At 52.3% G+C, this 228,089-nt stretch overlaps 14 protein-coding genes, 1 long non-coding RNA gene and 1 pseudogene across 25 annotated transcripts; 4 read left to right on the top strand and 12 right to left on the bottom strand.

Moving 5' to 3' along the window:
• The first annotated feature begins 3,132 nt into the window (after positions 1 to 3,132).
• Positions 3,133 to 11,834, top strand: APEH (acylaminoacyl-peptide hydrolase). The gene is made up of 22 exons (XM_044253561.1): positions 3,133 to 3,176; positions 3,252 to 3,384; positions 3,924 to 4,050; positions 4,448 to 4,541; positions 4,641 to 4,716; positions 4,805 to 4,968; positions 5,101 to 5,238; positions 5,335 to 5,426; positions 5,509 to 5,549; positions 5,634 to 5,755; positions 6,096 to 6,156; positions 7,353 to 7,450; positions 8,100 to 8,151; positions 8,989 to 9,077; positions 9,534 to 9,672; positions 10,132 to 10,215; positions 10,294 to 10,374; positions 10,673 to 10,761; positions 10,871 to 11,061; positions 11,174 to 11,276; positions 11,370 to 11,476; positions 11,568 to 11,834. Exons 1-22 carry the CDS (start codon positions 3,165 to 3,167, stop codon positions 11,671 to 11,673), a joined length of 2,199 nt encoding a protein of 732 aa, XP_044109496.1. The 5' UTR covers positions 3,133 to 3,164; the 3' UTR covers positions 11,674 to 11,834.
• A 410-nt stretch (positions 11,835 to 12,244) lies between these two features.
• Positions 12,245 to 16,918, bottom strand: MST1 (macrophage stimulating 1). Of its 2 annotated transcripts, XM_044253555.1 has the most exons (18): positions 16,831 to 16,918; positions 16,028 to 16,175; positions 15,842 to 15,954; positions 15,650 to 15,764; positions 15,426 to 15,562; positions 15,231 to 15,351; positions 14,975 to 15,093; positions 14,631 to 14,799; positions 14,316 to 14,446; positions 14,131 to 14,233; positions 13,840 to 13,976; positions 13,719 to 13,754; positions 13,516 to 13,636; positions 13,296 to 13,373; positions 13,017 to 13,163; positions 12,828 to 12,934; positions 12,608 to 12,747; positions 12,245 to 12,479 (listed from the first exon to the last, which is right to left on the bottom strand). In XM_044253555.1, exons 1-18 carry the CDS (start codon positions 16,880 to 16,882, stop codon positions 12,318 to 12,320), a joined length of 2,136 nt encoding a protein of 711 aa, XP_044109490.1. In that variant the 5' UTR covers positions 16,883 to 16,918; the 3' UTR covers positions 12,245 to 12,317. The 2 variants fall into 2 exon arrangements, with proteins under 2 accessions (XP_044109490.1, XP_044109491.1); XM_044253556.1 differs by lacking the exon at positions 14,316 to 14,446 and having other exon boundaries at positions 15,235 to 15,351.
• Positions 16,919 to 17,763: 845 nt separating this feature from the next.
• On the top strand, positions 17,764 to 45,918 carry RNF123 (ring finger protein 123). Of its 5 annotated transcripts, none has more exons than XM_044253550.1 (38): positions 17,764 to 17,848; positions 19,356 to 19,474; positions 19,724 to 19,808; positions 22,848 to 22,927; positions 23,055 to 23,149; positions 23,501 to 23,555; positions 23,668 to 23,753; positions 24,005 to 24,091; positions 24,317 to 24,384; positions 24,580 to 24,705; positions 25,070 to 25,184; positions 25,263 to 25,367; positions 25,753 to 25,878; positions 26,030 to 26,122; positions 26,195 to 26,268; positions 27,001 to 27,118; positions 27,312 to 27,411; positions 27,605 to 27,666; positions 27,863 to 27,934; positions 28,148 to 28,268; positions 28,865 to 28,966; positions 30,151 to 30,257; positions 30,504 to 30,702; positions 31,027 to 31,172; positions 31,658 to 31,741; positions 32,523 to 32,630; positions 37,503 to 37,680; positions 38,512 to 38,586; positions 38,736 to 38,823; positions 38,917 to 39,004; positions 39,095 to 39,179; positions 40,502 to 40,641; positions 40,746 to 40,934; positions 41,030 to 41,105; positions 41,336 to 41,420; positions 44,899 to 45,041; positions 45,180 to 45,497; positions 45,584 to 45,706. In XM_044253550.1, exons 2-38 carry the CDS (start codon positions 19,393 to 19,395, stop codon positions 45,604 to 45,606), a joined length of 3,984 nt encoding a protein of 1,327 aa, XP_044109485.1. In that variant the 5' UTR covers positions 17,764 to 17,848; positions 19,356 to 19,392; the 3' UTR covers positions 45,607 to 45,706. The 5 variants fall into 5 exon arrangements, with proteins under 5 accessions (XP_044109485.1, XP_044109486.1, XP_044109488.1 ...); XM_044253551.1 differs by lacking the exon at positions 17,764 to 17,848 and adding an exon at positions 18,065 to 18,355; XM_044253553.1 differs by lacking the exon at positions 17,764 to 17,848 and having other exon boundaries at positions 18,071 to 19,474; positions 45,180 to 45,274; positions 45,412 to 45,497; positions 45,584 to 45,918.
• AMIGO3 (adhesion molecule with Ig like domain 3) lies at positions 41,743 to 44,905 on the bottom strand. Its single transcript, XM_044253558.1, has one exon. The coding sequence runs from the start codon at positions 44,218 to 44,220 to the stop codon at positions 42,685 to 42,687; it is 1,536 nt and encodes a 511-aa protein (XP_044109493.1). The 5' UTR covers positions 44,221 to 44,905; the 3' UTR covers positions 41,743 to 42,684.
• GMPPB (GDP-mannose pyrophosphorylase B) lies at positions 45,888 to 48,292 on the bottom strand. Of its 2 annotated transcripts, XM_044253560.1 has the most exons (10): positions 48,181 to 48,292; positions 47,932 to 48,065; positions 47,722 to 47,802; positions 47,582 to 47,630; positions 47,304 to 47,446; positions 46,979 to 47,137; positions 46,820 to 46,898; positions 46,618 to 46,745; positions 46,348 to 46,530; positions 45,888 to 46,266 (listed from the first exon to the last, which is right to left on the bottom strand). In XM_044253560.1, exons 2-10 carry the CDS (start codon positions 48,058 to 48,060, stop codon positions 46,135 to 46,137), a joined length of 1,083 nt encoding a protein of 360 aa, XP_044109495.1. In that variant the 5' UTR covers positions 48,061 to 48,065; positions 48,181 to 48,292; the 3' UTR covers positions 45,888 to 46,134. The 2 variants fall into 2 exon arrangements, with proteins under 2 accessions (XP_044109495.1, XP_044109494.1); XM_044253559.1 differs by having other exon boundaries at positions 45,888 to 46,530.
• Positions 48,293 to 48,633: 341 nt separating this feature from the next.
• IP6K1 (inositol hexakisphosphate kinase 1) lies at positions 48,634 to 114,951 on the bottom strand. 2 transcript variants are annotated; one of them, XM_044253547.1, is made up of 7 exons: positions 114,801 to 114,951; positions 75,591 to 75,683; positions 70,915 to 71,264; positions 59,181 to 59,391; positions 54,698 to 54,879; positions 52,420 to 52,595; positions 48,634 to 52,071 (listed from the first exon to the last, which is right to left on the bottom strand). In XM_044253547.1, the coding sequence occupies exons 3-7, from the start codon at positions 71,135 to 71,137 to the stop codon at positions 51,538 to 51,540; spliced, it is 1,326 nt and encodes a 441-aa protein (XP_044109482.1). In that variant the 5' UTR covers positions 71,138 to 71,264; positions 75,591 to 75,683; positions 114,801 to 114,951; the 3' UTR covers positions 48,634 to 51,537. The 2 variants fall into 2 exon arrangements, with proteins under 2 accessions (XP_044109482.1, XP_044109484.1); XM_044253549.1 differs by lacking the exon at positions 75,591 to 75,683.
• Positions 66,565 to 67,973, bottom strand: LOC122908476 (annotated as a pseudogene).
• Positions 114,952 to 117,016: 2,065 nt separating the features above from the next.
• Positions 117,017 to 124,665, bottom strand: CDHR4 (cadherin related family member 4). The gene is made up of 19 exons (XM_044255273.1): positions 124,548 to 124,665; positions 124,034 to 124,218; positions 123,746 to 123,908; positions 123,580 to 123,671; positions 122,940 to 123,050; positions 122,205 to 122,308; positions 121,867 to 122,003; positions 121,405 to 121,588; positions 121,155 to 121,308; positions 120,804 to 120,897; positions 120,284 to 120,487; positions 120,064 to 120,203; positions 119,700 to 119,850; positions 119,392 to 119,612; positions 119,016 to 119,158; positions 118,006 to 118,062; positions 117,818 to 117,905; positions 117,566 to 117,593; positions 117,017 to 117,072 (listed from the first exon to the last, which is right to left on the bottom strand). The coding sequence occupies exons 1-19, from the start codon at positions 124,594 to 124,596 to the stop codon at positions 117,017 to 117,019; spliced, it is 2,361 nt and encodes a 786-aa protein (XP_044111208.1). The 5' UTR covers positions 124,597 to 124,665.
• A 3,603-nt stretch (positions 124,666 to 128,268) lies between these two features.
• Positions 128,269 to 130,015, top strand: INKA1 (inka box actin regulator 1). The gene is made up of 2 exons (XM_044253545.1): positions 128,269 to 128,428; positions 129,179 to 130,015. Exons 1-2 carry the CDS (start codon positions 128,378 to 128,380, stop codon positions 129,971 to 129,973), a joined length of 846 nt encoding a protein of 281 aa, XP_044109480.1. The 5' UTR covers positions 128,269 to 128,377; the 3' UTR covers positions 129,974 to 130,015.
• A 175-nt stretch (positions 130,016 to 130,190) lies between these two features.
• On the bottom strand, positions 130,191 to 138,957 carry UBA7 (ubiquitin like modifier activating enzyme 7). The gene is made up of 24 exons (XM_044253546.1): positions 138,745 to 138,957; positions 138,493 to 138,661; positions 138,259 to 138,393; positions 138,054 to 138,160; positions 137,614 to 137,704; positions 137,404 to 137,539; positions 137,118 to 137,215; positions 136,878 to 137,024; positions 136,265 to 136,447; positions 135,980 to 136,087; positions 135,750 to 135,830; positions 135,514 to 135,669; positions 135,244 to 135,409; positions 134,961 to 135,166; positions 134,803 to 134,867; positions 134,530 to 134,713; positions 134,382 to 134,456; positions 133,947 to 134,130; positions 133,385 to 133,467; positions 132,999 to 133,091; positions 132,715 to 132,906; positions 131,046 to 131,144; positions 130,871 to 130,971; positions 130,191 to 130,410 (listed from the first exon to the last, which is right to left on the bottom strand). The coding sequence occupies exons 1-24, from the start codon at positions 138,798 to 138,800 to the stop codon at positions 130,275 to 130,277; spliced, it is 3,051 nt and encodes a 1,016-aa protein (XP_044109481.1). The 5' UTR covers positions 138,801 to 138,957; the 3' UTR covers positions 130,191 to 130,274.
• A 6,641-nt stretch (positions 138,958 to 145,598) lies between these two features.
• LOC122909415 (TRAF interacting protein) lies at positions 145,599 to 167,175 on the bottom strand. Its single transcript, XM_044253544.1, has 15 exons — positions 166,904 to 167,175; positions 161,191 to 161,248; positions 160,602 to 160,685; positions 158,311 to 158,350; positions 157,572 to 157,699; positions 156,275 to 156,369; positions 155,665 to 155,778; positions 154,621 to 154,708; positions 153,926 to 154,015; positions 153,402 to 153,490; positions 148,650 to 148,805; positions 146,934 to 146,982; positions 146,511 to 146,660; positions 146,361 to 146,411; positions 145,599 to 146,159 (listed from the first exon to the last, which is right to left on the bottom strand). Exons 1-15 carry the CDS (start codon positions 166,999 to 167,001, stop codon positions 146,040 to 146,042), a joined length of 1,410 nt encoding a protein of 469 aa, XP_044109479.1. The 5' UTR covers positions 167,002 to 167,175; the 3' UTR covers positions 145,599 to 146,039.
• A 1,334-nt stretch (positions 167,176 to 168,509) lies between these two features.
• Positions 168,510 to 181,174, bottom strand: CAMKV (CaM kinase like vesicle associated). The gene is made up of 11 exons (XM_044255272.1): positions 181,086 to 181,174; positions 172,894 to 173,002; positions 172,652 to 172,783; positions 172,397 to 172,471; positions 172,044 to 172,182; positions 171,795 to 171,915; positions 171,551 to 171,626; positions 171,317 to 171,453; positions 171,077 to 171,155; positions 170,754 to 170,841; positions 168,510 to 170,456 (listed from the first exon to the last, which is right to left on the bottom strand). The coding sequence occupies exons 2-11, from the start codon at positions 172,986 to 172,988 to the stop codon at positions 169,875 to 169,877; spliced, it is 1,524 nt and encodes a 507-aa protein (XP_044111207.1). The 5' UTR covers positions 172,989 to 173,002; positions 181,086 to 181,174; the 3' UTR covers positions 168,510 to 169,874.
• Positions 181,175 to 184,635: 3,461 nt separating this feature from the next.
• On the bottom strand, positions 184,636 to 188,382 carry LOC122910200. Its single transcript, XM_044254862.1, has 2 exons — positions 186,439 to 188,382; positions 184,636 to 186,348 (listed from the first exon to the last, which is right to left on the bottom strand). The coding sequence occupies exons 1-2, from the start codon at positions 188,380 to 188,382 to the stop codon at positions 184,636 to 184,638; spliced, it is 3,657 nt and encodes a 1,218-aa protein (XP_044110797.1).
• An 8,489-nt stretch (positions 188,383 to 196,871) lies between these two features.
• Positions 196,872 to 209,754, bottom strand: MST1R (macrophage stimulating 1 receptor). 4 transcript variants are annotated; one of them, XM_044253539.1, is made up of 20 exons: positions 208,436 to 209,754; positions 205,380 to 205,568; positions 205,170 to 205,298; positions 204,827 to 204,997; positions 203,889 to 204,049; positions 203,361 to 203,526; positions 203,111 to 203,247; positions 202,528 to 202,689; positions 202,339 to 202,432; positions 201,973 to 202,185; positions 201,724 to 201,870; positions 201,478 to 201,640; positions 201,218 to 201,301; positions 200,926 to 201,141; positions 200,508 to 200,588; positions 200,205 to 200,386; positions 199,985 to 200,094; positions 199,572 to 199,737; positions 199,023 to 199,159; positions 196,872 to 197,454 (listed from the first exon to the last, which is right to left on the bottom strand). In XM_044253539.1, exons 1-20 carry the CDS (start codon positions 209,672 to 209,674, stop codon positions 197,199 to 197,201), a joined length of 4,203 nt encoding a protein of 1,400 aa, XP_044109474.1. In that variant the 5' UTR covers positions 209,675 to 209,754; the 3' UTR covers positions 196,872 to 197,198. The 4 variants fall into 4 exon arrangements, with proteins under 4 accessions (XP_044109474.1, XP_044109477.1, XP_044109476.1 ...); XM_044253542.1 differs by having other exon boundaries at positions 200,926 to 201,138; XM_044253541.1 differs by having other exon boundaries at positions 201,973 to 202,182.
• A 270-nt stretch (positions 209,755 to 210,024) lies between these two features.
• Positions 210,025 to 211,252, top strand: LOC122909414. Its single transcript, XR_006385134.1, has 3 exons — positions 210,025 to 210,154; positions 210,282 to 210,379; positions 211,066 to 211,252. It is a non-coding gene; the product is annotated as an uncharacterized LOC122909414 (long non-coding RNA).
• A 2,314-nt stretch (positions 211,253 to 213,566) lies between these two features.
• MON1A (MON1 homolog A, secretory trafficking associated) lies at positions 213,567 to 226,446 on the bottom strand. Its single transcript, XM_044253538.1, has 6 exons — positions 226,228 to 226,446; positions 217,963 to 218,102; positions 216,182 to 216,667; positions 214,817 to 215,582; positions 213,956 to 214,103; positions 213,567 to 213,855 (listed from the first exon to the last, which is right to left on the bottom strand). Exons 2-6 carry the CDS (start codon positions 218,087 to 218,089, stop codon positions 213,715 to 213,717), a joined length of 1,668 nt encoding a protein of 555 aa, XP_044109473.1. The 5' UTR covers positions 218,090 to 218,102; positions 226,228 to 226,446; the 3' UTR covers positions 213,567 to 213,714.
• Between the last annotated feature and the right edge of the window lie 1,643 nt (positions 226,447 to 228,089).

Raw genomic sequence — 228,089 nt, 5'->3', positions numbered from 1 at the left:
CTCGAATTTCCTTTCTGACCAAGCCCTCTGATTTTGAACTTTCTGACATCTGCCACTCCCTACTCCCCAAGCTACCCACAGGACACATCTGTAGCCATCACCTCATGTGAAGGTGGCTGGAGTAGGCCTCTCTGTGTCACAGGTGTCCTGACCTTTGTGCAGCTGCTGCCTCTGTGTCACAGGTGTCCTGACCTTTGTGCACGGCAGCCAGAGCCTGAGGGACCAGCACTGGGTGTCTTGGGTGGTGGAGAGCATCAGGCACATCTCCAAGTGGGCAAAGAGCATCTGGGATGCAGTCTAGGCCTTCTCCACACCTGCCTACCCAGCGTCATGAGCAAGGGTTTCTGCTCACTCTAGGGCCCAATACACTCACTTCACAGCGACACCCCCCCCCCACACCCACTCACTAAGTCCTTGGGAAGAATGCAGTCTCAGGGCCCATGATGAGAGGGCAGTGGTGGCAGTAACTGCAGCCTGTCTTCTGGAGCCTTTGGGGCGTTTTCCAGGCAGTTACTTTGCCATGGGAGCATGGCCCTGGCCTCTTGGCCCTTCCCCCACCCTCCTGCCACCCTCCCCCATTCTGTAAATACTTGTCATCGTGGACTCCGACAGGGTCAGAGGGATAGGCCTGACCAACTGAAACTCCTCAGAGACATCATCTCTGTCTCCCTGGGTACCCACGTGCACTGGGGTGGCGATGGAGAGCCATGGAAATCGTGAGATACTGTGTGTGTATGCATGTGAACAAGCGTGTGAATGTGTATGTGTGTGCGTGTCTGCCTCATTCAGCCTCTGGGATCAAACTGGCTCCCGCTCTCCAAGCCCAGTGCCCTGGAGAGTGGCGGCTGCCCAACGCCTTTCCTCTGCTAGCTTCCATGTCTTGTTTTGCTTTCTCCTCCCTTCCTCCCTCCCTTTCTTTCCTTCTCTCCTTTATCTGAGGGGGGAAGAGTGCTGTACAAAGTCAAACAAACAAGTTTACAGTTGTAAGTGCAATGACCCGAGTCCTCCACATGACCTTGTGAATTGTGTGCCGTCCTCCTGTGCTCTGTGAGAACTCGTGGTACTTCGGTGTCCCTCCCCCTGTATTGTGACAAGGTAATTCTGTGGTATCAGAATAAAAGGACTTGATATAAACAACCTAAAGACTGTCTCTGGGATGGTTTCTGCCATTGAAGGCTTAGCCCAAGGAACAAATCCCCAAACTTGGGATAATCCTGTCTGTTCAGTTAGAGGGAGAGTGAAAGGGCCAAGTGATGGAAGTGCTGGCAAGGCCATGCTGTGTCTACACCAAGCCAGCCAAAATCAATGGCCCTCCACAAAGAGGCCCGGGGCAGGTCCCAAGTTTGGACCTGGAGGGAGGAGATGTTGCCTCCAAGACGGGTGTCCAAATGGAACAAGCTTTCTGGGGCCTGCTTCCTGGTGAGCCAGTGAGCAGGTGCTGCCCCCTGGTGCTTTCCACAAGCACTACACCTGTCTACCGGGCTGTGTCTACTTCAATCCGTGAACTCTTGGGAGGCTGCCAGACCTTAGTCGTTCCCCAAAAGGATAGGAGAACCTCCTTACCAAAGTAACCCAGAGCTGCCAGAAGATTTTTAAGACGCAGATAAAGGAAAGAGTATCAGATTCACCTCTGACGTTCCTGCAGAGTTCATATCTTGACGTAGGGCCTTCCTTCCTGTATTTTCCTTTTTCATTTTAAACAGAAGTCAGAAGGTACAATACCCTCTGTTTCCTAGCCTTCTGTTTATTTCTACATGTTCATCCCATGTAATTAGGTGTTTATCCTCCAATATGCGGCTTCCAGGCAGCTGCACGATAAGTTTATAGCCAGTCTACAGTACACACACTGAAGGCCGAGCACCATGGTCCTGGTTTTCCTTAATACAATATGCAATGTTGTGATGAATATCTTAGTTTCCAACCTTTTTGCTCAGATTGGTGGCTGTGGTCACCCTTTCTGCTCAGGTCAGACAGGTGTGGAAGACCAGCCAGGCTCTGGATCTCTGAAGTAAGGGACACCCCTGCTAGCCTGACTGGTGCCTAGTCTCTCCTGCCCTTCTACCATCACAGCCACTCAGTTCTGTGCCACTGTGGGACACCGAGGGAGTCAGCCTGCCTGCCCAGGTTCTCCTGTCCACAGGAAGCTCTTTGATTCTAGTAGAGCCTGACCCCGTCAGACCCTCTGCACGCAAGAGCTTTGGACGAGGCCTGGAGAGGCAAGCAGAAACCTACTGGCTTACGATCCCCAGCAAGGTGCCACTGAACAGGGCAGTTGAGGGCTGCAGGGTCAGATAGCTCTTGGGGTAGGCCTGGTGGCCGATAAGCCCAGGCAACACCCTCAGAGCAAAGCATCCGCCCTTCTTTGCCCAGCTACCCAGGGCTCTGCGCTCCTCTTCCCATCTGCCTCGGAGCCCCTCCAGGACAGGGACTGGCACCTGCTGGTGGATGTATGCCTCGTAATGGACAAGAACGGAGCCAACGGGTCAGCCACAGGTCTGCGGGTGATGCCTGTTGGGGCAAGCTTCGGCTCCTACCCAGTCTTTCTGGGCCACGCCCTCAACGCCGTTTCTTCGGGCTCCGTCCCCGCCCCACCCCGCCCCTATATTCAAAGATCCATTGATCTGCCCCCCTCCCAGGCCGCGTCCTTCTTAGGGTCCATTCCCGGCCGACCCAGCTTTTCACTTCACTGGCTGTTCCCGTCTCAGGCCTCGCCTCCTTCCCACGCGGGCCACGTCATCGGTCACAGGCCTCGCGCACCCAGAGATCGATCCTGTATTCCATTTCCTAGAACAAGCCCCTCTCCTCGGATACCCTATGGCCTCTCCTCCCAGCACCAAGCCTGGGACTTGCCCTCTGACCAGTCCGTCCTCCCGGAAGAGGCCTATTCCTCCCCTCGAGGCCCCGGACCCCAAGCCTCCTGGACTACTAGGTCCAAACTCTGATTGCTCCTTCACAGGCCCCACCTACTCGCCGTCGAGGTCCCGCCCCTCCGCTTAGGGTCCTCGCCCATTCGTCGAAGCTCCCGCCCCTCCCGCGGCGCGGCGCGGCGCGGCTGCGGCAGACGCGAAGGGCGGAGGGAGGTGGGCCGCTCCTGGCTCCTCCCCCCGGAGCCTCACTTCCGGGCGCCAGCCCGCGCCGCCCCGCCCCGGCGGCCGAGAGGTACCATGGAGCGCCAGGTGAGGGCTCGGCCCGCGGTGCCTGTGGTCCTTGCAGCCCGGGCCGGGCCTGACCCTGGTGTGTCCCCTGCGCAGGTGCTGCTGAATGAGCCCGAGGAGGCGGCGGCGCTGTACCGGGGCCTTAGCCGCCAGCCCACGCTGAGCGCCGCCTGCCTGGGCCCGGATGTCATCACGCAGTACGGGGGCCGCTACCGGACGGTGCACACCGGTGTGTGGATGGAGGGGAATCGAGGGGCGGGCTCGTTCCGGAGCCGTGCGCACGCGTGGAGAGGAGGGAGATGTGGAGGGCTTGCTGCTTGACGGTGCGCCCGAGTGTGTGGAGGAGGACGGGGCTTGGAGAAAGTGGTGTGGGAGGGTGCACCCCTCGGAGGACGCCGTATGGGGGACGCTGCTCGGTGCGCTGTGGCGTGGTGCCCTTGAGTGCACGAGTTGAAGATGTGGGAGTAGAATTCAGACTGGGATATACGGCGTGGGCCTTGTAGGCTCACCCCTCACCATATCCCCTACAGGTGCCTGGCTCCCCTCAAGTTCTAGGATGGGGGTGGGTGCTGGGAACAGAATAGTAGTTTCTCTCTGACATGCCATCAGCTCAGGCCTAGACTTGAGTTGTTACTAAGTGTTGTCCATCCTGCTTCCAGAATATCAAGACAGACTGGGGAGGTGGGCTGGGCCTTCCTCTTGAGGGGCTGAGAGGAGCCTATGCTGGTACTGGTCAACTCAAATTAAGTCTCATGCCTCTCCTCACAGAGTGGACCCAGAGGGACCTGGAACGCATGGAGAACATTCGATTCTGCCGCCAGTACCTGGTGTTCCATGATGGGGACTCAGTGGTGTTCTCAGGGCCTGCGGGCAACAGTGTGGAGACCCGGGGGGAGTAAGTTTGAGGGAAGAAGCTTGTGGGCAAGGCCACAGCTGTCTGCAAGCCCTGCCATGTGCCTTGGTGCAGGTAGGGCCCTGAAGGGAGGCCAGGAGCCAGGTTCTTGCCCCTTGGGAGCTCATGTGTTCTCTATAGACATGGCCTGATAAGCACTGGAGGCTTTGTCCAAACTTGGGCATGGACTAGAGCCTGTGGAGCTTCAGGAAGGCTGGGGAGAGTAGAGCCTCTTCCCCAGGCAGGAGAGGCAAGGCCAGCTGCCGTAACAGAGCTACGGGGGCTGCAGGGGCAGATGTGGACTAGTCTCAAGAATCTTGTCTAGGAGGTTGCGGCCAGGAAGGGGGTAGGATGGGACTGTGGGTTATGACCATGACCTGCTACCCCATGTCTTCCTCAGGCTGCTGAGCAGAGACTCTCCTTCAGGCACCATGAAAGCTGTGCTGCGCAAAGCTGGAGGCACGAGCCCCGGGGAGGAGAAGCAGTTCCTGGAAGTGAGTCTGCATGGGACCAGGTGATGGGTGACTGGGGGCTCAGTCCCACAGATGAGGCTCTGCTGGGGGGCAGGTAACCTGATGCCCAGATGTCCTCAGGTGTGGGAGAAGAACCGGAAGCTCAAGAGCTTCAACCTGTCGGTGCTGGAGAAACATGGGCTTGTGTACGAGGATGGTAGGAAGCTGGCTGGTGAGCAGACAGGGTGGACAGGAGGGGCAGCCGGAGCCCAGGGCTCCCCCTGATCAGCCTTCCTTACACCCAGACTGCTTTGGCTGCTTGTCCTGGTCGCACTCGGAGACACACTTGTTATATGTGGCAGAGAAGAAGCGCCCAAAGGCTGAGTCCTTCTTTCAGACAAAAGCCTTGGACATCAGCGGCAGTGATGATGAGATGACCAGGCCGAAGAAACCAGACCAGGCCATCAAGGTGCTAATGTTTACGGCCAGTCCATAAAGCCCCTTCTGGGCAGCCTAGGGCTCAGTGCTTCCCTGCCCATATCATGACTGTCAGAACTGGGGAGGTAAGACAGGCTGGACACTGAGTATCTTGTGTTCTTAGGGGGATCAATTTGTGTTTTATGAAGACTGGGGAGAAAACATGGTTTCCAAAAGCACTCCTGTGCTCTGCGTGCTGGACATCGAGAGCGGCAACATCTCTGTGCTTGAGGGGGTCCCTGACAATGTGTCCCCTGGACAGGTTAGCACTAACTTGGTCTGCCTCACTCCTGGAGTCTGGGAGCCCAGCTTGAGCTGCTGCCCCTTGTTCACCCTTGCTCCGGGGTTTTGGTTACAGGCATTCTGGGCCCCTGGAGACACAGGCGTGGTGTTTGTAGGCTGGTGGCATGAGCCCTTCCGGCTGGGCATCCGCTTCTGCAGCAATCGCAGGTGAGGAAGCAGGGTGGGGCCGGGGAGGGGGCCTTGCAGCTCCAGCTGGCTCTGAAACTGAGTGTCTCTCTGGTGGTTCCAGGTCAGCCCTGTACTACGTGGACCTCACTGGCGGTCAGTGTGGTAAGTGCTGGTGGCCCCCTGTGCTTTGCTGACATATGCTGGCCCTGCCAGCCTTCACGGTGCTCACATTTTCGTCTGGTCTAGAGCTTCTCTCAGATGACTCTCTGGCTGTGTCTTCTCCCCGCCTGAGCCCAGACCAGTGTCGCATCGTCTACCTGCGGTACCCATCTCTGGTCCCCCATCATCAGTGTAGCCAGCTGTGTCTGGTGAGCTGGAGGAAGGCGCGGAGTGGTCAGTCCAAGGAAGGGATGGTGGATGGGAGCTCTCTTTGCTTCTCACCTGCCCATGGTCAGGCTCTATGTGGGGTGGGAAATAGCCGGCAGTCACAAGAGCATTGGCCCTTGCCCAAGAAGAGCTCCTTGGGAGTCACAGGCCCCTTCGGACATCTGTCCAGGTCATCAGAAAGGAAATACATCAGGCTTGCCTCATGTCTTCCCCTCCTCTGAGGCTCCCCAGGGCTGTCAGAGAAGAAGATGGATACAGAGCTCTGTGCCCCGAGGACACTGCCAGTCCCCCGGTGGGCCTAACCAGTGTGTTCTCTTGCAGTATGATTGGTATACCAAGGTCACCTCAGTGGTAGTGGATGTCGTGCCTCGGCAGCTGGGAGGTAAGAGGCATGTCTCCGCTTGGGTACAGTGGAGCCTGCAGTTCTGTTTTCCTGCCATCTGTTAGCCTCTCTGCCAGGCCAGCTGCCTCGGCTCTTCTGTCCTGGGTTCTGTCTGAAGTGTCCCTACCTGCTGGGTCTGCTCCAGGCCCAGCCTGTGCAGGGAATGGGGCCCTCACCACAGGGGACAGTTCTGAGAGGAGGAAGTCATCTGGACCAGAGCTGAGATCAGAGTGGCCCAAGCTGGCAGGGGATTTAGATGGTGTCCTCCCTGTGCTGCAGCTCCTGGTTGGATCTCATGCTTCCGGTGGCTGGTTGAAACCCCTGCTCCAGGGGGTCTTAGAAAGCACACTAGGTTGGAACGTCCTACTTGAAAGGCTCCGAGCTCGAGGGTGCTGCATTGTCCCACTCCCAGCCACCACCCAAGTGTTGGTCCCATCTAAGCCTTTGAGTCAGTGGAATCGCTGGGTGGGTGGCTCTTGGCTGAGAAGTTCCGGTCATAGTCTCAAGTGCTCACCACTCTATTTGGGATCCTGGACCATCCCAAGGACATGAGGTCTCTTTTTTCAGGCCATTCTCTTTTTTTTCAGGCCACCTGGCCAGCTCCAGGGGTCCAATGGAAAAGTCATGGCCTGTTTATCTTCAGAGATGCAGGGATGCAGTGGTGGGGACCTGGTCTGAATCCCAGCTGTTTCTTATCAGCCGTGTGTCCTTGGATGGCATCCTTACCTCCCTGAGCGTCCGTTTATTATCTGTGGGAGGCGTTAGCCCTTGTCTTCTTGATAGCATTGTGGTGAGGGTTAAATGAATGGTACCTATTCAGCCCTCTCTGCCAGACACTCTGCTGAGCACCATAAGGGACAGACAGACAGGTGTTGCCTTGGTTACAGCACTCAGTGCCTACCAGGGTCTCAATGAGAGCAGCTCATAGGAGAGCCAGTGCATTTCTTCCAAGCAGCAATGGTTTCTCTCAGAAGCGCTTGAGCTCTGCCTCTCCCGGGCCCTCAGAGGCCTTTTCCCCCAGCCCCCTCTTCAGGCAGCTCCTCATCATTTAGGCCCCCCCACCCATGTGTAGACTGTCATTCTGTCACAGTTACAGGGGCCCTGGAGGGAGTTTCCCAGCAGCCCAGCCTGCCTCATAGACTTGACCTCCCCCACCTCCACTGCTGCACGTGGCCTCAGCCCTCCTATCTTTGCAGAGAACTTCTCTGGGATCTATTGCAGCCTTCTGCCTTTGGGATGCTGGTCGGCTGACAGCCAGAGAGTGGTTTTTGACTCAGCTCAGCGGAGCCGGCAGGTAAGGCGCCCCGTGTTGAGACACAGCCCCACTGATCAACCTCCAGGAGCCCTGGGCCTAGGGTGTAGCCTGTGCCCACGGCTGGTGTAGTGCCCAGCCCCAAGGTCTTATAAGCTCCTTTGGGCCCTATCTGTCCCTGTCCTGGACTCTTTCTTGAGGAGCCTGGCTGCCTGCCTGGCCTGGTGCCCCACAGCGGAGCCCTTGGCCTTTTCTTCTGATGCAGGGGTGCAATTCCCCTTCCTCCCAGGCGTTTCCAGTTGGGGGTCAGGGGACAGCCCCTAGGTAGGCCTCCGAACCCTATATGGGGGACTGATGGAGATGGGACAGAGGCTTCCTCCTAGGGATTGGATAGGGACACCTACAGTATGCCAAGCTTTTTCTTTGAGTGTGAGATCATTTGTTCCTCACACTAGCTTGGGGGCTCAGAGGCATTCCCTGCCTTGCCTGGGGTCCCTCTGCAAGTGGCGATGGGGCTGGATTTGAGTCCAGGCCTCCAGACCACTACTAGTGGCAACTGAGGAGTCATTGTCATAGTGGCTCATAGCCCTGGCCTGACCCAGGGGTCCCTAAAAGGGCAGAGAGCAGGTGGGGGGAGGGGCCCATAGGGCTCTCGGATGTGGTGCCACATGTGTCTCCCCCTCTGCTTTAGGACCTGTTCGTTGTGGACACCCAGATGGGCAGTGTGACCTCCCTGACAGCTGGTGAGCAGGACTGGGGAGCAGCCCAGCCAGGCCAGGGGAGGGACTGGAGCTCCGGCACATGGGGCAGTAGTGGCACCCTTGGCCACTCTGCACCACTGACTATCCCGCAGCCTTTACTGCATCTCGCAAGGACCCTGACCATGCAGGACCGTCCCAGCCAGCAGACTGTCTCCCCTGCTCCACTCTGCTCTGCACATCCTGGCCCTGCCTCAGCATACTCCCTGCTTCTCAAACCTACAAAATTCTCTCTTGCCGAGATCTGCCAGAGTCATCCTTCCCTGACCTCCCAAACCTCAGACAGAGGCAGCTCTGCTATCCGAGGGCCCCTGAGAAACCTTGTGTTGGCTCGCTCATCTGCCTCTTCTCTGGGCCTGTGATTCTGCCCCTAAAACATCTTTTGAGTTCTCTGCCTGCCCTAACTGTAGTCCTTCCTCCACAAAGATTCCAGAGTATTGTTGCTAAACTGTACATCATACATCCATGCTGGAGAATCTCCATGAATCCCATGGCCCAAAACCAGCACCACTCCAACCCCCTAAGGCCTAGCTGTGCCACCCCCCGCGCCGACTCTTGTCATAAAGTCGTGGATGGACATACCATGGCGGTTTGCCATGGCCCTGGGTTTTCAGTCCCTGGGCTTAGTTGGCATCTGCTGAACAAGGGACTCAGCAGGAGGCTCACCCAGGGCTGCATGCAGTGGGGTGTTTGTGGCAGTCTTTTTGTGGGTGTTCATTTGCTTCTCAGGGTGAAAGGGGTGTCCTGGCGTAGAGCCACCGGCCTGGGACTCTGGCCATGTGGGGAGCGGGTGGGAAAGGTGGTGGCATCTGCCTTTTCCAGGGGGGTCAGGTGGAAGCTGGAAGCTCCTCACGATTGACCAGGACCTCATGGTGGCACAGTTCTCCACGCCCAGCCTGCCCCCAAGTCTGGTGAGTGTTGCTGGGCCCCAGACCGGGTGAGGGTTCTCTGCAGGCCGAGCTCCCCAGGCCAGGGAGCTGGCCTGCGTCTGACTGGGGTTGGTCAGTGTGTGGGAGGCCAAGATGCGGGCCCCCCCGGCATGATCCACAAGGGTTTGGCACCCATGGAGAGGAGCTACCTGGTGTAGGTCTGCTCTATAAAGAACGGGGTGCCTGGGAAAGTGCCTGGTCCTCCATCAGAATGGAGCTTAAGGAGATAGCAGAGCCTAAAAGCTCAGGAGGACAGGGTGCGTGTTCATGTGTTCAGTGCCTGTGCACACACCAGCTCACAACAGGAGTCTTTGGTGTATGCTCCGGAGGTGGGTAGAAGGCCCAGCAGAGTGAGAGCTGCCCGCCTCCCACTCTGGCAGAGGTGGAAGGGCAGGGAGGCAGCCAGGCCACCTATGACACGCTCTTTCCCCTTGGCAGAAAGTTGGGTTCCTGCCTCCTGCAGGGAAGGAACATGAAGTATTATGGGTGTCCCTGGAGGAGGCCGAGCCTATTCCCGACATCTCCTGGGCCATCCGGGTACTGCAGCCACCCCCAGAGCAAGAGAACGTGCAGTATGGTGAGCTGGGCTGGGGCAGAGAGACACGGCCCGAGTTCCCCAGCACACAGCATCTGTGGCCACCTTCCGTGCCTCTGGGGGTTCTCTCATGGGGTTCTCTGGGGTGCATGCTCATGGGGAGTAGTGTCTGGGTATGGGGTATGTGGGTGCCTACTCTGGGAATCGGAGCTGGGCATCACCAGGCCAACTGCTCTGTGGTGGGGAAACCAAGACCCAAACACACCACCTTACTTGAGGCCTCTGACCATCACACCTCACCCAGAATGCTGTCCTGACAGAGTGGGACTCCCCAGTTAGGACAGGAGTAGGAGCCTCCTGGGGTGTCTTGGTGCAGGCTACCTTGACCAGATCTTTCTTTCAGACGTCAGCCCCAGACCTACAGCTACAGCTCAGGCCTTGGCTGGGAAAGCCCCCTGGGCAGCGGCTCTGGCTCTGCTGACTCCTGCTTTCTCCCTGCAGCTGGCCTGGACTTCGAAGCAATTCTTCTGCAGCCCAGCAACCCTCCCGATAAGACCCAAGTGCCCATGGTGGTCATGCCCCATGGTAGGCATCTGGTCTAAGGTCTGCTGCCCTCCCACTACCCATCCTAGCTGGCTCTCACTCTCTGCTCCATGTCTGCAGGGGGACCCCATTCATCCTTTGTCACTGCCTGGATGCTCTTCCCAGCCATGCTTTGCAAGATGGGTTTTGCGGTACTCCTGGGTGAGTGAGCGGGGCCCTGCCGCAGTGGTGAGCTGTGGAGGGGGAGAGGGTGGGACAGGTGCCACAGGTGCCACCAAGTCTCTAGGCCTGTATACAGCCCAGACCTGGCAGCCATTACCAGGGACTTCCACGCAGAGGGTGCTGTGGTCATGGGACAACAGCCTCAAATCTCTTGGCCCGGTGCCTCGACAGTCCATGGAGCAGCCGGCCCCAAGGCCTGCTTCACGCAGGTTGAAAGTGCGACCATGGAGCCAGGCACGTCACCAACCACCCCGCCTGGTTCTTCCTTGAACTCCAGTGAACTACCGTGGTTCCACGGGTTTTGGCCAGGACAGCATCCTCTCCCTTCCCGGCAACGTGGGCCATCAGGATGTGAAGGACGTCCAGGTAGCAGGGACTGGGGCTCCTGGGCCGACTGGAGGGTAAACCATCGGGGTGTATTCCATTCGGGGATGGGGAGGCAGCTGGCTACAGCACGCTCTGCCCCACCCTGTAGTTCGCAGTAGAGCAGGTGCTCCAGGAAGAACACTTTGACGCTGACCGAGTGGCTCTTATGGGTGGTTCCCACGGTGGCTTCCTCTCCTGCCACCTGATTGGTCAGTACCCTGAGACATATGGTGCCTGCGTGGCGAGGAACCCTGTGATCAACATCGCCTCCATGATGGGCTCCACCGACATCCCTGACTGGTGGGTGTGCTCCACAGGCGCCTGCCCTTCTCTGAGTTGCCTTGGTCCCCCACCAACGAAGCCCCCGCAGACTCCAGGGCTCTTGGGGCAGCTTCAGTGCCTTCTCTTGCAGGTGCGTGGTGGAGGCTGGGTTCCCCTACAGCAGCGACTGCCTGCCAGACCTCAGCGTGTGGGCCGAGATGCTGGACAAGTCCCCCATCAAGTATACCCCTCAGGTAGGTGGCCCTTCCCCTGTCTGGATGCTGCCAGTCTGTCCAGAGCCTCGGGGCCCGGCTCACCACCACCACTCCCCACCTGCCCCTGCCCAGGTGAAGACCCCACTGCTCCTGATGCTGGGCCAGGAGGACCGGCGTGTGCCCTTCAAGCAGGGCATGGAGTATTACCGTGCCCTCAAAGCCCGGAACGTGCCTGTTAGGTGAGTGCAGCAGGACAGTCCCAGCAGCTGGTGGGCAGGTGAGCAGGGGAGAACCCTCCAGGCTTAAACATCGCCACTACAACCACTACAGGCTCCTGCTCTATCCCAAAAGCACCCACGCACTTTCAGAAGTGGAGGTGGAGTCAGACAGCTTCATGAATGCTGTGCTCTGGCTGCACGCGCACTTGGGCAGCTGAAGCCCCGCCTCCCTGCGTGAGCTGGTTGGCATGAGCCACACTTCGCTCTTGGAGAGCCCCAGGGTCTGGCAGATCGGCACGAGGATTCCTGGGCTCTGGACTTCCTGGATGGGTGAGCAAAGGAATGCAGGCTATATGGTCATAATAAATGAGGACACAGAGTCTGGTTCCTGCTGGTACTTTGTACCAAGCCATCCCTAAACCCAGCCTCCCCATTGGGGTTCAGAGTGCCATAGGCCCTGGGCATGGTAACTTTAAGGACCTCACCTACCTGCAGTATGAGGGGGAGGGGACAGGCTGCTGCCTGTCAAGGCCAACTGGGATCTCACTAGGCTAGCTCCCTCTGCTCTAGCCCCCTCTGTTAGGAAACTGCCCTACAACACCCTTCTCTTACCAGCAGTTTATCTAGGGAACTAGTGAGGACCTGCCCTTCCAGAGCACCTATAGGCTAAAGTAGTCCTAATATGAGGTCTACCAGCCCAGCTGTGCCAGCCTTGAGCCACCTAGGCCCTAGCAAGGGCATACACCGACGGATTTCCCAGCAGAGGCTAAGAAGCACCCTGCACAGGTGTAAAGAGGAAAGGCAGCTTTATGTCTGACAGGAGGCTCTGTACTCTCCAAAGTACATGGGATTGAAGTTGGGCTTAGCCCAGCCGCATGACCTTGTGAATCCAGTCCGTAAACACAGAGACGCGCATGAAGATGGCTGGCCATCGGGGCCGGGCGCACACTCGGTTGGGGATTATAATTCCCTCCAGGACCCAGCAGTCATGGGTAAAGCAGGCAAGTGGGCCCCCGTAGTCACCCTGGTAGATGGAAGAACGGGTAAGGGTGCCCTGGGCCAAGGCAGACACTAGCCTCCTTGGGGATAAAGTAGTACATTTTCCAGTTCTCAAGCCGTCCCTGAGCTGAGAATGGGTACCCCAGCACTGACCTCACAGGCACCCACAGGTGCCAAAAGTCCCTCAGTGCACATCTCATTCTCCCGTACACGTCCTCGGTGCTTGACATTACATTCCTGGTTGGAGATGACGTTCAGCGAGGCCACATTTAGAACTTCATTGTTCCCTGTACCTATAGTGTTAAGAGTGGGGAGGAGCAGAGGGCCTCCTGGCCTGGGGTAGTCCATGCCCCTGCACCGTGTTCTTTCTTACCTTTGGTCTCACCCCAGCCTGCAATCTCACACTTGGTGCCTGGAGGCACCACATACCGCTCAGGGGGCAGGCAGATAAGGGCCACTCGCTGGTTCAGGGTCACGGGTCTTTAATGGGAATGAGGGTGCTCAGCATATAAGCCCACAAAGCTCAGCCCCCACCCCCCACACCTCTTGACTTGTCACACACCTCTCTAGCTTGAGCAGAACAAGCTGGGAGCCTGAGGGCCCGCACACCATCTTGGCCACGGGGACCTGCTGCAGGCCTGGCTCCCCCGGCTGTGGGTTCTGGAACAGGGTGCCCAACCACACCTCATAGCCCATGAGAGGCACATGGCTGGGGGAGAAGCTCTGCTAGATCAATCATGACTCATAGTCTGCTGCCCGAGGGCTCACCTAGGAAAGGTAGCTAAGGGGCAGATGAAGGCAGAGGGGTGGGATGGGGTCCCCATACCCAGGGGAGGCTCACCAGGAGGAAAAGCACTGGCGGGCAGTCAGTACCCACTGCTCCTTCACTAGGGAACCCCCACAGAAATGCTGGCCTTGCCTGGAGGAGTAGAGGTTAGGAGGGAACAGTGAGTTCTGGGACACAGGCTGGACTTGCCATCTCTCGGCTAAGACCCCTGAGGCCAGGGACAGGTCAGGTTCCCACTCCCTTGGCATAAGCGTAGAGGTAGTTTGTGCCTTACCGATTGCGCAAGCTGACTGTCCAGGGCGAGTTCCCAGGCTGGCCCCCCACCACACGCAGCCTGGAGCGCTGCTGGTTCGAGCGGGTCACCCTCTTGCCACACTTCTCAAACACCACCTGGTCTGGGGGATAGATGGACCTCGGGAAACTGGATGGATGGAGGCCCCCAAGAGGTCCCAACCCATGCCTGGCTTAAGTGCATACTTGGGGGCTCCAGGATGGACGGTGGTTGGTCAGCATCTGAAAGAACCAAGTTCACCTGCATTGAGAAAGCCCGCCTTCGAAGGCGGAGGCAGGGGGCGGCCCGAGGGAGTGTGGGGCTTACCGCAGCGCCGAAGTGCACAGTAGTCGAACGGAGTCCCAGGGTCCGTAGTGTAGCACCAGGGCCCATGGCTATCCCTATCCGGGTTCCGGCAAAAGTTCTCCTCCAGGTGCGCGTCGGGGGCGGAGGTGGGTGTGAACCTGGGCGGGAGAGGACTCTGTGTCCTAGCAGGGTAATCCCCAATCCCCGCAGAGCTCCAGTTGGAGAGTTAACGGCGTGCCGCCCTAGGGCTATATGCCCAGTGGGAGCCTGTGGCCTTTGTCCGGGAGGGGTCGGGCGCGCGGACCGACTCACTGCGGCTTGTGCGGCTTCTCCGCAGACCAGTGCTGGCAAGCGACGCCCTTGCGGGTCCTGCTGACCGAGCCGCGGTACCGCTCCCCCACGCCGTTGTAGCAGTCTGAGGCGGGCCGGGGCGGCAGTTAGCGGGTTCTCGCCCCAGCCCTTCGGCTCCAAGCTTCCAGTCCCAGCTTGGGCCTTACCTTCGGGCCGCAGGTCGTCGGCGCAGCGCGGGATCTGGTAGCAGAAGGCCACGCGCATGCCAGGCCGCGACGTAAAGCACCAAGGCGCTTCAGAGCCGTCGGGGTTCCGGCAAAAGTTTTCCCGAAGGTCCCTGGGCAGGTGCTTCCTCTCAGCTCTCGGTGGGGCCAGCCCACCAGCCCGCCAGCCTGGGGCTGGAGCCCCGCCTCCCTCTGCCTGCCCCCGCGACCCCGCCTTCCTTCAAGCCCCGCCCCGGGACCCCACTCCAGACGTTCCAGTGCAAAGGTACGCCCCCCAGCGGCGGCCCGCCACCTCACTTGCAAGCGTATTTCTCTGGAACAAAACGATGCCGATGTGGGTTCTGCGCGTCCCACCGCTGGCAAGGCACGCCCGCGGCAGTGGTGTTGGCCGTGCCCCGGTAGCCCTCGCCCTTCCCGCGGAAGCAATTGAGAGTCGTGGCCTCCTGGCGCGGCTGTGCCTCGGACCCTTGGATGGACGGGACAGAACGCGAGTGGGAGCTGAGAGCACTGCTGGGGCGGAGGGGGAGTCCAACTCCCCGGGGCCCACGGCCGGGTCACGCCCAGTCCCTCCCCTCTCCACAGGCAGGCCACGCCCCCCACGTTTCCCAGGTGTCCTCCCAGGCCCCGCCCCCGGGCCCTACCGCAGCGGGGGAGGTCGCAGAACTCTCGCTCCACCTGTGGGTCCGTGGTATAGCACCAGGGCCGCTCGGACCCATCAGGATTCCGGCAATAGTTGTCGTCCAGATCTTTGTCAAGGAACCTGGGGGCGCAGCGGGGCGCGAACAAGGCCCTGGCGCTCAGGACCAGTGTGGCCCCTTCCGTATCCCGGGTTCCGCCCTTAGAGTCCTGGGCCCTCCCCTAGCCCGGCCCCGCGATGCGGAGCCCGCCTACACGCACTTGCCGGGCTCAAAGGGGTGCGCGTGCGGACGCTGTAGGTCCCAGCGCTGACACTCGCGTCCAGACTCCGTGCGGTCCACTGCGCCGCGATAATCCTCGCCATTGCACCAAACGCAAGCGGCTGCAAAGACAAGGCCGGTGGGCTCGTAGACGGACGTAGGCATGTTCCTTCAGTCTTGACCCAGAGCCGCTTACCCTCCCGGCAGGACTTGATGCCACAGCTCTGGAAGCGCACTGCAGGGTCTGTCGTGTAGCACCAGGGACCTCCGGGGTCCCGGTCAGGGTTGCGGCAGAAGTTCTCCTCCAAGCCGTTCCGGAGTGTGGGAGTGTACCTGGGGAAGAGAGCAGCAGTTGAGTGCGTGCTGGGGTTGGGGGCAGGCGCAGGGCCGGGCAGGGACAGAGGGAAGTGTCTGTCTTACTTGTGGTCATTGGGGAATCTTTGGCTCCAGTGCTGGCAGGGTAGGCCGCCAGTGGTGATGGCCACTGTGCCCCGGTACTTGACCCCATTGTCCATGATGCAGGTTCGCACGTAGTCTGGAAGAGACCCGTTGTCAACACGGCCTGAGGCCTCCGTGCCCTATCCCTGGCCCACGTTCTCCACAGCCACTTACTTTTCTTTTGGAAGAGGTCACAGCGCCCCGAACGTTGCAGCTGTGTATAGGGTGAGTACTGGGTCCATGGCAACAGCTGGCAACCGTGGCTGCTCACATTGTAGTGGAAGGCCCTGGGAGGACGAGGCACAGGGTCGCCCAGGTTCACCTGCCACCCGATCTTATCTATGTCTTGCGGTCACTCACCTGCAATCCAGTAGGGGCCCGCAGCGCCCTGCACACTCCTCAGCATCAGCCACATCCTCTTGCCAAGGACCAGGCCCCACCGTGTGTCGCAGATGTTGCAGTTCTGTACCCCGGAGCACCTGGAAGTCATTCAGGGGCGAGCGCTGCCCTGCGGGGGTGGGCATGCATGTCAGTACATTGATTTCGGCAATCCACACTTCATTCAGGGGATTAAAGCTACAAGGGCTCTGGGATGGACCATGTACAGAGTGGGAGAAGCCCAGACATAGTGGTTACCACCAGTGGTCATGTTTACTAGGCAAGGCACTAGGCCCAGGTCTAAAACCTGCACTATATTGAGAGCGGTGGGTGATGGTGCTTGCCCTAGGGAGCCAATTTCATCCCTCAGCTGAGTACGCCTTAAGGCTCAGAGCTGTCCTATTACACAGGCAGCGCCCCCTAGTGGGAACCCATGTACAGAATGCCCAACCCAGGCATTCTGCCTCTGAGTCTGGCCTTCCATCAACCCTGGGGCATATGCTAGGTTAGAAGCTTAGATTAGGCTCATTAGGGTAACTGCCTGCATGTGTGCGTGCATCTATGCAGTTCCCACACTGCCTCGTGCTACAGCAAACATTCTAACACAGGCCAGAATAGGCAGTGTCTCTATGTATTCCTGGGGCTGCCCCACTCTGCACAAGAAGCCAAGAGCACTCTTTGCTCCATGACCAGTAGAAAACAGAGCACCTGCCTTGAATAGCAGGATGGGCCCAGGGATGACACCTTCCTGAAGGCAAATGGGGATCAGGGTGGGGGGCACTCACCAGGGACCCCTGAGCACTGCGTCAGAAGCAGCAGGAGTGGGAGCCACCCCATGCTCCTGGCTGGAGGTTGCACTGTGACCCACCACAGCCCTATCCGGGAAGTTGTGAAACCTGTCGCTGCGGGATTGGGTGGCTCTGCCTCCACCCCCACCCCCACACTCCCACCCCCACTAGAGGCCTACTGGAGCCTGACCTAAGACCCAGTGGCCACAATGGGGGTAGATCCAGGCCTCAGGCCCCCTTGGTGAAATGCAAGGGCCCTCACCCTGGCACAGCCCCTGCCCTGTGTAGTGGGCAGATGTTCAGTGGGGCCACTTGATGTGCCTTGGAGTGGGGTTGGAGACCCTCTGTAGCCTACGTTGCTCTGAAGAGAAGAGTGGTGTGGACATGATTGGTGTCAGAGGCTTGGGTTCCAGCCGCTGGGTGGTGTGATACTAATCTTTTCTAAGCCTCAGCTTTTCCCTGTAAGGTGGCAAATGTTGCCTGACCCAGCCTCAAAGCAGCCTGTCCCTTCTGCTGGCTTATCAGGCCCAGCTGCAGGCAAGTCAGCCCACACCCATGGTAGCAGAAACCAGAGAGGCTCCCCTCGCCACGTCACAGGTGCCATTCCAGGAAAGGTAAGCGAGACCACTTGTCTGGCCTGAACGGAAGCGGGAGTGACAGACAGCAGGGACCCTGGCAGGTAGCCTTTCAAATGTTCTAGGATTCTCTGGGGCAGGCCTCCCAGTACGGGTGGCAGTTGAGATAAGCTGCCTGGGGCTCCCAGTTAGGACGTGGTGCTCGGCCCGGGATGAGCTAGGAGCTTCTGCACAGGCGGGGGTGAGAGGCGGTTGGGCTGTGGGTCGAGGCGGAGGCCGGGAATCACCCGGCTGGAGACCGCGAGGGGGCTCCCTCGCGCGGAAGCCGGGCGCGAGCCGATGCGCGTGCGCGATGAGCGCGCGGTTTGGCCCTAGACGGGCGCCGTAGACGAGAGGCTGGGCGGATGTTGTGAGCCGGGGCGCCGCGGCCGAGGCTGGGGGTGAGTGAGGGGCGGCCGGGCTCCGCGCGGGGCGGGTCCCTGGGGCTCCCCTCCCGGCCGCAGCCGGCCCAGTATGAGAGTGCTCGCCGCTCAGGCGTTGCAGCCTGTGATGCGAGACTCCGGGTTGGAGCTGGCTGGGAGGAGCCTGCGGAGCTTGGGGCCGGGCGGGGGCGACTTGGGGGAGACATGCGCTGCTCTCTGCGTCCTTGGACTCCGAGAAGGGGTCGGTTCCGTTCTGAGCCCGGATCCCTCGGCGGGGCTGGACAGGATCGACGTGGCAGGGAATCCCTGAGCAACGTCAAGTCCGCCTAACACCTGGGGCCTTAGCACCTGTCTGACACCCGGAGTGGATGTCTGGAAGGTTTGCCGATCAGATGAGTGACCGGCTCTAGTCTGCCCCGCACCTACTGTGGTGTGAGAGGGGCAGCGGTTGTGGACGCCCGCGGAGGGCCCGTCGCAGGCATAGGCGCCAAGGCAGGACAGTCACCTTTCCGAGGGGCAGGCGTGGTGCGGACCGTGAATGGGCAAGGGTGTGTGGTGGGAACAGAGAACCTGTGTGAAGTGAGATAAGGAACTGGGCTGCAGAGATGGGAGTGCGGTCTAAGGCAGTACTAGAAGGCCGGGCTCCAGACTAGAGTTAATAGAACTTTCTGTGATGATGGAAGTGTTTTATATTTTCAGTGTTTGGTACAGTAACCGCTAACCATATGTGGCTACCGAATTCTTGGAATGTGGTTAATATGAGAAGTTGAGTTTTAATGTTTAAGTTTTAATTCAAATGTAAATAGCCCTACGTGGCTAGCGGCTACTGCGTGGACAGCAGGGCTCCAGATCACTGAGGAGGAGGTCACCAGCGACTTAGCAGCTGCAGCAACACCAGGACATGTGTGGGGTGGACAGCAGCGGGAAGAGCAGCAGGGTCTGCAATGACCACTGAGTGAGGGTGGTGCTCTGATGGGGTGAAAGGCTGTGCATGCGAGTGGGAAGGAAAAAACTAGCAGGCTTTTGGACAAGAGAAGGGAAGAAAGATTCTGGATTTAGGTGTCAGCAGGACTTAGAGCTGGAAACGGCATCAAGCCCTTGGGTGATGGACCACACTAGGGGGAAAGGTGGTATAGAGTTCTCTCTACTGGATGTGAGCTAGACCCAGTGTGACTTAGAGCTGAGAAGGAAACAGGGTCTCTCTGTCTCTAGGCCACCTCACTTTGGACACTGGGGTCTTTTTTCTGGGGCTGAGACATTCAGTTTGGTGCAGTAAACCTATACGTGATAACTCTTTCGGGCCCTGTACTGAGCACTGGAACGTGGTGGGGTCCAGGCCCCATCCATCCTCCCTAATGTAGGAAACTGGGAGGCCCCTGCTCTCCTGTGCTCTGGGGTTGGTTGGTTTGTAAATATGCAGGCACCTGGCCTCACCTGCTCCCAGGCCTTCTTGCCACCCCAGAACTGAGGTCAGTATGGGGTCCCTTGGCTGGCTTCAGATAGACAGACTCTGCCTCTGGCTCAGCCCCCCAGGACCGCTGGCTGCCCACAAGAGATGAAGGATGGCATCCAAGGGGTCCAGCATGTCTTTCTCCCGCAAGAGCTATAGGCTGACATCAGACGCTGAGAAGTCCAGGGTCACAGGTAAGGGCTTGCAGGGCTGGGAGGAGGCTCCTTGTGTTGAGGGAAGAAGGAAAAGACCAAGGCAGTAAAGTCCCAGGTCTCATGAGCTTTAGGCCTTGCTGGACCCCTTGTACCCAGAAGCCAGCTCTCTTTCAGCAGCCCTGGGGCAGAGCACCCAACGTGACTGCTTTTCTGACCCCTTGAGGGCCAGCACAGTCTGGGAGCTGCACTGACCACGTGACCCTTCTCTCCCTCTGTCCTGTGGCACAGGCATCGTGCACGAGAAGCTACTGAATGACTACCTGCACCGCATCTTTTCCTCTCCTGAGCATGTGCCGGCCGCGGCCGCCAGCAGGTACGGCCCCATGGGTGGTGCCTCACTCTGAAGGACTAGACCGGAGCCTCTGGGGAGGCTGGCTTGGGCTCTGTTCTCACTCTGCCGCCCCCAGCTGTGAGACCTCTGGCCAGAGAGTCTGCATTCCAGACTGCTTCTTCCTCTGGCCTGGCTGTGTTAGTGTCTTCCTTCTGAGGGGCTTATGGAGGCTGGGGAGCTGGTGCACGTTCAGTCCTTACAACAGCGGCTCACTCCCCCTCCCTGGTCCGCATCTGGTCTGTGTGTGCACCTGCCCACCTTTGGTCCCATACCGCTCCTCTGTAGCCTCCGCCTGAACCTATAAGGTACAGAATGTACCAGCCCCTTGCCCTGCAAGCTGAGTGCCTTTAAGCTTAGTCCCTATCAAAGTTACAAGTGCAGGGGCGGCTGGGTGGCTCAGTGGTTAAGCTGCTGCCTTCGGCTCAGGTCATGATCTCAGGGTCCTGGGATCGAGCCCTGCATCAGGCTCTCTGCTCAGCAGGGAGCCTGCTTCCTCCTCTCTCTCTCTCTCTCTGCCTGCCTCTCTGCCTGCTTGTGATCTCTCTCTGTCAAATAAATAAATAAAATCTTAAAAATAAAAAAAAGTTACAAGTACACCTGAGCAGAAACTTAGAAGAAAAAGAAAAAAAAAATCTGTTATTTTGTTATTCTGGCATGATCACATGAGTGTGATTTCTTTCTGGTTTCCTTATCTTGTGATGTACGTCATTTAGATTATGCTGTATAGAAATTTTTAAAAATTTCTGTCACCTTCAGTTGTTTTTCTTTTTTAAGATTTTATTTTTATTTTAGAGAGAAAGAGCACATGAGCAAGTGAGCCCATGAGATAGGGGAGGGAGAGGGAGAGAATCTCAAGCAGACTCTGCACTGAGCATGAAGCCCGATGCAGGGCTTGATCTCACGGCCCTGAGATCATGACCTGAGCTGAAACCAAGAGCTGGACACTTAACTGACTGAGCCACCCAGACACCCCCACCTTTAGTTCTTTAAAAAACAAAAACAAGTTTTATTGAAGAATAATTGACATGCAATAAACTACTTGTATTTAAAGGGTAGAATACAGTAAGCTTTAATCCAGATAACCTGTGAAAACGTCACTGCCATCAAGCTAGTGAACAGATCCCTCATCTCCAAAAGTATACGGAAGTTTAGATCCTATCTTTGTCATTAAACATTTTGCCCTGAGTGCGTCTTTATTTCTGTATTCCAAATCTTGGTGGGCATCTATTAAGGCCAGGGGTCTGCTGTGGCCTTTAGCACTGTCCTGGCTTGGAGGGGTTATTTTTGTGAACAGTGCTGTGAAGATTCCAAGGGTTGGAGTCATGTGGCTGGACCATTTGAACTGCAATCATTTTTAAGACTATGGCTAAGTTCCTTCTTTCAAGGATTACATGGATTCTGCCTTCCTGCGGTGAGGCTTGGGTGTCCCTGCCTCTCAGCCCCCTTGCCAGCTGGCCTATTTGGTCTTCCACGGTCTCTGCTCTTTGGGCAGGCACAAAGGACGGCACTGTTGCCCGTTCCATTTAAGTGGCTCTGGTGGCCATAGGATTCCCACTTCTGGAGGGCCACTGCCCACTTCCATGCCAGCCCTGGTCGTGGCCTCTTCCCAAGGCCATCTGATCCCTCCCTCATGTGATATCAGACATGGTCATGCCGCCACTGGTTCTCTGGCTGCCAGGAGGGAGAGCAGGTGGCAGGGCCATCACTCAGCGCTTGTGAGGATGCGGAGCCCTGGGCCCGAGATCTAGGCAATCTAGAAAGGACGGACAAGTGCCGGGTTGGCCAGAGGGCATTGCTGAGTCTCAGGCCGGCTTCCCCCAGCTTCTCCTGAGAACAGGCACAAAACTAGAGCAGCCCTCTAGGCCCATAAGCACTGCCCCAATGGCAACCTTGATCCCCGGGCCTGTTGGGGTCTTCGTACATGGGGTTGGCCGAAACTTTCCATGCTATTGGTGGGGCACTCCATGGCATAGCCACCACCTGGCCTTGGCTTGGGGTTTAGCAGGAATGGGGAGAGGAGGCTTCGTGCGTCTCTGACCTCCCGTAGCTTAGTAGGAGCTCATAGCAGGGGAGCATGTGGTTGGCATGTGAGGCTGGGTTGATGCTACCTTGCCAGAGAGTGGGTGCTTGGGCCCATCTCTGTCCCCTTCTAGAGCCTACCGGTTTGGGCCAGTGAAAGGGGAAGGAGCTGGGACCAGAGGCGGCAGAGCAGGTGCCACCCATCTGTGGGCTGGACCCAGATGGGTGCTGGTCTCTGTTCTACTCGAGCCCTGCTAATTACTGCCACCCCGTTCTCTGCTATTCTTAGAAGCTGAACTCAGGATAGAGCTGGCCAGCATCATGCAGAGGTCTTTATCCTCTGAGCATGTGCACTGGGAGGATAAGGGGGCCCCTCTGGCTGGGGCAGATGGTAGGTTGGCAGGCCATGTGCTCTCCGCCTGTACAGGTGGGTACAGGACAGAGCCAGGCAGCAGCTTAGAGGGCTCAGCCCTTCATCTTCCTTAAGGCCTGTCTCATTTGGCACAGAATTCCCTGGCTGCGACTGCAGGCCTGGGGTCAAGGGCCGACGTAGCTGTCATTGGTACAGGCCACTGGGGACCAGTACTTCTCCCAGCCTTCCTCTTCCAGGCGAATCACCGGAGTCCCCTTTGAGGGCAGGGGGGTTATGGGCTATGCAGAGAGCACAGGTTAGGCTTTGGAATCTTCCCTGCCTCTCTGACCTAGAGCTTTTGCTCCCTCTTTACCGATGAAGGGATTAAGGCTGAAGGAGGGCTCTTCTTTTCTTTTTTATTTTTCTAAGCCCTGAGGTACGCCACACTGGACCAGTACTTCTTAGTTTAGTGGATAATCCAGCCTTCTGGGCCGCAGCATGGCAGAACCTAGGACTAGGCACAACGCCTTTACTGGAGTCTGGGCAGCCACTGTCTGAAGCTCAGAGGAGTGGGAGCGGGAGAGGGGTTTAGTGTCCTCTGGCTGGTTTCAAGGACTTCTGGGCCCCTCGCAGCCTCTCGCTCTCCCCAGGAAACCCCTGAACTTCCAGAACCTGCCAGAGCATCTGGACCAGCTGTTACATGTGGAGGATGAGGATGAGGAGAGCCAGGGTATGTAGCAGTTTCTGGGATGGGAGTTGGGGAGCCAGGCTGGGCTCAGGGCGTCCTGGGCCTGCCCTCTTTGCCTCCTGTCAGATCCTGTGCCCTGCCCAACCCCACATTTACCTCTCCTCTTCAGGACAGGTTGAAGGGCGGCTTGGCCCATCCACTGTGGTCCTGGACCACACAGGTGGCTTCGAGGGGCTTCTTCTGGTGGATGATGACCTCCTAGGGGTGAGTGAGGGCAAGGCGAGGGGTCCCAGGTCCAAGCCCCTCCTGACAGCCCCAAATTCCTCCTGATGGGGTCTTGGGCTCTTTACCTTTTCTTTGGGGGGCTGTAGCCACAAACCGTTCCCGATGGGTTCCTTGAGTCCTCAGGCTCAACGCCCTCCTGACACAGCCCTAAAACCTTTTGGATGTGACTCTGGCCCCAAGCTCTTCCCAGCACAACTATGAGCCCCTCCTGTCACTCTCCTGACCTAGAATCCCTTCTGACAACACCAGCTGGGTTGGGGATGGGGCCCTTCCCCCTCGGGGAGGCAGTCTGTGTGCGGGAGAGGCTCACCCTCCCCGCTCTTCACCCAGGTGATCGGACACAGCAACTTCGGTACTATCCGCTCTACCACGTGCGTGTACAAAGGTAAGACCACGCTGTGCTGTGGCCCGGCTCATGGGAAGGGGCTCTGTGGGCCCAGGTCTGAGGCGGGACACAGTCTTGGTCTGCCTGCTAGGCCTGACTCAGCTTCTTCCAGGGAAATGGGTCTACGAGGTGCTCATCTCCTCCCAGGGGCTCATGCAGATTGGCTGGTGCACCATCAACTGCCGCTTCAATCAGGAGGTGCGTGTGCACGGGAGAGGCCCCTCCCCCTTGCCGGCCTCATCTGGGCTCAGGACCGTCACCCAGACGTGCCCTCTGGAGGAGGACGGTGTCCCACCCCTTCCTAGGGCTACTTGGCCCAGGACATCACTCAATGTCTCAGAGCATTAGCCCCTTTCTCTACAGCTCTGTGGGTCTGAGGCTTATGGCCAGCAGGTTCTGGCCCTGCTCCTACCTGCCTCCCCTGGACCTTACAAACACTTCCTCCTTAGGAGGGGGTCGGAGATACGCACAACTCCTACGCCTATGATGGCAACCGGGTGCGCAAGTGGAATGTGACCACGACGAATTATGGAAAGGTGAGAAATGAGACCCGTCGCCCACCTACCCACGTCCATTCTCACAGTTCGGCAGGATCACTGGGCAGCCACGAGACGCTGTTGGGCATGGGGGGGCATGCAGAGACTCAGGTCCTCTGCACTTATTGTCCCCTCCCCTGGGTGATAGTGGAGACACAGCCTTGGGGGCAGAATGGGCAGGCTGCCGGACTTCTGTGCATCTGTAAGACCTCCTCCCCCCGGCAGGCGTGGGCAGCGGGGGACATCGTGAGCTGCCTCATCGACCTGGACGATGGCACCCTGTCCTTCTGCCTGTGAGTCTCCTGCCTCCACCTGCAAGCCTGGGCTCTGGGCTCTCCCCGAGCTGCCCTCAGTTTCCCAGTCCCCTTAAGGGGGCCAGGCCGACTTTGGTAGCTGAAGGTGGAGAGTCACAGCAGGGCCTGGCTCCCTGGTTTGTTTCAGTTGCATCATTCTTAGCACTGGCTCACAGGCCTTCCCTTCTGCTCTAGGAATGGCGTGTCACTGGGCACCGCTTTTGAGAACTTGTCCAGGGGCCTGGGAATGGCCTACTTCCCAGCCATCAGCCTCTCCTTCAAGGAGTCCGTGGCCTTCAACTTTGGCAGCCGTCCCTTGCGATATCCTTTTGGGAAGATGTCTGTGGACTGCATGGAAGCTCTCAAAACTGGGATGAGGGGCTCCCTGCCCCAGGGAATTCCATGGGCTGGTTGTGGGCCATAGCTGCTGTGAGGAGAGGGGAGGGTATAGCGTAGGTGGGGGCCGGGGAGAACAATTCTTGTGGCAGCCTTGTAAGGGGGGTACTATTGTCAACCATTGTGGAAGAGAGAAGAACAGGAAGAGGCGGGAGAAGCGGCATCCCACAGAGAGGGCGAGTTCTGCTGCACTGCCCCAGGGCCCAGACATCTCCTTGGGGGTCTCTGTGGAGAGGGGTGGGGGCGTTGGAGCCACAGATCGGGTATTGCCAGCTTAACTCTATGCCACCTACCCAGTGGCAGGCTACCGGCCCCTGCAGGACCCGCCACGCGCTGACCTGGTGCGGGCTCAGAAGTTGCTGGGCTGCTTCCGGGCAGTGCTCAGCGTGGAGCTGGACCCTGTGGTGAGCCGGGGTCTGGGCCAGGTGAGCCGGGGACCTTCTGCCCCGCTCTGCGCCTCACCATCCTCCCACCCCATGCAGGAAGGCCGGCTGGTGGAGAAGGACAGCTCTGAGTGGCAGCTGCAAGGCCAGCCCACCGTCCTCCTCACGCTGGCCCACATCTTCCATCGTTTCGCGCCGCTCCTGGTGAGGGGATATCGGGGCAGGGGGCAGAGGCGGACTGGGAGAAGTTCCTGTGCTGGGGGCTGGGGAGCTGAGGTGCATGAGGGTCAGGATGTGACCCGAGGGAGGACAAGATGCTTCCAGCTGCGGGCATTGGGGGAGGCCTTTGAAGGTGGACGGTGAGTGACGTCGCCGGCTAAGGGACCCGTGTGTGCGAAACACTGAAGAGATCCGGGGCCAGAGCCGTCTTGTGTCTCGCTCAGACCCCAGAAGGGCTCATCTCTGTCTTGGGGTCGCTCAAGTGGGCCTGAGAGTCTGTCTGTGCCTGTGGCCGGGACCACGTGCCTGGGCTGGGGTGCCGGGAGTGGGGTGGGGGCCGCCACCTCACCCATGTCCACCCTTGGCGCAGCGCAAGGTGTACCTGGTGGAGGCCGTGCTCGTGAGCTTCCTGCGCGGCGTTGTGGAGGCGGGCAGCCCTGCACAGGCTCAGGCCGTGGTGCGTCAGGTCCTCGACCTCCTGTGGCTCTTCATGGAGGTGAGGCTCCCGACTGCCGGCCTCGGGCTGGGAGGTCAGGCTCTACAGAGACAGGGGAGGTGCAGGAAGTGTTCAGCAAAGGGCCCACGGGTGGCTGTCCTGGCGCCTGGCCTCCGCTGGGCAGGTGTGCAGTAAGGCCTCCCTCCCCTAGGACTACGAGGTGCAGGACTGCCTGAAGCAGCTGATGATGTCCCTGCTGCGGCTTTACCGCTTCTCACCCATCGTCCCAGACCTGGGCCTACAGGTGGGAGCGCCTGCCCTTGCCCTGCGCCCCCTGGGCCACAGCCACCCACCCTGAACACCCCCCTCCCAACAGATCCACTACCTGCGGCTCACCATCGCCATCCTGAGGCATGAGAAGTCCCGCAAGTTTCTGCTCAGCAACGTCCTGTATCCTCCCCTTGCCGCAAGCCAGGCAGGCGGACGGGTGGGGTCCTCTGGGCTGGGTAGAGGTCAGGGAGGGCGGTGTACCTCTGGCCAGGGGTTCCTGGAGAGGCTTGGGATCAGAGCCAGCCATGCATGGGGGGAGAACAAAGGGCCCTGGCCAGCTGGCCAGCCTGAGCAGGGCTTTCCATATGGCGGCAGACGCTGGCACCACGAGGGGGTGTGCAGCCTCACCGGCCCTGACCTCTGCAGCCAGAGCACTGCTGCTTATCCAGGTCCTGCAGCGGGGGTTCCTACGAGATCTTGTAGGGTCCCCTCTCCCTGTTGCCCAGCTGTGTTGGGGACTGTCACAGCAGGGAGGGCCCTGGTGGAGAAGCCTGGCCTGGTAGCTGTCTTCTCCGTCTGGGGTCTTCAGCCTCTAGGAGGCAGACACAGCTGGGAGACAGCGAGATGGCCAGGTCCTCTCTCCAGCCTGTGCCCCAGTCTTAAGTTCCCGTGACCAGCCTTTCTCATCCATTTGCTGGGAATTGGGCTGAGCAGGCTCTAGATAGGCACGGCTCTTCATCAGGGCTCAGAGCTGGGGCAGCCAGGCTTATAGCAGCGTTGTACCCCTAAGGGTGGGAGAACGTGGTGGGCACATCAGGAGATGGATGGGTTTGAGGAGGGCTTCCCAGAGAGGACTCCTGAGGGCATGTGGTGCACCTTCTGCGAGCAGAGCTCTGCCTTGACGACCACCAGCTTCGACGTGCTCCGGTCTGTTGTCTTCTTTTACATCAAGAGCCCCTTGCGAGTGGAGGAGGCTGGCCTGCAGGAGCTCATTCCCACCACCTGGTGGCCCCACCGCTCCAGCAGGGAGGTGGGCCCCCTGAGCCGGGCGGGCAGGGTCAGGTGCGGGCTGGCCCAGGCTGTCTGAGTCAGATGGTGCTGAGTGCGTGGGGCCCCTTCTCCAGCCTGGCTTGTGGGGCGGGGGCCGGGGGTCTCCTGTCTGAAGTAGGCCTGGTTAAGTCTTGGGTGAGCCCTGCCGTCTCCCATCCCCTGCCCCTGCCCAGGGCAAAGACAGTAAGGACGTGAAGGATGAGACTGCCGAGGATCGCGCGCGGAGGCGTGCCTACGAACGGGGCTGCCAGAGGCTCAAGAAGTGCATCGAAGGTCGGTCCCCCGCCTGGGGCACTGTGTGGGGGGTGGAGGATTTGTGTGTGTGTGTGCTGAGGGGCCCTTGGTAGTGACCGTGTCCAGACGGGGCTTGCGGGACCCCAGGAGTGGAGCCCCAGCCCAAACCTACCGTCCGCTCTCATCCCTGGGAGCCTCAGTGTCATGTTTCCCTCCCCACCCCACCCCCCAGTGGTAGAAGAACTACAGGTCCAGATCCTGAAGTTGCTGCTGAACAATAAAGATGATAACGGGGTGAGTGACTCCCAGACCCCCGCGTGGGTCCCTGGCAGGGAGGGGTGCTGGTACTGGGCCCTGAGGCCTAGAGGGCAAGCACCAGCTCACGTTCCCTTGGCAGGGCCCAGGCTAAGGCATAGCACTGAGCTAGTCCTCCATACCAGGGCCAGCTGCTCACAGCCTCCTTTTTTGTTCCCCCTGCCCCACACCAAAGGGTGAAGCTTCTAGGTACATCTTCCTGACGAAGTTCCGGAAGTTTCTACAGGAGAATGCCAGTGGCCGGGGGGTAAGTGTCCCGTAGGCCAGCCCACCGTGGACCCCCTGGCTGTTTTGTCCGGTCGGCAACCTTCTGGCACCTCTCGGCCCGCCGCGTCCCCGCCTCGTCTTGCTCTTCCTCTGCTGCCCTGCTCTCCGTGCTCCGCTCAGGGTCCTGGGGCTGGCCTCGGATGAGGAGTGAGCTGGCTTTGGGCCGGCACGAATGCGTGTCGTGTGCCTGCAGAACATGCCCGTGCTCTGCCCCCCCGAGTACATGGTCTGCTTCTTGCACCGGCTGATCTCCGCCCTGCGCTACTATTGGGATGAGTACAAGGCCTCGAACCCTCGTGCCTCCTTCAGTGAGGGTGAGTGGGGCCCGGCCTCATCAGAGAGGCTGGGCGGGGCTGCTTCTGGGGAGGGTGTGGAGTGCGGAGCTGGCTGTGGGTGGGGTGGAGCTGGCCCAGGCTTCCTGCCATTGAGTCCTCTCCTCCTGATGGGTGGCTTTTCCGGAGGATAGTGGGAGCCCCACGCTGGAGGAGTGCCAAGCCCACGTTCACTCTGTCCCCACAAGTTCCTTTCCGGTCCGGGCTCCTCTTAGTCCCAGCCTGTCTAGTCCAATGCAGTCCTTTGTAGAGAAGGCCATGGGCAGGCTGAGGTGCTGGGGGCTGTGTTTGTGTGGCACAGGGTTCTCGGGGTCAGTGGGAGCCGTGCCTGCCCAGACTGCAAGATGTTCACAGGGCTGGGCAGGGCCCTCTCTGAAGGTGACTGTAGCCAGGATTCTCCCTTTTTCCCGATTCGTGCCGTCATTGGTACTGAAGCCATGCTGTGTGCCTGGGCAGGTGGGTGGCCGGGGCCAGGGGTCCCCTCTGTGCTAAGCAGTGTAGAGGGCTGGCTTCTCAGGGGGTCTACCTGCCTGGCTCACTGCTGGCCCGCCACCCCCACCCCACCCCAATTCTCGTAGAGGCCTACATCCCGCCCCAGGTCTTCTATAATGGCAAGGTAGACTACTTCGACCTTCAGCGTCTAGGAGGCCTCCTCTCACACCTTCGGAAGACCCTCAAAGGTTCGTGCAGGCCTGTGGGCAGTGGGCAGCAGACAGCAGGCAGCAGGCAGGATGTTGGGGCTTGGCGGTGTGGGGGATGGTGTTTGGGGGAAGCAGGCCCTCAGCCTGCTCTGCCCTGAGTGCTGAGCTCTTCTGTGCCCACCAGAGGGCGCCCGAGTATATCGACCTGCTCCAGCAGGGAGATGCTGGTGGGCCTCAGGTCTTGCTTGGGTCCAACCATCCCTTCCCTCTGAGCACCCAACCCCGGGAGATTCTGAGAGTCCTGTAATGAAAATGAAAATGAAATAGGGGCCCGTGTGCTGGCAGAGGAGTGACTGTGGGATCTTGGCGAGGTCACATGTGGGAGGGGAACGTTCATAAGCTGGTGCCTGACTGGCTCTGAAGGACTGAGTGGCTGCGAGCACAGAGCCCGCAAAGGCATGAGGAAGCTACCTGGCAGGGACCTGTGGGAAATGGGGCCAAAAAGCCGCATGAGTGGAGTCTGAGGGCCCTGTGGCCCACAGAGCAGGTGTGGGCTCATTCAGGGGTCGGATCTGCTTTGGAAGGTTTTGAGGCAAGGGAGTGAAGTCCGGGGTCTGTGTGTGAGAACGGAGTGCCTGGGCCAAGTGAGGAGGTGGAGGGAAGGTGGAGGGGAAGGGCAGGAGTTCAGGATGACCCCAGGCTGCCTGTTGGAGGCTGCGGGGGTGGGGCGGCCGCAGGAAGGGTGCCGCAGAAGCTGGTTGAGCTGACTTGGCCGGTATGTTTGGGGACCACAGCCTAGGCTGCAGGCAGAGGTGCCACGGCCGGCTGCCTGTGTAGAGCTGGGAGCGGCCAAGCCTGTGCTGAGGCCTGCGTGCACAGTGAGATGGGTCATGGCTTAGACAACCCTGGATCTCATGTTGGTCGGGAAGGAAGCAATGGGCCAGAAAAGTCAGGGGCCCCAGAGAGCGTGCCAGTGCTGGAAGCGAAGGCATTGCGGGAGGGAGTGTTGGGGAATGTCTCCTGCTGACAAGGCCCTGTGAGACAAAGGGCCTTGGGAGGCGTTGAACGCTGGGCGGAGTAAGTAGAAGGCGCAGGCCAGGTGCAGTGGTGCGCCCACAGCCCGCAGCGCGCCCTTGCCATCCTGGGCCGTTCCACTGTGACCCCTCAGCCCTCCCCTCAGCCCTCCGCTGGCCTGAGAGCCTTCCTGCTTCCCCCCCCCCCAGATGACCTTGCCTCCAAGGCCAACATCTTGATTGACCCGCTGGAGCTCCAGGCGGCCACCATGGATGACCTGGACGAGGATGAGGAGCCGGCCCCGCCTGCGGCCCAGGTGCCGCGGTAGGGGCGGGCAGGGGGCTTGGTGTTGGGCTGTCCCTCTTTCCTAAGGGCAGGGGTGTCACACGGGGCCACCTCCCTCTCTGTGCAGGCAAGGGGCTTCTCGCCAAGCAGGTCTCTTTGCTGTGGGTGGAGGCTCACACCTTCCTGCTATTTCCCAGCCCCACAAATCCACGGGGCCCTACATGGGCCCCTGTCCCCGGGGAGCTGAGTGGCGTCTGGCCTCCTCTCTCCTCCACAGCGCCCCACGCAGGCTCTGGCCATGGGGGGCGTGCTGCCCCTGCCCCGGCCCAGCTGGCTCAGTTCTCCAACCCTGGGCCGAGCTAACCGCTTCCTCAGCACAGCGGCTGTGAGCCTGATGACCCCCCGGCGGCCTCTGAGCACCTCGGAGAAAGTGAAGGTCCGCACGCTGAGTGCCGAACAGAGGACTCGTGAAGACAGTAGGTGCCGGGCAGGGCCAAACAAGCCCTCTGTCCTGTGTGCTTCCCCACACCCATTCCCTCCTGGTCCTGTGGCCTGGCAATAGCTCAAGGACATGGGAAGTGCACTCCAGGGGGAGGAAATCAATGCTTCAGAAATAGGCCTGCAGTGGCAGGCCCTTGCCCTGCCCCCACCCGTGCGTTCTCCCTGCAGGGGCCCTTCTTGGGCCCAGGGTGGGGGAAGGGGCTCCCTTCTCCTGCTGTGAGGCCCAGCCTGGTGCCACAAGCCTGGGACAGGGCTGGAGGAGTCTGTGCGCCTGACCCCGCCCTTCTCCCACTTCCTAGTTGAGGGCAGCCACTGGAACGAGGGCCTGCTGCTGGGGCGGCCTCCTGAGGAGCCGGAGCAACCCCTCACCGAGAACTCCCTGCTGGAAGTCCTGGATGGAGCCGTCATGATGTACAACCTCAGTGTTCACCAGCAGCTGGGCAAGGTCTCCCGCCAGTGGCCCGCGAGCGTGTCCTGCGCTCCTGCGCTTTGGATGCCTGTGTGCACGCGCAGAGTGCCTGTGTGTGTGTGTGCGCAATGTGCCTGTGTGTGTGTGTACGTGCGTATGTGCGCAGAGTGCCTGTGTATGTGTGCGTGCACGCAGCGTGCCTGTGTGTGTGTGCATGTATGTGTGCGTGCGTGCGCGCAGCATGCCTGTGTGTGTACGTGCATGCGTGCGCAGAGTGCCTGTATGTATGTGCGTGTGTGTGTGTGTGCGCACGCACAGAGTGCCTGTGTGTGACCGCACATGGATGTGTGCCACGGTGAGGCTGACTGCTGCTGGGAGTGTGTGGGCCCAAGCTATTTTGCGGGAGGGGGCTCTGCGGGGCCAGAGACTGGAAGCTTGGCAGGCCTGGGGCCAGGCTGCATCTGAAGAAAGCAGAGTGCGCTGCCTGGGGCTCATGCTGGGACATGTGTCCGCTGCTCTAGATGGTGGGGGTGTCTGACGACGTCAATGAGTATGCAATAGCTCTGAGGGACACAGAGGACAAACTCCGCCGGTGCCCCAAGCGGGTAAGGAAGGATTGGATGGACAGATGGGTTTGGGGACGGGAGGGCTGTACGCAGAGGTGGCTTGCAAGCCCGGGGTTCTCAGGGCAGGCCCTGTCCCTGCTTCTGGGGACTGCCTCGGCGGGTTTGCTGTCCCTGCCCCTTGACTACACCACGTCAGGGAGAGCAGGGCTGGCATTAGGGCGCAGCATTGGCCGGAGCCCCGTCACCAGTCGCAGTCCAGGCCAAGGTGCCCCCGCTCCCCATCCCCCACCCCCCGCCGCTAAGTGCTGATGCACACCCACTCTCCTCATCAATTATGAATCCGACCCTGAGTGCTTCCTCGGCCACTTGCAGAGTCAGCAGGAAGCAGGGCCTGCCGCCCCCGCTGCCCTGGAGCCCCTCTGCCAGAGTTCTCCAGGCCAGGGGAGGGGCCGAGCGTGCCTAGGCTGGGCTTCCCTGCCAGGCCCCGTCCCCAGCTGAATGCAGAGCCCAAGCTTGGCCGGGGTGAGAGGAGCTCCCGGAGCTCTGGTCCTAGCATAGTCCCTGGGGGTCCTGGCCAGGGGCTCATGGAGCTTCAGCTACGTCTCACTTCCATGTTCTATGCAGGTGACCAAGGCCCTGCCCCAATGCCTGCTCAGGCCTGTTGGGGTCAGAGGCAGAAGAGGAATTGAGGGGTAGACCTGGGTCTGCCCACCCCTTTGCCTGCTCTGGGCATGAGTGGGTCCCTACCAGGCTGCGTCTGGCCAGGCGGGGTGGGTGTGGGTGTGTGGCCTGATTGTCTTCCTTTCCCCTTGGGTGGCAGAGGAAGGACATCATTGCTGAGTTGACCAAGAGTCAGAAGGTTTTCTCCGAAAAGCTGGACCACCTGAGTCGTCGTCTTGCCTGGGTCCATGCCACTGTCTACTCCCAGGTGAGTGGAAGTGGCCTTGGCCAGTGGGTGCTGCCGTCTCCAAGCTCACTGCCTAGTCATAGACCGGGCCAGGTTGTGCCAGCCTCTCAATGCCCCCTGTCCTCCTGGGCCTCTGGCACACACATGCCCCCTCCCTCCTCCTCATTCCCTGACCCCTACCCCAGCCACACTTCCTGAAGCTCTCTTGCCCCATGAGCTAGAGCAGATGCCATCGTAGGCACCTTGTTTCCCCTCTAGCTCACATGTGCTCCCTTAGAGGAACAGAGCCTGTTTCTGCCTGTCCCCCCTTCTCCCCTGCTCCTTTCTCCTCTCTGGGGTGGAGGGGCGCTCTCCTGGAGCCCCACTTGCCTTTACTCTGCACCTGCTTCTCTCTGATTCCTCTCCCTCCTTAAAGGCTACAGCCTTGTTTCCTACTTTGTCATTCACTCACTCATTGATTCAGTAGTTTGTGCCAGAGCCTGGAGTGTGTCAGGTGCATCCTGATGCTGGTGACATTCAGTCACGACCCAGGAGGATGAGTGTCTGTTCTCCCAGTGCTGTCAGCCTTGAGCTGTAGACTGAAAGATGGTACACTCTCCCTGTGACCCTGTTTTGACCCTCAGGCCCCGAACCCTCCAGTCTTGCTTCCTGTGCAGACTGTCCTGACATCTCTACCCGCTAGTGAGTGCCCATGTCGGGGCATCTACATTCCTAGGCGTGCCCCTCTCCCATCACTGGGTCATCGAGGCCTTTGTGCGTGCCTCTGCCCACCATCCCCGCTTGCTTTCTCCCAGCCTCCTTTCCAACCCCAGCCACCTCCACCTGCTACCCCACCTGGCCCCAGGCTGTCTTGCCTCCAGCCCCGTAGAGGTGATCATGGTCCGGGAGCTTCCTCTCCTCCCCGGATGGGAATTTCATGCCTGTCCACTGGCCTAGGCAGCCTTGCCCACTCCTCCCACACCATCTTCTTAGGAACCTTGCCCTCTCATCTCTGTAGCTTCTTTCCTTTTTTCAAAATTATGGTGGGGGGGGTGCCTGGGTGACTCAGTCAGTTAAGGGACTGCCTTCAGCTCAGGTCATGATTCCAGCATCCTGGGATCGAGCCCGTGTTGGGTTCCCTGCTTGGTGGAGAGCCTGCTTTTTCCTTTCCCCTTGCCTGCTGCTCTGCCTACTTGTGCTGTCTCTCTATCGCTCTGTCAAATAAATAAATAAAATCTTTTAAAATAAATAAATATGTACATTATGATAAATGGACTACCTGCGCAGCGGGGAGTCTGCTTCTCCCTCGCCTTCAGCCCCTCCCCCTACTCATGCTAGCTCGCTTTCTGTCTCTTGTGTTCTCTCTCAAATAAATAAAATCTTAAAAAAAAAGATAAAATATCCATAGCATAAATTTTGCTCTCTTAACACTTTTTAAAAGTTGTGGTGAAATACATATATTGCTTACTACCGTAATCATTTTAAATGTATAGTCCAGTCATGGTAAGTAGGTTGCGCGGTTAGTCTCCAGAGCCCTTCCTCTTCCCAGACTGAAACTTACCCCGCTGCCTCCACTTCCCATCCTCACCTCCGTCCCTGCTCCCCCCACTCTGCTGTCTGTCTCTATGAATCTGACCGCTCTGGAGACCATGTGTAAGTGGCGTCCTACAACATTCGGCTTTGTCGCTGGTGTATTTCACTGAGCAGAACGTCCTTGCCGCCTCCTGGGGCAGGTGGCAGGAGTGCCTTCCTGCCGAAGGCTGAATGAATTACCTTCCGCTCTGTGTCTGTAGCCCGTTGTTTGCCCAGTCATCCACCATCGGTTTGTTCCTACCTCCCAGCTACTCCGAATGGTGCCGCCATGTTCCTTGTGTAGACGACTATCTCTTTGCGATTCTGTTTTCGGTTCTTTTGGATATGTACCTGAGGCAGAATTGCTGGATTACATGGTTCTTCTATTTTTAATTTCTTAAGGAACTGCCATCTAGTGATTGTACCATTTTACATTCCCACCAGGAGGGCACAAAGGCAGCAGTTTCTTCCCAGTCTTGCCAATTCTTGCTACTTCCTCCCTCACACTGTCTGGATATCTATCTACTTATCTATCTATATTTTTTTATAGTGACCATCCTAATTGATGTGAAGTGGTGTCTTGTGGTTCGGATTTGCATCTCCCTGTTGATCAGTGATGTTGAGCACCTTGTCATGGGCTTATCAGCCATCTGCATGTCTTTGGAGAAATGTCTGTTTCAGTGCATTTGCCCATTTCTGGTAGGATTGTTTGGTTTTTGTTGTTGGTTCATAGGAATTATTTTTATATATTGGATATTGGTCCCTTATCAGATTATGATTTATACATATTTTCTCCCATTTTGTGGCTTGCCTTGTCACTCTGTAGGTGGTGACTTTGTCGCAGTTTTCATTCTGATGAAGTCCAGGTTGTCTTTTTTCTCTTGGTCTGGTTGTCACAGCCGCCAGCTGACAAAAGTCGGTGTTAAATCCTAGGTCATGAAGTGCTCCCTACGTGGTTTTGTAGTTTTAGCTTGTAAGTCAGTTAATTTTTGTAGAAGATGGGAAGCGGTGGCCCACCTTCACTCTTTCTCATTCTTTCCCAGTTCTCTTGGGACCATTTACTGGAACGACTTTCCTTTCCCCACTGAATGGTTTTTGGCATCCTTGTCAAAAACCCTTGGGTCATATGTGTGTGGGTTTGTTTCTGAGCTCTCGTGGCTATTCCATTGGTCTGTATGGTATTTTTTTATGCCAGTACCACACTGTTTTGATTATTGTAGCTTTGCAGTAAGTTCTGAGATCAGGAAGTAGGAGATCTCCAGCTTTGTTTTTTTTTTGTTTTTGTTTTTTTGGGTTTTTAAAATTATTTATTTGACAGACAGAGATCACAAGTAGGCAGAGAGGCAGGCAGAGAGAGAGAGGAGGAAGCAGGCTCCCCACTGAGCAGAGAGCCCGATGTGGGGCTCGATCCCAGGACCCTGGGATCAATGACCTGAGCCGAAAGCAGAGGCTTTAACCCACTGAGCCACCCAGGCGCCCCTCCAGCTTTGTTTTATTTCAAGATTGTTTCAGCTGTTTGAGTCCTTTGAGACTCCATATGAATTTTAGGATAGATTCTTCTGTTTCTATAAAAGAATGCCATTGGGCTTTTGATAGGAGCTGCATTAAGTGTGTAGTTTGCTTTGGAGGGTATTGTTATCTTAACAATATCAAGTCTTCCAACCCATGGGTCGTCTTTTCATTCGGGTCTTTAAAAATTTTTTCAGCAACATGTTACGGTTCTCAGTGTCCAAGTCTTTCTACCTTCTTGGTTAGAGTGATACCTTGATTTCATTCTTTTTGATGCTCATGTAAGTGGAATTATTTTCTTGACTTCCTTTTTGGAATGCTCCTTGCTAGCACATAGAAACACCGCTGGCGGGGCGCCTGCGTGGTGGCAGTCAGTTAAGCATCTGTCTCTTGGTGTCAGCTCAGGTCGTGATCTCAGGATTCTGAGATCACACCCCTGAGGAGCCCTCCAGGCTGGGCGTGGAGTCTGCTTAAGATTCTGTCTCCCTCTCCCTCTGCCCCTACCCAATGCATGCACGTTTTCTCAGATAAATAAATCTTTTAAAAAAAGAAAAGAACCCAACTGACTTTGGTGTGTTGATTTCAGACCCTGCATATTTCCTGTATTCGTTTATTCTAACGTGTGTGTGTGTGTGTGTGTGTGTGTGTGTGTGTGTATTCTTGAGGGTTTTCTACGTATAAGATCATGTCATCTGTGAAGAGATAATTTTACTCCTTTCTTTCTAATTTGGATACCTTTATTTCTTTTTGTTGTCTGATTGCTCTGGCCAGGACTTCCAGTACTGTGCTGAGGGGAAGTAGCATAAGAGGGCATCCTTGTCTTGTTCCTAATCGGAGAAAAAAACGCTTTTAGTTTTTCACTATTGAGTCTGATGTTCATTGTAGGCTTTTCATAAACACCCTTTATTATGTTGAACTGCTTGCTTTCTTCTCCATCTTCAGTGCTCACACTCCGGCCTCCTTCTCATTTACTTCCTCCCATTAGTTAAGAGAAAAACCTGTGATGCCTTTCCCTGATTCTGCATCTGCTTACAGCAGCCACTCCCTCCTTCCTTCTCTGTGTCTTAGCTCCTCATTTTCCTTCACTCTTGGCCCAGCACAGGCCCCTCCTTCACTCCACTCTGAAATAGACCTTTTGCAAGGTCTCTCTCAAGTGCCCCACCCCCTTTGCAGAAACATCTCCACCCCCGTTACAGTGGTCCTTTGGGTGCATTGGTGGCAGTCCCCCCTCAGACTTGGTCTTCTCTGGCCTTCTGTGCCAGAAGGCTCCCTGAAGGCCTCCTGGCTCAGGTGCACCCTCTGACCCATGCTTATATCTTCTCCTTGGGTTCCTAGGTTTGGGGGCACATCAGAACTGAAGTCAAGTCCAGATGCTCCAGCTCCAAGACATGGGGATGGTCTGGGTCTGGCCTGCGGCCTGGCTGGTGATTCCTCCTGGGCATAGACTATGTGGGATCCATCCTGTGGGGAACAGGGCCTTTGGCAGGTGGTTTGCTTTCTCCCCCGCCTAGAGCCCGACTTGGGGCTTGAGCTCAAGATTGTGAGATCATGACCTGAGCTGAAAGCAAGAGTTGGACGCTTAACTGACTGAGCCACCCAGGCGCCCCTAAAACCTGTACTGTTTAAAATTGCAAGCCAGAATTCTGGTCTAGGCTGGGGCGTTGCCCTTTTCGAGCAGGGGGCGCACCCTTGTCTGCCGAGCACGTGACTGCCCTTCCTGAGCCACTGCTCCCACTTGGGAACATGGAGGCCTTTCCTGGTCCCTGGCCCAAGCCATGCCCGCTGTGACCCTCTCCACAAACAGCCCAGCAGCACCCCTTGTGCCTCCCTCAGGAGAAGATGCTCGATATCTACTGGCTGTTGCGCGTCTGCCTGCGGACCATCGAGCACGGCGACCGCACGGGCTCTCTCTTCGCCTTCATGCCGGAGTTCTACTTGAGCGTGGCCATCAACAGCTATAGCGCCCTCAAGAATTACTTCGGCCCCGTGCACAGCATGGAGGAGCTCCCAGGTGACAAGGCTGTCCAGGCCGGGAGGGGACAGAAAAGGAGGCCTTTGAGGCGAGCCCTGTGCTGAGCCTTCCTAGCCCCACGGCATGTGTGTTCGTGGAGGGAGGAGGGGAGGCAGCCCCTGTTCTCCTCCCCTCTGTGGTGGACCAGCATTTGCAAAAGCCCCATCTGGTGAGGAGCCCTGCTCCCTGCTGTAGCCCCAGAGCCAACAGCTCCTCCCCGGTACTGGTGCCAGGAAGGAAGGAGACAAAATGGAGTGCCAGGGTGGGGGCCCACTCCGGCTCAAACTTCCATATTGGTGTTGCTGTAGTCTGGAGCCAGCTGGCCACATCTGGTGCCCTGGGACCGGCCTTGGGATGTAGCTTGTGTTTACAGATCCCAGCAAAGCGGGGTGCTCGGCTGGAGGCCATGTATAAGGCTTGGGCTTCTCGCAGACCAGGTCAGGCTGGGCTTGGTGGTTTATGTCTGGCTCAGGCTGCGGGGTGTCGGCCCCTGGCCTGTCCCCTGCCCGCCCCAGGCCTAGGTGCAGGCTTTGTCCTCAGAGGCGGAGCTGTGGGTGCCCAAGCGGCTTTGACTGCTGAGCCATCAAGTGTGTGCCGCGATGGGCTTGAGCCCAGGCTTGCAGGACCGTCCTCCCCCCACAGTGAGTCTGCGCGATGGCCCCTCACAGTCAGTGAATGCCATGCCCGAAGTCCCTAGATGACAGCTTGGGCCCAGACTGGCTCCGGAGTCAGCACTGGAGCCCACCGCCCAAGCCCGCTCACCCTGCCAGGGTCATGCCTGGCCCCGGAGCTGCCACTCCCAGCCAAGCGCCCCTCTTTCCCCTCCTGCAGGTTATGAAGAGACCCTGACCCGCCTGGCCGCCATCCTCGCCAAACACTTTGCAGACCCACGCATCGTGGGCACCGGTGAGGGGCCCTGCAGAGGGCTCAAGGGACAAGGATGGGACAGCCCTCTGGCCGGCTGTTTCCTGCTCAGAATGCCGGCCAGGTGGGATTGAGGCGTGGGGGCCAGGGCTTATGCCAGGCACCTGCTGAGGCATGGCCTGTCCCAACAGACATCCGTGACTCGCTGATGCAGGCACTCGCCAGCTACGTGTGCTACCCACACTCCCTGCGGGCTGTGGAGCGGATCCCTGAGGAGCAGTGAGTGCGGGTCAGGGCAGGGAGGCACACGCCCTGCCCCGCACCGTACCACACCTGGCCTCACCCCTTGCCCACCACCCCTTGCCCTCACAGGCGTGTTGCCATGGTGAGGAGCCTCCTGGCTCCCTATGAGCAGCGGCCCTGGGCCCAGACCAACTGGATCCTGGTGCGGCTCTGGAGGGTAAGCCCGGCTGGAGTGGTGGTGGCCATGGTGGGGTGGAGGGGAGGGTTGCCCTACCCCCCCACTGACCCACCGGACCCTCCCTCGCAGGGCTGTGGGTTCGGGTACCGCTACACACGGCTGCCGCACCTGCTAAAAACCAAACCTGAGGATGCCAACTTGCCCAGCCTCCAGAGTGAGTGGCCAGGTTGGGTTACCCTGGGGGCCCTGGCCCCCTGCTCTTGGGTCCTCTAGTATTCTTCTCCCATCTTCCAGCCTCTTTCTTGCACTCATGCTAGGCCCCAACTCTGCCCTTTGCGGTTTCCATTTCCCGGCTTCCTCTCTGTCCAAGGGCACTGAGCCTACTCCCCCAGCTCCCCAGTCCCATGTCTGCCCTTCGGGCCCCAAAACTCTGCCGGGTCACAGGGAAAAGGCAGTATCTTCCCAGGCTGCAGGCAGCTGATGCAGAGTGAGGACCCTGAACCAGCTTCTGACCTCCAGCTTGGCCCTGGTACCATGTCCTTCTCCCCCTTCATTGCCATCTGCTGGTGCCAGACCTTAGATACTTGACTCAAGGCAGAGGCACAGACTGGGGCAGGGGGGGGAGGTGCCTGTGGGGCTTCCAGGAGGAAGGTGCACTTGGTTGGGAGCAGAGGCTTTGCTTTCTCTCCAGGGGCCATGGTCCACCAGAGCTCTGTGAACTTGAGGACCTTCAGCTAGGCCAGGACTACAGTGGGCCAGCTGCAGTCTGCCTGCCCACACTGCACTCACCCCGCAGGGTGGCTGTCCTTGGCTCATGTGGCGTGTTTCTGCCCTCGTGGGCAGGGTTTTCATGTGAAGGGGTCCCCAGAGGCTGATTGCCTTATGTGAAGTCCATTGCCTGTTGTTTTGGTCGTGCCTGCAGGTGGAACTGAGCTGCAAGTGGAGAGTGGCAGTGGGGCCAGTTACTTGTCCGGCTGCTGTCGGAACTATTGATTTGCACGGGGCTGGGGGGGTGGTGTCCAGCCCGGCTGCGGCTAAGGGCTCTGGTTACTGCTCCCTGTCATCCCAGACTTGGCACCCACCACCTCGGCCATATGCCAAGGCCAGGCCAAGGGCAGCAGAGAGAGGAGAGGAGATGAGAGAATGGCAAGGTTTAGACAGTAGGTCTTAGGGACGTCGACCCAGATAAGAATGAGGAGAGGGTCTCAGTCACCCTGTCTGCATCTAGCCCTTCCTGAAAGGCATGTGGCTGAGATCTCACTGGGGGCAGGCTGGGGGGTAGCTCTAGGCCGCAGGGATGGTGCAGGGCTGGGAAAGATTTCAGCCTGCGGCTTGCCCAGCAGATGGAAGGACAGATTTAGCTCTAGACCCCACACAGTGCTGGACCCTGTCCTCCCGCCTTCATGACCTGAGAATTCTTGGGGAGCTTTTGGTCCTTACAACCAATGGCCCAGCAAGTGAGGACAGAGGTAGACAGGACAGGCAGGAGTCCTAGACTGGAGTCTCCAGTGGTGCTGCCTCCCCTTGCCCCCACAGAGCCCTGCCCCTCTACCCTGCTTCAGCAGCACATGGCGGAGCTGCTGCGGGAGGGTCCCGATGTGGCACCCAGCTTCCTCAACAGCGTCCTCAACCAGCTCAACTGGGCCTTCTCGGAGTTCATCGGCATGATCCAGGAGGTGGGTCACGGTGGGGCGGGTGGGCTGGGGCTTTGCAGTGGAGCCGGCGTGATGTGTGGCATGGCCAGGCCACTGACCACCACCTGCCCCTGCCGGTGGCTCAGATCCAACAGGCCGCTGAGCGCCTAGAGCGGAACTTTGTGGACAGCCGGCAGCTCAAGGTGTGTGCCACCTGCTTTGACCTCTCAGTTAGCCTGCTGCGTGTCTTGGAGATGACCATCACGCTGGTGCCCGAGATATTCCTTGACTGGGCCCGGCCTACCTCCGAGATGCTGCTGCGGCGACTCGCACAGGTGTGTCCCTTGGGGCAGGGAGTGGGGGGACCCCTTAGGAATGCCCTGGTGGCGAGCTCACCCAGACACCCACCAATGGACTCCTGCCCTCACAGCTGCTAAACCAGGTGCTGAACCGGGTGACAGCGGAGAGGAACCTGTTTGACCGTGTGGTCACCCTGCGGCTGCCTGGTGAGGATCCAGTGCCCTTCACCCAGCATATCCCAGGTCTCAGTTCCCCCGCTGGGAGCCGTGATGCCTGATTGTCCATCCTGCATCAGGACACCCAGGCCTGGCACCCCCCGGGCTTAGCCTGCCCTTCTGTCAGGATGATGGGGAGGGGGTGCTGGCGCTAGCCAGGTGGGCCCTGACCCCCTGTGGTAGGAGCATGCGGCAGCTCTTCCCTTCCTCCTTCCCCCCAGGCCTGGAGAGTGTGGACCATTACCCCATTTTGGTTGCTGTGACGGGCATCCTGGTGCGACTCCTGGTGCACGGCCCAGCCTCAGGGTGAGTGTTAGGCCCCTAGACCCTTGGGAGCTGGTGTGGCTGATGGGAGTGGGCCGGCCAGGGCCTGTCTCTTCAACTCTACAGTGAGCCTTGGCGTCAGGTTTCTGAGGCGGGGTGGAGGGGGGTGCCCAGAGGCAGAGATGCATACAAACTCTCTAGGTGGCAGCAGCCGTGGCTCCGAGTAGAAGACTCGGGGACCTCACTAGCTTGCGGTTATGCTTCAGGCAGGGGTGGGGTGCTGTCGTGCAGGGTAGGGACGCCACTGCTGGGATCAGGGGCTGAGGACACTCACTGCTACTTGTGTTCACAAAGGTTCCGGTAATGAGCATGTACGACCTTTATTAAGGAACTCTATGACAACTGGATCCTGGATGCTTGTAGGAGCCCCCAGCTCAGCACCCACACAGGAGGGGTTCCAGACCCCTCTTCCCTGCCTCCCTGCGGTGGGTAGTAAGATGAGTATAAGACCAGGGCACTGCCGCAGCCACTACACCAAGACCAGTGCCAGCCCTTAAGAGGCTTCTACCCTCCAGGGACAGCGAGTGCCGGCTCAGCCTTCCCATCTTGGCCAGACTCAGCAGGCTTTTTACTGCTGAAAAGCTGGGGGACAGGCCATGGTGCCCCTTATTGCTGTCTGGTGAGCCCATGGGAAGAGGCCCTGCCCTCAGAGTGGCCTGTGGATGTCTCTGGCCAGAGATGGAGGAGCTGCCCTGGCTGGGGCTCAGGCCAGGCCCACTGGCGGGGGGCTCTCTTGAAGAGCCTTGCCTGCTTTCTGCCTGCCCACCAGACTGCATGGAGTTGTGAAGCTTGAAGTAGGTTGGATGTTGGTATGTGTTTTCTTCTTCCGCTCTGGGTGGGGGTCTAGGTCTTTGGAGCGCTCCTTCTCCTCCCCTATGGGCCCACTCTCTTCCTGTCCTGTTGGGAAGGGGGAGATGGTTATGTTTCAGTTCTTCGCCATGACTACATGATAGCTTCTCGGCCCCTAAGGGTGTACCTTGGGCTCTAACGCAAGGGCTCTTCCAGATGGCCCCAGTTCCAGGCCTTGTGTGACATTTGGGCCCTGTGTGAGAGCAGAGCAGGAGACAGGGCGGGGAGCCCAGCCCTTCCTTCAGTGAGGGGGCTGATGTAGTTGAGGTCGAGGCCACACGGGAGGCTGGAGGACTAAGCCCAGCGCTCCCACTAGCATCTGGCAGTTTGCCAGGCAGCAGCAGGGAGCGGGGCAAGCGGTGAGTGGTTGGTGGCCTGGCTCTGAGCCCAGGGCAGCCTAGGTCATCACCAGACCCTCAGAGCCCGTGGAGCTAGCGGACTCAGAGCCAGCCTGGAGCCGCAGGCCCATGGGATTGTAGAGATCGAAGTCCTCGGCTACGGCCAGCTGCACACGCCCATTGAGGCCCCTCCTGCCCGGCTCCAGAAAGACCACATGCTTGTGGACACTGGCCTTGCGGCTGGGCGCATCGGGCGGGGTGGTGCTGAGCACCGAGGAGGACTGCGCGCTCAGGTCCTGGAGGGGGCTGGGTGCCCGGGGCCACCGGCGGCGGCAGCAGCGGCAGGTGCGGCGGTAGCAGCGGCGGCAGCCAGGGCAGGGCGGTGCGAACAGATAGAGCAGCACGAGCACCAGGCCCACGGCGCAGCCCAGGAGGGTGGTGAAGCCTGTGTTGAAGGCCTCGGGCTCGGGGCGCGGGGAGTGCACGCTCACGTTGTACTCGTGCGTCTGGTTGTGGTGCAAGTGGGGCCCGACGGCCAGGCACACGAAGAGTCCCTCGTGCCATGGCTGCACGTTGCTGATGGCCAAGCTGCCATCTGCCAGCACAGCGATGCTGCCGTCTTGGGACCCCGGGGCCACCAGCAGCTCCTGCTTTGGGGACACCCATGCGACGCGCAGAGCGGGGATGCTGGTGTTGCAGCGTAGCCTCAGGGACCGACCCATCTGCACGTGCAGCTGCTCCTCCGGCCGCTCCAGGCCCTGAGCCAGGGTGGCTGAGCAGTTCTCGAAGACCCGGCTGTGCTCAAAGAAGCGTACGCGGGACGCAGGCACCTTGAAAGCCAGGCACGTGTATTCCCTGGTGAAGTCACTGACGGCACTGAGGCCCCGCTGGTGCCAGCGCCGCAGCAGCTGGTAAAGGCGGCAGTCGCAGGGCAGGGGGTTGTTGTGCAAGTAAAGGCCATTCTTGAGAAAGGCCGGCAGGGCGGCCAGGGCAGTGGCAGGGATGCGGCCCAGGCGGTTGGAGGAGAGGTCCAGCGTACGGAGGTGGGTGGCACCCAGGCCGTGGAGGTGGTGGAAAGAGAAAGAGGAGAGCTCGTTGCAGCCCAGGTAGAGTGCACTGAGTGCGCCCAGGCCCCGGAATGCGTGCTCGTCCAAGTGCGCCAGTCGGTTATTGAACAGGAGCAGCCTCTCTAGCGCCCCCAGCCCTTCGAGGTCGTGGCGTCCCAGCGCCCGCAGCTCGTTAGATGATAAGTCAAGCAGCCGCAGGCCACTGGCATTGGTGAAGACTCCGCGACCTAGCACATCCAGCTCGTTGTGGCCCAGGTGCAAGGCGCGCAGTCGGGCGAAAGGCGTCAGCCACCCGGGGCGCAGGCGCTGGAGGGCGTTGTGGCTCAGGTCAAGGTCTGTGGCAGCGGCCGGCAGCGCAGCCGGCACCTCCTGCAGCCCCAGGCCCGTGCAGCTCAGCAGGTCAGCGGCACACACACATTTGTAGGGGCAGTTATGGGGCGCGGAGGGCACGAAGCCCTCCGCGCCCAGGCTGCCCACCCCTACGCGCGGAAGGCACAGCAGTGCACCCAGTAGCACCAGCCAGGCCATAGTGGTGCCTGCTGGGGCTGGGACCGGGGCAGCTCAATGAGGGACCCAGCACGGGGACTCACCCACTTCTGCTAGCTGTGGGCTCCGCCCCGCACACCAACGGCCCCTGCTCCCCGGCTCCAGGTCCAGATCTGGGGCCAGCCTTCCCCACAGTACTCCCTGGTCCGGCTTCCCCAGTTCTCCGAGTGCTTCCCTGGTCAGCTTCTAAATACTCTCCTGGAGGAGGGCGGGGCCTCAGCCTCCCATTGGCTCCTGTTGGGAGGAGGCGAGGAAGCCCCTCCTCCCCGAGACCAAGGTTCCCTTGTGGCGGCCATAGGGGGCGCAAATCAGCCACCAATGCCCCAGGCTGTCCTTAACCAGTGCCTTTGCGGTGCCCATCTACCCTGTTAGCAGTAGGAGGGGAAACCTGGGAGGCAGTCCTTTAAGCTGCTAGTGATGTTTATTGTTTTCTTTGGAGAGTTAGTGTTTATTAGGAGTAGGCAGGCTTTCGTCATCTGCTGGTCACCCCCTTAAACTGGCACCCAGGCTATAGGAGTTCTTACTGGGATCTAGGATGAGAGACATGGGGGGTGGGGGACAGGAAGTGAAAAGCAGGGATGTGGGCTGGACTGTCCCGCCACTCCTGCCTCTCCAGCAGGTACCGCTTTCTGACGATCCTTACCCCCATTCTCCCACTAGGACAGAGAGAGCCACGTCAGTGCTCCTTGCTGATCCCTGCTTCCAGCTCCGCTCTATATGTTATCTCCTGGGGCAGCCAGAGCCCCCTGCCCCTGGCACTGCCCTGCCTCCCCCTGACCGGAAGCGCTTCTCCCTGCAGAGCTGTGAGTGGGCCAGGGGTGGGTCAGGGATTTGGGGCTGGGCTAGATCAGGAGTCTCAAGAGCAAATCCCCAAGTTGTGGTGCTTAAGAGGCACTGGGTTCTAGGGCCACATTGGGTCTGACAACTGCTACCACCTCCAGACACAGATTACATCAGTGCCGAGGAGCTGGCTCAGGTGGAACAGATGCTGGCACACCTGACCTCTGCGTCTGCCCAGGCAGCGGCTGCCTCCCTGGTGAGTGGGCACCACGGCACCCAGGTGTATGCCCCTGCACACATGCTGGCACAACTCTGCACGCTGTTTAGGTATAGTCTTTTGTCTGCTTGTCTGGGTGACCATCCCCAGCCCACCCTGTACTCTGCTCCCTGCAGCCCACCAGCGAGGAGGACCTCTGCCCCATCTGCTATGCTCACCCCATCTCTGCTGTGTTCCAGCCCTGTGGCCATAAGTCCTGCAAGTAAGTGGGCCCCATGGATGTAGGGAGCTGCGGAAGCAGCAAGGGTACTCAGGCCCTCTTCATCCTCCTCCCCTCCCCTGTTGTAGAGCCTGCATCAACCAGCACCTGATGAACAACAAGGACTGCTTTTTCTGCAAAGCCACCATCGTGTCTGTAGAGGACTGGGAGAAGACGGCGAGCACCAGTACCACCACTTCCTCAGCCGCCTAGCCCACACAGCAGCAGCCTCCACCCCTGAACTCAGACCCAGGCTGGGCCCTATTTATGAGCTCCCCTTGCCCTGTTCCCATGACCCCCCTGCCATGTCCAACCTCCTTGCCTGAGTGTAACCTCACTGGCAGGAGCCCAGCCGTGTCCTAATTGTGCCTGAGCTCGACTTTCAGTCAGGGCCACAGTGAGCATTAAATTATTATTCCATACAGCCCTGGCCCGGCCCTTCTTGAGGGAGTAGGCTTTGTGGGGTATGCCCAGCAAGGGTCCTGCCAGATTGTGTCCACAGGAGAGGGCAGGTGTCCCAACCCTTCAGCCTTGTCCGGTCCTCCCAGATAAACAGTGAGTCCAGGGCCTTCAGATGTGTCAGGCCAGGGTGCCCCCTGCCAACAGGGAAATGGGGACTCAGCCAGCCCCCAGCATCCCCTCACATGATGATGCGAGGTTCCGGCACCGACTCGCCGATAGATTTGTGGGGCAGCACGCTGGCCCCATTGAGGTAGAGTTCGTCGTTAACGATGACATCTTCACCCAGCACCGTCACGTTCTCCATGCGCACCTCGGGGGGGGGGCATGCCTGGTCAGCGGGGCAAGAAGCCTTCCCTGCCCCTCCCCCACCCGGCCCAGCCCCCAGGCTTACCCACTGGCCCACGCGGCAGCGCCAACCCACAATGCAGGACTCAAGCCAGGAGTGGGAGCGGATGCGGGCACCCCGCAGCACCGTGCACCGCCGGATGCACACACCATCTTCCACCACCACACCAGGGCCCAGGCTCACGTTGGGGCCAATGCTACAGTTGCGGCCGATGTGGGCACTCGGGTCCTAAGGACCGTGGGGAGAACACAAGTGAGGCACTCCTCTCCCAAGCCTGAGAAGGGGCGCGGAGGATGGGCTGGGCAGGGTGCTCACCACCAGCACGTTGCCCACAATGCCAGGGCCTGAGTACAGTTGCTCAGGCTGCTTCTGTCGTAGGGACTGTAGGAAGAGGCACATGCCGGTGAGGAAATCCTTGGGCTGCCCTATATCCATCCAGAAGCCTGTTGGGAGGAAATGCATCAGGGGGCTCAGCCCGGCCACACCACACCCCTACCCTGTGGCCTCCCTGCCTCACCCTGCAGCTCCATGGCATATAGCTGCCCCTCCTTGGCCATGACAGGGAAGATCTCCTTCTCAATGGATGTAGGCTGCAGCTGTGGGAGTGGGCAGCTTGTGAGCAGGGTCGTGGGTGGGGACACTACCCGAGCCCACCCCGCAGCTCGCTTCTACGCACCTGGATGCGCCGCAGCACTGCGGGGCTCAGGATGTACATTCCTGCGTTGATCTTGTTGGACACAAACACCTGTGGCTTTTCCACGAACCGGTGAATGCGGCCTGTGTCAGCTTCACATACCACCACACCATACTTCGAGGGTTCCTCCACTTTGGTCACCTGAGCGGAGGAGGACCTCAGACCCAGTCTGTGCCCCAATGCTTAAAGACACATACTGTACAAAGGCTTTGCACCAATGACCCAATGGAAGAGTTAAAGACTGGGCAGTGGGAAAGGCTGGGCAAGGGGCACAGGAGTGTCAGAGAAGAAAGACCTGGTCCCTTACCAGGATGGAGCCCTCCTGGCCGTGGTGCCGGTGGAATTGCACCATGGCTTGGAAGGGGAAATCACAGATCACGTCACTGTTGAGGACGAAGAAAGGTTCTGCAGTCTCAGAGAGCAGGTCACGGGCAAGTGCCAGGGGCCCAGCTAGAAGAGAAGTACCTGATCATCTTCCTGGACGTGGGTGGGGAGGGTTTGAGCTCAGGGGCTCAGGAGACCCCAGCCAGGCTGGCTCTTACCCCTTCCCAGGCCCTAGACCCTCCCCACGGGACCTTTACTGACCTGTCCCCAGAGGCTCTTCTTCATGGGACATGGAAATTCGGATTCCCAGCTGGAAGGGAGAAACCGCCTGTCAGGTTCCTCCCACCAGGGTGGGTGGTTGCGCGGGGAGCAAAGAGAAAGGTCAAAAGTCCGAGCCTCACCCTCTGCTCCTGCGCCTTCATTTCCTTCTCCAGCACCTGAGACATGTAGCTCACGGCCAGAATCACGTGGTCCACGCCTGCCTGTTGGACAATACAGCGCCCGCCGACAGAAGGGCTCAGCCGTAAGGTACGGGCGTTCGCGACCCCCAAGTGCTAGCCGTCCCTCTTCCTGTCAGGTCCCACCACAACACCGACCCCTCGGGGTCTTACCGCGGCCAGCGCCTCCACTTGGTGCAGCAAGATGGGCTTATTGCAGAAATCCACCAGTGGCTTCGGGATGCTCAGCGTCAGCGGCCGCAGACGCGTCCCATAGCCGCCCACCAAGATCAGTGCCTTCATCGCGCCTGCGGGCGGCCGGAGAGTGAATCCCGGGCTCCGCGGCCCGGCCCGCCCGGCGGAGCCCTGCCACACACTCCCGCCGCCATGCCCGGCCCCACGCCCTTCGCCTGCCAGACTGACCCACTCTGGCTCTGCCTTGGCCGCCCAGTCCACTCCGACGCCGGCCCGGGGCAGCACACAGCAGTACACGACGAGAGTCGGAGGGCTGCTGGGCCCGAAGTCAGGCCGGACCTAGGCGGGCGGTGACGTAAGGCCGAGCCGGCCAATCGGCTGCCGTTTACGTGGCACGGACGCCGACGTCGGAGCGCTGAAACGCAGCTCTCCGGCAGACGTAGCCAATAAGAGGCCGGGCGCGCCCGGCTGCCATGGGGACCGGGCCCCGGGCCCGCGGGTCAGCTAACCATTGGCGGATCCAAAGGCGGAACTGGCGCCAAGGGCGAGGCTTCCTTCCCGACGGGTGCCGGGGTCGGCCACCACATGGCCGCTTCCGGCCCCGCCCCGGAGGGACGGGAGCCGCGGTGGGGCAGGGCCTGTGTCCTGGAAGCCGCAGGACAGCAAAGACGCGGACACACGTCAGTTTCTAGCGGCTTTATTTTGACATAACACGACCTTAGACACAAGCGGGGCGGGCAGCGCTAGGTGCACAGAAAGGGGCGACCCGGTCCAAGGCCCGAGCACCCCTCCCCCGCACGCAAGGTCCCGAGGAGACGCGGGTGGCCCAGCTGCGGCCGGAGCCAAGAGTGGAAGGGAGGCAGGCCTCGGGGGCGTGGGCAGGTTTAGGAGGCTTCCAGGAAAGTAGAGTAGAGAGCGATTCCTAGAGGCGAGGCCTCACAGTTCCCCGAGAAGTAAGGGAACCAAGTCCTTCCCAGGGTGCTCCATTTTTTTCCTCATTAAAACTTTTTTTTAATCGGCAATAACAGAGCCAAATTGAACAGCTTTAAAGTCCCAAGCAATCTGCATCTAGGGGGCGTGCACGTGGCCAGATGTGTGCGAGTGAGCAGCGGCTACAGAACTAGCCCAGGCCTTTGGCCCCTGGGGCAACCTCTACATCCACTGCACAGGCCCCAGTGTGGAGGGAGGGGTGGGGTCCCTGGCAAGCTGCTACACTGGTCCCCTTCCTCGTTAAGCACCGCCGGTCCCACCCCCCCACTAGCCCAGGGGGCTGGTGTCGACTTGGCCCAGGGAAGCACTAGAGAGAGGGGTCACTTGAGCGCCCCAACCCGTGATCCCGCGTTGCACTTTGGTCCCAAGTTGGGGTTTGGGAAGGCAGAGCCTGGCAGGGACAGGGCTCTCTGGCAAGGAGCAGGCAAAAAGAGTAGAGGCAGTGTGTGTGTGTGTGTGTGTGTGTGCGCACACACACATGCCCACCACCCACCAGATAACAGAGCTGGGTCTCCAAATATCAAAAGTGCTGAAAAAAGGGTTCCTGCCCTGATGGAGCAGCAGCGAATCTCAGGCCCTTCTGCTCTTTTTAGTGCCAGGAAAACACTGGATAGTGGATATAGTCTCTCTCACTAGGAAGAGCAGAACAAGGCAGCATCTGCTCCCAAAACATAGGAACTCAGGAGGCACAGCACATCCCCAGGCTGGAGAGGTTCAACTAAAGGGGGTCCCAAGTGGCCCCTGACTCTGTCTTAGCCTCTGCCCTACCAGGAAATGAGTCTACACTAATGAAGAGCCACCACCCCTATGGCTGAAGCCACAGAGTGGTACAGAAAAAATGGTCGTTACTGACCAGAAACAGGCAAGCTGTCCCTCCCAGCCCCAAGGAATGGGAACCTGCCCACACTGGCACCAGGATCAGAGGGCCGAGAGAGAGAGATGGGATCCATCAAGGAGCCCATTTTAAAATGTGTGAAGCTGCATCTCTAATGACTCGGAAAGTAGTCCACCAGTTCCAAGGCCTCTCGGGCTGGCAGGCTTATCTTTAATGCCCAAACAAAGACATGCCCAAAGTGACAATGACAGTGGCCCTAGGCTCAGAGGTGAGGGCACTAACCCTGGCAATGGCTAGATGAGTACAGTGTCACCTCCTGGCCACGTGTTCGAGGTGGCAGATCTCTGTGCCATTAGGGCCAGCGGCAAAAATGATTAAAACCACCAGAAAGGTCACCCCTTGGACCTTCACTGTACCACTGTCAGCGTGGAGCAGGGCTATACGCCAGGCCCACAGAGAAGGTGCTGGGCCATCCGGGAAACACCTCCTACAATTCACTTGCTACCAGTTCTTTGTAGAAAGGTAGCACCCCTTGACAACAGGCACAGGGGCAAAAGCTCACCTCAGAAATGGCATGACACAAATCAGTACTTACTAATGAACAAGGCTACAGCCCAGGAAAAAGATCCCAAGAGACAAGGGCTGGCAGATGGACAAATGGACAGAGTGATGGATCCCAGGACTGATGAGACCAAACTCATTAGCAGAATCTGGACACCTGCAACCCAAGGTCCAAACAATGTCCCTATGAGCCCACAAGCTTAAAGCTCTCCCTCACAAGACTAGAACTCCTCACCGTGGGCTGCTGCCTTGAGCTTAGCCTGGGGAAGGTGACACCCTGAGCAGACCACAGCCCTTGAGCCCTGGGAAGGGCAGCCCATCCAGAGGCAGCACAGCTGCCCAAGCTAGAGGAAGGAGTCTCCCACCCACAGCACAAGAACTGCAAATACTGTCTAGGCCAGAGCCACCGGAGGCCCTGAGGCCTGCTGGGACACTGATTCTCCTCGGCAAACAGAGCAGGTACCCTTCAGTGGGGCAAGAAGGAGTGGCCTCCTCAGGCAAGGGATCTTGGTAAGAAAGGCTGGCTGGGGTGTGCAGGCAGGAAGAGGAGCAGGTTCAAGTGCCAAAGAGTGCCTGGGGATCCCAGGGCCTGCCCTCTGCCATAAGCTGGTCTCAGCCCAGCTTCCTCATGCCAAGGTCAGAACCGAGGGCGGGTCCAGCAATGTGCAAATGGCCCTGTGCTACCCGGGGGGCATGTGTTAAAAAGCTGGCTGATGCCTATGCCACCAGACTAGAAAGTCCCCCAACAGATGGGCACCCAGTCCTCTACTGGTAAGGAACAAGGGATGAGTGAGCACAGAGGGGCCCTGCACCAGCCCAGGGCTTCACCCTAAAACCAGCAAGACCCCGCAGCCACAGACGCCAAGACCTAGGCAAGAGAAACCAATGTCCAAGGGTACCCTGTCCCTGCTGCCAAGCCCATCCACCAGGGGCACCCTTTCCTTCCTAAGTCAGCCTGGACACAGCAGTCAGAGCCGTAGAGCTAGAGGAGCCTGGCTGAGAGGATGTGTGTTGTGCCCTCCTTCACTTTATATATACGGATTCCAGGCTACAGCTAAAAACATTTCTTTTAGTTTACACCAAAGAGAAATATAACCCTTTTAAAAGCAAGTCTGTGTGTCCTCACGGCGAGTTCAGCCAGAGCAATGGTCCCTGCCTGCGGGTGGAGAGGAAGGGGTTCTGGGGGCCCAGGGCTGGGCCTACTGGTTCTCGTCCCGCATCTGTTCCATGATGCTGATGAGGTTCTCTAGGCCGAACACATAGCCTCGGTCCGGCCCGTCATGCACGGTGGGGTCATCCCGGAAGCCCTTGAACGTGCTGTGTGCAAAGTCGATCATGCGGACATCCACCTTGGGTGGAGAGGAGGGGCCAGCCTCAGGGCTGGTGCTACTGGGGCTGGTGCTGGGACCACAGGGCGGCGCCCCCTCAGAGAGCCCTGTATCCAGGTGCTTGAGACGCATCTCTGCCCGGCGGTCCAGGAAGGACTCTGCCCGGCACTCCCTGCCATCATAGATGACAAGCAGGGAGCTAGAGTAGAAGCGGTAGGAGGCCTGCCGCTCCAGCACAGCTTTCAGGCCCCGCAGTTTGCTCAGGATGGGCTCAAAAAGGTCACGCCTCAGGTCCAGGCCGTTGTGCAGGTACTGATAGAGGGCGTTGCGGAAGCCTTCAATGGAGAGCCCGCGGCCATAGTACTTGTTCCTGCAGAGGTAATGCCCTGTATCCAGCTGGTACACCTGAAAGCCCAGGAGACAGAGCGGGTGAGCACCAGGAGTCTGAAAGTCTGACGACCTTCAGGTGCCCTGGGCAGGCACTGTCTGGAAAGTACTGACCAGTCTGACTCATCCCAGTGTCAAGGCCACAGGCTCTCACAGAGGCTCTGGATCTGGAGCCCACATTAAGGTCAAAGGGCAAGGCCAAGAGGGGTCAGGGAACCCTGTGGAGGCTCCTGGGACTCACCCTCTCGGAGGAGATTCTGGACCACTGTGGGCCAGGAGGACACCTGGCAGGGGGAGCAGGCAGGTACGTGGGCCACCCAAGCCCCACAGGCGGCGGCAGCGAGGCTCTCACCAGGGGCAACTCACCTGCATGCCACAGACCCTGACACCCAGTGAGGCTGACGTACTCTGCTCGCACTTCCTCATCTGCCGGGCCGCCTTCTCCGCAGATGCATCATCCCCGTGCTGCCGGGTGCCCATCTTCAGGTCCAGCACACAGGGGTACTTGAAGTGGTGCACCACGTTCTCAAGCAAGAGGAACTCTGGGCCATGGTCAAGGAGAGTAACAGCCACACTCATGAAGCCATGACCAAATTTTTCTATTAAAGGGGGCCATTCTCTTCTAATGTGATCTGTATTCACCTCACAAACTCTCAAATGTAGATGTCACACCACTGGCTTACTCCTTCTTTCCAAAAAATTTTTATTGTAGCAAAATATACATAACATAAAATTTACCATTTTCACTATGTTTAACTGTACAGTTCAGTGGCATTAAGTATATTCACATAACTGTGCAACCACCATCACCAGAACTTTTTCATCTTCCCAACAAAAACTAGAAACTGTACCCACCTCTCCCATTCCTCGTCAGACCCCCACCCCCAGTAACTACCATTCTATTTTCTGTCTCTAGGAATATGACTATTCTGGACGCTTCATATTTGTCCTTTTGTGTCTGGCCGTTTCACTTAGTAAAAATGTTTTCAAGTTTTATCCAATTTGTGTATAGCATGTGACAAAATTTCATTCCTGTTTATGGCTGAAAAATATTCTGTGATTATATATATATATATATATATATATATATATATGCCAAATCTGCTGATACCATCAATTTTTTTCTGTTTTATTCTGTCCTGCAGGCACAAACAAACTAAAGAAGACCTGGAAGATTTGCATATATCCCTGGCACCATCAGTAAACCAAGGCCCTACAAAAGTCACACCCCACCCAGGTCTAAGAGAAATAAGGAAGACATCTTTGCAGCACTACTACAAACATGAGAAATCAGGATTATCATTCCTGAATAGGAATCTTAGAAAAAGGTGGATTTTAATTTCTATCCTGCCTTTTTGTGACTAAACTTCAAACCAGTGGACTACATATTTAAACTTGTCCCTGGTATTTCTAGAACCTTCTGCTTAAAATGCCACTATGGTCCTGGCTGGCTGACATTTATACCCATGTCCTCATTTACATCTACTGTCTGCAACCATCTTGGATAAAAGTACAGCTTTGTCATGTCTGTCAGAAGTCATCGGGACCACAGCCTGGACCTCACTTCCATACTGGGGGACAAGAAGCAATCACATGATCTTGGATGGTAAGATACTTGGCATCACTTGACGATGAACATATTAACATCTTCTAATTCTTTATAAAGAATAACTTACAGAAAACCATTAAATTGGTCTTTAATTAATTTCATCACCTGCTATAACCTATAAACAAGTAGCAATAAAACTTAAAAAGGGCCACAGGAACACCTCACAGTGCCGGAGAGCATGGGCTCTTGAATCCTACTTTGGCCACTCACGGGCCTGGGCAAAGCACTTAATCCCCCTGTGCTCCAATCTCCTCATCTATAAATGGGCTTCGTTAACAGTTCCTCCCTCAAGACAGTTCTGAAAACAGTAAAGAGAGAGGGCTCAGCACATTTCCCCTCAGTTTCTCAGTATTAGTTCTTCACAGTCTACTGCTTCAATCACCATAAACGATCACCAGAATTCACATTTTATAATACTTCTTTACTTTTACCGTCTTAAAGACTATTACATATTGTTCAGGTATGGTGTTTATCTTAGACAAAAAACAAAAACAGAAACAAAAACAAAACCCACTTACCACTTTGTCATAATTACTTTATCATAGCCACTTTGTCATAATTACTTTTTAGGAAGGGAGAAACTGTGTGTGCACATGCACGCACACACATGCAGATCCCTGATTCTAGACATGCACTGATACATACAGTAACCACTGAGCACATCTAGCCATTTAAATTTAAATAAATGTAAAATTCTCTAATTCAGTCACAGCAAGCATGTTTCAGTTACTGGGTGTGGCCAGTGGCTACCATACTAAACACAGATACACACACCTTCACTGTCCCAGAAGGTTCTGCTGGACAGCACTCTTCTGAACTGCCAAGTTAAAGCTTCAGGCTTACCAGTTCGGAAAGGCAGGAGAAAACATGTCAATAAAACAAAGAAGGACAATGAGCCTATGAAAAACGATGATGAGAGCAAGACGTGCTCCCAGACAGAGAGGGCCACGGGCCTGGTGCTAGAAGGTGTCCTGACACAGGACCAACCCATGGTCCCAGCAGAGGGCACTGCTGAAGCCTTAATAACAAGGATACTGTAGAGCTTTCGGTCCTTGGACTCAGAGCGCATGCGGCTCAGCTGCTGCTTGTGACAGCGCAGGCTCCAGGGATTGTGGCTGATCTTCTCAGAACTCAGACCACTGTTGCCGTCCAGCATCTGGAAAGGGACGTCCGAGTGGCTGTGGAGCTCCACCTTCGGACTCTTTGCCTCCTGGGAGCTAAGAAGGAAGAACAGGACACGCTGCTGAGGGGCTCAGACAAGTCACCCTCTGCGGTCTCGGTGCACAGGGTGAAGGAGGCCTAGATCAGGTCTAATCCGCCACCCATGGCCCCTGCTGAAGGGTGGCACAGGGGTCCCGGATGCATGAACGCATTGAAAGGGAGTCATGAGTATATTTATACGTGTGTCTCTGAAAACGGTCATAAAAATAACTCTTGGCATCAAGTTATGTGATGAGGATACCACTCCAGATCCATCAGGAAGGCTATTCGAAAAATCAACTGGAACAAGTGTTGTAGAGGATGTGGAGATACTGGAACCTCCACACGCTGCTGGAGGGACTGCAAAATGGTGCAGCCGCTGTGAAAAAGTCTGGTGGTTCCTCAAAAACACCAAATGTAGAATTATCATACGATCCAGCAATTCCACTCCTAGGTATGTATCTAAAAGAACTGAAAAAAGGAGCTCAAACAGAAACTCAACGCTCTGTTCACAGCAGCACTACCATAAACGAGAGATGGACACCCAAGTGCCCATCAGAGCATGAATGGAAAAGCCAGGTGTGCCATACCCACACCGCAGAGGAACATTTGGCAATAAAAAGGAAGGGAATTCTGACACAGGCAACCTGGATGGACTCTTGCTAAAAGCGTCTTGCTAAGGGAAATAAACCAGACACAAAAGGAGTACTGTAGGAATCCACTCGTCTAAGGTAACTGCACATTCACAGAAACAGAAAAGAGAACAGCGGTTGCCAGTGAGTGCGGGGAAGGGGAGTGGAGAGCTATCGAACAGGTATGAAGCTGCTGCTGGAGATGAAAAGGAACCCTGGAAATGGACAGTATGAAGGCTGCACAAGCGCGTGCATGTATTTAATAGAACTGAATGAAAGGCGAAATGATAAAATGATAGGTGTACTTTACAATTTTAAAAAATACAAAAACTGATGAATGCACAGTTTTATACTTAATAAATACAGGGTGGAGCCTGGGATGCCACTGTCGAGGACAAGAGCAGCCATTCTGTTTGTGTCCACGTCTACAACCAAATTTTTTTTTTAAAGATTTATTTTTATCTGAGACACAGCAAGAGAGGAAACACAAGAAGGGGAGCTGGAGAAGGCAGAGAGCCCGATGTGGGGCTCGATCCCAGGACCCTGGGATCATGACCTGAGCTAAAGGCAGAGGCTTGACGACTGAGCCACCCAGGTGCTCCTACAAGCAAATTTTTAGTAAGATCTAAAAAAAGCATATGCTGACAATGTCTGCGTGCTGGGGTGGCCGCAGACCCAGGAAATAGCAGAGCAACTCCACAGCTCAGAGCAGCGGCGAAGCGAGGCAGCGGTATCAGATGCCACTGTCCTCTCCTACCACTGCCGATGCGCTAAGTTACGCAGGACTGCGCTAACCACCAGGCCCAGTATGTACTGGAAATGCAGACGCTCCCTGACAGGGTGGCTGGGCGGCCTGGGTGAAGTGGCTGAGAGACAAGGGCAGACATTCCCATTCCTTCTAACCAGAAGTAGAGGAGCCAGCGATGCCTCTCAGCATGACCAAACACTCATGTCCTCCTGGGGAGGGCACGGCTGAGGCTATTCATGAATGCCTTTTTTGTGATCCCCTTTAAGAAACAACAAGGTGGGGCGCCTGGGTGGCTCAGCGGGTTAAGCCGCTGCCTTCGGCTCAGGTCGCGATCTCAGGGTCCTGAAATCGAGTCCCGCATTGGGCTCTCTGCTCCGCAGGGAGCCTGCTTCCTCCTCTCTCTCTCTGCCTGCCTCTCTGCCTACTTGTAATCTCTCTCTGTCAAATAAATAAATAAAATCTTAAAAAAAAAAAAAAAAGAAAGAAAGAAAGAAACAACAAGGTGAAGATGCCTGGGTGGCTCAGTCTGCTTTTGGCTCAGGTCATGATACTGGGATCCTGGAATCAAGTTCCGCATCAGGCTCCCTGCTCAGCGGGAAATCTGCTTCTTCCTCTGCCTGCCACTCCCGCTGCTTGTGCTCTCTCTGACAAATAAAATTTTAGAGAGAGAGAAAGAAAGAAAGGAAGGAAGGAAGGAAAGGAGGGAAGGAGGGAGGGAGGGAGGGGAAAAAGACAAAAGAAAAAGAAACAACAAGGTTTACTCATCCGCCAAGGAAACCCAAATAAGTTCTCCCCATGCCTCTTGGCCTCAGCCTTGGTGCTGCAGCTCTGGCTCTGGTGAAGAAGCAAGCCCCACTCCCGGAGGTAACTTAGAGCTCCTGCGAACTGAAGTCAGACACAGGTCGACTTTGATGTTTTTCTGTGTACACTGGCTTTTCACCAGATGATTCATGAAGCAACTTCTGTATCTTTGGAGAACAAAAGAAAGCCCACTCTAGAGAGCTGCTGAGGGAAAGGCATCAATGCCAGCTCTGGGCTTGAGGACTTGGGGAACATTCCTTGTCACTAAGCTTGGGTCCCACAATCATCAGTGAAGAGGAAGCCCTTTGGGGAATGACAAGGAAGCCCTGAAGAAGTGCTTCTGCAGACTGGAGTCTATTTTCCATGAGAATACTTAACACTTGGAGACCCTCCTCACTAAGAAATGGGTGTGAAGGCCTCTCCTTGCATTAGAGATGCAGAGCAGGCTACACAGGGCCCCTGACTGAGGACACGGGAGATGACACATCACACACTCAGTCGGAGTCTCGTGGGGTTCTGTGCTCCTCCATGTGAGTATGTCCTCTTCCAGCGATGGGAACGGGGAGAGCTGCAAGGCCCCAGGCTCACAGCTTCAGGAGCCAGGGTGCACAGCATGTGCTGCTGAACTGATGTGATGTCAGAGTTAAACTATGTGCTGCTACAGCTAAGAAAAGTCCCAAAACCAACTTCTAAGTTGAATCACAGATCTTAATCACTGAACCTTTTTTTTGAGTGAAATAATATACTTAAAAAAATTTTTTTAAGTAATTTCTATACCCAACATGGGGTTTGAACTCACGACTGCGAGATCAAGAGTCACATACTCCACCGACTAACCAGCTAGGAGCCCCAAAATTAAATATAAAGTTATTTAATCACACTGTTTTGACTTTACTTTGTTCCAGGAAGCTCACATCATTTTTAGTTTAATTTGTCTTTTAATAATTCAGTGGGTTTTTAAAAAATATATTTTCACAAAGTTATAAAATATCACCACTATCTAATTTTTAGGACATTTCATCACCCCCAAAACAATCACCATTAGCAGTCACTTCCTATCCTCCTCTCCCCCTCAGTCTCTGGCACCCACTAACCTGCTTTCTGTCTTGTGCATTTGCCTATTCTAAACACTGTCTATAACTGGAATCCCATAATACGTGGTTTTTGTGATTAACTTCTTTCACTTAGCACAGGTTTTCAAGGTTCATCCCCATTGTGGCCCGTATGAGTGCGCCACTCCTGTTTATGACTGAATAACAGTCAGCCTTTATTCATCCATTCATCAGCTGATGGACACTGGGATTACTTTGTTTGGCTGTTAGGACTACCATTACTATGAACATCTCTTCACAAGTTCCGTTTTCTGAATGTATTTTTTCAATTCTCTTGGTACAGCTGCTATTCCCAGGAGTGGAATGGATGGGTGTAACTTTCTAAGGAGCTGCCAAATACCCTATTTCCCAGGGTGGCGGTACTCGTTTACATTCCCGTCAGCCATTTAAGAGGGTTCTAATCTCTCCACATCTTCTTCATCAACACTTTTATTGCCTGTCCTTCTGATGACAGCCATCCTAGGGGAGTTCACATTTTTTGCATAAAATATTCAGAAACATAATTATTTGTAGACTGTTTTCCTAACCTACAAGGAAAATAATTTCCAATGCAATAAACTAAAATTTAGGTGCAGGAAAAGGGTTAAGAGCTGACCTCAGTGTCTCAGAGAGGTCAAAGAACCTCTTCCAGAACTCTTAAACACACTAGTCCGGACACCCTCTCACTGCACTTGGGCAATCCTACAGGTCAGAAAGCAGATGCAACCTCACCGTGGACTACAGCATTTCAATCTCACGTGTGAGACAATGACAAAGCTGGAGGACACAGAACACGAACGGCGGGGAGTCCTTGCTTCCAAAGAGCTGAGAGACCTTCACTCTCTCTTGGCGAGCTCCATCCATCCTCAGAAGGCAGCATCACTGGGGTGATGTGACACGCCCGGGTGGGTAGCCAAAGAACACCAGCCATCTTCCCCCAACCTTGAGCCCTACTTCCCCGGGGTGTATCGGGACTCTAGAGAGGCCTCCGGCATTTGTGCTGCTTCGGACCACATGTCCTTCGGCCCTGCTCACCACCCCCTTACCTCTCGGAGGTTTCAAGGGACAGGCTGGCTTTCTCCTCCTTGTGGTCACTGCCACTGCCTGACCGGTGCAGGCTCCGGCGGGAGTGTTTGCGCCGAGGTTGCTCCCGCTCTGGTGTGTCATCCTGCTCCACAGTCTCACTTTCCACATAAGGGTACGCCACCAAGTTGATGTAACCATCACTGTCTCCCTCAAAACAGACAGACACCACGCCTGTTGAGAAAAAGGCAGCTAGTCAACAAATGTCTACACAGGCTGGGTCTATGCAGCACAGACTGCCTGGTACTTGCTGTCCCACAGCACATCACCTGCCCTGAACCAACTGAAGATCAATGTAGGAACAATGACCAACACACACCTTTCCAGAACACAGCTGACCACTCGTCCCAACTCAGAGGCTGCTACTTAGCCTTTGATCGTGGATAGATATGTATGTCTTTCCCGCACTCTTCTCTAGCCCTGGCACTTCCAGTGACTGACTTCTGTACCACTCAGAACTGTGTGCATTGGAGACACCCACACTTGACAGGACTTAACCTTCTCCTTATTTAAATACTCTGTGATCCTGCCATTTCCTATGTCGGTGACTTGATCTGTTTCCTTCAGCTCTGTGTGCCACCTAGAGAGACTTAAGACTTCTCCCTGCAAAACAGTCCCCAAAAGAAGTCTTCTGCCCACACTGAGCATCAGGCTCCTCTAACCTCACCAGACAGAACTTCTGTCTCACAAAACCACTGGCACTCCTAAATTGAGACACCTTTCTGTTCTCCCTGTTGTACTCAGGCAAAAGAGTTTACTGTGTCCATTTTTTATCAAACAGGCTGTTCATAGTTTCTTCTGTATCATTACCAAAAGAGAGGAGTTTAAAAGAGAGAGAGAGAAAGGAAAGAGAGAAAAGGAAAGAAGAGAAAAGAAAGAAAAGGAAAGAAAGAAAAGAAAGACAAAGAAATCAAGAAACGAGCCCAGGAATACCTGGGTGGCTTAGTTGTCGTTTAAGCATCTGACCTCAGCTCAGATCATGATCTAGGTTTCCTGGGATCCCGCCTCTCACGTTGGGCTCCCTGCTCAACAGGGAGTCTGCTTGTCCCTCTTCCACTGCCCCTCCACCCAGCTTGTGCTCTTTCTCACATAAATAAAATCTTTTAAAAATTAAAAAAAAAAAGATAAAAGTCCAGGCTGCCCGTCTTCTAACTTCCACACCCAACCTTCTGTCAGCTACATTTCTCCTTTCACACTTTGCGTACAGAGTTGGCTCTCTGATCGCAGCGTAAGCGAGAAGCATTTATAAATAAGTCAACATGCCAGACCAAGAATACCCTTCTCTTTGGCCCATTTCCTTCTCCAGGCACGCACTGCCTCACTCCCCAAGCCCTTTTAGAAAATATTCCTGAAACATTAAATTGATTCTTTTTTCTTACATTCTTACTACACTGCCCAACGTATGCTGCACTTCAGTGGGCCTCACCCCTGCACCCTGGCTGCTTTACAGGTGGCTGTCTCTCCTGCAGGTATTCACCTCCGTAACCTCCTCTCTGTCTTCATTCACTAGAACCTCAATTGTTCTGGCCTGAATGCCCTCTGGTCTTCAAGCTTCTCAGGTCTCCTGGGCTGCTCCTTATGCTCTGACCTAGAGGGTCCTCTAGGCCTGCCACACAGCTGTTGTGCTGACCAGTGTGAGGGTCGTTCCTTTTATCCTTCTATGGTCCTCTACTTCTCCCCACTCCTCGTTTACTCCTTACTTGAGTGGAAAACATCTTCAAGTAACTTTCTAAGGAAGGGTGGTCAGGTCAATTCTGAGTCCTTTGCAGGACTTTATTCTGCTCCAACACCTGACTAAAGACAAAATTCTATATAGTCTGTAAATAAAGACATTTCTACTTCTTCCTTTCCAACTGGAATGCATTTTATTATTTCACTATCTGGCCTAACCACACTGGCCAGAACCTCCAGTGGAAAGCATGAATATGCTTGTGCCGTTCTTGATCTTAGGGGGCAAAGCTATGGTTTCATCATTACAATGCTGACTGGAGGTTTTTCATAGATGCTGTCAGTCAGGCTGAAGAATTGTCCTTCTATTCCTAGTTTGCTGCTTCTGTTCTATTAAGCAAGAACGGATGTTGCGGTGAAGTCTAGGTGGCTCAGTCAGTTAAGCATCTGCCTTTAGCTCAGGTCATGTTCATGGGAGTCCCAGGTTCCTAGGATCAAGCCCCATACGGAGCCCGCTTCTCTCTCTCCCTTTGTCCCTATCCCAGCTCTTTCTCTCAAATAAATAAAAATCTTAAAAAAAAAAAAAAAAAAAAAAAAAGACTGGATGTCGGATACTATCAAATGCCTTTTCTGAATCTGCTAAGACATAGATGCATAGACAGTTTTTCTTTTTTTAGATTATTAATATGGAAATTCATTTAACCTCTGAATGTTAAATCTACCCTGTATTACTCAGATAAACCCTACCTGGTAATGATGTATTGTCCTTTTAACATGTTGTTGGACTTAATCAACTAAAATTTTATTCAAATTTTTTTACATCTAGATTCATGAGGTCCATTTATTTTCTTATAGTGGCCTTGCAGAATGACTATTCTCTTTAATTTAACATATTCTTTTATTTTTGGGGAAGAGTTTCTGTAGAACTACTCTAAGTATTTCTTTCTTAAATATTTGGCAGAGTTCATCAGCGAAGCTGTGTGGGCCTGGAGTTTCAGAATGCAACCTCAATTTACTTAATAGTGCTATTCAGAGTCTCCATTTTTTGGTGAGAGTTTTCATAGTTTGTATCATTCAAGAAACTGTCTCTTTCATCTATGTTGTAGAAGTTACTGGGATAAAGTTTTACATAATATTCTTTTACCCTTAAACATCAGTAGACTCTAGTGACAACCTATCTATCATTTCTGATATTAGACATTCATGTATTCTCTTCCTGATCAGTCTAGCTAGAGATGTTCTTTAAAAAAAAAACAGGCTTTGGTCTTTGCTTTTTATTGATTTTCTTAATTTCTGCTCACTTTCTTACTGAATTGTCTTTTTTATACAGATCTGCATTAATTTAGATATATATATTCTGGAAACTAATTTTTGGTCAGTCATATTTGTTGTAAATATCCTTATCCATTTTCTTTGAAGTCGTATTTTGATAAACGTAAGCTTTAAATTTTTAAATGTCAAATATTCATTATCTCCTTTGATTAGTTTTTATTTTTGTCTTGCAGGCTCATCTGAAGCTATACTAGAAATCTGTCCTGCTGAGGCACATACTTTTGAGTTCCCTGACAGACCACTGGCAGACACAAGAGCATCACACCTACTACGGGGAGAAATAGCTGTGCTGTGCGTAGGCCAGGAATAAGCTCTACCAAGAGTAGATGAGACCTGGTAATTAAAAGACCCATGCAATCGACCATTAGATTAAGGAAAAAATATTTTTGATTCTGACTTTTTTAAATATCATTACTCACACCTAGGTAGAATGCAGAATGAAAATGAAAATCAATGGTCTTAGAATTCATCTGATGTAAGCCCTTTCTTGGCATTTCTAAGACTAATTTCAACAGACGCTAAAGATCGCATCTAATGAAGGTTTTATTTTTTATAATATATTCTTAAAAACCATAGGAAAAAAATATGTAACATAAGTTTATCATTTTAACCATTTTTAAATGTACAATTAGTGGCATTAGGCACATTCACAATGCTGTATATGATTTTCTTTTTTTTTTTTAATTAATTTATTTGACAGACAGAGATCTCAAGTAGGCAAAGACGCAGGCGGGGGGGGGGGAGCAGGCTCCCTGCTGAGCAGAGAGCCTGATGTGGGGCTCAATCCCAGGACCCTGGGATCATGATCTGAGCTGAAGGCAGAGGCTTTAACCCACTGAGCCACCCAGGCGCCCATGTATATATGTCATTATCTATTTCCAGAACTTTCTCATCACCTTAAAGAAAAAGTCTGTACCTATTACATAATAACTCCCCCTTTCTCCCTCACCTGAACCCCAAGTAACCTCTAACTTACTCTGTTTCTACAAATAGGTCTACTGTAGACATTTCATAGAAATGGAATCCTATCATTCTCGTCCTCTTGTCCTGGCTTATTTCACTCAGCATAATGTATCCAAGATTCACCCATGCTGTAGCCTATATCAGAACTTCATTTCTTTTTATGGCTGAATACTATTCCATTGTGAATATATATCACATTTGTTTATCCATTCGTCTGTGGTGGACACTTGGGTTGTTCCCACTTTGGGCTATTGTGAATAAGGCTTCTGTGAATATTAGCTTATAAGCATCTGTTTGAGTCCCTGTTTTCAATTCTTTTTTTTTTTTTTTAAGATTTTATTTATTTATTTTGAGAGAGAGAGAGAGAAAGTTTTTTTGTTTTTGTTTTAAAGATCCTGTTTATATTCTTTTGGGTACACAGCTAGGAGTGCAATTGCTGGATCATGTGGTAATCCTGCTTAATTTTTTTTTTTTAAGATTTATTTATTTATTTGGCAGAGAGATAGAGAGAGATTAGGGGAGAGAGAGGCAGGCGGGCAGAGGGAGAGGGAGGAAGCAGGCTCCCCACTGAGTACAGAGCTTGAGGCAGGGCTTGATCACAGGACCCTGGGATCATGACCTGAGTCAAAGGCAAAGCCTTAACGGATTGAGCCATCCAGGAACCCCAGTTCAACTTTCTGAGGAACCACCAACCTGTTTTCTATAGTGGCTGTACCATTTAACATTCTTACTGGCAGTGTTCTTATTTCTCCACATCCTTGCCAACATGTACTTTCCTTTTTTTTTGTTATAGCCATTCTAGTGGGTATGAATGGTATCTAACTATGGTTTTGATTTGCATTTTCCTAACTATTTGTTTCACTTACCTATTAGACATTTGCATATCTTATCTGGAGAAATGTTTATTCAAGTCCTTTGACCATTTTTTAACTGGGTGCTTCTTAACTCTTAACGAAGAGTGGAACTAGTTCTTAAAACACCCAAGCTTTTTCTTTTAACCTCAAAACTTTTGCTTATGCTTAGAATGTTTCTTTCCATTGCCCTTTGCCCACAGCTGCTCCTCACACTTGAGTCCTTCAAGTCTTCCCGGACATTTCTTTCCTGATCATCCTATCTCAAGTGTTCTGTTCTGGAAGCCTTATTATTTCTAATTATAGAACCATACTTAGTTTCTTCACAGCACTTATCAAAATCTAGAAATTGTTTTGTCTATATATTTATTTACTCTTTCTCACATTAGCATGTAAGTTCCCTGTAGGTACGGTATTTTCTCTTTTACATTAATGAGCATAGGGTCTGGCATCTAGTAGATGCTTAATAAACACAAGATTAATGAATGAGGGAATATTTTGCATAAGGAAACAGAAGCCTAGAACCTCACGTTTAGTACCATATGCTGCACCACCTGATGACTGCAGCTGGTCATACTAAATAAAAATCCCTCTCCAAACTTATTGCCAAAACACAGAATATCACTGGCATTTTTCCTTAGCTTGATTGAGTTTTAAAAATACCTGTGTTCCTGGCAATAAAGAGATACATGTGTATGTGTGGATTAGTAGTTATATAGACCTGTATAAATTTTCTAGACCTGTCTGCTAAAAGGGCCTAAAAACAATGATACTCCAGTAGCAATCAGTCCATCTAGTGTCAAGGTCTTGGTTTTTCTAAATACCATTTCTACAATAAAAGGAAGCAAAGCTCCCTGGAGAAATGGCTGGTTCCTGAATCAGGGCAGAAAAAATAAAAGATGGGCCTGGAGCACCCTGCAGTAACTGAAAGCAAAGTAGTAGTAAAAAATGATGGGGTATATGTCCTAAGTGCACAAGAGCCAAGGTAAAGGAGGCCCAGTGGCCACATCTAGAATATAAGAAGTAAAACATCCGTAAGCACATACTGATAGATAAATGGGTGAGGAGGGACAATTCTTCCTTATGGAATTGTAATTCCTTTTAATTAAAGATAAAAGAAGGAATGGTGGAAACAGAAGTCACCATTAGGCACACAACACAGTAGTAACTGTTATAGGCAAGGACCACTGATCAATTCTAAAATTAATGGACTAAAGTACTATAAGAAACAGGATATTTAGGGACACCTGGGTGGCTCAGTCAGTTAAGTGTCTGATTCTTGATTTTGCCTCAGGTCATGATCTCAGAGTGGTGAGATGGAACCCCACGCTCAGCCTGAGACTCTCTCTCTCTCTCCCTCTGCCCCTCCCCGCCCCCACCCACTTTCTTTAAAATAAATAAATAAATCTTGGAAGGAAGGGAGGTGGGGGGGGGAGGGCAATACTTAGAAAGGGGACTGGGGAGGGGAAGGGAAATACTTAGAAAGTCTCAAAGTATCTCCCCATAGGATACTCATTAATTACAACTGGGAAGATAGTAACTTTACAGTGGAGAAGCCTGGCAGACACCACCTTAACCAAGTGATTGAAATTAAATCACTAATAACAATGTAATATCTTCGGACGGGAAGAACTGAGAGGACACAAGATCATTTCTGTTGCCCAAGATAAATAACCTCAGTCGAATCATGGGAAAATATAAGGCAAATTCAAATTTACACAAGATCATTTCTGTTGCCCAAGATAAATAACCTCAGTCGAATCATGGGAAAATATAAGGCAAATTCAAATTTAGGGACATTTCAAAAAACCACTGCTAGTATTCTTCAAAAGTGTCAAGGTCACGAAAGACAAAGACTGGGATACACTCTCAGGATGGAGGAGACTGAGGAGGAATAAATGCAACATGAAGTGAAAACATGAACCAAAAGAAGAACGTAAAGGGGAAAACTACCAAATCTGAATAAAGTAAAGAGATCAGTTGTTTTTATTATATCAGGGTTCATTTTCTGGTTTTGATTATTATAAACTGTACTACAGTTAGTTATTTAAGGAATTTTTTTAAAAGATTTTATTTATTTGAGACAGAGAGAGTACAAGTGGGGAGGCGGGTCAGAGGGAGAGGGAGAAGCAGACTCCCCACTGAGCAGGGAGCCTGATGGGAGCTCGATCCCAGGACCCTGAGATCATGACCTAAGCCAAAGGCAGATGCTTAACTGACTGAGCCATCCAGGCACCTCAAGAAATTTTTTTTTTTTTAAGATTTTATTCATTTATTTGACAGAAATTACAAGTAGGCAGAGAGGCAGGCAGAGAGAGGAGGAAGCAGGCTCCCCACTGAGCAGAGAGCCTGATGCGGGGCTCAATCCCAGGACCCTGAGATCATGACCTGAGCCGAAGGCAGAGGCTTTAACCCACTGAGCCACCCAGGCGCCCAAGAAATTTTTTAATAGGATTTTATTGATGCTTGATGACTAGCTTAAGTGAAGACTTGGATTTTAGTATAAGCTACTTTATCAACAATACGCACGATCTTAAGAACAGCAAATGTTCTTAAAATCTAAAATTAGTTCCTGAATTGACTTAAGGAGCTCGGGGACAATATTAAAAGGGGCCAGGTTTTCACAGGCCCTCATCCATCTCTGCACACTGGCTGGCACTGTCAACAAGCAGCCTCCCATCTGCTAGAGCACAGACCACAGCACGTCTGCCACAGGGAGTTCAGTCCCAGTAAGTCAGGAGCTCTTTCCAAGAGTAGAGTTCATAGTGTCGAACACAGTGGCTTCCTCTCTACTGCTTCCCTGTTTTAAGACTTACTTATCTGGGGGCACTGGGGTGGCTCAGTGGGTTAAAGCCTCTGCCTTCGGCTCCGGTCATGATCCCAGGGTCCTGGGATCGAGCCCCGCATCAGGCTCTCTGCTCAGCGGGGAGCCTGCTTCCACCTCTCTCTCTCTCTCTCTGCCTGCCTCTCAGCCTACTTGTGATCGCTGTCTGTCAAATAAATAAATAAAATCTTTGGAAAAAAAAAAAAAAGACTTACTCATCTGAGAGAGCACGTGTGTGCATGAGCAGGGGGAGGGGCAGAGGGAGAGAAAGAGAGAAACTCAGGCAGACTCCTTGCAAGGCATGGATCCCCAGTGTGGGGCTCAACCCCACAACCCTGAGATCATGACCAGAACTGAAACCAAGAGTCGGATGCTTAAACAACTGAGCAACTCAGGCGCCCCTACTGCTTTCCTCTTTTAACTGAAAAATAGCCATTACCTACAAAGGTATCGACAATGGTTAAATTTACAGCATTATACTTTTAACCAAACAGAGAGAAGAAAAAATGTGCAATGTTCCTTTCTCCTCTGATGGAAGACATAGTTTGGCCACTGAACTTCATTTGAATCTCTGGCACCTTCTTCCACGTTAGCCTAAAACGCAACTGATATTCTTAACAGGGCTGTTTTCAGTCGGCTTGCCAAAGCACTTAAGGCGGCTTTCTGACACACTGTTGATTGCTGAATGTATGAGAACAGCAGACATGACCCTGTAGTCCTGTCCCAGAGCAGCTGGGACAGCAAAAGAGAGAGGGGAGGTGGGTCTGTGAATCATGATCTTTCAGTGCCCTTGTCTTTCAATGCCCCATAATCCTTTCCAAGCACTGAATTTAAGTCCCAGGCATTGGTTAATAAAGCAGTAGGCTCATCAGCTTGGACTATGCTGGTTACATCCAAGTCCACATGTGGGATCTCAATCATTCTGGAGCAACCATTAACTGCAGCTTTCAATTCATATTGACATTTTAAAATATTTTGGTGGGACTCAAGAGGTTGAAGAGATGGGTCAGACTTCCTGCACGTGGTCCACAACCAGGCCAAGAAAGATGCATTACTTTATAATAGGGCTTTACCTGATACACTGGCATCACAGGAACATTAGAGGAAGCTGGGTAGATGGGAACTCTAATCTTTTTTAACTTTTCTATAATTCTAAATGTATTTCAAAATAAAAAACAAAAGCCCTGTGGTGTTGGGTTTTCATACACGTGAATTGGACCAATAACAGTTTCCATTTTCTTTGCATAAACTGGGCTTCGTTTGACTTAATAAGAAAGGATCAAATTGTGGTTTAACTGTATATTTGAGAACATATACTTTTTTTTTCTAGTGAAAATGCAGCTCAGTGGGTTGGGGCCTCTGCCTTCCCAGGGTCCTAGGATCGAGCCCCACATCGGGCTCTCTGCTTGGCGGGGAGCCTGCTTCCCTCTCTCTCTGTCTCTGCCTGCCTCTCTACCTACTTGTGATCTCGGTCAAATAAATAAATGAAAAATCTTAAAAAAAAAAAAAAAGCAGCCTGAAGAAAGAAAATAAAGTAGGTACTAATGATCTGCTATGGCTTTTAAAGACTTCTGTTCCCCAGTCTGAGAGAAAGTTGCAGGGAAAAACTGAACCAATGCTAGGGACAATCCTTCCCTGGGAGGCAACCTGAGATTCAAACTTATTCCAGTTCTGGTGGCTGTGATTTAGAAAACACTTCTCTGGAGCCAGGGCTCAACTTCTTTTTAAGACATTCTTTTTTTTTCCTTAGCATCAGAAGGACTCAATGAGTTAAAAGGGCTTATAGTTCTCTATCTGCTTTTGGCATATTTATAGCAGAAGATTTGGCCATGAATATGTTGAGTATGGAAGAGTAGGCGGCTGAAGCTGCATTTATAAAGCATTTGTAACTGTTGTTTTTAGCCACTTAGAGACAGCAATGTGTTTGATTCTGGCTTCTCTCTCCTTTTGCAGGCTTAGAATATTTATTCCGTATTCTTCTGGTTCTGTTTTGAAAACAATAGCAAACAGACCATCGAATTCAAAATTACACAATGGACTTGAATATACATTTCTCCAGAGAGGTACACAAATGGCCAACAGCACATCAATATCATTAGTCATTAAGAAAATGCAAATTAAGGGCACCTGGGTGGCTCAGTGGTTAAATCCACTGCCTTCGGCTTGGGTCATGATTCCAGGGTCCTGGGATCGAGCCCCGCGTCAGGCTCTCCACTCGGTGGAGAACCTGCTTTCTCCTCTCTCTACCTGCCTCTCTGCCTACTTGTGATCTCTGTCTGCCAGATAAATAAAATCTTTAAAAAAAAAAAAAAAAAAAAAAAGCAAATGAAAACCACAGATACCATTCATGGATGGCTATTTTTTTTTAAAAAAAGCAAAGTACATGTCAGCTAGATATGGAGATATGGGAACATTGCCAGTAAGAATGTCAAATGGTGTAGCCACTAGAGAAAACAGGTTGGTGGTTCCTCAAAAAGTTAAACAGGATTACTCTATGATCCAGCAATTCCATTCCTAGTTATGCACTCAAAAGAACTGAAGACAGGCTCTTAAAACAGAAACAAAACTCTCTCTCTCAAAATAAATAAAATCTTAAAAAAACAGGGACTCAGACAGATACTTATAAGCCAATATTCACAGAAGCATTATTCACAATAGCCCAAAATGGTAACAATCCAAGTGTCCACCACAGACGAATGGATAAACAAATGTGATATATATTCAAAATGGAATAGTATTCAGCCATAAAAAGAAATGAAGTTCTGATATAGGCTACGACATGGGTCAGTCTTGGAAACATTATGCTAAATGAAATAAGCCAGTCTCAAAAGTACAAGAATGGTATGATCCCACTCCTATGAAATGTCTACAGTAGGCCCATTTGTAGAAACAAAGTATGTCAGAGGTTACCTGGGGTTCAGGTAAGGGAGAAAGGGGGGAGTTATTATTTAATGGGTACAGACTTTTTCTTTGAGGTGATGAGAAAGTTCTGGAAATAGATAATGATAATCGTATACAACACTGTGAATGTACTTAATGCCACTAAATTACCATTTTAAAATGGTAAACTTTGTATTATGTATACTCTGGCACAATAAAAGAGTTACAAAAACAACAAATACTGATATGGATTGGTTTTTCAAAACTGAGGATCCCTTAAGCAAAGGACGGTGTAAACATGACTAAATTCATAACAACTTTGGGAAATTAAAAAGTAGAACCTCTGCCCAAATTTAACTTACACGTGGTGGGCAATCATGAAAATGTATAAACAGTGACAAAAATCAGAGTTTAAAATGAAGTGACTTAGAGCGCCTGGGTGGCTCAGTTGGTTAAGCATCTGACTCTTGGTTTCAGCTCAGGTCATGATCTTAGAGTCCCGAGACTGAGCCCCATGGAGGGCTCCACGCTCAGCATGGAGTCTGCTTGTCCCTCTTCCTCTGCTCCTCCCCTGCCCCCAACACTCTCTCTCTCATAAATAAAAATAAAAGCTTTTAAAATTTAAAAATAAAGTGACTTAATTCTGGTGTATAGTCATGGGGTTCTATTCTATAAAGTCAATTTACATTTTCAAACATTACTTTTCCTTTAAAAGTTAGGACTTCCAGGCACCCCTAGTCCTTCTGTAAATTCCTTACCATCAATTCATTCCCGCAGCACATACAGATGTCTGCTCCACCCAGCCTCCTTACCAGCTACCTCACCACTTTAGCCTGGAGAACATCCAATTCTTTCTCCTCTGGGACCAGAGAAGTACTTCCCCTCTCCTAGACCATCCCAGCAAACAGGGGAACCCACCTTGCTAACAGCATGCTCTTCACAAATAGGACTTAATGCTGTGAATTCTTTTGAGGTTTAGCTATCAGTGAATTCAGACTTTCAAGATCTAAAGACGTTGCTGGTGCTTCTGGCCTCAAATTTTGCTTAACAAACTGATTTCGCTGCTTTGCGAAAACAGACCTACAATCACCTCACGTGGCCAACAAAACAAAGAAAACTAAGCTGAGGGCCTGCAAAAGTCCTAGGCTGCTGCTCTCCCCGAACTGGCCAGTGACTGACCTTTGTACTCAGGGGTGAACTCCTTCATTTCGGGAGGGAGGGACTCGTAGAAGCGCTGCTCCCGGGAGATGAGGGGCTTGCACACAGTGTGGTCGTCGTAGCGCATCATGCTGCTGTGTCCGCCCACCTGGTGGATGAAGGGCTCCAGGAGGACTCCCCGGTCTCCGGCCCGACTTGCGTTCTTGCCATACTGCCCCACTTCCATGGTTTGACAAACACACATTGCGTTGGGGGCCAGTTGCACACTGAGGGCAGAGGATGCAGCACATGGGCCACAAAAGGAGAGCTAGGCAGAAGGTCCTGGTAAGCTGAAAGCAATGGTCAGAGTCTGTTCAGCTTATTCTTATTTCCTAAAAGAAAGGAGACAGGAAAAGAGGGAATCAAAATACCTCACAAGCTACAACTTCACTGGAGTTCACAGAATATCTGCTTCATGAGTAAGAATGGGATTCTGAGGGTGGCTAGCTGGCTCCGACGACTCTTGATCTCGGGGTCATGAGTTTAAGCCCCATGCTACGTGCAGCAATTACTTTAAAAATAAATTTTAAAGTATTTTTTAAAAACGATGGGATTCAGTTTTTTGCCCCTGCTGTGTGTTCCCCTAGCACATACAATACTGCCTGGTGCATGAGAGCCAGGTGGTAAGTTTTTCTGAATGACACAACTTCAATCTCCTCCATCCATTTTTTTAATGCACAGAAGCCCACACGTTCTTCCTTTCCTAGCTATCATATAACTTTCCACATACCCTAAAGGATTTGATTTTAGAGCTACAATATGTTACTGGTCATCAGAAAGGCCAACTATCCCTGTTTACTTCATATTCAAAGATAAGCATTCAGGGGAAAAAATAAAAGGCAACATGAACTCATCTTGTTCAGACTTCTCACTATATCCAGTAATGGTAAGGGTCTCTCACTGCCTCAAAGAAGGATTTTTGAGAAATCTGGTCACACTAGATTTTCAACTTTTCTGCAGAAAAGCAAAGAGCAGGCAGGGAAAGCCATTCCTTGCTGAGTTGTAGCATCACAAAAATGGTTTGCTTTTCCCAAGGAAATTCAGTCTTCTAATGTCTTCTACTTAAAATTTATGGTCATCACTCCAGTGCCACAAAGCTTCCCTTTCCATATACTCTACACCAACCAGTAGGACAAGGAAAGGTCCTTTGTACTTAAATACCTACCTTATAATGTCAGTTTGCTCTCAAGAAAGTTAAAGTAATGGTCAACTTCCCTAATACCAAATATATTTTGAAATTAGGAATGTAGCAGGCAAGACTACAATCTGAAAGATCAAGACTAAAAAAGAAAAATATTTGTAAAAGCAGAAATAGGCTTTACCTTTAAGAAATAAAACATTATTTTCCTTCCTAACCTCATTAATTTATGGGCAAAACAGGCTATTAAAGAACCCTATTGCAAAACAGCAAAATTTTCTTACTTCAAAACTACCCCAGAAGCTCTGTTCTATTTCACGGCTATCAACAAAAATAAGTGATTTTCCATTCCCCTAACCAATCACCACCACTTCAATGCACACAATGCATATTTTTGCTTACCTGTTCATTTTCTAGTCTTCCTTCAGGAGAAGGCAACTCCCTGTCCCCAGAATTTTCCCAGACTCTTCTCCCAAACACGAGTTGGGTGCACACACCCCTATGGGTCCTAACGTACCTTGTGCCAACCATCTCAGCAATACATCGTTATACTGTCCCCTATTTACTTGTCATCACCACCACAAACCATTCCCTTGTGTTTCCATCTAGGGTCCAAGGCAGTTCCGGACATACAGGAAAAGTTCAAAAATAAGTTTGTTGGAATGAATGAAATAATTCCAGGAAGAGGGCTCAAGGAGTAAATGCATAACGATATGAAAACAGGAGTCACCTAATGGCAGTGTTAAGTGGAGAAGCACCTCCACACCAGAGGTGCCCACCATGGCAGGGGACTCTACCTAGCACTGCCAACTGGCTTTTACCCTGGCCCCGCTGCACGCCCACCAGGATTGCCTCTGATAGGGGATGGGGTACCCAGACGGTACTAAACTTTCTAGCCCAGGTCAGTGGGTGTCAAAAAGGAGAGAGATCGATAGTACCAAGTGCCCCAGAAGGGTTGGACCCTGAGAGACGCATGGCAACCTCGGCAGCCTCCAAAGGACTGAAAGGTTCAAGTCCAATCTCCAGTCAGATCTAGACTTGGTATTTTGTTCCTACACGATATATACATAAAGTCATGGGACTGTTTCTGTGTTTGAAATATTTTCTTAGAAGTAAACATGTAAGGGGCACCTGGGTGGTGCAGTCAGTTGAGCACCCAACACTTGGTTTCCGCTCAGGTCGTGATCTCAGGGTCATGAGATTGAGCCCTGCAACAGGCTCCACGCTCAGTGCAGTCTGCCTGAGACTCTCTTTCCCTCTCCCTCTGCCCCTCCTGCTCGTGCGCGCTTCTCTCTCTCTCTAAGTAAATCTTAAAAAAAAAAAAAAAAGACATTAACGTGTAAAATATATTTCTATAAGCTTTGTTTTGGCCTTTCTTTTTAAATAAACCTGGAATCTTAAAAAGGTAGGCAAGTCACTTAACCTCAAATTTCCCCACCTATGGGGCACCTGGGTGGCTCAGTCAGTTGAGTGTCCGACTCTTCATTTCAGCTCAGGTCATGATATCAGGTCAGGGTCATAAGATGAAGCTTGAGTGGGGCTCTGCACTCAGTGTGGAGTCTGCTTTTCCCTCTCCCTCCTCTTCTGCCCCCACACTACATATACATATGTATACATGCTCTCTCTCAATTAAAATCTCAAATTTCCACACCTATAATTTGAAGACATGCCCACCACTAACCCTGTGGGAGATGCTGATGCAGGCAAAGGGCTTGGCTTGGGCTTGCCCGGCCTACTGCCCAGCTCTGAAGTTCTGGAACTAGCAATAGCTCTGACTCTTTTATAAACAACCAGAAGTTGCTCCTGAAGTCTGTGTCCACCAAGGTCCACTCTAAAAACCAGGGACTGAGAAGGCTGTAGATGATGACATCTTTCTCCACTATTTCCTTGCTAACAGGGTACCAATCAGGTAGTCCAACCTCAAAAGGGAATGTGAAACTTCACTCTAGCTCAGGGAGAACCTCCAAGAAAACTTTCATCCCTATGAGAGGGCTGCTTTAGAAAAGGGCATGTGACCACCTTCTAAGCATGAGAGAAGAGGGGAAGCTGGCCAGGGGTCCCCTGAGAAAAGTCACCTTGCCCTTAAAGAACACAAGAGAGGCATCCGTATTCTGTCTGGATGTGTATCTGAGACTACAGTAGCCACCCAGAGTCCCTAAAAGATATTAGCCTAAAGACAAGGCCAGGGGTTCCTGGGTGGCTCAGTGAGTTAAAGCCTCTGCCTTCAGCTCAGGTCATGATCCCAGGGTCCTGGGATCGAGCCACATTGGGCTCTCTGCTCAGCAGGGAGCCTGCTTCCTCCTCTCTCTCTGCCTGCCTCTCTGCCTACTTGTGATCTCTGTCAAATAAATAAATAAAATCTTAAAAAAAAAAAAAAAAAGACAAGGCAACATGCTGAGCATACAGAACAGAAGGACAGAAATCAGGATCCCTGATGTTGTCACTGAAGTACTGGCTATCTTGTTATATAACAAAAATAAATTTCCCTTTATGCTTTCAGCCAGTCTCATTAGGGTTTTCTGTCACTTGTAGTCAAAACCATCCTAGATGAAGGGACAGAAAAGTATCAAAATCCCCAGATCGCCAGTTAATAGACTTTGCACATAAAGAGGTAAGTGTTTTCTAACGATAACAAGGAAAACTTCCAACAACTGAAGAACAAGCCCTTCCCTGATGATGAAGGACACACTCTCCCCAAGCTCCAAAAGGAAAAATGCAGCTTTACGATCTTCAAAGTGTCCCCGAAGGCAGACTGTTTGAATTATACCTGGTCCACTAGGGCTGGTACCAAAACACTAGAAAAGAATCCAACAAACAGAAAATTCATTCTCGGGGCACCTGGGTAGCTCAGTGGGTTAAAGCCTCTGCCTTCAGCTCAGGTCATGATCCCAGGGTCCTGGGATCGAGCCCCGCATTGGGCTCTCTGCTCAACAGGGAGACTGCTTCCTCCTCTCTCTCTCTGCCTGCCCCTCTGCCTACTTGTGATCTCTGTTTGTCAAATAAATAAAATAAAATCTTAAAAAAAAAAAAAAGAAAGAATATTTATTCTTTCATACGTCATCAAGAACCTGCCCAGGGGCACCTGGGTGGCTCAGTGGGTTAAGCCGCTGCCTTCAGCTCAGGTCATGATCTCGGGGTCCTGGGATCGAGTCCCGCATCGGGCTCTCTGCTCAGCAGGGAGCCTGCTTCCCTCTCTCTCTCTCTGCCTGCCTCTCTGCCTACTTGTGATCTCTCTCTGTCAAATAAATAAATAAAATCTTTAAAAAAAAAAAAAATCCTTAAAAAAAAAAAAAAAAAAAGAACCTGCCCAAATATTCAAATAATTAGCTTAGAACTGATTCTACTGCGATTTAACAACAGGCAGACCATAAACAAAGTTTACATTCCAGCCACTTCAGGACCCCACTGATCATTATTTTTCACAAACACATCTAAATACAATGGAGTTGATAAATCCTATTTTCCAGAGTATAACTAATCCTCAAAGATTTTCCCAACTGTCCTCTGCAAGTACACTGACCTGATTTCAAGTAGTTTATGCCATTCAAAACGTCAACAGCTTCTAATCTTCTCCAGACTTAGGATGAAGAAAAACTTCCAAATTCTTTAAAAGCTACAAAGTATCCAAAAAAGTCAGATAATTAAAATCATGATGTTTCACTGCAGTGGGTTAAACAAACAACAACAACCAAAAAAACCCATCAGTTCATGTTTCAGCTTTTTTGCTCTGTAAACAACTCCAAAGGCTTCTCTGGGGGAAACTTTATAAATGGTATGCTTTCCCCTATGTGGCAATAAATTGAGGTTCTCTATTTGGTTTACAATATAGCGGTGCTTCCTATGCACCTGCTATCTGAAATTCATATTGTTCAAGTATATAATGTACAAAAAAGGTAGGGGCTATGACAATGGGAATAGGAAAATTTTAAAAACGTTTTAATTCCAGTGTAGTTAACATACAGTGTTTATTAGTTTCAGGTGTACAATACAGTGATTTAAGAATTCAAGGGGCGCCTGGGTGGCTCAGTCGTTGTGTCTGCCTTCAGCTCAGGTCATGATCCCTGAGTCCTCAGGTTGAGCCCTGCATTGGGCTCTCTGCTCTACGGGAAGCCTGCTTCTCCCTCTCCCACTCCCCCCTCCTTGTGTTCCCTCTCCTGCTATGTCTCTGTCAAATACATAAAGATCTTTTAAAAATAATAATAATAATTCTGTACATTACCCAGTGTTCATTGTAATAAATGTAATCTTAATCCTCATCACCTATTTCACCCAACCCCCTACCCACCTCCCCTCTGTAACCATCTGTTTGTTCTCTCCAGTTAAGAATCTGGTTTTTGGTTTGTCTCTTTTGTTGTTCATTTGTTAATTTAATTTTTTAAATTGCACATATGAATGAAATCAGACCGTATTTGTCTTCCTCTGATGAGCTTATTTCACTTAACATTATACTCTAGATCCATCTGTGTTGTTGCAAATAGCAAGGTTTCCTTCTAGTTCGTGGCTGAGTAACACTCCACTGTATATACATACTATATCCTCCTTATTCATTCACCTATGGGTAACATTCAGGCCGCTACCATTATCTGGCTATTGTAAATAATGCTGAAATAAACACAGGGGTGCATATAACCTTCCGAATTACTGTTTTCATATTCTTTGGGTAAATACCCAATAGGGAATAGAATGATTTCTAGATTGAGACTAATAAAAACATATTTTTTTAATATTTCTGTTTTAAAAAAGACCAACCAGACAACACCCAGTGCAAATGTCACAAGAGCTCATTTAAGGAGGAGAAAAAGTTTAGATACAATAATCTGCGCATTATAAATACCTCACAAATCTATGCACTGAGCTACATTAGGATTTGCAGTCTTTTCTTTCCGTAAAAATCACTTTGCTTTGTAATTAGCACAGCTCAGAGAGAGAAATTCTCCCTTAGTACCAAAAATATTCCTTAATCCCTTGAGCACAACTGCAATTTCTCATTCTGCCATTTCTACATAACATTTGTCCACTCACAGGGCACCTGGCTGGCTCAGTCAGTAGAGAAGCAACTTTTTTTTTTTTTTAAAGATTTTATTTATTTATTTGACAGACAAGAGACCACAATTAGGCAGAGAGGCAGGCTGAGAGAGAGAGGAGGAAGCAGGCTCCCTGCTGAGCAGAGAGCCCGATGTGGGGCTTGATCCCAAGACCCTGGGATTATGACCGGAGCCGAAGGCAGAGGCTTAACCCACTGAGCCACCAGGCGCCCCTAGAGAAGCAACTCTTGGTCTTGGGGTTGAGTTCGAGCCCCACACAGGGGCTACTTTAAAAATAAATTAAAAAAAAAAAAAGACTTGTCCACTCTTTTCATGCAGACACACTTGTTTCAGATAAGAGCTACAGCAGCATTATCTTCCCTTCCTGTGGAACTTCTAAAGCATGTAAATACTTCAAGGACAAACAGGAACAAAAGAAAGCGAACAGTCTAAAACCATGCCAAGAGACTAGAAAGAAAAAGGAAATGGCTGGAGCCATTTCTTGGAACCACTGCTAAACTGAACAAGGAAGAATAAACAGAAAAAAAAAAAAAAAAAAACCAACCACCAGGAACCAAGTTTTTGAAAGTTCCCCAAGTTTCTGCAGAAGAGGTAATTAACAAAGGCAATATTTTCAAACCATTAGGCAAGAATGAGTATCCCAAAGGGGCCTCATTTGAGCCCCCGGACAGCAGTCCGATCACCTGCAGCTCTGCTGCACACACCCTCCCCCCACTCACAACACAGAGAGCCTCCTCTTCCCCAGTGGTGCATTAGTCACCTGGGAGGCATCCGAAGGAAAGCGATGCCCAGATTTATCCTCCACCCCACTCCAGAATTAGCTGCAGTTAGAAGCCTCTATCTAGAATATTCCATTATAATCTCAGCCCCTCTATAGGCCATGACTTAACTGCATCGCCCAGTCAAGTAGTATGCTGACGCTCCGACCCCTGGCTGTCACTGTCAAAGCCTTCTATATTTTTTTCACAATGCCACTACCTTCAGCATCTCCAAGCCCATCAGACCTCCAAGCTGTTCAGTGTCAATACCACCAAGAAGTCACCACAATATTTTGATCATGCAATGCAACATGGTCACAGGACTAACATTCTGGGGATGCCAACAGCCAACCTGAGGATCTTCTTGCACAATAAGACCAAGTAATCAGGGCACCTGGGTGGCTCAATCGTTAAGCGCCTGCCTTCGGCTAAGGTCACGACCCCAGGGTCCTGGGATCGAGCCCTCCCTTGGCCTCCCTACTCAGCACGAAGCCTGCTTCTCCCTCTCCCACTGTCCCTGCTTGTGTTCCCTCTCTCGCTGTGTCTCTCTCTGTCAAATAAATAAAATCTTAAAAAAAAAAAAAAAAAAAAAAAAAAAAGGCCAAGTAACCAGGTACGATGAAACCAGCAAGTTAGTAAGTACCTTCTGGTCATGACTAAAGACCGAAGCAATCATAATTATTGTCAGAACATACCAAAGAAGGTTGATGGAAAATAAAGTTTCTAACACATACACTCACACCCCCCAAAGAAAGCCGTCACCACCTCCAAATATCATCACACTGGGGATTAGGTTTCAACATACAGATCTGGGCAGGCTGGGAGAGAGGGGCTTGAACACAGAAATCATGATCAGTGTTTAAAGCTCTGCCTCCAGAGTATCTGCTCTCTTTTTCTGGTGAGACGTCACCGTTTCTGTGAGACTTGTATGATTATTTGGTAAGGAAATCTTGTTTTTATGAAAAGGAGCTTGCACTTTTTTCCTATGGAACAGTTTGTAGCACTATGTGTACTAGATTTTAAATGTTTAAAAATAAGAAAATTCCCACTGCAGAAGCCTGATACATTTCAGTATTTAGTAATAAAGCTCCTTTCTTCCTTTTTAAATGTTTAAAAATAAGAAAATTCCCACTGCAGAAGCCTGATACATTTCAGTATTTAGTAATAAAGCTCCTTTCTTCCTTTTTAAAAGGTTTTTATTTTTAAGTAATCTCTATACCTAATGTGGGGCTGCAACTCACAACCCTGAAAGCAAGAGTCACATGCTCTACCAGTAGAGCCAGCCAGGGCCAGCCAGGGGCCCCAGTAAAGTTCCTTTCTAATGAACACAATCTCAAATGGAACCAAATCAAGATAATCTAACATTTATGCATTAAAGACCACTGTGTGTTGATTGCCAGGTCTTTTTTTATTAGGTTGTTTGCATTAGGGTCTGAATCAGGCAAAGGGGGAGAGGGGGAAAATATAGCACCAAGGTAGGCTTTGGTTTGCCAAAACAAAAACTTGGGACAAGATTAAGTTCTGAGTTTTAGCTAAATCATTGTGATTGAAATTATATAACCCAGTAGATAACACCTATGCCCTAAATACTGGGTTCTCTTTTGTCTTATAAAAAAAACTGGACCCTAACCAAAGGACTACTGGCTTGATTTGTGGGGTTGTCAGCGATAGCTACATGTTTTTCCAACACTATCACCAGCCCTAGGAACAGAGCAGGGGGTAACACTTGGAGGAAAGGAGCAGAAGATAATCTTCACAAACGTGGATGCTGGACTAAGGGGGGCTGAAGTAACCGCAATTCGCTCCATATATTTTGATGACTGGTGTTCAGAGAAATAATGTAGTTTGAATCAGTTACTCTGGATCACTGAAGTTTCTATTAAAATGGTTAAAATTCTGTCACTTTATGAATGGACTGCTCTCCTAGAAGTCAAGGGGTTCCACTGCTCTGCCTAGGAGACCATACACCACCAGCTACAGGAGTCTCTGTCCTTCGTTTGCTTTAAGACACTTTGGTTCCACATTTACTGCATAAAATGAGAAGGATATTCTTAAAAAGAACTTGCTGAGAATGAGCTTTTTCACCAGCAGACAGCAACAAATGAAAATAAATGTACACTGCAAAGATATTAATTACAATAATTAGGTTGACTTTCTGATTATAGACACTAACTCCTTGAACATATAAATTTTCTGATACTGCTAAAATGTGTATATTACAATAACTGTTTTCCTTTTTTATTTCTTTTAAAGATTTTATTTGAGAGTGAGAGAGAAAACGTGCATGCATGAGTCGGGGGAGGGGCAGAGAGAGAAGGAGACTGCCCGCTGAGCAGGGAGCCCGATGCGGAGCTCGATCCCAGGAGCCTGGGACCATGACCTGAGCTGAAGGCAGATGTTTTATCAACTGAGCCATCCAGGCACCCCTCCATTGTAATTTTTTTACAGAATTAAGTATCCCCCGTTTATTAATTTACAAACTCTAATAAAATCTGACAGTTATTTCATCTCACTTAGGGTTTTGCTTTAAAAAAGGAAAACAACTAGGGATGCCTGGGTGGCTCAAGGTGGCTCAAGTCATTAAGCAGCTGTCTTCAGTTCAGGTCATGATCCCAGGGTCCTGGCATCCAGCCCCACATCGGGCTCCCTGCTCAGCAGGGAACCTGCTTCTCCTTCCCCCTCCGTCCACCCTACTCCCTGCCCCCTGCTCGTGCTTGTGAGCACACTTTCTCTCTCTCCCTAATAAATAAAATCTTTTAAAAACAATTTAAACGTGGGCGCCTGGGTGGCTCAGTGGGTCTAAGCTGCTGCCTTCGGCTCAGGTCATGATCTCAGGGTACTGGGATCGAGTCCCGCATAGGGCTCTCTGCTCAGCAGGGATCCTGCTTCTCTCTCTCTCTCTCTCTCTGCCTACTTGTGGTCTCTGTCAAATAAATAAATAAAATCTTTAAAAAAAAACAACAACAATTTAAACGGATAACTGTGGTACATTCATATTATGGACTCCCACACAGAAATGAAAAAGTACCAATTACTGCCACACACAATACAAATGAATCTCACAGGCAGGCTATAGCAAGAAAAAATCTAGACACTAAAGAGACTATGTGGTGTGATTCTACTCCCATAAAATTCAAAATGATTACGGAGACCACAACAGTGGTTACTTGGGGAAAATCCTAATTAAGAAGGGGTGCAACGGTGGAGGCGACATAGGCGAATACTATAAATATCCAATGAGCTGTGTCCTTGGACTGTGACCTTTACTGTAAGTTAGAGTTTACTTATAAGGAAAAAAAAAATCAATAGTATTCTCCTATACCAACAAAAAATTAGAAAATAAAAACTATTTAAATACATCCCATTCACAACAGCAACCCAAACCATAAATTACCTATAAACCTTTAAAATTTTTATCAAATAATAAAGCTTTACGGAAGGACCTAAAATTAAGAGGCACAATATAAACAGCTTTTCTGTTTGTTTAATTCAACAACACCGCAAGCCTAGAAAGTGGCAATGAATAAAGGCCCTGGCAAAGAAAGAGAAATTGCAATCAGATATGATGGTGGACAAGGTCAGGACTATTTTAAGAAGCAGTAAGGCACTGTCTCCACAGCAAGAGCAATACCTGCTCCCCAAGTTCAAGAGTCGGGCAGGCAGACACATGCACTCCAAGAAGCTTGGTTAAAATTTCAAATTCTATGGACAACAAGTTTTTATAGCCTCAGATTAAGCACTTGGGTTTGATATGAATCTTTTTGTAAAGAGAAGCATACCTGCTGCCATCACACTGCACAGGCATATTTGCACATTTCCTCAAAACTGGTTTATTAATCCAGTATTTCTATTACCTCTTCCGAAATTGGGGGCACCTGGCTGATGCAGTCAGTAGAGCATGCAACACCCAGTCTCAGGGTCATCAGTTCAAGCCCCACATTGAGCGTGGAGTTTACCTAAAAAAAATTAAAATTTAAAAAAAAAAATTGGGGCGCCTGGGCGCTCTGCCTTCGGCTCAGGTTATGATCTCAGGGTCCTGGGATAGAGCCCCGCATCTGGCTCTCTGCTCAGCAGAGAGTCTGCTTCCCTCTCTCTCTGCCTGCCTCTCTGCCTACTTGTGATTTCTCTGTCAAATAAATAAATAAAATCTTAAAAAAAAAATTGAAACAGATCCACTTAAGCACTAAAAGCATAATGACAAAGTATCGTGCCCTTCAAAAAATCATATGAAATTTAGGTTTTGAAAAAAATTAAACTTGTTAAGTCAGGAATGCTAAGTAAAATGTTGGCAATACTGTATCTCTGGTTTACTATTTACTCTGATATGATCCAAGGGACAAAAGAGCAAAATCATTCTTAATTGAAAAGAACACAATGGATAAGTCACTCCAACAGAGAAGACCACCACACAAAGCTTGGGTTACAGATCACTGGACTCTGTGAACACTTATTTCTAATGAATTTTATTTTTTTTAATTTATTTATTCGACAGAGAAAGATCACAGGTAGGCAGAGAGGCAGGCGGGGGGTGGAGGGGAGGCAGGCTCCTCACCAAGCAGAGAGCCCAATGTGGGGCTCGATCCCAGGACCCTGGGACCACGACCTGAGCTGAAGGCAGAGGCTTTAACCCACTGAGCCACCCAGGTGCCCCTAACGAATTTAAGAAATAATAAATTGATACAGACTGTGACATGAAAAGATAACAAAATACCCTCAAATTCATGGAGGAAAAACCTGAAGCAGAAAACTAACACAAAAGCACTTTTGTCTCTAAAGCACAGAACCAAGGGAACCTGCGGATTTCCTAAATTCAAGTCCGTTCTTGCTTTTACATATGCCCATAGGTGCTGATACAGATTAGGTGTTTGTGACAGAAAGACAACAATCCCCCTTCCCTCAATCCTGGGGACTGTTTCAAGCACTTGCTCACAAAGCTCGCCTTTGAGGAGGAAGGAAATGTAAGGACTGTTCTCAAGGTACACAGGGTTACCAATCTAAGCCTGCCCTACCGATCTAACCAGGGACAGGCATATCAATCCAGAAACCAGAAATCCGCGCAGAAGCCTAAAGCAATCTGGGACATTTGAAATAAGAAAGGAAAAAAAGGTTTAAAGGTATCTATTTTGTTGTTTGTCCTCAGAGAAGAGATGAAGGATTGTTTAGACTTTTGGGTCCTGTCCCAGGAGCAAGGGACACAGTGGCATAGTCCTGAGGACACCAGGCGGACAGCAAACAGGGAGCAAGGAGAAAAGGAAACTTGGCAGGAGGCCTGTAATGTGCCAGCCCATCAAGAAACAGGCAGAACAGAATTAATTTAGAACAAAGAGAGAAGATAGAATCCAGTGATCCCCCTTCCTGTTTTTTACCAGATTTCTAAAGACTAGAAACCCAATACTTACTCAGATATATAGATAGGTATTTTCAGTAAAGATCCTTTAAAAAGTGTTGGGATGCCTGGATGGCTCAGTTGGTCAAGCATCTGCCTCTGGCACTGGTTATGATCCCTGCTCAGCAGGGAACCTTCATCTCCCTCTCCTGCTACCCCCTGCTTGTACTCTGTCAAATAAATAAATAAAATCTTAGCGGCGGTGGCGGGGGTGGGGGTGGGGGGTCCTTTTGTAAGTGTCTCAACTGTGCTTTCAAAGAGGGGAGGGGGGTGGGGTGGTTGAGGACAGAATTTTAAGAACATAGGTCCAAAGTGGTACAGGGGAAATCAAAATGAGAAAACACCAAAAGAAAGAAGAAAGGTGCCTCATCCTTCTCACCTGAAACATGGCCTACTCACAGTTTGTGTGGGATTATTCTTTAACAAGAAGCTGCAGGAATCCCTCTGCTGGGACTAAATTCTTCAGGTGACCCGTATCTAAGCCAGGTAAGTTTCTGCCTCACACATTTACAAGTGAATCTAAACACGGTCAAGCCTAGAAAGTACACATGTAAAAGGATAAGATAAAGTGTTCTAGGGGTGCCTGGGTGGCTCAGTGGGTTAAAGCCTCTGCCTTCGGCTCTAGTCATGATCCCAGGGTCCTGGGATCGAGCCCCACTTTGGACTCTCTGCTCTGCGGGGAGCCTGCTTCCTCCTCTCTCTCTGCCTGCCTGCCTCTCTGCCTACTTGTGATCTCTCTCTCTCTCTCTCTCTCTCTCTCTCTGTCAAATAAATAAATAAATAAATCTTTTTTTAAAAAAAAAAAAAAAAAAGGTGTTCTAAAAAACAAAACCAGGGATGCCTGGGTGGCTCAGTTGGTTAAGCAGCTGCCTTCGGCTCAGGTCATGATCCCAACGTCCTGAGATCGAGTCCCACATCGGGCTCCTTGCTTGGCAGGGAGCCTGCTTCTCCCTCTCCCTTTGCCTGCCATTCTGTCTGCCTGTGCTTGCTCTCCCCCCCACGCCCTTCTCTAATAAATAAATAAATAAAATCTTTAAAAAAAAAAAAAAAACCAAAAACCAGAGAACACTTAAAATGAGACTAAACTGCTAAAATATGGAATGAGAGGGGCGCCTGGGTAGCTCAGTGGGTTGAGCCTCTGCCTTCGGCTCAGGTCATGATCTCAGGGTCCCGGGATCGAGCACCGTGTCGGGCTCTCTGCTTGGCGGGGAGCCTGCTTCCCCCTCTCTCTCTGCCTGCCTCTTTGACTACTTGTGATCTCTCTGTCAAATAAATAAATGGAATCTTAAAAAAAAGAAAAAAAAATGGAATGAGGAACCTCCTGGACTTATCTCATGCTACTGAGCTAACTGAAGACCCAAAACTGAAGAGAAGCTTCTGCACAACTGAAAAAAAGATGCAGAGGGACAGTACCAGGCCTGTTCTCACAATCTTGACTTTTTTTTTTTTTAAGATTTTATTTATTTGAGGGGCACCTGGGTGGTTCAGTCTTTAAGCATTTGCCTTTGGCTCAGGTCGTGATCCCAGGGTCCTGGGATCAAGCCCCCCACAGCGGGCTCCCTGCTCTGTGGGAGGCCTGCTTCTCCTTCTCCAACTCCCCCTGCTTGTGTTCTCTCTCTGTCAAATAAATACAATTTTTTAAAAAAAAGATTTTATTTATTTGACAGAGAGAGAGATATCACAGGCAGAGAGGCAGGCAGAGAGAGAGGGGGAAGCAGGCTCCCTGATGAGCAGAGCCCTATGCGGGGCTTGATCCCAGGACCCTGAGATCATGACCTGGGCCAAAGGCAGAGGCTTAACCCACTGAGCCACCCAGGCGCCCCTACAACCTCGATTTTAGATGTGACCAGTAACTCTCGTCTCTTCTCTCCACCTCCAACCTACTGTAGCTCCGCTGGTAAAGCTGAGCACAGCGGGGGCAAGCTGACAGGACTGAGGCAGAGGTGAAGTGAGGTGACTGGAAAATGGATATAGACACCTCTACTTGGGGCTTTCCCTCACAATATCTTTTGAATAAAGTCTGCTCTGTTGCAGAACAGAAACAAAAGAACAATACTTCTTATCACTCACCAGCATTTCAAATAGCTATAACTGGGTTTATAGCTGGAGGTCATTCCAGCTACAAATCTGCTACCCTGCACTAGGGATATTCACATGTGTTCTGCGATGAAAGAGGTAAAATGTGGAAATAAAATCTCTTACACCTAGGAGAGGGGAACCCAAAGCTCTGGTCACAGCACTGAGCTTTTTAGATTATTTGGGGGCCTCATTTAGAACCCACCCCCATTAAAAAAATGATTACCAGCTTCAAACAAGAAACATCTCCAGAATAAGGAATTATGCAACCATGAAATAGCTCCTGTCTTTCTTGTAGTATCTCACTGATACCACAAATCTGTTAGAACTCCAAAGGGGTTTTAAATCACAGAATTCTGAACTATTTTAAAAGATGCACCAAGAGACAGCATATACCTAAAAATCAAGTTATGGCTACAACCCAGAGGCGTGTTTTCTGGTAGTGAAATCACACAATTAAACATTTTGATGCTGTACTACTCTACAGATTATCTGAAAATATGATCAAAGAACAGATTACTCAGACATGGACATTGGACTATTTTCAGCTGTAGCTGGGGGAAATGATGAAAGGGTCCACCACAGAATAAAGCTCCACTGAGTTTTGCTCTTGGGATAATCTGCTGCTATGTACATCCCGCATATGGGCTGTGACCAACTCAGGAGGTCTCCCCCAAGCACTAGGTTCTTGGTATACTATGTTCCTGCCTCCTGGAAGACCTCTCCCCGTCAAGGCCAAACAGCATAATTCCTCATACAGTCACACATTCAGAAAACAATATGAGCAGATTTAAGGGCATAAAACTGACAGATCCTCCCTCCATTTAAAACTACATCCTACTGGGGGTGATACAATGACATATCTGAACATCTATTGGGTTATGACTTGATTACCAGGTACCTACAAGCAGATGAGCAATGTGAAAAGTGAGTGTGGGGAAAGCCTATAATAAGAGGTAAATGACCTGTTTAATGCCTCACAAAATGCAAGAGTTTGAAAGCTTCAAGCGGATTACCATTCCATCTGTCTTCTACCCTCCAGTGAAACACCAGAATGACTACAGTTAGAGGCACCTGGGTGGTTCAGTCAGCTGGGCATCCAACTCTTGATTTCGGCTCAGGTCATGATCTCAGGATTGTGAGATCGAGCCCCATGTGGTGCTCCGTACCAGAAGTGGAGCCTGCTTAACATTATCTCCCTCTCGCCCCACCCAAAATAAAAAGATTCTCCCACTGCCTAATGTGTTGCACATGCTCTAAAAAACAGCTTTAAACATCAGAAAATACTTCGAACAACCCTACAGACAGCACACAGTTCCAAATAGAGAGGGATCAACTTTCATCCACATAAACCCATCAACAATGTCCCAACTTAGGTAAGTGCAGAGATGTCTCCAAAGAAACATCATTCCATAAGAGTGGGTCCCAAATCTCTTTGCTTCCTTCCCTGATCTTCAAGTGACATAAGGAACTGAGCCTGAACATGTAGAACTCTCAGGATTCTGGGAGTCAGGAACATGTGAAAAAGAAAAAGAGTGGAACTCAACCTGGAAGCAAACATCAATCTCATGATTAACAAGTTGTTAATCCTGGGCGCCTGGGTGGCTCAGTGGGTTAAAGCCTCTGCTTTCGGCTCAGGTCATGATCCCGGGGTCCTGGGATCAAGGCCCGCATCGGGCTCTCTGCTCTGCAGGGAGCCTGCTTCCTCCTCTCTCTCTGCCTGCCTCTCTGCTACTTGTGATCTCTGTCTGTCAAATAAATAAATAAAAATCTTAAAAAAAAACAAGTTGTTAATCCTTCAATACACCAATTCAACTATTTTCTCTGTCAAGAACTTAGATTTGAGACTATCTGTCCTAGTCTCAAATCTTTTTTTTTCTTTCTGAATTTTTACTTAAATTCTAGTTAGGTAATATAGTTAAGTAACATATAGATAATATTGGTTTTAGGAATAGAGTTTAATGATTCATTACTTACATATAATGCCCAGTGCTCATTATAACAAGTGCCCTCCTTAAATAACCATCCCCCACCCACTTCCCTCCATCAACCCTCAATTTGTTCTCTATTGTTAGAGTCTCTTATGGTTTGCTTCCCTCTTTTTTTCCTTCCCATATGTTCATTTGTTTAAAAAAATTTCACATACAAGTGTCTTTCTCTGACTCATTTCACTCAGCATAATACACTGTAGCTCCATCCACATCAGTGTCAATGGCAAGATTTCATTCTTTTTCACGGCTTAGTATTGTAGATACATACCACTGGGGTGCATGTATCCCTTTGAATCTGTATTTTTTTACCCTTTGGGTAAATACCTAAGTAGTGCAACTGCTGGGTCATAGGGTAGTTCTATTTTTAACTTTCTGAGGACCTCCATACTGTTTTCCAGAGTGGCTGCACCAGTTTGTATTCCCACCAACAGTGTAAAAGGGTTCCCCTTTCTCTGTATCCTTACCAACTTCTGTTGTTTCCTGTGTTTTTCATTTTAGCCATTCTAAAATGGTGTGAAGTGGTATCTCATTGTGGTTTTGATTTGTACTTTCCTGATGATGACTGACGTTGAGGATCTTCTCATGTGTCTGTTCGCCACTGGATGTTTTCTTTGGAAAAATGCCTATTCGTGTATTCTGCCCATTTCTTAACTGGATGTGTCCTAGATACTTTTTTGGGTAAGATGTTATATGAGAAAATAAAAGTATATGCTATACTGATGAAGCTAAACCAATGCTAAAACTTTTAAGCTTTTAAGGTATTTGAAATATAAAATTAATGACTTAAGGTTCTCCTTAAGAAGCTAGAAAAAGACCAGGACAACACCTGGGTGGCTCAGTCAGCTAAGCATCTGCCTTCAGCTAAGGTCATGATCCCAAGGTCCTGGATGGAGTCCCACATCAGTCTCCCTGCCGAGCGGAGAGCCTGCTTCTCCTTCTGCCTCTGCCTGCCGCTCCCCCTTCTTGGGCACTCTCCTCTCGCTCTATCTCTGACCAAAAAAAAAAAAAAAAGGCTAGAAAAAGACCTAAGTAAGCAGAAGAATATATAATAAAGATATAATCAGTCTCAATAAAATAGAGGGGGGTTTAAGAATATCAAAAGTAGGGGCGCCTGGGTGGCTCAGTGGGTTGAAGCCTCTGCCTTCGGCTTGGGTCGTGGTCCCAGGGTCCTGGGATCGAGCCCCGCGTCAGGCTCTCTGCTCCGCGGGGAACATGCTTCCTCCTCTCTGCCTACTTGTGATTTCTCTCTCTCTCTGTCAAATAAATAAAATATTTTTTAAAAAAAAGAATATCAAAAGTAGGTCTTTAAAAAAAAATCAGTAAATTTCATAAATCCTCTAGAGAAACTGATCACTAAAAAGAGAACATATTAAATACTACTATCAGGATGAAAAAAGTGGTATCACTAAAGACCCCATAGGGTATTAAAAGAATAATAAGGACAAACTCCTCGAAAAATACAACTTAACAAAACTTAACACAAGATAAAATATAAAATCTGAATGGTCTTGTATCTACACAAGATAAAATATAAAATATAAAATCTGAATGGTCTTGTAACTAGCCAGAAAATGCAATCTATCAAAACTCTTTCCACAAGGAAAACTCCAGACACATAGTTTCATTAGTTAATTCTATCAAACATTTAAGGAAGAAATAGCACCAATCTTGCACAAATTCTTTCAGAAAACAGGGAGAAAAAAACCACGTTCCAATTGTTTTAAGAAGTCCTTTATCCTTGATAACAAAATTACCCAAAACATACATACATACAAAAGAAAAAAGATTATAAACCAATATCTTTCATGAACACAAAAATCCTTCAAAAAAATTTTAGTAAAAAAAATCCAGTGATGTATAAAAAGAGTAATGTATCATGACAAAGTGGGGAATGCAAGATTTATCAAATATCTGAAGAATCAATGTAATTCATCTTATTTACAGGAGTATGAGGAATAAAACCATAGATCATATCTCAATATATAAAGAAAAAAGCTCAACAAAATTCAATACCCATTTATGATTAAAAACTCACAAATTAGGGGCACCTGGGTGGCTCAGTGGATTAAAGCCTCTACCTTTGGCTTGGGTCATGATCTCAGGGTCCTGGGATCAAGCCCTGCATTGGGCTCTCTACTTAGCAGGGAGCCTGCTTCCTCCTCTCTCTCTGCCTGCTTCTCTGTCTACTTGTGATCTCTGTCAAATAAATAAATAAAATCTTTAAAAAAAATCACAAACTAAAAGTAGAAGGAAATTTCCTCACTGATAAAGGACACTTATGAAAAACTTGAAAAACCTAGGGCTGACATCATAATCAATGTGAAATTTTGAACATTTCCCTCATATAATCAAAATAAGACAAAGATGTCCATTCTCACTATTTCTACTCAACACTTATGAGCCAGTGCAATAAGAAAAAAGAAATAAAAAGCATAAAGAACAGAAAGGAAGAAATAAGACTTTCTCAATCCATAGAGAACCTGATTGTTTACAAAGAAAATACTTAGGAATCTACAAAACAACTTCTAAAACTAATATGTGAATTTAGCAAAGACAGGATACAAAAAGCCAGTATACAAAATTCAATTATATTTTTATATGCTAGCCCCAAAAATTAGAAAACAAAAATTAGGGGCACCTGGATGACTCGATCAGTTACGCGTCCAATTCTTGATTCCAGCTCAGGTCATGATTTCAAGATTGTGAGATCAAGCCCCATGTCAGGCTCTGTGCTAGGTTTGGAGCCTGCTTGGAATTCTCTCTCTCCCTGTCCTTCTGCCACCTCCCCCACCCACAGGCCGAAAGAAGGAGATCAAAAATTTAAAAATTCACTGGGGTAACTTCATGAAAATGGCAGTGTAGGAAGCTCCAGGAACCCACCCTTCCACTAAAACACTACTGAATTTGGAGGAACGGTCTAAAGTAACTTCTGGAACCCTGGAGTGTAGCTGGAAAACATGCCGCTTCCAAGGTAGAACTTGATGAAGAGGTGAATTCTGGTAAATGTCAGCCTTTTGTGTATCAACTACCCAACCTCCAACCCTAGGGCAAGAAGCAGTGGGAGGGCTGCCCTCATTTCTGGTGAGGCTTGCTGGAGGCTAGGATGGTCAATAAAGACCTTGTCCTCCAAATATGTATTCCAACTGATGATGGCTGCTTTTGATCACTGAGGAGCAGGCAGAGGCCGGTAACCGTTGCTTTCGATACTCACAGGCTGAAGCAGCTTCTAGGGACATTTAAGAGGACAGTCCTTGTTTTTACTTTCTTCCCCTTTTGGGAGCTTGTCATTTAAGGAAATCTTTATCAGGTCACTGTCTAACTGCAGAGATCATGGAACAGAAATAGACACACATTTCCAGTATTAGTTTGAAAAAGCCACAAATAGAAGTCTCTAACACTCAAGGAGCAAAAATTGGCAATCACTGTGAAGTGGGAGAATCAGATTTGTAAAATTACAACATAATACTCAAGTGTCCGGTTTTAATTTAAAAATTACAAGACAAAGAAACAGAAAATTAATGACTACTCCCAAGAAAAAGAAAAGGATAAAAAAAATTCCTGAGGAAGCAAAAACACTGGAATTATTATTGATCAAAGACATTAAATAAACGGTCTTAAATACATTCAGTGAACTAAAGGAAACCATGGTCAAAGGGATTCAGGAAAATGATGCATGAACAAAATGAAAATACCAATAAAGAGAGAAATTTTAAAAAGGACAAAACAAATTCTTCAATATCTCAAAACAGAAAAATACAATAACTGAAATGAAAAACTCACTAATGGGGTTCAACTACAGATTTGAGCAAAAAGAAGTATCAGTGAACTTTGAACGTAAAAAAATTGAGATTATTCAACCTGGGAGGCAAAAAAATCAAAAATAAAAACTAATGAAAAGTAAAGAGTCTTTTCTTTGTTTTTATTTTATTTATTTTATTTGAGAGAGAGAGCACAAGCAGGGGGAGGAGCAGAGGGAAAGGGAGAAACACACTCCCTGCTGAGTATGGAGTCCAACTTGGGAATGCATCCCAGAACCCTGGGATCACAACCTGAGCTGAAGGCAGACGCCGAACCAACTAAGCCACCCATGCACCCCAAAAGTAGAGTCTGAAGGACCTGCGGGACACAACTAAATATAATAATATATGCATTACAGAAAGAGAAGAGGCAAAATCAAGGGCAGAAAAAAAATTTGAAAAAATAGCAGCCAAAAACTTTTCAAACCTGAGAAAAGCCATGAATATACATGTAAAAGAAGCCTAATGAGCCCTTCTTTGAGGATTAACCCAGACACATTATAAAATAAAAACACACGATTAAACCATTGAACCCCAAAGACAAAGAGAATATTTAAAGCAGCAAGAGAGAAGCAACTCCTACTGTACTAGAGATTCTCACTAAAATTAACAGCTGGTTTCTCTCCAGAATCCTCCAGAAGGCAGTGGGATGACATATTTAAAGTCCTGAAAGAAAATACTGTCAACTAAGAATTCTATATCCTGTAAGGCAATAAAAAGAAAACTGAAAAATTCACAAATCTGTGGAAATTAAACAATATACCCTTAAACAACTACTAGGTCAAAGAAATTACAAGGGAAGTTCTTGACAGAGAAAATGAAAATAAATAAATAAATAAAAGGCATTCAAATTAAGAAGTAGTTAACTGTCTACAGAAGACACAATCTTATATGTAGAAATCCCCAAAATTACCCAAATACACACAAAACCACTGTTAGAGGTAATAAAAAACATTCAGGAAATTTGCGGGATACAAAATTGCCACACGAAAATCGGCTGCATTTCTATAGGCTAGCAGTGAACAATCTGAAAAGGAAATTAAGAAAACAATCCATTTACAATAGTATCAAAAAGAATGAGGGGGCCTGGGTGGCTCAGCCAGTTAAGCTGCTTCAGTTCAGGTCAGGATCCCAGGATTCTGGGATCAAGCCCCAACTCCAGGCCTGAGTCAGGCTCCCCGCTCAGCAGGGAGTCCTGCTTCATCCTCTCCCTTTGCCCCTCCTCCTGCTTGTGCTCGCTTTTTTCCTTTTTTTTTAAATTTTATTTATTTGACAGAGAGAGATCATAAGCAGGCAGAGAGAGAAGGGGAAGCAGGCTCCCCGCCAAGCAGAGAGCCTGATGCGGGCCTGAACCCCAGGACCCTGAGATCACAACCCAAGCGAGCCCAAGGCAGAGGCTTAATCCACTGAGCCACCCAGGCGCCCCTGTGCTCAGTCTCTTGCTCACTCCTTCTAATAAATAAAATCTTTAAAAAGAAAAGAAAATGGTGAAGAATCAATTTAACTAAGGAGTTGAAAACTTGTATTCTGAAAACTACAGAAGACTTCTAAAGAAATTAAAGACCTGGGACGCCTGGGTGGCTCAGTTGGTTAGGCAGCTACCTTCAGCTCAGGTCATGATCCCAGAGTCCTGGGATCGAGTCCCACACATTGGGCTCCTTGCTTGGCAGGGAGCCTGCTTCTCCCTCTGCCTCTGCCTGCTGCTCTGTGCACTCTGTCTGCCTGTGCTCGCTCTCCTCTCTCCTCTCTCTGACAAATGAATAAATAAAATCTTTAAAAACAAACAAAAAAAGAAATTAAAGACCCAAATAAATGAAAAAACATCGTACATTGATAAATTGGAAGACTTAATATCATTAAGAAGACAATACTACCCCAAGAGATCTACATGCTGAATGTAATCCCTAACAAAAAACCAATGGCAATTGCTGCAGAAATCTAAAAATGAACAAACAAAATAAAAAAACCTCTCCAGAAATGTATAGGGAATCTCAAAGGATCCCGAAAAACCAAAATTCCTAAACAACAAAACTGAAGGAATCACGTTTCCTGATTTTATTTTTTTTTTATTTTTTTTTTTAAAGATTTTATTTTATTTATTTGAGAGAGAGAGACAGTGAGAGAGAGAATGAGCGAGGAGAAGGTCAGAGAGCGAAGCAGACTCCCCATGGAGCTGGGAGCCTGATGTGGGACTCGATCCTGGGACTCTAGGATCACGCCCTGAGCCAGAGGCAGTCGTCCAACCAACTGCGCCACCCAGGCGTCCCACGTTTCCTGATTTTAAAACTTACTGCAAAACTACTATAATCAAAAAGAGTGTGGGGGACGCCTGGGTGGCTCAGTTGGTTAAGCAGCTGCCTTCGGCTCGGGTCATGATCCCAGGGTCCTGGGATCACGTCCCACATCAGGCTCCTCGCTCGGTGGGGACCCTGCTTCTCCCTCTGACTCTGCCTGCCTCTCTGTCTGCCTGTGCTCACTCACTCTCTCTCCCTCTGTCTCGGACAAATAAATAAATAAAATCTTAAAAAAAAAAAAAAAAAAAGAGTGTGGTACTAGCATAAAAAGAGACATATAGAATGCAACAGAATAGGGAGCCTGGAAATAAAACCTTTGCACATACGGTCAAATGATCTTCAACCAGGGTACCAAGACTATTCAGTGGGGAAAGGACAATTTTTTCAACAGGTGGTGTGGGGGAAACTGAACAGCCACATGCAAGAGTAAAGTTGGAGCATTACTTCACATCATATATGAAAATTAACTCAAAATGGATCAAACACCTCAACTTATAAACTTAAATTATAAAACTCTTAGAAGAAAACTCAACAGGGTACTTAGTGACCCTGGATATGACAATGATGGATTTTTTTTTTTATTTGACACAGAGAGAGACAGCATGCGAGAGAGGGAGCACCAGCAAGGGAAGTGTGAGAGGGAGAAGCAGGCTTCCAGCTGAGCAGGGAGCCTGATGCGGGGCTCGATCCCAGGACCCTGGGATCGTGACCTGAGCTGAAGGCAGATGCCCAACGGCTAAGCCCCCCAGGTGCCCCTGTATTTTTATTTTTAAATAACTATTTTATTTATTTGAGAGAGTGTGAGAGCTAGAGAAAGAGAGAAAGCACACACGGGGAGAGAGAGAGAAAGAAGCAGACTCCCTGCTGAGCAGGGATTTCCTACAAGGGGCTTGATCCCAGAACCCTGGGATCATGGCCTGAGATGAAGGCAGACCCTTAACTGACTGAGCCATCCACGCACCCTGACAATGATTTCTTAGCTATGACAACAAAAGTACAGGCCAGAAAAGAAAAAAATAGATAAATCGGATTTCATCAAAATTAAAAACTTTGGTGCATCAGGAGCGCCTAGATGGTTAGAAGAGCGTGTGACTCGATGTCAGGTTTGTGAGTTTCAGCTGGGTATAGATATTATTTTAAAACAGGAAAAAAAAAAGTAGGGGCGCCTGGGTGGCTCAGTCATTACACATCTGCCTTTAGCTCAGGTCATGATCCCAGAGTCCTGGGATCAGGCCCTGCATGGGGCTCCCTGCTCGGTGGGAAGCCTGCTTCTCCCTCTTCCACTCTCCCTGTTTGTTCCCTCTCTTGCTGTCTCTCTCTCTCTCTGATAAATAAAATATTTTTTAAAAATTTTTAAAAATAAATGGAGAGGGGCACCCGGGTGGCTCAGTGGGTTGGAGCCTCTGCCTTCAGCTCGGGTCATGATCCCAGGTTCCTGGCTGGGACGGAGCCCCGCATTGGGCTCTCTGCTCAGCTGGGAGCCTGCATCCCCCTCCTTCTCTCTGCCAGCCTCTCTGCCTACTTGTGATCTCTGTCTGTCAAATAAATAAATAAATAAAATCTTTTAAAAAAATAAAAATAAAAAAATAAATGGAGAGAGCAAGTTGTAGTAGTTTTTTTTTTTTTTTAAAGATTTTTTTTTTTTTAATTTATTTATCAGAGAGAGAGCAAGCACAGGCAGACAGAAAGGCAGGCAGAGGCAGAGGGAGAAGCAGGCTCCCTGCCAAGCAAGGAGCCCGATGCGGGACTCGATCCCAGGACGCTGGGATCATGACCTGAGCCGAAGGCAGCTGCCCAACCAACTGAGCCACCCAGGCGTTCAAGTTGTAGTAGTTTTTAAACTTCAAGTGTTTCGACAGTTCTCCCCCCAAATGGCAGAGTCTGCTTCTCTCCTCACCTTGAGTATGGGCTGGACTTAGTGAGTCAGTACTAAGGAACAGAATGTGATATGGCCGAAGTAACAGTCTGGGAATGCCTGGGTGGCTCAGTTGGTTAAGCATCTGCCTTTAGTTCAGTTCATGATTGCAGGGTCCTGGGATCGAACCATGCATCTGGCTCCCTGCTCAGTGAGGAGTCTGCTTCTCCTTCTGCCCCTCCCCCTGCTCATGCTTGCATACTCTCTCCCTGAAGCAAATAAATAAACTGTTAAAAAAGGAACAGTCAGCGACTAGGTCATTAAGAGGCATCCTCTTCACTTTGTCTTGAGCCGTTTATTCTGGAGGAGATAACTGCATGTCATGAGGATACTCAGAGAGCCCACATGTCAAGGAACTGAGGCCACCTGCCAAAAGCTACATAAGTCATCTTGGAAACAGACCCTCCAGCTCCAGGCAAGCCTTCAGATGACTGCAGTCCCAGAAGACATCTTAACTGCAACTTCACGAGGGACTGTGAGCCAAGACCACCCAGCTAAGTCACGCCCGAGTTTGTGATCTTCAGAAACTGAGGCAGTGTTTACTGTTAAACTGCTGAGTTTTGGAGTCAATAGATAACAAATACACAAGTCTTTTTAGCAAATGGTGCTGGTAATGGAACAAGAAGTTATTGATATGGAAGAAAAATTTACCTCAACCCAATCTTAAAGAATACACAGAAATGAATTCCAAGTGGATCAGAGACCCAAATGTAAAAACTAAAACTCTACAACTTCTGGATGAAAACACAGGAGAAATCTCCAACACTGAGAGGTAGTCAAGGGTTCCTCAAACACAACAAAAGGCGATAACCATAAAAGAAAACACTGATAAATCAGACTTTAACAAAACTGAAAACTTCTTATCTTTAAAATATATCTCTAAGAAAATTAAATAGGCAGGCCACCCCAGACTGAAAGAAAATATTCACAAAACTTGTACCTGACTGGTATTCTATATAAGCATCTCCTAAACCTCATCTTCTTTTTAAGGATTTTATTTCTTATTTGACAGAGACAGCCAGCCAGAGAGGGAACACAAGCAGCGGGAGAGGGAGAAGCAGGCTTCCTGCTGAGAAGGAAGCGTGATTCGGGGCTCAATCCCAGGACCCTGGGATCATGACCTGAGCCAAAGACAGATTCTTAACAACTAAGCCACCCAAGTGCCCCATTAAACCTCACTTTTAGAAACATTAACAGGTATGACTCTTTGGAGAACCCTTCTGTTTGTTAGCTGGAAGCTGCCCTATTCATGAATCATTGAATAAAGCTGATCTGATCTCTTTAAAAAAATAAATAAATAAAAATAAAAACGTAACAGCTCCACTTCTTTTTAAACAGGCAAAAGATAAGAGCAAGTACCTCACAAAGGAAGCTATACAAATGACCATGAAGTATAAGAAAAAGTTCTCAACATCACTAGTAATCAGGTAAAAGCAAATTAACAGCACAATGAGATATCACAATACTTTCAGGAATATGGTTAGAATTAAAACCACTGACAACACACTGCAAGCTGCTGAAGATACGGAACAATCACAACTCTCATACATTACTGGTGGAACAGTAAAATGATACAACCATTTTGAAAAAGGTATTAAGTTTCTTATAAAATTAGACATACATCTACCCTATGATCCAGCAGTTCTATTCCCTTCTACCTCCCTATTCCCCAAGAGAAATGAATGTATATGCCCCCAAGAACACTTGTACAAAATATTCACTGAAGCTTTATTCATAGGGCCGCCTGGGTGGCTCAGTCAGTTAAGCATCTGCCTTCCGCTCAAGTCAAGATCTCCAGGTCCTGGGATCAAGCCCCACGTGGCTCCCTGCTCAGTGGGGAGCCTGCTTCTCCTTCCCCCTCCCTTCGCTTTTAAGCCTTCTCTCTGTCAAATAAATAAACAAACTCTTAAAAAAAGAGGAAAAGTCTTTATTCATAAGTCAAACACTGGAAACTACCCAGATGTCCATCAACATAACAGTTAAACTGGAATGTTATGCAATGAAATACAAAGCAATAAAAAGGTATGAACTACTGATACAAACAAAAGCATGAATAAATTCCCAAAACATTAAAATGTGTGAAAGAAGCCCTACACAAGACTATTATGCCTTTTAGTATTATTTAGTATACAAGAGTATTATTCCATATAATATTCTTCTTCTTTTTTTTTTTTTAAAGTAGGCTCCACACCCAGCATGGACCCCAACACGAGGGCTTGAATTCACAATCTTAAGCTCAAGACCTGAGGTGAGACCAAGAGTTGGACACTTAACAGAATGAGCCATCCAGGTGCCCCAGTATTATTTCATTTATATGAAATTTTAACTGGCCAACTAATCTATGATGAAAAAATTCAAAGCAGAAGTTGTCTCTGGCTAGAACAGAAGAGCATTTCAAATTAATACCCGTATTAAAACAAATACAAAACACAGGTGGTAGCAATCTGGGTCATGATCTGGTCCTGGGATCCAGTCCGGCATAAGGCTTCCTGCTGAGCTGGGAGACTGTTTCTCTCTCTCTCACCCTCTGCCCCTTCCCACTGCTTGTCTTCTCTCTCTCAATCTCTCTCGCAAATGAATAAGTATTTTTTAAAATTAAAAATTATTAACAGCTGGGACGCCTGGGTGGCTCAGTTGGTTAAGCAGCTGCCTTCGGCTCAGGTCATGATCCCAGCGTCCTGGGATCGAGTCCCACATCAGGTTCCTTGCTCGGCAGGGAGCCTGCTTCTCCCTCTGCCTCTGCCTGTGCTTGCTCTCTCTCCCTCTCTCTCTGACAAATAAATAAATAAAATCTTTAAAAAAAAAATTATTAACAGCTTATCTGTATAACTCTGACAAACAGCAGCTTACCAGTTATCAATGTATTATCTCTTGGCTCTAAACCCAGCTCTGCAAAAATGAAGCTGGACTCATTAAATATTTTTCCTTTGCCAGCTGCATTTAGCTTTGTTGGAAGACAACAGAAAGATTCTGCAAAAAGGAAGAGGCTTTGGGGCACCTAGGAGGCTCAGCTGCTTAAGCATCAGACTCCTAACTGATTTCAGCTTAGGTTGTGATCTCATAGTTGTGGGATGGAGCCCAGAGTCAGGCTCTGTGCTCAGCATGAAATCTGCTTAAAATTCTCTCTCCCTCTGCCTCTGCCCCTCCACTCACTCATGAGCTCTTTCTCAAAATAAGTAAATGAAATCTTCAAAAAAAAAAAGGAAAGAGAGACAAAAGAAAAGGCTTCTTTTCCCCCTGGGTCTAGTAGCTCCTCTCACCAGGCCCGACACCCAGTGAGCTGCCCTCAGTGCCTAGCCGCTGGTGGGGGGCTGACTCCCACACTGCATCATGGTCAGCAGTATCCCCTGACACCTCACTCAGGCAGTTTTGGGGCAGAGTGCTTCCAGCAAGACTTCTCTCCATAAATGCCTTTCTCCAATATCCTAGAAGATAGACTCCCGGCATGTTCTCCCAGTGTGGAACCACGATGACTTTCTCTGCCATCCAGTTAGGCACGACCACCCCCCTTTTCCCCAAGACATGGATCTTGGCCCTGGGCTTCCTCAAGCGCTCCGTATCAGCCCTAGGGCTACTAGCTGCTCCTACATATGCTATTCCTGTATAACTTCGAGTTCTCTCTACTTTTTACTAGCCAATCTCTCATTACTCCAATCCCGTTACAGTTTTAACAATTCTTGTATTAAACTTTACCTGTTCCGAGGTGGCAGGGTGGCTCAGTTAGTTAAACATCCAACTCTTGGTTTTGGCTCAGATCAGGATCACCCGGTCGTGAAGCTGCTCCGCACACAGCAGAGTCTGCTTCCCCTCCCCCTGCCTGTGCAAGTGCCCACTCTCTCTCAGCAAATAAATATTTAAACATTACCTGTTCAAATTCCTATGTGGTTTTTGCCTCCCAAATGGACACCGACAGTTGTTCCAACGAGTTGAAAAGGCTAAGTAGCACAGACTGAAAGTGAGAAATTTTATTATCTACAAAATCCACACAGCTCTGCTTTATTCACAATTCTCCCAATAAAATCTAATACAACACTGTAAACAGCCAAGTTCAAATGCTGAAGGGTCCAAGCAACTCTGCCTGATATGCTCTGCTTTGGGAAGTTACTCGTAATACCTGGCTCCCTGAGGCCAAAGACAGCTTTCTTTGGAGACACTCATGAAATAGCTAACACAACCACATGTTTTATAATACATCTTCCTAAACACAGTGGAAACTACTTAGCATTCATTCTACGTTTTATGCTAAAGAAATCACTTGAACTTTCAGGCAGAATATAAAAAACCAAAACAGCCTATGCACATCGTGTGCTTGCCTAAAGTATCTAGTGTGCTACTTGGCCCTGACCCATTCAGCATCCTCCGGCTGAGCAGAATCTTACATATTTTTTTTTAAGATTTTCTTTATTCATTTGAGAGAGAGAGAGAGAACAGAGGGAGAGTAAGACGGAGAGGCAGACTCCCCGCTGAGCAGTGAGCTGAATGAGGGGCTCAATCCCAGAGCTCCAGGATCATGACCGAAGCCAAAGGCAGATGCTTAACCCACTGAGCCACCCAGGAGCCCCCGAGCAGAATCTTTATAAATAAGTTTCAAAATACTCTCCACTAAATCAAGTTTGTGACCAAACAGCAACTATAAAGTCTCCAAATCAATCAGGGACCATTAATATAAAATCTGCAAAAAACTTTTAAAAATATATAATCAAGTATGTATGTTGAGACCCTGCAGAACAAATATTGTACTAAGACAAACACAGTTTCTATCCTCAGAAAACTGAAAGCGAGGATGGAGGGCATCCTCCCCACACTCTAAAAAATATCTAAGATCCTATAGCTATCTCATCTGTGGAAAGCATGGTATCCTGGAAACCTTCATAATATTTTCAAGTGTGGGAATATAATTGTGGAGGGTTTCAAATTCCCCCCCAAAACCAGCATCAATACGCATAGTCAGGGATACCTGGGTGGCTCAGTCATTAAGCGTCTGCCTTCAGCTCAGGTCATGATCCTGGGGTCCTGGGATTGAGCCCCGCATCGGGCTCTCCATTCAGCAGGAAGCCTGCTTCTCCCATTCCCACTCCCCCTGCTTGTGTTCCCTCTCTCACCGTCTCTCCCTCTCTGTCAAACAATAAAATCTTAAATATATATATATATATCCATGGTCAGGAAAAATCTTTCTGAGAAGAGCATTTGAAAATGTTTACATAATCAATAAGTAAGAGAAAAAAATTGGGGCGCCTAGGTGGCTCAGTTTGATAAGCAAAAAACTCTTGATTTCGGCTCAGGTCATGATCTCAGGGTCTGCACTGGGCGTGGAGCCTGCTTAAGATTCTCTCTCTCCTTCTCCCTCTGCCCTTTCTCCTCCCTTAAAAAATTAATTAAAATTAAAATAAATAAAACTGAAAAATACAACATCTAAGTCCTATGGCAGTTACTTGCATTATAAATCTAACTTCAGGCTAAATCACAAGAGATGGTCTCCTACTCTCTCCCATTCTCTACCTTGGCAAGGGAACAACCTGTTCACATCACTTCAACTACCAAAACAATGTTATAGTGCAGATATGAGGCCTCCATATGGCCCCACTGACTATACTGGTTTAGACAAAATTTCAACTTTTTTTAAAGGAAAAACTGAACACAAACACACACGCAAACACAAAATAACTGATATGGGAAGAAAATACAGCAGCAAAGCAAGGCTGTTGGTGTACCAGAGCTATTCACCCACTCCTCAGTAGATAGAGCAATCAGACAGGCTGTAGGGAGAGCAAAGGCTTGGCTACCAAAGGGCTCCAAGATGAGCAGAGAGGAGAAAGTCCCCTGCCTGGATTTTATGACTTATTAGTCAAATGGGGAACTGCAGAATGAATTATCTGAACTTTTTCCTATGAAGGATTGTATCTTAGTCTCAGGCTGCATGAAGATCAGAAATCTGACCTGCTTTGTTCAGTGGTTATGACCCAGCAATAGTCTTATACTTGAAAAGATAAAATCCTTAAAGGAAAGTTGGATTTGTTTTTAACACCCCTAAGTGCTTTTACCTAAAAGTAACTCTTGATCTTTGTAGGTGTCTTCTCACTCACCCTCAGATTCTTGATAAGGATTTTTACCATAAAGAAGTTTTTTTGTTGTTGTTTTTTAAGATTTTATTTATTTATTTGACAGACAGAGATCACAAGTAGGCAGAAAGGCAGGCAGAGAGAGAGAGGAAGGGAAGCAGGCTCCCTGTCGAGCAGAGAGCCCAATGCGGGGCTCAATCCCAGGACCCTGAGATCATGACCTGAGCTTTAAACCACTGAGCCACCCAGGCGCCCCTTTACCATAAAGAAGTTTTACAAACAGCTCCAAGAAGTAGACTTTCAGCAGCCCCCAAGAGACAGTATTTCAACAGAGGCCACAGTACAACAATAAGCCTTCCCCAAGCACAGATTACATTTTCCCCGGTAAAATAAGTACCTACTCACAGCCCAGTTTCCCAGGTATCATGCCAGGGTACAAAGCTGCTTAAAAGAAAAGGAAAAGTTGTCTACATTTAAAAGATGAGGAAACTAAAGCACAAAGAAACTAAGCAGATGAAAGCTAAAGTGAAAATGAAAAAGCTCTATCTAGCCTACTTTATAATTGGTTCTGAATCTAAACATTTGTCTAAATTCATGACAAATACAAAATGCCATGTTACTTCTTAAAAAGAGCTGTTCATTAAAAAAAAAAAAAAAAACCCAAGCATCAAGATTTTGTATATATAAAAAAATTACTACACGGAGGTTTATAGAGGCTTTATTTATAATTGCCAAAACTTGGAAGTAACCAAAATGTCCTTCAAAAGGTGAGTGGAGAGGGGTGCCTGGATGGTTCAGTCAGTTAAGCGTCAGGTCACGATCTCAGGGTCATGAGATGGAGCCTGTGACAGGCTCCACTGCTGGGCTTGGAGTCTGCTTAAGATTCTCTCCCTCCCTGGGGGCACCTGGGTGGCTCAGATGGTTAAGTATCTGCCTTTGGGTAAGGTCATGATCTTGGGGTCCCAGGATCGAGCTCCATTTCGGGCTCCCTGCTTGGTGGGGACTCTGCTTCTTCCTCTCCCTCTGTCTCCTCCCCGCAGCTCATACTCATGCTCTGTCTCTCTCTCAGATAAAGAAATAAAAATCTTAGGGGCACCTGGGTGGCTCAGTTCATGATCCCGGGATCCTGGGATTGAGCCCCACATCGGGCTCTCTGCTCAGCAAGGAGCCTGTTACCCCCTCTCCCTCTGCCCCTCCTCCAGCTTGTGTTCTCTCTCTCTTCCTTACTCTCTGCCTCTCAAATAAATAAATAAAATCTTAAAAAAAAAGAAAAGAAAAATCTTTGAAAAAATTAAAATTCCCTCTCCCTCTCCCTCTGACCCTCCTCTACCGCCTCCAAACGTGTGCACTCTCACAAAAATAATAAATAAATAAATAAAATAAGCAAAAGGAGAGTGGATAAATAAACTGTGGTCCATTCAGACAAGGAAATATTAGAAAGCTATATTAGCTCATTTCTTTTGAGCTATATTTCTATCAAGCTTTACAGACACAGAGAAACCTTAAATGCATATTACTAAGTAAAAGAAGTCAATCTAAAAAGGCTACATATTGTATGATTCCAATTATAGGACGTTCTAGAAAAGGGAAAACCATGAAAACAGTAAAAATACTAGTGGTTCACAAAAATAGACTCATAATGGATGAAAGACCTCAATGTGAGACAGGAATCCATCAAAATCCTTGAGGAGAGGGGTGCCTGGGTGGCTTAGTGGGTTAAGCCGCTGCCTTCGGCTCAGGTCATGGTCTCCTCTCCTTGAGGAGAACACAGGCAGCAACCTCTTCAACCTCAGCCACAGCAACTTCTTCCTAGAAACATCACCAAAGGCAAGGGAAGCAAGAGCAAAAATGAACTATTGGGATGTCAAGATAAAAGCTTTTGCACAGCAAAGGAAACAGGCAACAAAACCAAAAGACAACCGACAAGATATTCGCAAATGACATATCAGATAAAAGGCTAGTATCCAAAATTTATAGAGAACTTATCACCTCAACAACCAAAGAACAAATAACCCAATCAAGAAAAGGGCATAGGACACGAACAGACATTTCTGCAAAAGAAGACATCCAGATGGCCGACAGACTCATGAAAAAGTGCTCCACATCACTCGGCATCAGGGAAATACAAATCAAAACCACAATGAAATACCACGTCACACCAGTCAGAATGGCTAAAATTAACAAATCAGGAAATGACAGGTGATAACAAGGATGCAGAGAAAGAGGAACCCTCCTACACTGTTGGTGGGAATGCAAGTTGGTGCAGCTTGGAGGTCCCTCAAAAAGTTGAAAATAAAGCTATCCTAGGTCCCAGCAATCGCACTACTAGGTATTTACCCTAAAGATACAAATGTAGTGATCTGAAGGGGCACATGCACCCAAGTGTCTATAGCAGCAATGTCCACAATAGCCAAACTATGGAAAGAACCTAGATGTCCATCAACAGGTGATTGGATAAAGAAGATGTGGTCCAGGGGCACCTGGGTAGCTCAGTGGGTTAAAGCCTCTGCCTTTGGCTCAGGTCATGATCCCAGGGTCCTGGGATCGAGCCCCGCATCGGGCTCTCTGCTCAGCAGGGAGCCTGCTTCCCCCTCTCTCTCTGTCTGCCTCTTTGCCTACTTGTGATCTCTGTCAAATAAATTAAAAAAAAGTTTAAAAAAAAAAAGATGTGGTCCATATATACAATGGAATACTATGCAGCCATCAAAAGAAATGCAATCTTGCCATTTGCAACAACATGGATGGAACTAGAAGGTATAATGCTAAGCAAAATAAGTCAATCTGAGAAAGATAATTATCATATGATCTCCCTAATACGAGGAATGTGAGAGGCAGAGAGGGGGGATTGGGAGGTAGGGAAGGAAAAATGAAACAAGATGGGATCAGGAGGGAGACAAACCATAAGAGACTTTTAATCTCACAAAACAAACTGAGGGGAGGGGTGATATGGAGAGGGTGGTTGGGTGATGGACACTGGGGAGGGTATGTACTATGGTAGTGCTGTGAAATGTGTAAGCCTCACAATTCACAAACCTGTACCCCTGGGGCAAATAATACATTATATGTTAACAAAAATAATTAATTAAAAAAAATACAAGTGGTTGCCACGAGAGAGGGACAGATGAAAAGGAGCACACTGGATTTTAGGACAGCAAAACTATTCTGTACACTATAATGGTGGATACATGCCATTACACATTTGTCAAACCATTCTATGGAATATACAACATCAAGAGTGAATCCTAACATAAACTATGGACTTTGGGTGATAATGATGTGTCACCATAGGTTCACTAACAAATGTACCACTCTGCTGTGGGATGTTGATAACAGAAGCTATTGGGGAAGGGGGGGGTCAGAGGGTACATGGGAACCCTCTATACTTGACATTTAATTTTGCTATAGACTTAAAACTGCTCTAAAAAATAAGTATTTTATAAAAAGTCAAATTATGTAAGTGTTCTAATTTTATATCTGGGTGGTTGTTAGACAAATGTATATATGTATAAAAATCAAATTCTGTCCACTTTATATGTATTTTACCTGTATTTATAAATATATGTATTTATATGCATATGTATTTTATTTATATATATTTCAAAAATTACTTTGAAAGAAAAAAATTAATAGGGCCAACTAATCATTTGAGGGAAAATAACATCTGTGTTATTTAATTATTAATTTAATTTAATTTAATTATTAAAATAAATTTATTTAATTTAATTAACACTGGAAAGCAGAGCCTTGAAAAGGCATGGACCTTGTTCAAGCACTGAGACTTGCCTAAATGTATTTTTCTCATTTTCCTCCACCGTAAAATGAATGTACTACTGCTTGTCTCATGGAGCTGTTAAAAAAGAAATTTTTTCTCATCCACTTAGTTATTGAAAAAAAAAAAAACGGGCACACCAGGAAATAAAGTTCCCAATCAAGTGAGAGGAATTTCATATATTGGTTCTCTCTCCCAACAAACTGTAAGAACTACAATGAACTATAAATATAGACACTGGGGCACCTGGGTGGCTTAGTCAGCCACCTAGGCATCTGCCTTCAGCTCAGGTCATGATCTCAGAGTCCTGGGGCTCCCTGCGTCTGCTTCTCCCTCTCCCACTGCCCCTCTCCCAGCTCGTGCTCTTGAGCTTGCTCTCAAATAAATAAAAATCTTTAATAAATAAATAAATAAAGATATTTAATATTTTTAATAAAATGCCCTCTAAAGCAGTAGTGTTTTGGGGCACCTGGGTGGCTCAGTTGTTAAGCATCTGCCTTCCACTTAGGTCCCACGTCAGGCTCCCTGCTCTGCAAGAAGCCTGCTTCTCCCTCTCCCGCTCCCCCTGCTTGTTTCCTATCTCGCTGCGTCTCTATCAAATAAATAAAATTGAAAGAAAGGTTAGTTAGTTTTAAAAGTTAATTTTCTTACTTCAACCAACTCCCACATCAAAGTTTCATTCCTCTTAAATCCCCACCTTACCTTCCATCAAGAACATACCATTTCAGCAGCTCCATTAGAATCAATTTAATTCTTTTTTTTTTTTTAAAGATTTTATTTATTTATTTGAGAGAGAGAGACAGTGAGAGAGAGCATGAGCGAGGAGAAGGTCAGAGAGCGAAGCAGACTCCCCATGGAGCTGGGAGCCTGATGTGGGACTCGATCCCGGGACTCCAGGATCACGCCCTGAGCCGAAGGCAGTCGTCCAACCAACTGAGCCACCCAGGCGTCCCGAATCAATTTAATTCTTTAAGAGATTTGGGAAGCTTTAAAAGAGGACTCTGATAACCAAGAAACTAGTCACTGACCATTGGCCCAAGAAGTCAATGATGAAACGGAATGCAATAAGCCAAACAGAGCTAGGAATAGGCAAAATGTAGAAATGACTTTTTTTTTTTTTAAGATTTTATTTATTTGACAGACAGAGATCACAAGTAGGCAGAGAGGCAGGCAGAGAGAGAGGAGGAAGCAGGCTCCCCGCTGCACAGAGAGCCCGATGCGGGGCTTGATCCCAGGACCCTGAGACCATGACTTGAGCCAAAGGCAGAGGCTTTAACCCACTGAGCCACCCAGGCACCCCTGGAAATGACTTTTAATGGGTGTGGGTGTGGGTGGATTTAAGGGATGAACACTCTTCATCAAAAGCACTGTGTGCTGCTCTCAGAAATGAAAATCTAGAACCCTTAGATGACCCTCTCTTTGGTGCTAATTTTCTAACACTACACATGGGAGATTATCAGACAAAGAAGCTTCAAACTTTAAAATGTTGCATGTGAATTAAAATTAAAATTCACATGCAACATTTTAAAGTAGCAAAATAAATGCCATATGATTCACAGTCTAAAGAAGCAATGTCCACTGTGGCAACTGGACCTGAACACTTGCAAAGGCAAAAATCACCAAGGCCAGGCTCCACAGAGAGATGAAGGACGAATTCTGGGAACACTGTGAATAAAGAACTTCCTGGTCTGCATCAATTAGCAGAAAGCCAGGAGCACCTGGGTGGCTCAGTTGGTTAAGCGTTTGACTCTTGACTTCAGCTCCAGTCATGATCTCAGGGTCATGAAATTCAGCCCTGCGCCGCTCCAGGCTCCTTACTGGGCATGGAGCCTGCTTAACATTCTCTCTCTCTGAGGGCACCTGGGTAGCTCAGTTGTTAAGCATCTGCCTTTGGCTGAGGTCATGATCCCAGGGTCCTGGTATCAAGCCCTGCATCGGGCTCCCTGCTCAGCAGGAAGCCTGCTTCTCCCTCTCCTACTCTCTCACTACTTGTGTCCCCTCTCCCGCTGTCTGTCAAATAAATAAATAAAATCTTTTTTAAAAAAAAGTAAAATAGGGACGCCTGGTTGGCTCAGACAGTTAAGCGTCTGCCTTCAGCTCAGGTCAGGGTCTCAGGATCCTGGGATTGAGTCCCGCATCAGGCTCTCCACTCGGCGGAGAAGTCTGTTTCTCCCTCTGCCTCTCCCCCTGCTTCTGCTCTCTCTCTCTCTCTCTCAAATGAATAAATTAAACATCTAAAAAAAGAAAAAAAAATTTTTTAATAACGTAAAATTAAAAAAAAAAAGATTCTCTTCCTCTCCCCCATTTGCATGTGCACTCACTCTTCCCCTGACCCCCCCTCCCAAAAAAGAAATCCAGAAGCATGACAAGCACTGATCTAAGTTCTAAGCAAACAGACCCCCCACCATCTAGAAGCTAGTGTCCACTTGTAATAAATAGTTCCTGGTTACTTCAATTTGCCACCTCAATAGAGTATCATTAGTTCTTAACTCAGTATAGGTAGATATGGAAATCAGGTAAAAGCAGAAAATTAAGCCTGGAGTGGAGTATTATAATGGAGGAATAACAACAAAACTTGGGCCCAGGGCCAAAGGCCCATAGGACTGCTTTTTAACTTTTCCTGAAACAGTGTCCCACTGCTGTAGTCTGGAGTCAGAGCCATTCTACTCTCAGATATATACTGCAAAGAAATGAAGGTTTGTACACACTCCGACTTGTACAAGGACATCTATTGCATCTCTCTTCATAATAGTCCCAAACTGGCAACAACTCACATGCCCATCAGCAAATGGTATAACCATGAGAAAATACTGTTCAGGAATAAAAAGGAACACAACAAAATGGATGAACCTCAAAAACTCATACTAAGCAAAAGAAGCCAGATACAAAAGACTTCTCATTATTCGCAGTAGTTCTATTCTACTAAGTCACTGCTAACACCAAGTTAGCAAACACCAAGCCGCCACTACTAAGGGAAATACAGGGTTAGGTTTCTGTGAGCTTTTAGTCACATTTTTGTCAACCAATCAATTCATAACCTTCCAGAGCTACATACATATAATATATAACCTTGTATGTTCCTGTTTATTTTTTCTTTAAGATTTTAGTAATTTATTTGACAGAGAGAGACACAGCAAGAAAGGGAAGACAAGCAGGTGGAGTGGCAGAGGGAGAGGCAGGCTTCCGGCCAAGCAGGGAGTCTGATGCAGGGCTAGATCCTGGAACCCTGGGATCATGACCTGAGCTGAAACCAGACGCTCAATGCCGGAGCCACGCAGGTGCCCCGTATGTTTATGCTTAAAGACAGTTTAATATACACTAGTCCCCCTTTATCCATTGTTTTTTTATTTGCAGTTTCAATCACTCAGAGTCAACCACAGTCCAGAGCAGATGGTCCTCCTCCTAAGGTTTGGTCAGAAGGTCAGTAGTAGCCTCACACTCCACCACAATGCCTACATCATTCACCTCACTGCCTCTTATCATGCAAGCATTTTATCATTTCACATCATCATAAGGGTGAGTATAAGAAGATACTGTGAGAGAGTGACAATATTTGTGTAATTTTTATTACAGTATGTTGTTATAATTGTTCTACTATATTACTAGTTACTACTGTCCCTTCCTGTGAGTGATTTATAAATTTAACTTTATTACAGGTATGTGCGTATAAGCAAAAACATAGAACATACAGGGTTCAGTAACATCCCCCGTTTCAGGCACCTACTGGTCCTGAAAAGGATCCCCTGCAGATAAGGGGGGACTACTGGATATTGTTGCCACATTAACACTGCACTCTCAGCCAACAGTACTGTGAGTCATGTCAAATGAAACTTATCTGATACATGTATTTTCTCCATAAGAGGCATCACAACCTTCTCCTGCTTAGGAAGATTAACAGCATATCAGCACTACACTTGAGAGGCATTTTAAACAGCAAAATCCCGTGCCCCCCCCCCCGGCCAAAAAAGGCAAAATTCCCAACAAGGAACACAAAAATATGAAAAAACATGGCACTAAAAAGACCATGAAAAGGACACTTGTCTACAATATTAAAGCTGAAGCAGAAGGTAGAGTGTCACCTTGTCCACTGGGAATGGACACAACGGCAATTCAAATTTTTTGCCATTTCTGATCTGCAAAGGGTTTTCTTTAACCAGTTAAGGGGCTCAAATTTTCTTAATTCATTGCCAAATTTAAAAAAATCAGGAAACTTCACATAAAAATTCAGATTTGTTTTCTTTAAAAAAAAAAAAAAAAATCACAAGGGGCACCTGGGTAGCTCAGTTAGTTAAGCAGCTTCCTTCAATTCAGGTCAGGATACTAGGGTTCTGGGAATGAGCCCCATGTTGGGGTTCTGGGATCAAGCACCATGTTGGGTTTCCTGCCCAGCGAGGAGTCTGCTTCTCCTCTCCCTCTGTCCCTCCCCTCCAATTTGAGGTCTCCCTCTCTCGCTCACTCATTCTCTCTCAAATAAATAAACAAATAAAATCTCAAAAAAAAAAAATCACAAGATCTGGTAACCCAACTGGCTGTAACTGAACAACAATGACCCTTTAGATAAGACCTGTGCTTGCGAGATCACCCTAGGTCCTACCTCTCTATTCAATGCCCTTATATTCCACTTCCCAAAATTTGTTGCCAGCTAGCCAGTGATGTAAATGCATCATTTACCAACACAAATGTTTATATAATATATTCTGACTGCAAAAAGGTACAAATCAGGATGTATAGCATTACTTCATTTTTGTAAAAACTAAAGACAGAAGGAGGGAAAAAGCCTGGTTATACACTAAAACACAGGGAAGTTAAAGGATGATCCTTTTTTATTTCTTCTTGTTACTTGTATGTTATCTTTCTTTAAACTAGTGAATATAATTACCCACCTAAGTTATTTTTTATAGCAGCTTTGAATTATAATCATACGATTTACCTATTTAATGTGCACAATTCAATGGCTTTTAGTATATTCAGAGACATGCACAACCATCACTACAATTTTAAACATACTCATTACCTCAAAAAGAAACTCCGAGGCGCCTGGGTGGCTCAGTGGTTTAAGCCTCTGCCTTCAGCTCAGGTCATGATCCTCATCAGGGTCCTGGGATCGAGCCCCACATCGGGCTCTCTGCTCAGCGGGGAGCCTGCTTCCCCCTGTCTCTCTGCCTGCCTCTCTGCGTACTTGTGATCTCTCTCTCTCTATCAAATAAATAAATAAATAAAATCTTAAAAAAAAAAAAAAGAAAGAAACTCCGTAACCTTATCTATAATTCCCCTATGCTCTCATCCACCTCCAAGCCCTAAGCAACCACTAATCTACTTCCTATCTCTATAGATTTGCCTATTCTGGATATTTCGTATAAATGGAAAAAAAATATAATATGTGATCTTTTGTGTCTGGCTTCCTTCACTTCACGTGTTTTCCAGTACTGATGCAGAAATGCATCAGTACTTCATTCTTTTTTGTTGCTAAATAATATTTCATTGTATGTATATATGCTTTATTTATGCATTACCAAACTGATAAGACAGTTGAGTTGTTTCCCCCTTTGGCTATTGTAAGTAACACTGTATATGAACATTCATATACAGGTCTTTGTGTGGACATGTTTTCATTTCTCTTGGGTAGATTAACTAGGAGTGGGATTTGTCGGTCAAAGGGTAACTAACCATTTAAAGAACTGCCAGACTCGGGACGCCTGGGTGGCTCAGTTGGTTGGACGACTGCCTTCGGCTCAGGGCGTGATCCTGGAGTCCCGGGATCGAGTCCCGCATCGGGCTCCCAGCTCCATGGGGAGTCTGCTTCGCTCTCTGACCTTCTCCTCGCTAGTGCTCTCTCTCACTGTCTCTCTCTCTCTCAACTAAATAAATAAAATCTTTGGGGCGCCTGGGTGGCTCAGTGGGTTAAGCCGCTGCCTTCGGCTCAGGTCATGATCTCAGGGTCCTGGGATCAAGTCCCGCATCGGGCTCTCTGCTCAGCAGGGAGCCTGCTTCCCTCTCTCTCTGCCTGCCTCTCCATCTACTTGTGATTTCTCTCTGTCAAATAAATAAATAAAATCTTTAAAAAAAAAAAAAAAAAAAAAAAGAACTGCCAGACTCTTCCAAGCCTGACAAAGGCACAGACCCACAAGCACAAATATACAAAATACCCAACTCCTCCCTGACTACATCATTTTACATTCACACCATTCTCTGTGTATGAAGGCTCTGATTTCTCCACATCCTTTCCAACACTTGTCATTACCTGATTTTTCAATTACAGAATAAGTCGTTCATAAGTGTCATATCCTAACACTCCCAGATTTTTATGTTCTTCAAACTGCTTTTATGCATGACATCAAATTTTAATCTTGAAAAGAGTCCAGTCAGGGCACCTGGGTGGCTCAGTCGGTTAAGTGTCTGCCTTCAGCTCCGGTCGTGATCCCAGGCCAAGTCCTGCATTGGGCTCCCTGCTCAGTGGGGAGCCTACTTCTCCCTCTCTTTCTGCCACTCCCCCTCTAATGCACTCTCTCCTCTGTAAAATAATTAAATAAAATCTTTACCAAAAAAGAAAAAAGAGAGAGAGTCCAGTCCTAGACCTACTTACCTAGACTGCCCACCTTCTATAAAACAAAGGGACAGGAGTAAATGATCCCAACTCCCTCCTGCAAATGAAACCTTAACAGAAGAGATCAGCAGCAAATTTGCTCAGCAGTCAATAAAACAAAGTCCCTAACGGGGATCCAGCCCTCAAGAGAACACATTTTCCCATCAAAACTCATTGCAATGCCTCCTACATTAAGTGCAACTTCAAACCATAGTAGCAAATCAAAGTCTTGATCTATCACTTTTCATAAAAGAACCAAGATTATCTTAGGTTGTCTCACTGAGAATCCATTGCTCCAATCCTGCTGTAACAGGGGAGGAAAAATAAAATCTAATTTAAAGTGGGGGCAAAAGCACAGATCGAGTGACACAAACACACAAAATCCCCAACTGCTCCCTTGTCCCAAGCCTGAGACAGAGTATACTGTGCAGCTTTTCCCCAGCTCTTCCATCACGGCTCCCCATAGTCTCAGGGTAGCACTGAAGGATATAATACTGACACACTTACAGCAGCCCAAGGTGGCAGTGAGAACAAGACCCAACCAAGAAGAATGTCTAAGAATGTCAGCATCCAGTGCTATGATCACCCAATGCATGTTTCCCAAGAATCAATACTGGATCTTAGCCAGGAAGGGGATGGACCACACAGGCCCTTCTGCGATGCAGAATTACTCTGTTTTCAGGCTTCAGTTCTGCACTTTGAGCAAGTTCTGCCTCTGTCCTGCAGCACTGAGGATGGGCCTCCATAAGGCACTAGAGGTGCAAGCACTTCACGCACAGTAAGAGGTGGAGATCCATGACCACCAAATCCCCATTTCTATGGGTTTATTCTGTCCACTTCCCTGTTTAAATACAGAAGGTGCTCTGAACTCAAATGTAACACTCTTGTAAACACTTAGTTCTCATCTACATGTAACACAAGACATAAAAATACAGTCTCTGTAGTAGGAGAGGGGTTAAGTCTTAGAGGAAACAAAAAAAATATTCTTAAAAGAGCAAATACGGGGCGCCTGGGTGGCTCAGTGGGTTAAAGCCTCTGCCTTCGGCTCAGGTCATGATCCCAGGGTCCTTGGATCGAGTCCCTCGTCAGGCTCTCTGCTCAGCAGGGAGCCTACTTCCACCTCTCTCTCTCTGCCTGCCTCTCTGCCTACTTGGGACCTCTGCCTGTCAAATAAATAAATAAATAAATATTTAAGGAAAAAAATTAAAAAAAAAAAAAAAAAAAGAGCAAATACTAGAGGTGCCTGGATGGCCAGTGGGTTAAAGCCTCTGCCTTTGGCTCAGGTCATGATCTCAGGGTCCTGGGATCGAGCCCCACATCAGGCTCTCTGCTCAGCAGGGAGCCTGCTTCCCCCTCTCTCTGCCTGCCTACTTATGATCTCTCTGTCAAATAAATACAATCGATAAAAAAAAAAAAAAAAAAGAGCAGATACTATTTTGTTTTTTTGTATAAGGGCAATAATGCTACTGCACGTCAGAGTACCCCCAAGGACTGGAATGTCTGGGGACTGCTTCATAAAGAGGACCTGAGCTGGACTCTGGAGAAAAGAGGAGTGGAGATGAAGAAGAACTGGTATCCCAAAGAGAAGCAAAAGCCATTGCATTCGGCTTGCAAGAGAACTGTGTAAGGAAGTACCTATCGTGTATGGAATGTCTAGCAAATCATTTGGCTAGTGGGGATTAGGATAAGCCCTGGAAAGGTGGGCTGGGGCCAGCTGAGTGGCAGCACCTTGACCGCCAGGTTAGGACATCGGATCTCATCCCGTAAGCCTGCAGCAGTTTCTGACCTCAGTGTAGGATGTCCAGTCTCGCCAAGTCTGTCTATTGCTCATAATAGTTAAAAGTGCTGACATTTACAGGTGAATTACATAAATACAAGGAACAATCTTTGTGTTCTCACAAGTAAGACTATAGCAACAGGCCGCCAGCCTCCTTGGATTCAGTATCTTTTCCAAAAGGACCTCTTGATCAAGGAGCTGGTTTCTTTCCAAAATTAAACATTCAAGGATGACAGGATCCTGACACAAACACACAAAGTACTGTTGTTTGACTTACTTCATTCAGGCTTTTTGTACAACCACATACAAGGAACCTGTGCCAAGGAGCCAAGGGACCACCAGGAAAGAGCATCGTGTTTTGGAGCACTCAGAACTCTTTCTAGACCTGCGCACCTTGCCCATGGTCTGTAACCCTCCCAACCTCACAGGAAGGGGGCCTGACAGTGTTTTAATTGGGCAAGATACATTTAGTCTCTTAAAAGTTAATCTGACAATTCCATACCATCCACAACGACAAAAAGAAGTTTCATTTCCTTTTCTGATTCTAACACAGTCCTACATTTCCTTTGTCTCCTGATGACACGGGCAGAACATTTACCTCTTTAGGAGATAAAACAAAGTCATCACCATAATATTCACTTTCTTCTAGAGCAAAAAGACCTTACCACAAGTCCAAAAAACGGTCAGAAACTAAAGAAATTGTGTTCCAAAATAAAACTCGGACATCATGGACTTATTTAAGCAGGCTCTTCAGGAAAAAACACACACTAAGCTCCAAGGTGCACAGGAGTCAGGCGCGGGGCAGAGCCTGAGCTCTGCCAGAATCACAGGGCCGTGACACTGGCCTGCCTGGGTTCGTGGGGGGCTTTAGCCTGCTCTGTCTAGTCTTAGTTCTCAACTAAGTGAAAAACACTCGCAAGAACCACTCTAAGAAAGAGGTAAGTGTGTGTTTCTCACTCGGGAGCAACAGAAGACTCCCGAGAGCACCAGGCGGGCAATGGACACGTTTCAGCGGTGCGGGTCAGAGGAAATAATTTCCCGCTACCCCACCACCGGCCGGCCTTTGGGCACAGGGCTCTCAGACCTCTCCCCGCGGCCGTCCACCGGCCTCGACCCTGGCTTCTAGGAGGCTCCACGGGCAGCCGGTCAGGACGCTCGAGCGGCGCGAGCGATGCTTGGCTGATGCCCCGGCCCCGCGCGCGCCCGCTCCAACCCCGCGCCCGCCGCCGCCCGCCCCGCCGGCGTCAGGCCGGTCTTTCGGCCCGGCTCCTGTCACTCACCGGCCCGGCCCGGGCAGCAGGCGCCCACGGCCCCCCACGGGAGCTGGGCCCCCCGGGCCTCCAGGTTTCGGCCCGCCCCCGGCAGGCAGCGCAGGTGGATGAGCCCCGCAGCAGCGGCCCCGCACCGGCCGCTCGGTCCAGCTCCCGGCGCTGCCCACTGGGTACGGATCAACAACAAGATGGCGGCCAGCCGAGGGGGCGGGGGCCGGGCGTCATAGTAACCAGGACGGCGAAGAACCCGCCCCAGGTGAGGATGTCTCCAATCAACAGCCTCTTCGTCCGACGCCTTGAAGAGTGCTTCTCGCTGACAGGTCAATCAGCCTGTCCGTCAGAGCCTGCCTCTCAAGGCGCTTGCCGAACGCCTCAGGACGTGACTGTGACGGCAAGGGCTGGCGCATGCGCGCTGTTCCCGGAGTTGCTGGCGGCAGAGCTTTTGCTGGCAACTCTTGAGGCTCTACCGCCCTTGGCCTTTTTGCGTGTGCAGCCTTTTTGCGGAGCCGACAACGTGTTCCCACACACGCGCACAATTAGGGAACGCCTGCTGTGTGCTATATGCTTTTTTGGTCACCCACCCTGGAAGAGAGGGCTTGTTGTCTAGGTTTACTGGTGAGGAAACTGAGGCTCAGAGGGGGAGGCCTGTCCAGGGTCACGCCACCTCTAGAAATGGAGGCACCGGATCTCGTACCTCCTCCTACTGATTCCAAAGTATTCCAAAATACTCCCTTCCCAACGGCTTCCCCAGCTTTGCCTCTCATCAATAACGAGGTGCAGCCATGTGTGCTAACCCCAAGCAGTCCCTGGCCCATTGCCCACGTTCATCTTTATGCTGCCTTGAGTTCAGTGCCCAGCACAAAACCTGGCACAAAACAGAAACTCCTCTTCCTGCCCTAGATCATCTTGTCTTGAGTGCCTGACACCGCTTTTGCCCTAGATTGTCATGATACGTCTCAGAGGCTGTGAGTCCTAGGAAAATGGTTATTCCTTCTTCCTCATATAGAGCACCTAACTCCGGGCTTGGCTTCAGGGTTAGGAGCTCAAATGCAATCACATAATCTAGAACCACATCAAGTGCCAGAACTAGCTAGTTATGTGACTTTTGAGACTTAGTTGCCCCATCTATAAAACGAGGGTAACAATGAGCCCTTAGACCTGGGTGAATGCTCAGGAAAGTCAGCCTATAACCACTTCCAATAACAGCCTGCTATCAGGTTGCTGTCTCTGGAGCCAGCTAGAACACCCTCACTTTGCCAGGAGCACCATGAAGCGGGGTTTTCCTATGAAAGTCACTCGGCATCTTCCCTGGCCTGGGACAGCATAACTAGCTTAGGAAGGGAATCCTCCACTGCCCTGAGAGGGCTTGTGTCCACAGACTTGGCAGAGGGGAGAAGATTGAAAGAACTTAGGGATATCTCAGTAAAGGTAACCTCTACCCTGAGAGGAGGTCCTCTTGGAGAGCTGGCAGTAACCTGAGACCTGATTCCAGGCCAGGCAAGGGGAGTGACCTAGCCCCACCTCCAACAGAACCTGCATTCCTGCAAGTTGTTGTAGGCCACCTGGCTGTGTGCAAGAGCTCAACTCAGCTCAGCATTGGAAGGGCTGAGAGCCAAGAAACCAGAAGAAACAGATTAGGAATAAATGGGAAGATCCCATCAGAAGGGGGCTACCATCAATCCCTCCATACCCATCCATCCTTGGGTTCTCAAGTCTGCACCAACTCTCACGTCAGTGCAAAAGTTCCAGATCCTCCCCAAGAAAACCTCCCCTATGCAGTTTGCAAACGGCACTGGAGGTTGGTGAGGGCCCTCAAACAGCAACAATATTTTCTGTTCAATGGGGAAAGGAAACTCCTCGGCCCTCCCCATCTGCTAGAGCAGGTGGTCTCTGAAAGGACAGGCTGACTCGAGGCCTCTTATGTCACGAGCAAGGATAACAGCCTCTCACCTCTGCATTAATCACGGTCAGTCAGAACATCCTGCAGTGCCTTCTCAAAAGATAAATAATCTTACTACTCCCTAGAGTGCTCCCAGAAGGCAAGGCACTCTCCAAGTGAGAACAAAGAAACACAGATCTCAGAGCTTCTCCCACAGGTGGGTTTCAAGCCTGGGACTCTTCTGTTTGTAATTTTGTTTATTATAGAATCAACTTGCAGTCTCAACTGCTGATCATGGGAAGAAGAATTGCCACACGCCGTGAAGCAGCGAAGCAGCTTCTTGGCCTCAGAGCCAGCGCCGGGCTCCCGTGAGCGTGTTGAACAAGTATTCTCTGCCTGTACCTGCGCTCAGATGAACAGGAGGAGGAGAGGGCACTGCTGGCTTCAGCAGAACAGTCTCCTTCCCTTAAAGGTAGGGAAGACATTCCAGGACCCCTGGGGAGACCCTCCTCTGCTCTATCCAACGTGTTCCCTCCCTCCTTTCTCAGCCATCCTGTGAGGTCTGGCTCAAATGTACAGGAAGCCCCCTTGATCCCCACAGACTGGACACCAGCCCCCAAGCCCAGGGCCAGATTACGGTGAAATCACTGATGACCATGTAATATCTGAGGGCCCCTCCCCTCACCACCCTTTCCACCACAGGCAGGAACCAGACCAGGTCTAAGTCTGACAGGTGTTTGAGAAACGTTGGCTGAAAGGTGAATGGGGGTGAGGACAGACCCCATTCAGGGAAAGAGTAGCTAGCGGTTGCCTGGTAGTCAAAGGAGATGCTGAGATGGGCTAAGGAGAGAAAGTGGACCCAGGTAGAGAGTGGTCTGGGAAGAGGGGGACTCACGGGAGTCCTGTGCTCTGCCATCGAAGTGCTGCTGATGGGGAGAATGAGAGGGGGCAATGAGTTGAGCCCTGCCCCCAGGGAGCGGCTAGAGGTCTTCTCCCAAAGGGGTCAGAAGTCCCACTGTCTCCTCCATCCTGATGGTGCTGCCATGGGCTCTACCAGGGGTAGCCATCCGCAAGGAGGCAGGCTTGACAGGGGGCGTACTCTGGAGCAGCCTCTGTGCCCCGTATACAGGATGGTGGGTTGGCATACCAGGCTCACGACACTGCTGGGTGCCCGGGGCATCTCTGTCCTCGGTGCCTCCGTGAACCCCTCAATGGACTCCTCAGTTCCCTGGATACTAGGGCAAAGCAAGAGCAAGAATAAGGATAAGGCTCTTGGTCCCAGCCTGAGTTTAAGAGAGGGACTCTCAGGCATTGAGGTATGTAAAGGAGCCTGACCTGTTTAGTAGCAGAGCCTGGGCTGATTTGCTTGGTGTCTGCAGCATCTGGGCCAACCTAAAATGCCAGGAGGTGGGACCAGTCAGTGAGGGCAGCAGACTTGCTGGCTCCAGGAACCAGCACCATTTATCTGTCCCTTTATATTGGGGCTAGCCGATGTCTGTATGCAATGCCCACATTGTTACCCCCAACCTTCTCCTGGAATTCAGTCCTGTGCCCACAAAACAAAGTCATTCTTGGGGGCAGGTCTGGTTTGAAGTGAAGGGTAGGGATAAGAAATAGGGATAAATTGGGGTGTCTGGGTGGCTCAGATGGTTAAGTGTCTGCCTTTGGCTCAGGCCATGATCTCCAGGTCCTGGGATTAAGCCGTAAGTCAGGGTCTCAGGTCTTCGGGGAGTCTAATTCTCCCTCTCCCTCTGCCTCTCCCCCTGCTTGTACTCTGTCTCTCTCTCTCTCAAATGAATAAATAAAATCTTAAAAAAGAAAGTAAGAAAGAAAGAAATAGGGAGGAGCGCTTGGGTGGCTCAGTGGGTTAAAGCCTCTGCCTTCAGCTCAGGTCATGATCTCAGGGTCCTGGGATGGAGCCCCACATCAGGCTCTTGCTCAGCGGGGAGCCTGCTTCCCACCTCTCTGTCTGCCTGCCTCTCTGCCTACTTGTGATATCTCTCTCTCTGTCAAATAAATAATATCTTTAAAAAAAAAAAAGCTTTAAGAAAGAAATAGGGATAAATGCCCAATGCATGACCAACTCTGAATCTCAAAATACTGGGCCTCATCCACACCCAGCCCATTCCAAGACCAAGGCTCTGCCAATAAGGGAGACAACTTCCTCCCAGTGCCTCTCTGCCTCTAACCGGAAGACCTCTGGAGGGAGAGCAGCCTGAATTAATATGAGTTTTCCTGCACAGCAACTTGGGCATTGTCACCAAATCTTGATGAAACCACATATCACGGATGGGGTCCATTAGTGGGCTAGGGTGAGACAGAGAGCAGAGGGATAGAAACCCTACCCCTGGAAGAGCCTGCTGAAGAGCCAGCCCAGAGCCAAGAGAAAGAGTGCACTTGTCACAGTCAGCACCACCACAAACCAAGGTTCCGGCTGCCAGAAAGCCTCCACGTCTGTCACAAGCAGGGGTGTCATCACTGAAGGCACCTGAAATGGGGGCCACAGTCCTGCCAAAATGCCCTGATCATCCAGCCTTCAGACCCCTCCAAGAGCTGGGCTGCCCCACACCCCAGAATTGCTCTTCTGAATTACTAGGCTCTTAACACTCAATGACTCCCTCTGGAGTGCCTTCCCCCATCGTTCCGCCTGGAAAACTGGGTCTCCTCACCCTTCAAGATCCTCTCTCCCCACTTCCCAAGGTCCAAAGGGCCCCCCCTCACTGGGGATCTGTGGGTGCGGGTGGTCACTGTGCTGGTGCTCCAGGGAATGAGATGCACAATGACGGTGGCTGTGGTGCTGAGGTGGGGGATGGAGGGACCTGCATCAGCCACCCGGATCAATAGCTCATAAGTATGGGGCTGCTCTGGCCAGTGGGGTCCCCACGTGATGCTCTTGTGCACCAGGATGGGTCCTTGCAGGCTGAATCGGCTCTGACTGTTCCCTGAAAGCAAAGTGGCAGAAGTAGGGGACTACTGCTGGCGTTGGCCTGCTCCTTCCCCAACAGCCCAGTAGCCCCCACAGCCCTCACCTCCCACGATGCTGTAGGAGAAGGCCCGACGCTGTGGCTCCTGAGGAACCCAACATGACACCTTGGTCACCTCCACACTATGACCCAGAGGAGCGTAGATGGTGAGTTCTTGAAACGGGGGCTGACACTTGGGGGCATAGTCATTCACATCCTGCAGGAAGGTAACCAGATCACCTCAAATCCCCAGGCTGGCCCCCCTCAGTCTCCCCCGACCACAGCCAGAGCCCAGGTGTCAGGAAACAGGTCCTATGAGGAGGCACCACTTCCCTCCAGCCAACCAATGGAAGAAACTTAAGTCCTGGGAAGAAGTAGAATGCCAGAGGAAGATTTGCCAAGTGTTTCCAAGGCCTCGGGGCTCAATTACCTCAACCTCGATGGTAATGGTGCAGGAGCCAGAGCGGCGCTGGGTGGGGTGCTGGTCTTGGCTATGGTCAGTCACCAGGACAGTGAGCCTGTACAGTGTCTGCAGCTCATAGTCCAAAGATCCCAGGAGGTGAACCTCCCCTAGAAGAGGTGCCCACAGCCTCAGCCTGCAGAGTCAACTCCAGTTCCCTCCCTCCATCCCAGCCCTGGCGCGGAAGTACCGCTGAGACGGTCCACAGAGAAGGTGGTGGGCCCACCAGAGATGTAGTACTCGATGCTATTGTGCGGGTAATCCTTGTCTGTGCCCACCACAGAGCCAAGCAGGGTGTGGGGCCCTGCATCCTCCCGGATCCGGAATGTGCGAGGGACACAGGCTGGGGAGAACTCATTGACAGGCGTCACCATCACCAATACTGGCACCTCACCTAGAGGCCATTGGGTGGTCAAGGAGCTGGCCTGGGGTGTCCAGGCCTTTCCTGGGGTCTGAGGAGGGAGATAGGGCCCTCCCTGGGGGTCTAAGGAGGGAGTGGGTCTGGGGGAAGGAAGGGCAATAGCCATTCCTTGGGTGGAGAGGGCGATGCCAAGGAGAGGAGAGAGAATGCCCCACCCTAGGAGTCTGACATGGAGACAACCCTGCCCTATTGGTTTCTGTGGGAAGAGAGGTGACCCTATCTTGAGGATAGGGAGAGGGGTACAGAACAATCCTGTCCTGAATGTCCAGGCCTAGGTATGGTCACTCACTGGTCATGGGGGGCTGACCACCATCAAGCACCAGGATGGAGGCTGCATGCTGAAAGCAGGCCCCAGGAGTGTCACAGTCCAGTGTGGCATTCACCTGGCCAGAGCGACCACAGAGTGAGGCCAAGCCAAGGCCTGGGAGAGCCTAAAGCCACCCTGGGCTGCATGAGGTCAGGGCATCCACACACAGTCAACCCTGAGCCTCTGCTTCCTGGACTACAAAGCAGATTGACTCCCCCATCAAGGCCTTCACCGTCATGGTCTCAGCTCCCACAGAACCTTGCCCCCCCCCCAACCCTCCACCTTCATGTCCTGGAGCACCCAGCACATGGGTCTGTAGGCGGGACTGGGCACCTCCAAGGCCCTGCCTCGAAGGCAGAGGCTAGCTGGACCAGGCGGGCTGTGGAACTGCAGCTCGTAGTCGAGGGGGGAGCCAGCAGAGTCGGGATCAGTGCAAGTGAAGGTTTTCAGCACAGTGCCCACCGGCGTGGTCTCTGGGATTTCAGTCCTGGGAGCAGAGTGCGGGCGGCAAGGCAAGAGTAGAACAGGACCACAAGCCATGGCCATTCCCCCAATATCTTAGATAAGGTTCCTGTGTACTCACACCAGCATTGCTGGGAGGCAGCGCGGGGGCCAGCGGTTGACCGAACGCACGTTCACCGTGACATCGAGGTCAACGCTGGCCCACGGCCTGCGCCGCTCATAGGCCTTCACCTGAAGCCTAGTGACCGCCATGCCCCGGGCGGGCGCCAACTCCAAGGGTGCGGTGGTGCGGACCATGCCGTCCTCTGGGCGGGGAGGGGTGGGGAATGCTGAGTTTAGCCCCGCCCCCAGCTCAATCCCGTCCCCATCATCCCACCCGATCCACCGCACCGAGTGGGCACTGAGCCTTCTCCTTCTCGCCACCTCCTCCGAGCCTCTCCTCTAATTCTAGTCAGGCCTTCCAACGCCACCTCGCCCCCGTCTGCCCCGGCTCCAGCCTCGTTTCTCAGGAGGGCGGGAGATAGCACGGGTCACTCTGGACCAGCTGCAGGGGTATGCTGCACACACCCCCAGTGCCCCTCACCACGTCCGATGGAGAAGAGCGGGCAGGGCACCGGGGAGAAGATTTCGTAGCGCACGTCTAAGCCCCGGGCTCGAACCTGAACTACATTACTGCCGGGAGCCAGGTCCTCCAGGATGGTGATATTTGGGGCCTGTCCCCTGGACAAAAAGTTGGGGGGGAGCACTAGCTCATGCCTGCTCACGCCACCCCATGCCCTGTCCACAGCCCCCTCCCCCGGGAGTTTCCTCATACAGGAGCTGGCTGGGGATGCCTCAGCAGCCCCACACCTTAACCTTACTCCTAATTCCCTGGGCCTGTGCTTTGCCACCCCCACTGTACCCAAGGTAAGGGAGCCTTACAGGAAGGAGATCTGACTGGAGGGATCAGGCAAAACTTTCACCTTCAGCATCCTGTGACAACTTTGATTTTGGCCAAAGCTCACCAAAACCTCAAGCGGGAAGACCTACAGTGCACACAGAACAGGAAGAGGACTAGTGTATCTACTGTAGGTCTTTGCATAGTCTTCCCTCCAATAGGCACTCCCTGCCTCAGGCCCTCCATGGACAAGGAGCCCCAACCCTCACTCCACCCCAATACCTGTCACTCTGCTGACAGGTACTCCTTTGAGTCCCATTCTTTGGGGCCATAAATTCTTCTTTTAGGATGCAAGCAGCCCCCAAAAGTGTGATATCTGAGTCATTCACAATGCGACATCGTATTAGAGTTACTAAGAGCCCATCATTAAGACACGGAGGTTTTAAAGAAGGAACTTCTCTAATCTTCTCCAGACTAGCCACTTTACCCAGAACTTTCTCTTCCTGTGTAACTGCTCTGAACACTCTCAGTCCTATTAAAGGCAGTGGGAGCTCCCAGAGCCAGGGATCCCTTTTCTTTCTGGAACTCCAGAAACCAGCACAGAACCAGGCCAGTGTGAGAGAATAGCTAGCATGTGGCGACAGGTACAGATGTGGGCTATGTCTGAACATGGCAGCAAAATTTCAGAGACCAAGAACAAACAAACCTCCAGGAAATGGTGGCTCTTGTCTATTGCATGCCCCATCCATGGGTATCCCCAGGTTCCAAGTCAAGCTCACCTTTGGAGCATGGCCTTTGAGGCCCTGGGATGGTGCCAGCAGCCAGCCTTGCCCGTTGATGGAGAATGGTCCGGGGAAGTATGGAGGGTCCTGGGCACTGTTGATGCTTAGCTGACAGGACAGTGATGCTGGAGGCCCCAGCCCCACCACCAGTGCCCCACACATCCCTGTTGAAATCCCCCAACACCCCAGCTGGTACTTGCCCACACCCAACGTTCCCATACCCCACCACAGGGTGACTCCCCAACCTCTACCCTGACTCCTGGCCCTGCTCCTCAATCTTTTCTGCTTTTAAATCAATTATTTTGTTTGTTTGTTTCAAACGACATTTCTTTTTTTGGATCCCAAGAGTGATACAGGGTTTTCATGAAGAATTCAGAACCCTGAGGAGAGCCAGAAAGAACACAAGCCCTGAGATGTCCTTGCAGGACAACCATGGTCCTCAGGGGGATGCAGCCCTCAGTGACTCTCTCCAGGAACACCCCTCATGAGGAGGCTCAGCACACACTAAAGGGGCCCTCCGCATTCTGTGTTTGGCCAGAGAGGAGCTGGGCCAAGGAGGGGCCGGGTTTGGTTTCCCTAGGTGCCTCCCCCATCCTGCTGTTCCCTCTACCCCTGACTGCTCATGTGCTGGGCTCACCTGGGCACGCTGGAGTTGCAGGCCTGGGAGCAGCAGAGTGTACAGCTGGGCCCCAGGGGGGACCGTTTCCCGAACCTGAATGATTTCCCCACCTAGCCAGAGGGGAAGTCAGGGAGGCTCTGCTCAGGCCGTGCCACCCAGCCCTGCCTGCTGCCCCTGGCCTCACCTGGGTTGGCAAATTGGCTGGCACATGGGCTGTAGCCAGGGTCCCGGTGCACATTCACAGAGAGGGGTGCCTCCAACACTTTCTTGCCACATGTGAGCCGCAGCTGCAGTCTGTAGTGATTCACTGCCAGGGCATCCAGCCGGGCCGAGCTACTTAAGGTCACCTGGGGCAGATGGGCGGTGCCATGTGGGACTCTCGGCTCTCCATCCCCGTACACTACCTCTGGCTTGGGGAATTGAGGGCCTGCCCTTGTCCCCCCATGCTTCCCATCTGTGCCCAGGACCCTACCATGGCCGTGTAGGTCTGCTGCTGCCTGTTCAGGCTGGGTGGGTTAAAGAAGGTGGTTGGTGGCCGCACGTAGAGCAACTCCAGGGTGGGCACGTAAGACGTGCAGTTGATGGGGAAGGAGTAAAGGACGGCACCAGGTCCCTGGCTCTCAGAGACATTTATGAACCAGGGCAGGCCGTGGAGTTCTATGAGGAAGAGACAATTCAGGCTGGAGGCCCCCCACGCATACTGGCCCTTCAGCTTCAGGGCCCAGTCCCGTCTAGGGCCAAGCAGCCAAAACTCTTCCTTGTCCCCCACATCCAACCATGACTCAGCTCATTGAACAGGAGTGAGGTCTTGGTTGAGGAAGCAGCCATAAGGAATGAGGGTCAGGGAGTTAGATCTTTGTCCTTCTTTGCTTGGCCCACAGCCCCTGCCCTGCATGGTAGCTTATCTGAGAAGAGTCATGATTTCACTGCACTGTGGAGGGTGTTGGGGCATGAAAAGTGGGTTCCCCCACCCACCAACTCCTCACCAGAGACAACCAGAGCTAGCAGAAGCACCGGGGGCCTGAGCAGGGCCATGGTGGCCTGAAAACACAGACAGCAGAGGAAACTCCGGAAGACCAGACGTGTTTGTCAGGCCTACCCTGTTGCCAGGTCAGTTGCTTAAACACCGCAGGGCAGGCTGGACTCCTGGGCCTCCCAGGTCTCAGCCCCGCCCATCCCTGGTGACTTGAGCTCTAGACTCCAGACGGGGACTACAAGGCCTGGGCAACCCCAAGGTTTACTGCTTCCAGTGAATTCTCCCATTTGTTACTATAACCCAAAGGAAATGTTAGGGGAAAAGGATCGAGCTTCTGGTAGGGAAACCAGGTTCAGGGAAGGAAGTCTTGGTCATGCAGTCTTTGAGACACAAGCACAGCACCCAGGAAAACTGGGTTAAGGACTTGCGAGGCCATAGAGTCCAAACTCCAGTTGCCCACCCCCTCTCACCATTAAGAACATTATCTGCCTATCAATCTGAGCCCAGCCATCAGCAAAATCTCTTAAAAGTTGCCTACATTCCAAGAGCAAGAAGAATCCGTGGTGATATAAATCAAAATAATGGTTATCTTCGAGACTATCAACTGGAGGGGGCACAAAGTGTCCTCCTGGAGTCGCTAGGGAGAGTCTATACCTTGATCTGGGTGACAGCTATACACGTGTTTATAGATTTTAACATTCATTGAGCTGTACCTTTGAAAGCTGTCCATTTATTATATTTAAATGTCAATTTTTAAAATTTAAATTTAAATTTTATTTTTTAAAGATTTTATTTATGTATTTGACAGACAGAGATCACAAGTAGGCAGAGAAGCAGAGAGAGAGGAGGAAGCAGGCTCCCCGCTGAGCAGAGAGCCCGATGGCGGGGATCCCAGGACCCTGGGATCATGACCTGAGCTGAAGGCAGAGGCTTTAACCCACTGAGCCACCCAGGTGCCCTCAATTTTTTTTTTTAAAGATTTTGGCAGTGAGAGATCACAAGTAGGCAGAGAAGCAGGCAGAGAGAGAGAGGGGGAAACAGGCTCCCTGCCGAGCAGAGAGCCTGATGCAGGACTCAATCCCAGGACCCTGAGATCATGACCCAAGCGAAAGGCAGAGGCTTAACCCACTGAGCCACCCAGGCGCCCCATATGTCAATCTTTAAAAAGTTGTTCACACTCGCACTTTCTAGTTCTTCATCTCTCACTCTCTTCTATCTCTTCTATCATCAAGTTTGTCGCTCTCTTTGTGAAACTGCCCTTGCCAGAGTCCTCAGCGATCTGCATACTGCTAAATTCAGTTCATTTTCCAGTCTCCCCTCCTGGGCAGTGTTTGACACTTGCTCCCTTGGTTCCTAAGTGCCCACACTCTCTCAGTTTCCTCCCCTCTCCCTGGCTGCTCCTGCTTAGTCCCCATGTGGGTCCTGCTTCCCTATCATAACCAAGAGGATTCTTCTAGCATTCAGTCCTGACTGCTGCCTTCCTCTGTCTACACTCACCTCCCTCAACACATCCAAGTCTGTGGCCTTAAATACCATCCACTCGCTTTGCCTCCCAGATCCAAGGCTTCAGTGCCGATCGCTCTCCCAAATTCCAGAGTCACACACCCTGTGGCTGCCTCTGCATCTCAGGTGGGATTTCCAACAGGCATCTCAATGGTCGAGCGTCTACAAATAATCCCCTTGGTGTTCCTCCCTGAACCCGTTCTTCTTTTTTTTTCTTTTTCCAATTTATTTATTTTCAGAAAAACAGTATTCATTATTTTTTCACCACACCCAGTGCTCCATGCAAGATGTGCCCTCTATAATACCCACCACCTGGTACCCCAACCTCCCACCCCCCCGCCACTTCAAACCCCTCAGATTGTTTTTCAGAGTCCATAGTCTCTCATGGTTCATCTCTGAACCCGTTCTTCTCCAGTCTCTTTCCTGGACCCAGTCATGGCAATTCCATCTGACCAGCTATTCAGGCCAGAAATCTAGTAGGAGTCATGTGGATGCTCTTCTTTCCCTACCCATATTCGTGCATCAGCAAGGCTTGATTTTAGCTCCAAAACATACCCCAAAGTCACCCCCTCCTGTGTCCCTGCCCTACCCAGGCCCAGGCCCTTCCCTTCCTTGGTGGATGAGGGCAGGAGTCTCCACTCTGATTACAGAGTGATTCTCCTAAAGCAGCTAGGATTACCCAAACAGGAACCATCCTGGCTCATTCCCTGCTCAAAAGCCCAGTGCTCCCCACCACACCAAGAACAAAACCCTCTATTTCTTTCCGGGGTTGCTAGGAGCTTGGTTTGCTGACCTCCTTCCCCTAACTACCACCGTCTAGACACCTAGGCCTTCTTTATGTTAAGCTCTGTGCAACCCCTCTCTTCTAAGGGCCTTCAGCTGGCTGATGCTTCTGCCTAGAATACCCATCTTTTTGTCCCCCCCCCTCCTTTTTTTTGAGAATAAGAGAGACCATGGGGGAGGGTGCAGAGGGAGAGAGAGAATCTTAAGCAGACTCCTTGCTCAGCGTGGAGCCCAACTTCGGGCTCCATCTCACCACCCCGAGATCATGACCTCAGAGGAAATCAAGAGTCAAGACACATGGGTGCCTGGGTAGCTCAGTGGGTTAAGCCTCTGCCTTTGGCTCAGGTCATGATCTCTGCAGGGAGCCCGCTCCCTTCTCCCCTTCTGTCTGCCTCTCTGCCTACTTGTGACTTCTCTGTCAAATAAATAAATAAAATCTAAAAAAAAAAAAAAGTCAAGACGCTTAATCTACTGAATCACTCAAGTGCCCCTAGAATACCCTTCTTGATCTCCCATGATGGCTCATTCAGGTCCCATACAGAGTGCTGCCTCCTTTGTGAGTACCCTCTTCCAGACTAGCCAGAATAGCCTGTCCACCCTCATTCCCGCTGTTTTTTGCCTACTGAGTTGTTTAGTCTGTCTCAAGTTAGACTGTATCCTGAAACCTAGCCTCCGATCGTGGAGCGGCCTCCAGGAACCGGGCTCTGACCGTTCTGGAGAGAGAGTGCTGCCCTAACCCCCTGCACTCTAGGTTGGCTTGCGGTGCGGGCAAAAGGAGTGCCGGGTGTCGCCGAGGTAATCGCCGCTAACCGCGCTCCCCACTAGAGGGCGGCCCTGCCTAGCTCTGCCAGACGTGGGGCTGGGCCTTGGTCGGAGTTCCTCTCCTGTGCCGCCGCGAGGTCCTGTGCTCCCGGAGTCCTTAAAGGGGCGGGACCCATCATTCCCAGGATTTGTCGAGGCCCCTCCAGGAACGGATTCAGTGGTTCGCGCCCGGAGTGGGCTACAGCAAGGCTAGGTCCGACGGTTGGGGCAGCTCTGTCCGCACGTGGGCGTGGCTGGGGGCGGGATCGGAGCGCTCAAGGAGCTTCTGCGGGGGAGACCGCAGGCCTATCCCGGGAAAAACGGGGAAGCTGAGGCTACCGCGGGTAATCGCCTTGTCTTGGGTCATGCAGCGAAGCGCCCAGGGTGTGGGGGAGCCCCAGGCAGGACCCGCCCGGCTTTCAGCTACAGTCCCGCCTCTCCCTCCAGAGCTGCAGAGAAGTGGGGAGCGGGTGTCAGGCTCACCACCCACTCGTCCTGGCCCGAGAGGCGGGGCCGCTTCAGCCCAGCCCCGCCCCCATTGGCTGCTGCACCAGGGGCGGGGCGCGGCTGCCAGATGTTGGGGCGGCGGCGGCGGCGGCGGCGGCGGCGGCGGCCGGAGGTGCAGAAAGCGAGGAGCCGCGGAGCCAGGCGGAGGGCCGGGGCGCCGCTGGCGGGCCCGCTGGCCTTCTCCGCACGGCTCCCGCTGGAGTTCGAAGAGGAACCGGCAGGCCTGGCGGGGGCTCCGGCACGGGCATGCACAGCGCTCGGCTTGACAGCTTCCTGGGCCAGCTCCGCTGGGAACTGGTGAGGCTTGGGAGCGGGTGTGGCTTGTGAGGACGCATGTGGGGTGCCCCGCTGCCGTCCAGCCCGAACGACACACGGGTAGGGGGCCGCCCCGAGTGCCCATCTGAGGCAGGATGGGGGCGGGGCGGCCCAGATGGCCCAGATGGCCCGCATCGGGTTTCGGACGGTTGGGAGCTGCATTGGGCATCAAGTAACAGCCGCCCAGCTGGCGTTGCTGCCGGGGTGGCGGAGGGAGTTGGCGGGGAGAAACTTGTTTTGGGGCGGATCAGGGGGCTGCGAGGGACTAAAGAAGTGCTGGCGCTGTTTGGATGCCTTCAACCCCAGACTGACCTGTACCTCCTTTTCCTACCCCTCACCTGGCAAGTGCTCTTTCTCTGAAAGAGGCTGTGAGCTTTGGGGAGCTGAATCCCTCAGGAAGCGGGGATGCTCCCCCACCCCCAGCCCTGAACAAGACCTACTTCCCGATGCAGGCAGGCCCGCAACCCTGCCTCCCGCCCTGGTGGCGGGTACCGACTTGCCCAGCTTTGCGTGCTGCAGCCTGCCAGACAGCCACCAGGTCGACTGATGGGAGCCACACGAGCTACGTGTGCCAGCACCCCCATACCAGCCCAGTGCCCACTGGAGGCTGGCTGCCCAGGCCTGCAGGCCTAGCCAGCCCTCCTGGGCCTTCTGTTTGGGGACTGGTCTGGCCAGGCAGGCAGGGGTGACAAGTGTTACCCCCTCCAACTTGGGCCTTCTCTTCCTCCACAGCTGTGTGGCCGGGACACAGGCTCACCCCCCATGTCTGGCCCCCTTCCACCACCCCCCAAACCTGGCCCACGTGTTCTGCTCAGCCACCAACTCAGGGCCTCAGATGCCTTGGACGAGGACTCAGTCTGCTGTGTGGAAGAGGAGGAAGAAGGTGTGGTGATAGGCGACAAGGGTGTTGTCTTGGGGAGCCCCAGGGAGAATGCCCTGGACTGGGACTCTGGCTTCTCTGAAGTGTCGGGCAGCACGTGGAGAGAGGAAGAGCTGCCGGTACTCCAACACCCAGCACCTGCAGCATGGCCCCCGCGTAGACAGCGCCTCTCGGCCAGTGGCATTCCCCTGCCCAGTAGAGTTCCTGGGGCCAGTGCACCACCTGCCCACCGACCACGGCCCAAGTCTACCCCGGATGCCTGCCTGGAGCATTGGCGGGGGCTGGAAGCTGAAGACTGGACAGCAGCCCTGCTGAACAGAGGTCGCAGTCGCCAGCCTCTGGTGCTGGGGGACAACTGTTTTGCCGACTTGGTGCACAACTGGATGGAGTTGCCAGAGGCAGCGGGTGAGGGGGACGATGGAGGTGGGCCCCGTGCCCGTGCCCGGCCCCCTCAGTTCTTGCTCGGGCTCTCGGAGCAGCTGCGGCGCCAGCTGGCCAGGGCACGCAGGGCGGCGATGGCAGGAAAGAGACTATCGTGCCCTCCTCGCCCGGAACCTGAACTGCCTGCAGATGTCTCACGATTTGCAGCTCTCATGAGCTGCCGCAGCCGCCAACCCATCATCTGCAATGATGTCAGCTACCTCTGACCCTGCCCTCCAGCCTGGGACAATAAAGGCCTTTCTCTGGACTATCCTGGTTCCATGCCCCTGAGGCTCTAGGAGGTGGCCCCAACCCTTTGAGGCACAGTCTAGGCAGGCAAATCTAGAGAGCCTTTTCTCTGCCTGCAGGGATCCCCTTCACGTCCATGTCACACACCCTGTGCATTACTGCCCCGTGTTTTATCATCCGTCTCCACTTAAACCCTTCTGCAACAAGCATTTATTGAGTGCCTACTGTGGGCTCGGGATGCAGGGCTCCATGGAACTGGAGGACAGGGCTGCTGTCTTATCACACAGCTAGCTGGTAGTGCAGGGGTGGGAAGGTAGTGTCCTCCTCCTCACCCTCACAGCTGAGCTCCAGCACCAGCACCCGCTGCCCTGGCTGAGGCATCCGGCCTGTCACCTGGCACACCAGTTCCGTCACCCTGGTAGTGTGGCAGGGAAGGGGTTGGGGGTGATTGGCTAAGTGAGCAGCGGGAGGCAGAGTGACCGGGGATGGACCCGAGGGTGCTGATGGGCCATAAGGAGCTCAAGCCGGGGGGCAGGAGCAACTCAAGACCGGAAACATCTGAAACTATTTTAGGAGCAGCAGGCAGGGCGGGCAGGAGGCAGGAAGCTGTGAGTCCCCTGGGAGTGGGCTGTGAAAGGGGAGCTTAGTGGGGTGTGGAGGAGCTGATGGGGCTGGCCAAGCAGGCAGCTGGGAGGCCCCTCCTCAGGTTTTCGGTCCTCACCCCACCCCCAGCCCATTTGCTGGCTCCATTTGGCAAAAGAAAGCCTCAGGAGGGTGTGAGGGGCCCAGACGGGGTTGGAAAGAGGAAAGGCGTCATGTGTCCCAACGCCTCCAGGAACAGAACAAGGCCCGGCTGAAGCCTGGTGTGGGCTTACCTGAGAGCCAGGCGCTGGGCCTGCTTTTCAGGCGACCACCTTGCCGAGTAGAGCAGGGCCTTCCCAAACAGCAGCATCTTCACCCTCAGCCCAAATTGTTCCTAGAGAGAGACAGGTAAGGGACCAGCTAGGCCAGGTCATACCCGGCCTAAAGGCAGGTAGGGATGGGGCTCACCTTGAGATAGGCCAGCAGTAACTCCAGGGTCTTCTCTGGCTGCCCAGCAGGCACCTCCAGGCGGTTCCAACAAGTCCAGGTCCATGTCAGGGGATGTAACTGGGGGGGAGGGCAGTGAGAGGATTCTCACATACACCCTCCCCCTACCCATTACCAGCAGCTCATGGCCCCTTTCTTAGAGGAGGAGCTGGACTAGAGGCAGGAAACAGAAGCCAGGGGGGTGGGGTTGGAAGGTGGGATCTGGGCCCAGAGTCCCAGCACCCTCCCCGCCTATGCTGGGGCCAGCACAGGAAATGGGGCTATGGGGCCCCCGCACAGGGAAACAGGCAATCCATCACGCAGGCGGGTTGTGTGTGCGGGGGGGGGGGGGGGGGGGGCATTGTTTCCTGAGGAAGCAGAAGCAGGGCCGCTGCAGTCACTGATAAAGCTGCTTGAGCCTCAAACGCAGCTGGGGGTGGTGGACATCCTGCCCCCGTCCCGTCATTCCGTATTGCCAGGGTGTTGGACTACATGGGCACAGAGGATCAAGGGGCACAATGATCACTAGGGCCCCACTGGCTAAGAGACCCCAGCAGGGACACAGTCCACAGAGGCCTCCTCTTCCTGTCCCCTTTCCTTCCCTATTTCAAGAGTCTTGGGGTTCTAGTGCAGGGAGCTGAGGGTGGCAGGGGGCCAGGGGCCAGGAAGGGGGCTCTGCCAGCTCCCCCAGAAAGAACAGTGGGGTCAAGCTGAGACGAGGCCAGAGGTGAGTTGTGGGGGGGACCGTCCTCTGCCCCCTCCCCCTCCACCATAGACAAAGGAGCTTATGTGCTAGCTGGAGGAGAGGCCCTTCACAAAAGAGCTCTGTGTACTGTGCCCTGAGGGACCCCAGGCCTGCTCAGCAAAAGCCCAGTGCTGGCCCATGACCTCTCCCCTCTCCCCTGGTGAAGGCATTCTCTCCACCCCCTCTCCCGTGCCCCGAGAAAATGCCAACTACTGCCGAGCCTGGGCGCATAGCCAGGGGCATTCACAGCCCTGCACTTGGAGGAACACACACACACACACACACATACCGCCAGGAACGCCTGCTTGTGTACTCACATGCACACCCATGTACGCCCACAGCAAAGAAGAGCCTTGTACTCCCATCTGGCACACAGATGTACAAGCATGCTCCCTCCGTGCTTACACGCCACAGGGCCAAGGATGCCCAGACCCCTGTGCACTCACACGCACAAAATGAACGCACACATCCCCACCCATGGCAGTGAGCTCAGTGCCCTTTAACTCAGCTTGGAGGTGGTGGGCCAGGGTCCCGATGCCCTGCGGGGGTGGAAGTTAGACTCTGTTTGGGGCTAGGGCTCTAGTGCCCCCTCCCTACCAACTCCCCCATTAGGGGCTCTACTACACGGAGGAAGCTGTGAGGCTTGTCTGACTCGGCTAATGAGTTAAAGCTGCAGCAACCCCCAGACCCAGGGCAGGGGAGGGGTGAGGGGCGAGGGAAGCTGATGGCTGCTTCCTGTGTCTGACAGGTCCCAGTCTGGCTTCACAGCAGGAAGCTGGCTGGAGGGAGTCTTAAGGACTCCCCCAGAGTCTGGGTTCTGGTGTGAGCCCAGAGCCAGAGGAAAGCCCGTTTTGGTTAGGTACAGGAAAGACCCAGGCCTGGGGGGGGGTAGTGTGAAGGGCTTACCTTCTGGACAGCGGGGGCGCAAGGCTCCCAGCGCTCGAAGCGGTTTTCGGCCAGTTGCAGGTAGCTGTGGCGAAAGGCACGGAGGGGCCGTGGCCCACTCACCACCTTGTATAGTTCCAGGCCCACAAGGCTGGCCACAGCTGCTGTGGTGGTGGCAATGGCTGGGATAATCTGGCCCACGATTCGCTTGCTCTGCCAAGGACAGGAGATTTGCTCTGGGGCCGAGGTGTAGGACTAGGGTTTGACCCCCACCTCCAGGCCTGAGCCCCAAGGGGCAGAGCTACCTGTGAGCGGTTGGCAGGGGGGATCCCATAGTTCTGAGCTCGCAGGCTTGCTGCTGCTGCCACAAAATCCACATGGAAGTTGTTATCATTGTCCTGTGAGGCCCAAGTCCCGACAGAGTTAATATGGCCTCAGATTCCCTTACCATGGCTGACTGCATGTCCCTGCACAGGTCTTCCCACAGTTCTGGGTGGCGGGGGGCGGGGGGCATGCTGACGTCTGCCTCCCTTATCAGATAAGGAAGCAGAGGCTCAGGGAAGGTGATCTGCTTTGGGGGTCCTGCCGGGAGGAGAATTCAGGCCAAGGGAACTCCAAATCCACCTTCTTAGCTCTTGACCTTCCCCAACAACCTCCCCAGCTTGCCCCTCACCCCTGCTTGGGCTCCCACCTTCTCGAACTTCAGGGGCTCCAGGGGAGGGCTCCTGTTCCAGACCTTCAGCACTTGGTGCAGCTTCTTCAGCTGCTCAGGGCCTGGCAGAGGAAGGGGGTGACAGGCAGTTCTCAGCACCCACCTCCCACCCTCTCCCTGGAGCCTGGTGCCTAGTCTTGCTCTTCCCTAAGCCTAAACCGACTATGTTCAGAGAGATTCCCTGATGGGCGCTGCAGTCTCTCCAGCAGCCCGAGCCCTGAGCCTGTGTGTGCACCTACGGAATTCTGTCCTCACCTGGGGACCATAGCTGGGGACTCTCCAGGGTCCAGTGGTTTCTGGAGTCTTTTTTGCTGAATATCCGCCATGGGAACAGGGGTGTGGGGGGTGTGGGCAGCAGGAAGAGGGCCTACTGAGGGGCTAGAGGAGGAGCCCAAATCTTGAAAGAAGCAAGGTCAGAGTGCCTGAGAGAGAATGAATTGGCAGCAGGGCCCCCAGGCCCTGTCTTCCTTCTGTAGCTTAGACTCAGGACAGGGCCAGGCCTTTGGAGGGCAGCACAGGGGGCCAGACCCAGGGACCTCACCAGACTCAGCAGAAGCCCCAGCTAGTTCCAGGTCACTAGGAGAGATGGGGGCCAAGGCCTGGGGCACAGGCAGCGGAAGCGACTCCAGTAGTTCCCTGAGTGCCGTCTGGTCCCGGGAGCCAGGGAGCCCATGCATCTGGGCATACAGGTTAGCAGCTGCCAGCACGTAGAGGAGATGGGTGTCCTGCGGTCAGACCAAGAGCATGCGCAGATGCGTGGGTGTGAGTGAGCATGCTCAGGTGCGTGGGGTGGGGGGCACCAGCCATTTGTGGAGCCACTGGAGTGCCTGTCTGGTCTCACACGTGGACACCCACAGATGCACAAATGTGGCATGGCATCTCCAGCACCCGTGCCCCTCTGCAGAATACAGAGGTGCCTACCTCGGCTCTGAGGGGTCACATCCCCACCTTGGGGTTCCCAAGGGACCCCACTCACTTGGCTGGCATCAAACTCCAAGGGCTTGGGACACTGTTTGCGACCCGACCAGAAAAGAGTTCCATCCTCCAGCACCTAGGGGAAGGGAGGTGGTTGGGCTCAGTCTGGTCCCCCCAAACCCTCCGCCTCCTGATCCCTAGACACCCACTTTATCAGGTGGGAAATGGCTCAGCAGCTGCCTGATGCCATAATGGAAGCGTCGTTGCCAGTGGCCCAGGGCCCACAGCACACAGTCTTGCCAGGTCTGTGGACGCTGTCTCAGGACACCCAGCACCTCCTCCAGCAGGGTCAGCACCTGCGGGGCATCTGTTTCTGCCAGAGAAGTGAGTGCCCTGCAGAGAGAGAAGGTTTGAGGCTAAGCCCTGAAGACTCTGACCCTAGGGGCTCTGGTCTCCCATCCACACCCTCTTGGTAGCCTTACTCTTGGTGGCGGTTGATGGTCTCAGCAGACAGACGGAAGAGCCCCTCAAACTCGTCCCGGGCCCACTGTGGGGCAGAGAGTCACCATAAGGTGTCAGGCGGGGAGCAGGTCTGCAGCTAGGGGCTGAGCTGGGGGGGGGTCTCTGGGGTGCTTCCTACCTGCAAGGTGTGCTCGACTGAGCTGGGGAAGTGCCGCAGGGTGCAGACAGGGTAGGTAGCTCCCTCAGCAGCTAAACCCGAGGGGGGCACTCTGTAGACATCAGTCACATGTGGCACGAACACGTAAGCATGGCCTGAGGTGCCCTGCGTCCCCGCCTCCAATAGTGGCTTCAGATAGTGGGTGCAGCGAGCAGCCACATAGTGGCCTAGCAAAGGGGCAGAGGGTCAGGAGTGGGGCTGGCATGGCCTTGAATAAGGGGCTGAGTGTCAAGTTTCCACTCACGGGCCTGGAAACTGTCCAGGGCAGCAGCCACGCCATCCACATGGGAGAAGAAGTTGTCCTCGTAGATGTGCTCTGTTGTAGGATCCAGCGGGTGGGTGAGTGGGGTCACCTGCAAGTGTGAGTTCAGGCGACGAGTGGCCTCTGCGGCTACCTCTGCCTTGGGCCTCTGAGAAGAGAATAGGAAGATGTTGGGTGTGGGTGGGTGGGTGTTGAGGGGGGCGCACCGTGGACAGTCCGGGATGCAAGACGTGCATAGGGCCCAGCACTCACACCAATGTCCTGGGTCCTGAAGAGGAACTGACGGCTGAGATTGGAGCGCTCTATGTGGTCCATGTCAGCAACGGTCACACCCCCGCTGTCCCCGGCCCCCAGGCCGATTAGGGCAAAACCTTTGAGCAGCTCACAGCCGATAGCTCCAGCACCCACCTGTCAGCAGGAGCAGCCTTAGCCGGAGGGCCTACCTTGGCCCTCCCACAGACATCTCCCAGCTGGGCCACAAAGCTCACCAGCAGGTAGTGCTGCCGGCTCAGCTTCTCCTGAAAACCAGCCCCAAACACTGCGATTTGCCCATCATAGCGGCAACATCTCTAGGGGACACAGACAGGGCTCAGTGATGGCTGTGCTGTGCCTCCCTCTCACGCCGACTTTTCCAGGTCAGGATTTCTGGACTGTTGTTCCTTCTCCTTCCCTGGTCTGAAGTTTGGAGAAGGCTTGCAGCCCTACCCTAGGTTCTTACCGGCGCACAGTCCTCTGGTGTGGGAAGGGGCTCCCCATCTTCTGGAAGGCAATCGAGGGCATCAAAGTAAAGCCACTGGTCCAGGGGCATGAACTTCCTGGAGATTGCCTAGAGGCCAGAACTTCAGGGTAGGAACTCCTGCCAGCTCCAAGCCGCCTTCGACCCTGGCTGGGCTTCACCAGACCAGTGAAGTCGCCAGGGCCGCTGTCTGGTGCTGACACCCTCCGGCACCCACACATGTCTCCACACCCTTCCCAGTCTCATCCTGCCTGTGCCTCTGCCCACCTTCAGCACTTCCTGGGCAGCCACTGCACCCAGCATGGCTGCCATGGGGCTCAAGCCACCAGCACTACTCAGGGCGACTGTCTGCACTAGAGCCTCATCCAGCAGCTCTTCCAGCGGCTCTCCTTCTGTCCCCTTCAGTGGTTCCAGGGACCGGGCCAGGCCCACCACCTTCTCTGCATCCGCCTGTGGAGGAGAACTCTGTGAGCATGGCAGCCCTGGCCTGGGCTCTCTCCCCAACTCAAACCCTTCATGAGGCCATCCCCTGATTCCATAGAAGAGGGAGCAGTGCCTAAGCATGAAGGCCCAAACCAGCTGTCAGACTGTGTGGCCCACCAGAGGATGCCTAGACAGTACCTGCAGATACTTCGCCAACATGGCTAGACATTTCAGCCCAGAGCTGAGGGGGGAGGAGGCGGCCAGGATCCCCAGGCCTTGTGCCTAGTACTTTCAGGGACCTGGTCTCAGGTCCAAAGACAGTGCTATCACTTCCTTTATGTAAGTGGGAAGCTGCCTCTGGGTTTATAACTCGGGTCTGTGAGATAATCACTGTTGCTTTCTGGTAGGTGAGACCCCAATAAGATAGGCTCGGGGGAGAAGCAACAGGGCCACTCACAGGATCCCATGGCTGGGGCAGCCGGCCATGGAGGCTCTGGAACTCGTGCAGTGCACGGAAGGCCTGATGTAGGCAGCGGGCACGGTGAGCTTCCTCTGAACCCTGCGCCACCACACGGGGCTGGAGGAGGGCTACATCCAGGGGCTTCTGTAACAGGTACTCAGCTCAGGGTCAGGTTCAGAACACTGTGGGGCCCTTGAGGCTCCCAAGCTCCCCCATCTCAGATGCACTTGCACTCACATGGCTCACAGTCTTGGATCTCTTGACCTCAGTGACGGCCCCACCACGCAAGTAAGGGGAGAAAATTGCTGTATTTCCAATCTCCAAGGTTCCATCCTCTGGGGGAGATCCAGCCTCGTCGGTATGACCTCTGAACCTGAGTTGTTCTTCATACCCTATCCTGTCTTGTGCCTCTGTCCTTGACCTTGCTCCACACTGAGGAAGGTGGAGGGAGAACCTATCCCCAAGGACCAGGCTGCGTGTACCCCCCAGAGAGGGGGCTTGAGGACTGAGTGTGTTGGCTTACCCTGTACGTGGATAGGCCGGGGTTCACAGCCGTTGAGCTCAACCATGCCCTCAATGCCTGAGAAAGTTACCAGATCCCCATCGTGGAAGTAGCGGGCATCGGCCTCTTTTCTCAGGGTGAGAATTCCAGGGGAGCCCTGGAGAAGAGGTGGCTTGACTCAGGGGTGCCCCCACTTGGTCAGCAGCTGAGCACCCACACTTCAGCACTCACCTGGGAGATGTGCTGGATGGCAGCTGTCAGAGGCTCTGCCTCTGTAGGGTCCTGCACAGTGAAATCCTCACCGAAGTCACAGAATAGCTGCCTGTGGTAGGGTGGTAGGGGTCACTGAGCCAGCCCAGCGGTTACTCACCGTGCCTGCTGCTAAGGGTGGGAGACACTAGGCACAGCCCAGAAGGCCAGCCCTGGGGAAGGGATGCTGGGAGAGGCTTGGAAGCTGGAATTTGAGGGAATTATTGGAGCAGGTGTGGAGACGGGGTGGAGGAAGCAGAGGGTGGGACTGGGGGCTTCAATCGGGAGGGGATGCTAGGACAGGCCTGGGGCTGGGGGCAGAGGGGCACAGGAGCAAGCCTGGGGATCTGGCCAGCCCCAAGGACAGGACCAGGCCAGTTGCCACCTGTGCTGTGGCAGGTCAGGCCGGGAGTCTTACTCACCCCACAAGGCCCCGAGTATCGGCCACCAAAAAGCAGATTTTGAGCTTGTGGCATAAAGCGCCCACCTCCAGCTGCTCCTTCAGCTTCGAGGCAGTCAGCACCACCACCTGGGTGGACCCCATGATCAGCAGAGCCAGACCCGCTGCTCAGCGCAGGGCCAGAGGAAAAGACCCAGCTCACCTGGAGAGTGGGGCAGGGAGGGTACCTGGAAGTCCAACAGCAGCTCCTCGGTGATGTCACCTGTGTGTACGCACACTTGGATGGCGCCGTTGAGCTTAGCCAAAGGTTCCTGAGATGCCTCAGCCCTACTCTTTTTCAAGTCCTTCTCAGAGAGGAAAAACTAGGGCGAGACCCAGTGTGCCTCAGGCAAGGGGATTTCTCTTGGGCCCCACCCCCACCCTGGCCTGGGAACCCATAGTACCCCTCCCATGCCCCTTACCTGGGCAGCCAGGTCAGACCAACAGGTGGGGTGGGGGTCATGCAGTGTGAGGCTGCCCACACCCATCAGGACCAAGTTTTTGGCCACCTCGGCCCCCAGACCCTGAAGGCCCGATAGCAGGACCTTGGCTCCCTGAATCTTCTGCATGGCTGGCAAGTCCAGCACATACCTGTGGAGGGGCAATGAGAAGGTAGGCAGTGGAAGGCCAGAAGTCAGGAGGCCACCCACTCCCTTCCCCACCTCGGGCCTCACAGCTGCCGTGAGTACAGCTGCTCATCCAGCAGCTTGGCGGTCTCCAGGACACCCATCCTCAGGTGGGAGGCAAGACGGCAGGCCGCAGCTCCTATAGACAGGGTCGTTGTGTGGGAGGCTGTGCCCTCGGAGACCAGCAGCCCGTAGCAGCCAGTGCAAAGTTGCACTAAGTTTCTGGGAGTGAAGGACGCTACTGCTCACAGCTTTCTTCCTGGCTTTTCTGTCATTTCAGGGAAAGGGAAAGTGAAACTAGACTGAGCCAGCTCCTGGTCCTGCCTCCAGAGAGATCTGACAGCTGGAGGGCACAGGCAAAGTGGGATGGAACTCTAGGATATTTGGCCTCTGGGAAAGCAGGTATCTTTTTCTTTTTTTAAGATTTATTTATTTGAAAGAGAAAGAGCAGGTGCATGTGAGTTGGGGGAGGACCAGAGGGGAGACAATCTTTAAGCAGACTTCCAGTTGAGCATGGAGCCCAAGGACGCAGGTCCTCCCAGGACCCATGAGATCATGACCTGAGCTGAAACTGAGAGTTGGGTGCTCAACCAACTGAGCCCCCCAGGCGCTCCAGCACATATCTGTCTTGAGGACAGGAGCCATGGAAGAGATGCAGGTGGGCTGGAGGCCATGGTCTCCTGTAGGTCCCTAAATGTCCCAAACCTCGGGCCCCATTCCCCTCAGTGTCGATGCCTGAATGGGCTTCCTGCCCACAGAGTGCTGGCAGGACCCCCCGTGTCCTGAGGACTCACCTGGTCCCTAACACATTCCAGAGGCTGTGGGAACTTGTAAGGCTTATGTTGCCCCATCCCCGGAGCCCAAAGCACAGATCCAGGTGAAGTCTGACATCTTTGGGAGTACCTACTTGGCCCTGGGCCCACTCCTGAGGACAAGGATTCCCCCTTGCCCACAGCTGCCAGCTCAGAACAGACGGCTGTCCAAGGTGACCAGTCAGGGAATGAGTCCTGGGACTCAAAAGAGAATGGTCAGTCTCTGAGCACAAGACCTCAGAGTGGCACCCATGGAGCTGCTGTGGTCATGTGTGTCCTTACTTTTCCTTTCAACTTTTATTTTGAAATAATTACAGACTCAAAGGACGTTGCAAAAACAGTAGAGGTCCTGTGTACCCATCCCCCAGAGATGTGTCCTTTTGCCTCCTTAGGAATTTGGGGCCAGTTCTCCGGAGGGTGGACCACAGGTCTCCATAAAACTCCACAATAGGGGCACCTGGGTGGCTCAGTGGGTTAAGCCTCTGCCTTCTGCTCAGGTCATGATCTCAGGGTCCTGGAATTGTGTCCCACATCGGGCTCTCTGATCGATGGGGAGCCTGCTTCCTCCTCTCTCTCTCCCTCTGCCTGCCTCTCTGCCTACTTGTGATCTCTCTGTCAAATAAATAAATAAAATCTTAAAAAAAAAAAAAAAAAAAGAACTCCACAACAGCTAGACCAGATGTGGTCATGGATTCTTTTTTTAAAGATTTCATTTATTTACTTAACAGAGAGAGAGAAAGAGAGAGAGAGAGAACAGCAGGGGGAGCAGCAGACAGAGGGAGAGGGAGAAACAGGCTCATAGAGCAGGGACCCCGAGGCAGAGCTCGATCCCAGGACCCTGGGATTATGACCTGAGCCAAAGGCAGACGCTCAATGACTGAGCCACCCAGCCCCCCCCCTTTTTAAATTGAGGTAAAATTCATATAACATTAAAATAACCACTTTAAAGTGTTAAAGTTATGCAGCTATCAACTCTCTGTAGTTTCAAAATTTTTCATAACCTATGAACAACCCCCACCGCATTAGTGACTGTTCATCCCCTACCCCGATCCCCCCGCAAATACTTAGATTCTTTCTGCCTCCAGGGATTTACATAGTCTGGATGTTTCTGTAAAAGGAATCATACAAAATGTGACCTTTGATATCTGCTCTCTTTCAGTCAGCATGTTTTTGTGGGTCATCCAAATTATAGGATGTATCAGTACTTTGTTCCTTCTTATGGCTGAAAAATATCCCATCATATGACTGTATCATGATTTGTTTATCCAGTCACCTGTGGATGGACATTTGACTTGTTTCCATTTACTGGGAGTGTCATATGTACTGGGTACAAAAATCAGGGCCGGACTGTCTTCTTCTGGCTGGCTTATTCCACTTAGCAAATATCTTCAAGGTCCATCCATATTGTAATATATTACAGAATTTCCTTCCTTTTTAAAGCCACATCATAGTCCTTAGATGTATGTACCACATTTTGCTTATTCATTCATTGGGGGATGGACACTTGGGGGGCTTCCATTCTTTAGCTCTTGTGAATAATTGTGTTATGAACATGGTGGTACAAAGCTCTCTTCAGGATCCTGCTTCCAGTTCTTTTGAGTAAATACGCAGAGGGGGAATTGCTGGATCATATGGTAATTCTATTTTTAGTTTTTTGAGGAGCTGCCATACTGTTTTGTGGAGTGGCTGTACCATTTGACATTCTCACCAACAGTGCACAAGGGTTCCAATTTGCCCAAAGTCTTCCTAACACTTGTTTTCTGTTTTTTAGATACTAGCCATCCCAATGGGTGTGAGGTGGTATCTCATCGTAGTTTTAATTCATACTTCCCCAATGTTTAGTGATATTGTATATCTTTCATGTGCTTATTGGCCCCTCAGTGTCTTTGGAGAAATGTCTATTGCAGTCTTTTGTCTGTTTTTTTCTTCAAAAAAATTTTTAAAGGTTTTATTTATTTATTTGACACACAGAAAGAGATTACAAGTAGGCAGAGAGGCAGACAGAGAGAGGAGGAAGCAGGCTCCCTGCTGAGCAGAGAGCATGACGTGGGACTCGATCCCAGGACCCTGAGATTATGACCCGAGTCGAAGGCAGAGGCCTAACTCACTGAGCCACCCAGGCGCCCTTTTCCCTCAAATTTTTATTTAAATTCTTGTTAGTTAACATACAGTACAATATTGGTTTCAGGAAAATTCGGTGATTCATCACTTACGTGCAACAACCAGGGGTCATCACAAGTGCTCTCTTTAATACCGTCACCCTTCTAGCCCATCCCCTCACATCCCTTACTCTGTCAACCCTCAGTCTGTTCTCTAAGAGTCTCAGGGTGGAACACCTGGGTGGCTCAGTTGGTTAAGCATTTGCCTTAGGCCTGGGTCATGATCTCAGGGTTCTAGAATTGGGCCCCTTGTCAGGCTCCCTGCTCACCCTCCTCCCCTCCCCTGCCACTGCTCATGCTCTCTCTCTCTCAAATAAATAAACTATTTTTTTAAAAAAAAGTCTCATGGTTTATTTCCCCTGCTCTCTGCCTTATGTTCTTCTGTTTCGTTTCTTAAATTCCATGTATGAGAGGAATCATACGATATTTGTCTTTCTCTGACTTTTTTCATTTAGCATAATACACTATAGTTCCTTCCATGTCCTTGCAAATGGCAAGATTTCATTCCTTTTGATGGCTGAGTAATATTCCATTGTGTGCATATACTATATCTTTATCCATTCATTGGTCGATGGACATTGGGTTCTTTCCATAGTTTGGCTATTGTTGATAATGCTGCTATGAACAAAGGGTGCATGTATGCCTTCAAATCTGTAGTTTTGTATCCTTTGGGTAAATCCCTAGTAGTGCACCTGCTGGGTCACAGGGTACTTATATTTTCAACTTTTTGAGGAACCTCCATTTCTAAGAAAGATTTTATTTATTTGAGAGAGAGACAGCCAGAGAGGGAACACAAACAGGGGGAGTGGGAGAGGGAGAAGCAGGCTTCCTACAGAATAAGGAGCCCAACACAGGGCTCGATCACAGAACCCTGGGATCATGACCTGAGCCGAAGCAGATGCTGAACTGAGCCACCTAGGCGCCCCTTGAGGAACCTCCATACTATTTTCCAGAGTGGTGGCACAATTTGGCATTCCCACCCACACTGCAAGAGGGTCCCCCTTTCTCTGCATCCTCACCAACATTTGTTTTTTCCTGTGTTGTTAATTTTAGCCATTCTGACAGGTGCAAGGTGGTATCTCTTCGTCTCTTGTCCATTTTCAAATTGGATTTTTGTTTTTGACTTTTATAAGTTCTCTATATATTTGGGATATTATCCCTTATCAGATATATGACTCGAAAATACTTTCTCCTTTCTTTGGGTTGCCTTTTTGCTATGTGGACAGTGTCTTTTTGGTGTTAATCCTTTAAAAAATTTTTCGATAGAATTGCCACTGAAGCTATCTTGTTCTGGGCTTTTCTTTCTTGGGAGTTTTTGTTTGTTTTTTTAAAAGATTTATTGAAAGAAAGAGAAAGAGTGTGTGCATGTGTGAATTGGGAGAGGGACAGAGGGAGAGAATCTCCAAGCAGACTCCCCACTGTGTGTGGACCACCCCCCCCCCCACCAACACAGGGCTCCATCCCATGACCCATGGGATCATGACCTGAGCCCAAACCAAGAATCAGACACTTAACTGACTGAGCCAGCCAGGTGCCCCATCTTGGGAGTTTTTTGAATACTGGTTCAATCCCCTGACTAGTTGCAGGTCAATTCACATTCTCTCTCTTCTCGAGTCAGTTTCGTTTGTTTCTGTGTGTCTACAAATTTGTCCATTTCAATTAAGCTATCCAGTTTGTTGGTGTACAGTTGTTCACAATATTCTCTTATAATCCTTTCCATTTCTGTAGAATTGGTTACAGCATCCCCATTTTCATTTGACTTTGATAATTTGTCTTTTTTTCTCTTAATCAATTTGTTTAAAAGTTTGCCGATTTTGTTGACCTTTCAGAGAAGCAGCTCTTGGTTTTGTTGATTTTCTCTATCATTTTTTAGGATTCTGACACTAATTCCTATGTGTGTGTTTTATTCCATACCACCAAGCAATTCTCCAATGCCAACTGCGCATGCTGTAATTCAACTGAATTCTGAGACCAGCTACCTGGGGACGAACTCAGACCCACTGCCTGCTCCAGCACCAGTCAGCTACTTTTGCAACTGCAGCTGCTATCCACACCTCCATGAGGAATGAGGGACAGTGGCTGGGTCAATCCCCACTTTTCCTCTGCCAAGTACTTTCCCAGTTGTCTGATCTGGTAGTTCTGAAATAGTTGATTACAATTGCTCCTTTCATGTCTTTGCATTTAGGTCTAGCATAGTTGTTTTGTTACTATTTTGTAACCATCACCACTGTCTATTTCTAAAACTTTAGAATCACCCCAGGCAGAGGGGAGGTAGGAGAAGTAGGTAAAGGGGATCAAGATTACCCTTAGTGCAATGAGCCCTGAGTAATGTACGTAAATGTTGAATGACTATACTGTACACCTGAAATTAATATAACCCTGTATGTAACTATCCTGGAATTTAAAAAAAAATTTTTTTTAAGCAGGCTCCATGCTGGGCCTGAATTCACAACCCTGAGATCAAGACCTGAGCTGAGATTAATAGTTGGATGCTTAATTAACTGAGCCACCCAGACACCCCAGTTCAATTTGCTAGGTGTCTCAGTTGTTAGGCTTCTGCCTTCAGCTCAGGTCATGATCTCAAGGTCCTGGGATTGAGGCCCACGTTGGGCCCCCTGCTCAGCAGGAAGCCTGCTTCTCCCTCTGCTGCTCCCCCCTGGTTGTGTTCCCTCTCTCGCTGTATCTCTGTCAAATAAATAAATGAAACCTTAAAAAAAAATAAATAAACAGTTGGGGGAAGTTTATGTAGCAAGAAAACAAATTACCCGACAGAAACTCTCTAACCATTAACTCCTCCTTTTCTCCTCATACTAGCTCCTGGTAACCTCAATTCTATTTTCCTTCTGTCTCTATGAATTTAGCCGTTCTAGATTCCTCATTTAGGTGAAATCATACAGTATTTGTCTTTGGAGTCTGACTTATTTCCTCAGGGTCGTAAGTTCTCAACCTGCGAAGCTGACTCATCAGGCTCCCACAGTTGGGAGGTTAGGGCTATTGTCCCCAGTTTAAAGGAGCAGAGACACCCCGAGAGGTAGGGAGTTTGCTAAGATCACTTGGCTGGCCTGGAAGCCTATTAGGCAGCCACAGAGGGCCCCCTAAGTCGATGCTGCGCTTCTCCTCACCAAACCTCCTTGGTTCAAGGCGGCAACAGAAGAATCTGGTTCCCACCACGAAGAGCATTACTTTCTGTGTGGCCCCTCGGGATGCACTAGAGGCACCTGGGCATGCTCAGCCTGAAGCACGTGGGCACCCACCTTCATTCCCTGTGCCAGGCCCATGCTGGGCCCCGCGGAGAGAGATGAAGCCCCATGCAGTAGTGAGAAAGAGAAGTGTAGGAGACCTCAGCCAAGCTACAGGTCACAAGGGGAAGTCTGGGAGAAAGTGCTCTTGAAGTTAAGACCCAAAGGTCACAGATTATTCATTTTGCTTGCTGAGAGTTCCCTGTACGGCTATACCTGTTTACCTAATTGCTTTCCAGACTATGTCATTTGGCTTGTGCCCAGCTTAGAGACTGTGGACAAAACAGTGATTTCAGGGTGCTTGGGTGGCTCAGTGGGTTAAAGCCTCTACCTTTGGCTCGGGCCATGATCCCAGGGTCCTGGGATCGAGGCCCGCATCGGGCTCTCTGCTTGGCATGGAACCTGCTTCCTCCTCTCTCTCAGCCTACTTGTGATCTCTGTCAAATAAATAAATAAAATCTTTAAAAAAAACAAACAAACTGCAGTGATCTCATTCCTACTGGGGTCTCCTGGTGCCCTATGAGGGGGTACATGCCTCAGGGTAGGGCTACTGAGTCTGAGTCTAGGTGAAGGTCCCATTTTAGAAAATTATGCCAAATGGTTTGTCAAAGGTTGATGCAAATTTATACTCCCAGAGACATGAAGAAAAGATTCTATCTTTTTTATTTTACATAGAAATCTCCCCTCCCCCGCCCAACCAGCCTCTCCCTGCCACCATACCCATCCTGCTCAGCTCTGGCCATGCCTAGCAGCAAGTCAGAAGTAGGCAGAAGCGGGGCAGGCTGAAATTGCCCAAGAAGCTCCAGGCACTTTGGTCCACACAGTCAACAAAAGACTTTAGTCTTGAGAACCAGCAGCAGCCCAGGCACATCGGCTATAAATAGGAGCCTTGAATAAGGAGGCACACGTAGGCCCAATATGGTAGACCCAGTTGGGGTGGGGGGGACAGGCAGGGTGAGTGCAAGAAAAGCAAGGCTTCTGGGCCTCACCCTCACCCCCATCTTTTTGTTTATCCTTGCCCTTGGGGCTGGTCCTGGAAGAGGGGCCATGCCCCCCATACCCCCTGCTGAGCCAGTCCTGGCCTGTAACTTGGAGGCACAATATCTGGCCATTGGTCTGGCTCACTGTTCTCACTACCACAGGAAGGTGTCCAGCTTGGCCTGGGAGGGAGGGAGCGCTCGTCTCGCTGTCACTCTCTGCTTAGTCTTGGGCTTGGGTTTCACAGGCAGTGGGCGGATCATAGATATGTCAGTCTGAAGAAGATGTCAAGGAAGAGGCCTAAAGAAGAGACTGGGCAGCAAAGGCTTAAGCTTGGGGGCTGGGCAGCTCTACTCTGAGTGAGGTCTAGCTCTGCACACATGAAGCTGTAGCCACTACCAGGCTGGGGGCTGAGGGTACAGGTGAGGAACGGTGTGGCTAGCTCAGCTCCGTCCAATGTTACAGAACAAGGATACAGGTTGGATGAATTTTGTCCGACCTCCAAGCCCATCGAAGCCTGTCCTTACCTAAAGTAGAAGGAAGAAGTGAGTGGGCCAGACTAATAGGCTAGGGGGCTGGCCACCCAAGAGCACTGGCGCTTGCCCCTCGTGGGAAGCCATACTCACTGCATCTGTGCTGCGACAGGGCTCTGCCTTGGCTCTTTTGGGCTGTTTCTGGCCGAGGACGGCATTCCGGATAAAGACAGGAAAGGCACTGGCCAGCTCCTCATCTGGCTCTCCCACACAGCGCTGGCCGCCCAGTGAGAGCTGGGACTCCTGGAGGGCAAACCCCAAAGCCAGACCTCATGAGCCCGGTGGCAGCAAAGGAGGGGGTGGGTTGCGGCAATGGAACAGGACCAGGACCTCTGGCACCTCACCCGTATGCAGAAAGGATAACAAGAAGAGTTCCCAGGTAGTTCCAAAGTATTTTAGTCCTGGGCCAGGAATGAGAGGGCTCTGGCAAGACCCTGCCCCCTCCGTGGTCCAGCTTCACACTCAGTCCTGGCAAGGTTGGATGGCGACTGCCTGACTTCTTCTGGGAAGCCTTACCTGCTTGGGGCCTTTGGCCATCTTCTTGGGGATGTCCTGAACGGGAGAGCTGCAAAAGCAAGACATGAAGGCAAGAGGCAGGTGAGGAAGACACAAGGCCGGGCAAACCAGGCTCAGCACACAGCCCTTAGGGAGCCACGACGGGGCACGGCTTCTGTAATGGTGGTGTGCTTGGGCAAGGCCCCTTGGTCAGCCCCACCCCACGCGCAGGTCTCTGAACAGCTGGACATGATCACAGCTGCCAGAGTGGGGAGAAGGAAGTTGAAACACTTTCCAGTCTTGTGGCTCCACTTGGAGCCAAGCCAATTCCAATGCTCCCCAAGGCCTCAGGCACCATAGTATGTCCTGGTGGGGCTGGAGGCCCCGCTGATTCACCACCCACAGGAGGAAACCCAGTCATGTCCATACAAGCAGAAGGCACTTCGTGAGCTAAGGCTTAGCTGCATCTGCCCAGAGAGGGGCCACTAGCTCCATAAGACCCTTGGATGAGAGCTTAGAAAGCTCTGTTATTACACAGGGCTAGGCCATCTTCCTAGATAATCTGTGCAGGCAGGGTCTGGGGAAAGAAGTGATCATGGCCCAGGCCGTGGCCATTCACTCCCAGCTCCAGAACTAGACACAGTATTTCCATCCAATTCCTGAGGACACTAGCAGCTGAATACCCTCTCCTGGTATTTACTCAGGTGGGTAAAAGGATGGTAACGTAGCTCTGACCATATGGCTTCTCAAAGCCATGAGGATAGAGCCAAGATTGGGCCTGTCAGCTCTGGGGCCCTCCACTCCTGCCCTCAGAGCCTGTGGTGAGGCTACATGATGACCACGGGAAGAGTCTCCACTTGCTACAAGTTTGGCCCTGGGGAGGCGGATCCAAGGTGGAAACATCCTGGGTCCCCCCCCCCCCTTTAGGTCCTAAAGATGATAGAAATGTCTTACCCTTTCTAGCAAAAGAGACAACATCAAGAAACCAGTGCCCTAGGCACTTGTAGGTCCTGACAGCAGCCCATATGCCCAAGGGTTGCTTTCCTCGGCTACCATGCCTGACTCCCTATGACATAGGTATCTCTAGCCCTGAGGGCGGGGAGAGGTAGCGAGCCCAGCTGGCTCTCCATTTTGCCCTCTCCCCAGTAGTCTTCCACCTTCACTGCCTAACACCTTGATTTTTTTCTTTCATCTCCAAAGTCTCTGATTAAGGAATGCCCGTGGAGGCATTCCCAGTCCTCTACACTCCTAGTACAGGTCCCACCCAGCCCCCTGCAGCTCCCTACAGTTTCTCATACCTGCTCCATGGGATACCCCCTTAGGTGGTAGAGTCCTGGGCTCCATGATTTGAGATGGTCCTAAGCATGAGCCCAAGAGGCACACAGTAGAAGAGGAAGTTCAGAGTCCCTGGCCTAGGACTCTGTTGGGCAGACATTCAAGGTATGGAGAGCACACACATCCCCCAGCATCATCAACCCAGACCTGACCCTACTGGGACCCCTGTGGTTCTCTCCAACTCACATTACAGCACATTTGCTTAAAGGGTGATAGTGATGACTACAACAAGCAAGAGAACTCAGGAGAGGGAACAAAAGGTGGTCAGAAACAAAGCCATGGCCAACCTGAGGTGACCCTCACTGCCCTGTCAGCCACTTGGAATGACAAGGGCAGGGCCAGCAGAGACCTCTTCGTTATCCTCCCTCGAGGCTGTGGACAGGGCCAGGGACTACTACTTACCGTGCTATCTCTTGGCAGAGCTTCTTGGCACGGCCATGATGGATGCTGGAGGCCTGGGATGGAGGGGTGTTGACATCAAAGGTGGCATTGAGGTCAATATCCTCACCAAAGGCTGGTCTGCGAAGCTTTAGGCTCAGCATCTCCATAGGGGCTGGGCTATAGGCAGAGTTGGCCTGGTTACTCTGGACCACCGTGGCAGTCCAGAAGGACAAAAGTCCCTGAAGCATCAGAGATGGCCTGGTTCTAGGGGTCTGGGGCCCACATCTGGCTCAGGGCCACCCTGCAAGGAAGCCTGAATCTCTATGGAAAAAACCACTTGGCTTAGTGCTTTAGTCATGGGACCAGTCAAAGTCTTCAAGACATGGAAGGAAGAAAGCAAAACACATACAAAACCCAAGTGTACAAACAAAAGGCTATGTTTTGACCAAATAGCTTCATTTGTCAGAATGTAGTGCAAGAGGCCAGAGATGTGCCCACAGACTGATGGAGACGGCAAATGGCATAATTTTGGAAATGGTCAAATGACTCCCCAGAGGGCTGGCACTTTCACAGCCTGAATATGATGCAGACATTAAACTCGTGTTTTTGGAGAGTAAACTTAATAACATGGGGAAATGCTCATACGTGACATTTAAAAAGTAATATGAAACTCTGTGATAAAAGAAAAAACAGACAAGTTGGACTCCAAAAAGATTTAAAATTGTGTGCATCTAAAGACACCATTGGACACCCAGATGGCTCAGTCAGTTGAGCATCTGATTCTTGGTTTTGGCTCGGGTCATGATCTTGGAGTCGTGGGATCAAGCCCTCCACTGGGCTCTGGGCTTGCAGCAGAGTCTGCTTGTCCCTCACCCCCTGCTCCCATGCTCTCTCTCTCTCAAATAAATAAATAAAATCTTAAAAAAAAAAAAAAAAAAGACACGGGGCACCAGGGTGGCTCAGTTGTTAAGCATCTGCCTTCGGCTCAGGTCATGATCCCAGGGTCCTGGGATCCAGCCCCGCATTGGGCTCCCTGCTCCACGGGAAGCCTGCTTCTCCCTCTCCCACTCCGCCTGCTTGTGTTCCCTCTCTTGCTGTCTCTGTCTCTGTCAAATAAACAAATAAAATCTTAAAAAAAAAGAAGACACTGTTAACAGAGTAAGAAGGTGATCCACAGAATGGAAGAAACTATTTGCAAATCATCTCTCTCGTAAAGGACTAAAATCCAGAATATAGATAGATAGAACTGAAGCCCTGTAACGGAAAACAAACAAGCTAGTTCAGAACTAGGCCCAGCGCCTGAATAGACTTTTTTCCAGAAAAGATCTACAGATGGCCAGTAAGCCCATGAAAAGATGCTCAACATCACTGGTCATTAGGGTGATGCAAAGTTACCATGAGCTACTACTTCACACCCAGGAGGATGGCTGCTAGAAACAACAACAAAAACCCAAACTAACAGAAAAGAACAAGTGTAGGTGAGGATGTGGTAAAATTGGAACCCTGGGGTGCCAGGCTGGCCCAATGGGCGGAGCAGGTGACTCTTGATCTCGGGGTCATGAGTTCGAGCCCCACATTGGGTATGGAGATGACTTAAAAATAAAATCCTGAAGAAAAATTGGAATCTTTGTGTACTATTGGTGGGAATATAAAATGGTACATCTGTCGTGTAAAATAGTACAGCAGTTCCTCGAAAAGCTAAAAATAGAATTAGCATATGATCCAGCCGCTCCACTTCTGGATATACATCCAGAGCTGAAAGCAGGATCTCAAAGAGACATCCGCACAGCTATGTTCATAGCTGCATACTCTCAACAGTTAAAAGGTGGAAGCAACCCAGATGTCCGGCCAGCAGCGGACGTATAAGCAAGATGTGCTATACACATCCAACCTGCTACAACATGGGTGAACCCTGAGGACATCACAAGCCGAGTCACAAAAAGACAAATACCGAATGATTCCCCTTAAATATGGTATCTGGAGTAGTCAGAATCATAGAGACACAAAGTAGAGTGGTGGGTGTTAGGGGCTGGAAAATGGAAGTTTTTTTTTTGTTTTGTTTTTTGTTTTTTTTTTGGAAGTTTTTGTTTAATGAGTAGAGAGTTTCAGTATTTCAAGACGAAAAGGGTTCCGGAGGTGGCTGGTGGAGATGAAACCACATCACATATGTAATGTTATCGAACTGTGCCCTTGAAAATGCTGGTAAATTTTGTCAGGTATGTTTTGCCACTGTAATTTGGGAAAACAATTCTATGGAAAGTACAGTATTGGTGCACACACATCTCCCCTCAATCTTTCCCCACTAAGAGAGAAAGGACTTGAGGAAAATATATCACATGTCAACAGCGACCTCTGTGCTAAGTCCGTATTTTCCAAATTCTCCATGATGAGTATGTTGTTACCTTTATAACGAGGGCTGGTGGTTTTCTGTTAGAAAACTGCAGCTATTAGGATTTTTCCAGCCTACCCAGGCCTGGTGGCGCTCCTGTGGTCAGAGAACTCTGGGGAGTGGCAGGGCAGCCCCAAGAACATCCTTCCTTTAGGGACCTTGTCATCGGGGGTATCCAAAGCCCTACTCCCACTGATCAAGGACAGAGGGATGTCCTGTGAGGGTATGAGTCCCTGGCCGGGAGCCCACTGGGGCATGCGGATCGAAGGAAAGTGAACTACCTGCACTGATTTGGGTGGGTAAGCAATGTGGGAAGCTTGGACTATCTCTTCCTTTCCCTGGCCAGGTCCCTGGAGCCTCTACCCTTCTTGCCTGCAAGTGAAAACAAAGATTGCACAAACCCACCTCAAATCCATGCCATGCTGGTTGCTTTGCTTTCCCCTCTGGGAGCCACAGCATAAAGCAGGAGCCAGGAGCATTCGCAGCAACACTTGTAGTATCTGTTAATTCTGCCTCTATCTACCAACCCCAGCGAGTCCTCTGCCACTATCTCCCAGCCCAGAGGGTTGATAAACCTCATCGCACCCCACTCTCCACAGCTGTGCCACACCCCACTACACCGGGGGGCCTGAGATGCCCGCCCTGGAGGCTCCCACATGCCGGAGAGCCGGAGCTCAGCCCTCACTGAAACCTCTAGATACAAATGGCATAAGCACCACTTTTCTTGTCAGGGGATCTGGCCTGTCCTCATGGCCTGTCATGGCCGGGGGCTTTTCGGGCTTTGCCATCTGACCCCCCCAGTTTGTCCACCCTACTGGACCACAAGCTCCAAGAGGACTGAGAGGGCCTGACATGCAGTGTGCCCTCAGTGAGAACCTGCTACAGAAGTCTAGGCCACATTCTGGTGCGGAGTGGTAAAGAAAGTAAGCAAAAGCAGGTATGCAGAGTCCCAGGGAGCCTGGAGGCATCCCTTACTGTGGATGCCAGACACAGAGCACAAGTGTGTGGAAATGCCCTGAGGCCCACGGAGTGGGAAGTGCAGGGAGCACGGTGGAGCTTGTAGATAGCAGCCTGGAGTGACAGCCTAGGAAAAGGATTTTTACTTCCTGCCTTGAGGCAATTTGAGTTCTAAATGCCTGACCACATGAGATGGCCTTTGAGACTATCAGATCTCCACGAGCCAGGCTCCTGACAGAGCCCTTGTGCAACCTGGGCTTTCAAGCCGCCGTGGCCATGGGCTCTGAGAGTGGAGTGGGGAGGAAGAACCAGACACAAAGTCTAGTTTGTCTAGATCGGCAACACACTGGACCTCACAGAAAATCACACTCCCACAGCCGTTTCTCAGTCCAACCCAGATGGGTGAGCAGGCAGCTCTAGCTCCATGAGGAGACGCTGGAGGGTCTGAGGTAAAAAGGAAAGAGTACGGTTGAAGAACTAAAGGTATGATGAGAATTAGAGGACCCTGGCTTGTTGGCACTCACTCCCCAGTGGGGAATGTTCGTGTAAGGAAGTTCATGTGAGGAACACAGAGCAAGATGTGGCTCCCGGTCTACTCATCGCCGGGTGTGTGCATGGGCTGGTTCCATGAGTGCCTCAGGTACAGTGCCAAGAGGTCTGGGAGTGTCTGGTGGGGGAGGGAATGACGTGAAGCCCAGGAGCTGATAATCTGGGCAGACAGGAGAAGCCGGAGGATGGTCACCAGCCTCACCTTCAGGTGGTGGCCGGGGATGCGGTCAGGAGGCACCACAGAGGTTAGCCAGGTAGACTCCAGCAACTGATTGTATGTGAGGAAGAAGGAGCATAATGATTTTCCAAAGGACATTGAAAAGTGACTCAAATAAAAGTCTGGGCCACTGGCTTATGTGCTTTCCATCTGGGCCAGCAGCTGGGCAGCTAGGCAGGACAGCCCTGAGGTGCTCTTAGCTGGTCAGCTTCTGTGAAACACTCCAGAGGAATGGGCAGCCGGTCCTGGCAGGGACACCCATCCCTCTGCCTCTTGGCTCCCCCTGCCGGCAGCTTTAATGCACACATTCCTGAGAGCAGCGAGGAATTTATTTTGGTGCCAGTTTCATGTTTGTTTCAGAATCTGGGGCAGACAGATGCATTTGGTAAGCATTCCATAAACAGGAAGCGTGCGGACAGTCAACGTTCCTGTCCCTTCCCTGCCCGTCCCTAGGTCCTCTCTGGCCAACCTTTCCTTGTCAGAGCCCAGAGCTTGCCTCAAAGCTGTTTTCAATTACATCTTGGCTATGTCTCAGGGCAGAAGGCCCACAGCCTTCACACCCACACGGACCACCCACCCAACCAAAGCCAGGAGTAGTAAAGACCCTTTCTGGGGAGTCTTCCAGCTTATGACCCCTGTACACCCCAGAAAGTCAACAAACCTCTCTAAAACCAGGCGGTTGACAGTCTCAGTGTCTACTGGTGGCAGGTTCAGGGTTTCCTGCAGCATCGTTAGCTTTTTTTTCAGGCTCTTGGGGAAGGAAAGAGAAGACTGTGAAAGGAAGGCTGAGGCAGCAAGCCCAGAGAGACCACCAAGGACGTGGATGACATGCACAACAGGCAAGCCCACTGGGAGCAGGGCAAGGCCTGAACCCCCAACATCCTGAATACCTGGGATCAACCAGTCTCAGAACCCCTCTCTGGTGAAGCCTCTCCTGTGGTGAGGCTACGTCCCTGGGGATATAGGTACAGGACAGGCTGTAGGAGAAGACCCACGGTGCTGTCTGTCCCCTACTGAGGAGGCCAAGGCTCCAAATCAGGGCCAAGGTATACATCTTGACCCCCTCTGAGTCAGGAGGATGCAGGGAACCCAGAGCCACCGCCACAGACTGGGACATAGGTTCCTAGGCTCTCGGAAGACGCACAAACAACCCCTCATTCACGTATGGCCAGGGATGTCCCTCACCACAATCTCCTTGTCAGCACTCTGTAGATCCTTCTGGGCCGACTTCAGCTCCAACTTGGTCTGGTCTAGTTCAGAGTAGACTGTCTGCAACTATAAGAAAGTATAGGGAATAAAGACCAGGCCAGCAGGCGGCCGCGTGCTCTGGCCCCACCTGCTGCTACCCAGCGCACGCTCAAGGAAGCCCCGGGTCCAGAAGAGTCTGAGGACACACAGGGAGACCCTGGCTTTGTGGGGCCTGTCTGTGCCCATCTGGGGCTGCCTGGAAACTAGGGCTGTGCCCTACACCCAACAACCCATGGAGGCACCAGGCCCCGAGATAAAGCAGCTGTGCTAAAAGAACCGGGTTCCCAGTATGTTCCTCCTACTCTGGGCCTGGGACAAAAGCAGGCCTCTGACACTGTCACATTCAGGATCTGTGCTCTCCAGCCAGCTGAGAGGTGCCAGAGGCCAGAGAGAATAGAGGGCATCATGAATGTACATGTACGGGGTGGGGGGGGATGCCTGCGTGACCATCTACCCTAAGTGGACAAGCCACAGAGCCAGAGCTGAGGCCCAGTAACCAGTCCCTGTGGGCCACCCAATGGCCCCATGGAGTCTGCTGCACCATCAGGGCCCACGCCTTTGCTCAGGAGACAGGAACGAGCACGACAAAAGGATAGCCACCACACCCCTCACCTTTGGTTTCCCACTGTTACCTTGCTTTTGGAAGAAAACAAGTCCTTCTTCAGTTTGTCCGCCAGCTCCCCTGAGGCCTTCCGAGCCTCTTTGAGATTCTCATACTCTCTATGAGGGAGCCAGGAAAAGGGATGTCAGAATGGGGCACCCTGCCGGTCAGACTGCACCCCGGCACCAAACAAACATAGAGCCCAGGCTGTCCCCTCAGCCAGGTCTCCTCCCTACTCTGAACCCTGAGCCCAACAGGGTGGGGCTGCGGAGGGTCCTGCAAGGGGCGGGGGGAGTCTCTGTTCCCTGCCGGTCCTGCAGGCCCTGGTGATTGGAGAGGGTATGCAGGAAGCCCCGCCCTCACTAGGGTCTCAGGAAGAGGCCGCTATACCACCTGGCCCTCACTGAAGGCATCTGGGATCCTCTGCGCCTGTTAGCCATTTGGCCCCTTTCCACAACCTCACATCCACAGTAGTGGCGAATCTGAGCAAAGTTTCTGATTCAAGTTAGGCAGAGTCGGTAAGTGCTGATGGGAAACAGGCTCCATTTATCATGATGGGGCTTATAGCTCAGAGAATGGTGCCAGTCTGCTTAGCAATAACACTTCTGGGGCTCCTGGGTGGCTCAGTCAGTTAAGCATGTGCCTTCAGCTCAGGTTGTGATCCCAGGGTCCTGAGGTCAAGCCCTGGGATCAAGCCCCACATAGGGCTCCCTGCTCGGTGGGGAGCCTGCTTCTCCCTCCCAAATCCCCCACTGCTTGTATTCCCTCTCTTGTTATCTCTGTCAAATAAATAAAATCTTAAAAAAAAAAAAAAAAGAATAACACTTCCCTTCACACTCATTGTCTCAGTAACCCAATGAGGCAAATTATTACTATCCCCACGCAGGAAGCTGGTCAGAGGCTAAGAAATTGACTCCTAGCCACATGGTGAGAGGTGAGATCACGGTTCAACTGAGGCAGGATAGCTCCAGAGCCTGCCCCTTTACTCAGCCTTCTCTGCTTTGTAAGAGATGGGCAAAATAGAGGATGCCATGGCTTAGCTCCTGGACTGGGCCACAGGGGCCAGAGTACACACTTCTTGAGGGACACGCAGTACACAGCCAGCTGCTCCACCGCGGACTGTCCCACACCCATGTCTCGGATCATCTCCTCCACCTCGGGTCGCTGGCTCTGGAGCAGGAGCTCAATCCTGAAAAACACCCAGCCCACGACATTTAGAATCTGGAGGCTGATGGGTAGGTACCCAGTGCAGCTCTGCTCTCCTTTGCTGCTGTTGCTATGGTGACAGCCTGGCCTGCCAGCATGCTTTAGCAGGCGGGTCTACCCAAAGAAAGGCCCCGCAGCAGAGCCAAACGCAGCTGCAGGGATGCTGCTAGGGAAGAACGGGTGCTGACAGGTCCTCAAGGTCAGGGATCCCTGGAGAAGGGTCTCTGGAGCCAAAGACCTGCCAGGTCACTGGGCCAGAGGCAATAGAAAGGGGGAGGACTGAGGCCAGGGGCCCCATGGCAAGTGGAGGAGCCCCCCGAGGCCGAGTGAGGACACGGGGCCCACACCCCCCTGGCCTCAGCTCCACATGGCCGGTGGAGATTTGAGCCATGGAAGTGATCCAAGCCCCACTGCAATCCTAACAGCTGGGCCCTGGGGCTAGAGGAGTGAGCTGAGGGTGGTCCCAGTGTCGGGCTCACCGCTCCATGGTTCGCATCTTGGTCCTGAGTCGGTGTGCCTCCTCCTGGGCTTGCCTGCTCTCGTCCTGCTGCTGCTCCAAGTACTTCATCTGCTTCTGCACAGCAAACACACCCATGCCCACCTGTCGCTTGGAGGATCCCAGGCACCAACGGCTAAAGTCATCCTGAGAACTCTACTCTGGAACTGTCCACTTTTCCAAATGCCGATAACCGTGTGTCCCCAGCCCTGCAGAAGGAAGGCTCCTGGGCCCCATTCTGGCTTGTGCTTTTTCTGCTCTGACGCCCTACACCAGCTGCTCCTTCACCTCCCTGCTTGCTTCCTCCCGAGATGTATCTTACCCCAGGCACATCCCACTACCTAGAGGCCCACTGTGGGCTGCCGAGGTCCCAGGGCCTAAGGCTCAGGGTGCATGTTGTGTAGGCAGCTGAAGAAACACAAATCCAGGTCTCATTATCCACCATCTAGACCCAAGGACAGTTACCAATCAGGATAGGAGAGCTGGACCAGAGGCAGTGGGCCAGGCTCAGCACAAAAGCACTCCATCTCTGACCTGGGAATGCCATCGAAGATGCCTGCTCTGCGGTCAAGTACTGATTCACTCCTTCCCTCCCACTGGCCACGCCACGTGATCCAGCCCAGCCACCAAGCAGTAACAGAGACAACGAACACCCTGGGGCTCTGTCTGTTCACAAAGATGGCTCCCATTCCCTTTCAAATGGCATCCAGCAAGGACTGCTCCTTCTTACGAGGCCAGAATATCAACTGCAGGTTCAGATCAATCGCCTCATGCCCCTTAGAGAGCAAGAGGCTCACCAACCCAGCCTGATACAAAATTCATCTGGGTCTAGAGCGCCTTGCTCTGCAGGCTTTGATCTGCCTGGTCAGCTCAGCACATCTGACTTCAAAGGCCCCCTGCTCCTCCCTGGGATGCTGTTTGATCTGGCTCCAGAGAGCAGCCCAGCCAAGGACTAGAGTGCTAATGGAAGGTTCCTCAGTCTGGCTTCATCGGTGGAGTACAAACCACTTTTGGAAACAAGGTCCAGCCTCACTGAGGTCTTGGCTGAGCTGACCCTCCGAGAAGCGCCAGGAAGGCCTCACCTCTTCATACTACCTGGCGCAAAATCCGTAAGCATGCCAATGTGACCCTTTGCTTACGGGCTGGATGGGTACAAAATGGGTAGCCTAGGGAAGAAGGGATTTGCCTCCATTTTATAACCGCACAAACAAAGGTAATGACCAAGGCAGAACCAGAAGATGAGCCCAACCGACTTGTGCCCACAGAACCTGGGGACCCACCTTGAGGGTGGAGCACAGCATTTCGGCCTTGTCTAAGGCCTTCTGCAAGGATTCCACGGTGGCGTTGCGCTCTTCCAGCGTGTCCCGCAGGGTGTCAATGATCACCTGACTGTCCCTTTTCTCCTTCTCTGCAGCAGAGGTGGGAAGGGGGAAGGCCTGTTCACTCATCAGTGTAAGAACCTGAGCCCTTGGGCTCCAGCACCGCACCCCAGAGCCATGTAAGGAACAAGTCTCCAGTCAGCAAGTTGGGTGACCTGCTTCTCTCTCTGGCACACACCAAGCCAGGGAATCTAAGCCAGAGTCTCTTCATGCATGGGATGAGACCCTCTTTCTGCTGCTTAGAACTACTTGAGTAAAGATTTCACTGCTCTCCACTCCCAAGGATCTAGTTAATTCATCATCTTAGAACTCAAGCAGGTTTCCTGCGAAACTCAGCAGCCAAACTCTCTCCTAGAAATAGTCTATCCCATTTGGTAGTCCCTTCCCTTCCCAGTCCCAGTCCTGGGGCTCTCTCTTTGTTCTCAAAGAGAGAAAGCTTATCGGGCCTAGGTGGACAGCTTGAGGCACCTCCCTTTCTTCCCCTTTCCTGCCAATCACAAGAGCTGGCAAAACTCTTGGCTGTACAAAGAAGGGAGAGCCCCTAGCTTCACCAGAAGACTGGAACCATTCTTCCCAGGGCCTCTCCCCCAAGCACTGAGGTCAGGGGCTTCCCAGGACCCCTTGTCTCTTACTAACTCACCTTTCTGAGCAAGCTGGGCTCTGGTGTTATCCAGTTCATTCTACAAGGCAATATCCACAATAAGAAGCAGAAAGGCATCATACCTGGCTTCCACACAGCATTCCAAAGACTTGCAGGGAGATCCAGGAGGGGACAATGAGGCCTGCAGGTCCAGGGAGGCACAGACCCTGATATATGTCATGACCAAGCTAGGCCCACAGTGGAGATACGTCTTGCTTTTTTTTTTTTTTTTAATTTTTTTTTTTTTTTTTTTTTTTTTTTGGACAGAGAGAAATCACAAGTAGACGGAGAGGCAGGCAGAGAGAGAGAGAGGGAAGCAGGCCCCCCGCCGAGCAGAGAGCCCGATGCGGGACTCGATCCCAGGACCCTGAGACCACGACCCGAGCCGAAGGCAGCGGCTTAACCCATTGAGCCACCCAGGCGCCCACGTCTTGCTTTTTTATCTCTATGCTTTTTTTAAAAAGTAGGTAAGACGGAGGAAAATAATCTCAAGTATAAGACCCTGGGACAGAGAAGGAGGCAGAACAGGGCAAGAGAGGGGCCAGAAAGGGGCAAGAGAAGTGAAGTTGGACCTGTGGGATCAGTCTCACAGCAGAGGCTTCTAACACTTCCTTGGCCCTGTGCTGGCCCTTACACTCTCTGGGCTTCACTCACTGGGGTCACAGCGTTGGGAGGGCTAAGGACTTTGGGTCACCACTTCCTCCCTCTATCCCAGGTCCTGCTTGCTCCACAGTCTACTTCTCTCCAAGCTCTGAGCTGGCTCTGTGTACCATGAACCTTCCAACCCTAATAAAGTAGGTAAGCTGGGACAACTTCGTGTCTCTGGATGAAACCTCACACGTGCTAGGCTCTAACCAGACTATTGTGAGGGTCAAATGAACCTCTCAAAGCCTGGCCGTTAAGTTACAGAGCCACTGCCACAGAACCACTGAGAGGCTGAGGCAGAAATGAGTCCACCTCCCATTCAGGAGTTTGGAGCACTCAACACCCCCATGGGCAAGAGAAGTTTTCCATAAGCAGAAAAACCAGGCACTGTAGAACTGAAAGGCTTGGTCAAGGGTTCATGGTGGTGCTGGATGGAATTCAGGCAAAGCTTCCCCCAGATCACTCTTTCTAGGTCAGCACGAGACTCAGAATTTCACCAGTGACCAATACCAAAAACCAGCCCCAGTAGAGGGATGAGCTCCCTTCTGTAAAAATCCCCCACTCAGGACTCCAGGGCAAAAGCTTTTGGTGGCTGGGTGGCTCAGTGTCAGCAGAATATACTGGAGAGCAAATGGTGGGTAGAGAAGGGCATGCATGGGCTGCCAGAGAACAGACACCAACCCAAAGCTCCCCCAAGTTGCCTGCCTCCTACACTTAAGCAAGGTGCCTGCAAGCCCTTGCTCCAGACTACTCAAGATGCTGCCTCTCTGTCTCCTAGATCTGGCTTTGAAAGCCAGAAAGAAAGGAAGCTGCCTTTGTTGTCTTTATCATAGGGAAGACACAGCTTAAAACCAGGAGCAGTTACCATGACGATGAACGTGCTGGCTTTAAGCACAAAAGCTCTACGTACTTGAAGCAGGAAGGTTCCAAGGAAATCACAGCAACCTGGGGCCAAGGCCAAATGAACCCTGGGCTGACAGATGCCCAGCAAATGAACCCTCATGTCCAGGTGCATTGTGAATCCCAATCCCACTTCCTCAAGAGGTTTTGACCAATTCAGTCCCCCCAGTACACAAAGAAAGTTAAATCTTGGACTTGAAGGGAAGAAGTATAGGAGGAATGGTGGGTTTCTGCCCTGGCTCACATCCTGATTCCAGTCGTTCTGCCCTCCATTCCTGGTTCCAGAAAGACTCAAGCAACTGGATATATACCAAGCTTCCCCACAGTTTTGAGGCACAGACAGGTTTGTGAATAGTGGGTTCACACATCCTCCGTGGCTGAGGACTAGAAGAGTTTTCTGATCGGTTTCTAGCTGTCCAAGCAGCAAGGTGGGCTGGGAAGGATGGCTGTATAACCTCCATGAGAGAACCTCAGGGAGACACTCTGGCCTTTGGTGGGAATCGCTCTGAAATCCCAAGGGCGAAGGCTCACAGTCACGTGGCTCCCTTCTTCCCCAACAGTGTATCTCTCCAATGACTGGGTCTTTATCATCACATTTCCTTTGCTCTCTTCCCCTCTGCCTTGAAACCTCTACAAATCTCCCTCCAGACTCTATCTCCACAGTTTACACACCCACCCTGGGAGGGAACAGAGAGTAAATTCTCAGAGGGCTTGCAGTGCAGTAGAATGACATAAATCCCAGGTACCTTTAAGAATTCTGCATCTAAGACACTCTCTTCCTCTTGGGCAAGGTCAAAGAAGAGCTTATTAATAATGGTTCTTCTGCCAACCTGGATGAAAGGACAAGAGAGAGTATGACTGTATAGCTGGGTCATGTGCAAGGCCGACAGGAATGGACATGCTGCTTAACATGGAGCCAGGCCTGTTCTCAGGCCTAACTTTTCACAGCACATCCCTTGGAATCAGATGAGCTCTGTAACCCTGCAGGTGCCCCACGCTGGTGCCACTGGTTTGGTGGTTACTGAAGTCATGTCACCATAGACCCATGTGGTTCAAAAGACATCCCAACTCTAGGTGCTGGGCACTGAGGATGGGGAAAGGCAAGGAAGGAGGTCAAATTTAGCTAGGTGAAGACCAGCCCGGGCAACAAGTCCATTTGCCAGCTATTCTTGGGCACAAGTAGGTCTCCTGAGCCACTCAAAAGCACAAGTAAGGCTTAAACAGCCTCAAACCATGAGGGTCCAAAAAGGTCAAAGATCTTGTTCAGTTTCAGAGATTTTTTTCTCATTCCTCCTCCCCGGCAAGGAAAAGGTGTTTTCACCCCATCGCCCTCACCTGGATTCGACACTGTGGACAGGTCCGACTTGGTGCTGTCTCAAACCACTGAATTAGGCTGGAATGGGAAGCAGAGAAGCAGACTGGTGAGCCCTTGCGTGGGCAGAGACGTACAGGCCAGGCAGTCACCCTGACCACAACAGCATCTGACTTATTCCTCCTCAACCCGATGCCTGACCACCAAGGAGTGTAGTATCACAGTGGGACAGTACATCCCACGGGGCCTCACTGGTACAAACACTCTGACCAGTTGGCCCTTTTTTGGCCCTGTTGGTATGGCCGTCCTGACCTGAGCTGCTTGCTCTTTTGTCAACATTCCAGGCTCTGACTAGGATGGAGCAGCAGCCAAAGCCCAGGGTCCCTCAGAGATAGGGATTCCAATAACACACCCACTTTAAGCTAGGACTCCAAAGGGCTACACTTTCAGAGTCAGGGTACACTAGAAGTAAATACAAGTTGTGGTAAAAGCAAAACACAGTCCAGCTTCACCTCATCTATCTGAGTGGTCCAACAAAACCTCAAACCTTAAACTCTTATTAGTCTCCTACTAGTAGACTCTCCCACCAGGGACCAGGGAGAAGCAGAGTCCTTTCTGGAGGGTAATACCATCATCCCAGGCCTGTTTATTTCTGTAAATACTTTTCCATATATTAGGCATGAGATAAATTCAAAGGTACCCAGGTACAGCGATGAGAATGAGTGAGTCTACATCTAAGAACAACATTATGGATGAATCACATACACATAACATGGAGGAAGAGAAGCCGGATACAACATATATTATGTATGACTCCAATTACATAAAGTAAATGTTTCAGGTTGTTTTTGTTTGTTTTTTAAGATTTTATTTATTTATTTGGCAGAGAGAGAGAGACAGAGATCACAAGTAGGCAAAGAGGCAGGCAGAGAGAGGGGCAGGGAAGCAGGCTCCCCGCCTAGCAGAGAGCCCGATGTGGGGCTCGATCCCAGGACCCGGAGATCACAATCTGAGCTGAAGGCAGAGGCTCAACCCACTGAGCCACCCAGGCACTCCCATTTTAGTTTTTTTAAAAAGCAAATAGACAAGGGAAAAAGCACTATGCACACAAACCAGAACATACACACAAAGACTTCAGATATGGGAATTGTCAGACACAATGTAACACAGCATGCTAAGGAAATAAAAATCAAGACTGAAAATATCAGTAGAGGTACTGGCTCAGTACCTCAGGTACTGCCTGGCTCAGTCAGGAGAGCATGTGACTCTTGATCTTGGGATTGTGAGTTTGAGCCCTATGGTAGGGGTAGAGTTTATCTTAGAAAAGAAAAAAATATATCAGTAGAGAACTACAGACTAAAAGGTGGCATGGCAGAACTTAATAAGAACCAAACAGAAATTCGAAAATTAAAAATGGCCAAAATTAAGAATTCAATGGATGAGTTTAATGGCAGTTTATGCACAGTTGAAGAATTAGTAAAATGAAAAGATAGGTCAGAAAAAACACTAAGGGGGCGCCTGGGTGGCTCAGTGGGTTAAGCCGCTGCCTTCGGCTCAGGTCATGATCTCAGGGTCCTGGGATCGAGCCCCACATCGGGCTCTCTGCTCTGCGGGGAGCCTGCTTCCTCTTCTCTGCCTGCCTCTCTGCCTACTTGTGATCTCTGTCTGTCAAATAAATAAATAAAATCTTAAAAAAAAAAAAGAAAGAAAAAACACTAAGAATCAAAAAGACAGAAAAATATATGAGACGGTAAAAGATACAGAAAATAATGTGAAAAGCTCTAGCATACATATAATGAGTTCCAAAAAGAAAGTATTAGGTGGAATTATGCACATTCCCCAAGAAGTCTATATCCTAATTTCTCAAAACTGTGAATATTTCACCTAATATGACAATAGTAATTTTGCAGATGTGATTTAGGATCTCGAGACAGGGGACGTCCTGGGTGGCTCAGTAGGTTGAGTGTCTGCGATTGAGCGTCTGCCTTTGGCTCAGGTCCTGATCCCAGAGGGATCAGGAATAGAGCCCCATGTTAGGTTCCGTGTTAGGTCATGGGTGGCTCAGTGGGTTAAAGCCACTGCCTTCGGCTCAGATCATGATCCTAGGGCCCTGGGATCGAGCCCCGCATCGGGCTATCTGCTCAGCAGGGAGCCTGCTACCTCCTCTCTCTCTGCCTGCCTCTCTGCCTACTTGTGATCTCTGTCAAATAAATAAATAAAATCTTTAAAAAATAATAATAATAATAAACAAATAAATAAATAAATCTTTAAAAAAACAAAACAAAACAAACCTTGAGACAGGGAGATTATCCAGGTGTGTCCCCATGTAATCACAAGGGTCCCTAAGCGAAGCAGGGGTGTCAGAGTCATACAGAGAGCAATGAAGATGGAAAATGGGGCCATGAGCTAAGAAAGGCATATATCTACTTACAAACATTGACTATAACCTGGTAAACCCATTTTGGACTTCTAACCTCTGGAACTGCAAGATAGTAAATCTGGGTTGTTTTAAGCCACCAAGTTAGTAGTAATTTGTTATAACAAACGAGAAACTAATATGAAAAGAAAACAGATAATGAACTAGAGACAAGACCTGAAAAGATAATGGCTGATAATTTTCCAAAACTAATTACAGAAACCATTCCACAAGTTAGAGAACCATAATGAATTCCAAGCAGGATAAGTAAAAAAATGGTAACAAAAAGAGAGCTGAAGTGCTATGTTATTGTCAGACAAAATAGACTTCAAGTTAAAAAAAGGTACAAAAAACAAAGAAGAACTTTATATATTGATAAAAGGTACAATACAACAGGAAGAAATAACAATTATAAACACACATGTACCTAATAACAGAGCCAAAAAAAATATATGGAAGAAAATTGGACAGGATTCAAGAGAGAAATAGACAGCTATACAATAAAAGTTGAAGAGGTCAATAACCCAAACTTTTAATAATGGATAGAATAAAGAGGACTCAGACAACATAAACCAACTAGATCTAACACACAAATACTCCACCCAATCACAGCAGAATATGCATTCTTCTCTAGTGCACACGGAACATTCTCCAAGATAGACCGTATATTGGGCCACAAAACAAGTACCAATAAATTTTAAAAGATTAAAATCATACAAAGTGTTTTTTCTGATCACAATGGAATGAAACTGAAAACCAGTAACAGAAACACAACTGGAAAATTCACAAATACATAAATTAACACACTCTTAAATAACTGATGGATCAAGGAAGAAATCATAAAGGAAATTAGAGAATACCTTGAGATGAGTGAAAATTTGAAAAGACCACATACCAAGACTTACAGAATTCAGTGAAAGCATGCTAAAAGGAAAGTTGATAGCTGTAAACACACACACATTAAAAAAAATACCCATTAGTAACTATTATAAAAAAAACGAAAACAGAAAATAACAAGTGTTGACAAGGATGTAGAGAAATTGGACACTTGTGCATTGCTGCTGGGGATGTAAAATGGTGCAGTCAATGTGGAAAACAGTAAAGCAGTTCTTCAAAAAATTAAACATAGAATTACCATATGATCCAGTCATCTCACCTCTGGGTATAACCCAAAAGGAATGAAAGCAGGCACTTATACAGATACTTTTACACCAGTTCATTGTAGCATTATTCATAGTAGCCAGAACACGGAAACAACCCAACATCCTTTAACAGATGAAGGGATAAATAAAATGTGGTATTCCCGTACAATCGAATTTTAGTCATTAAAGGAATGAAATTCTCATACATGCTACAGCATGGATGAACCTTAAAAACATTACGCTTAGTGAAGTAAGCAAAACTCAAAAGAACAAAACTGTATGATTCCACTTACACAAGATACCCAGAATAGGAAAATTCAAGGAGAAAGAGGGTAAAATAGAGGTTTTGAGGGCAATGGGGAAGAAGGGTAATGGAGAGTTGTCATTTTTTGATACAGTTTCTGTTTGGAATGATGGAAAAGTTCTGGAAATAGATAAAGGGAATGAAGAGGTACAAACTTCCAGTTATAAAATAAATAAGTCATGGGGTGCCTGGGTGGCCCAGTGGGTTAAAGTCTCTGCCTTCAGCTCAGGTCATGATAGCAGGGTCCTGGGATCGAGCCCCGAATCTATCCCTTCCTCTCTCTCTCTCCCTGCCTCTCTGCCTACTTGTGATCTCCCTCTCTGTCAAATAATTAAATAAAATTGTTTAAAAAACAAACAAACAAATCAGTAAATAAGTCATGGAGATGAAAAGGAAAGCGTAGGAAATATGCTCAATAATACTGTTGTATGGTGGGTGCCTGGGTGGCTCAGCAGGTTGGGTGTCTGCCTTCCCATCAGGTCAGAATCCCAGGGTTCTGGGATCAAACCCCACACTGGAATCCCTGCTCAGCAAAGAGCCTGCTTTTCCCTCTCCCTCTGCAGTTTTCTCACTCTCTCTCTCAAATAAATAAATAAAATATTTTAATTAATTAATTAGACAGAGAGAGCACAAACAGAGGGAGTGGAAGGAGAAGCAGACTCCCCACTGAGAAGGGAGCCTGATGGGGAGCTGGACCGAGGACCCTGGGATCATGACCTGAGGTAAAGGCAGTCACTAAACAAACTGAGCCACCCAGGTGCCCCATAAATAAATAAAATCCTAAAAAAAAAAAATACTGCTGTATAGTGACAGACAGTGACCACAATTAAATCGTGGTTAGCATCGACTAATGTACAGAATTGATGAATCAATATGTTGTGCAACTGAAACTAATATAATATGGTATGTCAATTATATTTCACTTTAAAAAAAAAGAGCTCTGGGGGCGCCTGGGTGGCTCAGTGGATTGCACTGCTGCCTTCAGTTCAGGTCGTGATCTCGGGGTCCTGGGATCGAGTCCCGCATCGGGCTCTCTGCTCAGCGGGGAGCCTGCTTCCTCCTCTCTCTCTGCCTGCCTCTCTGCCTGCTTGTGATCTCTATATGTCAAATAAATGAATAGAATAAAAAAAAAAAAAAGAGCTCTGAATCAGCCAGTCCACAGATGCTAAGGGAATCTTTCCTCACCAGCTGTACATTCAAACGGTCAGTAGGATGTTTAGGGAGCACCTCCTTGCCCTCCATGTTTGTTTGGCTTTTTTTTTTTTTTTAAATATTTTATTTACTTATTTGAGAGAGAGAGAGAGATCACAGAGGGCAAGGGAGAAGCAGACTTGCTCAGTCCCAGGGCCCTGAAATCATGACCTGAGTCGAAGGCAGGTGCTTAACCAACTGAGCCATCCAGGTGCCCCCTTGCCCTTCCTTCCATGTTATCTTGGGATTCTTGGCGTCAGTGAGTACACTGAGGCGTCCGACCAACGAGATGACTCTGGGTGGAATAATCCCAAATCATCAACCAAACCACAAGTCGGATAGCCAGAGGCCTTCCAGGTTATCTCAAAGAAAAAAAAGCCCTCATTAATTTGGCGAAAAGTCACCTCTGCCCGGACTAATAATTTTGAAGTCACATCTCTCTGCTAGCGGATCAAGGAAGCCCCTACTTTATGTTCACCGAACCAACTCTGTTTCCCTGGACTCAGTTCAGCAGTTACCTCCTCCGAGAAGCCTGCCCAGACCCGCCTCTGATTCCACCTACCGTGGGAATCAGTCTAGTGCCGTCTTAATCACCTGTCTGGGCTCCGCCGGGGGACCCAGCACCCCTCAGTTCTGTAGCCGTACAAGGCCGAGAGCCCGGCCCCGCCACTGTGGTCACTCACCACTGAAGATGGAATGTGTGGCCGCAGTGGATGGCGGCCACATCTCGGGAGTGGTCGAAGAAGTCGGAGCAGATGGTGCACAGCGCACGGATAGGCATGACGACTGATCTAAAGGGGATCAGGCAGCCAAGGAAACCTCGACGGGTCCAGCTTCGCGGCCGCGCCCCCGCGCCCCCGCGAGCTTCAAATTTGGCTCCACAGCGCAACTTCCGGGAGCGAACCGGAAGTGGTGATAAAGTACGTGGAGGTGGAGCCCGGGAGCTGGGTCTGGATTGGACGAGCCATGGGGGCGGGGCTTAACGACCGAAGAGATTCCTGGAGCTGAGCGCGAGACTGATCTGTCAGTGTATCTCTCCAGTAGCTCCCTGAAGGATTCGGCAGGTACCCGCAGTAGCTATGCCGCCGGCTGGCCCCTTTGTGGGGCAAGATAAGATAGTATGGTCCGAAGCCAGATCTGTGCGAAGCGCGCCGGGCTCGGGCTCCTCAGCCCTGTTCTATTAGGGCAGGCTTCTCTGCATCTCGGGAGAGTCGAGAAGACCGAAGCCGTAGGGAAATGGGACGGTTGTCCCGATGGAGAGCGGTCTCCTGGGCTCTGGGCAATGCCCGGCCATACTACGCCCACAGACTAAAAGAATACCCCACCCTCTCAGCCCTCAGCTCTGAGTGGTCCTAGAAAGATGCACACAGATCCTAACCCCTCAGGACACCCTGAGCTTACTCTGGCTTTATCCAAGCAAGGCATGATGACCCCTAAGTTTGGAGGCGGCAGGGCCAGTACCCGGACTTAAGCTCTTAGCTCCCAGGAGGATTAGCATGCCTCTGGACCGTAATGGGGTTAGAATTTTGAAGGCCCAGATGCTTCATAGACCAGGGACTAACAAACCCTTTTGATTCCCACATCAGAGAAGTTATCTTTGGGGTCCTCCCTGAGAAAGAGCAGCATCCCTGGTGAATTCACCTGGGCCAGTCAGGACTGGAACAAGGCTTCCTGGAAGTTTCCACGCTTAACAATTTTTAGCAGCATTACTACTTTCTCTGCAGAAAAGAAACTTTATGTAGAGCCCCATCATCTAAAGCTGATTTTTTTTCCACCTGAAGTAGACCCAGTGTGAAGTTCTTTGGGCCTATGTGGAAAGCACAGGCATTCTTCACAAGGGCGAGGAATTGACACAAACGGCAGCATAGAACCTTAGTGCACTGCCCACCGTGCACCCTCTCCCCAACCCAAGGAAGCCCACTTTGGCTATGGGCAAGGTCTCTCCCTATGGTGGCTGGTTCGTGGTGAGATTCAGCTGTATGCCTAAGTCAAGACAAGGGCTCCTTGTTCAATAGGACTTGTCAGAACAGCAGTCCAGAGATTTTTCCTTGGCACAAGCCCAGGTCAGGGGCCACCACCCACGTGGATTTCTGGAGTCCAGAGGACCCGCCACCACAATCAAGTGGTAAACACACAGTGGTAAAGAATGATCTGTACTCTCAACCTAAGCAATCCTCATGGCACTTAGCAGACCTGTGAACCTGCTCCCAGCCTCTTCCCTCCCCAATGCCTTTCAGAGGCCCCTCCCCAGTAAGACAGAGGAAGCAAAGGCAAGAGGATGGCCAGAGGCTTTGGCAGGGTGACATTTATTTGCCAGGTTCAGCAGGCACACAGTTAGCCTACCAACCTTCATACACCAGAGCAGACCCACAGGCATGCAGGGAGGAGGGCAGGACTGCCACTGGAGTGCCGAGCGAAGGCCGGGACCAATGTGGCTGCCTGCCCAAGCTGTGGTGGGGTCTGACAAAGGGCACCTGCCAGGAGCCTCCATCAGGAAACTGGGGAGCCTTATTCCACTTTCTCATCCCAGGAAATGCAAATCAGCATAGCTCAGAGGCACCTGGGCCTCTCTCTCTAAGCGCTGACAGAAGGGGAAATGGGTCACAGACATGGGGGGAAGGGGGAAGTTCCTCTTTTATTTTTGAATTAGGAGAGCAGAAATTTGCCCCTGTGAAGGGCAAACCCCCAAATCAGACTATAGGACACTGCCATGCAGCAGGCCCCCTGGGATGGAGACGACCATAGCCGTAGCCTGAGGGACACCAACAGAGAAGAGCCAAGGGGTATCAGCCTTCCCTGTCTGGCTCAGGGTAAGGACCCAGCTAGGCCAGTGCACTAAGTACTGGGCCTGCACACTGCCTTCCCGGTTTTCATTGTTCTCACATCCTGAACTGTTCCTTCTTCCCCTGACAGGCTTATGAAGCTCAGGGCACAGGGCAACCCACTGCAGAACCCAGGAGGGCAGGAAATAGCACAAGGGTATTGGTGGGAAATTTCCAGGAACAAAGGTGGACTTTTCTACCCCCCTACTCATTCTCTTTCACTTCTGAGGACCCCCAAAGCTACCAAGCAGTGCCCCCCACCATGCGACCAGTCTTTGTCTTAAAGTATACTGCCCTAGATTTATACATTCTCTCTACCAGCCTGTGTCCGTTCTTAGAGCAGCCCACATACCACAGGCACATACCTTCATGTGCAGGAGCCTAAGACCGCTGACAGGGCCTCGCTGGAGGACCAGCTCTCAGGGCAAGGCCACCCAAGTTTAGGGCCTGGGAGAGGATGGGGCCTGCAGGGCCTGCCTGGGGAAATCATGAGGCAAAAAAGGAAGGGGAAAGGGAGCAGGGACCTCCTGAATATCCCTAGAGCAGCATCCCGCAAGGAACAGAAACTGGTGAAGCTAGCGAAAGACAGAAAAGCCACAAGGAATCCATGCAGGGGCTGGGGCCGGTCCTGCCTCTGGCCTGCCCACCACTCACGCACATACACACAGGAGATGAGACTGCTCTCCCGTGGCCCCCAGACATGCCCCACACTGGGAGGCAGGGGCAGGAGGGAGCAAGGGCATCATGCCAGTGACTCTTATGTACAGTGAGAAGCCCCTCATCCACTCTCCCACCCTCCTGCCCGCCCCCTACCCCACACCAGCCTGCTCACTCAGCTGGTCTCCTCCCTCCGAGACTCCTGGGCATAGCCAGCAGCCTCTTCCCCTTTACTAGAGGGCGGGGCCTGGCCTGTTGTGCCCCCAGGGGCTGTGCTGTCCGGCTGGGCCAAAGCCGGCTCAGGGGTGGCAGCTGCCTTGGTGGCTGGTGTGACACTGCTTTGGGTGGTGGGCATGGTGCTCTCTTCCGTGGCTGGTGTGGCTCTCCCATCAGTGGCTGGAGTAACACTCCTATCAGTGGCTGGGGTGATGCTCCCATCGGTGGCTGGGGTGATGCTCCCGTCGGTGGCTGGGGTGACACTGCCGTCGGTGGCTGGAGTGACACTGCCATCGGTGGCTGGGGTGGCACTACGGTCTGCGGGGCCTATATCATCGCTCTTTGCAGCAAGAGCAGCAGCACCTGCTATGGCTGAGGTGGCACTGCCCCCAAGGGCTGGGGCAGCCCCACTTGCAGCTGCGACCCCACCTGCTGCCCCAGCGGCGGCAGTGTCTGTGGCTGGGGCAGACTGGGCTGTCGCTGTGCCGGACTGCTCCGGTGCGCGGAGCCGTTTCATGAGGGTGGTCACTCGGACAGCCTTCTGAAAGGAGGGCAGCGGAGAGAGGCCCGGAGTGAGGCTTACGGAAGCCAAATTTGTTCCTTGGCAAGAGTCAAAGCCAGACCTTTCTGAGCCAAAGCCTCAGACTACCCCAGGGGAGCAGGCCAGGGACCCAGCTGTTCACACACCCACTTAAGGCAGTGACAGTGGCTACAGCCACAACCGATGGCTGAAGAAATGCTTTTGTGTGGCTGCAGGGGTGTGATACAAGTAAGACACTGTGTGTGCCAGAAGGAGCTCTTGGGATCAGTCCAGGAAAGGGAGTCATCCAAGTCTTACCTTCCACTTAGCCCTGGCAAAGTTCTTTTCAATCTGGGCACAGACCCCATCCTTGATATTCTTGTCGGAAGCAGCATTGCCAGAAATCCTAGAAAGGGTGCAAGTGCATCTGGATCTGAGGGGGTAGAGGCCTTCATGGAAATTGCCCAGCCCTCTTCTCTTATGATCCAGAGGTTACCAGGCAGGTCCTCTGGGCTGGGCCCAAGTTCTGGGCACCCCCAGCCCCTACTCAAAGCCTCAAGGATGGGGGCTACTAGATGCAAGGAGGACAGAGGCCAAGGGAAACCTGGCCTCTCCTTCTGTCCTCCATGGGCCCTGCTCACCACTCATGGGAGATGGCCTCTTCTGCGGTGATGCGCTGGTCCTGCTCCACCTCCATCAGCCTTGTTACCAGGTCTTTGGCTGGGGACAAAGCCAGGGAGAGGCTAGGCATGCGCACCTCGTCTCACTGTCTAGGGGTGATGAATGGGCTGGGAGGTAGGAGCAGAGTCCGGCAGAAAAGGCTGAGAGCAGGTCCCCCACACCAACCCTTCCCTTTACCCACACGCTGGGCACCTCCTCACCCGCCTGTGAAATATCATCCCAATATGGAGAGTCAAATTCATAGTCGCCAGCCAGGATCTTGCGGAAGAGGTTCTTGTCGTGGTTCTCATAGTCATCTTCCTCTACCTCCTCGTAGAAGGGTGGGTTCCCTGAAAGCCTGCATGAGAGTCAAAAGGCAGGTTCACCCAGGAAGGCCATGGACACAGGACCCCACCGGCCTAACTGAAAGCCTGTGTGCCTGCCCATTCACTCACAGGATGTACATGATGACTCCAATGGCCCAGCAGTCCACAGGGCGTCCATACCGCTGCCGCCCTACCACCTCCGGGGCTGCAAACACAGTGTCCACCGGCTGGTCAGTATCAGGCCTGGCGAGGCCTGGGACCACTCACACCCACTTCCTGGGCTAGAGACTTCCTCAGCCCCATACCCCGCCCCACCCAGAGCCACTCCTTGAAGGCTGTCTCCCACCCTGCCCCTGCCCCACCCCCTGCTTGCCCAGGTACTCGGGAGTCCCACAGGGCTCTTTGATGAGGCCATTCTCTAGCTTAGCCAAGTGGAAGTCACTGATGACGATCTTTGAGTTCTTTAGCCGATTGTAGTAAACCAGGTTCTCCAGCTGCTCCGGGCAGGAATGACATGGGGGTGGGCAGGGAAAGACTCCGTGAGGACCCCAGCGGCTAGACAAAGACCCCAAGGTGCTGCCCACCTTCCCCTCAAGGATGTCTGCCCAGTCCCTGGCCTCACCTTGAGGTTCCTGTGCACGATCTTGAGTGAGTGCAAGTAGGCCACGGCCTCCAGGACCTGCCGCACCACGTTGCTCGTGTCTCGCTCCGAGTAGTAACCCTGGTCCAGGATCCAGTCAAACACCTCCCTCCCCGTGGCCCTGAGGGACACCAGCCCCTGAGCCCGGCGTGGGCAGGATCGGGGGTGGGGCAGGAGTACTCGGGCAGGCTGCCTACACCAGGGAGCCGGCTGGGCAAGGCACAGGGACCCAGGACCCCAAGGGTCTGCAAAGGGGGCTTTCCCTGGTTGCAGAGGGCAGAGGAGATAAAGGCCCTGGGGACTGAGGAATCCTGGGACCCCAGGCCCACACTCACAGCTCCAGGAAGATGAAGTACTCCTTACGGGTCACAAACACATCCACCAACTGTAGGATGTTGGGATGCTTCACCCTGGCAACAGGGAGGGGGGCCAACCTCTCTCTTAGGACTGGGCAAACCCCTGAGAGGCTCTACCTCCACTGTGGGCCATGGCAAACTGGCCAGAGGCTGGTACTGCTTGAGGCCACCTGCCCTTGCAACCCTTCTCTGCTACCTCATATGCCCCCCCACACCCCTAAGCCTCACACTCACATCTTGAGGATGCCTATCTCGTTCTTGGCTGCCTTCCGCACCTTGCGGCCATCCCGCTTCTGGAACTTCTTGCAGGTGTGCAGCTTGCCTGTCGTCTTGTCCTTGGCCCGGAAGATCTCACAGAACTCCTCACTGTAGCCGGCAAGCACCCCACTCAGCCCCGGCCCCAGGGTGGGCTGCCCTCTGCTCCCCTCTCACCAGCCCTTGCCCACCCATCCTCGACCACCAGATCCAGCACTCACGTCTTGATGACCTGTCCCAAATCATATCTGTCAGTCACCTCCGACGGCTGGTTATAGTTCTTCTTGTCGCCCAGAGTTACACACCCAAACGGCATTGCCGGGCTCGGAGCTGCAGACAGGATGGAGGCTGGCTCAGCAGAACCACAACATGGAAGCTTCTCCCCGAAACACAGAAGATGCCCCTGGGAGACTCCAGCCTGGCTCAGGCCAAGCAAGGGGCAGAAACTGCACTAGAAAGGGCTAGAGGCTGGTCAGGCATCCATCCCTGCTTTTCTGGTCATGGGTCTTACCAGTCAGCTCAGCTGCCTGAGTTACAGCAGCCCCCACTTAGGAAAAATATATTAAGCTGCCATAGCCGGGAATCATTTTGTACTGTATGCATTCAACAACAACAACAAAAACATTCGCCAAATGATTTCCGTACATTTCAGCTCTTACCCAGCTGAAGGGGCTACAACCACCCGCCAAGCAGATAGCCACCTCTAAAAGTCTGAAGATACCAAGTGTTGGCAACGATGCGGAGAACATGAGCGCTGCTGGCGGAGGCCAAGTCTCTCCTTTGGCAAACACTTTGGTCAAACCGATAAAGTTGACCGTGCCCCCTCAAACCAGCATTTGCACTGCAAAATCTAGGCCCTACAGAAATATACACATTGAAGCAGCAGGCCACTCAGACAGGAGCGCTCATAGTGGCAACAGTCGTCATTGTCCCTAACTGGAAACGGCCCTCAGAGCCACCAGCAGCAGGATGTAACATGGCACAGTCACACAACGGAATATTAACACAGCAATGGAAATGAAGGAGCTACAGATCTACCCGATCACGCGGTGGATCTCGCAAACATAGCATCGAGTGTAAAAGACACAAAAGAGTAGAGAGGGTATGATCCTATCACTTATAGAGTTCAAAACATGCAGAACTAACCTGTACTGTGTACAGGTGTGTACAAACATTCTGGTGAAACTTTTTTTTTTTTTTTTTTAAGATTTCATTCATTTATTTGACAGGGAGAAAGAGAGATCACAAGTAGGCTGAGAGGCAGGCAGAGAGAGAGGAGGAAGCAGGCTCCCCGCCCAGCAGAGAGCCCAATGCAGGGCTCGATCCCAGGACCCTGAGATTATGACCTGAGCCGAAGGCAGAGGCTTAACCCACTGAGCCACCCAGGGGCCCAGTGGTGAAACTATTTAAAAAAAAAAAAAAAAAAGGCTAGGAAGTAAGTACCACAAGTCCTTCTGGAAAGAGAGCAATTGGGATTGAGTCAGGACATGGGGAGATTCTGGAGGGCTGGTTTCTGAACCTGAGTGGTGGTTTCACAGGTGTCTGTTTTATAATAATTTGTAAAAATGTACATACAAGGTGAGGGCACATTTTTAGATTCTTGTTATATTTCACAATTTTATTTTTTTAAAGGATTTTTATTGATTTGATATAAAGAGATAGAGTGAGAGAGGGAACACAAGCAGGGGAGTCGGGGAGGGAGAAGCAGGCTTCCATGCTGAACAGGGAGCCCAGAAGCCTGCGATTATGACCTGAGCCAAAGGCAGATGCTTAACAACTGAGCCACCCAGGCGCCCCATATTTCACAATTTTAAAATGTTAATAAAAATCATGGCCATCCTGGGGCACTTGGATGGCTCAGTCACTTAAGTGTCCAACTCTAAGTTTTGGCTCAAGTCATGATCTCAGGGTCATGGGATCAAGCCCTCGAGTTGGGCTCCGTGCTCAGCGCAGTCTCCTTGGCATTCTCACTCCCTCTCCCTTTGCCCTTCCGGCTCGTGCTCTCTCTAATGAATAAATAAAATCTTTCAAAAAAATTACGGCCATCCGTATGAAAGAATACTTGGTAGTTATTACAAAGAATATAGTAGCAAAATGTGCTGCGGTCAGACAGTTTCTGAGATGTTAAATGGAAAAGTAAGAAACACAATGATGGGTCAAGGGTGCTGCTATTTGGGTAAATTTTTTAAAGTTTATATACCAGTGTATACTCACAGACTCAATTCTGGAAAGACATCTAAGGAAATCAGAGTGCTCTCTGGGGCAAGGAATTAGGTGTTAGAGGGGCAGATTTATATCTTTTATTACTTTTCTGTTAGAATTTTTTCTACAGGGGCATCTGGGTGGCTCAGTCATTTAAGCATCAGCCTTCAGCTCTGGTTGTGACCCCAGGAGGGTCCTGGGATTGAGCCCCGTGCCAGGCTCTCTGCTTAGCAGGGTGTCTGCTTCTCCCTCTGCCCTCTGCCTCTGACTGCTTTCTGCTTTCTCCCTTGTGCTCATGCTCTCTCTCCCTCTCTCATATAAATAAAATCTTTAGGGAAAAAAAAGAATTTTTACGGGGCGCCTGGGTGGCTCAGTGGGTTAAAGCCTCTGTCTTCGGCTCAGGTCATGATCCCAGGGTCCTGGGATCGAGCCCCGCATCAGGCTCTCTGCTCCACAGGAAGCCTGCTTCCTCCTCTCTCTGCCTGCCTCTCTGCTTACTTGTGATCTCTCTCTGTCAAATAAATAAATAAAATCTTAAAAAAAAAAAAAAAAAAGAATTTTTACTACGATTACCTTTATTGATTTAATAAATGTTGTATTCAGGCTTAGTGCTTGGAGAGTTTCCTCAGAAAGAGAACCCCCATTTGGGTGGAAGTGAGGCAAGGTTTTGAGGAAGAAATGGCATCAGGGCTGGGCCTTAGAGAGGAAGGATCTTCCAGGAGGCATGCCGGAGTAACGGTCTGGAAAATCTAGACAAGCTTGCCGGTGCCTTGGCGCTGGGGCCCACAAGAGACCTGGCCAGTCAGGCCCAGTGCACAGGTCCCTGGTCAGAGGTGGGTGTTCCAGGCACAAAGGCAGGCCCTCTGGCACCTTGGGCACGAAACCCCTGGGTCTGCAATGCTGCTCACTCCATCCTCTCATGTGGTGCTGGGGGGCCTGTCTCCCAGCACCCCAAAAAAAGGGTACTCACAGCTCTTGCTGGAGGTCAACTTTAGGAGGAAAGCTGGTGACAGTGTCTGGACCTCCATAACGCCTAGTCAGTGTGACTCTGGGGCCACGGCACAGCTCTGCACTAAGGCCGCCTGCACACTGCTCGGCCTCTGCTGACTGTGCATATTCTCTCCACAGAGGAGCGCTGGCTGTGCACTGGGCCCGGCCTGTGGCCTTGACCACCTAGCCGCTCCTCCACCTGGAGTCACTCCCAGCTACAGGAGGAAATGGAGAGGGGAGGAAGCCATCCCCAGAGGTAGCAGCTTGGGTCACAGCCACTCTGCCAGCTGGGGTCAAAGGCCAGGACCCGCACGAGCCCGGTGGCCAGCACTGGCTTTTGCCGGTTTCCTCTCAGGCGGAGGCCACCCACTTCCCAGGGGTCATATTCCCTGAAGTTTTGCCTCAAATCTGCCTTCAGGATTAAGGAACAAATTCCATCATTCCCTCCTCTGGGTTGTTTGGGCTCAGGGAACGCAAATGCATTTCATCGGTGTGATTTAAGCCAGGGCTTAAGCCATCTTGTGAGGCACTGCAGAGGCAAACAAGAGAAGCTTTGAAGATCGTCCCCGACTGCGTGTCTTTGCCACCATGGTCACAGCCCTGCTCCTGCGTCTGCCGGAGAGGAGCATGTGGCTGGAATCCCACACTCACAGCTGAGAGCAGAGGCACAGCCACCCACCACTGCCGGCCACCCATCTCTATGCCCTAACAATCTGGGGGAGGGGGTCCATAACAGTCTCTCCATGGCTCTAAGGCACGGCCATTCCCTTTCCAGGCTGGAATCCAAGGACCGCTTACTGGGCGGGAGGGTGGTACCTTAGCCTGCGTTGGTAGGGGGGTGGGTATGGGGGGTGCAGGAAGCTGGGAGGGACCTATGTCTCAGCCCTGTTGCTTTGCTTACACCGTTCCTGGTGGCAGGAATGCCCTTCCCCCAAAGCCTCCATCAGTATCCTATTTGTCACGGCAGAGTTATTTATAACGTAAAAAAAAAAAAATCAGCAACTACCTAAAATCCAACAACAGGTGACTCGCCAGCTCAGCTGTGTCCATTCAGTGGCAGGGAGCGTGGGCCCTGGCGTCAGCCCTGCCCACCTTGGCCTCCCTGCGAAGCAGCCTCCACATGAGCTAGGTGTCCAGACAAGGGCTTAATCTGTTTCCTCTTTCATTGTGATTTCTGACATTATAAGGCTGTTGGCGCAACAAATCCTCTAAAATGATCCTGATGTTCCCGACTCAAAACAGCCCTTCTCTGAGATACCTTTCCACAAGCTCCACCTCCCCCCGCCCCAGCTCCACCAGCTCCTTGCTCTGCCGCGTGGCGGAGGAGGTTTTGTCTATGCCCATGCCTGATCTTGCCCGCGGCCATGTATATGCACTTGTGCCCACAAGATCCCAGGGTTGGTCTTGCAGTCTGTCTCCCACCACTGAAATCCAGGGCTCTGCTCACAGTCACATCAGCCTGGATCCCTGTCCTAAAACCTCAAAAACGCATGGCTTGGGAGGGGGCAGATCTGCTTCTCCCCCTACCATGGGGCCCCTGATTGCCGCCAGTACCGTTTCTGCTCACCAATCTAATGCACTCATCTGTCTCCACCCCCAACCTAGCCCCAGGGCAAAGAAAGGAGAAAAGGGGTCCCCTCCATCCTCACCCACTCCACCATCTGCTACCCACTGCTGCTGCCTGGGAGGCTGCTGGTGGACGCACCAAGCCCCTGGCACCCGCTGGCAACAAAGGGGGCCCTGGCCCCAAAGCTGGGAGGAGCAGTCAAGGGACAGCTTCAAGAACAGCGGAAGGCCAGGCAGAAAGGGGTTTGCTTTCTCACCCCCACAGCTCAGACAGCCCAAATCCGATACCCAACAATGAAGAGCTCTCCTCCCATTGACGTAGGACCCAGACTGTGCCCTGGGTCCACATTGGGACATGGGAGGGCACAACAAATCCTCTAAAATGATCCCATAGCGCCCGTTTCCCTAGAGACATGGCTCCTTCCATTTTCTGCAGAGAAACAGTGTGCACGGGGGGCTGTCCAGAGAGAGCTTGGGGGAAGTGCAGAGCCTGGCACTGCCAGTGCCCTCCAGCTGGCTCGAAAGGTGCCTGAGGGCCAAGCGCTCCCCAGTTACTGCTTGTTCCTTGGGTCTGCCCCTGGGCTTTGGGCAATCGAGCCTCAGGCAACCCTGAGGGAGCCTCTGCCTGTTGGTGGCCTGGTAATAAAGGGTCCCCTCGGGGCCCTGCTGTAGCCTTAAGCAAGTCTGGCTCCAGAGGTCCTGTGGTCCTGCATTGGAGTCCTGTCCCTTCCTCCACTGGGGTCATTGTGGCTCAGGCCCCACCATTCAGAGCCATAAACAAGTTTCCTGTTGCCCTGGTCTTCTCCCATGTGGAGTAAATCTTGGGAGGCCAGGAGGGGCCCAAGAGGCCTCCAGCTACCTCCCAACAACTGTGGGCAACACCTCCCGATTTAGTGGCAACTGTGAACACCAGCCTTCAGGTACCCCCTCCTCTTCCCTGCCCTTTTCTCTCAGGGACTGGGACTGGGTTTCCTACTGCAAAGGACATGCCTAGGCCCAACCCTTGCCTGGCCCATAGCTGAGGTCTCACTGTAAAGATGGCAGGGGGCGGGGGGGAATAGAGACTTCATTCTCAGGGTCTGGGGTGTCAGGAGGCAGAGCCAAGTTTCTAGCCCATTGCCCTGGGACAGGGGCAGGGGAGTTGCCCTGGCTGGCCGCAGGTGCTAGTCAAATCACGATCCGCAGTTTCTGCTGTTGACTCTCTCCCATCTAATGATGGAGTAAGGAGAGGGGGGCCTCTCCAGTCTCGGTGGTGTGCATACAATCCAGTGCTGTGTCCAGAAAGCTCAGCCTTGAACTTGGCATGCCAGAGGTAAGAGCCAACTGGCTCCGCCCAGGCACCGGAGATCCCAGTCTTTGAACCCCTAAAGAAAAATCCACTTGGGTCCCTGTTTCCCCTGTGAGTGGAGGAGGGAAATGAAGGGGAAGTCCCCAGAGTAAGGGACTGCTATGGTGATGAAAGTTTTGAAACAAAGGGAAGGGGAATGGGAGAGGTATTAGCCAAACCCCTTGTCCAAGAATCCCCTAAGACTGGCCTGACTCCTTCCCCATGGGTTCTATGACCTGGCCCCATCAAGGAAGGGGAGATGGGTGAATTGAGAGACCTTAGAAAAGAGAGAGGGGCAGGGACGGAGAGGGACAAAGGCAGAAACTGTGATGGAAGGGGAGCAAAGAGGTGACAATGAAAAGGACACAGGCACAATGACACAGGAGGGGAAGGTGGGCAGGGGGTTCTGAAGGGGCCCATGGGTGTCCAGCAGAGCCCTAAGTTCCCCACAGCCATGTGCTCTGAACACCTGGGCCAGGAGCTGCCCATGGTTCCTGGACCTTTGACACTGAACCCTTCTGTATGCCTCAGATATGCATTGGACTTGGTGTGGGAGGCACAACCGTGGCCTGAGAGAAGAGGTCAGCTGTTGCAGTCCCCTCAGAACAATTCCACAGTCCCTATCCCAGTTATCAGGCAGCTTAGATAAGTAAGGCCTGTCCATCATGTGGAGGGCACAAGTGCAGTGGGGGAAATGAAGCTCAGAGACCTGGCTGCTTCTCTTTCTAGCCCCTCCTCTCAGCCGGACCAGCCCTGCCTAGACTCCCCAGCCACACCCCCCCTTGTCCCTGTCCTCCCTAGGCCTTGGGTCCCTTGGGCCCCTCTTGCAGTTCAGGCTAATTTCCTGTTGAAGCCGTCCCCCTTTCCAACAGTGGATCCTGTTGGGGGAGCCAGAAACAGCAGCCTAAACAACCCAGAAACAACTGCACAGCACTGACCCCCTGCCTCAGTTTCCCAAGATAGAGATCATGGACTCTGCAGCCTTCTCCCAAGACAAGGACTGACCATCTGCCAGTGAGTGGTAGCCAGGACATGGGCTGGAGAGGAGGGTCAGCAGCAGATATGGGAAAGGCAGCCTTTGGCACCTGGGGGTCCACACCAAATGCTGTAAAAGAAAGGCAGAGAGACCTCTGCCCCACTCCCGGGACCCAGCCTGACACAGAGGGGAGGAGAGACACCAGTTCCCCAGCTAAGGAAACTGGGGTCCAGCAGGTGGCTAAAACTCCACTGGGAAGGTGAGGTGGGGGAGGGGGAGAACCAGGTCTCTCTGGGTGGTCCTGGGAGGCACAGGAGTCTGGGCTTCAGAGTGGAGCAGCAGGACAGGGGCTGGACTGCTGCAGACTAAGCTTCTGGTGAAGGATAGAGGGCCCTGCTCCCCACAAGGAAACCTGGCAGAGCAGGCTCTGTCTAGGGGGTGCGGACAAAAGCAGTTTGGCAGAGCTATGGGGGGCTGGGAGAGCCTAGGGTCTCTGCCAGGCACTACAGGCGGGGGAAGGCAGAAATTCATTTGTTCATTGTCCACTCCCCTACTTCCCCAGCCCGGGCCCGGCTCCCCACCGTGGTGCCACCGTGACCCCCTTCCCCAGCGCTGCTGACTCGCCCCCGCTGGCACAGCAACACACATGCGGGAGGCACACGTGTGAGCACCAAGCCCCGCACCTCCCAGCTGAAACATGTGCGTCCCCTACCCCCACCGCGCAGCGTTGAGACGGGGACCCGAGCCCCCCGCTGGCCCCCACGTTTAGGCAAGGCAACAGGATCTCGGCTAGGGGGCTGCTGGGCCCCAGGGGCTTGCAGCCTCCTCCCCCACCCCGCGGCAGCCCCGCCCAGCCCCCTTCAGGTTGTCGCCCATAAAGAACTCTCCGTTGTCATGGAAATTAGTGACTGCTTAGCGGGAGGAAGGGGACCCGGGGGCAGTTGGGAGGGGTTGAAGGCGGCCCCGGGAGTCTGGAGGGTCGGCTCAGCCCTCGACCCCTACCCCCTTGGGGCACCAAAAATGTTCGAGGGTTAAGGTTTTCACAATTAGTAGCCCAGCGAGACGGGGGGCGGGGGTGGGGAGGCCAGGGAGGGGAAATTCGCCAGGACCCTAGTCTCAGAGGCTTCCCCTGGGACCCCCGAGCCGTCCGAGGTGACGGGGAACTTTAAACCTAACCCCGCACGCCGACCCCCGGATTGGCAAATCCCGCGTGTTCTGCCCCCGCTGGGACCCCAAGCCCTCGAGGAGCCCCCGCGCGCTGTAGGATCCGAACCTTGAGTCAGAGACCCAATCCCCCAAGACCCCCAGAACGTGCGTTCGGGGGCGCCCCCCCAGCGCGGCCCGCCCCGCACCTGCAGCGCCGGTCGGTCACACGGAGGAAGCGATCGCGTGTTCAGTGGGGCGCCGAGGGCTCCGGGGGCGGCGGGCAGAATCCGCTCCGGGCACGCGGGGCAGACGCGGCGCCAGCTGCAGCCGCTTCGGCTCGCAAACCTCCAGCATCTCCCGCCGCTCGCCGGCACCGGATTCGCACCCGGGGCCGGGGGCGGGCTGGGGGGCGGAGCCTCCCTCAGCCCGCTCCGCCCCGGCCCTGGCGGAGCCTGAGGCCAGAATCCCACTCTGAGGGGGGGCGGACGACGGGTGGCCGCGAGTCCGGGAGCTGTGGCCTGCCCGACATCCGGCCAGGCTCCCAAAGACTCCCTCAGGCTCTCGGACTGACCGGGCAAGAGGGCCCGGAGGGGCCTTTTTTCGCCCCTGAGAGGGAGCGGGGAGCAGAAGGTGTGGGAAAAGCCTGAGCCCTGGAGCTGCACAGGAATCTCTTAGCAGGTGGTAGTCCCCAGGGGACCAGCGCTCTGCCTAGCTCCCAAAACCCGACCCAAAGGGCGGAACCGACTTACAAGAACAAAGTGGGCAGTCGCCAGGGCAAGCTGCGTTACAGACTGGCATTCCCTAGCTAAGAATAGTAAACATAGGGGTGAGTGTGTGTGCACGTGGTCAAGGAGGGCTCCAGACCATGGTAGCAGAACCTCCTATCCGCTGTCCCCCTGCCCCCTTCAGCCTTTCTCATCCCCAAGTCCCAGCCAAGGCGGCTAGCCTGGTCCGCCCCACCCTGCCCAGCACTGATTTTCCCAGCCTATAAAAGTCGCCTATGACATGGTGTGGATTCTACTTTCTTTCCAGCTTCATCACCCTGAAACACTTTATACAAACAGCAGCAGCAGCCCAGGCTGGGATGTGGGGATACAGGAGAACTCTTGCACCAAAGGTGTCCACCAGGCCTGTCCTCTGATGGGAGAGAGCTGAGAATGGCGAGGAGAAAACCTGGAAGTCTGTCCTCAGCCATTTCTCTGTCCTTTGTTAGGGAGGCACAGGGACCCAGTGCCTGCCCCTCCTCCCTCACAGGCACTGAGGACCTTCCTGAGTCCCATGTCTGAAGGTCTGACAGGCTTCTTGGTCCTTGGAGCTGGCTTCCAGCTCACTCCAAACCACCCAGGGAGTCTTCTGACCCCATTCGGGGAGGGAGGTCATCTCCAAGCCTGGGATGTTGAGTGAGTCTTCCCTGCATGGCTCCCTGTGGCTGCTCACAGGAGTAACTGCTCCAGTGAGGAAGTTGGGGCTGACTCTGGGAAGACTGGCCTGAGTTATGACCACTGAACTCGGGCCCCTCAGTATCTTCCCCAGACAAGAGTGTCAAGGGGCCCTTCACATCCTTCCCTGGCTTTGGGTCACCTCTTGCAGGCCAGATGGATGACACCTCTGGGGCCCTCTGGGCTCTGGGTGGTCTCAGTCACAGCAGCGACCCCACCACTGGATATAGGAATTCCCGACAGGCGGAGGCTGTGTTTCATCTCAGTCTGCTCAGTTCATGTCTGCAGAATGAATGAATGGCCTGGCACTCAGTCCTTCCCATGGTCCGCCCAGTGTCCCCGAAGCACTGTTTTTCTGAGATGTATCGTGCAGCTGAGCCTTGGCCTGCCAACCCTGCACATGTGACACACATTTTCTATCTTTCCTGAAGGTCATGGCTATCTAGGCACAGACAAGCTGGGCCGTGGAGAAGCTGAAATGGGGGATTTTAGAGGCAGGGGAAGAGGTGGTTCGCTAGAGCCCTGCCTGCTGCTGGCAGTGCTCCACCTCTCCTCGGTCGTGTGCACATTCCATGTGCCTGTGGCTGAGCGCACGTGGTGGGGTGTGTGTGTACACGTGCGAGTGTGTCTGTGTATGTGCATGCGTGCACTCTCATGCTGGAGGAGATGGCAGGAGCACCGTGCGTGCGGTGGTGCGCAGTGGCACGTGTGTCTGCGCTCTGTGTGCACCCAGCCGTGCTGGCTTGCGTGTGCACATGGACACGGTTGCCAGTCCCTGGAGACCCTGGTCCCTGGAGCCTCCGGTCCCCTTCTGGCCTGACACAAGCCTCAGGACCATGGAAGCTGAATCAGGGCGTGAAAGCAGAATGGGGGAAGAGGCTGGGCCTGCCTAAGGGCTGGCAGTAGGCTACCCTACATCCTGGGCTATTTCCAGCCACCCCACCCAGGGCAGCCCTTCACTCTCCTCTTTGAGGGAGAGCCAGGTCTTGGCCCTTTGTGGAGAGAAAAACCCAAAGATGAGAACCCAGGGTTGGAACCGGGACCTGGCTTGTTCCTCAGCCCCCAGTCTGGGAGGGAGACACAGGCAGGATAGGGTTTTGGTGTCTTCACTTCATTCGACCTCCGGCCGCCCTCTGGGTAGGAAGTAGCCGTACCAGCTGGATGCCATCCTCTCAGCTCTACTAGGCCATGGACTGGGCCCACGTGGAACGTTAGTCCTACCTCTGCTATTCAGAGCTAGACCAGGTCATGGCCCACAGCTTCTAGCCACTCCCCCTGGCCAGAGGAATGACACATGGTCCTTTAGAATAGGGCAAAGCCTGGAAAAAGAGCAGGCGCAGCTGGCATTGGCATTGTCCAGTAGCCTCTCTGAGGACCTCCTGAGGAAGCCTGTGCCCTAGGCGCCCTGCGGGTGGGAAGAGGAGGCTGAGAAAGAGAAGGGATCCCGAGGTTGAGAGTTCTGGCTCCCACCAGAGTGAGGTAGTCAGAGAGGCAGGATAAAGTGTGAGCCTCTCTACCCACAGAGCCTACAAAGCCGGCCAGATCTCAAGGCTCAGCTTATGTCGTTCCACCCACCCAGGACCCAGGACTTCTCTGCCACCCCACCATGACCCTGACTTCCTGCCCCAGGGTGCCAAAGGCCAGCACTCCCATACCCTCATAATTTGACTGGCCTGCAGCAGCATAGAGCTCTAGCTGAAGTTCAGATTTCAGGGGGCACCTGCATGACCAGGCTAGCTCCCCCAAGAAGCCCAAACTTTGACAGGTACCCTCCCTTGGGGGCAACAAATGCTCCAGGTCCCCAGCCATCTTTGGCACCGTTAGGCTGTTGTCCATGTTGCTCTCCTCAGCCCCCTGTAGAGGGCCCAAGATGGAGGAGGCCGAGCAGTCTTTTCCTCAGGAGCTAGGGGAGGGGGCTGTTCCCCCCCTTCATGACTCACTCCAGGCTGTGTGGGTTATTACATTATGTTTGAAATTGCCATGGCAACCAGCTGGCAATCAAGGGTAATTGCACTTGTCGCCAGGGCAACGGGGCAAAACCCACAGCAGCCACTGTCTGTGGTTGCCCTTGGGGTGCAGTAAAGGTCAGGCTAGACCACAGCCAGTGCCAGCAGAGGGCCTCTGAGGTTCTCTGGAAAGGATAGGATTGCTAGGCCCCATGGAATTCCCATGTGTGGAGGCAGGGTGTGCCTTGGGAGTTCCAGGGCCAGCCTCCACCCCTGACTCCACAACCAGCCTCTCTACCCTTCCCCATACCACCCTGTGTCTAAAACACACCACAGTGCTCCAAGTCAGCAGAACAAGAACTTTTATGCGCTCACAGATGGTACTTGTAGATGGCCCACGGGCCCTCCTCCTCGTACTCATGGCGGCTGAGCCACAGGCTCTGGAAGGAGTCCCGGGATGCCATGATGGAGCCTCCAAGCCAAGCAGCAACAGCGCGGTGGGGAGAGCCCAGCACAGTGGCTCGGGGGCCCAGTTCCTGCCGCAGGCGCTCCGGAAAGCCATTGATCAGGGTGCTGCCGCCATCCAGCACCACATTGGCCAGCAGCTCCTCCTGCTGCTTGGCCTCCAGCCGGCTGATGCTTAGGAGGGCCAACTGCGGGAGGCCAGGCTGGTTGAGGCCCAGCAGACTGGGCTGGAAGAGGGCCTCAGGGCAGCAGAAACGCTCGGAGCCCAGGGTGATGACCTGCTTGTCTGGAAGCACGAAGTCCACCCGGGGTTGGGTCTGGGTGCGGGCCACCTCAGCTGTCATGTTCATGGCCACATAGCAGCAGGCCTCTTTAATCTGGTTGACCAGCCCCACCTTGGGCGGTGAGTGGCCCCCCGCCAGCAGCAGCTGAGCCAAATATTCAGTGAGGTCAGCCCCAGCTACATCCAGCCGGTAGGTGTCAAGGGGGGCCAGATCCCCAGTGAGGATAGGTGCCACGTAGGACGTGCCATGGCCACTGCCCAGCACCAGCCCCGTGGTGCGCCCATAGGCGTAGAGCGCCAGCAGGGCCTGGTGCACTGTCTGCATGGCCGGCACGTGGAAACGCTCGAAGAGGATCTCAGCCACCTTCTCTCGGTTGGTGCGCGGCGAGATGGGCGAGTCAGCCACAAGCACCGCCAGCTCCTCCGGCCGCACACCCAGCCTGCAGTAAAACAGGTGCTGCCACAGTACCTCCAGGGCATCCCAGTCGGAGACCACGCCTCGATTCAGCACTGAATAGGAGGCCTCCTGGTTCTCAGGCACCGTGTACCGGGGCTCATCCTGGGCCGGGTGCTGTAGCAGCTGGACACGTGAGGGCACCACGCTGAGGATGTGGTCCTCCCCAGCCAGTCCACACTTGGTGAAGCCAGTGCCCGTGTCAATCACCACCGCCGCCATGTCCTGGTAGGGGCCCAGTGAGTGACGGCAGAGCAGTGGGGACTGCACTGACAGAGTGCCCGCGGTGGGCACCAGCTCGTAGCAGGCCCCGTGGAGCAGGCCAAGGTGTGCAAGCACTGATGGGTGTGAGATGTCCTCGGGTGTCAGCTTGAACCGGGGACCCTGCGGCTCAGCGCCCACCATGGCCATGGGCAGGACCTTGTAGCCAGTGCCAGGTGTGGAGAATGTAACCAGGGAAAACTGTTCCCCCTGGGTGCTGGGGGGGCTTCCGGGTTGCCAGGATGGTACCCGATGTGTGCTGGAGCTTTCAGCAGCTCTGACGCTGACCTTGTCCCTGCTCATGTAGACACAGGTCTCCTCAGGGGCCAGGGGCACCTGAAGCACCCCCACGTGGGCCGGCAAGCTCAAGGGCTCCCCTTCCTGGCACAAGGTGGAGGCCTGGCCAGTTTCCCTGGTGATGGGGGACCTTCCTGGGACGATGGGCTCTTTGGAAATGGGGGGTTCTTGGGGAAAGGGAGGCTGCCCAGTGAGAGAAATCTGCCTGGCAAGAGAGGTTCCAGTGACAGGGACCTGACCGGAAAGGGAGAGTTTCCTGGAGGAGGGAGGCTGCTCGGCCAGGAGTGGCTGTCCAGAAAAGTGGGTCTGCCTGGTGAGGGAGCACTGCTCAGCAGGAGGAGGCTGACAAGTTGGAGGGGGCTGTCCAGAAAGGGGATGCTGTTCAGTTAGAGGCGGCTGACCACTGGGGAAGGCCTGCCCAGCACCCTCAGCTCCAAGGCTGTCAGGGTGAGCGGTAAGGACCTCTTTCTGGTCATGTTTGCCTGTATCCTCCTGAAGGAGGGGTCTGGACACCTCCTGGGTTGGGGCTTGAGGGGCAGGCTCTGCGGGCTGCTCTGAGATCATCCACTGCAGTTTCTTCGGCTGGATCGTGGAGGTGTCCTGCATCCTGGAGGGGTTCAGCTTCCAGATGGTATGACTAGTTTCATTTTTTTCTGCATCAGGTTTGGAGCAGCCCGGATCGTGAACATGGCTCAATCTCCTCTCACTGGATTGGAGGGGCGTCCCCAGCGGAACGGACCGAGTGAACACCCTGATGGGTGTCTCAGTACCCGGGGAGTCCCGCGACTCCAAGTTGAGCCTGCCCTCCTTGGAAACCAGGGCCACCTCTCGGTAGCTTCCAGCTGAGAGGCTGGAGGGCGCAGGGCTGGACAGAATGGGCGAGGTGGACCAGAAGTTGGGGCGATTGTGGTCAGGGGAAAGGATGGGCATGCCTAATGGTGGAGCAGACGACACATTTTTGGGAACATAGACAGATGGGTGGTTGGGCATGACACCCAGCAGCACTGCCCGTGAACCCGTGGGGTCATGGCACAGCAGCCCCATCCTGGTGTTCCCCGTGGCCATATCGAACACCAGCACGCGGTCTTCCACAGCATTCTGGAGCTGGCAAGTAGGGGCCGTGGAGGGGGGAATCTGGTTGGTTTCCCCGGGAGACTGGACAGGTGACTGCTTGTGGCAGGCGTCTGGGTAGGCAGACTGGGGCACCTTGGAGTAGGTATTGTTGCAAATGTTGAGAGGCTGCTGGTCTGGCTGAGAGCTGCAGTTCTCCTGGCTATTCCTCTGGGACTTAGGGGTCCCTGGGGGCCCTGAGCCTGGTGTTGGGCTGCCTGGCCTAGAGGTACAAACCGGGGCCTTCTCCACTGGGTTCTCAGGCAGGTTGGATAACACCTGTGTTCTGGCAGCCTTGATCTCCTGGACATGGTCTGAGGACTCATTTGGAGAAGGCATTTGGTTGGGAGGCTCCTTCTGAAAACCAAAATCCACTTTGTCCTGGAGGGATGAGACCACTTTGGAAGACTCCAAGAGGACTGGCCACTGGTTGTCACTCTTGCTGGGGAGGAGGTCTTGGGACAGGCTATTGGTTGTGATAGTGGTGTCTGTCAAGTGGCCAGAGATGCAGGTAAAAGTTTTAACTACTTCTGGCATTGGAGTTGGAGCCACAGCTAGAGCATTTGCCTGAGTTGGAGTTGGAGGAGTCTGGGCCGGACATGGGCACTTGTCCTGGCCTTGACCTTGGCCTGGAGTCAGAAGAGGATCTTGGCCTGCAGCGGAGCCCTCATCCCCTGAAAGGAGATAGGGTAGCCACCGGCTCTTCCTGCTTCCCAAGGGGGCTACCTGGTCAGGGCTACAGGGGCCTTTGCCCCAGCCTACCAGGACTTTAGCGGGAGCTTTGCCCTGCCGTGCAACCTGCGCCTGAACCCGGAAGCGGCAGAATCCACGCTGGACCGTGTCACTGGAGCTGTCACTGTGTGTGCCCACAGGGAGGGCCAGGGTCCTGTTCTCCATGATGAGATGCGTTGGGGTTCCCACGATGGAGCTTGGAAACGGGCTAGTAGAGGGGGGCCTTGGGGCATCTTGGGAGGCCCTCTCACAGACACACTGGGAGCCAATGTCAGCAGGATCCTGGTGTAGCTGGTGAACAGGGTCAGGGGCATGGGCCTGGGAGGCAGGGCCGCAGGTCCTATCAGTGATGGCCTCAGGGGACAAGGACAACCCCTGCCTGAAGTATACAGATCCTGAATTTATCCATGGTCCCTCAGACCTTCTGAGGCCACCCCCTGGCTGCTGGCTGCTGGCCGAGGGGTGGCCTTGGGGGCCCGGTGGATCAGGGCCCCCCACCTTCTTGGTGACTTCCATAGTCTTGCTCCATGCCCTAGGTGCCCTGCCCCCACTTCGTTGTCATGGCAACCCCACACATCACAGCCCCCAGTGACCTGGTGGGGGGTGACAGAGTGTGGGAAACCAGGGGCCCCACCCCCTTGAGGAATGGGGCCTTCCCTAGGGAACCTTGGGAGACAGAAATGCCCAGGGACTCTGGTGAAGTCTGCCAACCCTAGGCCAGCCAGGGAACTAACTACTCTCTACCCAGGCCAGCTGTGGGGTGAGGGTGGTGCTCCTTGTGGCAGGGGCTGGGAGTGGTTGGGAGAGGACAAAGGGGAAAGGTAGGCAGGGGAGACCTGGATTCCTGTTCTACCTCAGACGCCAGACTTGGTTCTTTCTCCTCTCTTATGTGGCAGCTTGAGACTTTAGCCCTGACCCAGAGATGAGTTCCAAGAATGTGACACAAAACCCTTTGGGGGATCAAAGCCCCTTTACCACTCAGTCCTGGGAGACAGAAGAGGGTGAGGGGCTCAGCTCAGGCCTGTGCTCTTCTCCCCCGTGTTCCCTGGCTCCCGCTCCAGGGACAACAGCTCCTTGGCAGTCTTTCTACTCCAGATGGCTCTCCTCTGCCTGTGCCTCATAGAGCCCCCTCCCCAGAGCCACATGTCCTTGAAGCCTAGAACCAGTAACCCACAGATGTGGCTATGGGGGCGAGAGGGGCAGGGGTGGGGCCTTTGCTCAGAATCCTCAAATCAGAATGTTCTAGCTCTTGTCACATTGTGTCGACTTCCCCTTGGCTGGGGGAGGGGGTAGCGGGGTGCAGAGCACTTAGCATAGGGCTAGGCCACAGTGGACACAGGGCCTGCCAAGTGGCAATAACATACAGATGGGGCATAGTAGGGACACCGTGAGCAGAGGGATGGTTATGGAGTGCGGATATGGTTGGTGCAGGACTGGGCACACAGTAGGCATAGCTGTGTATACAGTGTGGACAAGTTGGACACAGGACTGGACATAGAGTAGGCACATAGGAAAGGTAAACTTATTAGACTGGGTGGAACTCCCACCCTCCCTTTCTTAGATGGGTAAACATAGGCCAGAGAAGGGTGATACCTGTCTAGACCACCAACCCAGGCCTAGTCGTGCCCTACAGCCATAGAAGACAGGCCTAGGCAGCAGTCTGGGGACCCACCCCTTACCACAAGCCTCTTCTGGAGGTTCTGACCTGGGGGGCAGGGTCAGCCCTCTTCCCTACTGCCAGCTGCGAGCTTTGAGCCTCTCTGGTCTGGTCCCCAGGCCTGTGTCCCTTCGGGCCTCAGTTTTTCTGCCCAGGAAACAGGTTTGTGGAGAATGCAGCTATCGGCTTGTCCTCCAAAGCGGTGTTTTCACAAAGGTTAAAAATAGTGTTTACAGTTGGCCGTGGGGTGTGAAACGATGTGACCAGGGACCATGGCTGGCACTGTGCAGCATCTGCACCTTCCTGACAGGCACTGGGCAAAGCCTGACTCAGCCCCGTTCGGGCCCCCTGGGTCCACTCCCTTTCCCCCAGATGCTGCCTTCAGTTAAGCTTGGCGACAGATTTCAAGGGATGTTACTGCTCACCCTACATTATGACCCAGGAAGGTGGTCAAGTGGAGGGGTCTGTGGCGTGCCTGTGTGTGCCTGTATGCACATCCTTGCTGAACGCTATTCATTCACCTCTGACCCGGACCGGACAGATTTCTTCCCCCACAACAGAGGTGCTAGTGGCAGTCTCTAGAGCCAGGTTGCACCTGGGAGGGATGGGGAGGCAGGGAAGGGGGCGCCCCTCAGCCATACCCCAGAAGTGGGGCATCCTTCCCGGGGCTATGACCTGAGAGATCCCCTCCAGGTGTCCTCTGGGAAGGGAGCAGAGCCAGCTGAAGGGTGGGGCTCATGAAGGCTTCTCCCCACACCCCCCAAGAGAAAGCAGTCCTGAGAGAGGAGGAAGTTCTCCCCATTCACCACCACGCAAACGCCTGTTATAAAAACAATGACTGATTTGATTGGGTTCTTCCTGCAAGCCTGGGCAGTGCTGAGCTCTGGTAACCCAGCCTCACAGTGACTGAATGAGACAGGCACTATCATCCCTATTTAACAAATGAGGAAATCAAGGCACGGAGAAGAGAGAGAACGCACAGAGAGCTCAGCAAAATGAGTGGTAGAGCCAGACTCTGCAGCCAGGCAGGCCACCGGGCTTCGGACCTACACTTCAGAATTCTATGTCCCACCACTGGATCCTGTGCCCAGGGCTGGCAGGCAGGGACCTGGCTGGAAAGGAGTCAATATGCCTCCCTTCTGAGTGCTGCAGCCCCAAGCCCCCCCAAAAGCCGTGTCCCACATGAACCATCTCCTCCTCCCAATAGCTTAGCAGGTGGCTGGAACCTGGGAGGGGCGTTTTCCCTGTGGGCACGTCAAAGCCAATGTCCTCCCAGGAGAGGAGTGCAGAAATAGGGGCCAGCTACACACCCTGCTAAACCAGGCTGAGTCCTTTGTCCTCAGAATTCTTGCCTCACCAAAGCCCACTGCATTTCATCCAGGGAAGAGGAGGCCAGGAGGGTGGCCAGAGAGGCTCCTAAGCTAGCCCCCTTCTGCGGAGCCCCCAGGGTTCAGGCGGGGACATTGCCACGGTACCCCTCCCCCATACATGTTTTTAAACAGTCTCTCACCACGAAGAAGGGCAACCAATTCTATTTCTGATTCTGGAAAGTGAGGAGGGCCAACATGTTGCCATGGCAAACTGGAGAGCCCCTCCCCAAGGCTGAGCCCATTCCCCAGGCTGAGGGTTCTCTGCAATGGAAGGACCCAGAAGAACTGGAAGAAGCCCAGTCTGAGGGCAAGGACAGAAGGAGTCTCCTATGTGAGGGCAGGTCCCGACATTGCCTCCTGTCACCCTCACCTGGCCCCCTCTGAGCAGGCTTTGGGGAAAGGCCCCAACCCCTGTGGAGAGAGTCAGGCTTCAGGAGATGGAGTCAGGGCACCCCAAGAAACCATTCTTTCTTGTGGATCAGGCTAGAATCCTCTGCCCTAGGTGGTCTTGAGGGTTGTGGGCCAGAAGGGCATCAAGAGGAAAGGGAAGACTTCAGGACCAGCCAGGTCTCCCAGACCTGATTCTCCAATGCACCTGTATTTTTGGCTTCTTTGTGTTCTCAGGAAACAGCTCTGTCAAATCCTCGGCCCTGCACTCTTCCAGTCTACCTGTCTTCCCCTCTCAGGGCCCTGGAAGACTCTCCAAAAATCTAGGATCAAAAGGAGCCACAAAGGGCTCCCAGTGGAGGCAACCACTCGATAATGGAGTGAAAAGCAAGGCCTGTTTCCCCAGAGGTCGTGCCTGGTGTCCAGGGGCTCATACACCAGCTGTCCTGCCCCAGACCCCAGAGGGTGCAGATGGGTAGCATTTAGATCTTTAGGGAGGGCATTCTGGGTAGGAGCACAGACCAGGTAAAGGCAGGCTTCTGAAAAGACCTAAAAGGATGTTGTGATCCAGCCTTCTCGGGGTGCTAATGGGAAACCAAGGTCACCTGGGAGAAAGGAGGCACCCTTGGTCTCCTGGCTCCACAGACTGGTCTGAGTTTCCCACTTCTGACCCTCCTCCCTGGGGCCCTCCAAGTGACCTGTGAGCGCTAACATCCTGCTTCCCTGAAGCCTTTCCTGGCCAGGGCACACCCATTCCAGAGAGGCCTCGGTCCCCTCCTCCTCCCTGGTCTCCCTGCCTGACCCCAAAAGGAAGACAGCCAGGGTGCCGAGAACACCGCCCCAGGGGGGCCCTTGGTGGGACATGGGGTGATAGTCTACTCCTAATCAGGAATGTGGAATGCAGATCCAGGAGTGCCAGGAGGATGTGGCTTTTGAGTTCTAAGGCATAGGAAATTTAAATAACAGATGTTTAAACAACCTTCCCTGCCAGCCGTGGTGCACTGACCCCTCTGCTGTGATGTGTTACAGCTTAAAAATAGCCCACAATGAACTGCTCCGAGCTCCAATTGACTCAAGCTTACGTAACTCTGCGTGAAAGATGGCCAGCCGCACCAGCCCGGAGGGAGGGCCATAGCACAGACGCCCGGACTGCTCCGGGGCTGAGGCCAGCTCCTTGCCGTCCCTGGGAGCAGCCCCCCCAGCCAGGAGCCAGTGTCAGTCGGGGCAGAGCAAGTGCTGCCAGAAGCACGCATCATTCCATGACTATCGGGAAGAGACCTCTGATCACATCTGCAGAGAGAAGCTGAGATCAGTCCTCCCTCAGGGTCCTTGAAGAACGCAGGCCCCGTGGAGGGTGGGGGCAACTTTAACAACAGGTGGGTCAGAGCCCGTGGGTAAGGAGTCATGTGGGAAGGGTGACTGGGGCTGCCCAAAGGATTCTTTTCCCCCTTCGAAAAGGTGGCTCCCCAGCTGGGAGGAACAGGTCAGCAGGACTGATGCCTGGCTGCAGCTGGGATTACCGTGCAGTCCAGGGGTGGAGTGGATTCCTTGGGGGTCTCTCAGTCTCTATGGTCCAGGCTGCACAGGTAGGGCTTGTGACATGAGAGAGTGAGCACTGGCTTCCCAGCTGACTGAAGATTCTGGGATCTTGGGATCTTGGCTGCCAGCTGCTCTGAGTCCCCTGCCTTTCCTGATAGATTTCCAGATCCCCAGTGCCCAATCCAAGACTGACCACAAGTGTGCAGGTAGCTAAACCAACGGGAGAGGGAATGGAGGAGAGGAGGCAAGGATGGCCCCCTCACGGGACCCTCGTGTGCCCCCTCTGCCTCTGTCCTTGCTGAGCCCCAAGGATGCAGCAACCTCCCTCAGCTCCTACCACCTGAGTTCAAAATAGGAACCACCACGGGCCCTGCATCTGAGCTTCCGCTGAGCAATAGACCGGTGAGGGCCAAATACTGGGGCATCCTGTCACGGGCCCAACAAGTGGTTGTCAGGGCCATAAGTGCCTCTGTTTCCCTGAGAAGATCAAGGCTGGAAGATGGGTGGAGCAGATGTTGCAGGGGAATGAGTGGTAATGGTAGGGCACAGTCCCAGATTGGGATTCTTATCCTGCAAGAGGACTGTGATCTGGGGACCTCCCTCTATAGGGCAGTGTGACCGTCCCTGCTAGACTTAGCTGGAATGTTCTGGAACCAGGGACAGAAGGTGCTCAGAGCATTGAGAGAATAGAAAACAAGATGCAGAAGCTGTGGGGAGGCTCAGGAGCGGAACCACCCTCTCTTACAGAGCCTGGAGCTGTGAGTTCCTATCCTGCGTAGACTGATGGGGCTGTGGGGTCAGGAGAAACAGTCATTTTTAAGGGGGTCTGCGGATATCAGTGTGAGGGAGCTGGGATCCAGGTGCCCACCCATGGACTGAGCAGGGTCAGGCAAGCTCTGCCAACAGCTGGGCAACTCCTGCCAAGCTTTGGGCCAAGAATTCCCACCAGCGGTGGACCAAGTGTGAAGGTCATGGCTCCAGGTCACCATCCTTAAGCCTGAAGAACCCAGCCCATCCAGGAAGCTACCATAGCTGGATGTTAATGTCACAGCTGCCCAGGCTCTTCTTACATCTACACTCATTGAGTTAAAAACCCTGACTGGAACAAACCCGAGAAGAGTGGCAGGAGAGAACGGGGCTTAGCCGGCCCTTCTGTAGCAGGTGGGGAAAGCTGAGGGCCCTTCACGGAGTCAGCCCCACTCCTCTGAGCTGGTGGAGCTCCACGTTTGGGCTGGTTGGACCCTCATGGGGGCAGAGCAGAGGCTCGGAGTAAGGAGATGCTCAGAGCCTGGGGTCCTCACAGAGGGGAGCTCTCCAGCCCAGCTCGGAGTAAACAGTGTTCTTCAGCAGAGCCTGGTGGATGGGGCTCCATGCTCAGCTACAGATCCCTGGGGCTGTTTCTCCCCAGAGGCAGGGGCAATAAGTGTGAGATGAAGCCTGGGCCTCTCTGAGCCTCTGACACTCCCAACAATGCCCATATCCCCCCACCCCACCCTGGCACTGGGGGGGAGGTCCTCCTCTTTCCCATAGGTAAAGGGAGTTAATTTGTAAAGTAGCACCATTGGTGGGCTTCATGGGCTGCACTGAGGGAGTGACTGGGGAGGCCAGTGTCCCAGAAGATCCCAAAGTTTGGAATGGGGCTACATCTGGAGCTCTCAGGTGTGACCCCAGAGGGCCTTGGGATCCCTGGGAAAATTCTCTGAAAGGCTGGGATGGCATAAGGAGGATCTCAGACCAGATTCTTGGGCCCCCATCAAAGCAGGTCGGTCAGCCCCATGTCTGCTCTCCAGGTGCTAGACAACAGTGACACCAGTGGGCAGTCAGGAGGCTGTGAGTCATCTGCAGCTTCCTTGGCCCCAGCTCCCATCCTGGCCTCCCTCCGACCTTTACTGGCACCTGCTTGCCCCCAGGCCCAGTGGGGCTGCAAGACAGCAGGATGAGGCAGGGGAAATGGTACCTGTCCTCCACAGCTCATGGTAGAAGACTGGACTCCCAAAGCCCCAGGAGAAACTTCTGCTCACCCATCCCACTCTAGGGGTAGGCCAAGGCCTACCATGGCCACCAGCAAACTTCCCCTTGCACTGGCCACCCACCATGTCTAACATACTATTCAGACCTCTCCCAGGGGAAAGGCAACTCAGCCTTCCCTGGCCCTGGAAGCCACTCGGAAATCTAGTTCTCCCAGCGCATCTGGAGGCCCTGATCTAACCCTCCCTCCCTCTTCTCCCTGGTGGCCCAGTTAAGAATTTGAAACCCTGAAGCAGTTCCAGTTCCTGATACTCCAAATGGACTTGGGACCACTCAGGTGGCTGTGAGGATGGGGCTCAGAGCTTGGGGGCTGCAGCACTGGGGAGAGGAAGTGCAGCTGGGCCATGATCCAGGGGCCCAAGCACCTGCTTAACTGGGGCCCCTCTCTGGAGAATCCTGGCGTTGGAGGCCCTTGGCTCAGAAATACATCCAAAGCCTGGTATTCTGGCTGCAGAGGAAAGCTGACCCTCCTGATCTGTCCTCTTTCTCCCTTCTTTAAGAACCCTCTCCTGCTAAGCTCCTCTCCCAGGCACAGACCCCTCTCTTATGAGCAGACGAGCCAGTGGTCCATGAACTTCAGAGACTCAGTGGGGAAGGAGCCTCCATCCAGCTTCAGAGAGGCCCCTGGGCCTTCTCCTCACTCCCCACCCAGAGTGGGGAGCTCTTCAGATCCCCAGCATGAGGTCAGGGTAAAAGGACTCCAAGCTGGAGGGGTGGAGACAGCCCTTTCTAACCAGTATGGGGATTACAGCTGTCAGGGTACTCTAGGACATTCCACTCATCCCTCTTTCAACCTCAGGGGTGACACAACTGATTCCCCCTACACACACACACACACACACACACATACACACGGACCCTCTAGAGGTCTCTGGCTGAGCACACAAGGCTACAAAACCTCCTCTAGGTCCGAGTGGGGGTCAGGGGTACAGGGGTAAATAGGCACTACCTCTCCAGATCATAGACCCCTGGTCTTTGGAAATCTGTGCTTCAGCAAAGAGCCTCCTTTTAAGCTTTACCCACATGTCCTCAGGGTCCTTAAGCTCCCCATGGCAGGGCCTCCTTTGTCCTGAGGTGGCAGAGTAGGCAGCACAATAGGTAGAGAACAGCTGGGCAGCTCCAGTTGCAAGGAATGTGCCCCCCCCCATTTACCAGGGAGCTCTTGCTCCAAACCTAGAATTCCATGGGTGACAGGGCAAAGAGCTGGAAACTCACGGAAGAGGGAGCTTACTCCCCTTAGGGTGAGCTGGGGTCTCCTAACTGGCAGGATGGAGGCCACAGGGGTCCTGAGCAAGACAGAGGAATGACCACGATGCCTGCCCTGGGCCCAGTCCCTGGCATCCCAGCTGCCCCCTTTAGCATCCAGGGTGTGGGGGAGGAGCTGTCCTTGCTCTCCAGGGGAGTCTTCCCCTCCAGTGGCTATTGTGTGGTGGCCTTGACGAGTATAAATAGCCTGGGCAGTCCAGCATCTTGAACCTGGTGCCTCGAAAGTGTGGAGCTGAGGCCTTGCTGCCGTTCATCTCTCTTAAGGCCACAAGGGCAATACTGGCAGGATTTGGTGGGGGGAGCTGGTCTTCACACCCTGACAGTGTGTTTGGGGTGGTGGGAGAGCTGCAAGGGGGGCAGGGAGCCCTGAGAAGGGCTAGGAAGGGACAGACTTGGGCTGGGCAAGGGGAGAAGCCATTCTGGCTGCAGCATGCCTGGGTATTCAACCCCCCTCTCTTGGTTGTGTGAAGAAGTCTCCAGGGCCCTGTAACCTGGATTGGGGCCTTGCCCTACCCTTCCTGTTCTCTGGAGCCTTCTTGCTGACCCTACCCCTTTCCAGCCTAGGAGTCTTTGTACATGCCGCTCACTTTCCCCAAAACTCTCTTCCCCCACCTCTGTTTCTGGCACAATTCCCACCTGACAGGGCCTTAGCAGAAATGTCACCTCCCAGGGAGGCTTCCCTCACCTCTCTTTTCTCTCTAAAGCTGCCCTCCATTCCCTCAAAGCAGCCTGTCTTTCTTTCAAAGCATTGACTACACTTTGCACTTGAATATTCGTTTGGTCGTTTACTAGTTCAAGGGCCAGTGCCTGTACGGTCACCGTTGAGTCCCCTGTGCCCAGCAGGTCGAGCACACGCTGGGTACCCCATAAATACTCACTGCATTGAGGATCACGCCACTGCTCCCTCTGTGGAGTGAGGGGCCAAGGAGCCCTGCTCCCTCAGGTCACCCCTGAAGGTTCAGGAGCAGGGACAGGACAGAGGCCGGCTTGGGCTGCCCCAGGCCTGGCATGGCCCAGTGGCAGTTTGGGATGAACTCCCTGGCTGCTAGGCAGGTCCTATCCCTAGGGCCTGCCTAGAGCTGAGATCACGTGGGCTGTGGAGGCTCTGAGAGAGGCCGGGGCCGAGCTGTGCTCCTGTGCACGGGCGTGGTCTGCGACTGTTCTGGGGGCTTTCTGGCCTCATCAGAGGTACTAGCACCCAGGTTCACGTAGGCTGCAGGCAGCTGCACGTAGTGGTCCCCGAGCAGCCTGGCCGCCACGTGCTCTACTTCCTCCACCAGCACTGTGAACGTGGGTCTCACTGTGGGGTCAGCCGCCCAGCAGCGGAGCATCACGGCATACCTGCGGGGAGAGGGGCGTGTCAGAGTCAGGACGCATCCCCGGCCCAAGATTCTGGGCTGCCCACCCGCTCTGAATCCCCTGGCCCGCCACACAGAGAGGAGGACAGACAACAGGTGGCTGGAGGCGTAGTGCAGAGTGTGGCCCAGGCAGGGGCAACCTCTTCTCAGCATTGCCGTTGCTGTCCCAGTCCTGCTTCCCCATCTGGCAGAGGTCCAGCTGCCCCAAAGGTTAGAGCTTGGACTCCTGTGCCCTGTGACCTGAACTATGTGATCTTGGGCAAGTTCCTTAGGCTCTCCCTGCCTCAGGATCCTGCCCTGATCACAGAGCTGTTGGGCCAGACGGTGGAAGGATGCCGGTAAAGGGCTTAGCTTAGGGTGCAGCTCACAAGCTGCACAGTCCTATCTTAGGTCTTTTAGGAAGGAAGCCCATATCCAGTGACATGGGGATTCAAAGTCCTGACCATAGACGTGGGGGGTGGTGCCAGTGGCCCCGTGATTCCCAATCAGTGTCTCTCTAGGTGGATCCTAATCTGTCCCTCTTTATCTTGGAAATGCCATGCCTGCCTTAAATGACACTAAGTGCCCTACACACAATAATCTAATTCTCGGGCTCTGAGGGTGGTACTGTCCTCATCCCAACTTTACAGATGAGGAAACAGTCCTTGAGAGGAGAAGGAACTTGGCCCGGTCTAGTGGGTGCTGTGATGGTCCACCCAGATCCCCCCTCTCTTCCGGCTCTTGCCTGGAGCCCTCCCTAGGAAGTGCCCCAGGCAGAAAAGAGCTGAATTCCCCAAACTCTCAGTGTGACCAGCGACTTATTAATGTCTAGTCTAGGGACCCAGCCCCTTGATATAAATTTTGTAAAACTCCAAAGAGCCATCCCAGATCAAGCAACCCCTATGGGATGGGCTACCGCCTCTGCTGCATCACAGGGCTCCGCAGCCCAGTCCTGCTTTCCTGGCCCCCAGTCCACCAAAAAACCCCCTATACACATATCCCCAGCTCAGGGGCTCTGTCAGGGAACCAGACCCAGTTCTTCCTGTTCTAAGCACAGAGGCCTGGGCACAGGCGAGGCACGCATACTGCTCCTGAAGCTGAACCCTCGCACGGCACCCCCGGGCAGGCACAGTGACAACGCAGCTGCCACCAGGCCTTGGGCACGGGGAATCTGAAACTATATTCAGTAGGGAAAAATTGTGATCTGGAGATGTGGAGGGGGCTAGTGTGGGAGCTAATGGAACCTTTCCTTGAGGTTAAGTGAATGGAAAAGATGGAAAACAGGCCCCCTTGGCGGGGGTGGGGTGAGAGGAGTGCTGAGAAATCAAATCACTGGCCTCAACCCAGACTCTGAGTGGGGAGTACCGTTACCATGGCAACCATGATATCCTCCCAGCACTCAGCCCCAAATGGGGGTGGAAACAGTCCACGGATGAGGAAACTGAGGCCCAGAGAGGCGCCTTTCTGGGTCGGCCAGGGGAGTAGTCAGAGAGCCAGGCAACAGCTCTGTCTCCTGCTCCTCCCTTGTCTCTGGGGCCCCACGCCCTCCCACCTCCACCCCTGCATACTCACAGAGAATTGGGACAATACTCAGGCTGGGGCAGGCGCCGACCCTGGACCAGGAATTGAGTGAGGTCGAAAGGGTCCATATGGGGGTATGGTGGGGCTCCCCGTGTCAGCAGCTCCCACAACAGCACACCAAACGACCACTGTGGGAAGGGGAAAGGAGACTCAACTCTTACCCTCAAATCTGGGGGCCAGTGCCCCGCCCCCCGCCAGGTCCCCAGAGCCCTAGGATGGAAATCAGTCAGAGCTCACTCCTCAATACCTCACAAGCATCTTCCCTCTGTCTCTTCTTACCACCAGCCTCTACCCAGAGTTGGGCCTGGGCAGGCCCTGTATGGTCTGGAAGGAGCCAGTGAGTTCACAGGCCCCTGTTGCCCTGGCAAGAGGAGTCCATCCTAGACCTACTCCAAAGGTGGGCAGACATGCCCACCTGTGGCGGCTGCTTAGCCTGGGTATTCCCAGGACTCAGATCACCAGATGGAGCCAAATGGGCAAGGCCCAGGGCTCCCCCAGGACCCTGAGTCCTTGTGGACTCTAGGGAAGGTGGGGCCTCACCACGTCAGACTTGGTGGTGAATCTGTAGGTCTGCAGGCTCTCCAGCGCCATCCATTTGACAGGGAGGCGAGCGTGGCGATGCTGCCGAACACTGTAGTACTCCTTGTCCAGGACGTCGCGGGCCATGCCAAAATCAGCCACCTTGACAGTGAATGACTCGTCCAGCCTGAGGGTGAGGGGCGGGAATCACACTTAGGACCAACCGCCACCAGGCCCTGAACCCATCTGTTCCAGGCCTTCCCAGAGCTTCAGAGCCACAGTGGCCAGTCAAAGCCTGAGCCAGGCAGATAGGAAAATGGAGGGTCAGAGAAGGGAGGACATGACCAGGGGTACCCAGCAAGGGCTGGAGGGAGGGCCGTCCCCTGAGGTGCCCCGCCCCTGCTTACATCACCCCAAACGCCCTGGCCCCTCACATGCAGTTCCGAGCAGCCAGGTCCCTGTGCACAAACTTCTGCTCTGCCAGGTACTCCATGCCGCGGGCCACCTGAAGGCCGAAGCTGACAAGGTCCTTCACTGTGGGATTCTGGGAGCCACAGGTGGGTCCATAAGCAAGGGTCTCACAGCACGTCCCCAGACCCTGCCCACGTCTCCTGACCTCCAACCCCACACAGCCCAGGCCACCCGAGCACGGACCCGCTGGGGCGAGCGGATGAACCGAAGCAGGTCTCCGTGGCGCATGTAGGGCAGCAGCACACGGGGCAGCCCTTCCGGCGGCAGCACGATGCCAATGAGAGCCAGCACGTTCGGGTGACGCAGACCACGCATCAGCAGCCCCTCGCGCAGGAAGGCCTCCACCTCCTGCCCCTCTGTGATGCCTGCAGAGTGGCTGCAGTCAGGCTCAGAGGCCGGGGCCAGATGGGGGAATGGAGAAGAGAGGTCTTCTGCTCGGGGTCACTCAGCAAGGTGGGAGCACCACGGGGATGGGAACCCACTTACGACTCAGCGACTTGATGGCACAGTGGATTCGATTCTGGTCCTCGTCTATGTATTCTCCATGATAGACAACTCCAAAGTGGCCTGGTGAAGGGAAGACTGTGAGGGGGCCCCAGTGCCTGGGGGGTGCACACCACACCTTCTCAATGGGCCAATGGGATGTTAAAAACAAGCAGCAGCTACAGTGACAGAGCCTGCAGCCCGCCCATGCCCGCCTGATCTGCCTCAGAATCCACTGAAGCCAGAATGAATTCCTATTCCACAGAGGAGCAAATGGAGGCTCAGAGAAGTTCCGTGGTATTCCCAAGGTCACAGAGCTTGGGGAGAAGGCTAGAGCAGAGCCCTGCCTAAATGTCCCTTGAGCCCACGCCATCTCAGGACTCCATCTGTGCCCCAGTCCCACCTGTTCTGGCCCCCATACCTTTGCCAATGACTCGGTCACTGTGGGTGACCACCCGCTCATGGGGGATCAGCACATCCTTGACCTCGGCCAGGAGCGCAGAGTCCAAGTCCCCAAGCTGGATGGATGCCGTCCGCAGCAGTGGGACGCAGGACTCATCCCCACTGTCTGAGGAGGATGCTTTATGGTCCCGGCTGGTGGAATCTGGACCATCCAGACCATCGGCGTCAGGGGCTGCTGTGGAGGAAAGGGAGTGAGGGGCTTGTACAGCAGAGGGTGTGGGTCCAGCTTTCAGTGCTATCCCCTGTCTCACCAAGGCCATTTCTGTAGTCAGAGCCGGACCGGAGTACAGGTAGGGGCACGGCTCCGGCCGTCCGGTCCAAGGATGCCAGGTCACCTGGGTTTAGAGACAGGCTGGTGGAAAGACAGCCCTTGATGGCCAGCCTCCAAACTCCTATAAGCTGCCCTGTACCCCAAGGTTATGGGAAGACCTCCAAGAAAGAGGATATAGGGACTTGGAGAGGCCGTGGTTTGAGGCTACAGGCTGAGTCGGGAGGGGAGCGTAGAGCTCACCTAGCTGTTTCCTCCGCCAGTAGCTGAAGATCAGTGCAGCAGCCAGCGCAGCCACAAGCAGGAGAAGGGCCAGCAGGAGACCAAGGAGTAGCCCCTGGGGGACCGCCTCTGGGCCCGGTCGTACTACCCTGCCCAGGATGTGACATTCATGATCCACGCAGACCTGAGGGCAGGTAGCAGCTCAGGCCCAGTCCACAAGCCCTGGCCCCCGTCTCCTGTGGGGCGGGGGCCAGCTGAGCTGCCTACCTGCAGTGGGACGCCATCCTTGTCAAGTTGCAGGGAGGAGGGCAGAGGGCAGATGACCACATCGCCCCGGAGCTCATGTTGGCAGCTCTTACCATCCATGGTCACGTTCACATCCACACAATCAGCCACAGCACCCAGCCCAATATACTGCAGAGACAGTCATGAGGACTGGCCAGTGCCCCCATCTCCTCCAGGCAAGGCTTCAGTCCTAACCCTCCACTGTCCCTGACCTCCACCCCTAACCCTTACCTCAAACTTAACAGCATGCTCCTCTGGCTTCAGTGGGGCCAGGTCGGTGCTGGGTGGATGGGGTGGGGGCAGGAAGCGAAAGCCAGGCAGTGTAAAGACAGCAGCTCCATCCCCCTGGGCGCTCAGGTTCCCTGTCACCCACCCCTGGGGGCTTCGGACCACATATTCAGGCAGGCGGCATGACTGCTGCTCCGGAAGCTGCCGCTCACACTGCTGGGGCCCAGGCAAGAGTAGTTAGCCAGGCGTTCCTCCTCCAGCCACCCCAGGCTCCTCAGCCCAGAAGGGGGTAGAGCTGGAACTAGAGGACCCATTCAGCCTTCCTCCCTCAGGCTAGTGCCCACTTGTCAGCTGCCTGTGCCCACTCACACTGTTTTCCACTGCTCTGAGCCCATCATGGAATGACAGCACTAGGCGCCATGCGGAAGTCAGATGCTGGCCGTGGACAGTGATCTGGGAGCCTCTGTGGAGGAGAGCAGTGTGGTGGGCTTGGGGTGCTGTCTCGGGCTGGCTCCCTCATTCCTAAGAGAACAGAGCGGGCAAGGGGGTGCCACTTACATGTAGCCACAGTTGGGGCTGATGCCCAGCACAACGGGGTCTTCCAGGTAGCGGAAATTCCAGGAGCCAGGCACCACAGCGCCCCCTACCTGCAGATGAATGGGAACGCTGGCCGTAGCTGCCGAAGGGGGCGTGGTACATAAAAGCTGCCCCTCGCTAACCCTGCAGAATGAGGGAGTCGGGTGGGGGGAGAATTGAGCTCAGGATCACCCTCCGTGAAGGCCAGACCTACCTTCTCCAAGGGTCTACCAATCCTTCCCAGTTCCTCTGTTGGCCATCAAAACCTGCCCATACTCAATGGGTGTGTTTGAAGATAGGGTCACCAAGTCTTCCATAAAGGCAGGGCGGGAACGGGTTCCCCACAGCCTTGGAGCTAATAAACTCTGTGATGGGCTGTCTTGCCATCTCCAAACCACCTCTGGGCTGGAAGGGGCATCAGACCCTTCTTCCTGGACCTGCTCCCTACACGGGCCATGGGACCAATCTCTCCTCTCTCTGCCTGGGCAGGATCCATGTCTCACCTGGTAAAGGCTCCCCGGGGTGGGACCCTGTAGCCTCCCCTCCCCTGGCTGTTGGCACTTACCGTTCCAGTGGGCACTCAGTCCCGTTGACCAGCACAGCCTGACTGGTGCCTAAAGACAGGCCCTCGCCTTCAAGGGTGAGGCGGGTGCCCCCTGCCCGTGGGCCAAAGAGGGGTTTTACTGCTCTCAGCACTGGCTCCTAAGAGGGTATGGAGATGGCTTAGCTTGACATAAAAGGTCTTCCACTCCAAGCCCTTCCCTGCCTGTACTGCCAGGCTGGCCAAGGGCACAGACAAGGCAAGGTGGCCTCACCATGAAAGAGAAGCCTTGCAGCGTGGAGGTGCCATCTACCCGGAAGTGCTTGCCTGGAGACATGTTGCTCACGGTGAGGCTGATATTGGCAGGCCCAGCCAGCTGCATGTCCAAGGGCTCCACCTCACACTCAAGCTCCTCTACAAAGTCTTTCTGGAACACTGGTCTAGGGCACCGGGGGAATACAAGGTCAGTCAGGGGTCACATAGGCTTGGCCATGTGCCCGCCACATATCACAGGTCTCCTCCAGGCCTAAAGATGGTGTCTCTTCACTCCTCCCCTTCCTCCAGGGTAGGCAGGAGCCGGTGAGGCAGGGTCAACCTTGCCCAGCTCCACAACTTGACAGATGGATAGGGATATACAGGCTCAAGAAGGGACAGAGATGTCTCCTCAGACTCCAAGTAGTCAGAGCCACTGCAGCTTGCCTCCTACCTTCTTGCCCCCAGTAAGCAGAAGACAGGGTCTCACAGGGAAGGGGCAGTGTGGTCACCCCTGTCAGGGACAGGAAGGGCAGAGACCAGTTTATACCTGGGGTTTGAACTGTCCTTGGGCAGCAGTCGGCAGGGACTTTGGCCCACAGTGACCTGATGGGTACCTTCATGTACCGGCTCAGGAGGGTGTGGGTAGAAGTTGGAGCCGCATAGGGTCAGCCTTGTGCTGCCCCTTCGGGGTCCACTCTGTGGGTAGAACTGAAGAAGGGGAGAGAGCCTGAGGCCCTGTGTGGGTCAGGGCTCTCAGCTATCTGCTTTCCCCAGAGTTTTCAGTCATGCCCCTTGCCTGCCCTCCCTCCAGTTCCCTAGGTCACTCCCTAGCCCTCACTTGGGCACTTTTCTGCCTCCAAGTCTCTACACAGGCCATCCCCTCTGGCAAGAATACCCTTTTTGTCAATATGGAGGACATTCAAGGCCTGAGGATCATGGTTAAGACATGCTGACCTATCTACCCCACCCTGCCTGGGTGGCTCAGTTGGTTAAGCATTGGACTCTCGATTTTGGCTCAGGTTATGATCTCAGGGTTGTGAGATCGAGCCCTATGTTGGGCTCTACCCTCAGCAGGGAGTCTGCTTAAGATTCTTTCCCTCTGCCCCTCCCCTGCTCATGTGCATGTATGCACTCTCTCAAATAAATCTTTTTTTTTTTAATGATTACGATGGTAATCTTTTTTTTAAAGATTTTACTTATTTATTTGACAGAGGGAGACACAGGGAGAGAGGGAACACAAGTTGGGGGAGAGGGAGAGGGAGAAGCAGGCTCCCTGCAGGGAGCCTGTAGTGGGCCTCGATCCCAGGACCCTGAGCCGAAGGGAGATGCTTAACGACTGAGCCACTCAGCCGCCCCTCAAATAAATAAATCTTAAAACAAACAAACAAAAAAAAACCCCAGAAGAAATAGTTTAAAAAAAAAGACATGCTGAGCCCCACCCCAGGCCCAGCTTATCCCACCTGTGCCCCACCAAGCAAGCCATACCTCAGTAAGCTCAGGTGGGCAATGATCCTGTTGCCAGGAGCTAGGACACTCCTTCTGCCGGCCACACGTGTCCCCACACCAGCCACAGCCCATGAAACGCTGTGCCCGCAGACAGCTCCCACAAGTGAGGAAGTGATGGCAGCCGGGGCCCTGGATAGGTACTTGGAAGACCTTGGAGCAGCAGACAGGTGGCTCAGGAGTGTGGGGGGGTGGGAACCAGACCCCATAGATGCCCTAGTTATTGTAGGTCCCAGTGGTGCTGTGTGTCAGTGCTTCTGGGATTGGATGGAGGGGCTCTGCTCCCATAACTTTGGCCCCAGGCCTGAACCCAGTCCCACCTTACCTGGTCCCCAGAGGCAAAGAACAGGTGGTCTCCAAGGCGACTGACATCTGGTCTCATGGGCTGCCCACTGCAGCCCAGTGAGAAGTTGGACACATACAGCAAATAGTTGAGAGATCTGGCCAGCTCCACCTGGGACAGGTTAGCCGTGACCAAAATGGAAATGGGGAATGGGGACCCAGGGACAAAGAGCCATGGAGATGGGGGTCCTACCTGCAGGATGCGCCCATCAGCTGTGCCCATGTGGGCCACTGTGACGTTGTCGAGGCGTGTCACATGCAGTGCAGTGACCTGCACAGGTCCTAAGAGCCCATTGAAGAGGTCTACCCGTGACAGGCTCCCATGGACCAGCAGAGGGAAGTGATGGCAGCTGGTGTTGAGGCTGGGGGCCTCCCGGCCAGGCTGGGGAGGGTCAGGGAAGGGGTCAGGGCTCATCACCACACACTGGCCCCTGGGGCCCTCTGTCAGTGACCACAGCAGTCCTAACCCCCATCCCTTACCTGGCTTAGCTAGATAAGGCCCCACATCTACCTCTTACCTGCCGCCTTCCACCTGTGGGCCTCTCAGAGGCAGTAAGGCCAGGAAGGAAAGCCCGTGCTAGAAGACTGGCTTTTCTCCTGTGCCTTGCTCTGACTTGCCATGTTCATTCTGATATTGACTTAGAGTCTTACAGGCCCAACCCCATTCTGTCCTCACAGCCACCTATAAAGTGGGTGTTTTCACCACCCCCATTTTGCAGATAAGGAAATGGGCTCAGAGAGCGTTTGATTACTTGTCCAAGGTCTTATACCCTCTCACGAGAGGAACCAGGTAAGAAGTCCGAGTTCTTGACCAGAGCCCTCTTCCGCCCCCTGCTGATTATGCCCTGCACTTAGCTTGGGCTAGCATTTCCTCTCCAGCAGCAGTGGCTAAACTCTGAAGGTAATTGAGCCAGTATGGGACTGGTAACATGCATGGTCCTTCTCCCTGAAATTCCAAAGATCTTCCCACACCTCCAGCTGCTACCTGTATCCCCTTCAGGGTACAAAAGGGAAAAATCAAGGCCTGAAGTCTAGACCCCAGGGATTGTGAGACACCTCTCCCCTGCTCTTAATAAGAAGGTGTTTTGGGGGCTGCACTCAAGCCCCAAGGCAGGACTGTGGAAGCTTCTGGGAAGTCATATCAGGTAAGAATGCAAGGGACTGGAGCTGAGTGCAAAGCGTAGGCAGGGGTCAGTAGCCCTAGCTGCTCGGGACCTTCCCTTGCTAGGCCTGAGGCTCCCACCAAACCAAGTACGCTTAACCTATTGGTCAGACCTCAGTGCTGATCAGAAGCCCTGGGGGTGCAGAGCTGGGCCTAGAAAGTCCACACACTCTTTCTCTGTAGCCTGGGTGGGTGGGAATTGGGACTCTGTCCTCACTTGAGGTGGGGAAAGGGGCCTGGCCTTCACCGGAAGCCATCCAGGTGTTTTCAGCATGACTCAGGGACAGGTGAGGCTGAGGGGTGGAAAAGAGGCCCTACCCTGGTAAGGGCCACACCCCTGTCTGCTCGCCTCTGGGTTCCAGGGCCTTCGCTCTGTGTTTCCAGGCTTGTCTATGAGCCCTTGGCTCTGGAAAACATGACTCAAGTGTCCAGGGCCACACAGAGGAGGGTGACTGCTCCAGACTTAAACCGTACCTGAACCCACAGAGGGCAGGTGCCACATAAGAGTCCCACAGGCTTCCTGAGGCCAGCTGCAATCAGCACACAGTGGGTGGTGCCCTGGAGGCTATGTGCCTAGTCACCCGACAAACACAGCATAGGCTAGTTCACATCTCCCAGGGGCCTGGCCAGCTTGGGAGCCATCTTGAGATTAGTCCTCCTAGAATCTGGCACTGCCAACTTAGGCTGGATGTCTTCTGACCTACTGACCGCTAGCCAAGTCAGGGAGAGGTTCGGACTCCCCAGAGGGAAAGAAAGGAGGACAGGCGGGGCTGCCCAGGCCCAGGCCCAGGGCTCTCCATCCCTAGGTCTCCTCAACCCAGAGGGACTCAGCTGAGGGAATGAGGCTGGAGATCCCCCACTCCTCACTGTGTCTAACTTTTCCTCCCACCTCTGAGGCATCAATAAGAGCTTGAAAGGAGTCATTGGAGAATAGCACAGAAGGGCCAGGGCCACATGGCAACCAAAGACTCTGTGAGCAGTGACTGTGAGCTCACTGAAAGCCCACTCATCTCATGCGTGTTCAGCCCATTGCCTTAGCTTAATCTCTTATAAGCTAGGGTAGGACTGTTCCAATGGCTCTGAAGGGTCGGTTTGGGTTTGATCCTCAGCATCTTAAAGAATGTCCTGTTTGTCTCTGCTCCAGCTCCCTGACACCATGGCTGGAGAGAACCTGGGTAGGGTCTGCTGGAAAGAGCCCCCAGTTCAGCGTGGGCTAGGAGACCTCCCACCTGGGGTGAAAAGGGGAACATGAAGCAGGGCCCCAACTACAGTGGAAGAAAGTCTGGGACTCCTTCGTGGTGAACCAATTCCAACCACCCCTCCTAAGGCTTTACTCATCCCCAGATGTTTATAGTTGCTTGCACAAGACTGGGGTGAGCCTCCTGGAATTTACTAGAGCCTAGCCGCCTCCGTGTCCTAGGTCCTCCCCACAAAGAACCCCCATAGAGAATAATCAGGAACCAGTGAAGCCCAAGCCATGCAGGCTCTCGGACAAGCCCCCAACCTTCCAAGGCCCCGGGAGGCTCCCTGAATTGGGGGTGTGGTGGGGGCTTTCTCCGACAACTCCTGCCCCACCCTCTTTGGAGAGCCGAACAAAACAAGTGCTTCCAAAAGGAAAACGAAACTGTGTTGGTGAGCAGCTGTATCTGTGTGATTCTGTTAGCATCTGCCGTGTGGGGGGCTGTTTCTCTGTGGATGTCCCCGAGGGTGTGTGTGTGTGGTGGGCAGGTAGGAGGGGATCCCATCCTTCTACCCGGACTTTGGCAACGTGTCTGCCAAAGACAGTTGTGATGCCATCTGGTTCTCACACAATCTGGGAAACTACCTAAAAAATCAGAGGCCACGGTACCCGAGAGGGTGAAAGAGCAAAATGGAGGAGCAACAGGGGCTAGCCTGGCTAAGAGAGGGACCTCCAGGGTAGCCTGAGCTTGGCTGATGCCCGCACCCCGGGCACCGCTCCACCCTGCCGCCCCCCCCAGCGCTGAGGAACTGGGTGGAAGAGAAAACTTCTCCCTTCCTTCCCTTTCTCCTCCCGGCCCTTCTCACTGCATTCAGTTCACAGGAGAGGGCCCCTTCCTTCTGCTCACCGGGTTGGGGCAAAAACTATGCGACTGGAAGAAGTCGAGGCCTCGCCGCATGCCCTGGGGGACAGGAGACTCACAGCAGCGCTTCACACCCTGCTCGATGACAGTATCCACCAGGTCGATGGGAAAAGCACAGACGACAGAGTTGGGATTCACACCAGGGCTGCCCTCTCTCTTGGCCGTGAAGACTCCAAATAGCACTTCCTGGCCCTCCCGGATGCTCAGCTCAGTGGCCAACCGGCTGCCCACCGGAGCGGTGTGGGCGGCTCTCAGCACTGGGTAGGGTTGTCCTCCCTCTGCGGCCCCGCGGCGCCTGCGTTTAGGCGCGAATCGGCAGTCCAGGACCAGCTCACGGTAGTCTCCCAGCTCGGGCTCAGCAGCGTTGAGCCGTGCCAGGCGCGTGTGCAAGGCTCCCGGGGCGGCTGTCACGCTGGCCCGCTGCACGGTCAGGAAATAGACAAAGGCTCCGGCACGGAAACTGTACACGTACTCGATAGGGTAGGAAGCGAGGTACTGGGGCAGCACCGACAGTGCTGCGAAGCCGGGTGCGAATCCGGAGGCATCGGCCTTGAGGCGCCGGATGGACACTGAGCGCGGGCTGAAGCTCGCTGCCACAGTCTCGTCCAGTGAGGATGCCACGTAGAAGTAGGAAGCATGGCCCTGCTCAACTACAGTCACAACGGTGCCCAGAGGGCTGGCCACGCAGTCAGGGCACTCCTCGGGTTGGTTGTGGTGGGCGGAGAAGAGGCAGATTGGCGGTGCCAGGTGCAAAGCTGTCCCTCCCGGCTCAAGCTCGTGCAGGAAGCAGCGGCCATGCAGGCTAGAGCCGCAGCTGACCAGCGCCGGCAGCGCCGGCTCCAGTACCAGCACCTGTGCATCTGTGTCTCCCTGTGGGCCATGGGGGCCCGGGCCACAGGCTGCACATGTCTGGCAGCCAGGGTCCCCAACAGGGCCCGTGGCCAGGCTCTCTACTGGCTCTAAGCCAGGCCCAAGCACGTACAGGCGATTGCGTGTAGCCACGAACACCGCACTCCCGTCCTCGCCGCCCTCGTAGGTCGTTACAGCCTGTACTGGACCTCCGGCCGAGAAGCTGGGCACCTCGTACTCCACATCAAAATTGCGCAAGGCAGCGAAGGGGGTGCGTGGGCACTGCCAGGACCCTCTGGTCAGGAGCGGCGGCAGCACCAGCACCAGCAGCAGCAGTAACAGCGAGAGCTGGGAGGGCAGCGGGAGAAGCTCCATCCAGGCCCAGCGGGGGCCCTGCTGGGACTCCTGCTGGCCGGAGCCTGGCTGGGAGCAGACTCAAGGGGAAGTCGAGGCTGGGACCCTTGTCGAGAGCCAGTCCTGAGAGCCCTCAGGCAGCTGAGTCCCGCCCGGGGCTACCGTGCTGCCCAGTGCCCTCCCCTGCCCTCGGGTCTGAGCACCTGGCACCAGGTGGACCCACACACTCCCCGCTGGAGAACAGAGAGGCCGCCTCACCTGCCACCCCCTCTGCGGCTCCAAGCCGAGGCTTAGAGCAAAGTAGGTCCCAGGGCGCTGGGCGGGGCGGGCGGGGCCAGAGTGTGGGGGCGGAGCTGTGGGCGGGGCCTGTCGAAGGCCTGGACTAGGCAGCCTCTCAGCCAAGCCGACTTTCCAGGCCCTCACAGCCCTGTCACCTACACTTCTCGGGCGTGTTTTTCTCAGTGACGTGTGGGTGGTGTGCGTGGAGTGGCCTGGAGAGAGGTAAGGAGACCTGAGCTGTCCCTTTCCCGCCCCCACCAAGACCGACTAGGCTGAAGTGAGGAGGGATCGGGGCTCAGCACCAGTGAGGGTTTGAGACCACCTGGCTTATTTCTTCCCCTGTCACCAGGAGCAACACACTCAGACTCTTCCTGAACAGGGCTTGAGCGCCCCTGAGAGGACAAGAATGTGTGGAAGACCAGAGGGGAGACATGGAACCACCCAGAGGTACTGCTACTCTCTGTGGCCAGGAGCCATTATTCTTGTGCGTGCCCTGGGATGTCAGTGATGGGATGGTGTCAGAGGAGAGAGTTGTACCCTACCTGCCCAAGGCGGTAGGAGTTATGAGTTGGGGCCTATCCTGTGGGCTGGACATCAGAGTCAGAGGAGAGCCGGCTTATGTGGAGGCCCAACCCTAGCTCTGGTACTTCCACTGCTGCCTCTGTAGGCAGAAGTTGCAGCATGGGGATAACAAAACTTAATGGTCACCTTCTTTGCTGACTGTGCTCCAGTGCTCCCTGATATGGGGGAAACATGGGCTTTGATAGGGGACCTCTAACCTGCATATGGTGGGCTTAGGCCGAGGTCCGAGGGATCTGTGAACTCTGGGTCTGAGGGCTTTGGAAGGTAAGAGGGGTAGGGAAGAGAGGAGCTTTCAGCCCAGCAGATTCATTCAGCCTGACTTTTGGAGCTGTATCTCCTGTACTCCCCCATCCAGACCATACTCCTTGTCCCACCTTCCAGGAGCAACTTTTTCCTTTCCTCCTCTTGAAAATTAGATGGCACCTCCTCCAGGAAGCCCTCCTGATCCTGGCAATGCCAGAACCATTTCGTGGGCCCCACAGATCCTGTGCTATACCCACCCCAGCACAGTTGACTCTGGATATCTGACTCCCCCTTTTCCTGATTCCTAGTGCTGGACTCCCCCCCCCCCCCAGCCGGAGGCTGGAGTTCAATGAGCACCTGGTGGAGAGAAGGAACAGCAGGAGTGGGCAGCCACACCCAGTGTTGGGAGGATTCCAAGCCTCGGGCAATGTAAAAGGCACTCCCTTCTCTAACCAGAATTGGCCCGGAAATGAATAAATACCCATAAAAAAATCATGGCACAGTTCCTGTGTTTCACAGTCAACATGCCTAAAGATAGTCATGCACAGCAAAACTGAAATGAAACATTCTCTGCTGGCGCTGAGACAGTTTCTTGGACCCCCATCCTGCCTCAGAACATTCGGAGGACTTCTGTGGGTTGGGAGAAGATTTCAGGGCCCTCCTTGATCACCCTAGCCACCTGTTTTAAGGTTTGGGGTACAGCAGTCAACAGTTAATCCTTTGCTGCCACCGTGTGGCCAAGATGTTGGCTGCCCCCAGGCCTGCATTCCTTCCTGGGCAACCCTCGTCCTTGACAGCAAGCATCCACAGTAGCGCCCCTTCCTCCTTCCTCAACTGCTCGCTGTGCAGGAGGGGGCAGGCAAACCATGCAGGGGAAGTCTGTGCTAGGTATGCGTGCTCCCCCAAGCTGAACTCATAAGGCCTGGCCCATATTTGGCTTAGACCTGTCCAACTGCCCTGGCATCTGTGACCTCGAAGGAGTGCCCTCTTTTCCCATTTTGGGCTCTCACACCCCTGTGAACACGACTCCCAAGAACTAGTGCTGGCCTTTTCCTCCAACCCGAAGAGATCATCTGAGTGTCAGCAGGGGAATCTTTCTCACCACGGTATGATCATATCATTCTGCAGCTTTAAAACACTCATGGCTCCCCATTGCCAGACTTTTGCCTGGAGTTCGAGAACCATAGGCCTTGAAAAGTCCTCCGACTTCACTGTCCACCAGTAATACCAGGTTCTTTACCAGGTCCTTCACTTTGCACATGCTGGTTCCTCCACTGGGAACACCTTCCCTGTGTGCCTGCTATCCCTTCCTTGATCCCCAGATAAACCCCACACTTCAGGGACCTCCTGTTGTGGGTACACACACTCATCTGTGACTACCCCTTCCCATACCCACCCAGGATAGATGCTGAACTGCAGAGGAGCTAAAAGCCCTACGAGGATCACAGCAGCCAACAGGGGTACCTAGGGGTGGATCACTGACCAGAAGAATGCCAACGGCAGTCATGGCATCACCCTAGCCCCAGAGGCAGTGGTTTGGTGCGCTGGCCAGGATCAAGGGGAGAAACAGAAGCAGGAACAGGCAGAAAAGAGACCCAGGGCACATGTGCAAGGTGAGCAGCACCACCAAACCTGTGGCTATTCCCCAAGGACTCTGGGGTCAGGGCAGGTGGCTTGCGGCCATACCCATTCTAATATGACCCAGGATGGGGCGAAGGGCAGAGACTGCGCTGCCATTTCCTGGGACAGTTGAACCACTGCAGTGTACCCTTGGCCCATGCTATCCACACAGTTTTTTCTCTGGCATGGGTTGGTTTTAGCACAGCTCTCAGAGACTGCATGAGGGGAATTCACTCTACTGTCTGAAGACCATATTCAGTGGACACTTTTCTCCCATAAACATTTCCTAGGTCTTTTGCTCCCCTAACCAATGAGATGGTTAAATTGTGGCAGAACTGGGAAAGCACTCCCTGCCTCCGCCCCCTGCTGCCAGCAGCAAGGAAGAAGCTTTCTGAGCTGTGCCTTGGGCTCTGCCCAGTGGTCTGGGATACAGTGAACAGGGCTGGGCCTTCACTGCTGAGCCTCCAGGGATGTTCACAGTGACACCCATGGGCTGGGTCACGCCAGAATACAGGGTGGCCAAAGAGGACCCAGTGTGCCCACTGGCATCTGCCCTTCCTAGGGCAGGGATCACCCCGCCCCAGCTGGGTCTTCTCCAGCTCACTCCTGGAGCCATGTACTGGCTGGAAGTACAGATGCAGAGATGGCTAGCCCTTCAAACTGGGACAATTTCCCCAGAGGCCTAGAGCTACGGTGAGGCCAAACTCTGAATGTGAGGTCTGTGCTGAACACTGGACCATCCCACCAAGACCCTCCCTAGTTGACCATCTGTTTCTTACTCAGTTCAGCTACTGCTGAACAACAGCAGCCTATTGAGCAGAGCCCCAGCTCCCAGGGTGTAGGACTGGTCCTTTGGGGGCACACCACTGGTATGTGCCTGGGGGCCCCCCAGGTATGAGAGGGGAGGCACCAAGGGCTCGACTGAGTGTTGGGGTGGGGCGTGGGTGCAAGGCCAGTGAGGTGCTAGAGAACTCTTCATGTGTGGCAAGACTTCAGCTGAAGGCAAAGAGCCCCAGCCCCAGTTTCGACGCGAAGGCCTGTGGCTTGAGGCTGTGCAAGGGAGCAAGGAGAGGGACTCAAATGTGCAGGTGTCTCTGTGCATGGGGGAGCACGGGCAGAGGCTAGGGAGGATTCAGTATCTGTATGAGAGTGAGAGTGGGTGAGTGAAGGGACCAGTGACAAGGCCCAATGAGTGTCTTCCCCAAAGCACTTTAATGCACGCACCAACCCACAGTCCCTGCCTGCTGCCTGGGCAAGAGAGGCTGACCCTGCATGGAGGCTCCCGTGGCTTCCGTGGCCCAGTGTGCCGAAGAGCACTGAACCCACACACGTTCCCATCAGTAGGTGAGGGGTGTGAGGATGAAGAGGCGGTCTTCTTCCTTGCGGATCCAGCGCATCAGCTTATGGATGGCACTGACGGCCGATGCCTTGGTGCCCAGGGGGCTGTAGCACATGTAGAGCTCAAAGGCACCTGTCACCTGGAGGAGGGGGCACAGGGTAGTCATCGAGGTTAGGTAGCCCTCAAGCCCCCTACCCAGGATTCCTGATGAAGCCCAGCCCAGCCCAGGGCCACCTTACCCAGGCCAGGAGGTTCTCATTGGGGCCTGTGTAGTAGATGGTCTTGAGTGGGCGGGAGGCATTGTGGGCTCGGCTGTGCAGGTACTGGTAGAGGCCCAGCAGCCGCTCCTGTTCCTCTTCACTGGTGTACGGGGCCTCAATCTCAGGGCTGGAGATGGGGGAGTAGGTTCACAAAGAAATCACTTCCAGTGCCTTCTCTGGAGACCCAGAAACAACTATTCCTAGCCAGGGGGACTCTGCCACGTGTCCTACCCTCCAAATGGTCTCCCAGGATAGAGCATTGCCTCCCTATCACAGAAGACTCTCCAGCCCAGGGCTGCGCCCACCCAGACTAGAGCCCTGCTCTTTCCCCTCCCCCAAGTTCATGGCATCTTTAGTGACCTTCCTTTAGAGAAGCCAATCTGAGTTTAGGTGTCCAAGACAGAGGGACAGGTCTGAACTGGAGGAAAAGTGAGCTGGGGACCCAAAAAGGGGTAATGGGAGAAGAGACATTGCCACATCCAGCCCCAGCCCCTCCGTTGGAGGAGGAGTTTTGTGTATCCGGGATGGGACTAAAATGATCCCTAAGGCAGACTTGCTCCAGGGCAGGGGATCCAGGAGACCTGGGTTCCAGCTTCCTTCCCTGGGTGTATTGGGCATTTCAGGGCTTTATGGGTAACAAAGCGGAGAAAGGTATGCCCACTAGGAGCAGAGGGATAGGGAGGCTGGGTCCCTGATGTAAGAGGGAAGCAGGCCCAACATGTCAGTCCATTCCCAGAGGGGCTGTCAGCTTCAGGAGGGCATCAGGGCTCAGGACCAATCCTTCTCCCCCAGCAACCCCACCCATCTCCCTCAAGCAATGTCCCCAAGGCCCTCCCTCACCTGGTAAAGAGTCCTGAGCTCTTTGACTTATAGAGGAAGTGACGCAGGTCGGGGATGCCCACTTGAGCAACGCTGTAGTAGGGCGTGCGCAGGGCCTCCCGCAGCGCCAGGTGGGCTCCCCGCTTCCGCAGGCGCTCCTGAAAGCGGCGGCGGCAGTCAGATACTGCAAAGAAGTCCTCCCGGTCGGTGGAGACGAGCAGCAGGCAGAGATCGGTGTCAGGCTCCAGGTAAGAGATGTGCGCGTGGAAGAAGCCGGCTGCATTAAACTTGGGCAGGCACACAGGCGTCCAGGCCTCGCCCTCACGGAAGGACGAGGAGGAACTTATGAGGTTGAAGAGCAGGTGCAGGTCGATGGGGTGCAGGAACTGGTCCTTGCGGCGCACTAGCGCCACCAGCTGGTTGCGCGCCAGCAGGATGGAGAAGACGAGGCTGCGGGCGCGCGCCTGCTGCAGGCTGGCACTCACCGCGTCGCGCACGGCTGCCGCCAGGGGCAGGCAGCGCGCCGCCCCCATGAGGAAGCTGGGGTCTCGCGCCATGAGCTGCAGCAGGTTGTCGGTGATGCGCTCCGAGCCCGACAGCAGGCGCCGCAGGTCGTAGTTCTGCTTCTGCTGGAAGATGTGGCTCAGTTGCGCGCCCGTAAGAAGGCTCAGGATCTGATAGTAGATGTAGAGCAGCTCCTGCGCCAGTTCCTGCGCCGACTGCCGCGTGCGCGCCACGGCCACCAGCACCAGTGGGCTCCGGCGCACGAATACTACCTTGTAGCCATCTGAAGGTGGAGGGAGGGGGGGTCAGCTTCTCCGGGAAGCCTTCCTGGATTGGCCTTGCCCAGCTCCCTCGGAGCCCTGGCTTCCTACACAGCTTGTCGCCTTCTACGTCCTCCCCACCCTCCCTAAGAGCGCTGTGCATAGTAGGGACTTAAGGATAATGGAGGTAAAACTGGCAGCCCGAGGACCCCTTTCCCTGAGGACTCCAGGTCTGTCCCTGCCACTTGGTTCACAGACTGGCACCAGCCAAAATGCTGTGAGCACTTTGGAAAAAACAGGCTTGTGTTAAATGGCAAGAGCTTTTAAATGGGTGCGGCTTGGGACCTGGGGCTTTTTGGTCACTTCCCCAGACTTCGGGTTCTCTCCAGGGGCGAAGCCCATGTCAGAGCCACCTTTGGCCCTCACAATAGCCCTATCAGGCAGTGAGCGTTGCTATCCGTGTTCAGGTGACAATATTGAAGCCCAGTGAGGCAGAGGGATGGCCCTTGGACCTCCTCACATAGTACATCCCAGCCCTCTCTAGTCCCTGGGGGTCTAAAACCTGCTATGAATTAACCCTGGCCGGGGGAGCCCTCCCTGCCCCCCTTTCCAGGTGGCTCACCTGCGTGGATAGAACGAATGGCATTCTTGTCTGCCTCCAGGAAGGACACCAGGGCCACCATGACACCCATGGTGCTGGAAAGTGCCTCCTCTGACCCATAGCGGGAGTACACGGGCTTCCCCGCCTCGCTCAGCACAAAGACGTGCTTCTGGTGCAGTCGCCATGCCTCAGCAGCCTCCTCCTCATCCCCCTCGCCTGCGCCCTCCCTGGGGGGTTCTGGGGCTGGCCGCCCAACTGCCCCAGAAGACTCTGGCCAGTCCTCAGAGCTTCCTGGCAGCATCTCCTCCTGCAGGTCTCGGGCCACACCCGTCAGCTGGGTGCTCAGCTCACTGAAGTCCTGGCTGATCTGGCGCATGTCTGCAGGCAGTGGTGGGGGACCCCCAGCACCCTCCTTAGGGCTGTCCCCAGAAGCTGCCCCATCCTCCGACTCCGTCAGGTCCTCGTAGGAACGGGCATGGACGAACATGGCACCCTCCTGCCCGGCACCTGCCGGCCAAAAGCACTGGTGCTTAGAGCGGTAGCCGCTGGCAGACCACCTTCCCAGCGAGTGAGGTGCCCAGTATGGCACTTTAGCCTTACTGCCTGTCCCAGCGAGACAAGTGGCTGTTCCCTGCTGCTACTGCCTGCCGTGAGTTATGCCTCCCTGCAACTGAGAGCCCACCAGTCTCCTCCCATCTCACTGGGAATAAGACCCCAACCGTTCCTGGCTGCGGGGGCGGCTGGTACCTGCCTGCTTCTCTCACTCTCACCTCCCGGTCCTTACCCATTCCACTCACACGGACCTTCATCCACCTGCTCTCTGGACACCTTCAACAAGCCCCTGCCCACCTCAGGGCTTCTGCACCTGCTGTTCCCTCTGCCTGGAAGGCACTCCCACCTCCTCATATGGCCGGCTCCTTGTCACACTTCAGCTCTCAGCGAACACCCTAGTTACCTCCTTACCCAAATTCCCACCCTCGGCACACTATCACATCTCCCTCCTTGATTTCTCTTGTGCTACTTGTCAGTTGTTATCCTTCTCCCAAGCTGCAGTGGGGCTCCTCCTGAGGGGCAGGAACCTGGCTGTTCACTGCTCTACACCTAGCCCCTTGCCCAGGGCCTGGAACACCTCCTGCATTCAGAGATTCTCTCCCTGTGAGAAGTCTCCCTGACCCTGCTCAGGCCACAGTTCCTAACCCACTCCAGTGCAATGGCCCTACTAGGCTGTGGCTCCCCTAAGGCAGGGACCATGCCAGTCCCCCTTTACTGATTTTTTTTTTGACATAATAATACAACAGATATATTTTGAGTATCTATGAGGAGTTTGGTACTGTAGTAGGTATTGGGGGTACAACCACTCTGTGCTCAAAGAGCTCACAATCTTGGGAATGAGAGACGTGCAATATGTACATAAACATATAAAATTACAAAATAATGAGTATCCTGTATAGAGCATGGTCAGAGCAGGCAGGCCTGACTCGTGAGGAGGTGACATTTAAGCTGAGAGCTGAGGGAGGGAGAAGGAGCCAGGAAGGTACACTGTAGACCCAGGGAACAGGAGGAGGACCTGTGCTAGCAGCCAGACAGCACAGGGTGAGGAGCCCAGCATTATGTGGAGAGGAAGGCCAGACACAGCTGGACGGAGCCTGGCTCCCTACAGTATCCCTAGCACCTGACCAATAGCCCAGGAGTGACTGAACAAACACATGAATGAGTGGGAGTGAAAGCCTGGTTGGGAATCCCAGTGGCCCTGGAGGCTGCTCTTGAGGTTAGCTTCCGGGAGCTGCACACCCTGCCCATACCTGGCTCCATTCCCTGAGCCAGTCCTGGTGTGGGGCTCTCAGCTCTCTCCATATTCTGCCCATCAGAAGGAGCCAATGTGCCATCAGGGCATCCGCTGCTTCTCTTCCTCTGCATGTCAGCAGCCATCCCTTGGGCTCGCCTGTGGGGCAAACAAAGGTGTCATGGAGGGGAAGGGGGAAGGTGCTGTTGGCAGGGGTCACTGGCATAATTAATAGTGGTAAGTAGAGGAAAGCATCCCTCACTAGGACCCAACAAGCTCAAACCTCTGCGGAACGGGTTCTGAGTAGTCCCCTCTAGAAAATGAAGCTATGTTGTTCTTTTTCTAAATAGAAAAGAAAGAATTCATTGTACCTACTCATTGTAGAAAACTTGGAAAATACAACAAGGTCTGAAGAAAGAAATGTCATCATTCTCCCACCTTTCAGGATCTTTCACTGTTTGCATTCTGGTGTATTTCCTCCCAGTTTTTTTAAATGTACATAAAAGGTAAATTTTTTTTTTTTTTTTTTTTTTTTTTTACAAACTGGTAACAGCAGCTAACATTTATTGAGTGCCACAGCAGCATGCTGAGAAGGTCACTGGACAGTTATCCACACCTAATCACTCTGCCCTGGGGCAGGTGCTCCTGTCTCAAGCTAGCTTTATAGTTCAAGGACCGAGGCTGGGAGAGTTTAGATGCCTTGCCTGATGTCACAACAGGGAGGAAGCTGGGAGCTGGGAATTGAAACAATTCCGTATCCTGCTATCTTTCAGTGCACATCCTACCACGAACATTTCCCCATTCAAAACTAGATTGACCAATACTGCTTTCTGGATATTTCGGCATTTGCAAAGAAAGAGCAAACAGGCTTGTCTTCGAGCTGGCTTTTTTTCTGAATGCACTGTTGTACTTTCTGAATTTGGCACCGGGGCTCACCTTACCAATTACAAACAACTAGAGACATGATGGTTCTCAGTGCCAGTCTGATGGCCAGGACAGACTCAGCTTGATCTCCCAGTTCTGCTAGCCTTTGGGCCAGGTGGAGGTGGCTAGGAGTGGATCGCAGGGATAACAAAGTTGGATGGCTCACTTGGAGTCACCCCTTGGGTCCCTGAATGGCAAGCTGAAAGGCCTTCACTTGGCAGGCAATATACATTCCCAGGGGAGGGGCTCTATCTGAGGCACACACCCTTCCATTAAGAGAAATCTGGCTGGGTAAGCTAGAAGGGCAGCAAAGACCAGCATGAGCCCCACAGAGAGGTCATGCATCCCCCATCCCACCAGAGCTCTTATCAGGGAACTCCTGTATGTACACAAAGAACTGACTTTCAAGCTCCTTTTTTTGCGGGGGGGGGGTCATCTTTGTTGGAAGCAATGGAATCCTTTTTTCAAATGAGCCTTTTGTAGAAGTTCAATGTGCAAAACAGACAGGGCAGCCCAGTGGCCACTCCTGCACTGAACCCGGAGCACTGCAGAACAAGGGAAGGCTGGGCACCACCGCTGGCCCACAGCATCACCCCACACAGAGTTGGAGCAAAGAAACTTCATTCAGGAGAAACACCTTTGGGGATTGTCTAGGCCACTAATCCTGTCTATCAGGACAATCAAGAGTGATGGTTCCCGGGGCGCCTGGGTGGCTCAGTGGGTTAAGCCGCTGCCTTCAGCTCAGGTCATGATCTCAGGGTCCTGGGATCGAGTCCCGCATCGGGCTTTCTGCTCAGCAGGGAGCCTGCTTCCCTCTATCTCTCTCTCTCTGCCTGCCTCTCTGTCTACTTGTGATCTCTCTCTGTCAAATAAATAAATAAAATCTTTTAAAAAAAAAAAAAAAAAGAGTGATGGTTCCCAGCATGAGTCAGAGCCCAGAGGGCCACCCTGTGCCACCTCATCTGACAAAGGGCCAGAATAACTAAGAGGCTACTTGCCCTCAACAGCAACCTATTCAAAAAGGTTTGCTCAGGGGCGTCTGTGTGGCTCAATGCGTTAAGGCCTCTCTGCCTTAGGCTCAGGTCGTAATCCCAGGGTCCTGGGATCGAGCCCCGCATTGGGCTCTCTGCTCAGGGGGGAGCCTGCTTCCTACTCTTCTCTCTCTCTCTGCCTGCCTCTCTGCCTACTTGTGATCTCTGTCTGTCAAATAAATAAATAAAATCTTAAAAAAAAAAAAAAAAAGGAAAGAAAGGTCTGCTCAGAGGCAGAGATGGAGAGCAACAGAAAATTCCCAACCAGGCAAAAATAGCCACTGTAACATCGCAGAGCCCAGCTTAGTGTGGGTGCTAAGTAAGGAGGGCACGCCTAGGTCTCCCGCAAGAAGACAGAGGCCACATGAGAAACCTGGAGACCATTCTTTCACAAGCTACCCTAAAAGCCACTGCTACATGAAGAGAGAGTGACCCCAGAGAGGTGCGTCTGTCCGAGTCCAGGCAGAGGGCAAGCTGCTACTGACAGCCCCAGGGTTGTGGCCAGGGCTTCTGGACCTGGCTCCCTGGATGGAAACCTGGATTGCTGTGTGCTTCCTTCCACGGAGAAGATCCAGAACCATTGCTTTAAACTAGCACATTTCTGTGTCACTTTCCCACTCCACTAGACAAGAAGTTCACACCCTCTCTCTTCTCAAACTTCCCTCACCTGCTTCTCCCAGGCTCACTCAGCACTCTCCGTGATACCGCTGAGGAAACAGAAGTCAGCAATAGAGAACGTCCAAGATTCCCACCACCCCCTCGCCTCACCTGCCAGATGCTGCCTTCCTCCTCCTCACTGAAGATGATCTGTCCATGCCCCACTGGGGACAAACTCCCCCACTCCAGTTCCTCTTGCCGTGCAAACACAAGCACTTGGCTTCAGCTGCTGTCCCTCTCTCCCAAATCATTGGTTTCCCCTTCTCCCCTATCTATCGCCAATATGCTGACGCTTCGTCCACTTTCAAAACACCTTCCCTGGGGTGTGTTCACTCCATTATAATTCACTGAGCTGTACTTACGATTTGTGAACTTTATGTCTGCCTCATTTCAATTAAAAATTAAACCAAATCTCCCTGTAGGTTCCACCCCCTTTTTTCTTTTTCTTTTCTTTTTTTTTTTTTTTTTTGCTGCCCTTTATAAAACAAACCAACCTCAAAATAGTAAATAGTACTTGGAGTTTAATTAGTCAGGTGGGCTAGGTTATGCTGTGTAACCAATGAATGCCAAAATGGCAGAGGCTTTACACATTAAGGCTTATTTTTCGTTCACACAAAAATCTACCATGAGTGTGGTAGTAATTCAGCTCCCTTCCAAGCAGTGATTCAGGAATCCAAGTTACTTCTGTCTCATAGTTCTGCCATTGCAATACATCCCTTTCCCATATCACTGGGCAGTGGAAGACAGGGTTGGAACACTTCAAAACCCAGATGAGCCAGAACTAGTCGTGCAGCCAGAGGGACAGGGAGATGTGGATTTCTGGTAATCCACATAATGCCACAGCCTCTCCACTTCTCCCACTCACTCTTGAAGCCATTCCAACTAGACTTGTGCCTCCATTACTCTAGTAACACTGCTCCCATCAAGGTTACCAGTTGACCTCAGGATCATCTCACTTCACTCAGTAGCAGCAATGGATACTCTTGATCAGTTCCTCTCTTCTGAAACTTTTTTTTTCTTCTTGGCTTCTGGTGTACCACTCTATTTCCTTGGTTCTTCTCCTACCTCATGGACCATTTCTTCTAACTCCTTTTTGCAGTTCTTCTTACAGTTAGGGGACCCAGATTTCAGTCCTTAGAGCCCTTCCCTGTCCTCATTCAATCTACTGGTGATCTTATTCAGTGTCATGGTTTTAAATTCCACTGATACATTAATGATTCCAGTTTTTATTTCCAGCACCAATCTCTCTTCCAACTTCTAAAGGCACACTTTTTTTTTTTTTTTAAAGATTTCATCCATTTATTTGACAGAGAGATCACAAGTAGGCAGAGAGGCAGGCAGAGAGACAGGGAGAAGTAGGCTCCCTGCTGAGCAGAGAGCCCCATGCAGAGCTCCATCTCAGGACCCTGAAATCATGACCTGAGCCGAAGGCAGAGCCTTAACCCACTGAGCCACCCAGGTGCCCCGAGGCACACACAAATTTAACTGTCTACTTGATGTTTGCCCTTGGATGTCTTACTGAACTCCTGATCATCCTCTTAAGATCTTATTCCTTCCAAAGTTTTCTCCAACTCAGTGAAAGATGTCATCCTTTCCGTTATTCAGCAAAAGATCTTGGAGTCATCTCTTTTCCTCACACCTCATATACCAAACCATTAGCAAATCCTGTCACCTGCACTTCAGAATACAGGTGCACCCAGCAAAATGTCTCTCTCATTAATATTTTCCCCTTAGAATTCCTTTTAGTTTTTAATACCCAGCTGTGGTAGCCAGCCCTCATGATGGCCCCCAGTGATCCTCAACTCCTGCCACTCATGCCTTTGTGTACTCTCCTCCCACACCGAGCAGGACTGATCTATGGAACCAAAAGGATAATATGGAAATGACGACGTGTGGTTTCTGAGGCTAGGTCATAAAGGATATTATGGCTGCTGCCTTTCTGTCTTGGCTCACTTTCTTCAGGTAAAGTCACTAGCCATGTTGCGAGGACACTTGAGCAGCCCTACGAAGAGAAACTCATGGCAAGAAACTGAAACCTGCAAACAACCAGGATCAAATGTGCCAGTCACATGAGTGAGCAATCCTGGAAGCAAATCATCTAGCCCCAGTGAGGCCTTCAGATGACTGCAACGTCATGAGAGAACCAGAGCCCAAACCATCGAGCTAAGCTGCACCCAAATTCCTCTCAAATCCCCGCAGCAATTGCATGAGATAATAAATATGAATTGTTGGATTAAGCTGCTAAGTTTTTGGGGTAATTTGTTATACAGAAAAAGATAACTAATACAATAACCCTATATTGATTCAGCTTATGTTTATATAAAAAAATGCATTTTTATATCATCAGAACTTGATCCATATTTAATCAAAGTAATATGCATAAAGCCTCAAATTATATTCCAAATCAGATAGGAAGTCACTGAGTGGCAACAAAAGGGGCTTACTTGCATAGTGGCTGTTGCAGGAACTGAAAGAGGCCGTGATCAGGAAATGCTTTAAGCGTTTCATATCCTAACACTATACCTTACTGGGCATATATTGGGTATATATTTTTCCTGTGATTTAGTACCATTTTAGAAAATTAGGGATTTATGTGCTATGGTGAGTGCTGTGATCCACAGACCTGTACCCCTGGCGCTATTAATACATTATATGTTAATAAAAAATTAAAAATTAAAAAAAAAGAAAATTAAAAAAAAAAAAAGAAAATTAGGGATTTGGGTTTGATGAGGGAAGCATTATACTCTTCCCCATTTAAAATAATGAGAAACATGGGGCACCTGGGTGGCTCAGTGGGTTAAAGCCTCTGCCTTTGGCTCGGGTCATGAGGTCCTGGGATCGAGCCCCACTCTAGGACTCTCTGCTCCGCAGGGAGCCTGCTTCCCTTCCTCTCTCTCTGCCTGCCTCTCTGCCTACTTGTGATCTCTGTCAAATGAATGGATAAAATCTTTTAAAAAATAAATAAATAAAATAATGGGAAACAGACACTAAGTTAGGGATTCCAGATATAATGTCCAACTTTCGTAGATTACTGATGCTAAATGGGAAATGCCCGTATCCTGAATCTGACCACTGCTCATCACTGCCACCACTACCACACTGGTCCAGGCTATCATTCTCTCTCCAGGAGTGTCGCAACCAGTCTCCCCACTTCTGCCTTTGTCCCTGCACAGTCTGTCCCTTGCACAGCACTCAGAGTGATCCTCTTGAAATCAAAAGAAGTCAGGTCGTGTAATTCCTCTGCTCACAAAGCCAGTTTCCTCACAGTGGTGCACAAGGCCCTACTCTATCTACCCCCCCCCAATACTTCTTTAACTTCATCTTATCCCTTCCCCCACTCGCTCTACTTCAGCCCAGCCACACTAATCTCATGGATTTCCTTCAGGATAATGTAAATGTAAATCCTGGGCACTTCTTCACTTCAGAACTTTGGCCTTGTTGAGCTTTCTGCCTGGACCACATCTCCCTGCCTCTGGCCTCCACCTTACCTATTCCACTGTTTGGGCTAGATATTGACATGACCCACTCTCTCACTTCCTTCAGGTTGTTGTCAAGTGTCACCTTCCAGAGAGGCCTTCCTCCTACAATAGCCCTGATTCTCACTCCTCTTGCCCTGCTTCATTCTTCTACATTGAAGGTCACCCTGTGACCTGCCACAAAGTTCAGTATGTTAGCTCCATGCACAGGAGGAGTTTAATCAACAATTTCCAGATAAGTAACTTCGGGAGGGAAAAGGTGAAAGATCCTCAAAGAAACACCTGGTTATAATGCAGTCTCAGACCCCTGCCTGCGGAGAAGACTTGTGTTGGGTAGTACTCAAGTGCTCAAGAAGAATATTCCTGGATAAACCTGGTTTGGTTTTATAAGTCCTTAGTTTTCTTATCTATAAAATGGGGATAACGATAGTACTGATTCACTGGGTCGTGGGAGGATTAAATGAGATAATCCATATAATTTGGTTACCTGGCACAGACTAGGGACTTGTACACTCACACCACGATTATTTTTACTCAGCATTCAGACCATATGTAGCTGCACTTACACACAGATCCAGTGGTTTCTGCTCCATAAATCAGTCCTTTGAGAGCTGGCTCACCCTGAGCCAGGACCTGAGTGAACTGGCCTGGGAAAACATGATTCTGACCTCATGAAGCCAGGTAGGCTCTGGCCTGAAGTGAGCCCCTGTGACATCCAGCCAAAGAGATGTCTGTGGACCTAGGACTGGGAGTTCCTCCAGGCTTACTGGCTCTTTATTGGGACTGACATTGTAGAAACAGACCATTGGTTTTTGGCTGCTCCTGGGAGACTCTCCCAAGTAGAACTCTTTGGTATGCCACATGCCCCTGCTCTGTGCCTTGCACCTTTGGGTCAAAGACCCAAACAAGGTCTACAGCAACTTACCCAATGTCCTGGGGGCCCACTACCCACTGATCCCTTGAGGGCTTCAGGTGACTGAGCCCTATATGACTGAGTAGTACCTAGCATGGTACATGCATGGAGTGAGGACAGGGTCAGCTGGCTGGGGCTAGCAGTGGCTTTCCTTTATAATAGTTCCCCTGCTACCTGAAATCATGTAGCACCTCCGCATCTCCAAGGCCAGTCTGGGGATCCAGCCAGAAGTCTTGATGAAGCAAACAGTTCTCTGGACACTTACGCTGGAAACTAGGCAGGGAGGGTGAGTGACTCACAGCAAACTCCACCCCAGGTCCCACAGGAGCCATGACCTGCATGACTGAAGCTCCTGGGAGGCTGGGCCTGAAGCCGTTAAGCAAGAGCGGTCTTTTGGAACCAGTCCCATATGTATCCTTGAGGCCCCTTCTCAGGCAGCCTCTCTAGGAGTCCCAAGAGCATGCTACTTTCCCTAGAAGTGCTCTTCTGTGCCTACAAGCAAAGTCATCAAACAGGCCAGCTCCATCAGCCCTTCTGGTGTGCTTGCCCTGGAGCAGGTGGAGCCTTCGAGAGCCCCTCCCTACTCACTGCCTACCACTGTTGCTCCCTCTTCCTGCTTAGATAGTGTTCTGTTCTCCTTGACCCCTTTGGGAGTGGACTCCAGATGGGAGGGTGGTGCCAGGATGCATGGATGCATGGCAGACAGGGCCCTGGTGAGGCTGTGCTGTAGCTGTTTCAGCAGGATGCCTACTCCATGCTGAGAGCATGGCCTGGTACTTGTCACTGCTGGTGGCCACTCCCCTCTCTGACAAAGGCTGCTGCTCACCCTCCCCCAGCAAACTGGAACCCAGAAAGGGTTGCTGTCCCAGCACAAAGGGCAGATGTATTATCTGAGCCAGGGCACCGTTGAGGGCAAAGTCCAAAGCCTCAGGACACTTCCAGGAGCTTCCCCGCTCACCCCACAGTCACCTCTACCGATCTTCGAGAGGACTTTACAGGGTGGGGGTGAGGAGATGCGAGTGCCTTGGGGGGTGGGTCCTACCCAGCTACTGGTCCCTTCAGGACTTTGCCCTCCCAGCCAAAGGAAGGATTCTGGTCCTCGCCTTTTGTATTCTCCACCTGGGGGCCAACCGGCTAAGGCACCCCAAAGAGACCAAGACCTCCTACCGCAAATGGCAGCATAGGCAGCAGGGGCGCCCTCTCTTCAAGCCCCTCGCTCCAAGGATGACAGGTCTCCAGTCTCTCAGTACCCCCAGGCCACGTGGGTTGGCAGTCGTACTCACCTGTTTCTCCGGGGGGCCCTGGACGCACAGAGATTGCCGGTCACTGCACTCTGCCAGACCCCCGGGAGAGCACGGGTGCCCGGCCGGACCTGGACTGAGGGCGCAGGTTCGCGGGGCCACGGCCCCCTACAGACGCAGACATGGCCACTGCGTGGGCCACCGCCCCCTCCCACCACCCCTCTCCCGGCCGCCGGCCCAGGAAGACAGCCCTCGCCGGCCTCTCGTGGCGGAGGCCAGGCTCCAGCCGCTCGACCCAGCCCTGCCCGCCCCGTGGTGCATTGTGGGAAATGTAGTCCGCAGCTCGCGGCCGCCTGCGGCACTCTGGGGAGGGGCGGGGCGCGCAACCTTGGCAAAGTCGGGGGGGCGGGGCCTGACCCGGGTCAGGATTGGCCTTATCCGGCACGGTCTTCTCCTGAGCTTTGGCCTGGCCCAAGCGCCTCCCCGGAACCCAAAGGGCAGTGTAAGCCGGAGGCCCAGACACCCTGGCCCCTCGCCCAGACTCCCGGGCTCCTCCGCCCCGGCCAACTAGAGGATTATTTTAAGGGGGAGGAAGAGACGTTGGGGTTGTTTCCTTGATTGACTGTGGAAGAGCACTACAAGATTAGGGGCTGGATAAATGTCATTAGTGGGTCCACTATACAGGTTGTAAAGGATGTTGGCACACCAATTGTTGCTAAAGACATCCTCTTAGCCACATTTTTTTTTTTAAAGATTTTAAAAATTTATTTATTTGACAGAGAGAGAGATCACAAATAGGCAGAGAGACAGGCAGAGGGAGAAGCAGGTTCTCTGCTTAGCAGAGAGCCCGATGGGGGCTGGATCCCAGGACCCTGAGGTCATGACCTGAGCGGAAGGCAGATACTTAACCCACTGAGTCACCCAGGTGACTTAGCCACGTTTTAATGTGTCAGTATGAGGCTCTAAAACAGTTCTCAGCTTTGACTGCACATAGAATTACCCAAGGAAATTTTAAAAATCACTAATGCCTAGAGATTTTGATCATTTCTAGAGATTTTGATTTAATTGAACCCGGATAGGACTCAGGCATTGGTATCTAAAAGCTTCCCAGGTGATGTGCCAGGGCAAGGAATAATTGTTATGGGCATTTGTAATTTCCTAGACACAAAGCAATACAAACAACAGGAAAACATAAAGCTTTCCCAAATAATCTTATTTTTTGAAGTACAGTTTAAAGAAGTAAAATTAGAGATTAACAAAAATACTGCTCATGTTTTCTCTGAAGCAATGAAATCACTTTATAGCCTTCTGGTTAATTCCCTCAACAATTCTAGGATGAAAGAAAAAGCCTGAAATCACTCCTTTAATTCTCCCTGCTGCTTCAAGCACCTCAGGGCAGTGCCCTGTCTCCATCTCAGCCCTACACTGGAATTGGGAAAGCTCTGTGCCTCAGCTTCTCTCATGGTCTCAGATGGCTGCCACTTGTAGCCTACCTCCACGATGCCGGTCTGTGACTGAAATGATGACAAAACTGTGGCCTTTTACTGGAGATGACTTTGCACAGGGCTGAGACCCTTGCACAATTTTTTTTTTTAAAGATCTATTTATTTGAGGGTCCCTAGATAGCACAGTCAGTTAAGGATCTAGCTTCGGCTCAGGTCATGATCCCAAGATCCTGGGATAGAGTCCTGCATCAGGCTCCCTGTCTGCTTCTTCCTCTATCTCTGCCCCTCCCCACTGCTCATGTGCTCTCTCTCTCTCAATCAAGTAAATAAATAAAATCTTTTTAAAAAAATCTATTGGGGCACCTGGGTGGCTCAGCGGGTTAAGCCTCTGCCTTCGTCTCAGGTTTCGGGGTCCTGGGATCGAGCCACACATCGGGCTCTCTGCTCGGTGGGGAACCT

The sequence above is a fragment of the Neovison vison genome, chromosome 6 (assembly GCF_020171115.1).
Source record: "Neovison vison isolate M4711 chromosome 6, ASM_NN_V1, whole genome shotgun sequence".
Classification (NCBI taxonomy): Eukaryota; Metazoa; Chordata; class Mammalia; order Carnivora; family Mustelidae; genus Neogale; species Neogale vison.
This window is presented reverse-complemented; position numbering and strand designations above follow the sequence as displayed.

What these genes read in the sequence shown, in the direction of transcription:
- CDHR4 (XM_044255273.1), bottom strand. Translation starts at nt 124,596, where the DNA reads ATGGCCCTGCTCAGGCCCCCGGTGCTTCTGCTAGCTCTGGTTGTCTCT. An exon ending in CCCGCACCCACAGATCCCCA is followed by an intron (nt 119,159 to 119,391) that starts GTGAGGGGGGGC and finishes CCCCCATTTCAG; the next exon opens with GTGCCTTCAGTGATGACACC. An exon ending in TTCAGCAGGCTCTTCCAGGG is followed by an intron (nt 118,063 to 119,015) that starts GTAGGGTTTCTA and finishes CTGGCATTTTAG; the next exon opens with GTTGGCCCAGATGCTGCAGA.
- MST1 (XM_044253555.1), bottom strand. Translation starts at nt 16,882, where the DNA reads ATGGGGTGGCTCCCACTCCTGCTGCTTCTGACGCAGTGCTCAGGGGTC. An exon ending in GGGCCCCTACTGGATTGCAG is followed by an intron (nt 15,955 to 16,027) that starts GTGAGTGACCGC and finishes TCGTCCTCCCAG; the next exon opens with GGCCTTCCACTACAATGTGA. An exon ending in AGGCTGGGGTGAGACCAAAG is followed by an intron (nt 12,748 to 12,827) that starts GTAAGAAAGAAC and finishes TTAACACTATAG; the next exon opens with GTACAGGGAACAATGAAGTT.
- LOC122910200 (XM_044254862.1), bottom strand. Translation starts at nt 188,382, where the DNA reads ATGGAAGTCACCAAGAAGGTGGGGGGCCCTGATCCACCGGGCCCCCAA. An exon ending in GAGCTGAGGGTGCTGGGCAG is followed by an intron (nt 186,349 to 186,438) that starts GCCTTCCCCAGT and finishes CCTGCTGAGCAG; the next exon opens with TGCTCCCTCACCAGGCAGAC.
- CAMKV (XM_044255272.1), bottom strand. Translation starts at nt 172,988, where the DNA reads ATGCCGTTTGGGTGTGTAACTCTGGGCGACAAGAAGAACTATAACCAG. An exon ending in TCGTGCACAGGAACCTCAAG is followed by an intron (nt 171,916 to 172,043) that starts GTGAGGCCAGGG and finishes TGCCCGGAGCAG; the next exon opens with CTGGAGAACCTGGTTTACTA. An exon ending in TTGCCAGGGCTAAGTGGAAG is followed by an intron (nt 170,457 to 170,753) that starts GTAAGACTTGGA and finishes CCCTCCTTTCAG; the next exon opens with AAGGCTGTCCGAGTGACCAC.
- GMPPB (XM_044253559.1), bottom strand. Translation starts at nt 48,060, where the DNA reads ATGAAGGCACTGATCTTGGTGGGCGGCTATGGGACGCGTCTGCGGCCG. An exon ending in TGAAGGCGCAGGAGCAGAGG is followed by an intron (nt 47,631 to 47,721) that starts GTGAGGCTCGGA and finishes TCTCCCTTCCAG; the next exon opens with CTGGGAATCCGAATTTCCAT. An exon ending in ATATGCCATGGAGCTGCAGG is followed by an intron (nt 46,746 to 46,819) that starts GTGAGGCAGGGA and finishes TCCTCCCAACAG; the next exon opens with GCTTCTGGATGGATATAGGG.
- MON1A (XM_044253538.1), bottom strand. Translation starts at nt 218,089, where the DNA reads ATGGCTGCTGACATGCAGAGGAAGAGAAGCAGCGGATGCCCTGATGGC. An exon ending in GGCTCAGGGAATGGAGCCAG is followed by an intron (nt 216,668 to 217,962) that starts GTATGGGCAGGG and finishes TTTGGCCGGCAG; the next exon opens with GTGCCGGGCAGGAGGGTGCC. An exon ending in AGCTCAGGACTCTTTACCAG is followed by an intron (nt 214,104 to 214,816) that starts GTGAGGGAGGGC and finishes CCCCATCTCCAG; the next exon opens with CCCTGAGATTGAGGCCCCGT.
- AMIGO3 (XM_044253558.1), bottom strand. Translation starts at nt 44,220, where the DNA reads ATGGCCTGGCTGGTGCTACTGGGTGCACTGCTGTGCCTTCCGCGCGTA.
- UBA7 (XM_044253546.1), bottom strand. Translation starts at nt 138,800, where the DNA reads ATGGGTGTCCTGGAGACCGCCAAGCTGCTGGATGAGCAGCTGTACTCA. An exon ending in GGTCTGACCTGGCTGCCCAG is followed by an intron (nt 138,394 to 138,492) that starts GTAAGGGGCATG and finishes GTCTCGCCCTAG; the next exon opens with TTTTTCCTCTCTGAGAAGGA. An exon ending in CTGCCCAGGAAGTGCTGAAG is followed by an intron (nt 136,088 to 136,264) that starts GTGGGCAGAGGC and finishes TCTGGCCTCTAG; the next exon opens with GCAATCTCCAGGAAGTTCAT.
- INKA1 (XM_044253545.1), top strand. Translation starts at nt 128,378, where the DNA reads ATGCACAGCGCTCGGCTTGACAGCTTCCTGGGCCAGCTCCGCTGGGAA. An exon ending in GCCAGCTCCGCTGGGAACTG is followed by an intron (nt 128,429 to 129,178) that starts GTGAGGCTTGGG and finishes CTTCCTCCACAG; the next exon opens with CTGTGTGGCCGGGACACAGG.
- LOC122909415 (XM_044253544.1), bottom strand. Translation starts at nt 167,001, where the DNA reads ATGCCTATCCGTGCGCTGTGCACCATCTGCTCCGACTTCTTCGACCAC. An exon ending in GTCCACAGTGTCGAATCCAG is followed by an intron (nt 160,686 to 161,190) that starts GTGAGGGCGATG and finishes CCTTTCATCCAG; the next exon opens with GTTGGCAGAAGAACCATTAT. An exon ending in AAGATGCGAACCATGGAGCG is followed by an intron (nt 155,779 to 156,274) that starts GTGAGCCCGACA and finishes GGTGTTTTTCAG; the next exon opens with GATTGAGCTCCTGCTCCAGA.
- IP6K1 (XM_044253547.1), bottom strand. Translation starts at nt 71,137, where the DNA reads ATGTGTGTTTGTCAAACCATGGAAGTGGGGCAGTATGGCAAGAACGCA. An exon ending in GTTCACCCCTGAGTACAAAG is followed by an intron (nt 59,392 to 70,914) that starts GTCAGTCACTGG and finishes TTTTCTCAACAG; the next exon opens with GCGTGGTGTCTGTCTGTTTT. An exon ending in TCCCTTGAAACCTCCGAGAG is followed by an intron (nt 54,880 to 59,180) that starts GTAAGGGGGTGG and finishes CTTCCTTCTTAG; the next exon opens with CTCCCAGGAGGCAAAGAGTC.
- MST1R (XM_044253539.1), bottom strand. Translation starts at nt 209,674, where the DNA reads ATGGAGCTTCTCCCGCTGCCCTCCCAGCTCTCGCTGTTACTGCTGCTG. An exon ending in AGGATGGCGTCCCACTGCAG is followed by an intron (nt 201,641 to 201,723) that starts GTAGGCAGCTCA and finishes ACCTGCCCTCAG; the next exon opens with GTCTGCGTGGATCATGAATG. An exon ending in TGCCATCAAGTCGCTGAGTC is followed by an intron (nt 200,387 to 200,507) that starts GTAAGTGGGTTC and finishes GCCACTCTGCAG; the next exon opens with GCATCACAGAGGGGCAGGAG.
- RNF123 (XM_044253550.1), top strand. Translation starts at nt 19,393, where the DNA reads ATGGCATCCAAGGGGTCCAGCATGTCTTTCTCCCGCAAGAGCTATAGG. An exon ending in CCACGACGAATTATGGAAAG is followed by an intron (nt 24,092 to 24,316) that starts GTGAGAAATGAG and finishes TCCCCCCGGCAG; the next exon opens with GCGTGGGCAGCGGGGGACAT. An exon ending in GTGCACGGCCCAGCCTCAGG is followed by an intron (nt 41,421 to 44,898) that starts GTGAGTGTTAGG and finishes TTCTCCCACTAG; the next exon opens with GACAGAGAGAGCCACGTCAG.
- APEH (XM_044253561.1), top strand. An exon ending in CCTCACTGGCGGTCAGTGTG is followed by an intron (nt 5,550 to 5,633) that starts GTAAGTGCTGGT and finishes CGTCTGGTCTAG; the next exon opens with AGCTTCTCTCAGATGACTCT. An exon ending in GGGTTTTGCGGTACTCCTGG is followed by an intron (nt 10,375 to 10,672) that starts GTGAGTGAGCGG and finishes CTTGAACTCCAG; the next exon opens with TGAACTACCGTGGTTCCACG.